The 250,255-nt window shown below is 40.1% G+C and overlaps 1 protein-coding gene across 1 annotated transcript; it reads left to right on the forward strand.

Moving 5' to 3' along the window:
• The first annotated feature begins 42,197 nt into the window (after positions 1–42,197).
• On the forward strand, positions 42,198–170,166 carry ZBTB16 (zinc finger and BTB domain containing 16). Its single transcript, XM_075191235.1, has 7 exons — positions 42,198–42,409; positions 50,119–51,419; positions 102,947–103,044; positions 127,637–127,723; positions 157,262–157,432; positions 163,906–164,073; positions 166,084–170,166. The coding sequence occupies exons 2-7, from the start codon at positions 50,191–50,193 to the stop codon at positions 166,311–166,313; spliced, it is 1,983 nt and encodes a 660-aa protein (XP_075047336.1). The 5' UTR covers positions 42,198–42,409; positions 50,119–50,190; the 3' UTR covers positions 166,314–170,166.
• Positions 170,167–250,255: the final 80,089 nt, after the last annotated feature.

Consider the following 250,255-nt stretch of genomic DNA (forward strand, 5'->3'; position numbering starts at 1 on the left):
GCTGCCCGGGGGCCCCATGGGCAAGGGGGCCCCATAGGCACGGCTCTTAATGAGAATAAATAATCCTGCATAAAAAAAACCTGCAAAAAAAACCTTCAAGGGTCACTGAGCAAGTACATCTATCTATCTCTATCTCTCTCTTTCTCTCTCTCTCTCTCTCTCTCTCTCTCTCTCTCTCTATATATATATATATATATATATATATATATATATTATATATATATATATCTATATCTGTATCTGTATACATCTATATATCTATATCTTGGGGCCCCGGTGCACTGCTTTGCCCGGGGGCCCATAATGTTGTTAAGATGGCCCTGTGCATCTCCAGGAGACATCCTACATCGTGCACGTTCGTATTGTAAGAAACTTGACCACAATCCTGGTCTGCAAGCATATTGTGCGACAACTTACGTGTAATTAAAAATACAGTTTATTTTACTGAATATGCACAGTTAAACAAATCAGATTTTTCCTTCCCACAGTTACTCTTAAGTTCAATTCTAAATTAGGCCTGGTATGTCCAGGGCCAGGACTATCATTAGGTGAAGCTTGACGGTTGCCTAAGGCACCAATGGTTAGGGGCACCTAAAACATAGAGTCACAAAATGTCACTCATCCAGTAATTTTAATGCGCCCGTGGCATCCTCACGCGGTGTCAGCCGCTGACATGAAGGTGAAGCAGCCAGCAGTTGCTAACATGTGAAGTTGCTGTTCCTCCTTTTCAGTATTATACTGGGAGTGTGGCACTTGGCTTTGATGTCACAGCCAAGGACCACAGTCTGAGAAATCAAGGATGCCACCTCCCACCTGCCAAAGTAAGAAACAGCCGGGGTGGGGGCAGCGCTTAGGAATGGGGGGATGGGGGTGGGTGACACCACCCAGGGTTGACCAGAGACATAGGGAGGGATGCAATAATGGCTTAAGCAGACAAAAAAGTTAGCACTAGGTTTAGGGCCACACATACATATAACCAAGAATAAAAGCTTTAAGCAATTTTTAAAAATGGTACAGGGGCTGAGAAAACATGAAGTGCTGTCCGTTTAAAGAGGGTCTGCTTACATTAAGCACTAGTTATTCAGCTGCTCAGTGATCTAATTTCTATTTCAGATTGCCATGTGGTATTGTACACTCAACTATAATTTAAATGCCCCTAAATTGTATGACCCTAATTACAGTTTAATTGCCAAGCTCTATCTTATTACATTTCTATGTGGAAATTCATTACTTGTAACAGCACATTCCAAATGTCAAACTGTTCCTACGTTATTTGTGGGATGGAGATGTACACAACATATACACAGTAAGTTTAATTAGGAAATGTAAGTACAGTGAGATGCTAATTAGATTGCTTTGCAATGATAGATAAATATAGATAGCATAGAAGCCAACTCTAGTAACATACAAATATAGCTAAATAATAAATTACTAAATAGATTAATTTAAAAAAATAGACAAAAACACATAGACTAAACACTCTAAGATATAAGACAAAAATAAAATACAACAGAACAGAAAAGATACATAGAATTCTACCTTTCTTATTGATATAGCATACTTAGTGCTTCACAGCAAGGACAATTGTGCTAATTAGATTTCTCTGCAATCACAGTATAATGACACTGATAAACATAGATTACAAAGAATAGAAAATATGCGTCAGTTAGTATATAAACAGAACAGAGAAAACGTACCAAAATCATATATATTTAACAATAAATCCCTACATAGAAACATGAAAGACATACAGACACAATAAATATATATCATCAAATATATAGAACATTTTATACCGAAACAATAAAGACCACTCAGTTTAAATTATACACGATAACACAAAATAAAAAAACAATTTTTCAGAGACAATTGTTCTTTCCAATTTGATGACTTAATATGTCATCAAATTGGAAGGAACAATTCCGTCAGTAGCTTAAAGACAGAAGCCCAAGTGTATAGGGTACCAATAGTCCACCAGTAAATAACTTAAACTAATTTGTAAGCAAAATATATTGAAAAAAAAAAAACCAGTAAGAGCCGTTGTTTACAAAGTCTTGTCCAGTCCTTTCTTTCCAAGAAAATTGCGTAACGTGTACAGAAATAGCAGCCAAAAAAAATAAAACTTGATAGCAGCAGAGAACAGAACGTTTCCTAAAGGACAGGAGCCGAGAAGCGTGCAGTTTGCTGGGAAAAAATAGCTGCTGTAGTGTAACCCTTTCTTCACTGTCCCATGCATTTGCTCAGTTTTCTCTCATCTGAAATCAGTAGGGATTTTAGCTTATTCCGAAAATAGATTATGTATACTGTTATATGTGTATAAATACTGGCATGTCTAGCCAGACCTGTTTTCTAAATATAAGCTTAAAAAAGATGGCACAGAGCCAGGACAGCGTTTAACCTTCAAGCAACGGTACTTTCCTTATGCGCGCCTTCTTACAACTTTAACTAAATACATTGCTTTCTCTGTATGGCTTCTTCCTGTATTTCTCCACCTTTGGATATAACAAAGATCAGCTATGACCATTGTACATTTGTAGCCACAGAGGTTTTATATTATATACAAGATAAACAAACTACTAGCCTATATGATATAAAAGGTTTTGGTAAAACCAGCAAGAAGCCATAAACATAAAGAAACATAATTTATTAAAAAAAAAAAAATGCATGTGCATAACAAAAACATAAGTCATCTGATGCTGGAAAGTTTATTCTACAAAATATAAAAATACAATACAACATATGTGAAACAGCACATTTGGAAGTGCTCACTGAGTCTGTCTTATGAATCATAGCTTTCTTTTTATTAAGGAATAACATGCTCTTGACTTTCCTATCTCTGGATTATGGAGAAGAAACACCAAGAAAGTTAGAGAATATCTGCTATTTCTTACCTATATAAGCAATTTGTCAGGGAACACACAGAAATGGTAGTATTCTTACAATCTGTCTGGCTTAGCTCCACCAACCACAGAGGCGTGGAGTCTAACGTGGTGAAGGTTTTCGCCTGGGACCCTCGAAAGGAGGTTTAATCTACTCTGCTTACACCACACAGGTCACGGTTCCACGGATGCATTCCAGGCGAGGCTGACAAGAGAAAAGTATGTTAACTGACAAAAGGAAACCAGGATAGGAAAACCAAGATACCAGTATTACCCAAAGAATTATCTGCAAGGTGTTTGCCAAATCTTCTATATGTACCATGAGCAAAGAAAACTCTACAAGTTTTTATTCAATCTACCCATCCCTGCCAACTGCTTTCTGTGAAAATGCAGAAATCGAGGTACTCTGTCTCACGTTTGGTGGAGTGATTCAAAAATTGAGGTCTTCTGGCGCAAGGTCAGAAACACTGATTTACAAGATTACGCATATACGCCTCCCTCAAAATATTTTCTACTGTCTCCTTCCATGGCAAGAAAAAAAAATAAAAAATCGACGGACATATCCTCACAGCGGCTAGATGTCTGATCGCCCAGAACTGGAAGAATCCCCACAATCCCAGCCCTCACCAATTATGTTTGGCAGGTGCTTAAACTTGAACACATCCATAGAACTTAGCTTCTTACTTACTCTTATACCCTCCTCTACTTTTAACCCAACACATTCCCCTCCTTCTCTCCCTCCTTGGTCTTCTCTTTGGTTCACTTGATAATGCAAACCTAAGTATCTATCCAATCTTATCTAGTCACATATTTTTTACTCTATATCCTATATATTATGTACCAACCTGACTTTGTTTACATATTTCTGATCCTTGACCCACTTCTTGTTTCCCCTTTTTGTTTCCTCGCCTGTATTTGTTTCCTTTTTTTATTCTAAAATTTTTCAATAACAACATATTTTAAAACAAAACACAAAAAATAACTATTTAGTGTATAGCACCTCCCCTATATAGCCCCTTCCATCTGTAGCTAACTTCATGTTTCATACAAATGCCCAACAGAAACAGAGGGACTAACTAGAAATAACATCTGAGGGCACGGACAACATCCACAAGATTCAAAGACGAATCAGAAGAAGTTGACCTAGGGCAAAATTTCAGAACGACAGTCTCCTGGTTCAAATGAAATCGTTAGACAAAAAAAAAAAGAGGGCTTTGTGAGAAGCATTGCCCTGTCAGAATGAAAAACAAAAAATGGTGGGTTACAACACAACACTCCTAATTCCAGCACATGGTGTGCTAAAGAGATGCCCATTAAAACAGAGGTCCTTGTGCCCATCCTGTAAGAAGGATAACAAGAGGGAAAGACTAAATTAGGAAGTGTCAAAATTATGACTCTCATACCACCGAATATAGGTTTTCCAAATTCGGCAGTAATTTGCAAAAGATGATGGCTTTCTTGCCTTAATCATAGTCTGTGCTACCTTATGTGAAAAACTTCTGGTCTGAAGAATCACGGTTTTAGCAACCATGCCATCAAAGCCAGATGACAAAGTGGAGAATCAAACAGAAGTTCTGGCGGAAAAGGCAACCGGTATGGTGGACCGATGACTATATCCAGGATTTTAGAGAAATATGTTCTGCTTGGCCAATCAGAAGCCACGAGAATGGCAGCTACCCATTCTCTTTTAAATTTCTTTAATACTTGTGGAAGCTTGGGTTCGGCAGGAACAGTAACATCAAACAACTTCTCCACGGAATCGTCATTTCATCCATTTACCTCGCCCTGGATCTTGCGCAGAACTAAGGAGTCTTGAAAGTCATGAGATCTATCTCTGGCTGACTCCAGCACAAGACCAACTGAGCAAACACTTCCTTGTGAAGGGACCATTCTCCCGGATGGAACCTGGTCCTGGTTACGTAATCTGCCTCACAGTTCTCCACCCCAGGATGAAGACAGCTGATATTATTAAACCATAGTGTTCTTCCCAGGACATGATCCTTCCTGTCTCCTGCATGGCCTAGGCACTGCGTATCTGCTCCCTGATGATTCAGCTATGCTACTGCAGTTACACTGTAACTGCAGTGTATTGCAGCTACACTGTAACGGGGCTTTCTGGCCACAATCCCCTGGCCCCTTAAGAGCATTCAGTAAATCGCTCTTAGATTCAGGACATTGATGAGCAGACTGAAGACCGTGGTTACGAAGGTCCACTTCCACCTCTGAACTGACCCTTTGTGAGATTTGTTCTTCTCAACCACATGAGCGCTGGTTTGTGACCGTGGAAACAGTAATAAGCTGCCTTTCCAGGTGAAAGTTGGACTTGGAACATTTCCTGAGGAGCTCCCTCTGAAATGGCCTAGAAAGAAACTGTGCAAAAGTTACTGCCTTTGGGAAATTGAAAATACAGCCAGTGCTGATGCAGAGTAGACTCTGGCGACGCCTTTAAGAACAGGTCGTCCAAATAAGGTGTGAGAAAATGACGCTCCTCTCTAGGCCAACATGTGGCCATTACTTTTTAGTTCCCTTTCATTCATAAGGACTGACCTGTTGCTATGGAGTTTGTTATTGGGTGGATCATACCTGCTACACAAGAAGTACCATGAGGGAAAGGCAACATCTCACTGAAAAAGCACCTCATGGGTTAATTCTCATCTCCACAGGGGACACTCAGGACTTGAACCAATTACCCTATCATTGTTCCCTTTATTTGCTTCACATTGTTCTTTTTTGGACATTGAGATATTTTGGAGCCTGACCCAGCATGGGGCACCAAGAGAAGGACAGCTGGGGGAGGTATGAGGGACATGATAAGGGACCCCAACAACCAGGACCCTGCACCCTTCCCCAAGGGGTGTTCACCATTACCATGGGAATTTGTTGGGTTTAAAAAGGAGGTTATCCAAGCCAGATCCTCATGTTTGTCACTGCCTTTGGATAAGAGGTGATACTCTACCTAGGGTCCTTGTGGATCTTACCTTTACTTCCTGTGTGGATTTTATCATTATTCCATTATGTGGAATTGCTCTTCAGACTCCTGTGTGAACTTGTGCCTCTCTATTCCAGTGCGGGATAATCTGTTATTATTCCCTGTGTAGGATTATTGTGTGGAACACTACCCTATCCAAGGACTTGTTCTATCTAGACTGTTACTGGTAGATTGTCACTACGCAACACTCATACTCTGTTCTGGTGTATTATCGATCTGTGTGTAGGGTGCATAATAAACCCTCCATTTAATTGCATCTGCTCAGTGTCTGGGTATCCTCACATAAGGTATGACTGTTATCCCTTCAGAACACAGGAGACTTGCCCAAATGGTGATAAGTTCTGTAAAATCTTTTAGAGCGGAAGCCAGGCCAAAGGGTAAATTCTCATTGCACTGCAATACAGAGTAGACACTGATGCCCTTCCATATAGAAAGCTCTAGATAAGTATCTTTTTTGTCTATGAATGCAAGAAACTCTCTTTTTTCCATGTCAGCGATCACTGACTGCAATGACTATATCTTGAAAGCTAGAACCCAAACTTTTTTTAAGTTTATTAAGGGTCCTGAAATACAAGATTGGATTAAACGATCCATACAGTTTTGGGACCAGAAATAGATTGGAGTAACTTCTTTCTTGAGGTGGCACTGGAACTACCACCCCAAAAGCCAGAAACCTCTGGATAGCCTGTCTGATCGCATGTCTTTCAGACCACAGGAAGGAAGGCCAGTGGTAAAATCTTTAAAGAGGGGAATATGACAAGGTCTATGATATAGACGTGACCACTCCTAAGTAACTGAGGTTGAGGCTAATCATTGGTCCTGAAACTGCCGAAGATGAGCCCCCACCACAGAGACGTGTTAGACCATCATGCCATGCAGAGGCCTTGCCAGCAGCTTGGGAGCCCTACACCTGGACGACCCTGTTACGTGCTGCCGCGGTGGTGGATAGTTTTTCATATACTTCGGCCCGCGTCCTGTATCTTGCCCTTGCAGCCGGGAGGTCACTTACGCCCCCACACTTCCTGACATTGCCAGGACGACTTGGAATGCTACATACTCCACACTGTTGCTGCACCCATGTCATTAGCAACAGTTGGGTGGTGTGGAGATTGTTATTAATTTATAATTGCCTTCTGTGGGTGTTTGTAGGGAGGTATGGTATGTGCCTGTATGCTTACAGTTGATTGGCCCTCATTTGTTTAAAAGGCAGAGAGGGCTTAGCTTCGCTGCCGGTTATGGTGTTTGTGCCCCACATGCACCATGTTCCTGTGAACACTCTACTTGAATTCTAATTGACTCCTGTTGTGACCCCTGGCTTGTTTCTGGACCCTGCTTGTTGACTGTTTGCCCCTGACCCTTGGGTTGTCTTTTGGATTCTCCCTGCTTGCAACCTTCCCTGACTCTTGGGTTGTCCCTAATTAACCTGCTTGCTACGGACCCCTGAACCTTGAACAGCTCCTGGTATACATCTTCTGCATTCCAGTTACTGCCTCCTACCTCTGCACTACAGTATCTGCACATCAACTTCTACTATGCTAGAGTTAAGACCTGGAGGCATCCGAGTACCTGTGATTGCGACTAGCTCTATGGGATAGTTGACTGCTATAGGTCGAAGACCTCTTTCCATCTGTTCTAGAAGTTTACATCAGTAGCCATAACAGAACCCCGACTCTCTGAAAACCTCCTTGAAAGGGAGAAGAGTGTCCTCTTGCAGAGGCTGCTATAGTCCGTCCAAAGGATGGAAAGGACCGAAACCTAGGTTGCTTCAGGTCTTAAAGAGCGTAATACCATCAAATGGTAAAGGCTCAAGAGTATGTTTGGATTCTGCACCACCAGCCAGATTTGTAATTACACCTGGCCACAATTATATATGCAGAGAGTTTAGAATCCACAGAAACCACATCAAAAGAAGCCTGACCTAAAAAATTAGAGGCTTCCTGAATATGCTCAGCCAATACTAACATATAAGCTTGAGGTCTATTCTCATGAAGACCGGTAGCCAATTCTTCTGTCCACTTCTGAATTGCCTTGTTCACTAGGCTGTAAATATGCTTGGTCTGAATAAACTTCCTGCTGCAACATCTAAGTAGAAAATCACATTGAAAAAAAGAAACATTAAATATAAAACCATGTAAAAACATAGGGCAGTAACCTTATTTAAAAAACACTCTACTCCAAAGGACACTTGAATTAAACTTATGTTACTTCCAGATGAAAGGGACAATATAGGGGAGGTGCTACACACTGAACAGTTTTAACTATTGAAGTGCCCTGGCTCTAGGTCCACCTGCTATAATCCATGGTCAAAGTGTCCCATTGGCAAGAAAAAGAATAGAGTTACTTAATAGGGGGTTGCACCATCACATGCAGCCAGTACTACTTGTATGTGCTATGGCGTTAAGTCTACTAAGGTCTGGGATTGTAAAGGAGAGATGCAGCACCATTCTTCCACAAGGAAGTCACTCAGCTGATGTTTGGTTGATGGTGGTAGAAAACACTGTCCCTTCACTGTTGTAAACAAATACTCAGAGACTGTAAGACTATAAGGCCATGGAAGGGGGTGGAGGGTGCTGGGGCTGCGATGCTGGTCCCTTAGCCTAGCAGTGTTACACATCTGATACTAGCTGTAAGCTTGTATTATTCTGTATATATGTTATGTATCATTTTGCTGAGCATGAAGCTGTATACCATATTTGCATTTGCATTCTTTTTTTTTTTGTTTTGTACAAAAGAGTACTTAGCACTGATGCCAGTTATTAAGGATGGTGGAAGAGGATGTTGCATGTGGGTTCCTTAAGCTACACCACTGTTACACAGCCTAAGTGGCTTGATCATTAGGACCAGAGTATAAGTTTTACTGCATGACTACTGCACAGCGCAAACCATAATTAAACTATGTTCTCTATGATTGACACTGCAGATGACAGAGAACTTCGCCTTTAGCCGCCACCTTTCCCAAAGAACTTGTAGTGCTTACAGGTACTTGGATGGCCCCAGGTCTTAGCTCTAGCATAGTAGGAGCTTATGTGCAGATACTGCAGCGCTGGTGGTAGGAGGAATAACCGGAATGCAACAGATAATCTAGGAACAAGGGTCGTGGGTCCATAGCAAACAGAATGAACAAAGACAGGCCTAGGGTCAGGTTGCAAGCAAGGATAGTCTGAGAATAAGGCAAAGGTCAGAGGCAATCTGCAAAGAAGCAGGGTCCAAAAAAAGCCAAGGTCACAACAGATATCAGTCAAAATTGGACAGAGTATTTAGTAGGTAAACCTGGAGCTGGTCAGCAATGTGATACACAGAAGATATAACCGTCAGGGATGCTAAGTCCTCCCTACCTTAAATAGTACTAGTGACCAATCAGATGTGGCCAGGAGAGAGCCATAATATCGCCACAGGAGGTGATTAATTAATAATAATTAACCTTGCACACACGCCCCAGCAGTCTGCTCTAGTGCTGAGATGCGGCAAACTGACAGGAGCGTCCCGGTCACCTAAGCAACGTCCAGGACACCCTGGCCGCGAAGTGACATCCCAGCTGTCAAATAAGCACCAGTGACCAGAGTAAGAAGTCGAGCTTGTGACAAGATGTGCAACAATATAGACAATATGGTGTCCAACAATCCAGGCTGTATGTGCTTGAGTAGATCAGGCGAAAACAGTCTTACACATTTGTGCTGTGGGAACAATAAAATATAAGTCACTGTGTAGTCAGTTCACATCAGCTGCCAGAGGCAATGCATAGATCCCTAGTTTAGGACTTTATAAACAATCCAATGGGTGACATATATGCAGAACTCTATAGGGAAGAGTAGGTGTATTCCCTTTTAGCTGCTATGCTCATTGTTCCACAGTAAGGTAATTTGCAGCTTGATTTAATGAGACGTTGAACACTTCACATAACATGTTCTTATTTAGAAAATAGCTTGAATACACCACAGCATTATAAAAATGCTCACAACAAGATCTCTCTTCATAGCACCAATCAGGATTCCGGACGCCAGTTCTTCTCTCTCTGCACTTTCATTGTAAGTGAAAATAAACCCATCAGTATTCAGCTTTTTCTCCTATAATGTGCCAACAGTAAAACAATGCATAGAAAGTGTAGTACATATTAATATCCAAGCATTGCAATTTTGGTGAGAACCAAAAATGTTGGCAAAATCTGTTGAACAAAACAAAAGTTCTTGGGGAGAACCTGTGTGCACATTTAACCCCTATCAAAAACATTTCTTATAGTAGCCAAATATGATCCTTATCCTGTTAGTGCACATAGCACTTAGCTCTCCTGCTGCTCCTTCCATCTTTGGTGGGCCAGCCATACAGAGTCCTCCTGTCTGTGGCTGGCCCTCTGTGCCAACTTCTCTATATGAAATAATTGAGCATACCTTGTCTGAGGTGGCAAAAATGATTGTACAAACACTTCTGCAAATGGATGTGAAGACACAATTGCTGCTAGATAAATAGGTAAAACAGATGGAACTGAATTTTTTATGTTGAATCTTTAGAAGTAAAACCAGTAAGGGGTAGATTTATAAAACTTCTAAAAGTGGAGGTGTTGCCCCAAACCCATCAGATTCTAGCTAAATGTAATATATCTAATAAAATGTACTAGGTAAATCATATCTAGAATCTGATTGGTTGCACCTCCATCTTTCCTTTTTAAAAGTTTTAGTAAATCTACCCTTTAGTATTTCAGGTTTTGTATGTTTGTTTATTACTCACTTGTGTGAGTAGTCAGTTGGACTGTGCCTATATCTAAAGGTATCCACACACACAGGGCCGGCAACCTAAAGTAATTACCTAGAGTGCCAAGGTTTAGGTTTGCCTAAAAAACATAATGTCACTCAATGTTATTACTTTCCCCACTATCACAGCTCAGTGTCAAGTTTCCAGTCTATCAATGACACCGAGGAGCAGAGCCTGACTTCCCATTCCACCCTCCTAGCAACGTGGTAGGAGGGCTTGGGCTGAAGCATCTACTTAGTTCCCTAGTACCAGCCCTGCACACGTTAAATAATTTGTCCAAATTGTGTAAGTGACTTTGCAAAGAAATATGTGGGAATTATGCAATGATATTTGTTCAAAACTAAACAAGATTACTGTATGAAATTCGGATTGTGAATTGTAAAATGTTTATAAAAATATGATCACATTATTGTGCTATAACAACATATATCTACACCTGGGACCACATATACTCTGCAACTATAGCAGAGCAGAAGTGTCCTGCCTCATACCTACCAACATTTCCAACAGGAAAATTGGGATAAATTAGGCCACCACACTGATCGATCCAAACCATACTCCAATCAATCTAAACCAAGCTCATTTTGGCAAAGTTACACTCATATTCCAACAAGCCGCTGACTTTGAATACATTAAATTAGTATTGCCCTATGCAGATCAGGACTGTTGGCACGTATGTTCTATCCCAATTCTAATCCCTGCCACATTTTCATGCATTTACACAACTCATGTCTCTTTCGTCCCGTCACCACTTCTATCCACTGATCGCTGCTGGCTGCCAGCTCATTCAACGCTAAGCTCTTCTTATTCTTGGATCATGAGCACACGGACATGACTAATGACACCAACTGCATTTACAAAATCTATTGTTAGTGAACAATCATTAGAAATTGATAAATAGCTCCGATGCATGAAGAGGAAATCCATTGGTAAAGGAAGATTGCAAATGCACAAGGACGTAAGACGCATGCGCGTAGAGGGCGCATGCGCAGTGCGATGGATGGATTGCCGTGCAGCGCTGGCTTCCCTGTTTACCAAACCACCTGTCAGAAGGAAGAGAGGTGGAAATCGCTACCCTGCTATGGACACACTTTGATGATGTCAGGGAAGACACTCATTATTGGCTATAGGTGGATGTATGCTGCAGGACCTAGCAGCTATCTGGATACAATGCACTATGGACCAGGAGCCCGTCCCAAAAAAGCTGAAGGACACCCCAAGGTAAGCCTTTAGATTGGGTGTTTGGTGTACTTTAGAATAGGCTACTTAGTATCTTTTTTTATTGTTTACAGTACCTCTGTGAAGCTTGCGCAGTAAAAAAGAACATGCACAGTTAAGAATCGGGTGTGTGCATCTTGTGATGACCTATTGCCGAAAGGTTGAATTGAACCATTATGTGTCATGCACCCCTAAAATGGGAAGACTAAACCGCATGTATCCTTTCCAGGATGAAGAAATGCTGAGATGGTCTTTGGTACCTAAGCTGGATTCAGCCATAGCTGGCTTATCCTCAAGGACCACTCTCCCATGGGGTGATGGGGACCATTGAAAGATGCCATGGATAGAAAAATGGAGACTTCATTCAGGAAATTACACATCTCCTCAGGCATAACTCTAAAGTCTGGGATAGCTATGGCTTCGGTATCTAGAGCCCTTAGGTTGTTGGCCAGCATGTAACATACAGATATCGAAGATAGAATAAGTAGATTGTACCTTCTTAAGTCCTTAGAGGTTATGCAGAAAAGCATTGATTTCTTGTGTGGAGCCTTGTTGGATACGATTGTGTTCTGTTCCAAGAGCATGGCCTCGCAATTGTAGCAAGAAGGGCGCTTTGGTTACGTCAATGGGCAGCAGATCACCAATCCAAAAGCCGTCTGACAAGGCTTCCATATGAAGGTAATTTCCTGCTTGGGCAGAAACTGGATAGTCTGATGCAGAGGCTAGCAAAAGGCAGGGCTAATCGTCTACCACAAGTCAAAAAGGGGGAAACAAGGACAGCAAAGAACCCAATAACTATCTGCAGATCCAGTCTACACTAAATCCATTGGGCGGCAGGATATCAAGCGTTGCAGAAATTTGGAATCAGACCACACAAGACAAGTGGATCCAAGAGATAGTCACTAGGGGATATGCCATAGAATTTCATACCTGGCCAAAAGGAAAGCGATTTGTCCAGTCAAGAAGACCCACGTCCTTCTTAGAACATCGAGCATTGGAGGAAACCCTAAAAGACCTGATGAAAACAAAAGTGATTGTGGTGGTGCCGACAAATCAGGAAAACATGGGGTTCTATTACAAACTGTTTCTGGTCCAGAAAGCATCAGGTGCCTTCAGAACAGTACTAGATTTACGAGCTTTCAATTGCTATGTGCAAGCAAAACCCTTTCGGATGGAGTCTATCAACTCAATCCTCAAGGCGGTAGAAACAGGAGATTTTCTGATGGCAATAGACTTAAAGGATGCACATTTTCATATTTCGATCACAATCCATCACCAGCAATTCCTAAGGTTCTGCATTCAAGGACACCACTTCCAATTTACTTGTCTTCCGTTTGGCCTTTCCACGTCTCCAAAATCATTTACCAAAGTCCTTATAGTTCTCATAGCGGCACTCAGGAAGAGAGGAGTAGCTCTATGGCCGTATCTGGACGATATTCTGATTTGGGGAAAGTCAGATGAAGCGGCCTTAGACGTTACATCCCAAGTAATCTGGTTTCTGCAACAGCACGGTTCGTCAATGTATCAAAAAGTCATCTGATACCCTCGCAACAGCTTGTGTTCCTAAGATTACAAATAAATACAAGAGCGGACAAGGTCTGTCTCTCTCAAGAAAGATTGGACAAAATCCAGTTGCTGGCGCATCAAGTCCAGATTCAACTTCGGATTTCAGCACGAACCTGTCTCCGCCTCCAAGGAATGTTTTCCTCAACAATAGGAATCCTTCCATGGGCAAGATGGCATATGAGAGATCTTCAATCAAACCTCTTTGCAGAATGGGATCGTACAGTGGGGTCTCTAGATTGCAAAATTAACCTCTCAAGGTCGGCAAGACAGTCCATAAATTGGTGGCAGCTCCAAGGCTTGAGAAAGCAAGGTGTGACTCTCTCGATACCAGACTGGTTTGTTCTTACCACAGACGCCAGTTCAGTAGGTTGGGGTACTCACATGCAGGCGAAGGTGATGCAGGGCACTTGGCGAGATGAAGAGAGACTTCTCCAGGGGAACATCTTGGAGATGAGAGCGGTCTGGCATGCAGTCCAGTACTTCCAGTCCTATCTACAAGCCAAACATCTGCAAGTATTCTCCGAGAACAGGAATGTAGTAACTTTTATAAACAAGCAGGCTGGTACCAAGAGCAGAGCAATGCTGACCGAAATAACCACAATAATGGCATGGGCAGAGACGAATCTGAAATCTCTCTCAGCCCTTCTCGTCGCAGGCAAAGACAAAGTGGTGGTGGACTACTCAAGCAGATACCAAGTCCAACAAGTAGAGTGGGAGTTGCATGAAGAGGTCTTTCAACTCATACTACACAGGTTTGTAACGCCAGAAATAGACCTGATAACCACTGGGAAGAAATGCCAAGGTACCCCTCTTCTACTCCTGTCACAGAGACAACAGGGCCCTAGGGATAGATGCCCTGTCAATGCAGTGGAACTTCCAGCTGGGGTATGCGATTCCTCCCTTTCCAGTCATCCCTCAGGTACTCAGGAAGATAAAGGAAAAGATGGAAGTAATAGCATTCCTCCCGGCGTGGCCACGTCGCCCTTGGCTCGCGGTAGCACGGAGGATGCTGCTGGAACATTCATGGCCATTGCCTGTCAGACCAGACCTCATACATCAGGGTCCGGTTCTGCATCCAAATCTGGACTCCCTTGGTTTGATGGCGTGGAGACTGAGCAACGACTATTAAAATCCAAAGGTGTTTCAGACAAGGTAATAGACATTCTAATTCAGGCAAGGAAAAAGAATTCCTCTATGATTTATTACAGAATTTGGAAAAAATTGATTTGTTGGGCGGGGAACATGGCGAAGGATCCCATGTCCGCCAGTGTCCCAGATGTGTTAGAGTTTCCTAAAGATGATTTCATTAAAGGACTAGCACCATCTACATTAAACAGTGCAAATATCTGCTCTTAACATTCTTCTTGATACCAAGCTGTCAGCTCAGGATCTTGTCTTCCAATTATTTCAGGCACTGAAGAGGTTACGACCAAGAGTGAAACCATTCTTAGCCCCTTGGGACCTTAATATTGTCCTGGACGCCTTAACCGCTGACCCCTTCGAACCATTGCAGGATATTTCTCTTAAATAGCTCACTCTGAAAGTGATCTTTCTACTGGCAATCGCTTCGGCTTGTCAAAGAGGGAACATACATGCATTATGGTGTGAAGAACCCTTCCTGAACGTTTACGAAGATAAGACAAATCCAAAGTATCTACCCGAGGGTGTCTCTTCCTTCCACATCAATCAAGAATTGGTACTACTGTCTCTCTATCCTCATCCCACTAATAGTGAGGAGAGACAACTCCATACTCTGGATGTGGTGAGAGCTATATCTACTTACATTGTCAAGATGGAAAATCTTAAGAAGACAAAGCAACTATTTGTACTTCCTGAAGGTCCTCGCAAAGGACATGCCCCATCCAAACCCACATTGGTGAAGTGGATTAGAGAAGTGATTCAGGCAGGCCTACAGGGGGAAAAGGCGTGAAATACCTAAGATACTGTAGGCGCACTCAACAAGGGCAGTAACGACCTCCTGGGCACATAGACCCAAGGCATCAGCAACCAGCATCTGTAAGGCAGCTGGATGGTCGTATATATGCACACTTTTTCTAAGCATTATCTGCTTGACGCATCAGTCTCTATGGAGACAAAGTTTGGGAGATAGATTCTCCAGCAAACAGTGTAAATAAATTTTTTGACTGTTATTAATGTGTTGGTTTTTAATTCCCTCCCAACTATTGTACTGCTTTGGTTTATCCCATTGTAAGGGCTTACATGGTGTAAGGAAAGGAAAATTGTAGATTTGAATTCTTCATTTCCTGAAGCTTCATTTATTTTACAGTCAGTGCAGCAGTGGTTTGGAAGTATCAGAAGCATCAGTTAGAGATCAATATAATCAATAGTTATCGTACCATAAACTGGATTGTAAAGCTCAGAACCGATCAGTAGTGAAAGTACAATAGCCAACAGAGAGGGGGGCTGGGGCATCCAATCAGAGGCGGGCTAACAAGTGAACTTCACAAAACTAGAGTGGGAGCACTGGTCGGGATCGCTGGCATAGCCTGGTGTTTGCATTAGTCGGACGCTTGCTGGCCAAGATTGGGTGTTCATGCATAACAAAGAAGAGGGATTGCTTTGTACCTAGAGTGTATCTGCCCAGGTCAGACATGCACAGGTAAGATCCTGTCCCAATTGTTAGTCTGGGATTGATCCTGGCTGTGCTGGATAGGGAGGAGACATTAACAGGCAGGGAAAGAAGGAGACTACTGCATTGGGACAATAGGGGTTTGGGGGCAGCCAGGAGGATGAGGGGTACAATACAAGGAGGAGGAATAGGTGGATAAAATAGTGGGCAATAAAACAATAAACGATAAATATAGAAATAATACACAGTGTGGCTAAACTTTTTACATTTCTTCCTGCAAACAGGTGGAGTGGGGGAGATGTGTAATCTAGCTTTACAGGAGAGAGAATTCAGGAGAGAGAATTTATTATATTAGTGCACCATTATAACATACCTCCCAATGGTCCCGATTTTAGAGCAACATTGCGATTCGCGTGCCACAAAAAGGATGGGCTTTACATGAAAGTGGGTGGCATTTTTAAATTTCTTATTTGTAGGCAGAGATTGGGCTGAACAGGGGATTGGCTTATTTTGTCCCACTTTTGGGACAAATGAATGTTGGGAGGTAGGTATAACTTTTAGCTGATCATTTATGGATCATCACTACATTGTAGCCTTTGATCACATTTAAATGTTTTTTTAACATATTGCCTTGTAAATGCAATTACATTGTGCATCATCGTTCTGTGCTTTTCTGATGTATCTTTATATTATCAGGAAGAGTGCTTTATTGTTGCTTCCCTTGGATATGGCACAGCTCTGCTGTGCACTCTACATTAGGACAGATACAATGAACTATTCTGCCTGCTCATATAAAGATATAGCTAGAAACTATAGAAGCAAACATTTACTAAAAACAGCAGGTGGAGATGTGCAAATCATCGCATTTAAGTAATCTGTGTTTAGAATTAAAGCATGACATCATATTATCTTTCCTATTCCTTTGCTAAAAACATCTTTAAAAAATCTTCTCAAGAAATAGAAGTTATCTACCTAGCATCATTCTCGGGCAGTAGAAAGCATCTATTAGCTTCAGAGATGAATCCGCAATCAGCCAATTAGAAGCAGCTAGGTACTGCTGGCGACCATCATGATCACCAGCGTGTATTTGTACCTGTCCTTAGGCACACAATTGATGTGGCTACTGCCAGGCGTATGTGTCTCTGTGTGGGTTCGCATCTGTTCGCAGTTATGCAAATATGCCTTTACTGTACTCAGCCTATGTTAGACTGCCCTTCCCTCTCCCATACATACTCTAGTCACAAGTATTAGATGCAAGCAAATCTGCACAAGCGTGCAGCTTGTTTTGTAGGTATGAGCAATACAAATTTAGTTTGGTTCACCTCACAAAAGTTGCTGCCTCCACTGTGTATAGGTGACAGCAATATGCACTGTGATTAACATACAGAGTCATGATCAGTGATGCCATTATGTGGTTTAAATATGCTATGCAAAATAAAACTATTTAATCTTGAATTTAATTATAAAGAACTGAAAAGTTTAAATTAGTGGTTAAAAAATTGTGTAAAAAAAACGCTATAAAAAATTGATTAATTTTATTTAAAAAAATTATTAAATTGTTTAAAAAATGCTTTGTTCTCAGAATAAGGATTTTGATCTGTAATTGCCATCCTGAGATGGCAATAACATTACAAATATTTCTGTTGTACACGTACCGTAACAATTATTTTCACCAGGCAGGGTTATCAGGTGATGCAATAACCCGTACACCCATTAATAAATATGACCCAAGTACCAAAAATAAAACAGTTACATGCCACTCTTGGTACGTGCCGGTTTATTTAGTACAAATATTTACAAATCATCAGAAAGCACTCAGTCAAAAGGGAGCTTTGATTTCCTCTCAGTTGTAGCTGTATATTTACTAAAACATTTCCAGCTTCATCATCTCTTAGCAGAATAGCAATGTAAGGAGGGACTGAGATCGAAAATACTGATGAAGCCATCATTTGAGAGTGGAGGAAAACACTAGCAGTTCCATAGTTCTAGGTAGAGATAAAAGATACTTTTCATTTATATTTTGGTGCATTGATTAACTGATGAGCTAACTTTCAAATGAATTACGATGAATACAACATAGTGCTCTTTTGAGTGAAACACAATATACGTTTGTGTATTAGTTGCAACTGGAAATTGTAATTGGCAGTTTGTTTTATTATGATACATTGCAGACAATATTTTGATACATATCTCTCATTAGAAAACGCTGATCTTCATATTATGTTGATATTTGTTGTCCAGTACTTGAATTTATTTGGGATACGGATTTCATACTGTTGTCCTGGGAAAGTGATTAATATTGTTAAGAGCCATCTCAGATTAACAGCTGTTTTAGGTAATCTGGACTCTCAGGGACTCATGTAGAGACGGACGTATGTCCGATCCATAAGTGCAACAACTGCTTTTTGCTGCTGCACATGATTAGAGAGGCAGAATGTGGGAGTAGTGGGCGAGCCTAGCGTGTTCATGCATGTTATCCTCTTCACGTGCTATGCGAAGTTGGAAGCAGCCACAGATATGACTGCTAGATAAGTCTACTAGAGCCCTATATATAACAGGGGGATTCTCAACGGCTTGAGTTCAGGGCCATGGAAAATTCATATATCTCTGCACTGAGCTCATTTGCGGCAGGAGCTCTTAGGATCTGGTTGCTCGGCACGTATGAGGGTTTTTGATTTTGCCAAGCCAAGGATCCCTGAATTTATTACACATGAAGATCCTGGATCTAAGTGATCAATTAAGAGGGTGAATAACAGTAGTGTAGGTTTGTTTTTTTTCAAATATAATTATTTTTACACTTGTGTCTATTTTATTTGTATTATTTTTTGGTGCAAAACATGTTCAAGCTGGCCCCGGGTGCCAGAGCCCTGGGTATGCTGGTGCTTGTACTATGGAGACTTAGCGGATGAAGTTCACAGCTTTGAGAAAGTCTTGCTGATACAAGACGAAACGCGTCAGCTATGAACTTCATACGCTGAGATCCGGCTCTCTTCTGTATGCCATTACTGTTCAGGCAGAACTGAAATTTGAAGTCCGTATTACTATCGGAGGATCTAATAAAGCGTACGCAGAAATTATGGCCGCAAATTGTATGCAGGTATGCTGAAGTTCAGTATCCCTCCGGAGGGTTGGCCATCAGATGCATATGTGTAAGACGTATCTGCACTTTATTACTATTTGGGACCGCTGTTGGAAAACAGGACAGAAGGACATTCTCCAATATCTGACCTGGATAGTTCTTATACAGGACCTTGTTATCTCCATATACCTCAAAGTGGGATCTGTGTGAGTACACAATTCTTTTATGAGACTGCATCTTTTCTCCCTAATGTGAGTGCTTTTGGGATTCCTCAGGAGAATATATCTATTTCAATGTCTTTATGTGACTGAGTTGGCTTTATTTGGATTTTATTGCTGAAACTTGACTTGGAGTTATCCTTATCTCTTCCTATTTGCATACTAATACTTATTATTAATGTTTTAAATGTATACATAGTGATTAAAAATTAAGTTTTAGAGACCATCGTCACATTTATCTTTTTGAAATGTATTAATGTGTATTGGTATTTATTAATCCAGTTATCAATCTGCACAGCGCAGTTCTGTTTCCTTTATGTGTATGATACACTTTAGTGTATCATACACACTGGCCTATAAGGCTGATAAAGAGGTGTGTCTTACCAAGTGTGTGCAGTTTGCATAGTATTGAGTGGCATGGATCTAAAGACACATGCGACTGGGAATCCCATGTAAATTATGGAATGCAATTTACACTTACGTTTTAAGTGTAAATTGCGCCCAACTCAGGATCATGTGGTCTAAAAAAGAAGCAAAGTGGTGGTTCCTAATTAATCTTCATCCTTCTCTACAAGATAGACCATAGCTCTTTGATCTGCTGTTTGTGGACACGAAATATTGCTTTGTTAAGAATAACATTATTGGATTCAACTTCTCCCAGGGCGCTAGATACCTAGCCGCCTGATCTAGGTTTATGGACATTTGAATGTGCCAAGTCTCTTTCATTAAATATTGTACCAGTTTCACCTCTCGCTCATTTAGTATGGTATACGTAATGTGGTATAAATAATGTTGATTGTTACAAGCATGTAGTACATTATTATACAGAACTACAGTGAGACTGATTTGGCTCATGCGACGTATAGTCCTGTACATAGACATGATCGTACTTACAACCCATTCAACATAAATTCTAGGTACATAAGGTTTGATGCTGATGATGCAGAGATGTAAATGTAAAATACAATTTGTGGTTAGTGTAGGTAATTTACCAAATTCCCTTCAATAGGGTTTTCAGACTCCAAAGTGATAGGAGTGCAGTGGTGATCGTTATCTGGAAAACTAACTAGTTTGCCCTTAATTTCTTTTGTAAGCAAATCTAGGCGATTCCTTAAATACTTAACTAAGAACAAGATCCGTGGAAAAAAATATGACAACTCCTATTGGTTTATAGATCTTTATTTTCCTGCTATGCGAGTTATTTATCAGATCTTTTTTTTTAAGCAACAGTTCCAGTCAATGGGCCTGATTCATTAAGGAAAGTTAAGGAAAAAATTGAGTAAGTTTACTTAAGCTGGGTACACACTACACTGTTTTCGTCCAATAATCGGCTCAAACAACTGACATACGATCGCTCGTTCAAAAGTCGGGTCAGTGTGTGCAGTGACACGATGGTCGAAAGTCTGCCCAAATGGACGATTATCGCCTCATTTGGTTGGTCGTACCGTTTAATATTTTCGTTCCAATCTTGTTTCCGCTGTGTAGTGTGTATAAACTTCCGACTGATTCACAACAGTGAGTACGAAATTACAGTCATTGCTCACGGCAACATGGCTGTAAAAAGTCGCTAAAGGGACGTCCGCTCTTCCTTTTATCGTCCTAAACAAGGCTAGTGTGTATGCAGTCCATGGACCGAGCGATCGGACCATCGCTCGGCATAAAAAGTTGGTCGAAATTTCTGTAGTGTGTACCCAGCTTAACTCAAGTTTTCTGGACAAAAGCATGTTGCAATGCAAGGGGTGAAAATTAGTTTATTATTTTACACACAAGATAAATACTGTCTGTTTTTTCATGTAGCACACAGATGCTTGATAGCTTATTTGTACACTGAAATTTACAGTTCATCTAGGACATTCCCTACCCCAAATATAAATCTGCCATTACATTTTAAATGTACCTCCCCCTCCAACGCAACATGGTTTTGCCTCTCTTACTTTTGTTTAACTTTCCTTAATGAATTAGGCCCAATGTGCCTGACCCAAAGGTAAGAGTCAGTCAGAGTCCATAAATCATAGCTTCTTTCAAATTTTGAAGTCACTTCATCCAATGATATTGTCACCACATGCTGCTTCCTTTTAATTTGTTTCAGCCTAATCCTTGGACTAAAATAGTTACCTAGTCCAGAAGAGTTCAAACATTCATAAATTCTAATTGGGTCGATAGAGGAAGATAAAACAACACTCTCAATGTGGCTTTTAGGGTCAGTAAAAAATAATTTTTCCTCTGTGAAGCTCAATTGGAAACGGTCAATGGGATATATTACCTTGATTAGTCAACCCCATAATATACCAATTATAGCCATAGAAGTTTTTCTTGTGGGAAAAGCATCTATCCAATTTTAAAATTGTTAATAAATTTGCAAATTAATCCTCCTTACGGTAAAGAACTTCTTCCTAAGCCCATGGAGAAACGGTTATACTGCCATTCAAATCTGATGACCCCTTGTCCTCTGCATGGCTCTTGCTATAAAGTTATACTTATTAATTAAGGCACATCGGGGGGCACCTTTTTCCCTCAAAGTAAACAAACTTAATTTTTACAATATCTCTCTATTACTTAACTCTTAATTAATAACCCTCTCTAGATCTTCTATGTCCTTCTTAAAAAAAAAAAAAGCTGGACACCATAGTTGAGATATAGTTTAACTAGTATCTTACGCAATGGTAATACTATACTTGCATCACGTGTGTCATCACATTCCCCCTTTTTATATTTCCTAAAATTGCATTCACCAGCGTAGCATTGTATACTGCTGCTCATCTTTTAGTCATCTAGTATTCCTAAATCCATTTGCACCTGTTTTCTACAATTGTATTCAATTTGAAGTGTAAGTAGCAGAGTTATGACTACAACCTACATGCATAACCCTTTTATCTATATTAAAATATCATCTGCAAAAGCCTGGTTTGCTATTTTGTCTAATCCTCCAGGAGTAAGTTACTCTCCTGTTCTGTGGTAATAACCCTATATAGCATAGTACCAACAGCAATAATGGACACCTTACTTTATAAGTCATCTGAAATGTCTTTTTTGATCATTTCCAATACTAATCCCTGTTATCACAATCTCAACTTTAGCCCAGTGAGTGAGTGTGTGCGTGTCACATTTCTTAAGCTAGGTACACACTACACGGTTTTCGTCCAATAATCGGCTAAATCAGCCAACATACGACCGCTCGTTCAAAAGTCGGGTCAGTGTGTGCTGTGACACGATGGTCGAAAGTCTGCCCAAATGGACGATTGTCGCCTCATTCGGTTGGTCGTACCGTTTAATATTTTCGTTTCCGCTGTGTAGTGTGTATAAACTTCCGACTGATTCACAACAGTGAGTATGAAATTAGTCATTGCTCACGACAACATGGCTGTAAAAAGTCACTAAAGAGAGGTTTGCTCTTCCCTTTATTGTCTAAAACAAGGCTAGTGTGTATGCAGTCCATGGACCGAGCGATCGCATGTAAAATCGATCGGCATAAAAAGTTGGTGGAAAATTCTGTAGTGTGTACCTAGCTTTAGTCCCCTGTCTTTTATCATTAAAATACTTCTCTACACGTGCAAATACTTTACCCCCTGGACTTAATACCCTCATCTCATGTACTAGACTATTATGTTGAACAGTAGTGAACACTTTAAAAAAAAATATATATCAAATCAAGTGCACAAATAGGATACATTTGGAAACTTACCTTGTCATAAAAGTTTTTTGCTAATATGATCAGTGTTTCATGAAATCATATTGACAGCGTGCAATCAAATAATTGGAGTATTTCAGAATGACATCCCATAGAATTCCTTCACATAACTTACATTCAACAGAAGTCAAAATCACGGGTTTTTAGTTTAGTTTCCAAAAATGTGCTTTTTTTGTTTTGTTTACAGGCTTTACTCCTATGTGGTACCATTCATCTGACACTTGCCGCTTTATGAACAAGTCCATAAATATAAGAAATAGTTGTCTATCAGTTACCAACCTTTGTTCCTTTAGCACACATGGGTGGCTGTGATCTGAACCAGGTGCTTTGTCTGTCTAAATGTTGCTTATGCATAACTGCACATCCTCCTGTATTAGTCAAGTAACAGCCTATGCACACCATTAACTATTAATTTCCTGCTACTTTTTCCTTCTCTGTGAATATTTAGCATATATCAAAATATACATCAGCCTTCTCTTTGATAAAAGGGCAGATGTAGTAATTTACAGTCAATGACATAAAACGGCACAAATTAAGATATTTTACAAAAATCCTCAACAGAACCATCTGAAAGGAGGATGCAGTTGTCTATATACTGCCACCGCCTATTGATTCTTTCCATGCATGGACTGTTTTTCAATTGAAATGCATAGAAAAATGTACCTGTTGGGTAACACATTATCTATCGATTGCATCAAAGGATTTCTAGTTCCATGATAAACACAGTGGCCCAGTGGTTAGCACTTCTGCCTCCCAGCACTGGGGTCATGAGTTCAATTCCCGACCATGGCCTTACCTGTGTGGAGTTTGTATGTTCTCCATGTTTGCGTGGGTTTCCTCCAGGTGCTCCAGTTTCCGCCCACACTCCAGTCTCTCTCTCTCGGTCTGTCTGTGTGTGAGTCTTTCGAATTTAGACTGTAAGCCCCAATGGGGCAGGGACTGATGTAAATGAGTTCTCTGTACAGCGCTATGGAATTAGTGGCGCTATATAAATAAATGAGGATGATGATAAAAAGTGGTAAGAATATCAAGGAAAGGCAGTAAGGGTTGGAATACAAAGTAGAAAAGACAGATGTAATGGAGTGTGTAACTAGTCATTAATAGTTTTGATTAAGGTTTTACTTTTATTATCTTCCCTTCTACATTCGTAATGATTTTCACGATTTGACAAATACGATCTCTGGAAAGAACAGCACAATGTGAACAGTCAGATAGGAGAGAAATATTCCCTTTATGTTTGTCAGCGGTATTCATAAACACAACTGAGCCCCCTTGTACGCAGGTTTAATTATCTTATCATTATCCTTAAGATCCTTAAGGGCATTAGGATCCCCCTGTGAAAGGTTCATTCCGAATGGTTTATCCCAATAAAGGAACTCAATTTCTTGCATCATTTCCTAGGACAAAAAAAAAAAATTAGAGTGTGGCAAAATTAGGCGCAAACATTTCTCATGGTTTACAGCTTACTTTTAATTAAACCACCAACCATTATGCAGCAACTATCAAGATGAGGTATAAGACAGAAGCCGCCTAATGCGGTGTGATGCAGTATTCGCAGTAGCCTCCTCCTCCAGGCACCACTTTTCTGATCTAGGAGTGGTCGACAGAACCAGACCGAGACAGGCGTTGCGTGCTTATATTGCATTGAATCATGGTCGGCGCAAGTACTGCTAAATTTATTTCACTTGAAAATTTATAAATGTACAAACCCCCCCCCCGCCTAAAAAACAACAAAGACACCATATGTATATTACAGAAGTAGCCATACCAATTATCTATCTAATCACTATCTGTGGTATAAAGCAATACTTCTACTGCTTGCAAGGATAAATGTTTGTTTCCCCTTTGTAAATGCTAAAGGAAAAAAAAGCAGTTCATTTGAATGTGAAAGAGGCCTGTCAGGCAGCAAGTGAAAGACACAATATGCCAAGTGGCAAATTTGGGATGTGCCAGTTAATTTCACTGTGTGAGCTCAGCAGTATATTCTTGAATTACAAATTACAAGAATAAAACATGTGGATTTAGGTTTGTTACATGTTCCTTCTTCATCTATAATATATCCGATGTTCTGAAACTTTAGATTTATATATTCCACTAAATAAAATGTCAAATGTGTCAGAAGAGATATATTTTAAAGCCTATATACAATATATTTTGTACTCTTTAAAATGATGCTTGTGTTAAAGGCGTTTCCATGGGTTGCATTTTGTAAATAAGCTATTCTCCTTTTCACAGGGTCTCTGCAATCATTAACAATTTAGCAGTCAATGGGATGTCCTCAACACAGTGATCGCATCTTAAGATCCAAGGCATATAGCAGCATCTCAATTGAAAAAAGTATCCCTCACTAAAAGCACTACAAATACTATATTTATCCATAAAAAAAAATGTTGATAGAGTATTCCAAGTCTGTCTGATGGGGATGAATTTATAATTCTGCTTAATGCGTGAGTGACTTGCATACAAACTAGAAGCTTAGACAGATTATTGTGTGGTACATACTGTAGTTTACAGAAACAAACAAAGCAATTTACAAAGTAATAAAATAAAAGTTTCATAAAAACAAAGGCTATGTTGAAAAAAAAAAAAAAAAAATGATATGATCAGTTGGAGTGTTTCTAAAAATGGCATTATATATTTACTACACACACACACACATTACATAAATTCAAATTGATTTATTGTGGATGATAAATTTATGTTTCCACAAAACAACCGCTTTAATATTTGTAAAATATAGCAATGCTACCTCCGTACAAGACATTTCAAACATTATTTTTTAAAAAAAGGTTTAGTTCTATTGATACAAAAACACCTCTGGCTTTGCCATCATCCCTTCCTTTAATTGCGGAAATGAGTGAAAATTGCAGAGCAAAATGCTATTTTTGTGCTCATATACAATAAAAGGTTCAGCCTTGTTTACATATGCCATATTCTCGCACTGCTCTGTAATTAGAGATGTCAGCCTAGGTCTAATTCAGCTGCAATGGACAACCCCATGAAAAAAAAACTACACAGTTCATCTGGACCCTATTTCTACTGAACTCGCTGACATTTAATCTGAACCATGTGTATTATGTGTAAACAAGTCAGCATATTTTTTTTTTTTTTTACTGTTCACAGGTATCATTTGGTTGTGTGTGGCTGTAAAGGAAACAAATATTTGCATTTGTTGAAAAAGTCCCTCTCCTTTGGGACATTCTACACTTAGACATTTACCTTATTGTGCTACAAGTTGTATTTACAGCACTTGGCAAAAAACAAACTCTATTTATCATATAGGCAGTGTATATATGATTATATATGTGACATTTACATATTGTTACATCTTACATTAAAATATGTTAATTAGCAACATACATTTTAAGTGTCCCAAAATAAGTTGATTATTCTTACACTCAATATAGCTTTAATGTATACTTATGTAAAAATTTAACCATACCAAATCATAAATTTTTGGACAAAGAAAAAAACAAAAACAAACCCCTAACAAACTCATCTTCGTTACTTTTAATGAAATCACACAACTTTTGAGAGATGCATTTGTTTTATTTCTAACAATCTAAATCACACCTTAAACGTTTGCCACTGCAACATGTGGAGGTTTTTCTGGCATTAAGGGGTTAAAGCCTTATTTTTAAAGTGCTCTTACAACCCTTGAATAGAATCCCGTCCCCATCACAGCACTGCCCCTATTGTGCTGTACACAGCAAAGATGCAAGCACTATAAAAAAAAAAAAAAAAAGTGGTGTGGGGGGTGCTCTTTTTAGCTCTACATCAATGCACTAACTTGAGAGATCAGTCTTGAAAATGTGTGGAATTTCTCTCCAAGTACAATCTACTATAGAGAAAGGGGGGCTTTTCTTTAAATCCTGGAAAGTGTATAGGCGCTGCTATGGTGGGAGGAAAGGGGGATGGGTAAGCACAGCGATACAGCTTTAAGACTTAACTGAATGAATTGGTTCTGGTTCATTGATTGTGAAAAGCATTTTCCTCCATGTTTGTTGTTGGCAGAGAGGAGTATAGTTGAGCTGTCCAGCACTGAGGGAGCTGTGGAGATTTCGGCATCAGCCAGCTTCAAATCACCTTGTACAGCTCAGGTTACAAACAACCCCATCTTGTTAAAGGGGTTACAGACAAACAATAGTTACTTTTACAATAAACATCATGTTACACTTAAATTGGTAAATTAGTCAGTCTTCTTTAATTAGCTCAGAAATATCTTCTAAGCTATGTATAGATTTAGAAAACATTTTTTATATTTTAGAAATGACACTTAAAAGAACAATCAAGTGTACATTTCAGTGTCTGTTTATTAAAAACACGGTATGCTTTGTTGATATTTGTATCATTAAACAGACTTGCACATGTCACTTTTACAGCGACATATCTTGAATGGCACTGGGGACCTTATGTGGCTCCATCATCATTTATTTATTTATATAGTGCCAACATATTCCGTAGCGCTTTACAATTGGGGACAAACATAGTAAACTAATAAACAAACTGGGTAAAACAGACAAAGAGGTGAGAAGGCCCTGCTCCATATCAATTAAAAATAATAAATAGATAATAATGTCATTTTAGTAACTCTATAGTTTTAGTCAGCTTTCTCCGTTATTTCTCGTAGATGCAAACTTTTGAACCCAGTATTAATTTATGCATTCAAATTATGTAAACAAATTATGTAAACAAATGTGTAAAACAAAAAACATATTTTTCCGGCTGTAAGTTAGAGTCTGTTTGAAATCACATATTGAAGCTGAAAACCCCAAATAAACAAACCAAAAGCATTTATTTACTTTTTATTATCACATTTACACAACACAGAAATGTCACAGAAATAAAACAGAAAAAAGTGCCCATGGATGTAGTAGGCTGCTGTAAGAGCTGTTTCAGGTGCCTAAAGGGTAATTGCCACCCAATGTGACGGATTTGCAATGTTTTTTGTGTGGCTGCATCTTTTAGTCTTGCAATTTTCCGTTTGAATTCTCTAAAAATAAGACCTAATACCAGAACATTCAATTGGGTTCTATTTTATCACTGTTGTAAATGTACCCAACAAGTGTGTGTGTGTGTGTGTGTGTGTGTGTGTGTGTGTGTGTGTGTGTGTGTGTGTGTGTGTGTGTGTGTGTCCAATGCATCCCAGAGTGCCGATCAGAGAGATCAGCAAAGGGAATTTTACCATTAGTCTACAGTGGAGTAGAGGCAAGTTTGCACTTTCAAAACACAAGTAAAAGGGTAGGACACTAGGGGGCATATTCAATTAGCTTCCAGGATCACGGCCACTTCCTTGCCGACACTGCAACACCGCATATTTCTAGTTGCGCCCCGTAGGGAAAACTGCGATGTGGCGGTACCGGAACTGAACTTTATGTGCGCAGCCGCAAGAAACCATACAGTGGTGGTTTATTATATTGCATTATGTCAGCATTCTTCAGAATGCCATTTGTTTTATGAATTTGCATTTACTACAGGTAAGTAGACTGGGAATGTCTACAACAGTGTTGGCTAACCTGTGACACTCCAGGTGTTGTGAAACTACAAGACCCAGCATACCCTTCCAGCAATAAGCTACTATATATTGGCAAAGCATGCTGGGACTTGTAGTTTCACAACACCTGGAGTGTCACTGGTTAGCCAACACTGGTCTACAATGACCTTTTCAAGGCTAGTAAAAATGAAAACTTGTGCATTTGATAAGAATTTCCACGCCTTACTAAGATTTCTACAGGGACCACAGCGGTATCTGCCCATAGAGATCAACAGGCCATCTCTACTTCAATCTTCAATCACTTGTCAAAAACAAAATGTAGGAATAGCAGATTTCGCTCATCTGCACTAGACACCACAGTCAAAGGAAATTCCCTGGCAATATTAGGACTGGCCGAAGAGTTTATGCCAGGAATGGATGCAAGCATCCCATGATCTGCTCACATCCTACCATGGTACAACCTCTTGGACAGCTACATTTAGTTGCTATCCAGACCCCTGGTCGCACCATGATAAATGGCGCAATGCGGCCATTGGTTATCTACCCCTTTAAAGGGTAAATTAATGGGGTGAGTAAATTTAGAATAAAAGGGATCCATAAAGCTATACAATCTATCTGGCAGCATAGAAGGTGTCTGTGTTCCCTGACACCTAATTAAACGGATACCAGGATATACAGCATATATACCTACAATATCCAGCAACAGGCGCCAATAAGCACATTATGTCTATGAAGACAAACACTGTAGCTGCCTTGAAAACAGAAGATGAAGCTGGACATTCAATTTAATATTGTGGTGTATGAGTTTATGTAGAGGTGAAATGGCAGCTCCATATATTTTAAGCAAGACCAAACATAATATTTGGGAACTCTTTTGCACTTGTTTCATATAAATATATATATATATATATATATATATATATATATATATATATATATATATATATATATATATATATATATATATATATATATATATATATATATATATATATATATTAAATATATACCCCCCCCACACACACACACACACACACATAACCACATAACCACACATTGTTTTACACATGCTTGTTAAGAATAATATATTTTATCTATTGTAGATGAGGGTAAGCTAACCGGAATTACTTTTCTTTGGTTTATGGAGCGGCTTGGATTTGGTGCCTTATATTGGATGTTTCCATATTCCTGAGAAAGACCATCCCATATGTTACATCAGGAACTTCAGTAAATAAATTGCCCTGATTACAATCATTGTGTACTACAGCAAAGCTACATTTGTTAGTTCTATTTGATATATACATAAAAATCTAGGCGATCACATTCAGTGTTATAGCGTACAAACAGGCAAGTGCCAACTCACCAGGCAGCACAGTAAAAAACGGTCACCAGTTTTACCAAGCGATTTGGCTTAAAAATTAAAAATGTGGTTTGCTCCAATTTGCAAGCATTTTGGGGTTTTGAAATAACACACATGACGTGCAGCTTCAAACAAATCACTTAACACATTTTGTAATTTATCTTTTAAAACTAGTTGATGTCTGTCCAAAATAAAACTAATCCAGAAAAGGACTTTAATATAGGTTGGCCTATGATTTCCATTGCATTCAATAAAAGGTTACATGTGCTTTCGCTATGAAGGGGGTTGGCAGGAATTATGCATTCATCTGCAGCGTAACCACTGATAAACACCCTGGTATGAGCTTTGAATCTATATGACTCCATTTACAAAACACTATATAGATTAATGATGCTTTATTGTTTGTTTGGGAATGATCAGCATTTGGTTTCTGAACACATAATAAAGCAGCAGAAGATGTAATGCCTCAACACTAAGAATAACAAAGGCTACATATAGTTGCATATTTAATTAAAGAGCAATATCTGGGTATATTTCATTTTTAAGGGAGAAATCTTGCGTTGTGTATTACAATGGCATAAAAAGGAAAAGGAATCAAAATAAAAAATAATTTAACAAAACAGATCCATTTAAATAGATTGAAAATGGACACCACCGAGTTAAAGCCTACAGAAAAAAAAAAATAAGAGAAGTGAGTCAACATTAGTTTCAGAGATGTAGATGCTGATCAGCATTTCACATCAAGCTGCAGATTTCCACATTATAAGAAAGCTTGAAACTACCAATCCTTGGAATTAAGCATAGAACAATAGCCAGCAGGGTAAACAAGTATTTCACAGTCCTGATTGCAAGCGTAAAATATTATTTTAATGAGACTGACACATTTGCAGGTGATTATCAATCTGGATTGGAAAATAAAACAAATTACTGCCCCTCCCCCCAATATTATTGTGGAGATGCCCTTTTTTCAAATAAAAGGCAGCATCAGCGGCGCATGGAGGATTGTCGGGGGGGGGTTCCCCCGTCGACCCCAAAAAAAAAAACCGTTTCGCCAGCGCTGTCCTATACAGCAGCCGCGGCGCTGTCTAAGAAGCGTCTGCGGCGGTGCTGTAGTATACAATACAGCACCGCCGCGGACGCTTCTTTGACAGCGCCGCGGCTGCTGTATAGGACAGTGGCCACTTAGTTAGCGCTGGGGGGGTTTTCTAGAGACTCAGAAACCCCCCCTGTGTAGATTGGAATTTAGTGCATACTGATTTCATGTCAGTATCACCAAGTTCATATGCGGATGTTAAATATTCTGTAACTTATAAAATAAAAACACAGATAATATAATACGAACAAGTGGGTAAAATAAAAGTGGAGGGGCTTGATTAAACAGATACAATAAACTCCTGCAACATATGCCATCCCACTATATGCCCCGTCAATCTTTTTCAATAGTAATTCTCAGCTACATAGTCTATTATTAATCAAATAAAAAAATATCAGAGTGGTCTCAACAGGTGTTTAAAACATCAAAACAAACTCTTAAACTGCAAAACGAAACTACCACCAAGTAGCATTTGCTTGTAGCTTTTCAATTCTGATCATGCTAGAATGAAAGGACTCTTTTATTATTATTTTTTTAAACTGATAACGGTGTTAGACTTTTTTTTTTTTTAAATTGTTTTGTGTAAGGAAGAATGACAAAACACAGACACATGAAGTCCTTTTAGATTTTATGAAGTTTAATGGCAAAAACATAAATGACAAAAGTATCTTGACCGGAACAGGTGACAAATCGTTTAAAAATATAATTTTATTTATAAAAGCACCAACATATTACACAGCGCTGAACATTGAAAGGATCAGAATACAAACAAATGACATACAATAGCATGAAACAGAAGGTAAAAAAACTGCCCTGCCCAAACGAGTTTACAATGTAAGAGATGTCGGGGTATACTTTGTAGATGGAGAAGTAGAACAACAATTGTAGCCGTTGATGGGGATCAATGATCAGGCACTTTGTTAGTTCCTGGCTGCAGGCAGTTAGCACAGGTAAAACGCTAACTGCTGGCACTGGGCAATTGGCAATCACAGGTACAGCGCTGGTGCCTGTCAGCTCATAGGCAAACCGAGGTGGGGTTTCCAAGTGTCTGGAACCCCCCCCCCCCCCACTGTATAATTGAGGTGGCTGGACCCTGCCCCCTGCTTCACACAGCTCTGCTTGAAAAGGGAGAGCTGCGTGTACCTAACAGTAGTGCACGCAGCATTGCCCATGTATGTATATTATAGGACTAGGAAAAGTTGGAGAGCAGCCAAGCACTGTCTAAAATTATAGTCATGCCCCCATGCATACTGGTCACGCCCACTGGTGGCGTGGTCTGGAAACCCTCCTCTACAAATCCCTTGTTTGCCCCTGCAGCTGGGAGTTTATTACACACACACAGCAATTTCTGCCAGATAAGTGATAGCTATAGGGCAATTCTACCAAAGAGACAAACTTATAGATTATATAAACAGTATTAAAACACAAGTTTTACATTCCTGGAATATCCTTGTTTTTTTCCCCCCACATTTTACCCAATGTATATCAATAAACACATTTCCCTGATTCAGCACCACCTTTTCCTCTTTTACCCAGACTACTGTCATATTGTACAGTTCATCATCATTTATATAGCACCAGCAAATTCCGTAGAGCTTTACAATTAGGGACAAACTTAGTAATTGACAATACTGGGTAATATAGACAGAGGTAAGGAGGCCCTGTTCACAAGCTTACAATCTATGGGACAGTGAGAGTTGCAATACAAAGAGGTTAGAATGTACAGTTCTATACATGGCTGGATAGATTTGCTCACGATAAAGCTAAAATAAAGATCTGTTTTCATTTTTCTCCATTGCAGACTTTCTCCACTATAAAGCCATCCTATCATCTTAGAACACAGCCCTTGCACATCCCCAATAACCACCCACTCTTCGAACCCACGTTGCTTTTGCCCCCTTTCTCCCTCAGAGCCCTTGATTTTGTTACCTACTTCAAAGAGAAAACCAACACCAACAAGATATTTCCTCAAGCCAAAACCCTCACACCCCCACCCATCCCTATCCACCATCAGTTCATTCTCTCCAATAGCCAAATGCGTCTTTGCACTCATTTCATCATCTCACCCTACAACCTGCCCTCCCCAACCCTATACACTACCCTCTTTTCTGCTCCAATAGTCACTACATGCCCATGTCTAGCTCACCGCTTCACCATGTCACTCTCCACTGACTTTAACCCAGCCTACTTTACACACACGCTCAACTCACCAATCATAAAGAAACCAATCTCTCGATATGGCCTCTCTCCAACTACTGCCAAATTTCTCTCCTTCCCTTTGTCTCCAAACTACTTATGTACAAATGCCTCTCTCACTACATAATCGACCTTCTACAATCAGACTTTCGTCCCTAACATTTCACCGAGACTTCACTGATGAATGTGATCAATGATCTTCTTACAGCCAAGTCTAAGGGTCACTGCTCCATACTAATAGTCCAGAACCACTGCTACTGTCAACACTGTTGATCACACTCTTCTCCTACAAACCCTTCACTCAATTGAGAGCTTGGTGATAGTTAAGGAGTGGTGTGATGGTTAAGAAGTAAACCAGGAACTATCTATATAGCTTTTCTCACTGTACACCACTTTTCTTTGAGACCCAATTTGCTCAGTCAATCCCCAGTAAGACATCTATTCTGACGACAAAAGGAAAAAAATTTAAACAAAAAGACCCCCCAAAAAAACCTATCACTCCCCTTTTGTACCATCTTGTGTAAAAAAATGGTTCTCCCTGCTACCTCCACATAGATGTCTCACCATTTAAAGCGGAGTATGACCAAAACAGAGCTAATCTTTCCTCCTCCCAGAGTCACCACCTCCCCTCAAATCTTCCTCACCGTAAAAAATGCCACAATTTCCTCAGACTCCCAAATCCACTGCTTTGGTCACATCCCAATCCCTTTCCCAATCCTGTTGCTTCCACCTTAAAATAATGCCTTTTCTTACTCATGAGATAACCAAGACTTTTATTAACCCTATAATTTCCCGCTTTGACTATTGCAACCTCCTCCTAGCTGGCATTCCCCTCACTCCATCTATCACAGCTTCAATCCATCCTAAATGCTACAGCAAGACCGATCTTCCTTTCTCACTGCTCCCCATCTACAAATACCTATGTTGGGTCCAAATGTTCTCCAGATTCCAATTCAAATTATTCACCCTACAAAGTCCTCAGCATCACCACCCCTTCATACATCTCCAAATACTCTCCCTCTTCTATAATATGTTAATCCCTACCACGCCCCATCAGACTCTTCAAAAGCCCTTAACTGCTCTTTCAAAGCACATCTATATTAGAGCTTACCCTACCCCCAATTATACTACACACAGTAGTGCACCCTCACAACTGTCCCAATCTTCCCTCGTTGCCCTTTTACAATTAGAATGCAAGCTCTCTACTGAGCAGGGTGCTCACTACCCTTTGTTTTCATGTTTGCATTTATTTATTTTGTCTATATTGTATGTATGTTCTCTTTTCCCCCCACTGTGCAGTACTGTAGAGGACTGTGGTGCTTTAAAAATCAATCATTATTATCATCAACGGAACAGGGATCTCATCCATTGAGATCATTTTTGGAACTGGAGCGTTCGTTGCAAAGCACAGCATAGGAGGATAGAAGAGCCTAATTTTGCGGAGCAGTGCAAAGCTGGATGTCATGGAGCAATATTATTGAAATGAGATACAGTGGTGGTGGAGAAGGAGCGTTTAAAGGGTGTTAAGGCTAATGGTTACCAGGAGAAACTTTTAGAACAGATGGTATAGAGGTCTTCACCTTTAGCAGCCACCTTTCCCATAGAGCTTTATGTGCTTGCAGGTACTTAGATGCCTCCAGGTTTTAAGCTCTAGTTACCGTAGTGCAGCTGGAATAGGAGGCAGTGGACAGGATGATAGCAGGTAGTCAAAAGTAAGCCGAAACCAGGGGCCATGGCGGAGAATGTGGTCAGAAACAGGCTAAAGGTCAGTGCTGGTAGTGAGCAGGAATAACCAAAATGTAAGCAGAGGTCAGGGCAATCTGAGGTTAAGCAGAATCCACTAAACAAGCCAGGGGTCACAAAAGGTATCAGTCAGGAGATTCAGGAGAGAATCCATAGGAGACAGAAACGCAGCAGCAGGCCCAGAGAGACGCTATAACCGGCAGGGAGGCTAAGCCCTCCCTGCCTTAAATACATATGAGAGCCTATCAGAAAAAAGGGGCCCCAGGAGGACAAATCACCCCACGAGGCGGTTAATCAATATGTCAAGTGACGCGCGCCCGGCTGCCTCTAAATGCCGGGACACGGCACTGCTAGATGAACGTCACAGCCGTTACCTAGGTGCTGGCCGGGACAAAGCAGAAGTGACGTCCCGGTCATCATAGCAACGGCCGGGAGGCAGCTCAGGAGAAAACAGTGAGTCACGACGGCTTCGGACACCGCCACAGCTCGTAACAAAGGTGTATTTCTGGAGTCATTTGCAATCTGAGCGAACAGTCTATGGATCTCATCCTACACTTTTAATGGGATGCATTTTGTCGGAGAAGCTTATTCCTAGACACACTTGGGCCAATCTAAAAAGAAAGTTTTAAAAGTGTCACATGTAATAAAGGCAAAATGGATATTTCCTCACGCTCAGTTCATAAATAGAGGAGGGTAAACTAAGCATTATTATAGAAAGAAAAAAAAAGTGATTCTAAAGTGGTAAAAGGTTACACTTTTGAAGTGATGGCTACATTCGCATAATGCGCCTATTTAGACTTTCCTGCCTATCTTACTTTGCGGAAGCATCTCCCGAGACAGGAGAGTAGTTCTGCACTGAGTGGACCATCTAGGCTCACTGGTGCATTCAGCCTCAATGAGGTTCACAGAATAACAAGAAGATCTATCATCAGGGGTGGTCAATATAGCTCTGGAAAATGTTATTGGAAGGGTATTTTGAAAGAGTGAAGAGAACAGTGGTGGGAGCTACCAAGAACCCCAATAATTACAGCATTTGACTTACGTTAATTTGAAGAATTCAAAAAAGTGGCAACTGTTCGGTATTTCAAAGTATATTTCCAATGCATACAACTCCTAAAAAGGAAAAAATTTGCAATTTACAAAGTGCGTACATATCAATGAAATGAGCAGGAAAACATCAGGACACAGAGTGTGTGAAAATATTGTCCCCTCGTTATGTCCCAAATTAAGAAGATTGGGCACATGAAGACTGCCCATAACTTTCTCCAGTGACATTAAGTTAAAAATGGTGCATGCATCCATTTGCAAAAAAGCAGGTTATGTTACCGAAATAAATATATTGGACATACCTCTGACTAACATTACATTTAAATATCAGATTCAAAAGGCTGTATGAAAAACATAAAGTCAGTTATTGTAATGTATAGGCCAACATATTGTATTTTAATACACCTTATCATCATCATGGAATATTGTGTGTATAGAATGTATAACACTTACTGTGTTTTTCCTTTCCTTTTCAGGAATCCCTGCTCGCTTCCTCTGTCAGCTTGCTAGTCAGTGACCTTATTTGCATGCCTACACCCCATAAAAACTACACTTATTGAAATCTGTCTATGTCAATACTGTTAGTCCTTGTCATATGCTGCACTACTTCCGTTACATCAAAGGAATTCCTTCACCGATCACCAGCAAGCTCTTAAAATCCTAAGCCACGCATCACACTGGTGGAGGGATACCCTTTAAGGCAGTGATGGGCACTCCGATACACTACAGGAGGAGCATGGCAACCCTCTAACCTACAAATGGGCAGGACATTACCTTTTATATCAGTAATAAGTTAAACAATTCATTTCATCATAGAAAGAGACACCTATCTGTAATAACAAACATGCATTGTAATGTAAGATAGACAAGTATCACAAGCTATAACCAACCTGACAGTAAAAAAAAGCAGAAGGCTAGGAGGACCACATATGGTCCTACATGTGGCTCTGTTGCCCATCACTGCTTTAAAGTAAAGCAAGGAAAGGTACTATGTAACCATAACATGACTGACAGCTCTGACATGTACCTGCTCAATAGGAGGTTCTGTGGAGCGTCAGCGTGCCACTTACCAATTTGTTTTGCATGTTCTTAAAAATATGTTCAAACAATTACACTGCTATTTAGCCACCTCCCAAGACTATACTGTATAGAACCAGGATGCGCATTGTATATGGAAGATTATTGCAATATTAAGTGAAGATTAATATTATGATAAGTTTACATCCCTTTGCAATAGCAAACATTGACTGACACCAGTGTTCCATGTTTGCAGCAGCTGTCAGGAATTCTGTCTAACTCAGTTCACTGGGGGAATAGAATAGTCAGTGCAAGTCTCATTTGCATTATAGCATCTTCCAAAACATGAAAGTTGTATCCCTACACACAAAAACCATAAATACACACATTTTATACTTTTGTTTAAACAAAATTAAGATGGCGTTGAAATGGACCCTACAATGAATGATATTCTAAAAAAAACAAAAAAAATAAAAATCCACCAACAAGCCAGTAAAGAACAGACTCCACAACGGGGAGACAAATACAATAACTTTTTTATATATATTATGTAAAGTTTTAAATAACAGATGTGTGATTTCATTAAGAAACAATACAATAACACTGACTGATTGATGGTGCTGCTCCCATCTCAATATCTGAACTTGATAACTTTTCTTAGCCTACAGATGTTCCTGTTTCTAGCGAGACCTATAAATAGTTTTGGTCACTGACCAAAGTTTCTCCACAGATTACAACACATTTGCCACCTACGCCTAATACGCTTATGCTGTTAATGTCTCACTTGGTGATACTGGCAATGGATTATGTTGGCCAATCTGGGAAGGGATTAAAGCTTCAGCCCCACAGAGTTTTTCAAAAACAGCAGGTTTAGGATCTTTATAAAATCAAGTTCATAATCATTTTCACCAAGATGTCCTCCTAGAAATGAATCTGCCCTCTCTAATTTGCTCTGTGGTTGTTGTATTTAGAGGACTGCCAGTGCAAGCAAGTGTCTCTCAGTTGGAAGCATTTGCTTTTAGCTCTCAAGCCCATTCATGAGGAGAGTTTAAGGCTGGGTACAAACTACAGAAAATTTCTCCTGATGTGATATCGTTAACGATTTTACCAACGACTGAAAGCATGTCGATTCATGCAGGGGCAAACGGGGTTTCCTCCTCCCCCCCCCCCTCCCCAAGAAAAAAATAGAGAGAGAGGGAGAGCTGCTCGGCATTTTGGTGATGCTGTACTGTACAGCAGCCTCGGCGCTGTCAAAGAAGCGTCCACGGCAGTGCTGTATAATACAGTACAGTGCTGCTGCTGGTAGGGGCCCGTTCCTTCGCGGAGGGGAGGGGTTTCTGTCATGTGTACACAATATACACGTTTTACATTCAGATCTGTGCTCTTCATCTGTCATAACCATCGGCTCAAATGACTGACTCTGTACACTCTATGGAGATCTGTCTACACTGCAGAACTGAAATGACAATGTTAAATCATTTACAGAGATTTTTACTCCGTTTAAAAAAAATAAAAATCAAACGATACGGTGTGCTTTGGAGCGATAAAACATGATCGTTGAAGCGTACACACTAATGCCATATCAGGCCAAACGGACGTTTATCGTGTGATTGGTACGATAGTAGGGTGAAAAACCTGTAATGTGTACCCAGTCTAACCTCATATCTGTGATAGAACAACCTAGGAAGCTACTCAGCAGTACAAGGATTGTGGTATGAACATGCATGCTAAGAAGAGAACTATTTCAATACATGTCTACTCCCTACACTATATGCGGTTGACACTCAAAATCATTAATACCAGCGTGACATAAAATATTAATCAAGTTAGTTCTCTACTGTACTCCAAATATTTCTCATTTCCATATAGTAAGCACTTCTTACTACTGTCAGCTTTTCCAAAATGGTTGAATCAGGTTATCCATGAAATAAATGATTAGCAGACCTTCCAACGTGTCCTCTTCCACAAGGCACTAAGTGCTCAGCTTAGAGATTCCCTGCTTAATTTACTATTGCAGTTACCTATGCTGAATTCATTAATTGGATGTTTAACAACACCTGTCTCATCAATTAATTCATTCAGCTATGGCAAACAAAATGAGGTGTTAAATTTAGGAGCAGAGCATTTTATACTCAGTGGAAGGGGTCATGTTTGAGGGTCTGCACTTGCTCTTCACTAGAGATACAGTAATTGTACTGCTATAATACTGGGTAAGTGCATTGTTTGTCTCAAAGCAGCAATCCCACATGGAATGTTTTTTTGCTTTCTTTCTGAAGAAACAAATCAAATTGCCAAACTTTTTCTTATTGCCTGCCACACGCTTCTTTTTGTCAAGGGATTGCTGATTTAACCACAAGCCCTATCGTTCCATCCATGATTATCCTACATCTATACTCTTTCACTATTCATAAGTATCCACAGTCACAATATCACCATTTTAAATACTTGTCTATTGTGAATAAAATTCTTATACTGTCATAAGTCTCACTACCTATACTTATTGTGTGAACTCACACAAGTTAAGCATACAAAATATTATGCTACTAATGTTCCCACTTGGTTTCCTGATGCAGGAACTACATTAACAAATGACAACGGTGTATTTTTAACATCAGTTAATATATATATAAACCCAGGATAATCCAATAGGAAAAGAAGAACAATTCTGAGCAGAACATCTCGTACTAGGCAAAATGGGCAATGTTGAAGAAGCTGTATCATTTCGAGGACTTTTGTGTAAAGTCTGCATAAGCAGCATCAAAATGACATTTATGGATATAGGTGCCAACTTTTAAAAAAAACAACTGGCGGGGGGATGCCTCTCACACCCACCAAGCCTGTTTCTGAGTGAAAAATGTCATTTATAGAACAGTGTCTGTGGCAACACAAATAATGGGGGTGCTGAAACACTCACAGAGCTGGCTCCTATGCACCTTCTCTCCCTGGATCCAACAAGGTCATTCCCTCTACTAACCATAAGTGAAAATAGATGTTATTTAACCAGCTATGTTGGAACTGCAAGAGCGTGGGCTTTACACTAGCTTGCGTGAGGAAGGCAAACTGTGTCTTCCTCCCCAGCTGTTGGGGTGTGGATGAAAACCGGAATGCCGGAATGATTTGGCTCCCTGCAGCGCCACTGTAATTGAGCTACGAGGAACTTGCCCATCCATTCCGGCTGCCGGAATGAGGCTGTGAGCACCTTATTCATCCATTTCGGGTGCCGGAATGGGTCTGCCAGTACCTTACCCATCCATTCCGGCTGCCGGAATGAGGCTGTGAGCACCTTACCCATCCATTTCGGGTGCCGGAATGGGTCTGCCAGTACCTTAACCATCCATTCCGGGTGCCGGACTGGGTCTGCCAGTACCTTACCCATTCATTCCGGGTGCCGGACTGGGTCTGCCAGTACCTTACCCATCCATTCCGGGTGCCGGACTGGGTCTGCCAGTACCTTACCCATCCATTCTGGGTGCCGGACTGGGTCTGCCAGTACCTTACCCATCCATTCCGGGTGCCGGACTGGGTCTGCCAGTACCTTACCCATCCATTCCGGGTGCCGGACTGGGTCTGCCAGTACCTTACCCATCCATTCTGGGTGCCGGACTGGGTCTGCCAGTACCTTACCCATCCATTCCGGGTGCCGGAATGGATGATCAATATAAACAAAACCTTATTCCAGCACCCAGAATGGATGGCTAAGGTACTCAGACATCCATTCCGGCACCTGGAATGAATGGTTAAGGTACTCTAAGCCCCATTCCGGCACTTGGAATAGTTGTCTAAGACACTTAGAGCCGAAATCTGGTAGCCGGGATGGATGACTAAGGTACTCAGGCATCCATTTCGGGTGCCGGAATGGGTCTGCCAGTACCTTAACCATCCATTCCGGGTGCCGGAATGGGTCTGCCAGTACCTTACCCATCCATTCCGGGTGCCGGAATGAGGCTGTGAGCACCTTACCCATTCATTCCGGGTGCCGGAATGGGTCTGCCAGTACCTTACCCATCTATTCCGGGTGCCGGAATGGGTCTGCCAGTACCTTACCCATCCATTCCGGGTGCCGGAATGGGTCTGCCAGTACCTTACCCATCCATTCCGGGTGCCGGAATGGGTCTGCCAGTACCTTACCCATTCATTCCGGGTGCCGGAATGGGTCTGCCAGTACCCTACCCATCCATTACGCCTGCCGGAATGGGTCTGTCAGTACCTTACCCATCCATTCTGGGTGCCGGAATGGGTCTGCCAGTACCATACCCATCCATTACGCCTGCCGAAATGGATGATTAATATAAACAAAACCTTATTCCAGCACCCAGAATGGATGGCGAAGGTACTCAGACATCCATTCTGGCACCTGGAATGAATGGTTAAGGTACTCAGAGCTCCATTCCGGGTGACGGAATGGATGGTTAGGGTACTCTAAGCCCCATTCCGGCACTTGGAATAGTTGTCTAAGACACTTAGAGCAGAATTCTGGTAGCCGGGATGGATGACTAAGGTACTCAGGCATCCAATTCTAGCACCTGGAATGAATGGCTAAGATTTTGAGACATCCATTCTGGTAGCCGAAATGGATGGTTAAGGTCCTTGGAGCTCCATTCCGGCAGCGCTCAATTCCGACATGCATTCAGACAGAACAGATAACTAGAATATATAGCTTTGATATTGCAGAAATATGTACACACAATACAATATAATATAATATGTGTAGCAGTTGTTCCACATATTACAGAGAACATACCGGTGTAGCAGAACACAATGCTCTATACAGCTTCACTCAAGACACCACAAGCTTCACTCAAGACACCAAGCAGCAGAGGGCACTGTAGTAAACTTGCTCATTCCGGCGTTCCGGCTTTCACCTAATCACCAGCTGTTGTGGAAGTACAAGCTCCAGTACAACCAGTCTATGTTATAGTCAAAAGGTAAGCAACCTGTGGCTCTCAACTATTGTAAAGCTACAAGTCCTAGCATGCTGGGACTCCTAAATCCACAATAGCTGGAGAGATGCAGATTGCCTACCTCTGAAGCAACATGACAATATTAAAATGCAAGTGAATACATGATGTGTCCGTCCTAGATGACAGGACTAAGTAAAGCCACTAACCAGGAGAAGACTCTGTATCAGCGAACAACACTCCATCCAGTGTCAAAACACTCCCTGTCATGTCATGCATAATGAGACTCATTTGCCTCTTCCCAGTCATCTTCTCAGCAGGAGTAACCATCCAAATCGAACGGAACGAGACACCATCTCTCCTGCCAGCAGTAAATATGGCCGATCCAGCATGGGGGGAGAGGCATGTGCTCCAGGGGCCGGCCTTACGTCACCACTGTGTTGATTTGCTAACCTTAAAGGAGAGAGGAGTTAGTGAGCATGAGAGCGGGCACTGTGAACTGTTGGATTAGGCTGCTGCTTTAACAGCACATCTTCACTCACATACATGTCTGCTGAGAGAGACGGGGAAAACACAGCCCCATCAGAGGTGAGTGTATCTAATGACTTGTCTCTTTAAAGAAAAGTAATCTTTGCAAGAATCACCCCGAACTTCAGATTTTGGTGGATCTGCTATAGATAAGCAGAGGAGACTGTGATTGGCTTTTGTGTGAGATGCAGAAGGATGGAGAGTGCAATATTCCCAGCTCCGCTTATTGTCACCATTCACTTTCACAACAGCCACAAAATATTATTATACTATTTTAACACTGCTCAATTTTAATGCATGACAGCTTTGCAACGTTATAACATTCATGTGGATGGTTTTTTTTTACATGACAGAAAGTTAACATTCCCTATTGCCTGTGTACATGTTGCATTCATCTTTGTGTTACCTTGCGCAGATACTTTACTATCAAGTTATTTCCTCCCTATATAATGTGTTGTCATACACATATTTGTATTTAAAAGACCGACTACCCAGCAGTGGAATCTCATTCCGTTCCCAAATGCACTTTTGGTCGAGATATAAGATTGTAAACCGTTGCTTTACTGGTAAACTTAATACTGGAATCTATTAGCAAGCTTTATTATGATTCCTACAAGACAATACTCGCATTGTTAGCATGCACTGGGCAATTTGGGCATAATATTCACAATATTTTAGGTGAATTATGCAGGTGAGTGTGGCATGTTTGGTTAGTTATGACTTTTAAATGCTGTTCTCTATGTGAGATGATCATTGTTCAGAGCTTAAAACTGATACATGAGATGTATATTTTTGCATTGAAGCAGCAGCCTGGGCTGTGTAAGACGTAATATGTATTATTACTGTGCATTGTAGTCAGACAGTAGATTGCTATTTGTATTCTTTCTGCCGCTTAGTTCTCTCCTTGCTAGTGGTGTGAGATTGGGGACAGTGAAATATGGCACACGTAATTATGACTTGTTTATGTCTGCTGAATATAACACTAGAGGAACTGGAAAATATGTCGCTTTTTTTCTTTTCTTTTTAAAGCAGGGGGCTAAAATAGGTAATTGTGACCTATTGCACTTTAATGATTGTCTGCCTTTCACAAGTGGAATGGAAAATTGTGCCTGATGTGTATTAGATTGTACCATCAATATAGTGCATTCCCTCCCTCTCTGTGTATTCATCTGTTGAATTTTAGGCTATTATTGTCTGGTGATTCATTTTAGCCTTTGTTCCTGCTTATTGCATATATTAACACTTTTTAAAAGGGTTTTATATGCAAGTAGCATGGCCAATTCCACTGTATTAGTCAATTGATTTATTTTTATGATTATTTAGTGTTTTAATTCCCCTTGCATTTCTATTTCCCAAGCTAAATGCATGTCCCTATCATAAAATCTGTATTGTTGTTTTTTTTTTTTTTTCTTTCTCTACTTATTTTGTATGCTGTGTGTATTTGTACAACTTGACCAGCAGTAGCAGCATAGATTTAGCATTGGATGCTGTAGAGCACTTAATATTCAAATATTCATTTCATGTGGTAGCCAGACAGATCTGAAAACACATTATAAGCGTCTGGTGTGTGTGTGAATTAAAAATAACAAAACAACCTATTCTATGGCAGTATATGATTTACTTTTTTTTTTTTTTTGTTTAACATGTCCTCCCTTGACTTATTTTTAATACCATGTAAGTTATTTATATCCTGAATTGCCCCCTTTTCTAGCATCTGTTGTGATTAAAAGGGTTAACCCCCTTGTGATCTAATGTTTGTCATTTGAATGCTGACCACTAGTATTGATTATTTTTTTTGTTTGTGTGGATTCAACATGTATGATTTTCCCAAACTAGTTCTACTTGGGGTTTAAAGGGAGCTAAGTCTAGGCAATACACAACTGATAAAGGGTTTTTAATAGTTGACTAATTAACCCTTCCAAGTCATCAAAAGAAGCTCTGTCAATGGTTGTCTCCCCCAGCCCCCCCTGCCTTGGTAAAAGAAAAACAAACTGTACCAAGTGAATAAGATGAAATGTGCTTTTCTGCAAAGAGACTTGTCCCCCTCTACCCTCTATACCTTTTGCAAGGTGTAATCAATAATGGTTTTAGCAATCCATTAAATAATATTTGCAGTCACCCAGTGACTAAGCACTACATTGCAACTTCATACCGTAATTGTCTTCTTTCCCTGCTATTCTCTGAAATGTGTGTATTTTTTTTTTTTTTTTTACCAGGGACCTAACAGTTTCTTCTCTAAAATGCTTACACATCTATACACGGCAGCAGAAATAGAATTCTTTTATGGATAGAAATGAACTGTAGCCCATATTTTAACACTTCATAAATTACGTGTAACACTTTTTTTTTCTTTTTTTTTTCCCATTACTGTGTAAAGCTCTTTTTGTAGACAGCTCTTCTACAATCAGTAATCAATTACCCTGTATTATCTTATACACTGATTGATAAGCAATGCAGGTGTTTACTTTTAAAGCTGTGTCAAGGTATTTTAAAGTGCCAGGGAAAATATTAGCTTTTTTTTTTTTTTTTTTGTCTGGGTGACATCACAGAAGAGCTAAAGGTTTATTTGGGGCTTTGTTACAGGTCTCTCTTTATCCCTGTGACCCTCACACTGTATAACTGGCTTCTACTTCGCAACAGACAAAAACATTCCTGCTTTTGCCCACACAATAGGACTAGCCGCTATTGTGGGGATCTGTTTTCTTAACCCTTTTATCTTGACTTATTTGTGTTTTCTTTCCATTATCGATGCATTTTGTGTCATGTACTTATTGATCACTATGTGCTTATCATCCTGCTGCCCCCCACAGTTGTATATTTATGTTTTGTATTCTTCAGTTATGCCTACTAACCTGTGGGTAATATTGGTTTAATTAGAGAAGTGGGCTAACTTGAAGTTGATGTAGTGAATAAATCTGTGAACTGGAGATATGAAGTATACAAATATAAGGGGTATTGCTTGTTATTTTTATTGGATATTCTGGCCACAAGTCTTTTGTGTCTGACATGTAACCTGATTTTGCATAACTGGACTGGCTGTAATGTCATTTTCTCCCCCACCCACCAAGATGTATTTTTCTTTTTGTTTCTGTTTGGTACTTCATTAAGCACCAGTCCAACACACCACCTAAGTGCAGCAGGTGAATTCCATAGTGGGTACTGCTCAAAGTAAATCAGAAACTGACAAGCTGACCCAGTCCAGATTTGATTGACATATATGATGTAGGTCTTTAAGTGCAATTTTTAAGCTATTGAAATTAAAAGTAGTTGTATTCTGCAATGCAAATTGGTATTGATTTTAGTATCTGCAGTCTAAAATGAATTTAATTGTAAAGTTCTTTTGTTTTTGTTGCCTTTCTCCCCAGAGCCCATAATTGTTTTGTTTTTTGTCCGTTAATATAATCTTGACAAGATGATGTTTCCTGATCATTTAATTCTTTTGGGGTCTTCAGTCAGAATGTGTATACTTCTAAGATTGACATAACTTTGGACCACTCGACTTAAAATGCTGGTACACTATTATTTTTTTATTTTTTTTTTAAAAGTGCAAAGTAGCTGTTAATGAAAATCAATGGCCAATAACTGGAAATATCTTATGAAATTCATTTGCCAATTTTTATGAAAAGTTGGCCAACTTGCACCGTGTGCTTGGCCTGAACTAGAATAGGACGAGCACCAGTGTCGCAAGTGACTATTAACTTTTATGAATATTGGAGCCCCTTGTTAATGAAGTTCTAATCCCATTTGCGCAGTGGCATGGGCAATTAAAAATTCCCTTTGCACGTCCAATATAGATGTGTCTTCATAGAGCCTTTATTACAGTTCAGTTTAATTGATGTCCCTAATTGTCTCTGGCTACCATGGGGAGGCCCTGAAATACATTGGAAATCATTTAAAAGCAAGTAATGCCAATTAAAGGGACATTACCCTTTTAAAAATGAAAACTGTTCTTAAAGTAGGATAGCTCTTAATAATTAGTCACTGGATGTTTTGAATAAACTTTATGCAGTGCTGCAATATCAAATTAGCTGACAAAACTCTGAGCTATAGAACACCCTAAATCCTGAAATACTTTTCACCCAGATAAGTGGAATTGGTAGAATATGGATTATTCTGAAAATCCGTTACTGAATCAACATATTGATTAGCAATGCAAGATGTGTATATTCATACTTAATTTTGTTTTGATAAGGACATTGTCCTTTTAAAGTATTAACAGTATGTATGTGTGTGTGTGTGTGTGTGTGTGTGTGTAATATATATAATGTCTTCTCTCCGGTGTCTCCAATACCCAACAACACTTAATGCTTTAAATATTTTCTTGTATACACTACATGTTTGGTTATAATCACCAGCTAATGTGCAGTCTAACATGGCGAGCCCCACTATTTATGTCTGTAGCATCCAGATGTAGCAAATTTTAAATTTATCTTTTAACATGCCATTAACGTGAACGGTGTGTGATATGTTAAATGTCATTTTAAAGTGTTGGATCTGCATTAAAAGTAGAGGAAATACGTTGTATTGCAGTGTTGCAAGTTTAGTAGCTACTCAGTATAATAATATAATGCACATGGGAGGTTAACCCTTTTACTGAGGTGCAGTTGCAACAATGGACTTAATGTTAAGGCTTTACGCTTTGTACTTTTGTTACACAAACCTCAATTCTCACTATTATTCTAAGTCTGACAAGTGCAATAAAGCATCTTTGCAGACTGCATGTTCCTTTGTTACTCCGTAAAGCAAACCTGTGTTTATGGCTGTTGCTGGTTTATGTGAGCGAGAATTGGGTACAAAAATAAATAACTACCCTTATGGTTTTGTGCCTGTTTATGGCTACCTTCAAACTATATAGTGTTCAGCAGACAGAAGAGAGAAACCTCCGGTATATGTTTCTATATCTTTTTAACTTTTATCGGGTAGGCTAATATATTGAACAAATCAGGATTGTATATGTGGAAACTTAACAAAAGTGAAAGTTGCTTCTATGCTGTTTATAACTTTGGTAACAAAATATTGTTGTGTTTATCTCTTGAAATTGTGTGTTCAGGGGGAAAAAACAAACAAACACTTTTTTTAGTGGTAATAATGTTTTACCTTAAATTTATAAGCAAATCCCTTGCCCTGTATGTCTAACGCTGGATCATTTATTTCTGAACACCGTCTGTATGGAAATAGTTTGCATGTAACTGTAAACAACTTGATCTAATGAAGGAAGCGTTTGCAATTCCATTTTTTTAGACATATTTTTCTATAGATCTGTTTAAATAAGTCTTTGTTTTATTGCCTCTGTAGCAAATGGCAATGGAGAAATTCTGGGTAGATTTTTCACGCCGACAGATTTTAATAGCATAATGTGCGTAATAATAAATGTATTGCTCCAAAAAGCAGGAAAAAACATAGGTTCAGAGTATGGTAGTCAATTTTTAAACCTTTTGCAGTGGATTGGTTGTATAGAAACCGCATAATTGTGAGCCCTTTTCTGGAAGTATAGGACGGTTATCATTTTATTTCTCAACCAACTCTTTATTTGAAGTCTACTCAAGAGTCACAGTGATCATATTGTATCATTTGGCAATAATCCCAATAAATGGATATGCTCACCCTATTGACTGATACCACGGTTACATTATTTGTCCACCCCCTGCGTTTAGGTGACGGGGTAGAGGTTTGTAGCGATGCACTGGCTAGCAATTGGACTATAAAGTATTACGTTATGTCCTGTTTTTTTATGTTCTATTTGTACCATACAGCATTTTATCAATGCCGTTTTTGGAGACCTACCTTTTACCCTTTACCTAACTAATTGGGTTTGTTTTATTGCCCAGCTTCACCTTGTGTAATGTGGTCAAATTCTTCTTTGCCTATTTTTTTTTTTTTTTTTTTTTTAGTTGACCTAGAATGCATTATTCTACCCAAAGTAAAGTGACTCTATTCTTGCCTATTTCTTAATTGCGCTTAGTGCATCTGATTTAACTCAAAGATTCAGTGTATTTTGCTACTGACGTTTTGGTATCCTTCTCTATAATGTCAAGATCTTTGTCATGTGCATAAAAAAGACATAGCTTCTCAATCATTTGTTATGTCGCTAATGAAGACGTTTCACATCATTGCTCCCAGCAGAAATCCCTGTGGAACTTCACTTACTAACATTTTCTTCCTCTGAATCTGTTGCATCTACTAAAATACTCTGACCCCTGTCCTTCAACGGATTTTATGTCTGTTGTACTTCAAACTTCATCATGTGACACTGACTATAAGGTCACACTTAGCAAAGCTTAACTAGCGGTCCCATATAAGCAAATGCCTGCCTTGGAAAGAAATATCTACCTAAAATATATGTACTGCACAGACTTTATAGTCTTGAAATGAAAGAACCATGTGGTCAATTTTAGCAGCTCTACTTCTATCCTGTTCCCTTAAAATATTCTCTCCCAATATAACTTGAATATATTCATGGTCTTAATTGTTCAAGTATAACAGTGTGTTATCCAATACAAATAGTTTAACAGGAAACAATGGAATTTCTGTAGAGGCGATACAGAACCTTTAATGGGGAACAGCTACAAACTGTGAATTGTCAGTACCTACTTGGAATATTCTTTAATTTTTGGGGGATTGTAGAAAATTTCAAATGCATTCATGGTCAGTGTTGAGCGTATCTATTGTCTACACACATTGGGGTCAGCCATTTTTAGGGTGAACTAATATGCTTGAGTACATGAATTCATTAGCAATCCATCATGTACAAATTGCATCAGTACTTCTATGATGCCATCATATCACTGTTCTAATAGTTTACATTCTTGTGAATATTTGTTCAACCTGCAAATGGTTGCCTCCAATGTATTTAGGTAAAGGACCTATTTAACGTGTGTCCCTCTATTCTTCAAGAGTTAAAACTATACCAGCAAGAATTTAAACCCATACACTTAAACACACACACATCTCCTCTCTTACTCTGGTCCTTTATGTCTTCCTTTCTCACTCTCCTTTCTGCATATCTCGCAGCCCACCTAAAATATATATATTTTTTTTCTAAAATGTAATTAAGCCCCAAAATTACCTTCACATCTCCAATAATTCACTTGATTATTTTGACACCCTCCTATTTGCCCATTTTTACACCACATTCCACCATTCACCCCTAACCAACACCCCCTTAAGTAATCCGTAAACAGTCATAGCGCCCTCCTGCATAGGAAGGCGGGGGGTGATGTGGTGCTGACCTTGCTCCATCCTTGTCATGTGATCTCCCTGCGTAGTGCGAACGAGTTCATGTGATGTGGAAATCTCATGCTTGGTTTTAATCGCTGAGCTTCACCGGCGGCCCCGTTTTAGCAGGGGCCGCCGGTGAGTCAGTGGGAACATAAACTGGAAGGCGCTGGAGGCTTTTGTGAAGGCTCTGCGGAACAAAGGTGGCCCTAGGGCCGCCTGTTGCCTATCATCAAAGGCCAGACATCTGTGCCATAATACAGCAGAAAGAATTGGGAACAAGAATATATTTATTGCATTATCGATGCGATAAATATATTCTTGTTTCTAATTCTTTCTGCTGTATTATGGCACAGAGGAAGAGTCCAGAATAATATTTATTATCCCATATTGGCAATTTAGTCTTGCTTATTTGTCCAAACTGTGCATTTAGATTGATGGCTTTATACTGCTTATTGAATGTCATACTTTTGTACTGTATTTATTAATCGGAGTTCATTATTTCAATATGAATCTACTTTAACAAAACTGTTCTATTTTTACTTTATCCATAGGTTAATTGGTTCCAGCGATTGGCCCACCATAAAAAGCGACAAACAGGCTAATGACTAGACCCCAGGAGAATTATGGATTTTACTAATATGGGTGTGATACAGTTGCAAAACCCCAATCACCCCACAGGACTTCTCCTAAAAGCCAACCAAATGAGGCTGGCAGGGACGCTCTGTGATGTTGTGATCATGGTAGATACTCAAGAGTTTCATGCCCATAGGACAGTACTGGCTTGTACTAGTAAGATGTTTGAAATACTCTTTCACCGTAGCAGCCAGCATTACACCTTGGATTTTCTGTCGCCAAAGACTTTTCAACAGATCTTGGAGTACGCTTACACTGCCACTCTGCAGGCTAAGGTGGAAGATTTGGATGACCTCCTGTATGCAGCAGAGATTTTAGAAATTGAGTATTTAGAAGAGCAGTGTCTGAAGATCTTAGAAACCATACAAGCTTCAGAGGAAAATGATGGAGAACTTTGTACAGGTGAGAGGTCCATGGATGATGAGGAAGATAGAAAGTCAAGATTCATAAAAAATATGTTAAACACAAAGCATTCCAATGAAGAGAGTGGTTATGCCAGTATGGGTAATCAAAGTCTAGTGGATCAAAGTCCATCTGTGTCAACATCCTATGGGCTTTCAGGCATGAGCCCAACCAAGACTGCTGTGGATAGCTTAATGACAATTGGCCAGTCATTGCTTCAAGGAGCACTGCAACAAAAGGCGCTAGACTTGCACTCCAGTACCAGGCTTCAAAGTCTCTCGGAGGTGAAAACAGAGGTAATGCTTGTTGATGAGGTCTCTAATCAAGACAGCCCCACTGCAGAATCCAGTGCACCTGGTGGGGACAAATTAGATGATAAAAGCAAGGATAGCCCAGGAACCCCGACCCGCAGTAGTGTCATCACAAGTGCTCGAGATCTCACTGTTGGCCGTGATGAGAATGCTCCCGATCAGCCTTTTGAGTTAGGCCAAGGTTTCAACCTTGGCCCAGAGCACGCGATCTCTCATGCAGAGAAACATCTTAGTGTCTACTCCGTCCTCCCAAACCATAAGGGTGAATCAATGATTAGTGTACCAACATCCATGGCATCTGCTCTTCACATGCAACCAGCCCTGGCAGTGTCAATGGACTTCAGTGCTTATGGAGGACTTCTACCCCAAGGCTTCATTCAGAGAGAGTTGTTCAGCAAACTAGGCGAAATTGCGGCTGGGATGAAGAATGAAGGCCGAAACATCATTGATCGCTGCAGTGTGTGTGGTGCAAACCTTCCAGACAGTGACTCCGTTGAACATCACAGGTAAGGCCATTCTGAGCATATAGAAATAAACCTGGTTTCAGTGTACCCCATAGAATATACTTTTTTTTTTTTTAAAAAAGAATTCTTGCGTTCTATAGAAATTAAATTTCCTGTGTGTATTTTGTTTGAATCGCTGATAAGTCCATATATTATACCTCTCTAGTTACAAGTCACTTAAAGGGGAATTTGGCTCCTTAATATATAATATAATTTTTTATTTTTTTTTTATACAGTGGTTAACATTGCTGCCACATAGGTTCAATTCCAGCCATGACCCTATCTGTGTGGAGTTTGTATGTTCTTCTTGCACTTCAAAGACCAACTGATAGGTTAATTGGCATTGGACAGAATTATCCGTAGTGTTTTTGCCCGTAGAGTAGGGAATATTAATTGTAAGCTTCGCTGTCGCAGCGACGGATGTGAATGGTTAAATATTGTTCTCCCCAACTAATCTTGTTAATGTAGTAGTGTGATTAAAAGGTGAATGGTAGGGAAAATAAGCAATGTGTCAACAATTGGGAAGTGCTGCAAAACTCATGAAATACATAATGGTATGTAAGTCTTATATGTTCAACTTTATATGCTACGAAATCATGATTGTACAGATGTATGTGACTGCAATGAACAGTGCACCATGACTACAGATTAACTGGAGGTATCTGGTCTATCTTGTGATAGATATCTGGTTGTGCTTAGCTTGGAACATTTGAGTTAATAGTAAAAACAAAACTCTGCTATGGTCCTCTATGTGCTACAATAAGATCTGCTCCATCTGTAGTTTGCTACCTGTTTGGTTCTGTGAGCTGCACCGTAGGCTTGTTAAGGAAGAGAAAAGCAGTATTAACAGGGGTGACTCTACCACCGCTACATGGGGTGCAATCGCTACAGATCCCAGAGGTGAGAGTCTGGCTATGCAAAGTCACCCTCCCCGAGTTCCCTGCACTGCTCTTCTGTGTATTTGTGGGAGAAAGATAATGCACAGTGAAGCCCAAACTGTGGTGTCACTGTGCAGGCATCAGACCTGCGCATACTCAGAACAGCACAACGTGGGCCTCCAATGGGGTGGATCACAATCTCTGGCCACTCCCCCAAATTTTGCTATGGGGTCCTACAATGCAAATTGTCAACCTTACTCGATCAGATACAAAAATGTTTCAGATCTGTTTCTATGAATGTAGCTTGCAGTATAATTACTCTGCTTGGGCAGAATAGTTCTTAAATCATAAGCCATACTTGCCAAAATTTTACTATTCCCACCAGAGGTTCTGGAGGGGAGGTGAAGTTTTAGGGCAGAGGGGGCGGCAAATAATGATGGGATAGTGTCATTTTGTTGCGGGGGTTGGGCCAAAATGAAATCCTTCCCACTTCACCAGGAAGTGGGCACAATGCGGGAGAATGGCCAGCTGTCCTGGGAGTCCGTGTAACCTACCTGGAATTCTTGAGTCTCCCGAACACTCAGAGAAAGTGAGCAAGTATTCCATATGTACTTGTGCATGCATGTGTCTGTGTTCCAGATCCCTTCAGATGTGTTGCATTTTCATGTGCCTCAATGTCTGTGTATTCATAACAAGACTGATTCTGATTGGAACAGGTCCACATCAATTCTTTTGTCTTCTGTGCACACAGGTGTTATTTTTCCTTAATAAACTGCATTTAATAACTAACTTGTTTGCTTCAAAAAAACAGATTGCTTGAATTGACTGTTTTGGAAAGGTGGTAACACTGGTCACAGAGAGCATTGCTGCATATACTAATTAAGTAGAAGACTAGTGTATTGCATCTGCTTACAGTCATGTCATACCACTGTGCTCCATGCATTAGTTCATGCAAAATCTATAAGTGAGTAATGCAAAGTCAAGTCTAATTTCCTGTACCCCAAGCAACATGAAGTGCAAAGTAGCACATATAAAACTTCTAAAAGCAACATATTCTCGTACATTTTTTTTTATTTTTTTTATAAAAATAAATAAATAAAAAAATACATCCCTCTTTTAATGGTATTGATCTGTTTTTGCCATCTTAAGATGACAATAATCAAAGAGGTATTGAAGCAGAACCAGTGACCTCCATGATAAAAGGCATGGGAAACATGTCCAGCGAAAGCCCTTTCCTGTATAGAGCAAAGTGATATAGGTCCCCATCGCCTAATACCATTTTTTTGCCACATTAGGGCTTTTTCCCGTTGTTGAATCTGTCCGTTTGCCTTGTAAATGTCTTTAAATATGTCTCATTTTAAGAGTATTTGTCTGAAAATTATTATTTTTATTTTTTTTTCCCTTCAGTACACTGTTCTAAATATACCAGTATATGCAAAAAGATCCATGTTCAATTTCTGTTTGTTTGGGTTTTGTTTTGGCTCTTTAGGTTCTCTTTTTATTTCTCCCACCCGTGGAGAATGAACCTGTTTCCAAATCTAGATGACACCTCTGCTGTACAGTCACATCAGAGATAATGTGCACAAAACATCCAGCAAGTACTATTAGGGAGCAGGGAGCTGTACAAGAACACACTGTACTAGTTAAACACAGCAGCCTATTGGTCATCCCTGAAAGTTATTCATCACAGAATGAGTTGATGCTGGGTGTGGGTTGGAAGAGCAGGCTTTCCACACGTTTTGAGGTGTGGTATGTTTCTTTGTAACATTTTGTACTTTTCGATACCCAGCAATTAAAGGTACAGTACAAGAACTGAACATTTTAATGGCTATGTGTAACCTGTATTAATGTTGAGTGATGAAGCATGCAATATGAATTGACTAGAATAACAGCTTGCATGTTTACAATGGCATTTTAATGAAGACCTTTTTATATATGGATCTTAAAAAAAAAAAAAAAAAAAAGGCGCTCTCAAAATAGATACAGTCGGATGGCATCGGTTGCAGTATTGCTGTCACTGTGAGCACTTGCTTGTGACATAAATGAATATCCGGTTTATTGATGCTATAAGAGCGTGCAAAGCTTAGACAAGCTGACAACTATTCAGTTTCCAAAGAAAGCCATTGTGCATCCATACGCCAGTTCTAGACTAGGTCAGTGATCCTGAATAAATGCTGTAAAAATATATCAGGAGATGGATCTCTTCCATGTTGAACTTGCAGTATTTACAAGCACAGCTCATTGGAGAGACCTGAATCTGGGCTCAGTCGTTCCTGATCAAAATAAAGTGACCGTCTTTATAGAATTGTGATTATATACTGTTTTATACTTCTGGTAGATGATCTTCCTTGTCCAGTTTCTACCACTGTTTTTTTTAGATGTGTGTGTGTGTGTGTGTGTGTGTGTGTATGTGTAATATATATATATATATATATATATATATATATATATATATATATATATATATATATATATATATTTACGCATAAGCAGTAGACTTTCCCTCACAGAATACTTTCACAAGCCACTTTTTATACTCGCAACAAGACTTGCAAAGCTGCATTCTAAATGAGGGGGCTGAAAGAGATATAGTTAGATATAGATATATATATTGTAACTTTTTGTTTTCAACCCCCTCATTTTGAACATTGCTTTGAAAACCTTGTGCAAGTAGAAAAAGTGGTTTATGAAAGTAGTTCTGCCAGGGGAAGTCTATTGTCTGTCTTATTCAAAATGTTAAGCTATAAGTGTAACAGACTTTTTTCCTCTGTTCAATTTAACAGAAACTGTCATGATTTCAAGTAATCACATATTTGCGTGTTACTCACTCTGGGCAGTTCTATGTTCTCAGAAGTAGAATGAAGTGTCGTTCACGTTGTCATCGTACAGTAAAAGCTACAGTAAATTCCTACACACCGAGTCAGGTCTTTATTCAAACTGTGGTCCAGCTTTTCACATAAGTGTCATTGCCTAATGTAGGTTAGAAAAATATGCTGATGACCAAAGTAATAATGGGCCATTCAGTATAAATTGCCTAAATCGACATGCCTTAACCCCATTCATGTAAACTTTCACATAAATAAACTCAATTGGGCATATTCAACTGTTGCCGTTTCCTGCGGTGTTAAATATGTTACCGTTACTACGGTAATTCTAAGCCGGATTTCAGCTCGCAGCTCAGGGAGCGTAATAACAGTATTTACGTGCACTATTACCGTAAAGACGGTAATACTGCGCACGTCGCACTACTTTTACATATAACGCCAAAAATTACATATGCCCCAATGGGCTTTAAGTGTGTGTCGAGATGGTGTTTTTTGTTTTGTTTTGTTTTGTCTTGTTCATTATTTTAACCAATATTCCTTGCGTAACTGGAGCACCCGGCAGTTACTGCGCCATTTCAGGTGGAAAGTGTGATCTGATGACTTAAATTGCTGTTCAGTTTATAGAAGGTGCACCTGTAACTTGTCAAGCTTTTTTATTTAAATGGATTCAATCTAATGGGTTTTTACTCTGGAAAATTGCAGATGCCTATGCCTAAAATTTCTCCAGCATGAACCTACTCTAAGGCCATGAGTATGCAGGCATTTCTAGATCTGTATTTCCTCAATTCCAGTTTTTGATGGGAGAAAAAAGGAGAATTGCATACTCCTCAAAGAGATTACCCATCTCTATGAAGAGATGGACTGACTGTATGCACAGACTGATTTGGGTACAGGTATGGGAAAGGGGGTGGAAATAAATAATAAAAATTCATAAAGCATGCTATACATTTCATCTGTCCCTGCTGAGACATGTGTCTCTATTCACGGTCAGTGTTCTTCCATAAAGATTAATTATACTGTACTTATGCAAATATCTGCCATTCCTCCCATTAGAAAAACCTTACGGAAAGAGAGATGGATCTAAAACCATCGATGTGCATATGGCTTAAGGCTCCTGAATCTGTGGCTAATGATCACTCTTGTGGATTGCTGAAACGTTGGCTGTGCAATCGTCATTGGCAACACATTTGCTCTGAGCACTTTTATACAGTTGTGTTGACAGTAGAGGGAAGTGTGAATTTCTCATGACCTGCAAAGCTCTTAGATCTGTGGGGCATCTATGTTTGCCAGTTTCGGGATTCAAAAAAACCAACTCTGACAATGGGTTATTATAGTTGCTTGTGCCTCTATTTATCAATATGTGGTGACAAGGCCCGAAGCGGTAAGGGATAACGTATCCTTCCATCAGACCAATCTCTGTACATTTGTGAGCCGGCTGCCCAGGACTGAAAGATTTGGACCGGGGAAAAAAAAAAACCCCAAAAAATGTATGAAAAAAACCTTTATTCATAGATGGCGATAACAGATCAGGTTACGTTTATACGTTTTTGGGAAAATAAGTTAGTCTATTACCATGTGGCGTTGACCCAACACAGCGCTGATCACTTCATTAATCTTTATTAAAAAACACGTGCTTACAAGCTGCATCCATTTGTTTGGTGTTCAACAATCTTGGACAGCCAAGACTCTCCCCATTAGAAGACCAAAGCAATAATTAACAGAACTGCGTTTTTGTTTGTTAATGAAGGTTTTTATATTGGAAAACTTAGAGTAACTCATATCGTTCTTGTATGCGCTTCCCTCCACTAACCTTTTTGGTTCTGTTTAAACAGCAATTGTGGCTACAGATTGAAAGTTAAACAAAAAAAAAAAAATCCTCCGTTACAGAAGAGGAAAATAAAAGGTGTCATTTTTCCTCCACCCCATTTTTTTTTTTTTTTTTTTTCGTTTCTTAAATCCGTTCTGTTCTACTGTGGTTCCTCTTCACGTGAAACAACCCTTTCTAAGCCTTTTCCGATCTAACAAGAAAAGGTTTAAAAATAGTTTGTTGGGGGGGAGAACTTAAATTGACCTCTTGGGTGGGCGGGGGGCAGTTACACTTTACCTGAGTTTCACTGGTGATCATCAATAACTGGTGGAGAATGTTAGATTTTTCGCTATTATTGAGTAACTGCAGCTTTTGAACAGCAGCAGAAACAAGTGATCAGATTGGGTGTGAATAAAAGCCTCTTTATGTAGCTGTACCAGTGCCTTTTCTAAAGCTATTCAAAACTGCACCAAGGGTTACAATGATCACCCAACCAATCACATGTAGTCATTCAAACCTTTGCATTATATTAAATTTTAGCATGTGCGCTAAACCACTTGTATATATTTGTGTGAATGAATATATAATCGTGCATGGTTCTAAAAATGCACATGTGTGTTGATGTGAAGTTTCAGATGGACCCCCTAAGTACTAATTATCTGGTCATACTACCGAAATGCATGAAATCCAGTTGAAAACTGTTGAAACGTTCATTAACTCAATGCATCATCAGATCCTCTGAAAGTAAATATACTTATTTTTAAATATCCTCGGCACTATGCTGACCATTTTAGCAAATATCTCCATAATGTTGTCATTATCTATATTTCTGCCAAATTTTAATGCTAACTTATATCATCATCACCATTTATTTATATAGCGCCACTGATTTCACAGCGCTGTACAGAGAACTCATTCACATCAGTTCCTGCCCCATTGGAACTTAGTCTAAATTTCCTAACATACACTCAGACAGAGTGAGAGAGACTAGGGTCAATTTGATAGTAGCTAATTAACCTACCAGTATGTTTTTGGAGTGTTGGAGGAAACCCACGCAAGCACTGGGACAACATACATACTCCACACAGATAAAGCCTTAGTCAGGAATCAAACTCATGTCCCCAGTGCTGTGAGAGAGAAGTGCTGACCACTAAGCCACCATGCGTTGTGTCTTTGTGGAACTCCTTCATCATGTGCTAAAGCGCATACCTAAAAAAAACTTCACTGCAGCTCTCCTAAATCACTATTGTATTGTTACATACACCAGAGATACCTGCCCTTGGGTACGTGTGGCATAGTGAATGGGTATGTACATCCCAGCAAAAGTGCCGACCCATAGGACAGACCCCTCTAATTGGGACAGTTGGGAGGTTTTCGCAAAGTGTAAATTACCTGACTTGTCTTGAGGGCTGGGTAGCGTGCAATTTTTATTTATTTTTTTGTTCCTCGGCTGCTTGTAAGTATTTAGCAATTGATTAGATGCCGAATGTATGTTTTTGGAGAAAAATATAATAAAATATAATATTTTCCCCTCTTTTAAAAAAAAAAAAAAAAAAAAAAAAGCCTCTTGAAAATATGTTAGTTATTTTTACTTGGTTAATTCAACCTGTATTTCTGCACTGTATGGTATAACGTAAGAATTGATGTTTTTGCAAATATCGCTGAGGTAAATAATTTTGGGAACTAGCTGTTTAATATAGTAATCTTTGAGCAGGAGCTCCTGATTAATGCCAGCAATGGAATGGTCATGTTTATTGGTGGCACCTGGTATCACAATCTCTATAATGGAAGCCAGTCCCTTGGCCTGGACTCCCTTTGTGAGGAAGGCCCTGATTAGTTCCCTTCATTTTTTCTCGGCCCTTGGCCTGGCTCAGGAAATGAAGGTTCCCCTCCCAGCTGACCTGAGCTGGGTAACCTTTGCCAGTGCCCTGTCAGAGGCTCCTGGGATTTGGGGCTAGGCCTCCTATACTAGAGTGAAGCAGGGAGCACTAATAGGCTGAGGTGACTTATTTATGGGCTGTTAGAAGAGGGGATATGGGGGTTGTTTAACTGTTTACATCCCATCTGGATTTTATATGAATATATGTACATTCATTTTATGTAGTTGGCTCCTCTACATTTCATTGATCTGTTGCAGTGCAAGCTGAGATCTAGATGTACAAATGATTTGGCCAGAAAAATTGATCTGAGAAAATAGGATATAATTCTGTGCTCTGTGTCCTATTGTAGCAAAATTGTAACTTGATCTAAAGTTTTCCCAGTGGAGCTTAACCCACATACAGGGATTGTAGTTTACAAATGATAATGGGTGGCTGATACTTTCATAGACAAATCTGACAATGTTGAGAATCTACAGTTTTGCTTAGTGACATACATTGAACATGTTCCTTATGTTCTGAAGGTCTTACCAAGCAGAGGAAACAGAGACATCAAGGATTTACTCCCAGAGTACCTCTTTATTCATAGAAACTGATAAGTGGCTTTATGAATATACTAGTCAACCTTACTACAGTGTTCTGTAACATACTGATAGTGCATTGCAATAATGTACATGTCTATCATTGTTCTGGTACATTCAACAGTCATTTACACATCAAAATTAACACCTTAATCTACTGTTTGCCTTTGAATTAAAAGACTACTAATGCATTCTTATAAAAAATAAAAATAAAAAATTGTTTAGCCTTAAACATATTTGCTTGTCAGTTTTGTTTTTTTGGTTTTTTTTAAAAAAATATATTACTTGCTATATGTTGACTCTAAATAAGTTAGAGGCGGGTTTAAGGTGGTTGGGTGTTTTTTGTCTTGTTTTTGTCTAACTATGTAAAAATTATTAAGAGTAACCTTGGCAGCGATTGCTACAGTTTTGGTGTTGTTAAACCCCCTTTCATCTGGGCAAAGTGGCAACTGTTGGTGTTTGGGGTTAAGTTTAGTGGCAGGCAGATCACTTTAATGGTCTGTAATTGCTTCCAGATCTGGCAGGAGGGGGGCTCCAGTGTATGGATTAAGGTGCTGGTAAACCTCTTCCTGCTAATGTGCCTGTCATTCTTTCATTCATTCCAGTAATCTGTCATCTTGTCTTCACTAGAGGTGTGTTATTTGTTCATTCATGGCTTTTACTGTCTCTCCAATAATAGAACATTTCTCCCCGTTAATAGAACCTCACCATACAAGGAATGTGGATTATATCTCCTATATCTCATATGAAACATTCTGAAAGTCAATGAAGGACTGGCAACTTTTTGACCGCAATAAATTAGCCCATTTTCTTCTAGCATCTTGCTGCCATGGAAAACTGGTGATTTCCAAAATCCTATGGGCCTGGTTTGTACAATGTGTGCGTGGTTTTAAACGGCCAATACAATCTTTGGAAAATTGTTACTTCAAAAAGTTATAATCCGACCCAATTCAAGCCCCATCTGACCACTCTTCAATGTAGAGCCATTTCTAGTGATCCCTATATATGCAAAGAGCATTCTGGTGTCTATTCAATAGAGAGAGCATTGTAGTAACAAATATACAGTTCAGGGGCATATTCAATTCTTTGAAGTCCCCGCGGCGTTAAAACTATTACAGTTATTAAGGTAGTTTTCTCGCTGGATTTCAGCTCGCGGCTCAGGGAGCTGCGAGCTGAAATCCATCTTACCATTACCGTAATAACTCTATTTTAGCTCGCAGCTCCCTGAGCCGCGAGCTGAAATCCAGCGAGAAAACTACTGTAATAGTGGGCGGAGCACGAGATTTTTGGAGTTTCTGCCAACAATTGAATATGCCCCTAGTGTCTGATATACATATAGACATCATTCTATAAACTACTATACAAAATGTAGCGACTATTATACAGTTGCAACCCTGTTCTGGAGGCCACTATACAGTCCCATTAGTGAAAAATGTAGCTTCTGGGCACCGCATTATAAAGCTACCTAGCGCTGTAGCCATCCCATGCTGTTGCTTGGAGCCACACATCGAGCACTGGGAGAAATCTCTGTTGTACCAGGAAACTATAATACTCAGTAGTACGCAGTAGACCCATCCTGTGTATGCAGGGAGTGGTGGGGGGGCTGGGGTTGGGGGAATAACCTGTTGAAAGTGCAAGCCGTCTCCGGTAAGGACCTGTGCAATTAACTTCTGAGTCAGTTTAAGATGGATATGGGACACCTGTTGCATCACTGTTCACGGTTCAAATAGGAAATGTTATATTTATATTAGAATATACTTTTAAGAGCAATCCACTGTAGAGTAATAATGGGCAAAGAGTCCACAATAACATGTCGGTTAGGCTGTCCTAACACACAATCCCTTACACTACTTTTTATTAAAGTGTATAATCGCATCAGTTCCACAACGTTTTTAATACTAGAGAAGAATGAACAGTCAGGTTAATGCTGGTCAATGTATCTTCCCTTCATCTTTTAATCTTAACTATTTGAAAGTGTAGCTGTCTTCCTTTCACTTCTATTGGGTTAACTTGCTGTTCCTGAATTGACCTACACTGATCAGGTTATGTTTGGTGATGGGTTAAGGATTAATAAAACGTCATCTACTTGTATTTATGTCCATAACAGTTATATCTTTAGATACCCAGATTCAACAAGTGTTATCCTGCACAGTAAACACAACTATGATAGTTTTTCAGGTTTGTATGTAACCGAGAAGTAGAATTGTGCTTTTTGACATTTCTGATGCAAGGAATTTTCTTCGCTTGTACCTGGAAAAACATTATGCAATTACACCTATTTTGGTAGTCCTTCACTTATTCCCATAGCTGTATTATTGCACATAACTTCTTGATTTGTTACACTTTATATACATAACAAGTAAAACATTAGACAAAGTCTTTGGGTATTTTTCTGCCAACACTTTTGAGTAGTTTTTTTTTTTTTTTTTTTTTTGATTTGTATTTATTTAATCAGTTCAGCTGCTAACACTGTGGTCTGTATTTATCAGTCAATCTGCTGAATGCGTGCTCTCTGTACCCTGATTGTTCCTTATACAAAGATAACCGGAGGGGTGATGGAGTGAGCGTTTTCTAGCTTAAAACAAAAGCTGAGATGCAGGTATTGTTATAAAAATGAAAAACCCCCCAAAAAAGTGATGCTTCAGCTTTTTCTAAGCACTGTGTTTTTTGTTTTTTTTCGTTCCATTTCCTTAACACTAGTCAAATAAATCTATACTGCACACAAATTAATAGCAGCAAGCCATGTACTGAGTGATGTTGAGCTGCTCTATCAAGCCTATATTGTCTTCCTTGCAGTTAAAACAAAAAAAAAAAAACCCCACAGGACCTTCTCCTGGGCTTCCATCTTTTAGGTTAATAGCCTCATCTGAGGCACAGCAGAAACAGATTGTTGAGTACAGATCTGAAGATATACAGTAAAAAGTTTATAAAAATAACCAAACACGTTTATTTGACAAGTGGAATGATGATTGTCTCCCAGCACTGAGCACACTTGGGTGCACCACATTCACATACATCATTATAAGTGGGCGGAGCTAACAGTGCTGCGTGTTACATTTTTCTTCACGCCAACATGTGCGGTGTGCCACTGTTTGTCTTAAATAATCATGCTTCATCTGTACTACTAGATGTTCAGCATTTAAGTTTTTCTTAATAGGTCAAATGCTCTAGAAATACATCCTGGTTCCTCTCTGTGAACATTTTGAGGCTATGTAACCTTTTGGCGGAGAAGGGGTTACTCAACAAACCACAACCTTGGGGTATGCAGCTAATTAGCAGGCCACTTTGTCATCACCCTCTGTATACCTTAGCCATTGCAAAAACTTCCTGTGAGTGATCTACAAGCCTTAATTGTGTGACATGTTTACTGACACTTAAGGACAGATAACAGACTGCTTTTTATTTAATACAATGGTACATATGAGTATTATTTATTTATTTTTATTTATTTTTTTATGCTCTATAATCCATCTCATCACTGATGTTTCTTCCTATAAGTAATATGATGAGCTGTACTAAACAATTTAAAGAGGAGAGTAGGGACAGGGGCTCTGGGGGGAAATGTGAAATTTGTTTTAGAATATTGTATGCATGGTGCTCCAAATTATGGGAACCTGAATTCTAAGTATTCCATATAGTAGATCCTGTGTGTGTGTGTGTGTGTGTGTGTGTGTATTTAATACATATAATCGAATGGTGCTGGATGTAGTTCTTCCACTGGTATAATTTATGCCTTGTCAGCAATTTCTTGCATGTTTAGAATTTAGGGTATTATTATTATTTATCATTATCATTTATTTATATAGCGCCACTAATTCCACTGTGCTTTACAGATAACTCATTCACATCGGTCCCTGCCCCATTGGGGCTTACAGTCTAAATTCCCTAACATATACACACACACACACACACACACACACACACACACACACACACACACACACACTAGGGTCAATTTGTTGGCAGCCAATTAACCTACCAGTATGTTTTTGCAGTGTGGGAGGAAACCGGAGCACCCGGAGGAAACCCACACAAACACGGGGAGAACATACAAACTCCCCACAGATAAGGCCATGGTCGGGAATTGAACTCATGTCCCCAGTGCTGTGAGGCAGAAGTGCTAATCACTGAGCCACCGTGCTTCCCAAATATGAGATTGGAGCAATTTTCGATCATGAGTTAAGATAAGAGCTTTGGTTTCAACTGAGGGAAAAAAAAAAATAACATATAAATGTGCCACTGCTTTGTATTTCTCCTGATGCCACATGGCTCTGGGCGTTCTGTATATGAAATACTCCTATGGAATACATTTATACATAGTGGGTCTTTACGGTCTGACGATAGAACCTGTTTTTAGGAACGTTTGGTTTGCATGTTACACTACTTTTCCTATGCCTTGGCATGGAAATTACATAGAATATTCCTACTCGTATTATAGCTATTGACAAAACCAGATCATCTGTAGTGTGAGACATACTGATCTCCCACACATTTTAAAAACCTAGAGGGAAAAAAATAATCACCCAGTCAAAGCTTCGCTTAGATAAAATTAACTTTTAAATTTTAACTTGGTTTCTAGAATGTCAAAAAATTACTGCATTTAGGATATTTAAAATAAATTAATTTCAAGGCTCATCCACACCTATCCACTGTTAATGTGCTTTTCATCCGCTAACTAATGTTTGAAATGCACATTAGAAATAGAATGAATGATTTCAAGTGGGCATAATCCCACTACAGCTTTCAAAAAATGTTATACAGTATTTAAAGTCTTAGAACACTGTACTTTCTACTTATTATATATTAATCTTGCACTCGCAGTACAATAGATTGTTTTGATAAAAATAAAAACACACGGGAAGCATACATCGATTTTCATTAGAGTCTTTTAATGCGTTTTTCTAGCGACGAATGAGCCCTAAATGTTTCTATAATCATTGCAGGTACTCTGTCTTGCTAATATCACAATTGCTTCCTTACTACAAAACAGACTATAGGAAAAATGTTCAGGTTTGCATTTCATGCAGTTTAGACATTCTTCCCCACCATATATTATATTTGTAGCTTTAGCTTGCAACATTATGCATAATGTTGCTTTTTTTTGGATTGTCTCCACTAAAATTGCACTACAGGTAACTGTGTCGAAATGGTAGTGTTATCATTGCAACCAATTGGACAATTTTATTGGACTTCTAAACTTCCCACATCTGAACACTGTCTTGTTGGACAAAACACTGTTCAACAGGACAGAGTTCCCTCCTTCCACTATCTCAGTCTGTGGCTTTTTGCTTGTCTGTATCCCCCTGTCCACGACTTGACACTGCCCCTTAAGAAATCACAAGTGGACAGATCATTGCCTTCGACATGATCAGCACTCCCCTCTCTCTCTCCCTCTATTTGCTCAATCCTTGTCCACTGGTAACACACAAGTTTGCAAGAAATGTTGATTTAAAAAAAAAAATAAACAATTTTTTTAAAAAGTGCCATGTGCATAGTTATGAAAACCTTTTAAAGCTCCATGACCACCTAAAGTGAGAAATCTTTTTATTCGTCCCTTTTTTAAAATGGCTGTGGCAGGACCAATCAGAAGCCACAATGTCCATTTTTGCAGCTTCTCAGTGGTCCTCTTGCTTACTCTCCTCCCTTTCACTTACTGCTCTGGTATACTTCTGAGACATTAAGCACAGAGCCCCAGGGAGCAATAGATTATCCACACATACACTTTTGGTGCTTTAGGTTTACTTGTGTTCACTTCAGTGTACACATTGTATGCATCAATGCTCCCTGTGGCAGAAATATGAAAGTCACCCTCCATTCTCCTCTGTCTGCAGGGGAAATGCTTGCAGGTCTTTCACATAAGTTAATCCACTCTGCTCAGTAAAACAAGCTAAACTTCACACTCCTTTTATATCACTTGGTAGAATTGATTCAGACACCTGTGCTTTACAATGTCTGCTCTCCCGCAGTCTAACGCTTCTCAATTTAGCACACGCTATCTTTACATGTGTAACACATCAGCAGAGCTAGGCTGTATTAATGTCACAGGCTTTCGATTCTTAATGAGAGTAGGAGGATGATTCATTAGCACGTTCCTTCTAATTTGGCTCATTATAAATTATGTATGATGAGTAAGAGAATGAAAACTTTGCCATTTGTGGAAGGTAACAGTAATAGTGAGGTGCAGACTGAATGATTTTAGGAAGCCATACAATTGAGTGAGGCATTAAATGGTTGATATGCAACACTCATTAAAGTGACCTTATTGTAAAGTATCACATTCTAAGGGTATCTGCACTAATTTTGTATCTGTTGCTGCTGTGAGGTTTTTACAGTTGACGAGTGAAAAATCTGGACATAATTTGTGTTCCTAAGAAATGCCTACTCTCTGTATTTTGTGGGAGCTCTCCTATCATATTTGACTACTGTCCTGGGATGTCTTGAAGATGTCTACTCATCTATCTCCCCTGTTCCCCAACTCCGCTGCCTAGGTGTCATCCTCGACTCCTCTCTCTCCTTTGCCCCTCACATTCACTCTCTCGCCAATACCTGCCGTTTCCAGCTTCGCAACATTGTCCGCATTCGGCCCTTCCTCTCCCAGGATGCCACCAAATCTCTCGTCCACTCTCTGATTATCTCCCGCTTGGACTACTGCAACCTTCTCCTTATCGGCCTCCCCCTCTCTCATCTCGCTCCCCTTAGATCTGTACTTAACGCCGCTGCTAGGCTTATTTTCCTCTCTCGCCGTTCCACCTCTGTATCCCAACTCTACCAAGCCCTTCACTGGCTCCCCTTCCCCTACAGAATCCTTTTCAAGCTCCTCACTCTGACTTACAAGGCCCTCGCCAACTCCACTGCTCCCGACATCTTTAACCTTATCTCTATTCACACTCCCTCCCGCTCACTTCGATCGTTCAACGATCGTCGCCTCTCTTCCCCTCTGATTACCTCCTCTCACACACGTATCCAAGACTTCTCCTGCGCCGCTCCCCTCCATTGGAACAAGCTCCCCCGCTCCATCAGAACTTCCCCTAATCTGTCCTCTTTCAAAGGAACATTAAAAACCCACCTTTTCCTTAAAGCCTTCCAGTCTCATGCCTAAACTCCCACCGGTCGGCTACCTCTCTTTCTCATCCCTTCTTCCCTTCTCCCCCTTCCTCCCGTCTCTCCGTCTCATCCATGTGTCTGTCTGTCTTCCCCTCCCTTTAGATTGTTCGCTCCTTTGAGCAGGTCTCTCCTACCTTCTGTTTCCATCACTTTTAACTGCGCTCTCCAGCTACTCAGCTCATCTCCTCTCAGTCCCTCTGCCCTCTGTCTCCTCTCGCTTCTCTCCGCTCCCCTCTGTGACTCTCAACCTGTCATCCGTGCCCACCCTCTTGGGCCATAGTTACCTGCCTGTACTCACTTTTCCCCTCCCTCTCTTTCATGCTGTGCCTGAGCCCCCAGAGTTATAGTGCTTACTGTTACTTGTACTGTGCTGTTTTACCTTGTACTGTGCCATTGTTTGTCCTTGTACGGCGCTACGGATTACGGATACTTTGTGGCGCCCTATAAATAAAAATTAATAATGTCTGAATTTTGGGTGGGTTCTCCTGGAAGTCCAGTAGAATAGGCCATCCTCCCGGAGCAATGCAAATCGAGCCATCATGCCCCACCCTGATGCGCGATGATTTGAATCACGTGGGGTGGGGCCCTTACCTAATTTGTGCGTATGGATGTTTGTTGTTGGGGAAGACTGTTCCTTGAATTAGTGACACATTGACCTACTTCACAGAGAAGTGATGCAAGGCTGCTGTCTTAATTGTTATAGATAATTTGATGTCAATTGCACCTCTATATAAAATGAAACTCATTAAATCCAGCATGTTAGTGGTTATAATTTAAAAATAACATGCTTCCCTTCCGCCGTTACATTCACTAAAAAGCATTGATTATTCTTTGAGTTGCTGAGTACAAGGCTTAATCAGGAAAACTTTTACAAATTTTTATAGTCCCACAGTCTATTGTCCTTCATGTAAAATATCAGCTTGGTGGAGACCAAGGATGTATTTGTTTTCATGAGTATGGCAGGATTGACAACTTGGCACAATACCATTTTAGGGGATTAATTGCGAAATGGCCCACTGCCTTTGTATATTAGAACTTCACCCCTGGTGGCAATACTAGTTGTTCATCAAAAAAAGAACACATTGATTTAAATTAATATGTCTCAATCACAGCATTCATTATATTGGAGGGGATTAATTGGTTCAGTTACAACTGTTTTTAAATAACTGTATGAAACTGTCTGTATATAACATATCGCACAAAGAGCCCCGTTTTATCTTGCAGGGATATAAATTGCATTCTTGAAGCTTGTGCTCTCCAGGCTTCAAGGCCCAGAATGCATTGTTTTTCATGGGGTTTGTCAGTTGAGATTCATATAGCTCTTATTTGAGGTAAATGGGTGACACTACATGACTGTTACCACGGCTCTGTGCTGGCTAGCCGTAATCTTTCTGACATATCTCCTATAGTTTTTAATTTGGTCGTCTCTTAATAGAGGTTAACTGACATGGGTGGTTACCTCGAGATAAGCCTGTGGTTGATGCACATAGTGTAGCTACATGGGTTAGAATAAGCGGTGTATCCTACGCCTAATGCATATTACCCAATATGTATTTGATACTCTTGTTTCTCCTGTCATACCCGCTTTTTAAACTGCTTTACCTCAGCACAAGACTTGGGCCTTCTGGCCTCCCCCACTCGACTATGTATAGTTGTGGTTTGGAGAGGAAATCAGTAAGCATTGCTACAAAGGGAGCAGTAGGAAATACTACAGTCTAGGAGCTAAGGGTTGGTTTATTTCTCTGCTTATTTGTTTTCTTTTGAGCCCAACGGCTAAAGGTGAGTTTTGTTGTTTTGTTTTGTATTTGTTAAGTTTGAAAAAACAATTGGGCCATAACAACTATAAACCTCTGACACACAGAAATGTGGCAAATGTAATGCTTGTTGGAAACCTACCAAGTACCACTGACTTGTTTCAAATGAACCACAGTCAGTAATTGAAACTTTTGAGTCCTAGGACCACAGTCAGTTAATACATGTTCACAATTTGTTTTGGCGTTATCAGTTGTAAGTACAACTAGATTCTATCCTTTTTTTTTTTTTTTCTCCACCTAATATTTTTTTCAGAATAGCATACCCTAAGCTTAGAGCTACAGGAACAGATGACTTGATCATTTTTATCCTTAAAGCTTCCTACACAAAAGCATTATTTTTAAGCATTTAATGGACATACGAAAAGTCCATTAAAAGTGACGTTAGTGTGTATGTATATCTGTGTGTGTGTGTGTGTGTGTATATGCATATATCGAAAAACAGTGAAAAGGCCAAATGGCACTTAGTGTAAACATGCGTGTGCATAATAAATAACACATACGGTAGGTTGCTTCACGTCTAGTAGCACCTATTTGCAGAGGCACAACCTAAAAACAGAAACAGAAGACATAATGCCCATGTGTAAAATAAAGAACAATGCGCTTATCTGGAAACAAAGTCCCATTGCGGAATTTTAAGGTGAATAAATGTCCACAGCCAGCTGAATGGAACAAAGATTCCAGGTAATCCCCTTAACGCGTTTCGTCCTAAGATTTTTTTTTTTCTAAAGGGTGTGATGAAGCATGAGATATCCTGGGTTTATAAAGGTAATAGTAATTGGTAATTGCCAATTAAGAATAGACCATCATCCACGTGTGATTGTGGCCGAATAACAACTCAGTTTCCGGGTTACATGCACTTGCGCCCAGAGGATGTGATGTTATGTCCACCATTTCCTCGCTATTATCGGGAAATATAATATCGGCAACACAATGCAATATATTGCAACATATATTATACACACACTTCCTGACAAGCATTCACTTTGCATCAATTACTCTATTAATGTATTCAGAGCTGTTAACGCTCATTGAAATACAATAGAGTTCTATGAGAATGCTTGTTAAGTAGTACACTATGGGGCATATTTAACAATAACCACTTGTTTGACATGATTATTTTCATTCTTTATAGCAAAGATAAGGAACGAAAGATTGTGACCATTTATGAAAAGTGTTTTGCCAGAACAAAAGTTATGATAAACGACTGTCTCAGCGAACACACAGTTTACCCATCTGCTATCCATCTACTTTTGTTTCTATGGTCACTATTGCAAAGTGGCCATCTTTGCCAAAGTAACCAGAGGAGATGGCAGGTAAGGTTCCTCTACCGCAATGCTCTCCCGATAGACTTCAATATCTAATGCCATTGGGCACAAGTTCCAAAAATCAAAGATTTTTTAGAACTTGGCAAACTACGCTAAATAGCAGTCCCCTATAGGGACTGTCTTTGTATACGATAACAGTGGGACCATCTGAGATATCTGCTGCGATCCTGGAGTTTTAAATAGCTGGGAGCCTTAATTTTGTGCTTGTCCCCAAAAAAAGGCATTAGGGAATATGACCTTATGTTGGTGTTTGCCAAACCCCTGACACTATGATGCCTAACTCCGGGGTAAGCTGTTTCCTGTACAAATTGGTAGTTTTTTGTCACTATCTGAGCACTGCTTTGTCACACTGTGTTCGGATGGAAAGGCTTGGTGTACGCGCCAGTAGAGTTCTGGGATGAGTTCTCCGTTTTGTTGGCCGACCTCTATTTGATGCTGCAGAATGCCCTGCGCACGGCTCAGCATTATGGCGCTCCAAATGTAAACTTGCGTACAGCGAATAAACTTGATGTGGTGATAGAGAAATAATAGAGAAGGGTTCCCTGTCCCAGTCGGGCACCCTGAACAACACACAGCAGTGGAGTAAGCCTGTCCAGGAGAGAGAATATTATGTAGTCTGCCGGTTTAACTTGGAAGTAGAGTCGGGCTATCAAATTTGTGTACTCGTTCCCATACTAACTTCCTCTACACACTACAGCTCTACTGGTTTTCTTGCACTATAGGGTTTTGGTATTTTATTTTTGTTGCTTACTCTGGGGTGTATTATGGTCAAGGAAAAAAAAAAAAAAAACAGTAGAGGACCTAGTGACAGATCCACTTTAAGAATACAATTTCTTCTTTGTTAATTTACAACTCATTCAGTGTGTCTGGCAATCTTCCAGAGTCTGTTTCTCACCCCATTTTCACGTAATGTCTATTAATACTCCAGGCAACATTTGTTACTAATAAGATGCAAATGAGCATTTTATGGATGACACAAGTCTGTGACACTCTTCCCTCCACCCCCTCTATTTGTGCAAAATTTTGATTTAGTGTGGCTGAGAGATATACAACCAATACTTGGTCTGCATGACTTTAAGGCAAAAGACGACACCAATCTATTAATACATGTATGCCTGGCTTGGACTGTCTGTAGCTTTCTAGCTGCTATGAAACTACAAATCTCAGCATGCCCTGGGGGTAGGCCATAGATGGAAAGCCTCTAGTGACCTCCCTCTTGTGTAAGTAATAGTGATGTAGGAAAATAAACTCCTAATTTAATTGCATATCTTTCTAACTTGCCATACATACAGTGCTTTGGAGTTTCTATTTTATCTTAAATAGTCCATCTTCTTTATTGTAATGAAATATCCAACAATTCAGTCGTTTCAAAACATGCACCACAATGACCACTGTTTAAAATTTCCCTGTTATTTATCCATTCGCCATGGGTTCTAGAATTGTATTTGGTGAAAAATATGACTTTACTTTCCATTGGATTGGAATGGTATATCGCACTAAAGGCATCATTGTCATTTGCTTATTGTTGAAATTAATTTTAATTGCTATTGTTAAATCTACTACAGTACATTGGATAAAGTGTTCTAAACAAAAGCTATAGGTCAAGAACCCCCCACCTTCTCCCCAAATCTATTATTTACAGTTGGTCTTTCACAGGGTCCTGCTGAAAGAGGAGTTGTGCAAAGGGCACTGTGTTTGCTCATTCAGGCCATCACAGGCCACACTGTGTACAATGATGGGATGGGGGCTCTGTAGTGGACCAAAGTAGCTTATTGTAACTTGGTCAGGCTTGACTGAAATGGGGAAGGGCTTCGTGATGGATGTCAGAAGAAGGATGATGGGTGGGGGGTTTAGTTGTTAGCCTGTGCTCTAAACTATGTGCTGTAGTTAATGAAAACCATTGTCTAACCATGGAAGACCATATTGTAGTGCAGGCATGGGCTCCTGCATTTCTGGGTCAAGCAATGACCCCATTATTTATCTCATACCCCTCACACACTTTATATTTTTAATAGTGTATCAATATTCAATAAATGCAGGATATTTTAGTCACATATTCACTAATAAAATATCTAAAGCTTATAGTGTATTCGCAGTACATACAAGTCATTTTGACCTTATACTTTACACAGAAAATCAAATCCTTATACAACAATGTTATGAGAACAAGTTAATATTGCCCAATAGTCTACAGTAAAAAAGTTACGAAATCTAAAGGCTTTTTGAAAAAAGAAAAAAAAAAATGTGAAAACTGGAAGTGACTAATTCTTGTGTTAACCTACTTTTACTCATGCGATAAGCCACACATGCATTTTATAACATGTTGAATGTTTTACTACGGATTCAATGGCTTGAATTAAGATTTAGAATTGTCTCCTTTTTGTAGCTACAAAGTACACTGTGCTAGAATACAGCATGTTCTGTAGTTTATCTATAAAGTCTAGAGCTAAGTTGGAGCTACTCGTGGATGGTGTCGCTCTTGTGTTTCTGAATACTGTGTTTTGTTTTGTTTTCCAGCCAGTGAACTTAGAAAGCTACACATAAATGCTTAACATCTGTCATGCCGGAGCATTTATGGAGACCATGGGCCTGATTCATTAAGAGTAAAGCAAAAAAAAAAGAGTAAATTTGCACCTTGGCAAAACCATGTTGCTTAGGAAGGGGGGGGGGTAAATTTTTTAAAATGTGGGGATTTTTTGCTCTCCTTGATTCAGGCCCCATGACTTTTATGTATATTTTGCTTTTATAGGTAGCATAATGTTCCAGTGTAATGTAACCAATAAAAAAAGGTGTGTAATTTTGTTGTGTGTGCAAAAAAAACAAACCATCCCATTTAGCTGTGTGTGTGTGTGTGTGTGTGTGTGTGTGTGTATAGACAGAGATGTAGATATTATGATAATATTTTTTTTTTTTTTTTCCCGCTACTTCAAATTGTCTGATCATACTGGTTGTGAATTTCACTTCAAATTTGTAGAGGTTTTCAACTTGGTTGCACTGTTTGTCTTTCCCAGTACTACATCTTACACGGCTGTCAACCAATTGTTGCTAATTTCCAGTGTAGGTTTTTTAAAGACTTTTTCAATGGGATTTTTTTTCAATTTTTAACAACTGCCCAATAATATTTAAGTATTTCTATATGTCTGATTCTCACCACCCATTGTTCTTTTCTATCACTTAATACTTTATTCTTAAGGAACTCTAGTGCATTCTAATTGTGTTCAGTAAACTTGACCTGATGGGAATTTTAGTCCTCCAAGGTACGCCACGACAGTGTCATGATGTATTTGGATAACAACAACTTGTTCCTGAGAATGATTTTATAATGTTGTGATCTATACATATAAGCAGCTGAGTAGCAGCCATTCACAGTAAGCTCAGTATTTTAATGTTGACCGTTTTAGTATTGTTAATTGTAATGTCTGCTTTTGATCTTTAGTTGTGTGGTGTATATCAAGTGTGTCATAGTATATTCTAAATTTGCCTGTGTCTGTGCTACTGCCCTCCCCCCTGAGAAGTATAGTTCGTGGTGAGAGATGGGGGAAGAGTGAGTTAGATATTGTAAGTTTGGAAATGGTCATTAGCCAATGACAAGTGACCATCTTTGACAGGCGTTGCTGATGGGTTTCCTTTGATGGCCTTTAAATCTACCATGGTTCATAATGTAGCTACTTTGAAAGACCACAATAGCCTGCTAGCATTGTTGGTTTAAGAACTGTCACATATCACTTTCTATATTGTTCTTGTGTTTTTATTGTAGGGGTCCGGAACTTATGTTACTTGAAGAAAGTGGTGACCTAGATTATGATATTTGCTCACCTACTCATAGTATCTATATCAATGTGGGTGCAGGCAGGGTGTTGCCACAGATATTACCCCCACCAGCTTCTTGCCATTAAAAGCGACATATTTAAGAATGTTTAGACATTTCCCAATTTTACCTACATGTTGCTATTTTATTTATTTAAATTTGCTAAATGTCTCCTGTATTGTTCTTATTAGTTTGACCGCTAATTGTTAGTAAGCTGTCTTGTATGGGGATGCTCAAATTTATTCAAACTGGTTTAAAAAAATTTAAACATATTTGGCTGACAGTCATTAAGCTTGAACCTGTTCGCCTTGCACAAATTTAGTTCAACACACACACACACACACACACACACACACACACACACACACACACACACACACACACACACACACACACACACCTTCTGAACCAATTTTGACTATCCATTTTGAGAAGCACTTTGAAAACAAGTTTGAGAATCTCCAGTCCTGTATATATGATAGCTGTATATATTTGGGAACCATGGTGGCCATGGAAGGAGATTCTAAAACCTGAGATTATGAAAGGGTTATGGCGCTATCTAGTGTGGGTCATTTACTGTTAGGAGACTGAAATGAGATTCCCCAAAGCTTCCTACTGCTTTCAAATGTTTTTTGACCAGCAAGGTTGCTTTAAAAAATATGTGCATCAGGGAGGTGAGTAAACTTACAGCCCTTCAGGAGTCTCCTTTTATACACAGCTGCTTTGATTTGAATTGTTCTTCCTGTGCTTGTACATTTATTGGGGCAATCAGTTCTGAAGAGAGATTCAGAGCTTTCTTTTTTTTTCACCCCATTGTCACTTGTACAGTATCTTGATAAGGGGCTGTTGACTGTAAATAATTGTGCATATGTTCTCCACCAAGATTTGTGCAGTTTATGTGTAAATTAATGTTTAATATCCATAGTAACCTAAACTCTCCCTTCTGTATGAGTTCAAATATTACACCACTTACCAGATTCCAAGTCAACCGTGGAAGTTATATATATATATATATATATATATATATATATATATATATATTAGCGCCCCAATGGGAACCTGCCAGTTTGAAAAAAAAACAAAAACATTTGATGTTCATACATGAGCAGCACAGTACAGCGAAGAAATGTGAATGTTGTCAGGGCAGCACTGTGGCCTAGTGGTTAGCACTTCTGCCTCACAGCACTGGGGTCATGAATTAGATTCCTGACCATGGCCTTATCTGTGTGGAGTTTGTATGTTAGTGTTTGCGTGAGTTTCCTCCAGGTGCTCCGGTTTCCTCCCACACTCCAAAAACATACTGATAGTTTAATTGGCTGCAATCAAAATTGACCTTCGTCTTTCTGTGTGTGTGTGTGTGTCTGTTAGGGGATTTAGATTGTAAGCTCCAATGGGGCAGGGACTGATGTGAATGCGTTCTCTGTACAGCGCTGTGGAATTAGTGGCGCTATATAAATAACTGATGATGATGTATGTTTGAATCTATCAACAACTATATCGTACTTTGTGTTTTTTGTTTTTTTTTTTACCACTGCTGAGTAATAATCATTATGTATCGCTGCAAATGGCAGAGATACATAATACCGCTGCTATTTACTATGCCTGTGCTGCTCTAGGTGCGTTAGGCTGCCAATGAAGAGTAAAAAGTACTTTGTAGAATGAACCCACCTATTTTGATATAAAGGCCCACAAAGTTTTATCTTCAACTCTCCAACTTCCCCCTCATGTGTACGAGTAATTATAATTTACAATCAAAATTCTTCAAAACTGTTTATGCCATTAATATTACTTATACAGTAATGCTAGAAGATTTGGCTTTCTTCCTACTTCTGATGTTTTAATTAGATGGTGTTTGAGTTTCAAAGCTACCTGAGCAGAAGGTAGGGAAGAGCTGTGACCTAACCAGGGCTGCTGATTGGCCAGAACTTCCCTGCCCCAAGAAAGCAAATGCCAATGAAGTCATTTGCTCCTCCAAAGTGTGACTGTGATTGGTGGAAAGCTCCAGAGCCAGTTCAAATACTATAGTACACCTTTACCCTCCCTGAACCACTTATCAGTCCACATGTGCTTCATTAAGGAGGTCTAGAAAATGTGTACTGTTAATTTTGTACACTTGTGTGTACAACACTCAACTGCTCATAAATGCTGTGACGCCGGACTCGGAAAAGTAATGTAAACGCACAGACTTGCACACTTGATTTCTGTTGCGTGTTTGCTTCAGTTCACATTGCTTTTGTGTCAATTTTTGACTTTTGCCTGCAGTCTGAATGCTCATTTGAAAAAATAATGAAGCTCTATGGGAACAATTGCCAAAGTACTATGTAAAGTACATAGGAACAGACCCAATTTGCAAAGGTGCAAAGTTCTGGCGATGCAATCTTTGAGTTCCACAGTGCCATAAATATACCATTAAAAATGAGGCAGTGCCAACCAAACGTCAACCAGGCCCAGTGCTAGACCGTGTTGGTTGTTTTCCACTGTAACAAGGAGACTACAAGTGTGGGGTCCCCTGCCTTAATGAAAACCGCTCCACGCTTGTCAGTAAAAGGTGTGGTGCATCTTTGATGGTGAGGGAGGTTCAAAATTAAAAAAAATACGTAAATTAAAGATTATATTAAAATACAGTACATATTGTCCTTAATATGTGTTTTGGGGGAAGGACTCTATAAGCAAGCAAACTTTTATCACTTTCATTTCAACAGTGTCCAGTCTGATTTAAGATTGTTCTTTTACACAAGCCAGTTCACCAGAGCTTTTGCATGCCCTGAGGGGACTGAACTCGTCCTGCCTGTAATATGAATTCAGTGTTTTTATTAATGTTATGACAACATGGTATTATTCAGCAGAACTGGCTTCATGTGCCTGTTTATAGAACTTAATGCTGATCTATGGTGGTTTATTATTTATTATTTTTTAACTCTTTCTATGCCTCTGTGTCTGTCACATTGGTACACTGTAAAGTTTCCAGATCTCTGGGATCGTGTAGACGCCACATGTTCCTCATTAGGAGATGATGTGCTTTAGGGTAAGCTACCAGGCTTTTTTTTATCGTGTGTGTGTGTGTGTGTGTAATTCGTGGTTTTTTGTTTTACAATAATGAACTGATGGTTCTTTACACCTCGGCGGTGCAGAGGATCATTTACTTTTAAGATCACAGCATCCTTTTTGAATGAAAGTTATATGACCAAAAAAAAAAAGTTTCCCCTCTATATGCTTGCACGGTGGATACAGCTGTAATGGGGTTAACATGATTTTCTGGGCACGGAGCCAGGGCTGTCTCAGTGGGACCCCTGGCAGCTGGGCTACCGCTCGCTGCTTACTACAAGGATGCTGGCACGTGCCGAGACCAGCCTCCCTGGGAAGCCCTGCTTCCTCCCAGCCGCTGATTGACCGATTCCTGAGATATATTAACCCCTGCTCTCTGCGGGATCGTATGGACCACCGTTCAGGAGCCTCCTCTCTTAAACCGCATTGCTTCACCCTAGTTTTTTTTTTTTTTTTCCCTTTTTCTTTTACAGGGTCATTTAGTTACAATAACAGTATCACTACTCCCAAATGACATATCAGAGGATGTGGATTCCTCAATCTCTGCTGTGTGATAGGGCAGCCACTCCAACGTGCACCGTGTTAAACCTCCCCCGTGGCTGTTGACTGTCAGTGTGAAAAATACGACAAGCATTGCCTATGAACGGAAACGTCATGAGCTGCTAAGCCTCAGAACAGTGATTATGGTTCCATTGTGCAGCCACTGTGAATGGTGCAGGGCAGTGCTGTCCTACCCACCGGTCAAAGGCTTGCTCGTAGCTCGCTGGTGTGAAGCTGGCAAGGCTGAGTTGGTATAAGCTCAATCGTGTGCACTGAATTTAAGTATTTAATAAACTCTACCTTCCCCAGAACAATTCATAAGGATTATTTAGGACTGTGTCTGAACAGTATAATAAGGATTCTTTATTATTTTACATACTTTTTTTTTTTGTATAGTATAATTTACGAGTATGTTATTTATATTGCGCTTTTGGGTTGTAAAATCAACACATGTATGGATTGTGCATTTATAAGAATGTGTAAATAAACTATAAAAATGTCAATAAGCAACGCACACTGAAATGTATCCTTGTCTACACTTTGTGACTATGAAGAATTCCTTTTCGGGTATTTTATTAACTGATAATAGAGTTCAAATTCATTTTGCAAATGTACACAGTATAAATTACTCATGGTGTGTAATTTTATGCATATTTTAGTTTAGTTATAGCAGCCAGCTTTTGTAATTCCTGCTTTTTAGCTTGTCTTTCATGTTACCTGGTCTGGGCCATGTGTAATATAGTGAAGTGGTGTTGGATCTCCCAATAAATCCTTATCTCGTTCTCACCCCCTTCCCCAATTTTAAGTCTCTTAACAATTCACACTTGTCAGGTTGTATATGGGTATATCCTTGGCTTGTTTGTGCATTCTTCAAGCTAGGGATAAGAGTTACAATGCAACAAGGTGGAAGAGGGGGAGAGTGCTGTTGACAGGAGCCTAGAGCCATATAAACTGCACACAGGATGTTTTCACTGCTTATCAGCTCATTTTAAGGAACATGATGAGAGGTAATGCTGACCTCTCACCTCTGCCCAAATTCCTTTCTGTTCAGTCTACAAAAGTTTAGCCTTCAGCCCTCCCCTAATTGTAGGTAACCCTTTCTTTACCAGAAAATCATGCCTGTTGCTAATAATATAGTATTTTTTTCTACTTGTTTAAAATGTGTATTTTTTTGTATCCTCCTTTTCTTACATATCATTGACTCCCCATGAAATTTATGCTTTTTTTTAAGTGTTGGCACTACAAAACCTATAGTGTGGAATCTGCTAATAATTTATAATCTTTGTTATGTTTGACTCTATAGAATGTTATTGTTTTAATTTAAATGTAATTAATTGTATGCCCCATTCTTATGTAATTCTGTAGAATCTCTCGTATATCCATACATGTTATGTTTCATTCGTGCGGTGTGTAGCAGTGGCCTTTATAGTTAAAATAAGTGTGATCAAAGCAAATGTTTAATATGCAAGAGTGGTAGCTAAAATACAATATAGGAAATGTTAATTAGCATATTGCTTATACATTTCTGTAAACCATTGCCTGACAGTGTATATTTTGTCTTCGGCATTTATTATTTTTACTTTCCGATTCTTCAAAAGTACTTAGTGTATTATTTAGTTGGTGTGTGTATTGTGGTCCATGGGTATATTGTGTTTATTAATATGCTTTCAATGTATGTGTAAATGTACCATGAATCTACTGTATGCGTGTGAGCGGCCACATGGTCTGTTGTACTCTCTATCCATTTTATATAATCATGTGATGTTTGGCGGTTTGCCAAGTACAAAGACCTTTTGGAGCTTTAGTGTTTTGTGCAAGCAAACTGGGGAAACCCTGCATTTTAATAACAACAAAAAGGTCAATTAAGGCTGTGGGAATTCCCTACTACTCAATTTACTTTTCATGCATTTGTGTGTGTGTGTGTGTGTGTGTGTGTTACTGTTCTCTCATTTGCTCACTTATTTATTTATTTTTCTTCGCTTGCTCCTTTTCTTTGCACACTCTCTAGCATACTCTTTCTTTCTTGTTCTTTCATGGTTTTTGTATGTTACAGTCTGTAAATGTATAGCATAGCGCCATCATTTTAACATTTCCAGTAATGTTATGCTGCTGAGCTGATGAACCTTAGAGGATCATGTGTGGTTTTTGTATGGGTGTGCCTTCAATTGCAAAGCGCTATGGAATTTGCTGGCGCTAAATAGATAAATGATGATGATCCCTATCATGATGTTTTCTAAAACTTCATTAAAATGTATAAGTTTTTATTGGGGCATATAATATGTAAAAAAAAATACAAAGTTCATATAATAAGAATGTATAGTAAATTTGGCTTCCGATATACATACAAATATAAATTGTATTGTGAAGTTGGCCAATACTGAAAATTAGGGGCATACTTATTCTTATTAACAACAACTTCTATGGGCAGATCTTTAATGCCTGGGACTGTCCCTGGAAATTGGGTGCAATTAGTTATTACGTAAATGATTTACAATCCCAGTGTCTGCCTCTCCCTTACCATGCATGTATTACTCTTTTGTCTTCTGAGATTTGTGTTTTTGTTATTGTTGCCACTTTTAGTTTGTATTTGTGTCAGATTTCACTCCATCACATCAATGTTGCAAAACGTAACGCCTTTTTTATTTCTTGTCGTTTCCTTGTTTGCTTACAAACTGGGCCCTAGTGAGGCTTTTGTTCCAGTGATCAGTGTTTTGTCTGCCTCAGAAGGATGGCAGATTCTCCTGCTACAGTTACCCAGGGTATCATAAAAGAGATTTGGACACAAACTCCATTGATATTCCTGCCTGTCCTCTCTCCTAATACAAATCTTCACGGGCCCAGCTAGGCAGCACGCTATGGCAGTTTTTCTTCATTTAGCTTTTAATTGCTTTCTTTCTCTTTTATGGATAAAAGACTGTCCATTTAATTAACTCTAGAATGCAATTTCAAAACACTAATGCGTTTACACATGATAGCTTTTAAAATAAAAGTGGTTCTTAAAATTGCACTGCAAGCTTTAGTGTGTCTCTGTTAACCTTCCCGCAATGCCCTAGCAAATGCAAAGGCGATGCACCTGGATGTTTTGGGGTCAAAACATGGAGAATTGACAGATGGCACACTGTATAGACGTACAGAATGTCTGTTTGTGTATGGCAAAATACGATCGATAAACTTTCTTAGAGTAAACATTTTACATACCTGGGTAATTTTTTGCAAATGCAGTAATTGGTTGAAATAAACAAATTGGTCAATCTCCTCATAAACCATATTTTCACAGTCAATATCATTTTATTTATTTTTTATTGTGTTTTTTGTTTGTTTGTTTTTTTAAAGGGGCAGTTGAATACTGATTTTATTTCTCTTAAGGTTTGATCTCTGTTCCACAAGGTTTTGTTGAGCAAAAATTAAGTGAAAACATCTCTTCTCAGCTTGGAGAATGACAATGGTGTCTTCTTATATGTTATGTAGGCCAAAATATTTAACAAATGCATCATGGTTAATATTTTTCTGGTTATTAATGAAGTTATAAATGTGATATCTTTAAAGCAGGAAGGACTTTATGATTTAGAGTCTAAAGTGTAACTTTCTCTTTAAAATGCAGCAGTACTAATACTACCTCTCCGTATCCATGCTCATCGGTAGTAAAGCTACTAAAATCAATAGACTTCTAGCACGCAAGTGGTAACTGGATAGGGATAGTGATTGACGGTTTTTGTTTTTTTGGGGGGGGTCCATTGGAAGGAACCTACATAAGCACAGGGAGGATATATAAACTAAACACAGATACCACTCTGGTTAAATTCAACCCATATACTAACCACTGTTCCACCATAGCTAATAAATAAGTTAAGAATTAAGGACATTATTAATTGATGTTCAGTTATAGATGGCTTATTCTTCAATTATTTTTTTTTCTCCTTGAATGTGATGGAGGAGTGGTTGTAGGACAGAGGTGTATTACCATGTATGATTTGTATATCCTACTGAATAGTAATAGTTGCAAATAATCCTTAAGGGATCCTCAACTTTAAATATGGCTTTGGATATCGCTACTTGCCAAGGACAGCACATTTTAATTTTTAACTGCCTCCCCAGGTCTGGCAGTTTGTGCACCAGAGTTAGCAGGACCAACAGTAATCATTGGATAAAGTCTGTTTGTGTGGTTTTTTTTTTAAATTTATTTTGTATTTTGTTTTCTCTGTAGCCATTTTCAAAGAGAGCTTTGTGCAAAATATTCTTTGCAACCCTCCATCAGCCTGCACTCACCATCAGATTAATATCTTATTGGGCCTCTAGATGAATTTTTGACCTTGCGGTTTTTAATAGATGTGTACAGGAGAGGGTTGGCAAATTTTAGCCCTGGGGGGGTTAAGATTCAACTCAGCAGGCTATTTTAAAGACAAAAAAATGCAGGTGACTCCAGCCCAAGATAGCCCACGATGGGACTGGCCCGGGGGGCAGATGCCCCCCAGCCCAGCCTGCCCCTGGACGCATACCCAGCCTACCCCTGGATGCATACCCAGCCTGCCCCTGGACGCATATCTCCCATCTACGCACTTGTTCCCCTCTGCCTATTTAGAGTCTGGTATCAACCATTGGATCCCCAAAAAATGTTGTTCTAGCTGGTAGATTTTGTTGTGTGAGGGGGTGGGTGGTATGTTTGCCTCTTTACAGTATGCAATGTTATCTTCATTTGTATACAAGGCTGGCTGGGTACATATGTGTGGAGTTTGTATGTTCTCGCTGTGTTTGCGTGGATTTCCTCCAGGTGCTCCGGTTTCCTCCCACACTCCAAAAATATACTGGTAGGTTAATTGGCTGCTATCAAAATTTACCCTAGTCTGTCTGTCTCCCTCTCTGTCTGTCTGTGAGTGTGTGTCTATATTAGGGAATTTAGACTGTAAGCTCCAATGGGGCACTGAATGAGTTCTCTGTACAGCGCTGCAGAATTAGTGGCGCTATATAAAAATAGATGATGATGATGATACATGTTCATATTTGTGCACATGATCTAAAGTACCTCTATGACCATCTGAAATGTTTGGTAATTATAATATTATTATTAACAATCCTAATGATACAAACAGATGACATACAATGCCATGAAAGTAAAGATCTGGGGGTAAATGTATCAATCTGCGGGTTCTTCAACACCCGCGTGTTCAGCCTCTTCCGCGATTAAATTTCAAGCGGCGCTGCATTTTAAAGGGTTAACTTCCCTTTACAATGCAGCGCCGCTTGAAATTTAATCGCGGAAGAGGCTGAACACGCGGGTATTGAAGAACCCGCAGATTGATACATTTACCCCCTGGTCTGCTCAAACAAGCTTACAATCTAAAGGTTGCGGGTACAATTGGTACATGAGGTATGTCTACAGTCAGTGGTCCCCTTGCCATTGTTTTACTGGTTTACGTAGATAGTTTTTCTATTATTTCTGAAAGTTTACTGGATAATTGAATTTAAGATCATTGACTGACTGTAAATTTTGCTGTGCATTGACAGATTACAGAAATTGGTACGATGTTAATAGCATGGCCAGTAAATAAACACATTGGTCAAAAAGCGGCCTGCCTTCTCCCAACAGTTTTTGGCTATAAGAACTTATGTCCTCTGTGGGGACTGAACTTATTCTTTCCAACAACCTGCTTTAATGAAACCCTAAACCAAACTATTTTTATTATGCAATTGGGCACATCCTATTTCTTTAGTACATACATATAGAATTAAATTCCCGGGACAAAAAAACCTTTTAGCAATTATATATGACAACTACAAAATGTTACCGTACTGTGATCTCTTATAGAGAAAACCAAATACTAGAAATAAATCTGGTGCATTTTAGCCATTAATACATAGTATGTTGTTTGCTCTCCTCTAGCAATAAGCACTTGAGAGAACTGGATTGGTTGGTATTAAACATTTTTTATTTTTTTTTAATTCAGTATCTTTTGTAATTATATATGGTAGTACTTGGTTTTCATAAATTTAAAATTGTTTGCATAATCACATAAATATTTTTTTATTTATTTTTTGTAAATTTGTATCGGTGTTTGTTTTAAGTAAAGTAATTTTTTTTGACCTGCTGTGCTTAAATATTTATCTCCTACAGAGCAAATTGTCTTTTAACTGTGCTTTTATTTGTGTTCATTAAGAGTATAATTTAAAAGCTCTGTAATTTGCAATGCACCTCTTGACTTTCCTGGGGCGAGAGACAGACTCATTTGCTAATCTCCAGGACCTTTCACAGCATTGGAATTTAAATACACAAACCATACTATACTATATGTTGACATGACTTTGTGTGTATGTGTGTGCATGTATTTAACATATGTGTGGTGTGTGTGTGTGTGTGTGTGTGTGTAATAAATTATATATATATATATATATATATATATATATATATATATATATATATATATATATATATATATATATATATATATATATATATATATATATATATATATATATATTGTGTGTATGTATATAGTGTGTTTTTTTGTTTTTTTTATTATTACTTATGTAACATTGTTGGTTACTCCATATTTAACATATTTTCCCCCAAAAAGTTTGGTGTTAGTTTTTTAAACTATTTTTTTTTTTTTTTTTTTTTAGATTTGTAGCTGCCCAAGTTCTCGCCAGATTTAAAAATACAGAGTTAAATAAATTATTCTATATAATTGACAGATCTAAAATGTAAATTTTTCCTTAAGGACCACTCTAAAGTCTACTTGTAAGATCTCCTACACATATATGGACATTTATTCTACACACACACACAAGCTCATGTTTTTGCTTCACTTTACGACAATTGCTATGTTGCTTACAGCACTGAAGGGTTAAGGCATTCTAAATACAATGTAGTTTTATGGGATTACTCATTAAGTACATGTCATACTGTGATGCATGAAAGCTTTGAGAAACATTTATGAATGGGCTTCTAACACTGTTAAAATTAGAGAAAAAATTGCTATTTTATTGTTTTAACTGAGATTTAAAGCGACATACGTTTAGAAATTGCTCTGTCCCAACATATGAAAATTTTTGTGATGGAATGAGGGATGATCTTTGCAACAAATTCTGTGTAACTGATTAAAGGGGGTTCTGCATTGGTTTGATAACCGCATGAATTGATCACCATCCAGTAGCCAGCTACACATGGATGTTAAAATTTGGTTGAGAACCGGGCGTTTTATTATTGGGCGGAGTGTCCAAATAATTTCCAAAATACAATTGGGTCTGTTAGTGTGGCTAGAAGACTACCTCGCCCACTACATTTTCCAATGATCATTCAATTAGTTTGGGGCTTCATGCTCCTTTTTTGGGGCCCAAATATTGGCAGTGTTTGTGACCAGCTTATTGTTTGTACCCGAGGAGTATATATACATTTCTAGATGTTTAAATATTTCATTTCTCAGACCAAAATCTGCAAATGCTGTTCATATCCAACCAGTCATAGGAATGTGTGCTTAAATGGGAATGTATTGCTTTTCTATGGCACTTTAGAGAAGGTCTTTATGGAAGATCAACCCCAGACAGTAGAACAGTGGGCCAGGGGTGCCAAGAGAACGGAATTTGCTGTCTAGCCCTTTGGCGGGAGGGTGTAAAGATTATAGATTATATTTTAAAAATATTCTTCAGTGTGTTGGGGGGGTGGCCGCTAAATGGGTCTTTTGAGGTGTGTTGTGCCAAAGGCATGAACCACTTTTTACACTCGCATGATCCATGCGTCTTTCATAGCCCCTTCCACTGTGTAACATTTCCCGTTTTGGAAGTCTAATTAACTACATAGCTTGTAATTGAATGCCAATACGTAGATTTCTAAATTAGGCTCAGGTTCAACTTACTAACACTGTTAGATAAAGTTGGGAAACTGGGGTAAGTGATTCATTTTTAAGCAATGTGCATCTCGCATAGACCATCTGTATGAGTTCTAGGAAGTTAACCTCCCCACCCAATTACCAGCTGTCCTACCTTCATGGCAGTGGGAGCTGCAAAATGCTGATTTCTATTTTTGTCAGCAGTCAATAGGTTAATCCGCATTTTTTTTTTCTCAGCCTCTGGAATGCCATCCATTAGTTCCCCATGTTTTATATACTGATATATACGTACAGTGTGATGCTTTAATTAATAGCTTGCACAGTCATTTGTGATCCTCTTTTAATTGTTCTAGTCCTACACTTTTATCTCTTTGGTTAAAGATAGCAGCATAATTGGTTTACCCAAAATAACAAAGATTGAACTCCACAGCTTCAGAAGCTTCTCTTCTAAACGTGGTAGTTTTTATTGATTTGATATACTTAGTATTCGATTCAACATCATCTTTCATAGAATCCACTGGTTTTCAAACCAATCCATAGCAAGACCAAAACATGGTTATTTGCACAGCTCATTCATAAGCTGTGCCAATAACCGATACGCACAACACATGAGAACTCTTAAGTAATTTTTGCCCATCTAGCTACATGGATTACTTGATCCAGCTCTGATAGGCCTTGTGGCTTTCATATAACCGTCTTGAAAAATGAGCACATCTTTTATGCTCTACATTTGTGATCTAGTATTTACGTGTGATGTGTATTATTGCTGGTTTGAACATTTCTTTAACGTCCCTTTTTGCTTCTATAACTGCTTAATACACATCTGAAACCTGTGACACATGGTTCCGAAGCTGTTGCACTGCTAAGCGCTTTCTCTTTCTCATTATTGGTGCAGATTTCTAGTAATGAGGTGTGAGTGTGTGTGTGACTGAGTCAAAGCAGGTGAGTCATTTCCTCTCTTTTGACTGAAATGCTGCAGTATTCGTATGTTGATATGTTAAAAATAATTCTAAGTATTTTACGCATGGAATTTGAACTGTGTTTTATATTAGTATTGTTACTTTAATGGTCTATATACTAGCATGCTGATTATGCATGGAGGACGTCTGTAGAAAATCCTGTTCTACCCAGCCCCTTCAGTGTTTTGTGAGATCGGCCTCTTTTTTTTTTTTTTTTCGACGGGTAACCCTACTGGAACTGTCAATGTGACGATATTTTTCAAGAAAAATTGCCGCCATCCTTTCTAGTATCTTTTTCATGCTTTACTTATAATGTCAATGGTATTGATAATGGAAATCCCCATGTCCTCATTAATTATGTTAGTCTCTGTGAGAATTCTAGGTGAAATGTTCAGGATTGATATAGAATATTCTGGAAATAGGGTATTTGATGCCAGCGTCACAATTCCAATTGATCCCAGGCAGTAATGGCGGCATTAGATTGGGCACCATCTAGGACTTTAGCCTGCAACTCGTGCTCACAATCAGAACAAAAGATGTTCAATCCATCCTTTATACTCATAAGGACACTAACCCTCTGCTAATTTTAACAGTCAGGATTGGTCCATCGAGAACCGTAACTGAGAGTTGGCATTGCATGTCACTGAAATACAGTCAACCTTCATAGACCCCCTGCTCGACAGATCTGAACAAACTACTGGCTAAAAGCAAAATCCCCAATTAAATCATGGTAAGCCTAGCAAGGCCAGTTTATGCTTCTAGTGGTATCTAAAGTAGATACCTACAGCTAAAACAAAAAGGTAAATATTGGCCTACCTTGAGCAGACTGCATCAGTGTTGAGTAGGGTTTGCTATGTGTGGCAGTATCTCGTGTATCTTCATTTAGTGGGTCTGCCACAGACTCTGAGTTAGTCCACCGTCTTCCCTAATTAAGTATGATGAAAAGCAACAAGCCTTTAGGGGCAAGGAGAAAGCTGCACGGAAAAAAAGCACCTTTATACCATGTAAGACTATGTTGCAACATTTATTCCTACATTTACACAGTAAAAGACTGTGTGCAACATTTTATCAAAATAAATTATCTTATATCTATCTTTAGAAATCTAGTCTTCAAAAAATTAATTTCTACACAATTTGATGTGTCCTCTTTGTCACATTACAACATGCTTTTGGAGGCCTAACCGGTATAAACATCCTATTTCTTAACTTCACACTTGTTACATCTTCATGAGACCCATCTCCTATTAACGTTGTTGTTGTTGTTGTTGTTGTTGTTTTTAATAATACTACTAATATGCTTTTTAATATAGTACCAACATATTCACAGTTTTCAAAATTTGTTAAATTGTTCATCAGTTATTGCACCAATGAACTTAGGCCAGTGGTTCCCAAACTTTCTCAGTTTGAGGAAGTTTGGGAACTTTAGGATCTCCATAATTTTTCCAAGACACCCCTAAGCCAAAATAATTACCGGGTAGTCACGTTTTTTAAGTAGGTCGGTCAAAATAACGATGATGTATTTAGGCCCCTTCACCATCTCATTGTGCCCCTTCATCATATCACTGCGCCCCGTCACCAACTCACACTCTACATCCCCCTTTACTCTCCATTCCTTTACTTACCTTCTTCTGTCTTCTTTCCTGATGTCCTCACTCACACTGTCAGATGTGATGACGTCACGCCCGGCAGTCAGTGAGAACAGTGTGGAGGATGATCCGGCGCTGTATTGGTAAAGTCTTCGTCTTCGTCTTCTTTTTTTTTCTTAGTTTGCGAGGGCGACCGCGGCACCCCCTGTAACAGCTTTGGGAACCGCTGGCTTGGTCTAAATACTCTACTCTAAAACACACACATGCTGTAACCTACTGACAAGTTTTTTTAACTGTTGGAGGACATCACAGCACCTGGAGGAGACATACAAAGAAGTAAATGGGGAGAACATACAAAATCCACACAGTGCACTGATCAGAATAGAACTCGTGACCCCGGTCCTGTGAGCCAGCACTGTTGAGCACTGAGCCACCGTGTCACTCTTGACAGTAGAGTTTCACATCTCAAATTTTGATATATTCTAGAAAAATGGTAATACTTGAAAACGATTAGTCTGAAATACTTTCAAAACTTTTAAGCGTATTTGAAAAACTGTCACAGTCCCAAGTCTTGCTTACATGGTAAGTGACATTTCTGCTCCATTGTGTATGGGTATAGTATAATGCGCACATGAAATAATGTGTTCATACATAAAACCAGCGAATTCCCCTTGTTTATACTGATCCTGTTTCACGCAGATGCTAAGAATTAGCCGACATGATGCTAAGCACTAGTGTAAAACCCCAGTATTTCAGCTAAAAGCCAGCTCATGTAATTAGGGGGATGTTGCTGATAAAATTGTTTTTCTCTGCTGGTGCGTAAGTGAAAGGAACTGGTTTAAACCAATAACTGCAGTGTACTCTCAATCAGCAACGTTAACTGTGAAACTGCTTTGAGAAATGAGACTAATTGGGGACTACTTTTTTTTTTTTTTTTTTAACTGCTGAAGTTCTGGAGCAGATAGACACCTATTCCATATAACCGGAAGCATACAAATATTACAGCAGTTGGATATGCATTTATATGATTAAGAACCTCACCAAATGAAGGAAATTATTTTCTTGACATAAAGTAATATTACACCTTTTTTTTCGCCCTGGGGGCAGTGTCCCCCATCACATATTTTTCTTCTAGAAGTTATGTTGTAAACCAGTGTTGGCTAACCCGTGACACTCCAGGTGTTGTGAAACTACAAGTCCCAGCATACCCTTCCAGCAATAAGCTGCTATATATTGGCAAAGCATGCTGGGACTTGTAGTTTCACAACATCTAGATTGTCACAGGTTAGCCAACACTGTTGTAAACAAATGAGAAAACTGTGTGCGATGCACCTTTACCATGTCACATGTCTCAGTACTTCAAGTAGTTGATTTTGGTATAGTGTAAATTGATGCCATTGTTCCAAGTAACATGACCGTATAACTGCAGATTAGCATTAAACACTGTATCCTGATGGTGATGCACTGAATACCTCATATTTTTGGTGATTTGTAACAATCCAAAGGATTTATCCCTTTATTTGAGGAATCAAATCCTGGCATTCCTTGCATTTTAGTGTTCAGGACACAGTATTAAATATTCCCAGATAAGATTCAATCACTTGTGTTGCTTCTATATCATTCAAATATCCAAGGTTAGGATTTGGTAAGGTTTTAACCATAAATAACTAGACCCATAATGGACACTTGCAAGTTGTATCCTAAAAATCTGTTCTACTAATGAGAACATGTAGGTATACGAATCTCAAATTTACTTGCAATGTGTATATGATTAAATAAAGCCACATTATTTGACACTATTGCCTTTAAAATGAGCGTATTAAACTTTTTGTGGTCACCATTTAATATTATTCACCTAAAAATGTAATGTCTGGGACTGTAACTCTTTAAGCTTGTGATATGAATGTCACCCAGGCTGGAGGAGGGGGGACAAGATTTTGTTTTCTGTTGTATCTAACGATTACCAGTTGACAGAATCACAATTCTAACCACCCCACACACTAAAGGATTAATTATAGACACAAGAATAGCCGCTGGGCATACGAGATGAGTTTTCTAGAAGGGGGAAATGTATCAGAGCTTTGCAGATCTCCCAATCCAGGCAGAAAGAATACAAATGATTACAGTATGCTAATAATTGAATCGCCTGCTGTGTGCAGTGAGTACGTTTCCTCTTAATGTGAGCTATGGAGCTTGCAAAGTGCTACTACTTGTAGCCCGAACAAACAATTGTTATGAGAGAACATTTCTGTGTTATCGTCCATCTTCATTATCCTGGCAATCTGAGGTCTTTTTCATTTTTTTTTCTTTCTTTTTAATGTTGTTATTTAAAATGAATCTCTGACTTTGAAATGTTATGTCTATTACTACTTACCAAATTTACCAATCCATTATGAGCCTTGTAATTGCAGTGTCCTGACCAATGTTAATTCTTTGCATATGTGTGAAAGGCAGCCAGTGTAATGTTTTTCTGATCTGTGCCTCTATAAAATTAGGTAAATAATGATCTCCATAATATTTACTGTATTTGTGAAAATATTATTTGAGAATAAAGTTCTTTCTGGGGAAGACAGAATCATGTACCTTTAAACTACATACAATATACCGTTCATAATAAACTAACTTAATAATTATAAGGGCTGTCAGAAACTGAGGACATTTTTGTAATTTTACATATTTTAAACAATGGAATGTATGAATGTGTGGATTATCTGTTTCTAAATGTGTAATACGTTTCAAAAGATCCCTTTAGTTGACTACAGTCCTAGGTGGCATTTGACAGGTACATTATATCACGTTTAAACCAACTTGGCAAGCATTGGGAATCCAGCTGCCAGCTACTTACTCTGTAATTGCTTTCTCCTCCAGCTTGTATATCTGACTGTCTCTTCTCTAGTCTCATTCACTTTTTTTATTTGTGGATTAATGCACTTTTTTTATTTTAGTATGGTTTTTGTGGGCCTGTGGGGCTCCCGAGGTGACCTTATTGTTATATAAATAATTTGTAGACCATGTCTGTTTGGATACTGAAATCTGAATGGTTTTGTATAGTCTTCATTTGTGGCAGCATGGTCGGGTGCATGAAAATACATATTGGTTAAATGTTGCAAAATAATGATTGTGTTTATTATGCCTTTATTTATTTGTCTTTTACTTTGGGTTTCGGGGGAGCATACTCCTGGAATAGATATGTCACATCTGTTAGGATACATTTTTAGGAGGATAAAATTACTGCATTATCTTTATTTCTCTCCTCCCCTTTTTTTTTTTTTTTTGTTCTTTGTTTTTTTTGTTTTAACTTTATTATGCCTTTCATGAACCAAAATGTTTGGGATGACTACTGAGAAGCAGGCACAACCTTTGTTTGCCCGCAACCTGTCTGTTCCTTAAGTCCTCAATAACAAGCAATGATGTTCCATAGATTGTAAGCTTGCGAGCAAGGAATTCTCACCTCTTTGTCCGTATTACCCAGCGTTGTACTACGTTTGTCAATTGTAAAGCGCTGCGGAATTTGCTGGAGCTATATAAATAAATGTTGATGATGGCAAAATGCACCATGACAGAAGGATCACCATATACCAAAAATCTGTTTGTGTGTATGTTTTTTGTTTTTTTTCTGTGCAGAAAATGGTGTTTGGGTGGCATTCCTATTCTACAGACTGCCATGGGAAGCATGAACCTCCTCCAGACTAGAGTCACAGAGCCAAGTGAGCAATTTTTTGGTAGCGGTGAGGAAATAAAAACAGGTCTTTTTACCCATCTGCTTTAAACCAGCACAGGAAGGTTTTATATATTATACGTGTGTGTGTGTGTGTGTGTGTGTGAGCGCTCACCAGTATCTATATAACCTTATATTTATAGTCTGGTATAAATAAAAGGAGAAGGGTTCAATAAAAGCCTGTTATTGCTGCAGTACAAAGTTAGAAATGTTTGAGGTCTCAGTTACTTGGCTCACACACTGGGTAATGAATATTTTATAGGAAAGGAAATACTTACACTCCGAGCCTTTTTATAGTCTAGCCTCTTATAACACTGCTAACCTTCCAGAATTGCAAGAGGGAGAGATGGCCCAGTGCTAATCCTCCAGCCGCTGCTGACATCACAGTGACTTTAACTGAAGTGACAATGTGTTTAATGTAAAGATATTATTATTAAGGCATTGGAAAATGTATGATTACATACACATCTAGGAGTTGTCAAATGTGCATGATGTTGACAGAACTTCTATGTGGCCACAGACCGTATCAAAATTATTTTTATGGACATATTCTGACCATTAGATTAACTGTTGCCTCCCCCACCCTGATTATCTATTATGTTTATTAGTGATTAAACGTGGTTAATCTTGAAGAATTGTTATTCCTATATCTTATTCTACACTGTATACTAGAATTCCTCCCAACTGTCCTGGTTTAGGTGGGACAGTCCCCTCCAACCAACTCCAGGAAGTTCCAAGGTATGACCGACATTCACCATGACACTGGTGCGCATGACAATTCAAGGGGGTTTCTTTTGTTTTTGTGGGTGTGTTGGCACTGAGAAACCACTAGGGGGATGTGGCTTGACCCTGCCACAATTTGTGTGCAATCTAATTGTGCGGATTTCCTCTGTGGCAGTGCTTTGATGTGTACACCAGGGACACTAAAGTCAGAGGTCTGTTAACCTAGCAGCATGTCTTTGTACTATGGGGTAAACTTGAGTACCTGGAGGAAACCTACATGGGTAAACATACAGGTGCAATGCAGAGGAATCCATGGACCCAATCTAACGTACCACTAGGTTAAGGTACCATGTATTTTCTCATTGTAGCAAAGGAACCCATCTTGTTTTGCTGCAGCACGTGGACTCTTGTGTTTTTTTGGGTGGTTTTTTGTTTTGTTTTTTTTGTTTTCTTTTCTTTCTCTTCCCAAGAAAATAAAAAGCTCAAAGGTCCATCAAAATAGTTATTCTAGCAAAACCCACTGGACCTAATACTGAGCATAACCTGGAGCTCCATGAACTCCTTTGTCAGCCCAGTCCAGTGCTGCCTGCCTTCATTTTCCCTAAGAAGTTCTCTATAATCTCTAATTGGAATTTCCCATTGAAAAAACATGTACGTCAGAGTCCTAGAGAGACAATAGGTTAGTAGATTTCTAGCATGGGACCCTTTTGTCTCCCTTTCACTTAAGTATTCTACGGCACTGCGGGTAGGTTTCTGTTCCTGTGTGTACACAGACCTGTATCGCACCCCAAGTTACACAAATTAGCCCGGGATATAACTTCGAATGTAATTATGATGCATTTAGGAGTGGAAAGTTATGTATGCTGTTACAATGTATATATGGGTTTTTTGTTTTTGTTTTTTTGCCCTCTAATAACCATATTAATGTCATGTTTGCAATGAGCTACGTGCCTGCTAGCAAACTTTCCCCACCGATCTAGTTAATTTGTGCTGCATTAAGAGTTAAACTGTCCTGATTTATATTTCTCTCAATAGCCCCAGCCCTATAATCTGCTTTCATTTCAAACTGAGCTGTGATTTATAGGGGAGCCTGCTGCTTCTGCTTAGAAATGAGCTGTTAAACATATGCTATGTTTGACATAAATTTGGAATTTATCACTGTTGTCAAAAACTGCCTGTTGGACAAAGGTGCTTATTAAGGCAATAAATGACCTTAAATAGGTTTCTGTCAGACTTCCTAAGCATTGTGCTGGCTGTGTTGGGAATGAGAGAAAAAAAAAATCCGCTTATACTATTAGTTCAGATGGATTAAATCCATACTTTGCTTTAAACAAGAAAATTATATTTTGATGCTTTGACTAGACATTCATTTTAATATTTCTGTTATAATTACACAAAGAAAGTTAAAGAATGTTCTATCGCCTGCTTTCCAAAAATTCAATTGCTAGTCCATATATCTTAGTGAAGGCAATACAGTATGTATAATTGCAGGTAAGTGTTGCATTACATAGATATCAAAATAATTAATATATGTTTGTGGTTTTATACTTTTGTCTTTTAAACGTGTAGCATACTTGACCTACTCTCCCGGAATGTCCGGGAGACTCCTGAATTCCAGGTAGGTCTCCCAGGAGAGAGTAGATCAATCTCCCGCATTTGCCTACTTCCTAGTGGGCAGAATTTCGAGTCTCCATGATTTGAATCTAAGGGAATTGCGTCATTTTGGCCTGAGCCCCTTCCCTACATGGCCACCCACCCCCCAGATCTCCCAGAAGCCAACTTTCTAAAGTTTGTCAAGTATGACATGAGGTGGAGGCAGACATTTTATTGTTTGGTTCAATATTCATGAGAAAACAGCCTAGCAGTTCTCATAGGGGCACATTTATCAATCTTTTCATAAAGTGAAAAATAGTTTTCAATCCTTATCGCATTGATAAGGATTGAACTATTTCTCAAATTTATGAAAAACGCATCACAGAAACAGCAGTTCCGAAAAACTGCTGTTTCTGTGATAAAAAAAAATCACTTACCCTGCCTCTTCGGAAGGCGATGTCTACGGATCTCCTCCTGGTCATCTTAATTTTTTTGCACATGCGTACAGACATCTCCGCTCTGTCTCTGCAACTATAGTTGCAGAGAGAGAGTGCGGTGAGTGACAGGGAGGGATCATGTGATACCTCCACACATGCGCTGTCCAGCTCTGCTCTTCGGAGCAGAGCTGACAGCACTAAAATTTTTCATTTATGATAATGTACACCAGCTTCAGCTATCATGACAAGTTTCCGAAAAAAATGTTTTTTAGAATGGTGACTGCTCCCAAAAACGAAAAGTAATGCAAAGATATCCACGATATCTGCTGCGATGCACCCTTCTTAAATATGCGTGCCACACAGAGGGACCTGAAGTTAAGTGCATGATAGTGCACTATCATTATTTGTTAAATATGCCCCTTGGTGAGGTGTGAGATACTTTATGTATGTTGCAAATGAGAGGGTTTCTCATTATTTGGAACACATGATTAAAATAAACTAAACTCTGTCTAAGAATAACCCCTTTCTTTCAGTATCCCCACCCACCCTGCTCCTGGAATCCCCCTCCCCCCATTAAACAGTTTGGCAGTGCTCCTCATAGTGATCGTAGAAGAAGGCACAATGTTTGTGTATGACTTATTTACTGAGTAGAAAGAATAATAAATAGAACTAAAATATATGAATACATTCAATAAGTTTATTAGAGAGGTTCAGTTGATATCCTTGAGTAAGGTGATGGGAAACATATATAGTTGAGGTAGTGGTGTTTAGGGCTCTCATCGGATTTGGGAAAAAAAATATAGATGTTATTACAGAAGTGAAAAATAGTCTTTTTTGTAATCCGGGTTATGTGGTTGTTAGGTTTGTGTTCTTAGATTATTCATGTGGACTTTACCTCTCCAAATATCATCTGCGGCTGTAATCTCACATTGAGCGTTTATACCTGCCATGTTTCATCTCCTCCTGCTTACAGACTGAAGCCTGTAACTAGGTATTGATTGGTATGTTACCTTCCGACCTCATGTCTACAGCTGCCGTATCTGCCTCTGCGGCTGTCATGTTCAAGTGCGCAATCCGACTAATCTTGGCAGCAAGGGAATGTGTTCTGAACCCCCTCAACAACACATTGAGATATCCATCGGACCACGACAGAGGAAGGTTTAGTGCTACTTAGCCAAGTGGTAAAATGCATGCAGCTATATGTTGAAGTTATCAGAAACACAACTTCTGGTATATTTTCAAATCTGAGGGCTACCTGTACTTTTTATTGGTTCAAGTAACCTTGTTTAATGCATATCCTTTTTAGTATTTTAAGATGACTATAATAGTCTCATTTTCACTTTGGTAACACACTCTATTTCTGCATGTTAAAGCTCTCAACTGTGACCCTCTATTATATTTGTTTTTTGTTCAGTGATGGAGAACAAAACTTTTTTAAGCAAGGTATAGCTATCTTCGTTTATGTGAGTAAAAGTTCCAGCATGCCCTTCAAACCAGGCTAGTCTACATACTTCTGCCTCACAGCACTGGGATCTTGAGTCCAATTCCCGACCATGGCCTTATCTGTGTGGCATTTGTATGTTCTCCCCGCATTTGCGTGGGTTTCCTCTGGGTGCTCTGGTTTCCTCATATACTCTAAAAACATACTAATAGGTTAATTGGCTGCTATCAAATTGACCCTAGTGTGTGTGTGTATGTATGTATGTATGTATGTATGATAGGGAATTTAGTCTGTAAGCTCCAATGGGACAGGGATTGATTTGAATCGGGTCTTCTTTGAGCTGCAGAATTAGTGGCACTATATAAATAGCTGCTGATGATGATAAGAAGAGACTGCCTGTCTTATGTATTGGAGAATAGCCATTGTTTACTTGATAACATCATTGTGGATATCTAAAATGGGAGTGCAAGAAACTCTAATGCTGGCCATAAGCTGCTATATCATTATCGGGTGTATTGGTAAATACAGTTGAAGTTGACCTATGTGGGCTCTTGGGTGAGGTGCTCCTTAGACGGCATTAACAGGCCCCAGCGATAGAAGTGGTCTGGTCTGATCTGGTCTGAGGAGATGAGAAGCTGACTCTTGTCCAATGTGACCACCTACACGTATGACTAAATAGGACCTTGATCCTATCCCTGCCTCTTTATTGAGCGGTTGTCGGCTGAACTGACTGTCTGGGTAATCTGTCAGGAAGGGATATTTCAGATTGTGAACTATAATAAGTCTACACACTGTGCAAATTTTGTAAATAAATAGCCAGATTAGCTGACAAAATTTACAAGTATGTGGCTAGATTTAGTAGCCAAGCAAGACTAATTGGTTGAGTAAAGTGGGTAATAGCTGTTGATACCTAGTCTCTGTCTAAATTTTTCGTGAACATGAACACTAATTTTCTAAAGTCAACAAAACTTATTAACACTTTTTTTTTTATTATTATTATTTCAACACTGATTCCAGGACCTTATACTTTAATTACTTTAATTGTATAATTGCAATGATCCCCCCCACCGTCCCCCCCCCCCCCCCCCGATTTTACTCTAAATACTTCAGTTTTGTGGCCACCCACTGTGCGTACCCTCCACTAGAAATCTGAGATTAAACTTTAAAGGCTCATGACAATGGTTAAGACCAGACAGAGACATACTGGTTTCTGTAAAATTATTCATTTACTGACCTTGCCTTGAAGATGTTTGCACACCTTGTAATAAAGGAGGTTGGACTTTACTTCCCTCTCTATATTTTTTTTGTTAAGTGGGCAACAGCACTTACAATAAACTAAGGTTAAATAAATAAATGAATCACAAGTTTGTTTGTTTTTTAAATCCTGGCTTTTGAGCATGGCAGGGTGAGCACCCAAACCTCCATTGCCATGGGGTAGCCATGGTTCAGTTCTTCAAGTTGGGGGCTTAGCGTGAGGTGCTTTGCTTTTATAATAAACATAATCATGTGAAAGAAATATATACTAAACCATCTGGTGAACGTATAGTATAATATTGCCTTTTCAAGGCCACAATGCACCATGTGGTGGAGTATTTGGCGGTAGGTAAATGAAAGATTGCCAAACTTTGACCTCCCTGGCAAGGCATGTGTATTTGCATTGTATTAATGAATAGATATTACCATAATGTTTGCAAAGTTAAAATGGTATGTCTAAAACTGACCACACCATGCAATATTGCCTCCGATATCGGCCAATTATACTATATGCAGCTCCAATACTAGCCAGGTAATCTGAAATACATTTATAGGATTATTATCTGACATGTTTGGTAAATATGGTCAGATATATATTCCTACTATTCAAACTACTCTAATATGGACAGAATTACGCTGAGTAATCGCTATGTGTGTGACAATTGGACATTGATCCTGTTGTAGTTGAACGACAGGATTGGCTCACGTGTGGCTGGTTTAATATAGACGTTTTAGACTGTATTATATAGATGTACAATCAATAAGGACAATACCATATGGTATTTCTTAACCAATAAAAGGAACTAAGCTACACAGCATGCCCCACTATTTCATTCAGTTAATGATGAATGGATTAATGCATTCAATATTACAAGCATCTTATCCTTTTTTTTGGACTAAGGAACTTAATATCTGAGACTTCATTAGCCCATCATAGTGTTTTACATCACACATGATAATGTTCTTAAATACATGAGTTGTAGCATATTCGTAAGCTATTAAATAGAATTTAGGTGAATTTTTAGTCTCCTGTTCAGTTCTATAGACGTTACATACAACTTTATTGTAAACATCTATGACCTTTTAGCATGTGAATAGTATAAATACAAAGAAGGTGGATGGCCCATTTTGCGTCTACAATTTGGCAGTCAAGAACGCCATCAAGCCCCTGCCAGACAGTGTTTACTGCGTTCCCGCTCTGTGCCCGCCCAACACGTGGGTAGTGGGATCTCTTTGACAGCATTGTCTGCTCTCATAGGAGTCTAAAGTGGTCAACACCCCTAATTTGAGTCTCCCAGAATGTAAATTTAAGTGGGTACAGTTTCTGTTCACTGTATAGTTCTGTGTAGGATGTTGCCACAAAACGACTTTATAATATTAAATATTGAATAATACCAAAAACATTGTTGTCAAACAGTATGTTAACAATAAAATTGTTGGAATAAGGCAAATCGCTTTATGGTATCTATATAATCTTTAGGCAAGCACACACTTTGTTTTATAGAATCCTAAATATATATAGTATGAATTATTTTTGTCTGCTATTCCTTTTACATGCTGTATAGTTGCATTATTGCTTTTCATTCCAGTAACACTTTCCAAATGATAGCCATTTCCTAAATCATTAGTGTTTTCTGATTCTTTCCCAGTGGGGTGTTCTAGATCCTAATCCATGATTATTATTCATGGCTCTGCTGCAATTGCAGATAAATCAGTCAAATCTGTCAGTGTAATCCATGAGTTTTATCAGTTAATTGAGACAAGTAGATCCTGTGATTTGTTTCTATTTATTGTAAAGATAAAGTTCTTTGTCCTTTTTGTGAAAACAGTTTTGTCTGCTCTATTTACCTCTTATAGGAACAGATCTGTGAATCTATTTATTGAAAAACAAAGGCAGGTAATGGGGGCCCTAGTTGACGATCATCACAAATTAGCCACATTGATAGCAATCACAAGCAATAATAATGCTTAAATGAATAACTGTTATAACAGATCTGCACTTAAAATGACCATATAATCAGGCCCATACATAGGCATCAGTTATGACGGGCATCAAATTTGTGTGTGTATGTGTGTGTGTATATATATATATATATATATATATATATATATATATATATATATATATATATATATATATATATATATATATATATATATATATATATATATATATATATATATATATATATATTTATATTAGTGTGTTTATATGGTCCAGGTACCTAGCCTCCAATGTCGCCCCTTTCCCCATAAGGCAAAGTTGCTTTTCTGGCAGACCACAACACATATGACCTCTGAAAATCAGGATTTTTGGATGGTATATGGCATTTTACCGACTGTTTAAAGATGTCATACTTGCCAGCTTTTAAGATGTCTCCTCCAAGAGATGCCGGAGGGGGGAGAGGCGTGGTCATGCAATTGCCATCATAATGGCCCCGCCCCCACTGTGCAGTGTTGCGATTCACAGCCTTCCAACATGGGGGGTGCGGCCATGGTGACGCAAATTGCGTTCCGCCCGCTTCTCTAGGCAAGCATGGTTTATGTGTCTAGGGAAATATGAAGGAAAGCACTTTAGATATCCACTCTTTCCTCCAACATAGTGCATTAAACGGTCATTTGGACATCATTAAAATGCTGCTTTTAAAGACCTTGGTTTTTGTGTTCTATAACTTATGGATGTTAAGGCTTTATCCGGCGTAAGGTAACTTTGGTGCCTTATTGTATATTTGAAAATTATAGGAGCTCTGTTCAATATTCATCCACTTGGTCAATAATGCCAAAAGTGGCTGAAATAAATCAATGTGTTTGTTTCCAGTTTAACTGTACAAAAAAATGCTATAACCTATAGCAACCAAAGTTTAACACATTTTTTTTTTTTTTAAATTAGTCTATGCATCAGTTTTCATAAATGTTTACCCTTCAGCAACATTTATTTATATTGTGCCAGCAAATTCTGTAGCGCTTTACAATTGGGAACAAACCGTAATAAAACACTGGGTAATACATACAGACAGAGATGTAAGAAGGCCCTGCTCGCAAGTTTACAATCTATGGGACAATGGGAGTTTGAAACACAGGGGCATGTACTACATCATATTGCACATTGGTCCATCTAGAATGCAAAGGTGAAAAGTATTGAGTGGGCTGTGTGATCAGTCACACGGCAATGTTGGTCAAAGGGTTGTTATCTTGTGTTAGCTGTGTAGAGGGTTGAAGAATATCATAAGCCTGTCTGAAGAGGTGGTTTTTCAGAGAAGGCTTGAAGGTTTGATGACTAGAGGAAAGTCTTACTGTGCGAGTTAGGGAATTCCACAAAATGGGTGCAGCCCGGAAAAAAAAGTCCCGTAACCAGGAATGGGAGGATGTGATGAGAGTGTAAGAGAGACGCAGATCTTGTGCAGAACGGAGGTGTTGAGTTGAGCGATATCTTGAGACAAGTGAGGAGATGTATGTCAGTGCGATTTTATTGACAGCCTTGTATGTTAGAAGAATTTTATATTTGATTCATTGAAAAACAGGCAACCAATGTAGATACTGACAGAGTGACTCAGCAGAAGAAGAACGGTTTGCAAGAAAGATCAATCTAGCCACTGTGTGCAAAATAGATTATAAGGGTACTAGTCTCATTTAGAGAAAACCAGTAAGAAGGGAATTGCAATAGTCGATGTGGGAGATGATGAGTGCATGAATTAATGTTTATGCAATGTCTTGTGTAAGAAGATATATGTGTGTATTCTGGAAATGTTTTTTAGATGTATGTAACATGATTTAGATAGAGTCTATGTGGGGAACAAAGGATAGTTGTGAGTCAAGGATTACATCTAGGCAGCGAGCTTGCGGGGTGGGATTTATGGTTGTTATCAACAGAAATAAAAATGTCAGGCAGGAAGCTTCTGTTTTTGGGTGGGAATATTATTAATTCAGTTTTTGAAAGATTGAGTTTGAGTTGGTTTGTAGACATGGATGATGTCTACACTTAGCTTTGTCTTTTGAATTCCTATATATTGCTCTTCCACACATTTATTGGATAATGAGTTCAAGTAACTACCTATAGAATTGATGATCCGGAATATATTTATATTTTACTATGTCTTATTGCTAAATATGTAAGAAAAGGCTATACCATACTTGCCTACTTTAGCAATCTCCTCCCTTGGAGAACCAGGAAAGAGTTCAAAGTGGCTGGGCAATGCCATGACTAACATCACAATGGCCCTGTCCACACTGCGCAATGCTGCAGTTCATTGAGCACCGGGGGGGTGTTTCTAGCTCTACCCAACTTATTTTGGGAGGGTAGGTAAGTATGGGCTTGACATCCTGTGACATTCAGACTTCTGCTAAACTATACCATGACCTTCCACCAGATTGCAGTAGTAGCAGTTTAATTTCAAAGCTACCAATCAGTAGTAATATGAACTTTGTAGCTAATTGCCAAAGGTCATCCATCCCTCAGAAAGAAGTTATTTTAGTAAAGGTTATCAATCAAAAGTCTGTAACATGCAAATCTTTGGCTTTTTTAAAAAAAATATGTGGCTTGATCTAGCAGGTGGGCAAAGGATAGGCCCTTTTTTTTCACCACCTGAAACCTTTAATTCACAAGGGCTAATTTAGTCTAAGGTACAAATTTTTCAAGGATGCAGAATTTTCAGCAGAGTAAAACCTCTTTCACTGCAAGGGGTGCAAACATTGTTTGCATGCATGGGGGCTACATGGTCTTGCATGCTGTTCGCACACTGAATATTATAGCTCAGCCGTGCACCTCTCGCAACACTAAATGACTTGACACTATGCACTTTATACAACCCCCTCCCCCCCATAGAGTGCAAGATGGTTTTCCCAAATTTTGCACACAGTAGCTGGTTTTGCTCCTAATTTAGAAAACTAATTTAAACTCCTCATGCACGTCCATGAAAAAGAGCAACAGGAGATGGTTCATATATGGTTTCACTTTTGATTTGGGACCTAAAATTCTCCACAATGCTTCCCTTTTTGTTTCAAGATCTCAGGTCCTTTAGGTGTCCCGGTTTTTAATTTCAAAACTGTGGGAGCACCTTTTTTCCTTTTTGAACCTCGGAAGTTTTAGAGAGATCTGGCAAAGATGCAGGAACTTCTGCCGTCATCTGCCAGCACTTTCTCATGAAGCAGAGTACACAGTGTTTGTCTCACACGTTACAGCTGCCAGCATATTTGTCCTCTCGTTTTATACTAAAACTTTTGCACTGTTTCTCAAGACCTTGGTGAAAAGTAATATCTATTTATTTTAAATCATGGGCTATCTTAGGCCGCAGCTTTAATAGATTACTGTCCCTAAAACCTTAGTTTTGGGGGGGATTTTCTTTTATTTCCTGTGTATAAGATTTGCTTCCATTCACTGCAACAACATATTAACTTTTTTTGTTTTTGTTTTGCTTTTTTTTGTGGTTGGACAATGGGGAAAGAAAAATAAATGATGCTTGTCCTTAGCCCAGTGGATCCCAAACTTTCTCAGTTTGAGACACTTTTAGAGTCTCCATAATTTTTTTCAAGGCACCTCTAAGCCAAAATATTCGCCTTGCTTACCGGTACTCCTGTGGGATCGCCACTGCACTTAGTTTGAGGACCACCGCTTTAGTCACTAGCAGCTGGCTCTGGTTTAGAAAATACTTCTGTTCTTCTGGGGGAACTCCCAGAAGTAGGGGACACCCTCCCAGATACCGCCCACTTTCCTAGTGGCCCCAATGCATGTTGACTCCAATTGCGTTGCTTTGCACGTTGCAGTTGTCACCTCATTCAATTAGCGTGTGGCTTTCCTATGTGCCTTCAGGAATTGAAGGAAATTGTTCATATTCGTGGTGAGTAGTATAGTATAGTATAGTTTGTGTATGCAAAGTGATGATACATTTCATTATCTGATCGGAATTACTCCATGAGAATTAAGAGATGTTTTTACGATTATTACAGTGAGTGATTTAGTGTATCATAGACATATTTGCAATTTGTGCAATCATTAACATGTACTTGTATTTACAACAATCCATTGTTTAATGAATCTACTGTATTTGTTGCAATTCACATGGTTGCTAGGATCTGCACAGAATTACAGGGACATTCCATGATGTTTGTTAAAGTGCTGTATGGCCAAGTTCACTTTGGCCGTAAGAAATTATAAGAGAAGTGGTATTTTTACAGTTGGAGCCAAAATCTTCCAGTGATAAATCTGGTCCTGCTCATAACTACATGTACTGGGAGGATGTTCTAGCACAAAGCTGTCCAACTTGTGGCCCTCCAATCCTTTTTATGCTCTTCCCGTCATCCACCCCCAATACTTGGGCAGCACTGTTATAGTGATCATTATATACATTCTTTGACTTCTTCTCCTGATTTTGTTTTTTTTATCTCCGTGTGTCCTTTAGGAAGCTGCACAGTGGTATGAAGACATATGGCTGCGAGCTTTGTGGAAAGAGATTTCTGGACAGTTTGAGACTTCGTATGCACTTGCTGGCTCACTCAGGTAAGAATCCAATGTCCATCATATTTTAATAGCTATAATCAATATGTAATGTAAGAGACTTACAGAGCTGACAGAACAGTGCATGTGCATTGCACACATAGGGCCTGATTCATTAAGGAAAGTAAGGTGTAAAAAAAAAAAAAAAGGGTATTTATTTTTTTCTACTGGTCACAACCATATTACAATGCAAGGGCTGAATATTAGTTTATTATATTGCACAGAAGTTAAATACTGGCGGTTTTGTCATGTAGTACACAAATATTTGATAGCTTTATTTTTACACTGAAATTTATCTAAGTTGATCTAGAACATGCCCTACCCAAACTATAAATCTGTTCCCACATCTTAAATTTAGCTCCCCTCAAATGCAACATGGGTTTGCACAGGTGCAAAGTTTTTTGGTTTTTTTTGCTTTACTTTCCTTAATGAATCGGGCCCATAATGTCCACAAGGATCATAAATTGAAAGCTATGTAGTCTAGAGACAGGCTGCGAGCCATTTAAATCTTTCGAGGTCCACATCTGTCAGCCGGGCAGCAGTAGCCTGTACTTCACAGGAAATGATGCCTCAGTGACAAAATTGATATGGTAAATTGCATAGTGCAAGTAGAAAATTTGCATGTAAAGCAGCCAATTTTCTTCACAATGAACTGCTGAGATCTTTATGGGTCCAATAATGATTCACAATTCATGTCCGGTGTTTATCAGCTCACTTCATTAGATTGGTGATCATGTGTTAATACCAGGTTTTTTTTTGTAGAAAGTCAAACAATTTGTTCTGTGTTCCCTATTAAGCCTAGTTTTTAAGAGGACCTGTCAGGACCTAGATTATAAAATGCGTGCTCCTCCAGGACCTAGATTATGACATACTGTATATGCCTGTCCCGTTACATTAGATCAGTATAAGATATGTTTAACCTACTCTTTATGAACTTGACTGTTGGTGATTCCTCAGGCATCTAACTACAATGCTTTGCACTGTACTGATGGTGCATTTGGTGGGTGCATGAATATTAATGGAACATTGCATTACCAAAATCACATTGGTAGAGGAGACCAACCCAAATAGACTCTCCTGACAGGAGATGGGAAAAAAAAAAAACAGAACTATTTATGACAGCGTAGCAATGAATTGTTATATGAATAAGAAGGTGAAAAGTCCTCTTTAAGTGCTATAGATAAAAACAGGAGCCAGACAGACCTGATATGAAGATATAATTCACTAAATCTTTAACACTCAGGAAATTGCATATACAACACAACAATGTGACAAAGTTTTCTTGACCACATTCCTTTGCAGTTAAGTCACTTCTAGAATAATTCTAGGATTGGATGAGATTCTATTTGATCCAAAGCTTTGCTGGATTGACCTGTAAATCACAAGAAGTCACGTAAAATAAAATTAAAAAACAGGTTGCTACTCATTGTATATGGCTCAGTTTATCAAAGGGCAAAAAAGGTCTTTATTTATAACCAAGAGACTTTGCCATGCCTCTGAATAGGGAAACCTATTTATTAAGTATTGAGGATGGTGTCAACAGATACAAAAAGTTAAATGTAATGTTTAGATCTATCTTTATTTATTTTTTTATCTAGAAAATATGGGTTTCATTTTGTGTAAAATAAATAAATACATTTTTTTTGTTTTGTTTAAATTTTGGAACAGGAAACTCAAACTCCAATGCTATCATTTAATCCAATGCAGGAACAATATAAGTATTTAGAGTATTGGATGCAGCACAGAATTTTAATTTTACTTTATATTTACATATAGATATTAAAATTTATTATCGTTTATTTATAAGGCGCACAAGATATCTGCTGTTCCGTACATTGTATCGGCTCCTAAAAAAATCTTCTCTTGCACATCTTGGCGGCCGCTAAATGAGTCCTAACTAGAAACCGGAAGAATCTGCTTTCTCACTCCACACAGGAACTCAAAAACTACATCTGGCAAGTGGCAACCATGGAGAAAGTAACATATCTGCATGATAGCGGTCATGTATCTGGGCAGCTCTGGACCCCATGGCTGTTTTTTGATAAAGTGACATTCACTCACACCTCCCATAATGCAAATCCCCATATCATACTTCTATCCCTTGCTTTAATGGTATCTCTCAACACCATCCCAACTGACAACTTTATGTGCCTCCTACACCTATACTTTGAGCCTCTGAAGAGAAAGGATCAACTTAATCTCTATCTGTACGCCTGGTTGACCCACATTTCCCCCCTCTGATCCTTCCCAGTTCGTATCCATGTTTTGTGTAGGACCCTTTTTAGTTTTTTAGTTTTTTTTAAAAATCTAAAAAGATCTGTCAAATACCAAAACTTACTGTATCGATCCAACTGAACTCTGAGAGTTCTGTTACTGACTTGGTCATACTTATCTAATCTCCCGGAACATCCAGGAGATGCCCCCAGTAATCTCGGGGACTTCTCCTGGGAGAGATGACCACCCTCTTGGATCCCGCTTCTCTTTCGTGAGAAGTGGGTCAGGCCTTGATGATGCGATATCATGGTCTGCTCCCGCTGCTTGATGTACCATCACACCCCTCGGACTTCCATTTTGGACACCCCCTAAAGTGACTGTAAAAGTAGGTAGATTCTGCAGTTTTGTCTGTTTTTGTATGTTGTTGAGAATGTTTACTTTGACCTGATGATAAAAAAAAAAAAACCAAAAAAAAATTAAAAGTGCCCAATTAGTGTAATTTTAGTGATTTATCATAAGTGCCTTTTTATTGTTACTTTTCTTTTGTCCTGTCCATTTTATTTGTCTAGCAGTCTGTCTCTGCCTGTGAGTTCTGTCTCTTGCAGTCTCACTGGTATGTTTTCTCTTCCTTATTTTTTTTTTGTTACGTTGGTTAGGTTTGTTATTGTGCAGCTGGCACTCTGCCCGCCCTGGGATTCTGCCAGAACTCTGGTACAGTATGTACAGTGCTTAGAGCCAAGTGTATCATCATGCAAGATTACAGATACATGCTTTTTCTATTTTCCTCCCTGCTCTAATGTAATCAGGGGGTGGAGCAGAGAGTGCATAACCAGGGCAGTGGTTTAAAGCTCCCATTCTGTTCTACTCTCCTACTCAAGACACACAGGCTCACACGTCCCAACTCTAGATACATTGAGCATTGCACTAGAACATCCTGCAAATTCTTTATTGTATTGCAGAAAGCTTTGTTTTCCGGTTCTTGTCACTTAACCCATTACATTCCAGAAAGACTTCCTTAGTAATACAGTCAAGTTTATTAGCTTGACAGAGCAGCTCTTATTGTTACCAGCGCAAAAACCGAGCGGTTGTGTGGACAGGTTAGGAGCTAGGGGGGCGCAGAGGTCCTCTCTTCGGTTGGCTACTTAACAATTACTGTTTGTAAATGCTTACAAACAGGTCCAATACGTAATTCGTATATAGTTTAATTTTATTTGGGGGGTGGTGGTTCTCATTCATTTTCTGATTTTAAGGTCATGTGTGTTCAAGATTGCGTTTGAGCCCTTTGTTCCCAGCTGTGCATTTACAATCTATAAAGTGCCCTAGGAACCAGTCAACTAAACCTAGTATCCAAGTTGTGCAGATTAGGCATTTGGAGAACCAATCAGATGCTGAATATGTGTATTCAGCTGTGCATGATATGTTTGGATGACCGCTAAAGAAACAATCAGAACTGGATACAGAGAATTGCGACCCTCAGCTCAGAAGTAAACAAATTAATGGGAGCTCTGTGTATTCTTCCAACCCCCTTCCCCCACCTCCTCCCCTTTGCCATTGCTTTTCACCACACACTCTGTACGCTGTGCTACTCTTCCTTGGCTTCCGCGTACTCCAAGCATAATGTCCTGATTGTCCCTGTGTCATTCCAGCACAGTGCTAAGTACATCATATTCCTCTGAGTGGAATGACACATCATGTATATATTTGTACATTACGCACAAGCCTCTCACAAGACTTCAACTATTTCACAGCCAAGCTCCTCAGAATATAGAAGGCATGCTGACTGGCTTTTTTGACCTGCCAAAAGGAGAATAGGTTAAGAAACTTTTACTAAATGAGAAGTTCAGAAGCCATTTTCACTAATATTATTATTATTATTATTATTATTATTATTATTATTATTATTATTATTATTATTATTATTATTTATTATTATTATGTAAAACCTATTCAGGTCTGTTTTTTATTTACTTTTAACACTTCCAAAATCCCTAACTTTATAATGCCCTAACTGGTCTTTCTTTCATTTTTATTACAGCAGCTGCAAATTTCAGCTCTTTTAACCATGTATTAGCCCTGAGTGGTAATTAACACAAAGGGGTGATGCAGAGTTGGACAGCAATTGCTCCCTAAATTGCAACCACAAATAGAGTTGGCTATAAAAAAAGCTGCAATTGGGTGCATATGCAAATCTGCAAGATATGTGCAGGTCTGCACCAGTAGCATAAGCATCTGATTTATACCAGCCATACGTCACATACTTATGTTATGCCCATGTTATTCACCATTTGTTTTATTTACAAAAAATGTATTCGCTATTAAGAATTGATAAGATTTCAAAAACACCTCTACATATAAAGAAAATAAAGTGTGTGTAAATATAAATACACACACACACTAAAGTGTAATGTATGCATATGCCACGAAGAAAGCACATACCTATGTCAGCTGAGCATTTGCAAACGGCCAATTACAAGCTGTTCACGATTACTGCTGACTGTCATCATTATCATCCGCTATTTGCCCCTGCCACTGACCACCCGCAAATAATGCGGCTTTGGCAGGCATATATGTGTTTGTGTCCTGGTCATTATCTATTCACAATTACGTGAACATACCCTTACTGTACTCGGACTACATTCCCCTTCCCTCACCCGTTCCGCCTCTCCATGTACAAGTGGGTGTAGGTGCCAGAATCACGGAAATTTGCATAGACTCATATGCATGAGACCACTTTTCTGGGCATGCTTGCTGCAACTTCACGCAGGGTAGGGCCCTGTTTTGGAATAGAACCCATGGTCCCAGTGTAGTGAGGCAGCAATGCTAACTACTGTGCTGCTCACTTTGCTTTTCCCGATGTGTCCTGCAGCATTTGTGTTTGCTTGTGTAAAAAAATTAAATACAATATACAGCAGTATCTGCTGACCCTTTCTTAGGGAGGGCCTGGAGGTGTAAATCATCAGCTCCCTGGTCATGTGGCCCTGCAAGTAGGTGACTCATGTTTACATTAACAGGAGGTCATAGGAGTATGCAGGGATGGCACTCATGAGCTAGCAGCCTTGTCCCCTTGCTGGGTGATGATGACTCGAATTTCATTTCCTGAAACCTTTTGTGGCAGTCATGTAACTGCTGGTATGCACCAGTGGCTGCATAGGTGCTCTGTGCAGTGTCTGTACACTGCTCAGTGCACTTTATTAGGGAATTTAGACTGTAAGCTCCAATGGGACAGGGACTGATGTGAATGAGTTCAATGTACAGCGCTGCGGAATTAGTGGCGCTATATAAATAAATGATGATGATGATTTTATAAATTGCAGCACCAATGACTGCCCCGCCCTTCCCTTGATGCCAGACATCATTTTATAAACAAAGTGGCCCACAGGTCAGGTGTCCATCTCCTCAGCCCAACCCAGCTTGCTGGAACAATGTCACTATCCAATTCTCTTTACACGTTTGTGAGGGAAGATCAGTGTAAATGACTCCCTTTTAATCTTCAATCGAAAACATGAACCTATTCAGGACAGAAAACTTTGCTTTTTTAGCATTTCATTATTATTTGTTTCACATGTCCTTATTTTGCAATCTCATGTGAGTGAGCCCAAAAATGTCTTTTTACACACAGTCTCATGCAGATTTGTGTATAAATTTTATAGTATAGTGCATGTATATATTTTTATAATGGACATAAATGTTGATGTGACTGCTTGCCGTTTGTACACAGCCCTCGGCCAGATCCTGGCCCTGGGCCGGCACCCCCAGCCTTTTCCCAGAGTGATGTCATGGGCGCACTGGCAGGTCTCGATGTTCTGCCAGCATTCCACAGCGTTTATGATCACTCGCAGATGTGAATCCAAGAACACACTGTACCCAGAGACGAAATTAATGCAGGCTTGAGTGCTGTCCAACCCCGATACAGAGGAGGGACTCGCTTGGGGAGAAGGAGGGGGTGACAGCGCAAACTATTTAATGCTGTTTATAAATTATACACCGTCTGATAAAAAATACATCCCCCTCCCTTCCTCCTCCCTGCCTTTATTTTATCCATGCCCTGACAGCCGGAGAGAGGCAGCCTAGTGGTTTGAGCTCCTGTTTTGGCAGATCTCACATAAGATATAATTTAATAAAATAAAATAATATAGGAGGTGACAATTTAACCAGATAACAGGTGGGGGAACTGGACTGGAGTGTCTGTTCTCTGTGACTTCCAGTGAATGATTTCATTATTTATCTCCTTGTTTTGTAGACTATTGCTTTTACTTTTGGTCTAGCTTATGTTAGTCTTCCTCCTTTACTGCTGATCATCAATAAGCTTTGACCTTGGTTTTTGTTTTCTATTTCTTATATGTTTCTCTATCTAACCCTCTCTCTCTCTTTGTCTCCCTCTGTCTCTCGTCGCATTGTTTTTATTTTTCTTTTTAACCCTTACACCGCAATACAGACCATATTTAGACACGTGCGTTGAACTACAACTTCCAGCCTTTGTTAAACTAAATCACCTGTTGAAGGACATTTTAAAAAGGTGTTTGTTGCCATTGCACCCAGGTTGTATCACCCCTCTACACCACCTGGATATACACTGATCGCCTAAAACGCTAAATTGGAGATATAGATTATTGTAAAATGGCAATAATCGCTTTTTATTCCCAAATGCCTTATTAAGACTGTGTCCTCTAAGACCGTTGGTGTAATTTATTGTACAGTGTTATATCATTAACTTTCTGGTTGGGGTTTTGGCATATTTATTACAAAGTGTGTAAGTTGGGAGATTTCGTTTTCCCCTAGAGTGGGGCTGTTCTGGATTCTTAACACAATCTAAAATTAAACTTTTTTTTCTCAAACAGTTAGTTTACACAGAATTACTGGTCACTTTTTGTTTTTAATTGTGTTTATTTATTTTTAAATTTATTATAAATTAACCTTACCACCTGCATTGTCATGTGAAGCAATATTGGTCCATTATATTTGTAGAGCACGCAGAGACCTCTGTAGCTGTCGGTCGGTTCAGCAGATCATGGCAGGGAAAGGGTTAACCCATCCATAGTCCTAGGTATGGCAAAAGCATCTCCGCTACTAATGTTTATCGCATGCCCAACAGGCAGCTAGGTTTAAAGCTCTGCGTTGTTGCTAAGTAGCAGCTCTTCTCCCCCCTTCTCCTCCCTCCCATACTGTAATGGGCTTATTTTGTATTCCATACAGCTCTGGGTCTTATTTTTGTATGCAAGACAAAGTGTTTTGATGGCGGATGGAAGCAGCCTGTGTCTAGAGGCTGCTTGGAGTTTTTATGCTATGTACAGTACACACTGTGCTTTTTGAGTAGAACACAGGCTGTTCAGTCCTGCATTGTTTCTTCACCTTGCATTGCGAACATCCAGCAGCTAGGACTAGTCTATCCTGAAATAGTACAGTACTGCTGCTTGTTTTCCATTCATTAATGCAGGTTCACATACATATTCTGAACATTTGACATTATTTTCTATTAACAAGAATAAAGAATGTGCTCTTAATACAGTGGGAAGTACTATACAGTTAAGATAAGTTGTTGTTTTTTTGTCTTCTTTTGTGTATAGTAAAGCATTAAGCCTTTTCTATAAATAAACAAACCTAGTAGTAATTCCAAATATGTAAACGTCCATAATTTACAGTAAAATAAAGGGTTATTAGATTTAAAATAAAAAAAATAACTGGTTTTAAAACAACTAACTCTGCATTTCTGGGCATCCAGCATTGTGAGAACATTAGTACAATACAGTATTAGAGCATGAATGATGTGTTTATATACAATTTTATCTCTGCTGTAATGTAATCTGTAGCCAACTATATTTACACATAAGTGTGTGTGTGTATTTTCACTAGCCTAAAATGAATTTGGAAGTTTGCCAAGTCTTTGAGAAATAAAAGATGACCCAATATTGACAATATACCTGTTTGTAATCTGATAATTGATCCTCATCAGACCAACATTACTAGTTCAGGGACTAGACAAACACTTTTATGTACAATGGTTGGTGAAATCTGATTTTCAAAGCAATATAAATTGTACCCACTGTCTAGTCACAAGAGAGAAATCAGCATTCATTGATTCTGGCTACAAAATGGCTATAATTTAACTATGAACCATTGGAATGAATAAGACATGAAGCACTTCATCCCTCAGTGATATCAACGGCTCCTAGACAATTGATAGGGTATAAGTTGCTTCAACCCACAAAATGTCTGTCATTCTGTAAAGGCGATCTGTACACTGTAATACTAAATTATTGACATTTAATTTCATCTTTTTGACAAATACATTTGGGCAAAAATAGTACACATAGACAGGGATATTTACAAGCATTGCTTAAAAGAGCAGTTTGCCCTAAAAAAAAAAAAAAGCCATAGCAATCAGTCAGTTATTAGCTTTCATTGTCTATAGTTCGTGATTTGTACCTTTTTAAGAACGGTGGCTTAGTGGTTAGCACTTCTGCTGCACAGCACTAGGGTCATGAGTTCGATTCCCGATCATGGCCTTATCTGTGGGGAGTTTGCATTTTTTCCTGGTGTTTGCGTGGGTTTCCTCCGGGTGCTCCAGTTTCCTCCCACAATCCAAAAACATACTGGTAGGTTAATTGGCAGCTACCAAATTGACCCTAGTCTGTGTGTGTATGTATGTTAGGGAATTTAGACTGTAGGCTCTATTGGAGCAAAGATTGATTGTGGGTGAGTTCTCTGTATAGCGCTGCGGAATTAGTGGTTCTATATAAATTGATGATGATGAAAGCTTGTTATACACATCTGTTCATATTGAGCTTAACAGGCATCATTAGTATGGTACCACCCAGTGGCCACATTATCATGGTAAAAGGTAGAACATAAGCAGTTTATTTTAAGTAAACCAACCATTTAGGTGTTACTTTTGCAAAATTGAACCAAAATGAGAATGAGACAAAGCAAAATTAATCCTCCGATGACTTTTAAATTAATTTTTGTCATACACGGTCTATCTATCTAATCGGAGAACTACTGTGCAGCCTCTTTGTAGGTTGGTGTTAAGAAGGCAACATTTTAATGGAAATATGTTGGTTTGCCTACACCCCCGCCCCATCCCCTCTTCCACCCTAACCCGTGTAGCACTTCAGTGGGTGCCCTTCGTTTGGTATTGTCACAGTTAGCATATAGTACAATCATATTGTGCCATTTCATAGCAGGCAGAGAAGACATGTTCCTGCAAGGCTACAATTGGATACATTTTTAATTGTCCAGCACGTGCAATGAATGCGGTGGCTGATTGAGCAGCTGCTGTCATCCAATCAGGTGCTATATACCCAGATATTGAAGATTCAATACCCAAGAATATGTTCCAGTTGTCTCTCCATGTTCTTAAAAGGCATGGTCCAGCTGCTCAGAGTCATGGGATGAGCCCACCACTGTAATAATTTTTTAATTCATTTTTTTAGTTTTTCATAGATGTAATCTGTATAGAATGTTCACGTATAGCCGAGAAACATGTTCAATTTAGTGTTCCGTGTTGGCAGGAATACAAGTAGTTCTGCTATGCTTAGGTTAATTGTTCAGTTTTCTTATCAACTTGTAAAATCGACAACTGTAAGGATCTGTAGAACATTATATAGTAGCTTGTGTAAATATATAATGTGTGTGTGTGTGTGTGTGTTTTCCATCCCTGCAGAAAATTTCTTACTAGCACTTTGTTCTGCTTACTTGCACAGCTGTTTATTGGAAACATTATTACACTTGTGTATCATGAGAAAAAAGCATATCCTTTACTTTGAAGATTAAAAGAAACGAGTCACTTGATGGTTCTGCGTAATGAAAACCTTCCATTACCTGGAATAAAGCGATACTTACTCTTACATTACCTATAGTAATGTGGTGAACTTCAGATCCCTAGCACCAGTAGGGTTATAGTAGTCCAGAGAATGTTAGGCTGGTTGCCAGGGATTTGTGTATTATTAGATTCTTTAGGTGTATTGCATTAGCAGACTGCTATAATGTATCCATACTGTTACAGAAAGTTAATATTATTGTGGGTAAGTGCTGATTGGACATCAAGTCTGCATTTATTCGAAAAAAAGAAAAAAAAAAAGTTTAAAACCACTCCTAAATGAGGAGCTTTTTTTATTTAATTTTTTATTGTAGTGCAGTTTGAGAGTGAAAACCTATTAACATAATTCTAAGTTGGTATTTAATGTGCACAAATTATTGTACTCTTGAGGTAGAAATAAAGCATCACTACTTAAATTATGGCCGTTATACATGAATATTGATGTATATTATTTTATTATTTGAATATAGCCATACTTTTATTGCTGTAATTTTTTTTTTCTTCACACCATGTAAGGTTCCATATAAGATCACCATGCTTTGCCAATGGCAGCAAAATGGTTAAATAGCATGTACCCCAAAGTGGTTTCTGTACAAGGACACTTTTTATTCGGGGTGTGCAGTGACTGTGCAGGGAGGGGTGGGCAAGCTCTGTCTGAAACCCCAAAGAACAAGATAAATTTAAAATTGTAATTGGCTGACTTCCACAGGCTTGCGGCTCTTTTAATGAGTCATAATAACTTCATTTAAAGCCAGCTGAGCAGAAAATAGATTGGAAAGAAGCTGGGGGCCATTATGGATTTCTGTGTGTGCGCGTTTGACAGCTTCTGTTGTAGACAGTCGCGTAAGGGAGACATATTTATTAAAGCTTGTGGACTTGAATATAGGTGTGATTTTAGTTAATCGCGAATTCCAAAGCTAGGTCTACACCTAGCCAGATAATGATACCTTTTGTCTTTCTAAATGGGTGCTAGCAGCATGAAACATGTTTAAAGTGTTATTGAGATGTTCTGATCATTATGTACAACAGTTACAGCCTATACACAGGTGAAGAATAACATTATTATTGTTGTTTTTACCTATTCCGCTAGTATAATCAGTCTGTCTTTATGCCATTTAAAAATGAGCCACAGCCAGTTGCATGCCATTGTTTTCGAAAGTTCCATAATGCATAAATGCTTCTGAAATTATAGCACACCCCAGTGTTTTTTTTTTTTTGGGTTTTTGTTAGTTTTTTTTTCAGTTTGTTTTATAAGTAATAGCAATTTACACATTGTTTTATATACCGTTTTTACATACATACAGGGAGGGGCTTCAATTGCCGGCAATGTCTAGCACAGCCATTGCGCCGCACACATTGCCGCAATTATGGTACAAATATCGCCTCGGGGGTACTAGGTAAAATGAGCGGAGATTTTACTGAAATCTCCACCGCTAAGTGTCTCGCGGACGTTCCGGGGGACACTTCGCAGCTGATTAAATTCACCCCATAATTGTCTCTTATTTCCTGTTAGACAGTCTGCTGCCCATTGATAGGTGAATAGACAAACAGGAGCCACAACACATGAGAGTTTGATAACAACGCAGTCTGTAGTGGCAGAAACAACAAGGATAGCGATGTACAAGTGCAACTTGTAGTAATAATTTGCATCACACCATCTTTAAGCCAGGTAGCTATGTTTCCATCACCAGCATCACACACAGTTCTTAATTGTGTGGCATATTAAGGGGTCTATTTATGAAAGTGTGTTCAATCCCTGAAAACGTTAACCTCAAAATTCTTATTTACCATCACTGCACCGCAGCAGATATCCTAGATATCTGCTGCTTTGCATAGCATATCTCTTTGTTTTACTGAGCAGTCCCCATAACAGTGTATGGGCACTGCTCAGTATCGCTATTTACTAAAGTTTGATAAAAAAAAATAATTATAATTTTATCAGCATGTTAATAATTATTATAATTGAAAAGTTTCAGTGCTGTCAGCTCTGCTCCGAAGTGCAGAGCTGGACAGTGCATGTGTGGAGGGATCACATGATCCCTCCCTGTCACTCACCGCTGTCTCTCTCTGCAGCTGTATAGTGCAGAGATGTTTGTGCACATGCCCGAGGTTTTCAGTCGGCACTTGCGCATTGGAGTGAAAAGAGGACCCCCATGGATCGCATACTTTTTTTACGGAAGTAAAAAGGGAGTGATAAGTATGTATGTTTTCCACTTCACAGGAATAGCAGTTTTTCGGAACTGCTGTTCCTGTGTTGCATTTTCCTAAGGATTGAACTATTTATCATATTTATCAATGCAATAAGGATTGAAAACTATTTTTCATTTTATGCAGTGGCTGATAAATGTACCCCCTAAAACACTTTACTTCTCCCGATACACGAGCTAACATTCTCATATAATTAGCCTGCTATCCTGTCCCACTTCTATCTCTAATTTGGTTGTGGTCATTCTGTCTATCGCACGTGGTACATATACACTCCTTCTCAGTCTCTGGCCACACTCTAACTTTCAAGCGCTGTCCCCAAAGCTCAAAGGTATCACTCAGAATAAACATCCACTCTGCTTTAGTCTCTGTCAAGTCAGCCTCAACCTGCAGTGTTGTTTCTCCTGAGATCACTCCCTGACTCTCCAGCTTCTTTTCTCACACTGAAACCCAGCTCTTCCCTCTTTGAACTTTTACATAGAAGCAGGTTCACTTCATCACTGTTGCAGTCAGTGGGGAGAGCACTCTAAGCTCTCATATCTTTGCTGTTTCTCAGTCCAATACACAGTCCATTAGAGAGGACTCCTGAAGCACTCCCTTTAAACACTTTGGTCCCACAAAACACGCATTTGCAGTGTCTTAATAGTTAGAATATACCTTTCAATTTACTTTGTGAACTTAACTTGCAACTAAAAACGAAGTCACCTTTTAAAATAAGAATTACTTGCATGTCTCAGTCTCAGAATCCCAAAGCTGAAATAAGTTTACTCTGAACTTTAAACCATCCCGGGTAATTGTCAATCCCACCAATTGTAAGTTGAAGCATTTACTGGTAACAGGTAAAAATGTACAGCACATACTGTAGCAAGCCCCCCTTAGCTGAGCTGTGAGTTGCTTTCTCTTGACCATGACACCAACTCTGACTGTAATGACATTGCATTCAAGAACATATACTTGAATATAGAGTTGGTCCCCCTTTTGTAGCGATAACAGCTTCCACTCTTCTTTGAAGACTTTCCACAACCTGTTGGAGTGTTTCAGTGGGAATTTGTGCCTATTCATTCCTATTCATTTGAGGTCAGGCACTGATGTTGGACGAGAAGGCTTGGCTCACAATCTCTGTTTCAGTTCATCCAAAAGGTGTCCGATGGGGTAGAGATCAGGGCGCTATGCGGGAAAGTCAAGTTCTTCCACACCGAACTCATCAAACCATTTATTTGTAGACCTTACTTTGCACACTGGGGCACAGTCATGTTGGAATAGAAAATGGCCTTCCCAAAACTGTTGCCATAAAGTTGGAAGCATAGCATTGTCCAAAATGATGGTATGCTAAAGCATTAAGATTGCCCATTACTGAAGGTAAGGAGCCTAGCCCAAACCCTGAAAAACAGCCCCATAACATTATCCCGCCTCCACCAAACTTCACACTTGGCATAATGCAGTCAGGCTGGTAACGTTTTCTCGGCATCTGCCAAACCCAAACTTTCCCATCTGTCTGCCAAGCAGAGATGCGTGATTTGTCGCTACACAAAACACGTTTCCACTGCTCCACATTCCAGTGTCTGTGTGCCTTACACCACTCCGTCTGATGCTTGACATTGGTCTTGGTGTTGAGGCTTGCATGCTGCTGCTCCGCTATGGAAACACATTCCATTAAGCTCCCGCTGCACAGTTGTTGTGCTTACATTAATGCCAGTGGAAGTTCAGAACTCTTCAGCTATGAAATCAGCAGAGCATTGGCCGACTTTTACGCACCATGCGCCTTGGCAACCGCTGACCATGGTCTGTGATTTTACGTGGTCTTCTGCTTCGTGGCTGAGTTGCTGTTGTTCCTAAACTCTTCCACTTTCTAATAATATCCCTTACAGTTGACCATGGAATATCCAGCAGGGATGAAATTTCACGAACAGTCTTATTGCGAAGGTGGCATCCTAATGCTGTACCACGCTTGAAGTCACTGAGCTCTTCAGAACGACTCATTTTGTATCACAAATGTTTGCATGGCTAGGTGCTTGATTTGGGTGGGGTACGTTTTTCCGGCTCCAATAATGCAGACAAAACTTACACCAACATTAAAATTCGTAATCCAGGCAATGGGGTCCACCCATTGCCACCTTAAAACCCGGCATTCACACTCTAAAATGTTTTCGGCGTGAATGACGTCATTTACAATGGTGAGAGTCACTAATTTACATCTGCCGAAAAGAAGCCTGTGGGAAATTTTGTTTGTGTGTTATATGGCAAGTCTCTCTTTTCTCCTTGTCTGCCTTTCACAACATAGAAATTCAGATTCGCATAAGTTTTTTGTCTGCATTATTGGAGCCAAAATAATGACTTTGGCAACTGGTCTGATTGAAATGCCTCAATTCTATAATTTTTGGATCGGCATTAGACCCCTCCAAGTCAGAATGCAGCTATTTACAATTCAATAACAGTTGTAGAGTTACAACTAGGCTATCCCTTCCATAATCTGGTTTTGCTGGAAAAATGACTACATCTCTTAGGGTTATTCCATATAGTTAATAGTAAATACCGTCCTTTACATAAGTTGATAATGATACACCATCTCTTTCCTGAGGTTTCTTTATGTTTATGATTGTTACCGTCTTACTGTGCCTGCATGCTAGGAATTTTCTTGAACAATGTCACATTAATGGACTCTGCTAATACCGGACTGTGCAAATTCATGTAATTCAATGAATAGTTTGCCTAATCTCTCGGAATGTCCGGGAGTTCTCCCGGAGTCCCGGGACAGCAGTGCAAACTTCCTTTGTGACGTGTGTGGGGGCGGGGCTTAATGTATCTGTATTAAACAGGCAGATAAACAAACTACCAAAACTACACATTGACTGCTATTTTGGCCACCAGTTGAGAGATCTTTTGTAGAAATTATTTATGGCATGATGCAACTACAGAAGTAATTTGAATAAAGGCCCCAAGTTTGAATGAACTGCAACTTCCAACAGTCAGTAAGCAATGTGCATACAAACATGCCATAAATGAAAAATTGTAGCAGCTTATCCACCTTCTGGCAATATCAAACACCCCCACCCATAATCCAGCTGACTCTCCCTTGATTTCCGGTTGGGTTCTCAAAACTGTGCTAACCTAGGACCCTCTAATCAAGGTACATAGCAGCAGTATATTGTTAATGTTCCATAAATATGTATTTATTATGTCTGCTCACCACTCTGTACCCCCACTCCCCTTTTTGAACTTGCTCACATCAGTCCCTGCTCCAATGGAGCTTACAATCTAAATTCCCTAACACAGACACACGCGCAGACAGACAGACTAGGGTCAATTTGATAGCAGCCAATTAACCTACCAGCATGTTTCTGGAGTGTGGGAGAAAACCTGAGCACCCGGAGGAAACCCACGCAAACACGGGGATAGGAAGTTATTTGTAGGTGTAATTATGTTGGCGAGTTACAGATTGGACATGTTTATCTGAAATAAATAGGCAATCCAATAGATGGTCACATTGGCTACAGCGAGTCGGCTCAGGATTACCATATCTACATACACTGTACATGAGAGGGCAGGGTCTGCAAAGTTGGTGTGGCCTGTTTTGTCCACAAAATCTTATGCCGCATTGCTCAGTTTGTCTCAAGCTTACTGTTCCTTAAATTAAGCAGCAGGCAAGGAAAATGTTAATGTTATATAGCCAAATAAAACCACCCTGGGCAGGAAGTCCTTATTCCTAAATGTGGAAATAGCATCATTTTGCTTGGTGCTGGCTTGTTGAGTAGAAAAAATATGTTTTGGAATGTAAAATTCCAAGACACAGGAGCCGCTCTGGAAGATATTACACATTGTATATTTAAACTGATGTGGTGATGGAAGTAGTTAAAATAATTGTGCAGTCTCCTCACATGTATCTCACAGTAAAAGTTTTTTTTTACATTTGATCTATTTACACACTTTGCTGGGAGAGCAGGGGAGAATGTCAGGATGTTTGCTGATGTCACTAGACAATAGGTTTGCCAATGACTGATGTCACCTTGCTGATATCCTGTTCACAAAAAGAAAACACGTAGCCTACCCCCAATATACCCAGTATGACCTCCCTCTGCGTCTCACTGGCTGGCATAGTGTAACGTTTGGGGACAGTTTGTACCAGGTTACTGGCTCCTGTCCCAGCAATAAATCTTCCTGTTAGTATATTTAGAATCTCGGGTGACACAGTGCATCGTAAGGCTCACTCTTAAATAGCCAATGCTTGGCAGGACACTTCAGATCAGCCTGCAATGTGCTAAATAAATAGGTACTTAACTGCTTCACAGCCAGAAATGGTGACAATATGAAAGTCTGAACTGAGACTATAGTTTGAAATATTGTGGATTCTATTTTACATATGTCAAAGATGCCACTCTTCACACCTTCTCAACTTGTGCCTGCTTTTGGTGCACAACTGCTAAATACACTTTTTGGGAAGTTGTGTATTGTGGAATGTAAATGCTTAATACTGCATTACCTGCTTGCTGAAGCTGGTTTCCCTGACGCTTTTCCGTTTCGGGTACCATAGTGCCTGGAAATCTTTGTTCACCAATGGCTGCAGAGGTATGTGAGTATCAGGACCAATGAGAAGTTGCAGTCTCCATGATTGCTACTTCTTATTGGTCCCTGTGGTCAAAGCCTCCTAAGCAAGTTTACATAGCCCCCAGCTATTGACCTGGACTGTGAGATAGACCCAGGAAAAATGGCTGCGTTGAACAGCCTCTGAGACTCCAATAAAGGAGACCTTGTGAATACAATTTTAAGTCTGTCTCATTGGGTATACCTTTATATCAACCATGGTATACACTGTGTGAGCTCCTAAATAACCGCCATGCGAAATTAAAATTTGATCCTTTTGGATTGTATTTTATCAAGTATATTGGAAAATCAGGTTGGGTGAAGACCCTCATCACCATGTATATGATCCACTTTCGATTCAGAAGTGCATGCATGGTAATCAAATGCAAATTTTAAAGCTCTATTTTTTTCGGTTACGGTGCCAATCATCCACTTTTTTGTGGTCAGATCCAAATTCTCTGTGGTTAGGCTCCGCATGTAGCCAATCAATATATGCACATCATGTGCAATACTACCATGGCAATCCCCATTAAATCATACTTGGCGTTTTAAGTGTGTCTGTATGTGTATATAGTAGGACTGAGACATATAATGGTAAGCCTCAAAGTGTCCCTAACTTTGCAGGACCTTAACCGTGTATGATATACATGTGATAGTATGTAGTGAGGCAATGTATATAGTGTATGGTATTATAGATGGTTTGAAATATTTTTGTCATAATGTTGGTTGAATGGAACTAATGTATTTTGGATAGATATATATACACCAGTGAGGGGCTAGTCATTGTAGGCACCGCCATGAGATGTTTCAAATGCTGGGGTCTATTTATCAAAATGGGAAAAGACATAAAAAAATAGGCGTTTTAACTGTATTTAGGGCTTGCTGCTTTATATGAAGCCTTCCCTCTGTAAGGTGGCCATCGCCATTGTACCACTGCTGCCCTCATGTTGCTACCGCGATCTCAGGATGGCGGTAGACAGGGTTATCCAAAGCAAAAATGCTTTATTATTAACAGAACATTAAAAAAAATTATATTCTTTACGGGGGAGGTGTGTGTGTGTGTGTGTGTGTGTTTGTTTGTTTGTTTGTTTGTTTGTTTGTTTGTTTGTTGTTTGTTTTTTTTTTGTTTAAATTAAAATGACATTATTTTGTTGAGTCTTGCACTGGCGAGCCAAGTCTTGGTTTCCAGTTCCCGTGCACATGCGCGATCTTCCACTTACCGCTGCCGGACAGTTGCCAGGGAACTAAGCATTGCTCAGCTGCCCTGAATACATTTTTTTAATGATTTGTGGGCAGTGCCTCTCATGTTACTAGTGGAAAAAACAGTCTCGTTTTTAATTTGTTTTCTGGCACTGCTTTCGAGTTATTTTTTAAGCCTTGAATTGCAGGTGCCAAAATGTAAATTAATCTGAAGTATTCCTCTCTGACCGTTTATCATTGAACATTTTAGAATGGAGACATGATCCAAAAAAACAAACAAACGCTTGACCGTGTCATGGAAGAATCTACTGACACAACTATACCCCCCACCCCCCCGTACCACCACCAAATAAATAATCCTCTTTGTTGCAGACCTGCAGTGTGCAGGACACGCCTACCAACATTTCGGCAGTGGAGACGAAAGTCCTGGTTGGCAGGACAGCTGTAGAATCGGTACTGTCCCACCTAAATCTGCATGGTGGGTGGGGCATGGTACATGAGTAATAAGAAGCTTACGATAAATTTTTGGTCAAGACTGTCTGGTGGCTGTCACATGGGCAACTCCAGCAATAGATTTTCCTATGTGGAAACCCAAAAGCAGGAAAAGGAAAGCAGAAGAATATTACGCTCCCTAAATTTAAGGGTTCAATTATCCTAGCAAGTAGATTAACTAACAACCTTATAGAGGAATGTAAAGTGGACCCGTCTGCTACACACAATTGGGGCAGACATTTTGTGGACTGAATCAGTATTAATTAAAATGCAGCCTATGTGTGCTCTAGAAACTAGTGACCTCCAGGTAATGAGGTATGGAGTGATGCCTCTATTTCCTAGTGAATTTATAGGCTGCATTTTAGTGAATATTGATTTCAGCCTACAAAATGACTGCCTCCCAGTGTTACCAACAATTTAAAATAATTTCCAGGGATACTTTGCTGTAGAGCTGGTGCATTGATGGAAGTCGCACTGTTCTGTCCTAGCAAGCCTTGGAGCATTACAATTCCCATAATTTCATGTTTACTGAATTTGATGTAGCATACTTAATTATACATTTTAAATACTCTTTCTCAATAAGTATTAACTTATAAAGCCCAGATACTGTAAATTAGGGACAGTTGGCAACTATGCACCTCCAATGTAGTAAGCATACTGGTCATCTTTAAGTAAACTTTGCCCTGAATGCAAAGGTTTGGTGTATTAAACTATGGGTGATGACTGAACTTGTCTGTCCTTTCAATGCTTGTATACCTTTATTACCGATTTTACGAAAAGCAGAGACTGGACGACAGCGTTAAAGCTTAAACTGTCACAAAAGTTAAAATTACTGTCTTTATCATTTAAACAGAATGTCTCTCAATCTAAAGCAAGTACGTCTCATTGAGAGATGTAAAACAACGTTACCATTGCAAAGATGGCAAATATTGACAAGACAACCCTATTCCAATTAGACTGCAAGTTCTTGCGAGCAAACACCTTGTTCCTGTCTGCAACCTGTTGTTCCTGCCTGCAATTTAAAAAATAACCTTGAAACATTTTTGTATATCCACTCATTCCCTCCTCATGTGGAGTTTTTTTTTTTTTTCATTCTTGTTTTGTTGACAGTGATATAAAAAAAGAGGCTCAGGGAACACTCCGTACTAGCTATTTGAATTTGGCAGGCAGGGGCTGTTCCTGTACTGATAAGGAGTACTGTAAATAAGACTGTACAAAGAGCATGCCATAAAGCAAGCTCTGTCTGTACTCATTGTTCTCTTTCCACTAGCTCTGTGTGTGTGTGTGTGTGTGTGTGTGTGTGTAAGTGTGTGTGCGGCTTTTTTTTTTATTTATTTTTTTGGAAGACTGTTTTGGAACACAATGTTCTTCCTTTTCAGACCGAACATGCTGGCAATTTGCTAACGAGATCTGCATGTTTATTCTGAAAACCTCAGGAATTCTTATGATACAAATATTTTTTTTGCAATGCTGAGTAGCTTCTTTAGGGGAGACATTTCACACCTGTAAAGATACCTTTTAAGAGTCTTTGTTTTTCTTTTTCTTTTTTTCTGCAACGGGCGCAAAGCATTTTTTATTTTTTGGTTAATTTTACAAATCGCAAAATTTTGGATTGATGATTTTGTTTTTTGTTTTTTTTTTTGTGCATAATATTGTCTGGGTCTTTTTGCTGACCATATATTTGCATGGTTAAAGAACATTTATACTTCAGTATTCAGCTTGGTCCAACCTAATAACTGTTATGGTGCTTCTCCAATGATACTGCACATGAACTATGAAATCTCTGTATCCGTGGGCACTGGGAGTTTTAAAACTGCATTTAATTGTATAAATAAAGAAGCTGAATAAGTCAGTAGGTGGTGGACACCACAGTTAGCTCTTCACATTGATTCAACCTTCCATCTTTTACTGGCCCTGCCACCAGGGGACGTAATTGCAGTGTCAGCTTCTAGGGCCCCTCAGGTCCTGGATGCTGTATAGCTGCTGGTCCAGTAAATAAAATTCTGCTTATGGCGCCAACAGCAGCTCTTACAATCCATAAGCTGATCAGCGACACTACAAATAATTAATGCTGCCTTAGTGGGTAAAGGGAGCTCTGGTGTTCCCTTCTCTCTGAGCAGGAGTTGCTGCGCACGGAGAAAGAGGAGGTGGCTGACTTTCTTGTTAAGGTAAGTGAGGAGCAGGATGGTGAGGTTAGGGACTGGTGAAGCCCTAGAAATTTTAGGGTTCCCTTCAGTGTGCTGCTTTGCAGCCTACAAAATTCTAGTTACCTGTTCAAGTTGGACCCAAATCTCTACATGTGGGCATCCATCAACAGAGATAGAAAGAATGAATGATTGAAATCAGTTTTGATTGTGCAATGGCCAACTGCTCTAATGGGGCCTCACTGGGTTTGGCCTGACTACTCAGACCTTCTTAGACTGATCATCTATATTTTAACGTCTGTGGCCACACGTGCTTTGATGTAACTACTAGGAACAACTGGATCCCTGAACTTTTTAACCAAATAAGTCAATGGCCAAATCTGTTTTTCTTCAAAGTGAAATGTCAAACTATATTGCAATATGAAACAGTTACACTATATAAAAACAAACAAACAAACATCTAGATAGGTCATGGTATTCAATACGGCTTTTGTACCCGTATACTGCGATTTCAGATCATATGGATCTAAATTTGCCAAACTGACAGACAAATTTGTTATGTAAGCTGGCCACACATAAAGCTACAAGGTTTGGCAATTTGGTCATATGATCATTCCTCCAACATTGTTTTGTGGGGGGAGGGCTGGGCAGACAAAACGGTATCGGCTTGTATGTTCGTTGGTTCATGGGATTGGAAAAATGTTGGTCCTCTGAACTAGTGAACAAATAGAACTACCAAGACTTGTCCCACCTTGTGATATACGGTTTGGAACTGTCACAGAATCACTTGGTGAATAAGCTGATCAAAAAGTGAACTTGTAGTTTTATTGTATTTACACTTTTGCCAAATCACGCATTCTTATTTTCTTTATTGCAGTGCTACTCTGTGCACCAAGTATATTATTTCCTTACTAGATATGAACATTTGCTTTCATTGCAATAATTATTTCTTTGATTAGTATGTCGTCATAATTTCTTTCTGATAGTGTGTAACAATTTTGGTTTGTGATTTGTTCAACTGCCACCAGAATTGTTAAACAGCCAACATTCCCACACCTAGGATGAAGAGATCACAGGCAACCATATTTTTAAATCCTGAGTACAATGGTTTCCACACACAATAATTTGCATTCCCAGACATGCCATATCTAATAGGTGTGTGAGGGGCGTGGTGATGGCATTGCGTCAGTGTAGCCCCGCCTCCAGAATGCAGATTGCATCATTATACCCATTATGTGGGAGCCTTCCTTATATATGAGAATAGATAGGTACAGAACCATGCATTGAAAACTACTGCATCTGTCTGCACAGCGGATCTTTCATTGTGTTGTATCTATGTCTATGGACAATGAAAATGAACAAATCTTTCTACACAAAAGAATTGGTGTTCGCCATCAACAGTTACTTTAAATTCTGTAGTGAACCACAATGACTAGAATATTACAGCTACTGCCCACTCTTCACTTAAAAAGATATGATAAAGAGGCGGGGTGGCCCATGTAGCCATTCATTCACCTCCATTGTATATGTGTGTGTGTGTATATGTCTATATGTATATCTATCTATCTCTATCTACTATATAAATGCCTAGTGGCGTGTGTGAAAAAAAAAAAAAAAAAAAGCTGCAGCGCCACCTGCTGGGCAGAGTTATACACTGACCTATATATTTCTTGAAGGAGAAGTGACAGTTGGGAGTGGTTGGTGGTTGCCGGGGGTGACAGTGGGGAGTTTTTAACACCTTAAGTAGCTTGATGAAGGATGTGGCGATGAAGATGAAGGATGAGGTGATGGAGAAAAATGATGAGGTGGTGACACGTGGACAAAACCACGTTAAAAAAGGGCGCTTGCGTCGGGAAGTAACGCTCCTCCCCTGAGGAGGCCTGGCCTAGCCCCAAATGCATGACAAGAACCTTTTTAACACCTTAAGTAGCTTGATTTGACTAGAATGCATGAGTATCATGCACGGGTTAACGTGTGTGTGTGTGTGTGTGTATATATATATATATATATATATATATATATATATATATATATATATATATATATATATATATATATATATATATATATATATATATATATATATGCGGCATAATTATTTTTCAGGAGGTTGCTTGTTACCTCTTCATTCTCTTCCATGAAAGTATGTTGTAAAAAGTGGTGCTGCTCTACCATAGGCCATCTACCTGTTCTGTTGCAAAGAGAAAAGAGCCAGTTTATGACATACCTATGAACCACCACATGCATATAGTGCATAGTAAAGAATTCTTCATTTGAAATGGCAATATCAGTATAACCCCTGTAGTGCTGGTTTGCAGAGTATTGCTGTCTAGATATCTGGCATGCCCTTCAGAGTATAGCTGGTTCTCTGGAAGCCTAACCCAGCTATCGGTAGTGGCTCAAGCCAGCGCTTAACACTTCTCTGGAACGGGCTGTGCTTGGCTCCATCTTCACAGGATTGGACCTTCCCAATGTAGCTTTAGTTCTTCTACAGACCCGGTACCAGTGCCAGCATAAAACACATACATTATACATATAGTGGGAGAAATAGAACTGGCAATATCCTAAGTAGGATGAGCCCAGGTGGAAATAAACTTTTATTGACCAAGCTGGTACCCAACTCTGCGGTTACTTGGGGAACAAAAGGGTATCAATTTATACTCCGATTTCCTTACAGACAAGTTGTGTGGTTTGTTTGTTTTTGGATTTTTTTTTTTTTCTCTTTCTGTTCAATGATTTATAAGCATATTTACCATTAAAGCTCCAATCCCAGTGATAAATAGGATCTTTTTTCGATGTTCACATGAGCCAGCTCAATCTCATGTATGTGCCCAGATTTGGCCTTTCAGCTCCACTTGTACAAAAAATAAAAATTAAAGGTTAAAAAAAAAACTTAATTTATTTGAAAAATAAAAAAAAAAATATATTTTTTTTTTTTTTTTTTTTACACGAATGCATTAAAACAACTTGGGGAAACTACTAACAATACTAAATAACTTCCCTGTGTGGAATCATGGGTAATCCTTAGCTGGCCAAAGCCAGCAAACCTTGCCTCCGGGAGGGTTACCAGAGGTGATAGCATTGCGATGACCGTAGGTAACCCTTTTTCTTATACTATAACAAATAGCTACTGATTGATAAATAAACCCCCTCAGACATTAATAGAAGATTACACACAGCAGCATCTTTTTTTTATAAATGTGAAGTAAAGATTAATTTTTCTAAACATGTTTGAAATTGCTGAAGAAGTCAACCGTGTTTATGGTTTAAAATGACAACATACAAAAAAGTGTCCCTTTTATTTGTTTTTTATCTATGCCTTTTCTTCCTTAAAGGGATTTTCCACTTTAAAAATGTATTTTACTACATTGTGGTGGGGATTTCTCCTCTGAGAACCCCTACCATTTGGTATAGGTAACAGGGTCCCGGCACTTGCTTGTAACCAGTACTTCTGCCATTCACATTCATTGGTGTTCCACTCTCTCATTAGCAGGAGAGATCAGACACAGTAGTTCTGAACTACAAAGAGAGCGCCAATGGTCTTCATTAGAGACCCTATTTTATGCAAGTACTATGACCATGCTAAATAAACTGATCGGGGGGAGGGGGGGTGGGGTGCGTTCCCAGCTAATAGAAGTCCCGAAGTACTGTTTTTGGGAAGATATTTTGTAACATTGCGTTTTAAGCAAAAACACCTTCTAAAACTTTATCTTGCCTGGAACACTCCATTCTATATAGTCACAAAGGTAATGCATTACATCCACTCCTAACTTGTACTCTTTTGAGTCTGATTTATTATTGCCTAGAGATAAACAAAGAAATACAAGAAATGGTTAAAAATCCAAGGAACCTTTCCGTAAAGACCAATTTATTTGACACTTTGTATTCTAGTTTTGGAGCAAGTAAAATATTGAAACGTATTTTATTTTTATTTGTTTTTCAACAGCTGGAGCCAAAGCATTTGTATGTGAGCAGTGTGGAGCACAATTCTCCAAGGAAGATGCATATGAAGCTCACAGGCGGACGCACAATGGTAGGTGACATTCTTACAAACAGCTGGATTCTGACAAATCACCATCTGATCCTTAACATCTTACTTAGCATAAATTGCCACAAAATATCCCAAAGTATTTAGAAATCCAGTGTCGGCTGACTCAAAAAGCTTCATGAAGACAAAGGATCACATGTTTTTTTTTTCTACCCCAAGGATACTTTTCATCATAGGAAAACGAAAATATTTAAAGTGTATCCGTTGCCTACAAAAATTTCAGCTATTTTTTGGGTTTATCCAATATGTACAAGAATGCAGCTGATTAGTACACTAAGGGGCATATTCAATGAGGTTTCCGGTGCGCAGTAACGCTCCGGAACGGGCTGCAAAGTCCATCCGCAATAATGTGGATTTTCCTGCACACCCCATAGAGTTGCGTAGGAAAATCTGCGTTATTGCAGTACCGTATTACCGTCAATACTGCTCACACCACGGACCAGAAATCTAATTGAATATGTCCCTAGCATATTCAACTGGCTCCGGAGATCGCAGTTACGCGGCGGCTGCTGCGCATTATATAAGGTAATACGGTACCACAACAATGCAGACTTTCCTCCGCAACCCTATGGGGTGAAAGGGAAATCGCTATTGCGGTTCCGCTGATTACATTCACGGGCCGTTACAGAGCGTAACTGCGCAATCTCCGGAGCTAATTGAATATGCCACCAAGAGTTATGTGTGTAGGAAATATAGGTGTAAATATGCTGCATTCATTGTTGCATAGATCTAAGCTTTGCTTTATGCATGGTGTAACAGATAGTATTCACACAAGAAATAGCCTCTCATAGGTCCAGTTACTGGACTATATAAACCGTTTATGCACCTGTTTCTGTAGGCTGTGTTATTTAGATTCCACACTTAAAATTTGCTATAGAGGTTCTTAAGATCCCATCGTGATTAATTGCGTTGTAAGAGTATAGTATAGATTATATACAATCGGATAAAGAAATCCGAATCGATCGGATTGGTGGAAAATGTTAATATGAAGTGGTCAAATCGAAGTTCTTTGAAGTGGATTTATCCTAGTTATGTGCAAATGTCTAAAGATGTTATAATGTGTGACAAGATTGGTTCATTCTTAATCTAATTTTTAGTTTTTGTTTTTTAAACAATTTGATTGCAGCATGTGCCATAAATGAAAATGTATCTGATTATAAAGCCATTTGTTCGTTATATAAAACATGGCAAATGTTACATCTACTAGCTTTAGTGGTCTGCATCTGATAACTGTAATTGGAAGTTACCTACAGTTAACCAACATTCTATAGAAAATGTTTTAAATAAATAAGTGAATAAAAATTCTGGTGGCAAAAATGTTCCTGAGTTATTAAAAGCGGCTGACCACTCGACATTAGTTTACATAGTATTTGTACTTGTATCACACACTAGGTGGCAGTATTGAGAACATGTAGACTAGATGCCGTTCGTGTAGTAGCTCATAGACGGTTATACCTGTGTGCCAGTTACATAGCAGATTTGAGTTGTATAACACACTATCTTGGGGTGAATTGTTACATGTCAGTGAGGGAGTTCATTTTAGAACTACTACTCGGACTATATTTTCATAAACATGTGGTTACCTAAAAATATTTTGGACATTAAATTAAGTCAATACGTTGTATTTATATATACAGAAAATAAGTATGTTTAATCATCTCATACCACAGCTGTTTATATTGTGCAAAACTAATACTTTTCCTTTGAGTGCTGAAAATTTGAGGTGCCCCTTCCAAACCCCCATAGTTTGTCTGACATCTGAAAATGTGGAAGTCCTCTTATGCAGGTCTGTTTAACTAACTATTTTAGTAACAAGACCTAAAATTTGAGTTGAGCAGGAGGTCTTGCATAGGAGTCTAGCAAAATGCATGTCACTAGATATATTTATTATTTTACATTATGCTATATAGCTATGTTAAAACAAATGCAAACACATTATAAAAAAAATGTTTAGAATAAATCCACAGCTAAAGTGCAGAAATAAAGACGCATGCACACCCTTTGAGACCAGGATAACTGAAGAGACTGAAAACCACCATAAGAGTCCTTTTTAGGACAGGTACAAGAAACAGTTATTACCCTCAATTACCCTCCCAGCAGCCTTTGCTTTCATTGGTCTGACTTCCACAATAATGAACAAGGCTAATATCTGATTGGCTGCTATATGGGTGATCATTTGTGCTGTTTCGCTATATTTTTAAGGAAATAAACTTTATATATCATGTTACATACATCTAAAGAACATTTCCAGAGTCCGCACATATCTCACACAAGACACTGCTAAAACCTTAATTCATGCACTAATCATCTCCCGCATTGACTATTGCAATTCCCTCCTTACTGGTCTTCCCAAAAACAGACTCAAACCCCTAAAATCTATTTTGCATGCTTCGGCAAGACTGATTTTCCTTGCAAATAGCTATTCCTCTGTTGAATCACTCTGTATGTCTCTACACTGGCTGCCTGTCTTCTACCGAATCCAATATAAAATACTTTTACTAACCTACAAGGCCATCAACAAAGCTGCACCAACATACATCTCCTCTCTTGTCTCAAAATATCTCCCAACTCGGCAACTCCGTTCTGCAAAAGATCTGCGTCTCTCATCCACCCTCATTACATCCTCCCATTCCCGGTTACAGGACTTTTTTCGGGCTGCACCCACTCTATGGAACTCTCTCCCTCGCACAATAAGACTCTCCTCTGTTCTACAAACTTTCAAGCGTTCTCTGAAAACCTACCTATTCAGACAAGCTTATAATATTCCTCAACCACCATCTTAACCTCACTACCTTTAGCCTGTTACACAATTTCACACAAGACAACTACCCCCGGACCAACATTGTTGTGTGACAGGATCATTTAGCTTATGAGTCACCCTACCTTTGCAGTCTGGCTGGGCCAAGATGCAAAATGTATACTTAACCTCATGTGTCAATCTCCCATTGTCCCATAGATTGTAAGCTTGCGAGCAGGGCCTTCTCACCTCTTTGTCTGTTTTACCCAGTTTGTTTATTAGTTTATTACGTTTGTCCCCAATTGTAAAGCGCTACGGAATATGTTGGCGCTATATAAATAAATGATGATGATGATGATGATGATGATATATCTTAAATTGAATAACACAAATGTCTCTGATGGCCAGGAAAGGACTGACATAGTCTGTAAGGACCATAAACAAGCTCTAACTCTCAGCAGATTATAGTTTACTAAAAAATGGCTATAAAATGTATTTGCCTCTTTTGGCATTTTTTTATTTTCTGCAGCAATCGACACTACCCCTCCACATTGCAGCAATCCCCACACACATTAAGCACCACATAGTAGCAGGAAGCAGACCAATGTCTGTACTGGCAGCTAGTAGGCCAGGGCCAGTCCCAATTAGCTAGAAAAAACTGATGTAAAGGGGGCCTCGGGCCTACTGGGAAGGCTCTTGGTTAGGCTTATAGCCAATCCGCCCCTGCTAAAAGCACCTTTCTTTCATGGATACTCTGTTCTGGAGGACTGTTCTAAACAAATTCATAGTTGTCCCCATTTTTTTTATGATGGACTTGACCAGTGTCGGACTGGGACATGAAGGGCCCACCGGGGGACTGCAACACTAGGGGCCCACCAGAGGGGGTGTGGTGAGCCATCACAGAGGCGAGACCAGACACTAGAGTGGGAGTGGTCAGCCCACGAAGGACAGCTAGCACCATAGTGTAGTATATAAAAAAATGCAGTGTGTATATAAAGAGTACACAGTCTTGACCTGCCCCTAGATTGGGCAGAACAGTGACCAAAAATCGGGTTTGTTCCACTAGACCAGGCTTGGCTAACCTGTGGCACTCCCGGTGTTGTGAAACTACAAGCCCCAGCATGCTTTGCCAATATATAGCAAATTATTGCTGGAAGGGTATGCTGGGACTTGTAGTTTCACAACACTTGGAGTACCATAGGTTAGCCAAGCCTGCACTAATCTCAGAACAATTGACAGACTGTCCTACCTGTTATTGTCACTTTTACCACCTGTGACTGCTGGTTTCTTTAGTTGCAGCTTGTCTGGATCCTGGAATTTTAAGGGTCCTATTTGGAAAAAATAATGGGTACATTTAGGAAACTCCAACCATCCCCGCCATTAAATCAACTGCACCCACATTTAATAAATAGGCCTATCTCCAGCCCCAACATTAAAGCAATAGTACTCACATTTGATAAATAGACCTATTTCCCTCATACCGACCCAAACATCAAATTAATAGTATTCCCATTTAATAAATAAAACGATTACCCTCCCTCCAAACAGCCCCAGCAATAAATTAATAGCATTTACGTTTAATACATCCATTTCCCACGACCATTCCCAGCATTAAATAATTAATATTCACATTTAATAGATAGCCCTCCTCCCCACACTCAATTATAGAATCAAACCACCCCAGCATTAAATTAAAGGTCCCATCACCCCCTCTCTATAGTGGTCTCTGTACAGCTCCCCTCCCTATAGTTTAACATAGACAGCCCCCCCTAATTATAGTTTAGCATAGGCAGCCCTCCACGCTATAGTTTAGTATAGATAGGCAGCCCCCCTATGCCACATAGTAGTGCCCGCAAACAATGTTATGCCACACAGTAGTGCCCCCAATGTTATGCCACACAGTAGTGCCCCCAATGTTATGCCACACAGTAGTGCCCCCAATGTTATGCCACACAGTAGTGCCCCCAATGTTATGCCACACAGTAGTGCCCCCAATGTTATGCCACACAGTAGTGCCCCCAATGTTATGCCACACAGTAGTGCCCCCGAATTAATATTATGCCCACAGTAGTGTCCCCAATTCACATTATGCCCACAATGGTGTCCCCAATTCACATTATGCCCACAATGGTGTCCCCAATTCACATTATGCCCACAATAGTGTCCCAAATTCACACATAAGAGAATTCTGTCTCATGCTGCAAGTCCTGGAATTTGGAGGAAATTAAGATATATCCACTAATATTAAATAAAATAAAAAAAATCTACTTACACATATTTTGATTGTTGCAGCCTCTCTGCTCCTTAGTCCTTCAGCGGGGGCGGGAGCATAAGACAGTCAGCTGACAGGAGGAGTGGGTGGGTCACATGATTGCAGCTGCGATCGCATTTGAAATATGACGGTCTGTCACGAACAGCCAGTCATCTGAAGCAACAGGGACGCCAGGGAGGGCAGCAGGGTCGCCGAGCCGAGGAGGACACTGACCCCCAGGTGAGCTGGATGGGCTCCGCCCACTTCTAGAAAGGGGTGTGGCCGTAAGGCAGTGGGTCCTACCGGTGATTTTTCAGGTATCCCGGTGGGCCAGTCCGACGCTGGACTTGACACTGCTCCAGGGGATATTTAGTGTCTGAAATCTTCTTATAGCTTTGAGGCGCTCGTTTGGAAATACACTAACCAACTGTGGAGCCTCTCAGACTGGTTTATTTATTTACTTTAATTGTACACCGACTACAATGACCGACTAGTTTGATATTTAAAGACTGATTGCTTATATGGTTTATTTAGCTCTATCTTTGCAAAGGGGCTGAATACTTATGCAATGTATGTCTTATGAAAAAGCTTTAGAGTTGTAATTTTTGTTTATTTGTTTTGATTCTGTTCTGTAAGAAAACAATGTGAAAAATGGCAAAGGCGTTGAATGCTTTTTATAGTCTATATAGCCTGCAAGATCATGCTGGCTTTTTTTGTTTTGTTTTGTTTTTGATATTGTGAATGTGGACCTGTCCAGTTTTTAAATGTATTGTTTACCCTCATAAATACAGTGATTTGCAGGCTAAGAATCTGAAAACCAGCGTTACTTGTGAAATCCCCTAGTCGCGACCTTGATGATCCAGTGTCTGATTTTAGAAGCTTGTGGTTTCATCAGGAGCCACCAGCTTTCTATGAGGCACCGCTTAGACATTCCAAATAGGTCAGAAGAGGTCACCTGAACAAGTACTGAACCGAGCAAATGCAGGCAGCTTTACTAGGGTTTTACTCTCTGAAATATTATAATATTATTATTATTATTATTATTATTATTAATAATAATGTTTTATGTTAAGGCGCTACAAAAGCTTCTGCGGTGCAGTACATGACACTTACAGTAGTACACAAAAAACAGTCTACAAATATACCTTACATTCTGCCTATAGGTCCACTACACCTAAGTTTAAAGCTCCTACATAGACAAAACAATTCATTGAATATGGATAAAAACACAACAAGCATACAGTACTTTCAAGTAGCCAGACAGACCTTTTTGTACCTGAAATCAGTCACTTGCATCATAACATCACTGAGCAAAGTGGCACAAAGTGCCTTAGTGATTTCACTAGCTCCTAGTGATCACTCATGAATATTGGTTCTGCTCATACAGTGGTTATCGCCGCTCGTGGTCATTTGTGCAAAATGGCAAAGGCGCAGTGGACTATTGTTTTTGGTCCCAATTAACACCCAATTTCTGCCAAGCTGCATAGGTTTACGGAGCAAGATCATACTTGCCAACTCTCCCGGAATGTCCGGGAGACTCCCGCATTTTGCGAGAGACTCCCGGGCGAGTGTGGCAATCTCCTGAATTCTCCCCACTTCACTAGGAAGTGCCCCACTTCCTAGTGAAGTGGGCAGAATTAGATCCCAAACGCCGCGATTCCCGGTGATTCGTGGCGTTTGGGCCCTGCCCCCTGTGACGTCATGACGCAAACGCGTTATTTGACAGCCCCGCCGATTTTGGCCACCCCGCCATCCTCACGCCCACCTCCACTGGCTGGCTCCCGGAAGAGAGCTGAAGAAAGTCGGTAAGTATGAGCAAGATGTGGACCTTTGCGTAGGAGCAGAGGTTTGCACAGGATAAGCGGAGGAGAGGGGCAGAGCGAGGCCATTAGTTTCTGCAGAATAGTGATTTAATAAAATAACACTCCAATGTTTCCTCACGCTCAAGAGCAAATTTAAGCCACAAATTAGGCCAAGCCAATTTTGTTTTTCAGCAGAATAAAAGAAAAGTCTCCTTTTTTAATATCTGGCTTGGTTCTAGTGGTAAGAGGTTGGACCTCTTCTACCTCTAGGTGCACTTTTAAGTTGTGAAAGCATAGAGTGTATACACACATTGAGGTGCACTGGCTGGACCATCTGGGGGCACTGGTGCAAAATCAAGGCATTTGGTGGTCTGTCTGTAATTATAACTTCCTGTTCTGCTTGTCCTGTCCCCTTCTCTTCCCTTTGTAATCCCCCACCGCAAACCCAGACATTTTCCCATGACAATGCTATTGGTTGGGGATTAGCAGTAAGGCAGATTTGACCTTTCACCTCTAGTCCACAAAAGCAGCATGATTACGGAATGGGAACAGGTTTTCCCTGTACTGTGCCATTGTACTATGTAGCATTAACCCCTTCCCAGAACGAAGAGTGGCAAGCTTGAATGCATACTTTTCAAGACTACATAATTCACTGTTTATTCTTACAAAGTGTTTGACTCTGGTCAACTTTTCTGATTTAAAGTGGACTGTGATCACCATTGTGGCAAGGATCTTGTGTGGCTGTAATTTATTGTAGGGATGGAATGCCGTACTACTTATGGCTTGCCCTTTTCTTTGTCTGATCATGTCTTTCAATCGGTTCACGTTTATTCAGTAAGCAGTGTTGTGTTTTTTGGAAGCGCTAGAATGGAATGATAAATGCAATAACATAACTATTGATCTTTTTCCTAGCAACAAATATTTAAGCTCTGAGTTATAGAATAGTTCCTTTTTCAGCTTTAGGATTGATTAAAGCTTTGTCCAGTCACAGGGTCATCTCGTGCGTTGACCTAAAGCCCTGCTTCTTTGTATATGGAGGGTCTGATCAGTATGCAGACACAAAGCTCTCCCTCCCATTCCCTTTATCCCACACTTATTTTTCTTTTGGAAAAGACTGAGAGGGACCAGAAGGGGATGTCTCCCTTCCCCTCAATTTTCAAACTCTGAGGGGGAAAAAAATGAGACTATAAGCTCCCATGGGGCAAGAACTGATGTAAATGATTACACATTCTCAGCACAGCGATATAGGTAAATTGTAATAAATAATTAATGCATAGTATTTGCAATCATCTCTCTACAATTGTATTCGTTAATTTCGGCAAAGTTTGCTGCATTCTTATATGAAAATTTCAGTTTCCGGCCGATGGTATTATTGTGATTATTATATATACGCTGGACCGTTCATCAGAGAATGAGATTGAGGGCAAAATTACTGCTTGCTCTGTTAGTGAAAGGGTTAAACACATGTACAATCTCGTTTTTGTTTTTTTAATAAAAGTTGAAAAATATTGCACCAGACTTCCTAAAAATTTAAATCCCAGTTACATCAACTATTGCTCAGTAACTTATGCCTGTAACTTGCATATGACCTAGAACTTTGCCTTAAGTTTACTGCTGGGATTCCTATCTATGTTTTACCACCTCTCTCCCTGAAGTCCCTTTTCCTTCTCTGGATTTATAATTTTGGTACAGTGACTATGTCTGTAAAGTGTTTAATATCATTATTATACTTTGATAGCATGTTGCAGTGAATGCTTTAATCCTTCTCATCTCTGCCCCCAGTGATGCTTAGTCTGTACCACACATACCACTATAACACGTACAATATGGTCAGATTCACTAGAAGCCAGTTAACCTACAAGTGTGTTTTTGAAGAGAACATGTAAAACCCGCACCCTGGTAAAAAGGGAACTCCGATTCCCAATACAAGCAATGCTAATCACTGTGCCACCATACCACTCATATGGTGAGTGTATTGAACTTTGTTGTGGGTCTGGGCCCTGGTTTTATACAAAGGTAGATGCCTCTATATAGTATATTTTTTTATATGTTCTGCAGACTCTCTGGTGTCGTAAATGTTAATAGTTTATATGGAAAGTAGCATTCAGTCTAGATTGTGTGGGTGTGTGTTTGACACCTTGTCACTGCTCCTCTTGAACTTTAGAAATGGGGAAAAAAATAACAAAACCCTTGCAAAATGTTCTTAAACAAAAAATTCAAATTGTTTTTCTTTATACTAATAGCAATAGAAATGAAAAGTGACCTTCCTTAAATCTTTCTGATAGTTTCAGTCACTGGTTTGCCTCGCCCGTACTATGGCAGTCTTATAGTAAAAATTGTCCCTTTAACCCCTTAAAAGAAAATGAGGTGTTAAATGTGTTTGTTACAGTAGGATGGCAGCTCCTCTGGTGTCAAAGGCTTTAACGTCTCTCTGTCGCTGGCTTCATTCAACCATCCATGGGGACGTCCCTAGCACGATTGTTAGTGGCGGCCCCTCTCTTCGGAACCCATTGGAGATGCAGACAATGGACAGGGGAAAAAGAATGAACCTTGGCTTGTCCCTGCTTGAAAAGACTAGGGACAGAGGGGTCAGGGTGAAGGGGGTGTGATAAATATGGCCTCTCATTCAGAAGGGACAAGTCTTTGTGCTCACGCTGGCCAGATGGCCTCAGGAATAAATTAAATCCAGTCTAGCACTGCAGCCTGAGAATATGGGCTATTACTTAATTTTAAGGTCTAGAAAGACTGCTCATTTCCTCCTTATACTGGTCGTCCTTACTTATCCTTGCCTTTATTTCCACCTTCATCGCTCCGTTCTAAAGTGCATGTACATGTCTGAAACCACAGGTTCAGTTAGCAACTAACAAGTTGGACTATGCATTTTGTTTCAACAATTGATCACAATTCACTATAGCTTACATGTATGTATTTACAAGAGCTTTGTATGTCTAAACCAAAAGTTGTTTTTGTTTTTTTGTTTTTTTTAAATGTCTGATTTAGAGCTGACTTAAATCCATTTTTTGGGTGTAATAATGTGCTTTGTTTTACTGTGCAGCAAAACAAACCAAAATTGTGGGTAAAGTGCAAGTAGCCCTGTATGCCTGGATAGCCTTGTCATGGACATTATTTACAGTAAAGACATGCACACGTAAGCATGTATGTTTGCTGGTGTGTGTGTATGAAATAGAGAAACATTACCCCCCCCCCTCCTTAAAAGAATAACCAGCATAAGTGTGTATAGCCTGAGCTGGTTATCGCTAATGCAGGATAAAGAGTGTGGTGTAGAGCCACTGTCTGGTCAGCATGGGGTGGAATTCCCTAGGGGAACCATTCTCTCAAAAATGTTCTTTTTGGGACGGCGCTACATGGGAAGGAGTTTTGTTATCCACTTTTTATGGCTTCAAGAGCCCTGTAAAAGACAGTTTAGTGTTTTATAATCATCAATACAAGACAGTAACACCAGTGAACAATGCCCATAATTTACAAAAAATACAGTATTTATCATACACCCAGGGTTCCTGATTTAGAGTAGGCCATAATATGTGTTTGTGTTCAATATGTACATAAAAACTAGGGTTTAACACTTCTCCACTAATTATGTTACCTAAACATGCAGGTACAAAAGTTTGTCTACTGGTTAGCAAACGCCCCTGAGACAAGGTCTATAATACATTTTGTTAATACAGTTACTCCTGATTCACCGGTAAGATTTCCTTGAGCTCCCCTGAAGTCTTTCTCCCACTTCCCACTGGGTGACATTCAGGTTCTGGTTATGCTTGCTCTGAAACTGGTGATGATCAGGTCATTTTAACCCTATGAACCTTATTATCCTTTGCCTTTAAATATGGCCAACATGCTCCACAGTGGTGTACAATCTTAGGCCTTTATTCAGCTACACCAGTACCTGCCTCACTAGAGCTTCCAGTTTTCCTCAAGTATCATAGGCCATTCTTCCCAACATTTTGGTATCCGTTATAGGAACAAAGGGGTATGGTCACCTCACATTGGGAGCGTGGTCACATCATGATGGGGTGTGTTTACGGCACAACAGGATGTGATCACACCCTACAGGGCTCTAACACTTTAACACTTTAAAGTACTAGGTTGTCCTTTAGAATCCTCCCTTCCCCTCCAAACATTGCAGCACGCACCAGTAGCAGGTGTGTGGCACCCATTCATGACTGTTCTGCAGAACAATGTTAGCAGAGCAGTGCTGAATGGAAGATGCCTCACAACATTCCAACCTGTGAGATATACCTACCCACCAGTGTGACAGAGCCCTAAGATCAGGACTGTCCCAGCAAAATCGTAACAGTTAGGAGGTATGATAGGCACACAATCACACACAACAGAGAAAACTGTCAGAAAATTGACCTGAAGAAGGGGAGAACGCACAACTTTTTTTAAAATAAAAATTTAAAACACTGTTGGAGTCCTAGCACAATGACATCACTTGTTTACCACTAAAATCCAACATCATTCAGGCTTGATGTGTGACCGCTTTAGATGAAACCGTTGTGACTACCGTTTTTTAAATAGCGTGGAACTAATAGTCTATAGGTTGGCCACACCCATGTTTCACCCTGCACTAGACTGGTCATTGATGCCTTCTGAGTTCAAATCGATCTGTGTAAACCAAACCTATTTTTACCAAGGTTAAACAGCTGTTCAGAAGCTAGCATATTCTTTATAGGCCTCTGTCTGTATGTATTACCCAGTATTGTTTTATTAATGCTTGTTCCCAATTGTAAAGCGCTACGGAATTTGCTGGCTCTATATAAATAAATTGATGTTGATGATAAGCTTTTGGACGGCTCTTAATATAGAGTGCATATACAATTAATTTTGTCTTTATGCTCTTGCTCTGGTTTTCTATATATCTAGATTTATAAGACAGTGTGCATTGAAACTTGTTATTCACACTCTGCGTGGAATTTCTCACTGTATACATTCACCCTCCGACTACTGGTTAACAATCTGTGATCGTTCGGAAGATGGTAGGCTACAACTCTCGTCATGCTGTGCCGTATGGATGACTGATGGGGTTATAGATTTTACACTAGTGAAATGTGAGTGTATAATATTATTGCACTCCTCTTTTTGCCAAGCCCCTTAACTGATGTCAAAACCATCCCTTTCCAGCGTTACAGAGAATGTCGATCCGTTTTTGCTAGCCTATCTTGCATATTGTTGATTTATTTTCATGATATCACTGCGTATTTCCAATCCTTCTGTCTATCTTCATGGTGTGTGCAGTATACTTGGCATTGAGCACAGCTATAACATCATTTTTCATGGCTGGCACACAGCAAGATTAAATTTTACTCTAGAAAATTGTTTCATCAGCAACTTGAAACTCTGCTAAATAGATTTTTTTTTTTTCTTCTCTGACCGAAACACCTTTTTTTTTTTGGTCAATGTTTATACATTTGTAAAGCCGCATGGATTCTTGACAGTCCTCCCCGAATCCTGTTCTCTACAATTACTCTTCACTTTAAGACCATACTTAGGAGTCGCATCTCTTTCACCCTGGAGGTTAATTTGTCATATAATTCCTATAATGCAGAGATGATCACAGCACTTTTCAAGTCAAACCAACTCGCTGCTGCTGGTAACAAACCATCTTGAAACTTCTAATTCCAAGAATGCTGGTTTTTGCGGAAACCAGATCGTGCTTAAGAGACCTCTGTACCACCTGCTGGTGTCCAAATTTGAAATGCTCAGAGAGACTTTAAGTCTTGAGGAGAGAAATAAAGGGTCTTCAAAGAGGCAAAGCCTGGAACCACCTCCAGTGAGAAGAAAAAAAGTTAATTTGTCTATTGCTATGAATGACTGTAGTTTATTATAGTGCTAAGTGCCACCATCTAGTTTTCTCTCACCTCCACCTCCTGTGTACTAAAACCACAGAAAAGTTTTCATATCACTTAGTTTATGTCCCTTAATGAATCAGGCCCTAGTGTTTCTCTAATTTTGTGCGTGTAATCCGCAGCAATTACTCTATGCATGCCCAGAACCGGGCCATATGCCACAGAACGCAGCAACGTTCAATTCCTCTTCAAGTGCAAAGGACACTTGCCCTGCCCCTGAAATTGCAGGCTGTAGCGGGGAAGGGACGTATGCATAGTCAGTGTAGAGTAAGGGCGTGCCAAGCTCGAGTGCATGCAGCAGCGTCCGATTCAAGCTCTGGACTTCTCTCTGGTACTTGTGGGGTTTTTTTTTTTTTTTTTAGTCGTATCTTTTGCTCCAGCTACAGGTCAGATCTAAGCGATGATGGCTGAGTATGTATGCTAGGACATGTGTTTTGCCATCAGGAGCAATTGTAAAAATGTACTTTTATGTACAGTAGACATTCATAACATCCTAATAAATGTATTTCACAGAAGAAGAAATGTAGAAAAATGTTTTAGTTTTTTAATGTTGTATCATTTGATGCCTATATTATAAACAGATGACATTCATTTTAATACTTTTTTTTTTTTCCGTGAGTTCTTTTGTGAGCTTATATTCCACATAGGTATTGGACGTATCCTGCACTGTCTTGTCTAGTAGAGAAAAGCAGACCTACATCCGTATTCATCACCACACGTATCTTCAGGTCCACTCTTGAATTCGGATGCGCGTATACCCGGATTACATGCGTTTTTAAGAAACCGCACATTACGTTCAGTATGTATCCCTTCATTAATCGGGCCCCCCACTGGTGTCTAGGAGCTAGAGTAGTGGGAATGGTTTGTGTTCTGCCCAGTTCTCTATATGCAATGCACTGTTTCGGTAGGTAAAATAGACCACCCAGCAGCAGGGATCTTGCAACACTTGATGAACACCGTACTGTATGCGCTATAGCAAAGGAACTTTTTTTTTTTTTTTTTTTGTCTGTCCAAGCAGAGACTTTACTGCTCTGTGTCTAGATTGAGAGCTTCAGTGAGCTTACAAACTCTTGCCAAGGAAACCTGACAGGGCATCCAAAATCCCGACTTTGCTTCTTGATAACTGGACAGATGTGGCTGACTTGCTTTTGAACCGCAACTGCCGGGTCAAGGTTACTAATAACTGAAATCACAATCTTAATACAAGATCTAGTGATGCCAGGTATATTCTATATCAACTCTGCTAGAAGAGACTGCAATAATTGCTCCTCAACATATTGCCGGCCTGTCTCTAGAATATCGGTTTTTTTTTACTTGGGTGTTTTTTCTTGTCCAGTGAACACAGCCAGAAAGGGAGGGAGGACGTGGTGTGAAAGGGATGCTTAAAGAAAAGGTATTCTGCAGAAGTCAGCCTGCCTCCCTTGACACTTCCACCCGTCCCCTCTCCCTTCCACGGTATGAATCTGCTGTATCTCATTCCAAACACTAATTCCAGTTTAATTGCCACTGGCCCCGAAGCCTCTTCAATAGGAGCTAACAAATGGTTTGCAGCCCGTAAAGCTCCATCAGGCTGCATTTTAAACGAGGCTCCCTCCGTCCGGCTCGCATGCCAATGAGCTAGAAGAGAAACGCCATGTTTACTAATTACCCACTCTGACTTCATGCCACAGACTCCTAGCCGGCTAGCACGTCTCAACTATATTGCTTTGGTGCAACAAAAGAAATTTGACCCATGAATAATCTGAAGTACTCATAACCATTGAGATACCAGCTAGCACCAAATCCCTTTTTATCTGATTATATTGTACTTTAAGATACTGATAGTCTTACGTTTTTTTCAGTTACATGTTGGTGTCCTTATGTCTAGCCTTATACTTTGTTTCACAAAAAGTCACTGTGTGTGCTATTTGTTACACTGATAGGTCTATGGATGTTCGCTGTTATCACACAATATAAGCTTCTGCTTCCTTATTTTTTCAAGCTATTTAGAGTTAACAATCTCTGATACTGTTCAGAAACCTAGATTCACAGGTAGCAGATGATGTAGAATATTGCTACTTGCATTAGGACTGTATGGTGATTGGAATGAAGGTGGGGTGAACACAGGGATGGCCACCGGGCGCACCAGTTTACAAAAATTCTGAAAGAAAGCATTCGGCATCAGATAGTGTATGTAATTACTTATGTGACACTAAGTCTTTTTAACTGCCTGTACTGCACAAGATGCTTCAGCAAAAAGTATGGACAAACAGCATTTCTAAATGTATATACAAGAAATACTTTCTGCGTTGCTAGTAATGTGAGATTTATCAACACATGGATTCCACAATTAAAGTAATAATAAGACTGTTTGCTACGATTATATGCAATGTGGCATTTAGTCTACCAGTGTCTAGTATTCCACTAGAAAGTTAGTCCGCTGACACCTGCTTGATGGTGGTACAAAATGCTGCCTCAGGAGCTGCTCCAGAATGTATGGCTAATGCTCCAATCTGGTGACGGCAGCGATGGATCATATGGATCTCCTTAAGATCACAAAGGCTGTGTGAATGGGAAAATGTCATCCTGGAAGACTCCACCCCCATCAGGAAAGAATTCCTTCAACACACAATTGAGCTGGCTTTCTAAGGGAATGAGTGTCAAACAATGTCAGGAGAATATGCCCTACATCATAATAGAACCATTTATTGTTAAAAACAGGCACTCAGGGCTGTAGAATTCCTTAAATTGGTGCCAAACATACAGTCATCTGTTTGTCGAGAACATGGTAAAGGATGATCATCTGATCAGCGCACCTTCCTCCGCTGGTCACAAGCTCCTTGCCTGTGTTCTTTGCACCACTTGCAAACGTGCATTGCAAAATGTGATGAGCGGTTTATACATTGATCCTAATTATAAAGCACTGCCGAATATGCTGGCACTATATAAATAAATGTTAATAGTAATAAAACTATGATAAACTGTTCTTTGGAGTTCATATTACTGCATTTTTAATTAAACTAGCTACTTACACCAAAAGTCGAACTGTCTTGGGCCCTGAAACTGTCAAATATGCCCAACAACCACCCTTGTAATCTCATTCCTCTTGTAGCTATATTTATAGGCAATCAGGGAAGTCCAGCAATTATATGAACTTTGCATTATAGCTTTTGTCTTCAACATGCATATTGCTCCCAATTTGTAAGTTGTTTCTATTTTTTTTTTCTCTACTGCACATGTTGTAAGATGCAGTTTTATCTTGCCCCTCCTGCAGTCCTAGTGGAAATGGAACTCCTAGCACTGAGCGGCAACAATGCTGAGATGCATTGCCTTAACCCAATCTCTAGATTTACAACTAGACCAGACAGCTGCACTTCCATGGTTAGCAACTTTTTTTAGAATACACTAATATGGACAAAAGTATTTGGCCACAACTGATAATTATTGAATTGAGGTGTTTCAGTCAGACTCGTTGCCAGAGTTGTAAAAAATCAGGCATCTGGCCATACATTCTCCATTTACAAACATTTGAGATACAAAATGGGTCGGTCTAAAGAGCTCAGCGATTTCAAACGTGGTACTGTGATAGGATGCCATCTTTGCAATAAGACAGTTTGTGAAATTTTATCCCTGCTGGATATTCCACGGTCAACTGTAAGTGATGTTGCAAAGTGCGAGAGATTAGAAACAATGGCAACTAAGCCACGAAGCAAAAGACCACGTAAATTCACAGCGCGAGGTCAACAACTGCTAAGCGCAGGGTGAATAAGAATCGCCAACGCGCTGCTGATTCCATAGCTCAAGAGTTCCAAACTTCCACTGACATTAATGTAAGCACAAAACCTCTGCGGCAGCAGCTTAATGTAATGGGTTTCCATGGCCGAGCAGCTGCATGCAAGCCTCACATTACCAAGACAGTGTTCTACCCAGCACCTATTTCCAGGGTGATCAACCCGGCTGTTTTTACTTGCCACCCAGATTTTTGAGCTCAATAGAGTCCTATTCTAATAGGATAAACAATGGTTTATTTTAATATAACAGGCACTATGTAAGCACTACAGTCAGCAGTATGTGTTAGACCAGTCCTGGCAGGTGTGGGCAATAACCTCCAAGATTATTCAATATTATTGCAACTGCCGCCATCCGGCTACTTCTTAATGCCACCTGGATGGCAACATTTTCTGGGGAGAATACTGCCAAAACTTATGCCAAGCATCAGATGGAGTGGTGTAAAGCACACAAACACTGTACTGTGGAGCAGTGGAAACGTGTTCTGTGGAGTGACAAATCACTCTTTTCTGTTTGGCAGTCAGATGGGCGAGTCTGGGTTTGGCTGATGTCAGGAGAACATTACCTGCCTAACTGCATTAAGCCGACTATGAAGTTTGGTGAAGGAGGGATAATAGTATGGGGCTGTTTTTCTTTGGCTAGGCCCCTTATCTCCAGTGTAGGGCAATCTTAATGCTTCAGCATACCAAGTCATTTTGGACATTGCTATGCTTCCAACTTTGTGGGAAACAGTTTGGCGAAGGCTCTTTTTTTCTTTTTAACAAAAAGTTTTTATTAAAAGAATAAAAAGAATATACAAGCAATTGCAGTTAAAGTGACAGATAAAAACATCAGGTATCAAACACAAATGTACATCAAACCAAAAAAACAAGACAGGGGAAATCACAACCTAAAGGGAAAAGGCAAGGAGAAGGGGGAAGTGGGAGACGTCACCAGGGGCTGCTGTGGCAGAGGAGTCGGTGACATATAAGAGGTCCTGCATTTAATAAATCTATATTGAAAAGAGAGGCTCTATTGAAACTTGGGGGACGAGGCCACAATTGAATGAGTAGCATTATAATCAGACCAGCTGAACCACTTCGTCAGGGGGGAAGACGCTGAAGTAGAATACTTGAAGCCAATAGTTTCCATCATGTACCTTTGCTGGGTTTTTGCTATAACTTTGGTGACGTGTGGGAGCCGGGCTCTTCCACTGCTGGGCCATAGCTGCTCTAGTGGCATTTACAATATGACTGTAAAAGGGTAATAGAGTGTCTGGGGTTTTAATCTCCTAATAGTCTGCCAATTGTGTAGATGACCATTTAATAACGTTATTTACGACTATTACTCTCAACCAACTCCTCGCAAAGGTAATTCTGATTATAACATAAGAAATATAATGCTTATTTTCCCTTAAATCCACAGGAACAATATTCATATAATATCTTATACTTATCTCTTCAAAAATAACCACAGACAAAGATGTAGCTTCATTTAAAACGTGTTGTATTATTAATTTATTAATTAACATTCTAATTATAAAATGTGTGCATATATTAGAAAACCGTAAACAGTGTATTTATACAAACTCAACAGATGATTTTGTTTCATACAATACATTGCAGTCAATTGCCTGTTTTATAAATATACAAGTCATTGTGTCTGTGTTTTGACTATTGTCTTAAGGTGTGTGAATGTGTGTGCGGAGGGAGGGGAGGGACCTGTGGGAAGGGGAGAGAGAGACACACAATCAAGCACACATTTTAACCTTCAAAATATTCTCACATTTATCTCAAAACTTCTACCATTTATCCATATATCATTTAATTTCACTTATCTCAGTTAAAGTCCAACTGCAATTATTCACTATCCACGTTCCCTTCACATAGAAGCTTCTAGATGGCAGCCATTTTACAAGCATGGTAGCTTCTAGATCCATTTTCTCTATTGTCTGACCTCAGCCTGCTCTGAACACATGGTATTTCACCTTGCTGCCATTTTACCTATTTCATTCTCTTCAGCAATAAACCACAATATTTCAGAGTTTGAGTTACAAACTACCATTTAAACCAACAGTCTAACAAAACTTTATATTGAACAATCTGACCACTTCCTGAACAATCCAATCATTTGCTATGCATCAAAGTACTAATCACAGCCACACTTTTCAACAGCAAGAATAGCAGGCTCTCCAATACCATCTACATGTTTTCTTTAATTTACCATGACATACTTTTCCAACACAACCATTCTGTCTAGCATGCATATCTTCCATGCACTTACTATACCTTTACACTAAACTGCATTAAACAAACTATAACCATACACTTCCATTACACAGCATTTGCAATTTCCATTATCCTTTCCAAGAACTGAAATAGCTCACAATATTTAAAATGGTCGACTTGCTTTGCTAGAAGTTACAAGTACGTGTTGGTCACATGTGCTTGTAATGGCCTGATTGACTACCAATGAACAGGGTCCAGTTCTTAAACCTCTAGTAATATACTCGTAAGTCCACCACAAATATCTATTTTACACAAGACATCTATTCCAAATAACCTTTGCAACAAACACAAATGCTTCCATGTCCAAAACTTCACTAACTCCATTTTATCTGAACTCAGACAATTCCATTCAAATAACGTAACAAAACTCCATTTTAACCAACCCATAACCACACAAACTATTTTTCCAGATTCAACCATCTTCCATTCAAAGACACATTACACTTCATTCACGTTAACTCCATTTACAAACATCACAAAACTATACATTTCCAGTTTCACTCACCTTCCATTCAGTCACATTTTTCCTACTAGCCAGGGCCTTCACAGGCCCCAGACAACTTTTCAGCATGTTCAGTTAGGAGCTGTGTCTACATGTCTTATCAGGCTGGGAGCAGGGCACCAAGAGACCCCTTGTGCTCTTTGCTACATAACATAATACCTTTCTAATGGGCGGGGTTTTCATTTCCACAAGAAACTGATCACAGCCTTTCACATGTTAATTCAGACCAGATACTCAACAGACTTACACAAACCTTCTGTTTTTTAGTGGGGGGGAGAAAAGTTTTGTTCAGACCAACTCCAGCTCATATATTATAAAATTAAATATAACGTAATAGATTTATATACTCTTCATCAATAACTCACAACATATCGGAGGTGAGCCGGGAAGTCAGACGGATATAGTTGGAGTAAAGCTAAAGTTGGTTTGAGTGCGATAACTAATGAAGTTACCAGTCGAATTGGATCGCAGTTTAACTGGGGTGTAATATAACCTGTGGATCATTTTTATGAACATCTGAGTGGTTATTACATTTTGACATTTTATATATATTCTTGAAGATGTGTTCCCAGCCTTCCTCCATTAGGAGGTGACCAAGGTCAAGTTCCCATTGTACTTGGGCAGGCAGCTTGCTATGCTCAGACGCGGTTAAAATATACTGGTACCAGGCTGATATACCCCCAGCATGGGAGCGTGAGCAAATCAAGAGCTTGACTAGTGTTGGGTGTGGGGGGGGGGGGAGTGTAGTAAGGACCAACCAGACATCTGCAATTGGATCCAATGGTGTACCTGGAGGTATTTGAAGGAATCAGAGGCCGGTATCTGGAAGCGCTTCTGAAGAGAGGAGAACGATACCAGAACACCCTGCTCGTAAAGGTCTGATAGCCTATTGACTCCCCGGGAGATCCAAAGATCCAAGCGCAAGAGGGAAAGGTGAGCGGAGGGTAGGAAAAAGCCCTGGACCACTCTTACTAACTCATCCCAGCTAGCTAAAAAGTCTTTGACACTATGCAATATGGACACTATGGCTGGTCTGGTCCTCGGCTCCAACCAAAGCAAATCTTCTATTGGAACTGTGGAAACAGCAAGTACTTCAATAAATACTCCTCGTTTGCGAGGATGGGGAGCCGTCCAGTCCCTAAGCTGACCAAGCCTTGCGGCTTGTTTGGTAAAGTTTCCAGTCAGGGGTGGTGAGGCCCCCCTCTTAACTGAGGCCAAAACAGATGTGACCAGGCTATCCTGGGACGCCTGCCTCTCCAAACAAATCACAAGCCGCTTGTGTAAAACTTTGTTAATTATTTGCAGTGGAACCAGAGCAGGTATGGATCTGAACAAGTACAGGATTTTTGATAAAAGTATCATTTCAAGCGCAGATATCCTACCGAACTACGAGACCTCAAATTCCATCCATGAGGTAGTCAGTGCTGTAAACTTTTGTAGCAGTGGGATATAGTTCAATCTATGAGGTCCTTAGGATGGGAGGGGATATATATCCCCAGGAATTTAAGTGATGAGGAACACCAATGAAATTTTTAAGTGGCTTGGTGGTAGAGAAGACTGTCTTGCGAGAGTCCCACTCCCCATGGCTTCTGATTTGGTAGAATTAATTTAGTAATAGGAAGTCTCCGAGTATGCTCTGAGCACTACCTGCATGGCCGGTAAAGAGGTCTCTGGCTTGGTCAGGAATAGAAGGACATCATCTGCAAACAAGCGGATCTTATGATGTGTGTCTCCAATCCTACTGCCAGTGATAGCAGACGTTGTCCAGGACTGTTACATTAAGGGCTCTATTGCCAATGCAAATATGAGTGGGGATAGCGTGCATCCCTGCCTGGTTCCATTAGTAATGTCAAAAGGGGCCGATAGGAACCTATTACTGAGAACTCTAGCTGAGGGACAACCATAGAGGGTTCGGATTGCTTGTAGGAAGAGTCCACGAAACCCAATCCTGACAAGGACGGCCATCAAGTAGTCCCAATGGATCCTGTCGAATGCCTTTTCAGCATCCAATGAGAGGAACAGCAGAGGCTGAGCCCGGGTCGTATGATAATAGATTAAAGACCCGGCGTGTGTTGTCTGGGGCTTGTCTGCCCAAGACAAATCCAACTTGATCTTGGTTAATTAGGCTCTGCAGGATGGAATTTAGTCTGTTGGCAATCAGTGCTTAAGATCGGTGTTTAGAAGCGCAATTGGTCGGTAGATATGACAGTGAGGTGGGTTGGGAAGTTTCCAGGCTTGGGAATGGTGTCCATTCTTGCCTCCAGCATCTATTTAGGTAAATAAGAATCTTCCGTGGCCTTGTTAAACAGGGTTTTAAGCACTAGACTGAGCTCCGACTGGAAGGCAAGATAGATGCCGTTTATGAGACCATTGGCCTCGGTGCTTTACCGCACTTGAGGGATTTTATAGCCACCCAGTCTTCACCCTCCATACAGGTGGAGCACAAGCCAGACACTGTATCCGGTGCCAAGGCTGGAAGCTGAAGGGAATCCAGGAAATCTGCTAGAATAGCAGGGGAAGGGTGGGGTTGGGAATCGTTCAACCTGAGATTATAAAGCTGTGTATAGTAAGCAGCTAACTGGTTAGCAATGTCTGGTGGATTAGAGATAAAGAGTACCGAGTTGGGGCCTGCAGGCACCAGATTAACTGAGCATAGTCTGACCAAGTGATGGGTTTAATCGAGATGTTAGAAACCCATTGGAGAGACCGTTTATCAGAAAGCAGGAAATCTATGTGGGAGTAGGAGTTAGGCATGGAGGAAAATAATGTGTAATCTCATTTTCCAGGATGTTTTGCTCTCCAGCCATCTCATAGATCAACTTTAGCAAGCAGCTGAGCAAAGTTCTGGGGTAGAGATATAGCAGAGGGAGGTGGTCGATCAGCAGTGGGGGTGGATCTATCAAATCTGGGATCAGGAGTTACATTATAATCTCCCATATAAAACATAACCCCTTTCCTGATCTGTTGAACAGTTTGGAAAGTGAGTCTCAGAAACTGGATTTGCTGGGAATTTGGGGCGTATATGGAATCCAAAGTAGTAGCCTGTTTGCCCAGGAAACCCACCAAAATAAGATAACGACCATTTTTGTCAACTACCCGATTTTCCAATTTAAAAGGACATCCTGCTTTGGGAAGGCCCTTTTTTATTCCAACATGACTGTGCCCCAGTGTACAAAGCAAGGACTACAAAGACATGGTTTTAATTCGGTGTGGAAGAACTTGACTGGCTCGCACAAAGCCTTAACCTCAACCCCATCGAACATCTTTGAGATGAACTGGAATGAAGATTGCGAGCCTGGCATTCTCATCCAACATCAGTGCCTGACCTCATAAATGCTATTCAGAATGAATGGGCACAAATTCCAACAGAAACACTCCACTCTTCTTGGAAAGCCTTCCAAGAAGAGTGGAAGCAGTTATCGCTGCAAAAGGGGGACCAAATTCATATTAAAGTATATGTATGAATACAATGTCATTACAGTCCCTGTTGGTTTAATGGTCAAGCATCCGAATACTTTTGTCCATATAGAGGCATATTCAGTTGGCCGCGTTACTGTCGGCATGCGCTCTAATGCGCGTAATTACCATTAGTACGGTAACTTCAACAGCTTTTTGCTCGCGGCTCAGAGAGACTCCACTGTTAAAATTACCATATTAATGGGTATATGCTTAACGCTGCATTGTCGGGGGGAATTGAATTCCCCCATAGTGTAGTTTCCAGGTATACTTTGCTGCTGACCCAGTGCATGTTACACATGATATAATCAAATTCGGTAAACATGACATGATAGGGTTGCTAAATATGTTTTTGTTTTTTATACACATGTAGTTGATTTAAATATCAAATTTATAAAGCCAAGAAAAAATGCAGTGTGTGAGGACTTATTTTTTTTGCAGTTGGTCAATACTGGGAAAATAGGGATGTTTTAAGGAACAAATCTTTAAAATCTGGCACTGCTCATGGAAATTGGGGACAGTTTGCAGCTATGTACTTCTGTTTAGCCAAAGCAAAAAAGTAGCTCAGATTGCTGCATAGCCCTATACTGATAAGTTGGTGTAATGTCTTGGGAGGCTCTTTGCTTGTACTCTGGGCTTTTTAGATTCTAATTAACTTTTTTTTATTAATAGTATACTTTTCTCTTCATTCTGTATTTCGTCCTTGTGGCCGTGTGGCCTATTGTTCACAGTACAGTATAGGCCTCTTGCATAGACACTTATTTTGGTTACCGTGGAAATGAATAGCAAGCCTATTCTAGGCCTCACTGTGCATCCTCTGTAAAATGTCTTTTAAATGCTGCTTAATTTGTAATCTTTTAAAAGAGAGAAAAAGCCATTAAGATGTCAGTTCTCTGAATAAGCCTTGTGTCTGATTGTGTTTATTTTAATTTATTGAATACAATTTTTTTTTTTTTTTTTTTTTTTTTTGTGGCTTTTTTTTTTCTTTCCTTGGTTTTTTTTTTTCCCTTTATTAAAAGAGCTGTAGAGAAAAAAAAAACACCCGCTGAATAGCGAATACTACAAAGTCGCAATTCTGAGTAATTTCACCATGAATAGTCCCAAGACATTAATTGTCAACATACATCCTCGTTTGATATTGTCATTTTTATCTCCTTAAATCATTTATGACCATCAAATATTAGTATAAATTTTGCATAACATAAACAATTTTGTTTCCTTGGATGGAGGAATAATCCAACTAAAAATAAGGTTGATCGGGTGATTATTTTTATGTTAATGAATTTAGAATTGTATTTATCATTTTTTTCCTATTGTACATTCTATTCTGTTGTCAATTGATTCTCTGTAGTCTTCTCAGCATCAAATAAAAGGATTTCTTAGTCGCAATAATTACTCGCCCACCATGCAGTTACTGAAAGTACGGTTATACATTCTCCATTGTCCTGTAACATTGCCAATAATGTTGTCTGATTTTAGGGTATACCAGCTATTGAATCAGGATATGTGTGAGGTAAACATCTCTTTTGATGGCCATATATACTGCAATTAAGATAGGTTGGATCGTTGTAATCCTATCATATCTGTGAGTAATTTAGCAACATGGAGGGGGCCACAGTGAACCCATGTGATCGTAATCCCAAAATGACTGCACACGCTACTGCACTATTTAAGGTATAGCTGGCCAGTAAAAACGCAACTGAATATCAATGGTATTAATAGGTTGGAATATGAAAGAAAAAGGAAGGCACTTTTGGCATAGACTGATGGAGCTCATTGGCCAGCCTGGTGGTTATTCTGACAAAATCAAATCCAATCTGATACAATCAGATTGGTTGTAATTGTTTAGGATGGGGACTACAATGTACTACTGGCCTGAGATACCCATTAAAGGCTTGTGTCTCTGCAGCACTCGTCATGGCCCTAGTGCATCGCATGATACCAGAAGATATAATGTTGCTGTTCGTGTGTGTGTGTGTATATATGTATATATGTATATGTATGTATATATATATGTATATATGTATGTATATATATATATATATATATATATATATATATATATATATATATATATATATATATATATATATAATCTCTATCCTTTTTTTCAGAAATATAAAATCTCATGACTTAAAGAATTACTTTTATTTTTCCCTTTTGAACATTTCAAGTTAATTACACATATGCTGTGTTAAACACTGTTTATTTTGTCCCTGGTTGACTATTTAATATTTCAATGCCCTGCTTATTGTGTTTTTAATTATAAATAATTTTAGTGTAGATGTTAACACATTACATTCCTTATATTATCTGGGATTTTTCATTGTTTTGCTTTTATTTTCATTTAATGAGTTTCTTTTTGTCTGAACTTCAAATGCTACAGCTCAAAAATCAATGTTTTCATAATGTGTTTTTGAATACACATTTGAGTCTAACGGAAATGTGAAACCAGACAGAGTAAGGTATAAGTGTTACTAGTTCCTAAAGAAAAGTGTTTAGAAATATTCTAGTTTTAAAATGCAAATTGTTCCAAAATGAAAAGTACAAATTGGTGCATTGGTTATCCCAAAGCACCACAAATGATTTTAGTTCATGTTAAGTCGTCTTAATTTATTTTGCAAATTGAATAGTGCCTAGCAAGTGGTTCAAGTGATACCTTTCCTAGGGCCTATCTGTGTGAGTTTGTATGTTCTCCCTGTATTTGTTTTCTCCATGAACTCTTGTTTCCTCCCACTTCCCTAAAACATATTGGCAGGATAATTGGCAGCTGAATAAAATGGACCCTAGTTTGTGTGTTAGGGAATTTTAGTTTGTAAACTCAAATGGGACAGGGACTGATGTGAATGACAAATATTCTTTGTACAGCCCTGCATAATATAGTGGCACTATATAAATAAAAGAAAATAAATAAACTGTATCTATTAAGGCATGGGTACATATACATATGTTTTAATATTCTTTGAAAGTTTGTTTAACTGATGATTATAAACCTATTGAAGACTTCAGTCCTCTAGACTGTGTCAGGGTTTCCCAAACCCAGTCCTCAGGGCTCCCTAGCAGTGCAGGCTTTCCATATCTCCTTGCTGGAGCACAGGTGTATTCGTTACTGACTGACACATTGTAACAGATCCACAGGTGGTCCTAATTATGTCACATGTGATCCGGAAAACCTGCACTGTAGGCAGTCATGAGCATGGCCTTCTCTCCATGTCCCATCTGTTTTGTCTACGACCTGTCCTATGTCATGTTCTCCTTTACGCCTAAGTTGAACTTATTGATTTATAGTCTATTGACGTATGCTTGTAATATACTCTCTTATTCTTGCTCTGTCTTATGCTCATGTTTCACTTCATATGCTTATCTAGAAATGGTATAATCTTCCTCGACAAGCAGTCTGCTCAATTCCTTTCCAGCAACCCCTGACACCCTCTCTTCATTTGATCTCAAAAATGAAGACCAAGTATCTACTTTCTTCTTATTTTCCTACTCCATCTCCTGTCCTCTTGATCCTATACTCTCACAAATCAGTAGTTCCCTATCTACTGTGCTCATTCCATTTCTAACTAAAATTTGTAGTCTCTGTCTCCATTCCGTCCTGTCATTGTACAAGCATGCAGTGATTACCCCTATTTTATAAAAGCTAAATTTTGACCCAAACTCTCTTTCAAATTACCGTCCTATCTCTCAGCTCCCATGCTCCTCAATGCTTCTAGAGAGACTTGCCTACACTCACCTCGCACACTTCCTTTCTGCAAATAATCTATTGGATCCTTTTCAGTCAGGCTTTCTGCCTCAACACTCCACAAGACTGCGTTGACTAAGCTTGTCAATGATTTGATCACTGCTAAAACCAATGACCATTACTTCTAATTCTCCTGGAGCTCTCTGCTGCAATCAACACTGTTGACCACTCTCTTCTAAAACAAACGCTACAATCAAGGCACTGTCCTATCCTGGTTCTCATCCTGCCTTTCTAATCGCTCTTTTAGTATTCATTTCTCTGGATTCACCTCTGCTCCGCTTCCTTTATCAGTTGGAGTACCACAAGGCTCAGTACTAGGTTTGCTGTTATTCTCAACCTACACCACTGCTCTTGGAAAACTAATAAGCTCCTTTTAGATTTCAATATCACCTTTATGCGGATTATACACCAATGTATCTATCCTCTCCTGATCTCTCACCATCTGTGTTGTCTCGCGTTACTGACTGTCTTTCTGCCATTTCATCTTGGATATCCTCTTGCCAACTCAAAGGGTTAATAATAATCCCACTGACCAACAGATGTTGCCTACCTAAAAAAAATTTTTCTGTTGACTACATGACATTAAATCCCACCCCTAGGTGTTATTGTTGACTCATTTTTTCCGCAAATTGACTCTCTATCAAAATCATGTTACATACGTCTTAAAAACATTTCCAGAATACGCACATATCTCACGGAAGACACTGCAAGAACTCTGATTAATGTACTCATCATCTCTCCTACGATTGCAATTCCCTCGTTACTGGTCTTACCCTAAACAGAATCTCACCCTCATGATCTATTTTACATGCAGCGGCTAGACTGGTTTTCTTTCTAAATCGTTCTTCCTCTGCTGAACCACTCTGTCAGTCTTTACATTGGTTGCCTGTTTGTTTACCGAATCCAGTATAAAATACTTAAACTAACAATCAAGGCTACCAACAACACTGCACTTACATACATCCCCACACTTGTCTCCAAGCATCTCCCAACTCAACATCTCCGTTCTGCACAAGATCTGCATCTCATCTGTTCTCATTACATCCTCCCATTCCCGGTTACAGGACTTTTTTCAAGCTGCACTCCCTCTGAAATTCCCTCCCTCACCCAATAAGACTTTCCTCCGGTATACAAACCTTCAAGCATTCTCTGAAAACACCTCCTTTTCAGGCAAGCTTATAATAATCCTCAACCACCCTCTTAACCTCACTAGGTTACCCTATTACCACCCTTTACACAATTCACACAAGACAACAACCCTCTGATCCCCTGACCAACATTGCTGTGTGACTAATCACTTTTTTACCTCTGCAAGCTGGCTGGGCCGAAATACAATATGTAGATTTTACCTCATGTATCCGACTCCCATTGACCCATAGATTGTGAGCTTGCATGCAGGGCTTTCTTACCTCTTTGTCTGTTTTACTCAGTATTGATGATTATTGTTTATCCCTAATTGCAATGCGCTACGGAATCTGCTGTCACTATATAAATAAATGTTAATGATGATATGCTTTAAGAAACATTCTGGCATTGCGGAATTAGTGGTGCCTTACAAACTAATGATGGTGATCGCTGAATTAAGCTACAAAACTGTCTCGCTAAAACAAAGATAAAAGCTAGAGAGCTATAGAAGCCACATTTTAGTGAGACGATATCTGTGGTGCTTCCAAGCATGACTAGAACATTCTATCCAACACTAAGTAGACCAAACAAGGTATAAACAGGCAGAACATGTATCCTACAGACTGTCAACGCAAGAATGTGTCCCTCACTGAAAGGCCAATGGGTGAGGCAAATACTTAAAGGGCTTCATGTAAATGGAATTGCACAGATGTCAGTTCTCTTTATGAAGCACTGATTGATGTGTAGAATATAAGGTACAATATTATACTGCAAAAAAAAAGGGGGGGGGGTTTCATGAGGTGATACTAGAAATCTTGCGAAATGATTAAAAGTTGTTGCACTGGTAGTACAGTTACCACACTGTATTAAAATATATATATATATATATATATATATATATATATATATATATATATATATATATATATATATATATATATATATAATCTTTATTATCATTTCAACAAACATCAATAAAATAAATATATTCACAATTTGGAAGAAAGTATATAACGAAGTTGATTGCCCGATTAAGTTAATTTTTATTGTCTGTCCTACTCTGTTAAATCGGTTTTGTACCCTCTGGTTCTTCACAATTGCTATAGTATGTTTAGCACACATACATGTCTACTATCCTTTAATAGAAAATATACAGAATTTGTAAGTAGTGTGTTTTTTTTGTTTTTTTGTTTGTTTTGTGGGGGTTTTTTTTGTTTTTTTTTTTACTATGGTTTTCTGTGAATAGTCATTAGAATCTACTGACATGTTAGTTAGTACAAAAAGCCTAATTTCTTGAAGCCGTTGTATTTATAAACAGGAGTGTGAGCTGCTATATTGCTTACTCTCTGAGATAGGCTGAGTTCCATAGGCTCTTATGAAATGGTGGCCAGTTGCCATACACATGAAAGAATACTTTTTTGACTTTAAAAGAAAAAATAAAGGAATGACTTTTTAAGGCATGAAGCAACAGAAGTTGTATAGCAGCTAATTTTTCAGGATAATGTCTGTAAGTACAAGTATGGGTGGATTTTATGGCCTGAGCAAACTTGGATGTATTTTTTCCTTTTACAAATGATGGGAGCCACTCGTTTCTTGTGACTCTCCTACATATCTGTGTTATGTGCAGAGTAAAGGGCTCATTACTAACACGATCATCAGTCAAGTGTATTCTCTTAACACATTTATCAGTGCAGATCTGTCACCTTCCATACAACACTGCACTCTGCAGAGGGAGCACTGTTTGAAAAGAGGCTTTGTGAATACTGTACTGAATAGGTGTAAATCTGCTGCTGTTCTGAATGCTTAAGCCAATGCACCCCGCCTTTTTCATGCATGTTAAACGTTGCTGGATATTTATATACTTAAGTGTACATACAATATTGAAAAGCAAAGACTGCAGAACATAGTGCTGGTGTGTCTTTAAAATAGTGCAGGTAATTTAATGGGTTTCTAAGTGGAGCAGGTCCTGTAACTGATATCCTGTCATTTGTGTTTTCTTTCAGGATCTGATATGGCTGTGTTCTGCCTCCTCTGCGGGAAACGTTTCCAGACTCAGACTGCTCTCCAGCAGCACATGGAGGTCCACGCGGGAGTGCGAAGTTACATCTGCAGCGAGTGCAACAGGACTTTTCCAAGCCATACTGCACTCAAACGCCACCTCCGCTCACACACAGGTAACCTTGTGATTTTACAGTACCATGGACAGCACTGTTCAGTCGCCTGTCCTAGTGGGGAAAGTACAGCAGATCGGATGCATTAACCATACAGCTAAACAGTACAAATACTCCCAAACGACCCTTCTGAGTCCAACATGGAGGAAAACCGAAGAGAATAACTTGTACTCAGCTACATAGCAGATGTAATAGAATAACACACATACATTGCGAGATGACTTTTTTTTGTTGAATCAGGGAATGGCTGTCATTTAATTTTTGGTATTTCCAGTACTTACGTTTGTCAGCATAACATTATTGTATTTTAATACAGTATTTAGGCATGTGTGCGTGTGTGTGTGTGTGTGTGTGTGTGTGTGTGTGTGTATATATATATATATATATATATATATATATATATATATATATATATATATATATATATATATATATATATATATATATATATATATATATATATATATATATATATATATATATATATATATTGCAGCAAAGCACAGAGGCGCTTTCTCAGCAATACTAGTTCAGGCCACAAAATGGCTGCCTCCACTGTGTAGACAGCTGTGGATGGCCACTCATGTTATAAAAATATAAATAAAATAGGTTTACCTTTTGTAAAACGTTTATTTTAATTACTTGAGTAACCCTTAATACATTTTTATATATTATGTATATTTTTTATTATGGAATTAGGACCCTGTGTTACTGCAGAGCAGTACCAATAGATTTGGTCTGCTCCAGGCCTCATGTTCGTTTCACTTCAGAAAAATTAACATTTGTTGTAAACCATAAATATCCATTTATTGAGTTCTAGTACAACTTGGAAGCGCTAATGAAAGAAAGTATTTTTAAAAGCATTTAAGTGACGTTGGCATAAGTCACAACAGCGCTGTGTTTTACACTACTGACCAATGCTTGACATGTTTTCCTGGTGAGAAGGGTAGGATGTGTAATAGGTAGACAATTGATCCCCCTTCCTTGTCTTGTGCTGCAGAGCGGCGCGTGCTTTCATTAATAATGCAAGAGGTGTCTTCAGCATGCGTGCCCAGTCTGTGTGCTTAACATCAGCAGCTGTGTTTGATAGCAAAGCCACTGTCAGCCTCCTGGCATTGATTTAGAGGGACTCCTCATGGACGATCATATTAGCTGTGCAGTAGGGGTGAGGAAAGAGGTGCGGGTTACTGCTTTTCTTCTGTCACAGGGGTGTAGCCCCATTTGCCTAAAAGAAATTGCATGTCAATGGCATTAATAAAGTTGTTTAACTATTAGAATGATCTTGGTAGCAATATTATTTGTGTGAGTACATTTGCATATAATCCTTTCTAAGTTCTTTCAACATGTAATTTGTCTCAGTTATACTTCACTTGCCTATGGAAGCTATTGTTGTGGATGTGATTGTCTTCTGGTTGGTTTAGATTTCAGACCCATTTTTTATTTTATTTTTTTTAAATCCTGCACAGTATTGATAATACACTTTTTGTTGTGACTATACTTGCATTTTAGAATGAAACCTTCAGATGTACTTTCATTTATTAATGTCTGGCTCATGTTCCTAGATCTGTACAAAACAGGGATAATTTTGTTGACTAAGTGGGAATTCAATTAGACACGATGTTCCGCGCATTTTTACTGGTTCTACAGTAGAAATCTCCGCTAATTTTTCCACACACCTCTATCGGGTGCAGGCACGGGCTGGCAAAGTTCAGCCCGGGGGGGGGGGGGGCGCACAGACGCGGCCATATCGATTGTCATTTGATGCGGCCGCCTGTGCGCTGACGCGGCCACATCACGTCAGACTGAGCTGCCCGGGGGGGCGATGCCCCCCTGGCCCAGCCCGCCCTGATCAGGTGCAAGGAAAAATGAACGTAAGTTTCTGTTAAAATCTCCGCTACAAAGTGCCTCTATAAATGTTCGTGGGACACTTCACGGCTAATTGAATTCTCCCCTAAATGTAAACAGCTTGAATTTGGAGCCATAGATCATACATCAGGACCTGGCCCTAACTTTTGTTCTGGCCTTTTGCAGCTGTTCTGAGATCTTGGGGTAAATGTATTAATGTCCGGATTCTTCAACTCCAGCGTGTTCAGCGTCTTCGGTAATTAAATTTAAAGCGGCGCTGCATTGTAAAGGGAAACTTCCCTTTGCAATGCAGCGGCGCTTTAAATTTAATCACCGAAGATGCTGAACACGCCGGAGTTGAAGAATCCGGACATTAATACATTTACCCCCTTGTGTGATCTGAAAGCATGCCTAACAGTGTATGCACCCATGGGTCTATCTACAAATGGCAAGCAGATATGCCAAAAATGTACATTTTTGTATAAAATAATTAATTATATACTCAAGCGCCCCCTTTTCCAAACAGTCCAGGTTTTAAGGACATTCATGCTTGAGTATAGGAGACTTAATTAGTACCTCAGTCAATTTGACTCCATCACCTTTTGCTCAAGAATGGATGTCCTTAAAATCTGGGCTACAATGGTGGTTTCATGACTGGAGCTGGGAACACATGTTAAGCCATCTCATTTATTTTTATTCCCAACTGCATTAAAATACTTCTAAAAATATACTCCAAAAGCTAACATTATACAATCCTATCAGAAGTTTGATTTCTGTAAATAGTATTATTGCCAGGTAGACACCAGGACTACTATTCATGGGTATATTCAACTTTATGTTTAAAATGATTTGATCGTAGAGTTAAAGGTATTGCCAAGAGTAAGGCTTTCTAACAGGTGGGTCGGTGCAACAGGCTGAGGCCTTTTGTGACTTCCTCTCATTGCAGCCTTCATTGAGTAGGATAAGTTCTATAAGCAAGTATTTTGTCATACGTTTGGTCCAATTCATAAAACCTGTGGACAGGGCTAGGCTAAAACAAATGAAGCACTTCACTCATTGAATAAATTTCCTGTGTAGTATATTGCACCTACATCCTATTGGTGTCTTTCGGGAATAAATTCAGTGTATAGGTGGATCACTGGTTGATGACAAGTTAAATAATTTTTGTGATGAAGAAAAAAACTATACAGTCTGTGAGCCTGGTAGTTTTTATTTCAGATGAGTCTCTTTTTTAACCGAATTCTGCACACTTTCAAAATACCCCAATGTTACTATATAAATCGGTAACATTAACCATTTAATCATCTCCAGTTAAACCATTTAACAATGCATCTTCTATACAGCCATTGTCTGCGCTCTCCTCCAGCATAAACACTTTTTTAACTCTTGCTCAATCACAAGGGGCTGATTATGCATTGCTTACTCTTAATTATGTATTGGAAGTCCATTAAGAATTGCACTTATTAGATAGATTAGGGACTCAGTTTAATTTGTAACCCTTACTGATATAGTCATGGTTGCGGAAGATTAGAAGTATCTGGAAAATGTTATTTGTATTTTTTATTTTTTTTAATCAAGTGTTTATAGTTTGGAGCTCGATATAAAGACTGTAATAAAAGAATGCAAGTAGATAGAGCACATGTAACCAGGAGGACAATTTATGCAGAGGCACAGCCGCGGCCTGACACCAGGCTAATGAAAAAACGTAGGTCATTGCGGATGACTTAAAGTCTCCGGGAGTCGGAGAAAATGTATGAAGCAACGAGAACATTACACGCTTGGCAGGTCGGCCGAGGAAAAAATACAGGCGCCCCTGTTCCCCCGCCGTAAATGCAAGTGCCTCCGATCCACAGCCCGCAGAAAATTGCAATTACAGTGACAAGTGGAATCAGTAATATTTTAAATATTCATGAGTTGGGGCTGCGGTGATCAATCTGGTTTTATTGTCCTTGCTCTGCTTTCTGACATAAATAAGGAGCCACGGGCCTGTCACCCTCTTTATTATATTTTCTGTCTCTAGACTTGGCTGACTGCTAGAAAGGATGTGTGCCACGTACATAGGATGTGTGCATTTATAGATGTTTGTGTATACATGCATTAAATATGTTTATTTGTATATGTTTGTTTCATATTAATGTGTGTGCATATACATGTTTTGCAGAAATCCATACTGAAGATACATTTTATACAGCGCCTGCAGCGTGTGTTTTTACATAGGCACACTACTGGCTAGTTTGTTTCCGTATACACAATTATGACGTACAGTGGATTATATATTTTTAGCTGTTTTATTTACACTTTTTTTTTTATTAATGGAAGTTAAGTGTTTGTGTATACTCTATATTAAATAGGAAAGGGGAGGATGTTATGATAATATGTTCCAGAGTATGATTGGAAAGGACAGTAAATGAACATGATAATGATGGATAGGACATATCAGCTCTTCCACATCTAGCTGTGAAGCAGGTGAATTCTAAAATGAACATGATTGCCTAGTTAAAAAAAAATAGCCGCCTTGATCAGTATGAAGTACTGTAGATGTGTTACATATAGATAAAGGAAAATAGCATATCAACTTGGTTAAAGACATTAAGTCACCCTTGAGTTCTATTCACTTAATAAAAGCACTACGTTTACAGCTTTTGCCCTTATAACAGAACATTAAAACAAATTAATAAGGTCTGGTAAACCAACAAGACAACCTAAACATGACTTAAGAAAAAGGGCCTGCAAGAGGGTCTTGACAGTAATGTTAAGAATAACCAATCTAATAATGAGACTACCAGTCAATGCTCGAACTTTTAGTTCAGCGGCAACTGTAGGGGTTCTAGAGCCTAAGGGTTGGTTTCATGTTTGAAAAGTTAAGGGCATCTTATCACATTGTCTGCTGTTGCTATCGCATACAGCCGTGGTCCTATTCAACGGGTGTGGTAGGATTTTACGAATGTGATAATGCCTACAGCAGTTGCAACGGCTGTAAAATTCCAATTGCTGTAATTCCGACATGCTGTCAATTCCTACTGGATGAATAACTGACTGTGAAGATATCCAGCATTACAACATCCCCTCACTGACATTAACGTCGCTTTTTAAATCGTGACTTACATTTATGCTATTAAGGGGGCAATGCGAAGATCTGACGAGTGTCTACTGTACAGGCCTTCCTAGAATACAGTATACACCTGCCAGGTCCTCGCATTGCCTCCTTAATAGCATAAATTTAAGAGTCCTCATTTAAAGTGAAGTTAATGTCGGTGACGGGATGTTGTAATAGTGGAGAGCTTAACAGTCAGTTTTTCATGCACTCGGAATTGACAGCATCTCGGAATTCCAGCAATCGGAAATTTTACAGTCGTCCTAGCTGCTGTCTGCATTATCGTCTTCGCAAATGTGACTACCACCGATATAAAACATGTAGCACACATGTACAACAAAATTTGTACTTTTATTTATGTGTGTGTGTGTGTGTGTGTTTTAACTGGTTAAGCTTCATTTGTGGGACATTGATTGCTAGCTGTAAGAGACGTCTCTAAAATTGTAACATTTTCACTCAGATCAAGTACACCAGAAAGACCCAATATGTTTTTTGCCATGTGCTTGCAACAATCAATTCAATGACCTAGGGTATAGAGTATTTTGCTCACAAAGTTAAAGCCCCTATTCAAAATCTAATAAAAGTGTTAATCATTTGTAATTTTATTTGTATTGATATTTAGAATTTATTTGCATTTCTGGCTATAACTAATGGAGAAAGTTGAACATACTTCTAAATATTTTACATGATTATATTGGAATTTATTTTTCTATAACTCCAACATATTTTTCAGCACTATTCAAATAGAACTTTATTCTGGCACATTGATCTCTGCCACAGTGATACGATTTAATTTCCCTACCATAGGTACACCAATTCACACTAGGACCAATTCAGTGGATTGGCAATTAAATCTAAGAAAGGTGTTTTATCACAATATTGGGTTCTGTAGTATGGTAAATTTGAGCAATTATGTTTTGTCTTTTTTTAATTCTCCGGTGTGCTGTTAAAACCTGTGACTGTTAAAATAATTCTGAAACAAAGTTAAGATAATCCCAAACTTTACTAGTTAGAAGATCACTACATCATTTGAATTGATAACCACCAAACATGATTTTATATAGCTTTATAAAAGTTCTTACTAATTCTCTTTTATATAAAACATTTTCTATTTTAGGATTAGGGATTTTTATTCTCAGTATCTGGTGAGTTGGGAGTGCTTCACTTACATACTTTATATATTCTTATGAGACGATTTTCCATAACATCACACCATTGAATACTTTCAACTCTACAAATAAAAAAAAACTTTGTTAAATCTGACTGTGGTTAACTTGTGTAATCTCCAGGATTCTGTGTGGTAAACGGTAGATGAGGGACGAGTAAAGCTATGAAATTTGGTTAACATTTTGTTTTACAGTAATGAATTAATACATGAATGTGACGGGAAAAGTGTGTATTTCATTTATCTGTTTAATGTGCTGGCAGTAGAGACAATTTAAGACTCATCCCTCAAGAATAGGTTTGATTTTGAAGTTTATTGAACTGTCACTTTGTTTACTCCAATGCCATAAAAAAGTTGCCCTCTTATTTTCAGGTGACCATCCATACGAGTGTGAGTTTTGCGGAAGCTGTTTCCGGGACGAAAGTACACTGAAGGGCCACAAGCGTATCCACACAGGGGAAAAGCCCTATGAGTGTAATGGCTGCGGAAAAAAATTCAGTCTCAAACACCAGCTGGAAACACATTATAGAGTTCACACAGGTAAATTTCCACATAACCTAAAAAATTTAGCTCTTTTTACAGAATGCCTTTCACCTACACACAACGGAGGTTGAACCAATATTCAGGGCTGCATGATGGCACGTGGGTTTGCATTGCTGCTTCAAAGAGCTGAGGTTGTGAGTTCAAACAGGGCCCTATCTGTGTAGAGTTTGTAGGTTCTCCCTGCGTTTGTGTGGATTGACTCGGTTTACTCTGAGTTCCTCTTACCTACTGGTTAATTGGCTTGTGTCTAAAATGGATCTGAATGTGTCCAATGGGACAGGGATTGATGTGAATGATTGATTAAATATTCTCTGTACAGTGCTGCATATGGTGGTGCTATATCAATAAACAATAATATTACTGGGAATGCATGTTAATTCACTAGCAAATAATTATCAATTTTCCTGACTTCCAAATAATCATTAAGCACTAGTGATATTTATTAGCCACTTGTTGCTCATGAAATTCATTAGGTAACAATTCCTGAAGTTATAGTCTACATTATCACGAATATTGCATCCGCTCACAAAAAAAAGACTCCACTGTGTACAGGTGCTATTGAAATAAGCCAATAATACATGCAATTTTGTTTGACAAATGATCAAGAAGAAGTAATCAAGAGCCATAGAGAACAAATTTAAAAGCTTATATCTTAATTCATATACATGCACCTGGATATCTTATTTTTTTTATTTTCTTAATAAGTAACAGTTTGATACCTGTTTTGATCTAGTATTCCTATAAGTGGATGATCTATACACATAAAATTGCAAATGACAAAACTAGTATTACATCACTTTTAAAATTGCATAATATTGTATACTTGGCGGAAACGTGATATCGTTTTTACAAGATATATTAATTTATTTAAAGAGGATCTCAATATAAATGTTTTTCTTGGTATAACAACCACCTACTACCATCACCACAGGATTCCCATTTTTGAGTTAAGACAGCCATTGGGAGGGCCAGTACACTGACCTCAATGTGTTTTAACTTGTGCGAAACGCGTTGAAAGAAGTAAGAATTGTCAAACCTATTTACACTGTACTAGCATTGAAATGCATGTAATTAAATTCCAGTGGGTATGAGGCCTAAAGAGAATGTCACCCATTTCCGTGATAGATATATATGTGTCCCTCTATACCTCACAGCTTTCCAGGCACCCATTTGACTGTGTAGGAGAATATAATAGGATGCGCTCTTTGCTTATAGCTGGAATCAGCTTGTCAGCATATGCTGCGCTTTTTTCCTGGGCCAGAACCTGTGACATATCGAGGAAGCAGACTCGAGATAGAGAATAGAGAGTGAACTGTATTAAATGCTCTTTCCAGGGTGAATGAGGCCACTCAGGACAAAATGGGTTCAAAAACATATGGGATCAAAATGCTGCTCTGCTAGAACTTAAAATTTATCAACCCCTGCTTGAACATGGCATGATCATTTTTTGAGGTCTTAAGCCAGTGGATTCCAAACTTTTTCAGTTAAAGGCACCCTTAGGGTCCCCTAAGCCAAAATAATTACAAGTAGTCCCCCGCCTTGCTTTCCACTGGCCCTGGCCGAGGCCCCCCTGTGAGATCTCCAAGGCACCCCATGGAGCCACGGCGCACAGTTTGGGAACCACTGTCTTAAGCCAATTGTTTATTTCAGAAATCAGATCCCTAATTACATTTTAAATAAACTGTACAAAGTAGACATTTGAGCTTAACTGTTTGGGAGGCTGCTTGTCATTATTACGTTTTTGTCCTGAAAAACAATTTAAATTCTTTGTTTCCATAGTTTTTATTTGACTACCTGGTAGAAACTATTCCAGTCATTAATTTTTGTTAAGCTTCACCAAACCATATACATCCCTATGGTACATGTATATACTTTAATTTGAGAATGTTTTATTTTTGTACACATACAAAATTTGTGATATGTAAAAACCTAAATTTACAAAAATAGTCAGAAAACTGTGTCAGACAAGGACCAAAAGTTTTTGTTTGTTTTTTCTGTTTTTTATAGGTGAAAAACCATTTGAGTGCAAGTTGTGCCACCAGCGCTCACGAGATTATTCTGCCATGATCAAGCATCTTCGAACCCACAATGGAGCCTCTCCTTACCAATGTACCATCTGCCTGGAGTATTGTCCCAGCCTGTCTGCCATGCAGAAGCACATGAAGAGTCACAAACCTGAGGACATCCCTGCTGACTGGAGAATTGAAAAGACCTACTTATACTTGTGTTATGTGTAATGGGATAAGTCAAAATGTTTGAGGGAGGTGAAATTGAAAGTGATGTTGGCAAGGCGAGCAATACAGACATCTAAAAGAATAATCCCACTTAAAAGCAAAAAAATCAAACACATCCACCATTTTTGGCTTTTTTTTTTCTGTGGGAAGCTTAAAGCTATTTTGAAAGGAGGCCTAATGGAGCTTGTTTTTTTTTTTTGAGAGGGAATGGAGGGTCCTGATGAGAATGAAGACATTTGGTGCCAGCCCACCCAATTGTTAGGAAGCACAATTATGGTCTGATTAAAAAAAACAAAAAACTATTTTCTTCAGAATTTACCACAAAAGTTGGAGGTAAATGTTTTCCACTTGACTGTATAGTACTTATGCCAGTACGGCCATAACAGCATTGGATATTGGTGGTGATAGTCCAAATATGATTTATCATAAAATGTTCAATGTATATCAAAGTTTTTTAATTCAAATTTAATTTCATCATCTTAAGATGTGATTGAATACATCTTTATGAGCAACTTTCCCTCTAGATTCTATTGGGATGATTATAATGAACAAACCAGGTAAACTGGATTGTATAAAGTATTGTGCTCTAGTATGGGGCATAAGCTGTAATACCTCCTGGTATTCAGTTGTATTTTGTAGCACTGAAGGGGTTTGAAACCTCCAATATTAAGTTCGCCTTCAGTAATGTTTATATCCACTGATGGTGTCCACTTATTGTTCAATATGGACATATAGTTTGTATGTTATTTCATTCCCCAAACTTCCTCACTTCTACTCACCATTTATTGAGTATAAGAGAAACTTAAGGATCTGCTATATTGACTAGGGCGATTTTGAAGCTGAGCACTTTGGAAAATAATTACTCTTCATTCTGGTGGAAAATACTCCACTAGTATAGATGGGCAACTCAACATACTTGGAGACAATTGGCGAACCTAGCTGAGCTAGACTTAATTAAGGCCAGATACTATCAGTAGGCCTATATAGACCAATGAAAAACTGGTCTATTGTAAGTGTAAGAGAGATATATATGCCAACAGAAAAAGGTCTGGTACTGTTTCTAATATGAACTCGACCAGACTTCACCTACATCAGAGCCACTATTCAAAATGGATGTGTTTGGTTAATTTGCCGGTTTCCCATTTCTTCATATCTGAAAAAAACGAAAGAATATTTCCATCTTGTGATCTATCAGTACGTTTTCACAGAGGCCAATTGAGTAATAGGGGGCTGCTTCTATGTATATATTTTGATTGTTTAATTTTGTTATTATGTTTAGCACATTGTACTTGAATTTTTTATTTTTTTTATTTTTGTTTTTGATGACCTCATATGTACCGATGCCTAATTTGAGGCATTTTGTTACTTTAAGACACGTAGGAAAAAATGTGCCAAGATAGAGAATGGTCAAAATGACAGATTGTCTCATTTTATTTTTGTTTTTATTTTTGTTTTGTACCAAATATGGTATTCAATCTAGGGTTGACACTGCCCTTTCGCATTGTGGTTGGGCTTTTTTTTTTTTTTTTTCCATTCATGAAAGCTACCTCTTAACCTGTTTGCTGCACGAGGATCCTACATCACATTTTAAAACAATGCTTTATAGGTCCCTCTGACAGCTAAATGGTTAATTATGTTATGTTCTGTTCTAAAAAAAAAACGCTGTTTCATGTTAATCTTATGTTACGCTTAATGATTATTTTCATCTCATTTTTTTTTCTTGCTATTTTATTTGTTTTGTGATTTAAGCTGCATTTATATAAAATATACGTGGTTCAGGGGAGTATTTTGTAGGTAGCCTTATTGGGGGGAAATGGGGGGGAAACAGGAGATATATTAACCTACTTTGCTACAATGAGGTCTTCCCTTTTTGACACCTTATTTGTATAAAGAGGCTAAAATACCACTGTTGTGTTCTGCCATTTTGAACCTTAAAAACTGATTTGGGTGGGTAAAATGGCTCCCCATGTTATAGATGTATTAATGTAGCTCTGAGGATTAGGGGGAGGGGAGTGAAGGATCTGTGGTTTAAACTTGAATTTGTGAATAGAAGTTTAGAGGTTTTTTTTTTATTATTATTTTTTTATTCATAATGTGAAGGTGATGAAAGTATTAAATTTCTTGGCAGGTATAAATATATTTTTCTCAGTAAGTACCAATGCAGACAAAGGCCGGCCAAAATATTCAAGGCGGAAATGTAAGGTGTTTGTCATGAATTTCTTTACCAGACACAGGGAAATAAGGGATTAAAAAAAAAGTTTATTCCACAAAAACAAATGCAAACTTCTTTTTTTTTTTCTATCCCTTCCCTGAGGGGTATGCTCTAAACTTTCTCCTCCTCAAACGTAACACAACGAAAAACATGAAATATTGGAAGGAGAGGGCAAAATATTTGCAAAGTTGTGATATTTTTGTAATATTTGTTAGTCTTTTTGTCAGTTTTTGGGCCTACATATATATCTATATATATTTTTTTTTTTTGTAATGTGAACAGGACTCTGTATGTGTGTGTGTGTGTTACGCGTGTATGCACGCTAGGTCAACAGTACCCTGCGTGTTTAAATTGTATTGAAAGTCATACAGTATAGTGCTTAATCAGAGACTGCTTCTGTCTGTCATGGAAGTGTAAACATTGCTTACGGTTGTTGGTTGAGGACTCTGATAAATACAAATTATGATCAAGTCCTTCAAGACCTCTTAATTTTTTTTTGTTGATTTTCTCACTTTGGTCAATTCTTGTATTCCTGTTGGTTTTGTTATGTATATCTTCATCATTTAACAGACAAGTTACTAAAACACATTAGGCAAGAAAATAATTAAAACACGGTCTCAATATAGAACACAAGTATTGTCATATGATTTAGAGACACCCTGAAAGGATCTACACCGTAATGGTAAATAAGATCCAGCTACCTTTGTAATGTGGACACAAAATAGAGCATTGCATGTCCAGCAGAATATATGTCAATGCAATTCCTAACCATAGTCCTACTGTTTTTGTTTTATTTTTCTTCTTCAAAAAGAAGAGATGTTATGCTGAAATAAACCCATTGTGTTGCAGGAAATTATGAAGAAAATGCAAATTCAGAAAAGATCACTCAGCGAAGTCATAACATGCCTCCCAACTGTCAGTGGCACAGTCCCGATTTTAGGGAGCAGTTTGCCCTACGGGTGGGAATGTTGGGGAAAGGGAAATTGGTTAATGGGCAGTTTAGCGCTTTACAGAGCTAGGTAGCCCCCTGGGGCCGTGCCCACCCCCACGCCCCCCGTCTCGCTGCTGGGGACTTGCATGTTGGGAGGTATGGTCAAAATGGAAAAATTACCTAAAGCCTCTTGCAAAGTTAATGATCAGACATATATTTGTTGAGCTGATGTGGAACCTACTTTATATAACATTTGTCATTTACATTTTATAGGGATTGTTTTAATAGCTTTGTACAAAAAACAATGATATGCTGTAACCCATAGTAACCATCGAGATAGCTTTTAGCAGTTCCGTGTAATTGGGTTGATAAAAAGAATTGTCTATTTGATTGCTATGTTACAGCACATTATTGCATTGTTATTAGACAAGCACCATTGTGTGGTATGGTCATATGTCAGAGCTGTATAATCTCACATTTTGTTGATTTTGCAATTTGTTTGTGTCCAAAAACCTTCAAATTTAACCTCAAACCGTAATGCAGTGTTTTCATTTCTTTGAAATGCCAGCTACATGTTGTCAGAGAAAGGCTTCTTTATTCTTTGTGCCTAAACATTTTCTTCCTTTTTTTAATGAAAAATGTAATAAAAAAAAGTTTAAAAAAATTTGCAGGAAAACTGTGTCCAGCTACAAAACATATGTATTAAAGATAAACTGCAGCAGATTTTTTTTTTTTTTTATCACAATTGTTCTGACTGTAACAGAGCAGCATGCTTTGGATATAGGACTGGGGGTGGCTGTGCCTCTGTTTCAGGAATTCCGAAATTTTGCAATAAAACTTATCACATTCTAAAACTTTGCAGACTTTAACTGCCAATTAAACATAACTTTTTACATTTACAGGAATAAAAAGTTAGGGGATTTTCAGTAAATCCAACCTTTGATATCTCCACCCTATTCAATTAGTTTAAGAACGGATTTGACTTCCGAATTACGTCAGTATGACAAAACATTCTCATTTCCTCACTTTCATTAACTTGTAGGCAGGGCCGGTGCTAGGGTCCACGGCGCCCTAGGCATTTTTAAAAAAGCGCCGCCCCCCCCCCCCCCCCCCCCCGCAAAAATCGCCTCCCTCCTCTCCTTACCTTGTCTCACCACCGCCGCCTCACTGCTCCGTCTCCTCCCCTCCACTCACTGACACTAGTAAGTGGTGGGGAGGAGACGGAGCAGAGAGGCGGCGGTGGTGACAAAATAGCCTCTTCCCCCCCCCCCCCCCCTCGCCGTCCATCTGAATGCTGTGCGGCGGCCGTGACAGGTATGGTCAGCAGTCGCCGCACAGTTTTAAAGTATTTCAGAATTCTGTGGCGCCCTCCAGAGCCCGGCGCCTTAGACAAGTGCCTAACCTTGCCGAATGGGAGCGCCGGGCCTGCTTGTAGGTAACTTATCATTTTTTCCATCATCAAGAAAGCTCTACTTGTCAGAGAGGACTTTAATAAACTGACCTCCTTCTGTTATTATTTAGTCATATGATCGATTAGTTGGTCAGATCTAAGAACATAGTCAAAACACAAAATGTTTTTCTGGCAAAAATACCACTTGTACAATTCCTGACACACACAATGTAATATCACTGACCATCCTAAAACTAATGAAGAGTAGATGTGCTCTTTGTATGTAGTTAGAATGTATACAGATTACCATTCTATACTTGCCATTATCGGCTAGCAACATATTCAGTGAGGAAGTTTTTAGAAAACTGGAAGTTGCTCAAGGTAACAGAAGTTAAGTTTGAGCAAAAAACAGTTCTCCTGATTTACATACATCATCGATGTAACCAGGATTATAACAAATGCCATTCTTACTTTTCATTATCACTCCATGTTGAACACATGCCCTTAAATAGGGAATATATTTTTAACCAATGGTCTCATTATTTTGAATTCCATTACCCCTACAGCCACCCCTGAAGTGGAGTCCAAAGCAGTCAGTCTGTTCCATTGTCCTTGTACTTCTCATATTTGTGTTTTGCATGTGCTTTGTAAGAGGCCTGGTAAAATAGCAAAATAATCTTTCCATTTATATGTGTACAATTATTGTAGCATTACGGACCAACTGCCCTGAGGGACCTAGCAAATGATGGCTTCCTTTTACCCTCCCTGTTGTTTTCAGTTAGTTTTCTTACTTTTTGTTTCTTCTGCTAGCTTGTATTTTGTAACAGCACAAGTGCCAGTTGCAAATGCTAACAAAAATAAATGAATAGAAAAAAAAAAAATAATCAACAAATTAATAATAAAAATGGAATATAGTGTTTTTATGAATGGATGTTAACCATTTTTATGCTGGCGGGTTTGGCAATGTTTTGGCAGACCCTCCTGCATCAAAGTGATTACATGTTAAGTCTACCTCAGCACCCTCTGCCTAAGTTTAATGGGTGCCCACTGGTTACGTTGCCTAAAAGACTTTATTTCCTTTCTTTTATTTCTCTCCCTCCCTTTAGTTTGTATGTTTTTTTGTATGGGTTGTTTTTGTTGTTTTTTTTGCTTTTTGTTAAGAAAACAGTGGCTCATGTAAGGTGCAAAACATAATCAATACAGCCGGATTTTCTGTATAGTAAGTCAACCTATTATGATGCTTAGATGGTGGATGGGTGATCCTAGCACAAATTGACTAATGAAAGCAAAAGATTTTATTTGCAGCACACCATTTACATCCAGTCTTGCACTAAAGCTAACATATGGTTAGATGATGTAAGCTACTGCACAGTTATGCTTGTACTATGTCACCACTAAAGTGAAACATTGTTTTATCTTTATTTAACTCTCCATAATATAAATCCTTTAACTCCACTCAACTTAATCTTTTGTGCAGGGCTTTGCTGAGAAGCTTTCCTGGAGAAATTCAGTTTCCCTTATAGTAACTATGAATCCATATTTGGCTTTTCAACCGTGTGATCTAGTGCTTTCCACCCCCCCTCTTCTTTAACCATCTAATCGAGAAACTAGAAGGTATGAAGTGGGACCACAACTCTATAAACTTCTCCAATGGAGTCCAGCAGGAATGTAGAAACAGCTGAACAATTTCTTTGCGCTGAAAATTGTAAGCTGCTATTTCACGACTACATGACTAGTTCACAAGGGTCCTTTAGCGTTGTAGTTCTGCTTCTTGCCGCCATTATTCTGTGGGTTACAAATCGAAGGTGGGGCGAGCACTTCACACGTGTACTGTGGGGAAACTAGTGAAACTCTGCAAAAAAGAGGGACTAATTGGTCAAATAAAGACCTATAATGTTCTGATTTTAGTGGTCATTAGCTTGGATAGGTCTAGCTCAGAGCACGGCATACCAATTCCCCTGTATTGTTTCACTGTAGAGAAACTGTACTCCTGAATCAAAAGCTTTCTCATGTGGTCTCTTGGTACCATATTTACACTATTTAGGACCACTTGAATTCATTTAATAGATATCCTTTTGGACCTCAGTTTTCTGGAGCACGTGTCTCCAACCATCTTGAAAATATCAATGCCCCCCATATACGTTATGAACTGAGTGTGGGATGAAATACATTGATTTGACTCATCGTTTGACCTGGTTTTTTTTATGTAATATCTGATCCAGATTTTGGGTGGTTATGACATGCCTGCAAATATTTTGATGGTCAATTTGGTCTTGTGGATCAGTAACCAACCAAAATCACACAATACTTGGGGAACGTTAGTAACGACTGCTAACTTTTTTCAGTTTAAGGTGGGCATTAAGGACAAATATTGAACTCATCCAATGATCGGCCTAGCAAATTGTCCATTTTTGTTGTCTGTTATATCAATGCAAGCAGTTTAAAATTGTGAGTTTTGTTTTGCGTTATGGTTCAGAAGTACAGTTTGTCTTTTCATAAGAAACACGCATTGCATATGGCAAAAAATAAAGTTCAATACTTTATTCGGAAGTAATACAAAACTGACAATACCTTTAATGAGCTGCTGCTTTTCCAATTTTTGGGTTGCTTTTGTTAACCTATTTGCAAAAGATCTTTCTTTTCTTGTTTCGCTGAGCAGATGCAGTAATCTCCAGAGGGCATAGCTACATTACGGACTCTCTCCCTCTCCGTTCCACTTTCTCTTTCCAAGCTTTGTAGACAAGCATTTCTTCATTACTACAGTGTTTCTCATTCTCTCTCTTCTTGGTTTTCTGTTTGTTTGTTTGTTTTTTTTTCCCTTTGCCGGAGAAAAAAAATTTGAATAAAATGCTGCAGGATTTTTTTTCTCTCTACATTGTCACTAAGTGAAGTTTGTGCCTTGTATAGCAAAGAAAATATTTTTTACATCCTACTAACAGTAAAATAAATTTTTTTGTAGTGAACATTTTTTGTATTTTTATTTATAAGTCTCATAAAAAAAAAACAAAAATAGCAAATGTTCGGTTGTATACCTTAAATCTGCAGTTAGAATAAAGTTAATTCCATTGTCACTTTGGTATTCTGAATTTTGTGTCTTATTTTTTTATTTATTTTTTTGCTTACAGAAAGATTGGTTGGGTGATTTGTGATTCATATCTTGACTGGTACAAACTGCATTTTTTTTTTTGTCTGGTTTTATTAGGTTGTGGTAAATGTATATTTGAATGTGTTACAAAAGTGCATGTCTGTTCTGAGTTGGTGTTAACCCTTCAGTGACTGACTTGGATTCTGGTCGTTTACAGCAGGGGGTACATTATGTAAAGATAAACCTGGCATCTGCCTAAATGAGGCCTCTTATCTAAACAGTAACCTGATATTTGAACATATGCAGTATATAGATAATGTATTTACACTTACGGTTTGTAACAAAACGGTATAGTTTATTTTATATCAAATTCTTTATAGGTCAGAGTGGAAATCCATTGCAGGAGATATTGGTGGGCGGTATCATGTTTCATAACATTGTCCCACATGTGTACACACACTTGGGGGTAAATGTATTAAGCTGCAGGTTTCATCATCCGCTATACAGCGCCACTAATTCCGCAGCGCTGTACAGACAACTCACTTGCATCGGTCCCATTGGAGCTTACTGTCTAAATTTCCTAACATATACACACAGAGACCGAGAGAGACTAAGGTCCATTTAATAGCAGCCAATTAACCTGCTAGTATGTTCTTTGGGAGTGTGGGAGGAAACCCACGCAAACCAGGGGAGAACATACAAACTCCACCCCACTGCTGTGAGGCAGAAGTGCTAACCACTAAGCCACCATGCTGCCTAAAGAGTTTCCGGCGGGCTTGAAAAGTGGAGACGTTGCCCATCGCAACCAATCGGATTTTAGCTATCATTTTGTAGAATGTACTAAATAAATGATAACTAGAATCTGATTGATTGCTATAGACAACCTCTCCACTTTTCAAACCTGCCGGAAACTCACTGCGTGATACATTTACCCCTTAGCCTCTAATCCCATATACTGTCACATTATGTGCTAGATATTATTTAAAATGTTCACTCAGCTAAAGTACATAAAACTCATCACAATATTGGGATATCATGCTGTTGCTGTATTGCCTGTCAGCTCCATGTGTATAGTGTGAAAGCAGCACAATAGGACTATTCACACATGCATTTTGCCAGTTTACAGTTGCTGCCTAGAACTTACAATTTGTTTTATAAATCCACCTTTATACTACTTAGCTGACACGTAACAATGCTGACTACCAACTGGATCTGTGGATTATTAAATGAAACTAGTTCATAACTTCCGTCCCTTACGGAAGTGAGGTAAATGCTGCCAAGAGATATGACCAGCATCTAATTTGCATGCTTGAATCTGAGACCAATGAGGTGAGAGCACCAGAAGGAGGAATTTACAGGTACATTTGGGGCAATTTGGTTTAAGTATGTTTAAACTCTTTGAATGGATCTAGTGACCAAGTGAATTTGAGCTCTGTATGACAGGTTTTCACCACTGCATTGAGAAAAAATTAGGATCTGCTCTGAGTGTGGCCTCTGGCATGGAGTACATGGGGTGTCTGTGTTTGTGGCATTTCCTTTTTGAATGGAGCTGTAAAGAGTAGTCTATCCCTGTTTTGCATAAAAACAATGAATGTACCTTGGCCATCATTCAATATAATAAAGCTCAATGTTATCGAAGTCTCATAAAAAAAAGAGGTTTTGGTATATTTAAAGGGGGTCTTTCAGCAGAGTTTATTTGGAACAAAATTCAGTAAAATAAGTGTTGTGGGGTGTAAGGCTAACCTGGCCACACACAGAGCAATCAAGTCACGCAACTTGATGTCGGCATTTTCACATTTCCCATTTTATGTACTTTCACTGATGTCCTCCAGACCATGGCCATATTAGTTATTGGATAGGAATGTTCCTCTACCCTGACCAGACAAGTCCACTACAACATATGCAAAGAAGGCACAGATCTGCTGAAATTACACATTATACCTGGGTGATAACGTTTATGCCATTTGTTAATCGAATAATAAATTGTTATACAGATATGAGACGTTCTATCAAGAATGCTTAGGACTTAGGTTCTCTGGATAAATAGTTTTTACATGATTTAGAGCAGTTCTATGAAACCTGTGGGTCAGGACACCAAGTAGGGTCCTGTAATTGTCAGTTGTGTAATACATTGGGAATCTCCTTTTTTGGTGCCCTAGCTGAAAAGGGTTGAACACCACTGATTTATAGTGTCCTGTCTAAATTCTACTAAGAAAATTATTTTGCCATTCCCCTCCATGCAGTCCCTATCCTTTCCCTTGTTGCAATGTGTTGCTTGTTGCATTGCTCCATACAGTGGTAGGAACAACCACTCAGATCATGCCTGTGTGTCTACCTTGATCAATTTACACATTACTTTCTGATTGTCAAAGATTTGTAGATACCTGAGCTCTGGGTGAAAGGTCTCATATCTGTACAGTAACATTGGTCAACTGCACAACATACAGGCAGACTGACCAAGAGTCATGGTGAGCACCAGCCACATTACTCTTTCTTTAGCCAAGTCCATGCATTCTGTTCCATTAGACATGGGCTGGGTCAGTCTCTCTCTCTCCTAGAAACCTGGTTATCTGTATCAAATAGTTCAGAAAAATAAACCTTAGGTAGTAGAAGTGAAGGGGAAAATGGAAACCAGCAAGGAATCACCATGATCTTCATGGATTACTGTATAGCATGTAAGAGGATTACACAGATGTACAAAGGTTGGCACTTTTTTCTATCCATACATCCAACAACAAGGTCAAATTACACCAGTATCTTTATGGTTTTGCCTTTAATAAAACCGCAGTTTAAATCCCACTGGCAAAATCACCGAAAACTGGCGGTTTAAAAAAAAAAAAGTCAAAATACAGTAATCAAGCATTTTTACTAAGGAAACACTTTCAAACGCTTAATCTGGTGAAGTTAGTAAACCAATTACCATATGGTTGATGACCACACATGCATCAAAATCACCAATGATGCCTGGAGGATGGAGAATTTCTGCTGCTTTTTAGACCTACTGAGACAAAGAGAGACGTCCACTATAATGTTTGGTTGCCATAAAGTAGCTCACAACACAGTTTGATATTGATAAACAATAAGAAACGAGTTAGCAGCAGATAATTCAGGCTTTTGTCAAGGTGTATTGATGTTAGAGAAGGCTATTATTAAAGAGCTCAAATAACCTTTTTTTTTATTGATATGGAAGCAGCAAGAGTGTAATTATGGCTTCACACAAAATATTCATGTTGAATTGATATTATTGTAAAATATGTTAAGGGTTATTTGTCACAAGATTAGATTTATCAAGTTTTAGGACTCTGAGGACTAAATTGTTAACTGTGTCCTAGTATGTAAAAACACATATGTATTCATACAAATACAAACCCTATCTGTGCTCTTCCTCTGTGTATTTTAGATCTTCAACCTTGTGGCATCGAGAATGGACAGTCCATCTTTAATATCGATACAATAGATACTCAGTGAATCCCTGGCACAAGTGTGATATGTATATTTTGATGTGATCACACATTAAAAGGAGAAATACTAGTAGGTTTCAGTACTCCGCTGACTGTCATATAATAGCCTGAATCTTTATAGAATTCAAAACAAACCGATTAAAACAATTAGTATTGCCAATAAAAACATGGACAATATTTTGCACTAAACATACATTGTTCCTGTTAGTGAGCAAACAACTTTCACATCTGAGTCTTATAATGTTTTAAATAAATGTCCTTTGGTCATTGTACTTTGTAGTAGCTACTATCAAAAAAACAGATGGACCATTCTATTCAAGCATTTATCAAGACATTCCCCTTTATAGCATTGTCCTCAATTATCCAAATTATGTTTTTTTGGTAAAAGGTAAGTTTTGCCTTGTTTATGGCTATAATAACTTGTTAAATAAGCTGCAGTGTAGATCACTTAGAATATGCTCCCGCAGTCTGTGTATATTGGTAGTCCGGTATATGCAATATGGTCAGGACTATACAGTATTATTGATACAGCACGGTTACTATTTTGTTAATATAATGTGTATTTTATATATGTATTGAAGTAGGAATATATTGGTCTTATCAATCCTTTTATAGTAATTATTCATTTTACTAATAATTTATACAGTTTTCGTCTTTTACTGCTATTTTAGTCATGTCGGAATATCTGTGAAACCCAACAGTTGTTCTCAACAAGCATCTTTTATACTCGACCTTTTTATACATTCGGTATGTGCCACTACAGCCATAGACGGGGGGAGTACCAGTTGTTATGCCGATGTGTCCCAACAAGCACATCTACTGATTTCCACATCCAACAGCCCCAAATTCCATGTCAGTTGTTAAATTCCAACAGTTTTGTTATCAACGCCACAAAAATGTATTATGAGCATTGACAAACCATCCATTCACCCTTTCAGTTATCGAAAACGCAAACACTGGATACAAAATATTTTACTGTACAGAGATAATGCGGAGATAATATATACAGTACATATAATCCCTACATACATCACATTATAGTTTACCAGAGAAGAGGAAGGGAAAGGAACTTGAGAGAACAACCACTGGTGGTGGTTGTAGTGGTAGCTATTGTAAATATTTTAATTAAAACAGTATATTGCAGATCGAATATTGTAGAATAAACTGTATAGTTGGGGTTAAATAGTATTGCAGAGTTAGGGGACTACATATACAGATTATTTTAGAATATAGTGTCAATACTGAATAAATATTTATACATGTAAGTTTCAGAGTGCACAGGGAAGTGTGCTGAGGGTAACAGGTAAGTCTGCCTTAAAGCAGAGCGCACAGCTTGGAACCAGCAGCCGTAGCCTAAGCTCCACCCCCGCATTGACGTCCTAAAACATGTGTCTTAAAAAAGGAGCTTTATGGCCTCCGAAACGTTGCAACACATCATGTGCTGCCGAGTCTTCGCATAAGAACACCCATACATTACAATAGTTGTCACAATAAGCATTTGAATAATCATTATTGAATCACTGATGTATAAAAACTACTTATCTTGTGTGTCTCATTGTATTCTCCGTACTTTAAGCCTGGGTCAGAATTGCTGATGCTTTGACCTCATCGTGTACCAATAATTCACATATGTGCCGCTCTATGGCATCAGTATGCTTTGGCCTCGCATTCATCTTCAATTTACTATCTTGATATACCCTAGGTTGTTTGTCTGTATCAATGCTAGTTGCTGTTGGCTCTCAGAGATCCTAAAACATCTAGCACAACCAAATCAATTATTCGGTAACAGCTACAGAAACATATTCTATCTCTTTAAATGATAATACAACTAACCACTTGTTGACATGTGAACATTTTTATCCGCCCAATCTCTACGTTTAGCCAAGATGTCCCATGACTCTTGACGGTATTCCAGTCTCTTTGACAAGGCTTAAACATATGTGCACAGAGAATTACCATTGTGGCTGCAAAAGGTGAAGATGTAGTGGCTGCCATTATAACAATACCTCAATCCCCTCTTGTTAGAAGGTCATCTCATACCAACTCCAGGTAGACTTTAACCAGTTTAGGATTACATAAATGAAGAAAAAGCATCAGCACTGATGGATAAATATCAAGCTGGTTTTAGCACTCTGGTTGTAGGAATGTCACTGTCTAATTGTCTCTGAATCAGGATTCTCAGGTAGTATCTCACGACTGCCACACCCATCATGGTCCTGAATGTTCTATGTGTAGTGACAGGACTACAATTGTCATAATAATAATCAACATGTTTTTGCATATATCCCTTTGTGACTAATCTCCACTTGAATCTGAGAACTTTGCATTCGGAGTTGCACTTAATTTTAAAAAGTCGTTTGTATCCAAGTGTAATGAGCTGCAGTGATCTGCGGCTCGGTTCTTATGGCTACTTTACTGCCTCCTCTTCAGTCCCGGCCGTAACCATGACAACGACTGGAATGCTGTTCTACTCAGCGTTGCATCCTGGCAACACTGGGAAGTCATGTGCATTAGGTGTCAATAAGCCTGCGGATGAATTAATGAGCTATTAATCATGTAGCCCCTGGGGCTTATTATAATGCACTTCTCCTCTCTTGCCTGATTGGCCACTTTTTGTATTTAAGTCAGGGAGGGTTATAGTGTAGATTGTGTCTATTGCTGACCTGCTCCTGTTCTGTTGTCTGTGTTCATGTAGATACTCTGCTTCTCTGCTGTTGCACCTCCCTTTGAGACCCCTGGCCTGTCTCTGGATTTTGCTTACATTCTGATTGCCCTGACCCTTGGCTTGTTATTCGGATACCCTGCTCGCTGCCAGCCCTAACCCTTTGGTCTGTCTCTGACTACTCTGCTTGCTTCAGACCCCAGACCTTGGCCTGCTTCTGACTCTCCGCTACCATCTGGATTCCCTCCTCCTGCCTTTCCGCTGTGGTATTGTTTATAAACTTGCACTACATTAGAGTGAAGACCTGGGGGCATCCAACTACCTGTGAGCACGTCAAACTCTAAGGGAAAGGCGGCTGCTTTAGGCAAAGACCTTTACTGTTAGTTCTGCAGGTTTATGACGAGAGCCGCTAGCCTAACACTAAGTGCATCCTTTCCTAGTAACAACTTTTTGAGTTTCCAGGTCTGGGGCTGGTTAAGAAATTTCAACTCTATTTCTGCAGCTTTAATCCACTTTTGCTTCTTGTAGATTGGCAGTAAACCAGGTACTTTTTTAAATTGACATTTACCACCTCATATGCCATTAAAATTAATGACATATGATACATTAAATGTCAATTTAAATTTGCTACATCTGTAGGACAGGCATTTGGGTGGAATATTCTTGTTCTATCTTGTGCATCTTCTAACAGAAGGTAGAAGATTTCCTTTTTTGATAGCTAGATCATCTAATTCAATTTCAATTACACGTTTCTCCTGGGTTTCTTATTGAGCTTGTAGCTCAAGCTGAGCTATATGTTATCTTTTAGTGGCAGAGTCTTGTCAGTTACTATGCTTCTTCAAATTTCTACCTTATTGATGTCTTGGTGCAGAATTTTGTATCCTTTTTGGCAGAAGACCTGCAGATTTCCTGACTTTACTTGAGCTTCCCATTTGGCACTATAAATTCTCAAAATTGTTGTAAAATGATTTGCATGCCAGTGCGTCAAACTGGTTCTAAAATTTTAAAATTTGCTATAAATTCTGGCACATTACAAAGATGAAACATTCCAAATTTGAGCAAAGCTATGATACTTGACCATGTTTGAGCTTGCTCAAGCTACAAATAGCTACATTTGTTAGTATATTTACATTTTTTTTTCTACATTTTTTTTCATCCACATTTATTATCCCCAATCACGTGCCCCCGGCCGTAGTTTCCTCGGTCCACACTGGCCCTTTTTCCCTGACTCTCCTCGGACCGCTACCTTGTACCACCGGTCTCACCCAATCTCCTGACCCCTGGACTCATCTGCTTATTTGCCTTCCGGGACTTATTTCTGAACTAGGCGTATCGTCCCTCTGGAACTCTGCTCCCTCCTTACCACTGGAGCCCTCGGTCTATCCCGTCTCCTGCGCCTACCTCCTAATCGCTGGACCCCTTCGATCTGCTCCTGCAACTACCTAGATTCCTCAGACTTGATTGGTACCTGCTACTATTCTACCGGATTTTATCTTCACCTGTTATTATTTTTACCCGATATTTTTTATATTATTATTTTTACCTGATATTATTTTACCTGCCATTATTTTGTTTTGTTTTTTGTCCTGATTTTACACTTACCTGTTACTATTTTTACCTGTTTTATTCTTACCTGCTTCATTGTCCTGATTATCTCTCTGGCCTGTTGTTCAATACCTTCCACGCCCTAACTTTGTTACTGTCTTCCACATTGCTATTGTATTCCACATTGCTATTGTATTCCACATTGCTATTGTATTCCACATTGCTCTTGTCTCCCTGTTATTTTTCTTCCTGTTATTCTCTGTCCTCTTTATCTCACTGTTCTGTTACGCCTTGCCTCCCTTGCCCTATTTTCTGTTTTTGTCTCCCTAGCCCTCCTTGCCTTTTCTCTGCCCCGTCATACTAGGCCTCTCTAACCGACCTCATCCCTTTCGGCCCTGCTCTCCCTTCCTCCTCTCTTCACCCGCTCTCACACCCTCCCTTCTCTCACCCTACTGTGCCTCCCTGCTCTCGATCCATACCCATACTCTCCCCCCGCCCTACTTCTCCCGCTCCTCCCCACCCTCCCCCGCGCACTGCCCATCTTGCTAACCTCATCCCCATCTCCCCCCTCTCCTCTCCCCCTTTCTCATGCGCCCTCTGGAATGCTAGATCAGTCCGTAACAAACTGACTGCTATCCACGACCTCTTTTTATCCACCTCCCTTAACCTTCTTGCCATTACTGAAACCTGGCTCTCCGATTCTGACACCACCTCCCCCGCTGCCCTCTCTTATGGTGGCCTCTCCTTCACCCACTCCACCAGGCCTGGTGCCCGCCCAGGCGGTGGAGTTGGCCTCCTCCTCTCCTCCACCTGTACTTTTCGTGTCATTCTCCCTGAACCCTCCCTCTCCTTCTCCTCCTTTGAAGCTCACTCCATCCGCCTCTTCTACCCCATCCATCTCCGCGTCACTGTCATCTCCCGCCCCCCTGGCCCCACCTCCCTCCTCCTTGACAACTTTGCTGCCTGGCTTCCTCACCACCTCTCCTCCGACCTCCCTTCCATCATCCTCGGCGACTTTAACTTCCCCATGGACAATCCCACAGACCCTGCTTCCAGCAAATTACTCACCCTTTCTTCCTCCCTTGGTCTTATCCAATGGACCTCCTCCTCTACCCACTGCCTTGGTCACTCCCTTGATCTGGTCTTCTCCTACCTATGTAGTCTCTCTGACTTCTCCATCTCTCCCTTTCCTCTATCCGATCACCATCTCCTCTCCTTCTCTCTCTCCTCCTCTCCTGCTCCCCTCCCCCTGCCCAAACCTACTCTGTCCAGACGCAACCTTGACGCCCTTAACCCGGCATCTCTGTCCTCCTCTCTCGATACCCTCCTTTCTCCCCTTTCCTCCCTGGCCTGCCCCAACCAGGCGGTCTCCCTCTACAATCACACCCTCACCTCTGCTCTGGACGCGGTCGCCCCTGCCCACTCCGTCCACCCTCGCTGCTCCAAACCCCAACCCTGGCACTCCAAATTTACCCGCTTCCTCCAAAAATGCTCCCGTACCGCTGAACGCCACTGGAGAAAATCCCGCTCCCTGGCTGACTTCCTCCACTTTAAATTCATCCTTGCATCCTACAGCTCTGCCCTCTCACTCGCTAAACAATCTTTCTTTAAGTCCCTCATCTCTTCCCAATCCTCTAACCCCCGCCGTCTCTTCGCCACCTTCAGCACTCTCCTGGCCCCACCCCCTCCTCCCACCCCCTCCTCCCTGACCTCCTCTGACTTCGCCTCCTTTTTCTTCTCTAAAATTGAGGCCCTCCGACTTGAAATCTCCTCCTCCATTCTCTCATCCACCCCCCCCACTTTTCCGTCCTCCCCCCCCCCTAGCCACCTTCCCCTCCACTCCTTCCGCCCCACCACGGGCGAGGAAGTCCACTCTCTCATTTCATCCTCCCCCCCTCTACCTGTCCCCTGGATCCCATCCCCTCCCACCTTCTTCGCTCCCTTTCCCCCACCTCGCTCACCTCTATAATCTTTCCCTCTCCACTGGCATCATCCCCTCCTCCTTCAAACATGCTCTCGTATCCCCCATTCTAAAGAAACCTAATCTTGACCCCACTTCTCCCTCTAACTATCGCCCCATATCTCTTCTCCCCTTTGCCTCCAAAATTCTCGAGAGGCTCGTCTCCTCCTACCTTTCTGAACACTCCCTCCTTGATCCTCTTCAGTCTGGTTTCCGCCCCTTTCACTCCACTGAAACTGCCCTGGCTAAAGTAACCAATGATCTCCTCTCTGCTAAAGCCAGGGGCCACTTCTCCCTTCTTATTCTCCTCGATCTCTCAGCAGCCTTCGACACCATGGACCACCCCCTCCTCCTCCACACCCTCCAGTCCTTTGGCCTCTCCGGCCCTTTCCTGTCCTGGTTCACCTCTTACCTTTTGGACCGTTCCTTCTCCGTCACCACCTCTAGGTCTCTCTTCCCCCCATCCACCCTTCCAGTCGGGGTCCCTCAGGGCTCTGTTTTAGGACCCTTACTCTTCTCTCTATACACCTCTTCCCTGGGTGAACTCATCAGCTCCTACGGCCTCAATTACCACCTCTACGCTGATGACACTCAACTTTACCTCTCCTCTCCTGATCTCTCTCCCTCCCTCCTTTCTAGGGTGTCCGCCTGCCTCTCTGCCATCTCCTCCTGGATGTCCTCTCGATTCCTCAAACTTAACCTCGCCAAAACTGAACTCCTAGTCTTTCCTCCCCCTCACACCTCGCCCCCTTCTGACCTCTCTATCACTGTCGACAACACCTCTATCTCCCCTGTCCCTTAAATTCGCTGCCTCGGTGTCATCCTCGACTCCTCTCTCTCCTTTGGCCCCACATTCTCTCTCTTGCTAAATCCTGCCACTTCCAGCTGCACAACATCGCTCGCATCCGGCCCTTCCTCTCCCAATATGCCACCAAATGTCTTATTCACTCTCTGATCATCTCCCGCTTGGACTACTGCAACCTCCTACTTACTGGCCTCCCCCACTCTCATCTCGCTCCCCTTCGATCTGTACTTAACGCAGCCGCTAGGCTCATCTTCCTTTCTCGCCGCTCCTCTTCTTTCTCCCCCCTCTACCAATCCCTTCACTGGCTCCCCTTCCCCTACAGAATCCTGTTCAAGCTCCTCACTCTTACATACAAGGCCCTCGCCAACTCCACTGCACCCTACATCTCCACCCTCCTCTCTATTCATGCTCCATCCCGCCCTCTCCGTTCTGCCAATGACCGTCGCCTCTCTTCCCCACTGATCACCTCCTCCCACGCGCGTATCCAAGACTTCGCCCATGCTCCCCCCCTCCACTGGAACAAGCTCCCTCCCTCCATCAGAGCTTCCCCTAATCTGTCCAGTTTCAAACGGGCTTTAAAACCCCACCTTTTTCTTAAAGCCTTCCAGTCTCCCACTTAACTTCCTACCTTTTCTTCTGCCTCTTCCTCCCCCCTTATCCTTATCCTCCGTTCCTCCATCTCTCCCGCGTGTCTCTCTGTCTGTCTACCCCACCCCTTAGATTGTACGCTCCTTTGAGCAGGGTATTCTCTCCTCCTGTCTTCACCACTGTTAACTCTGCTCTCCAGCTACTTAGCCCTCCTCCTTGAGGACCCTCTTTCCCGCGTCCCCTCTCGCTCCCTCCTCTCCCCTCTAGGGGTCTCCCTGTCATCCGTGCCTTCCCTCTTGGACTCCGTCATTGGCGGACCTTCCCCTCTCCCCTCCTCCGCCCCTCTAGCGATGCTTTGAGCTCACTGAGTTACTGTGATTATTGTTTACTGTACTGTGCTGTCTCACCTCGTATTGTAATCTCGTTTGTCCCTGTACGGCGCTACGGACACCTAGTGGCGCCCTATAAATAAAAATTAATAATAATAATAATAATAATATGTGAACTGAAAATTCAAACATAATATTCCCTGTTTGAAGTAAGGAGTCGTCAATCCGGGCTAGTTCAATTTATTTTCACATTGGTTCAAATAGTTCTGGCATATCTACTTTGTACATTCAAAAAAGAAAAAGGTACTGAGGCTTAACATCCAAGTTTTCTAAGATGTTGCAGCCCAAAATTCTTTCTGTTACACAGATTGTTGGGGGAGGGGGGGGGGTCGATTTACTGCTTGGCCAATATACTCTTTGAGTTTCTCTAACTTTATTATTGTGAAGCAGGTAGACTATTATATTGTACATCTTGTGTATCTTAGCTGATCATCAATGACCATAAAAAAATACTACTTCCTTGGTACTTCAATAATTACTGGTCCACACACGTCTGTGTATTAAGTCCAGAGTCTGTTCGGCTCTGCTACTACTTGTTATTTAAAAAGAAACCCTTGTAATTTTCTCTTTCAAGCAGCTAGAACTTTAAGTACTGTAAGGATTTTTGTACAGTGGTGAAGGGTGGATAAGATTGATGAGTGCATTGTGCAGTTCTTAGTATTGCAAGTCACTTGATGTGATGTGAGGGTGCATCTTCAAATTGGCCACAGTTGCTGGCTGACTCTCGCATCTTATGTGTGACAGTGAGCTCCAAAGGCAGTGCTTTAATCACCTGATTGATCCAGGAGGCAGGAGACACTGTTGGCAAAGGAGGAGAACATGGCGGAAAGGAGGTAAGTACTTTTGATTCATTATCACTGGCATATTACATCTTCCAGGCTTTCTCACTGTTATAGTATAGCTTGGATACTGGTATACTACAAGTTAAAGGATATTATCACTGTCATTATATGTTGATGAATTAGGATGTTAAAATAAACTTCAAATACATTATTGCACCTTTTTATAGATTTAATACAATATTTAAATTTAATTAAAGATCTTAATTTTAATTATAACGAAAGAATATGAATCAAGCTATTCACATGTACTTAATGATCTAAAGCTGAAATGAAAAAATATTTTTTTTTGCTATTTGAGTGCTTGTAAGCTATATCCACATTTACTCACATCCTCGTTATTTCCACTCACATGCTGCATGTTGGAACACGTCATTATGTCTAAACAATGTTTTGACTTTCACACCAGAGAGGTGTTCATGGAATTTTTGTTTTGTTTCCTATGTTGGGTAAGTTGAGAGTCTCTCTCCACTTTGGCCACCATCATTGGCAATATGCCATCAAATCCCCACATTCATCAGTCTTGACAAAAGTTGTCAATCTGTATAATTAAAAATGGAAATGGAGTAGAAAAAAAGGCAAAATCTTTTTATTACATAGAAGCAACACATTTATGTAATGTGTTGATAACCAGTCCACTTTTAAAAACTTTGCATAGCTAAAATCAAAGTTAAGAAAATGCTAATAATATCTCAGATGCATACATATTTTGCCATTAAGTGTGTGACCTTTTGTAGAACAAAGATGAAAATCTCCATGTGCCTGGTATCTGCTCCAACTCTGTGCCATATCTTGTCATAAACCTCCACCCCTTAGATAAAACAGGCAGAATAGTATACACTTACATGCAGCCACTTTGCTTCTGTCCCTGCTCTTTAATGCACTGTATCCGCACAACACATTCACATGCAGACAATACCTTTTGGCAGATGCTAAACGGGTATCTCAAGCATGAAATATAAGACCCAGGACATCTCCGACAGATGGGATGCTGAAGAGATTTGGTTTTAGTGGGTGCTGGAAGGGTTGCATTTACTGAAGCTGCTGTCCTGCAGTGGTTACAATATAGGTGTTCTATTAAAGTGAAATCAGTAAGCCATGACATACAGTCGTTTTAATGTATGCCTCCCAATTTAACCCTTTATCAATAATCCTCCGTACACAAAAGATGATGTCCTTAGGCGATCAATTTTGTGATAAATATAGCAGTTTGCCAGTCAACTCCTTTCACCTTGAAAATAGTACAAGAAAAATGATTGGTTTGTTTTGTTCCTTTAATGGACATTATGCAGTACTAAAGAGATTTCTTAAAGAACATGCTATGAAGGTCATTAAAGAAGCACAGTTGATGTGCAACTTTGCTTTACACCAGCACATCTGCATGGTATAGCCAGCGCGCCTACCCTACGCTCTTGGGAGAAGCCTCTGCCAACTAGAAGTGTTCCTAGGTGTGTGTGTAACAGGGAACTGTATAAACGTGAAAACTTTACAACAAAGTCCATTTGGTGCTACTGTTTTCAATAAAATACATTTACTGCACTGAAGTGCGTTGAGGCACAAAATGGGTCCCATTAAAGGTATAGCCTGAAAACCGTAATAAAGATTCAAGTTCTGTTGCAGAGTACCAATGGCTGTATATCACTCTAGATAGCAAGGAACTGGAAATATTGTATCTGCACTCTCCACAAAACTAGGGGAACACTATACTTTCCAAGCATTACCCTCACTGCACCCAACTCCTCTGTCAGCATGTGCAAATTTCACCTCTTCAAATTCTGCCATCTTGCTCTGCACACCAATGCGACTCGGGGGAAATCTAGCTGCACAGCTCGTTCAAACTTGGTTTTCCACTGTTCAGTGGATGTTTTGTGCTTTGTAACTGACCTCCTGTATCTTTGTTAGCAAACAAAGTCTAGAGATGTACATTGCACAAAGATGTAATCATCACCTCAAATTCCAGCTTTCTTTTACTTTAGACAAAGTGCACCTAGTAATTTGCTTCTCTGCCAAAGTACCACTGGAAGGCACAAAATGCTTCCCTTTAGAAGTATAAGGTAAGACCCGATTTTCGCCAGTTCAGAGCTGGTGCAGTAATAAAGTTCTTTTTAAAAATCTTCTTTTTGTGCTGTTCTAGAAAACTAGCTGCAACTTTGCTTCTACTCGTTGCGCCATTACACCAAGCAATTCCTTCCAAAGGCTGTCGACGTATTTCTGCCCATCCTGACAACCAGCCATCTTGTTCAAACAACAGATGCACATGCGTAAATTGAGGTGCACAGCACCATTGGAGAGATTCTCACGTTGTTTTGCACTTCATAGCAGAGCCGTAACTTAAAATTCTAGTACCTGGGACGAGAAAGTCAAATGCCGCCCCCCTAGACCTCAATTTTAACCAAATGAACCTCAAATATTCCTAAACTACGCCCCCCTTCAGCGTTGCGCCCTGGGCGGTCACCTCTATCGCACAGCCCTAGTTACGGCCCTGCTTTATAGATATAGGTTGATGGCAAAGCTGTATTTGGGCTCTGTGGCATTTGCACTCATTGGTATTAATGGTCACAGAGGGTGGCAGTGGAATGGGAGGATTGAACAATGATTATGTTGTCAATCAACATAATTGAGGCCCTCGCCAACTCCACTGCGCCCTACATCTCCACCCTCCTCTCTATTCATGCTCCATCCCGCCCTCTCCGTTCTGCCTCTGACCGTCGCCTCTCTTCCCCCCTTATAACCTCCTCCCACGCGCGTATCCAAAACTTTGCCCGCGCTGCCCCCCTCCACTGGAACAAGCTCCCTCCCTCCATCAGAACTTCCCCTAATCTGTCCAGCTTCAAACGGGCCCTAAAAACCCACCTTTTTCTTAAAGCCTTTCTGTCTCCCACTTAACTTCCTACCTTATCTTCTGCCTCTGTCCCCCTACTCTCCCTCTCTCCCCTGCGTCTCTCTGTCTGTCCACCCCTCCCCTTAGATTGTACGCTCCTCTGAGCAGGGCCATCTCTCCTCCTGTTTCCACCACTTCTAACTCTGCTCTCCAGCTACTTAGCCCTCCTCCTCGAGGGTCCTCCACCCCACGTCCACTCTCGCTCCCTCCTCCCCCCTGGGGGTCTCCCTGTCTTCCGCGCCCTCCTTCTTGGCCCCCGTCGTTTGCGGATCCTCCCTCCCCCTTCCCCGCCCTCTCTAGCTGTGCATTGAGCGTACTGAGTTGCTGTGTTTACTGTACTGTGCTGTCTCCCATTGTATTGTGATTTTGTTTGTCTCTGTACGGCGCTGCGGATGCCTTGTGGCGCCTTATAAATAAATATTAATAATAATAATAATAATCATCAACAAATCTTATTTTTCTTTTTTTAATATAGTTTAGGATTTTGAGAAGCAACAGATATACAGCACAACATGTAGCAGCTTTACAAGTAGTCTCTCTATTATTTTTATAGATGCAATATAATCAGGTTTTATTCTGTTTCGCTCCAAGGCCTGGAGACTGTTTTTAATATTTTATTAATACAGGGTCCTACTCTGTTGGTCGCACCTGCATTATAATGACCTGGTGGTCACAATGATACACATGCCATGGTTCCTGCTTTACACTAATCACTAATAAACAACAAAAGCATAAAAACTGTCCCTGACATAAAGCAGGTCTACAGCATTGTGAAACTTATTTCACAATAGACAAATAAATCCATTGGTAGTTATAAATTCTGCTGACAGTTGTGAGATGGTAGGAACTCTCTTGTCATGCTTTAAAAATTAAAGTAATTTCCTAGATGAATACATGAACTCTGATATAAAGTCTTTCACCCCAACAAAAGTCAAATCTGGACAAGGATGCCTCTTTTCTCACTGTTGTCCTGATTAAAACCCATTAGCTATTTCAGGTAGGGTGACCATGGATGCAAGTGAGATCAGAGCCATTCACCAGAGATGTGTGAGAGGTTTTGCCACTGGATGGTCATGAAAGAAATAATGTTTTGAAGGGCTAAGAAGGTCGTGATGGGGGATGACCTGCTAATGTTTGAAAGGCTTTTGTCATGGAGTCCAGTGGTTTGTATCTGTGCTTGCTCTCTGACCCAGATATAATCTTTTGGATGGGAAGAGCTCTCCTTACAGAGGAGTTTTCAAAGCAAAAGAAAGCCTCAGTGGCCTTCATTATGCTGTATTTAGACAGTATAGAATACAGAGGGGGTTGGGCACAGCATTTAATTTCTAAAACCAGTTGGAAAACATTAAGCTAAAGTTTGTAGGCTGAATTTTTATTTTTGTATTGAAATGTTAACATGCAAATACAATTTTTTGTATTATATTTTCTTCTTAGGAAATATATTAAGTTGATAATGTTTAAAAGGTCATTTAAAGATCGGGGTTTGTACATAATATCATCATGTTATAAATGTAGCTAGCTCTTTCATACTCTCATACACCAGTCCCAACAGATGTACAGTAAATGGAAAATACCTATTGATTTAATTTAACATACCGGGTTAGCAATATGTCTAAATCCTAAACATACACCTCTCTGTCTCTGTCTCTGTCTCTCTGTCTCTGTCTCTGTCTCTGTCTCCCTGTGTATATATGTATGTGTGTGTGTATGTGTATATGTATATATATGTGTATATGTATATATATATATATATATATATATATATATATATATATATATATATATATATATATATATATATGTGTGTATAAATAATGATATCTTTAAGTAATACAAACATGCTTTTCACCTATTTTTATAATTACTGAAAATATAATACATTTTTACTTTGTGCAGATGGCTTAATTCAGTATCAACTTTGTAGGAGGTGAGTCCCTATATATTTTAAACATTCCTTAGAGATACTGGTCCATGTTGACATGATAGTATCTCACTGTTGCTGCAGATTTGTCAACTGCATATTCAAACTGCAAATCCGTGACGGCCATTGGGGTACACTGATCTCATTGTTATGCTTGTGGAACCAGCTTAGAAGATGGGTACAGTGTGGCCATAAAGGGATGTACATGGTCAGCAATAATACCGAAGTAGGCTGTGACAAAAATGCTCAGTTGGCATGAAGGGGTCTAATGTGTGCCAAGAAAACATTCTTCACATTTTTACACCACCAGCAGTTTGCACCATTAACACAAGGATGGATTCATTTTGTTTATACCAAATTCTGGCCCTGCTTTCTGCATGTCACAGCAGAAATCGAAATTCGTCAGATCAGGCGACAATTTTCCAATCTACAAATATCCAGTTTTAGTGAGCCTGTGTCCACTGTATCCTCCGTTTCCTTTCTTAGCTGACAGGAGTGGATTCCTTTGAGGTCTTTGATGTGCTGTGTGTTCAGAGATGCTCTTCAGCATATCACTGTTGTAACACATGGTTATTTAAATTACTGTTGCCTTCCTATCGGCTTGAACTAGTTTGGCCATTTTCCACTGACTTCTCTCATTAACAAGGCATTTCACCCACAGAGCTGTCATTGACTGGATATTTTTTATTTGCGTAAATTCTAGAGCCTGGTGTGCATGAAAATCCCAGGAGATCAGCAGTTTATGAAATACTCACCCCACCCCTGACAACAACAATCATTCCATAGTCAATGTCACTTACATAGTCATCATCATCATCTATATATATAGCGCCAGCATATTCCGTAGCGCTTTACAATTGGGGACATACATAGTAAACTAATAAACAAACTGGGTAAAACAGACAAAGAAGTGAGAAGGTCCTGCTCGCAAGCTTACAATCTATGGGACATCACCTTTCTTCCCCATTCTGGTGTTTGGTCTGAAAACAAACTGAACCTCTTAATCATGTCTGCATGTATGCATTGAGTTGCTGCCACATGATGGGCTGATTAGATGTTCGCAAGAACGAGCAGGTCTAGTTATGCTTAAGCATTAAGATTGATCTTCACTAGAGATAAGGGGCCTAGTCCAAATCCTGAAATACAGCCCAGTACCAATATCCCTTCGCCACAAAACTTCACAGTTGGTATAATGCATTCAGGCAGGTAACGTTCTCCCGGCATCTGCCAAACCCAGACTCCATCTGACTGCCAAACAGAGAAGCGTTCTTTTCCACTCCACAGAACACATTTCCACAGTCCAATGTCAGTGTGCTTTACACCACTCCATTCATCACTTGGCATTGGTCTTGGTGATGTGAAGCTTGCATGCAGCTGCTCGGCCATGAAAGCCCAATCCATTAAGCTCTTACCACACTGTTTTTGTGCTTACATTAATGCCAGTGGAAGATCAGAACTCTTCAGCTATGAAATCAGTAGTGCGTTGATGCCTTTTACGCACCATGCGCCTAGTAGTCGTTGACCCCGCTCTGTGATTTTACGTGATCTTCCGCTTCATGACTGAGTTGCTGTTGTTCTAAACGCTTCTACAGGAATGAAATTTCACAAATCGTCTTATTGCAAAGGTGGCATCCTATCACTGTACAATGCTTAAAGTCATGGAGCTCTTCAGAACAACCCATTTTGTATCACAAATGTCTGCAAAAGAAGACTGGATGGCTAGGTGCTTGATTTTATACACCTCTTGCAATGGGTCTGATTGAAACACCTCAATTCAATAATTAGCAGGTATGGCCAAATTCCTGTATGCTCCAGCCATAATCCCATTCATCCTCTGTATTCTATAATAACCTATATGTGCATCACAAACATCGTAGTGTCTTCTATTTTAGTCATCGTCCCCCATTTAAGCAGCCATGTCCCTGTAGCACATAATTCCATGTGTGTTCAATCATGGCCAAAAGTTTTCAGAATGACACAAATATTATTTTCCACAAAGTCTGCTTCCTCAGTTTTTATGATGGCAATTTGCATATAGTCCAGAATGTCATGAAGACTGATCAGATGAATTGCAATTATTTTCAAAGTTCCTCTTTGCCATGACAATGTATCCCAAAAACAACATTTCACTGCATTTTAGCCCTGCCACAAAAGGACCAGCTGACATCAAGTCAATCATTCTCTTGTTAACACAGGTGAGAGTGTTGATGAGGACAAGGCTGGAGATCACTCTGTCATGCTGATTGAGTTAGAAAAAACTGGAAGCTTTAAAAGGAGGGTGGTACTTGAAACAATTGTTCTTCCTCTGTTAACTAGTCATCATTGCTTTGCACAAAAAGGGATTCACAGGCAAGAATATTGCTGCAAGTAAGATTGCACCTAAATCAACCATTTATTGAATCATCAAGAACTTCAAGGCGAGAGGTTCAATAGTTGTGAAGAAGGCTTTAGGGCACCCAAGAACGTCCAGCAAGCGTCAGGACCGTCTCCTAAAATTGATTCAGCAACGGGATTGGGGCACCATCAATGCAGAGCTTGCTCAGGAATGGCAACAGGCAGGTGTGAGTGCATCTGCACGCACAGTAAGGCAAAGACTTTTGGAGGATGTCCTGGTGTCAAGCAGGCCAGCAAAGAAGCCACTTCTCTCTAGGAAAAACATCAGGGACAGACTGATATTCTGCAAAAGGTACAGGAATTGGACTGATGAGGACTGGGCTAAAGTCATTTTTTCTGATGAATCCCCTTTCAAATTGTTTGGAGCATCTGGAAAAACGCTTGTCCGAAGAAGGAAAGGTGAGTATTACCAGCAGTCCTGTGTCATGCAAACAGTAAAGCATCCTGAAACCATTCATGTGTGGGGTTGCTTCTCAGCCAAGGGTGTAGGTTCACTCACAATTTTGCCTAAGGACACAGTCATGAATAAAGAATGGTACCAAAACATCCTCCAAGAGCAACTTCTCCCAACCATCCAAGAACAGTTTGGTGATGAACAATGTATTTTTTCCAGCATGATGGAGCACCTTGCCATAAGGCAAAAGTGATCACTAAGTGGCTCTGGGATCAAAACATCGAAATTTTGAGTCCATGGCCAGAAAAACTCCCCAGACCTTAATCCCACTGAGAACTTGTTGTCAATCCTCAAGTGGCGGGTGGACAAAACAAAAACCTACCAATTCTGACAAACGCCAAGCATTGAATAAGAATGCGGATGAATGGGCAGCCATCAGTCAGTATGTGGCCCAGAAGTTGATTGACAGCATGCCAGGGCGAATTGCAGAGGTCTTCAAAAAGAAGGGTCAGCAAGGTAATAATTGACTCTGCATAAACTTAATGTAATTGTCAATAAAAGCCTTTGACACTTATGAAATGCTTGCAATTTTACTCAGTATACCATAGCAACATCTGACAAAAAGGTCTAAAAACACTGAAGCAGCAAACTTTGTGAAAACCAATACTTGTGTCTTTCTCAAAACTTTTGGCCATGACTGTACATCCATTATTATTATTATTATTATTATTATTATTATTATCATTTATTTGTTACACGCCACAAGATTTCCGCAGCGCTGTACACAGTACAAACAGTAGACTATACAGGGTAAAACAGTACAGAACAATAAACAAAAATACCAATACTTCAGAAACTCCAGGCAGGCTGCTGCAATAAGCACAGAGCAGAAGAACAGGTGAGGAGACAGGAGGGAAGAGGGCCCTGCTCATGTGAGCTTACATTCTAAAGGAGGGTAGACAGAATCAGGCACAAGGGGAGCCAGAAGGGAGAGCGAGTAGCGGAGGTGAGGGGTTAAGTAGATGGTTGGTAGGCTATGCGGAAGAGGTGAGTTTTTAGTGCACGTTTGAAGCAGCACAAAGTAGGAGAGAGACAGATGGAACGAGGGAGGTCATTCCAGTGAAGGGGGGCTGCATGGGAAAAGTCTTGGATTCTGGAGTGGGAAGAAGTGATAAGAGAGGAGGAGAGGCGGCGGTCATTGGCTGAGCGCAGGGAGCGGGCTGGAGTGTGTATGGAGAGGAGGTTAGAGATGTAGGGGGCAGTAGAGTAGGAGAGAGCCTTGTAAGTGGTGGTGAGGAGCTTTAAGAGGATTCTGTAGGGGAAGGGTAGCCAGTGTAGGGCGAGGCAGAGAGGGGAGGCAGAGGAGGAGTGGCGTGAGAGGAAGATGAGTCTTGCAGCCGCGTTGAGTATAGAGCGGAGGGGAGAGAGGTGGGAGTGGGGGAGGCCAGTGATGAGAAGGTTGCAATAATCCAGGCGGGAGATGATGAGTGCATGGATGATAGTTTTGGTGGCATCCTGAGAGAGGAAGGGACGGATGCGGGCGATGCGTAGTTGGAAGCGACAGGACTGGGCAAGGGAATGAATGTGGGGCGCATAGAGAGAGGAGTCAAGGGTGACACCTAGGCAGCGGAATTGGGTGACAGAGGAGATGGTGGTGTTGTTGACGACAATAGAGAGGTCATGGTGGGATGGCAGTCTGGGCGGAGGAAAGACAATGAGTTCCGTCTTGGAGATATTGATTTTAGGAAAACGCTCAGACATCCAGGAGGAGATGGCGGAGAGGCAGTCAGATACCCGAGAGAGGAGGGTGGAGGAAAGGTCAGGAGAAGAGATGTAGAGTTGAATGTCGTCAGCATAGAGGTGATACTGAAGACCAAAGGAGGAGATGAGAGCGCCAAGTGAGGAAGTATAGAGCGAGAAGAGTAAAGGACCGAGAACAGAGCCCTGCGGGACTCCAACAGGGAGAGGGTGGGGGGAGGAGGAGGAGACAGACGTTGATACAGAGAAGGAGCGGTTAGCAAGGTATGAGGTGAACCAGGCAAGGACAGATCCAGAGAGGCCAAGAGAGAGAAGGGTTTGCAGCAGGAGGGGGTGGTCCACGGTGTCAAAGGCTGCGGAGAGGTCGAGGAGAATAAGTATAGAGAAGTGACCCTTGGACTTGGCCGTTAGGAGATCATTAGTAACCTTGGCCAGGGCAGTTTCGGTGGAGTGGAGAGGACGGTAGCCGGATTGGAGAGGGTCAAGGAGGGAATAGTCAGAGAGATGTTTGGCGAGGCGGCTGCAGACAATCCGCTCGAGAAGTGGTAGAAGTCCATTATACCATAACACTAGCTATAGTGGAGAAAGAAGGACAGGGGTCAATATATGCATTTGGAGAAGAGTAGGAAAGAGAGCAGTGCTGGGACAAGCCTTGCATTATGTCCAGTGTTCCGATGGAACTTCACGTCCATGGGTCCATGATGGCATTACACACATGTGGATGCACTCTTTTCGTCAGCCAGGTGTGATGACATCACAATGAGGCCTGTGCATGCTCCATTAGTGCCAGATGACCTCCTCTCAAGGGGGAAGATCCGCCTCACAACAGCTTTACGGTTACCCAGTTGGGCTAACCTTTCTAGCTGGATGTAGGAAGTGTGTATCTTAGATGAGACTATGTATTATGAGATTGTCTCAGCAAGCTTTTATATGGAGCACACATAAAGCATTGCCATACTACTAGAGTTCACAAGGATGTGGTATTTCTTCTCATTACTTTCAAGTGGTAATTCAAGAAGAGCTACCAAAGTTTTCTGTGTATTAATTTAAATTTAGTAAATTGCCAGATAGGCAGATTGTAACTTGTATTCCTATTTCTTATTGAGCACATTGAACAGGGTGTTTGGCATAGGTGTGAAGTTCTGGCAATAAAATTGGCACGAAACATCCTAACCAGATTGTCCCTCGTTTCTCACAAAATGTGGATTATAGCATGTATAGCTCTTGCTTTTGTTCCCCAGCTCAACAGAGTACAACTGCAGTGTTTAATTACACGTGGATAAGGGGACATTGTAGCCCATTGTAAATATGTATATTGTTTATTGTATATTGTTGATGTGGCAGTGAGGTTGTTCTTCATTGTCCTTAAAGTGAAGCCAGGGGGGTTATGGGTAGGGATCAGGTTGCAAGATACTGGTGAGTGGGAAGGCTAATTAGTGTTCATTGTTCGCACAAGACTAGTCCAGACATGTCATCAAGCAGGGGAGTTTCTTTGGAAGTACAGCTCATCTCCACTCCCCTCTCCAACCCCCTAGTGCAGCACTTGCCAATGTTTAAGAAGGATAGACGCAGGGGTTTGCCCAGGGAGGGGATATCACTGTGGAAATTTGACCCTAGATATAAGGAGCGACTCCAGGGGGGAGGTGATCTTCATTCGGTGGATTTGATCCTGGACAGGTGCTTGTTTTAAAGTGGCTCTTCTCTACCAGAGATCCATGGGCTTTGGATTTTGCAATTCAGGACAGCCAGGTGACTGTAACTCCTTAAGCTAGTGGGGTAAGGGACAGATGATGTGGTGAACTTGCCTGCCATTTATTTACTGTGTGTACATAATATTATACTGATTGGTTTTGTTACAATAAATTTACTGTTGTACTTTTCTAACTGCATTTGTCTGAGTGACTAATAAGAACCTTAGAAGGTACTGGATAGGGTTCCCTGGCCTAGGAAGGCATCTGTGGGTGGCCAGCCAGAGTGAAGTGGGTAGAATTGGGCCAGAAAACCCGGTATCTTCATGTTATGCTTTTGTGTTACAGTTCATACAGTGGGCTTGATTCATCAAGGTATGCATACTGAGCGCTATGTGTGTTTGTTTCAAAATACACAAAATTCTGCTCTGTGTAATCCAGAATTCTGAAGATATGTGCAACGATGAATTTGGGTCTCCTCTGCTCTACTACTCATGACACTGCAGTCCAGTAGCTATGTGGAATATACATTCACAAAAGAAAGCACAGAATTAAAAAAAAAACTATTAAATTAATGTCACCTGTTAAAATAAACATTAATGACAAAACAGTTTAAAACAAAAAAAGTTAATTTTATTTCCATTAAATCATTTATGAGGATGATCTAAATGTCTACTGAATATAAAATGAAGTTTTACAGTTGCTTATGATGCAAACACATGTTATAGCATGCATATGAGACTGTCACCACTACTACTCAGGACTTAGACTAGCCATGTAGCTGGAACAAGGGCAGAAAAACAAGTAACTTTGAGATGCCCAAAGCTTGATTCGGGCGTGGCTGCGTGCACTCGACTTTGATACGCTCCTTTACTATACGTTGACTACAGGCGAACGCCCCCGTTCCCCGCCCTGTTCCCTCCCAGAAATCGTAGGCTGTAGTAAGTGTCCTACGAAGATGAATTGAACGCTGCCGTAGTTAATGTGCAGATTAATTTTGTGTACGATATCAAATCAATATTTGGGGATTTATGGAATCTCTCCATCATGCAAGCAATATACCAAATGTAAGATTTACAGAGAGGCTGGTAGCCTCATCCCATTACCATGACTTGGCAACCAGATAATGCGCTGCAGCCAGGATATGAGAGGCCAGCTTTGCCGAGTTAGTCAGTATCCTGGATAGGGCAACAGAGGAGTAAGGACCATGGGTTCTTCCGAACAGGACACTGGAGGAGTGAGCTTAGATGGCTTTTAATTCTATCCCAGAAGAAAGAAATCTTTGAGCACATCCACCAGATATGTTTAAAGGTCTACCTCTGCCCACAGCCCCACCAGCAATCGGGGGAGGTGGTTAGTTATATATTTTAGCAAGTTTGTCTGGCGTGAGATACACTTTAAAGTAATTAACTATAATAAACTTTGCAAGCATTCTCTTTAACCAAAATAGAGATCAAGCTGGAGGCTACCTTTTGACCTAATAGTCTACCAGTAATCCCCAGGCGGTAGACCCAGGTCCCTCTCCTACTCTGTCTTGTGTCTGTTCCCAGATTCCAGTATGTCATCAAAGAGAATATTATAAAGTGAGCAAATCATGCCTCTCTGCATTGCTGAGGTAAGACATAGTGTCTCAAATGGTGAAATTGGGAGGCTGACCAACAAGAGAGATTTGTTAGAATTCCTAATTTGCAGATATTCAAAGAATTTTAGGTTGAGGACAGGATGTTTGGAGTGAAGATCTTGAAAGGATAGGGAGTCACGGGGGAACCTTACTCCCAAGTCAATATAGCAGTTAGAAGAGAAGCTAGAGAGATCTGAAGGAAGACCAGGGTAGTACCATAGGGGTGTATTGGAGAGGGGTATTCATAGGTGTTGTTTACAAGTTTCCCAGGTCCTATCAGCAAATGATAAGTTAGGAGAGTATTCTATAAAGGCGGTTCCTTCATAAGCCCCAAAAAATGCAGTGTCAGATAGTTGGATTCTATGTCCGTCCAGGAGAAAGAGGCCAGAGAAACCAAATAGACCACAATTTGACTAAGGTGGGCTTCCCAATAGTAGGCTTTTAGGTTGGGATACCCACTGCCCCCTCAAATTGAAGGTTTCTTGAGGTGTCAGTTTGACTCTGGGAGACCTGATGTTCCAGATAAATTTTGCTCTGTGATTTTGAATAGTGGATAATTGAGAAAGTGGGACTCTGATGGGGAGTGTCTAAAAGAGATAGAGAAGTTGAGGGAGGACATTCATTTTCATGGCAATGATCATGACCTTGTTCAGCCACAATATAATTAGGGAGTGGCAGATAAATAAATGTGATTTGATTTTGTTAAAAAGACCAGTGTAGATCTCCTGGTCTGGGGACTCATAGGAGATGGTGGTATAAACACGTAAATATGTTATCCTCTTTTTTTTTTTTTTTTTTTTTTACCATATAAAATATAATTAGGAAGTAATATTTTGACTTTAGTGGGAAGGGTGTTTAAGTAGTAAAGTCTCGGATTTTGCAATATTAATTTTGTAGCCTGAGAGAGTTGTATAATGTTCCATGATGCTAATCAGGTAGGGAAGAAAAATCATTGGCTGCTGGAGAGTTAGCAAAACGTTGCCTGCTAAAAGAGAGAGTTTGCTTTCCAAGTCCCCTGTGTCTATATTCTTTTTATTTGGGGTGGCCCTGATAGTAGCTGTGAGAGGTTTTATGATAAGGGCAAACATTTAAAGGGAAGAGGGAACAATTCCTAATAGAGATGGGGTCAGAAAGAGAAGTGTGTTGATGCCTGTTTGAAAATTTCCAGAGAAGCCAAAATATGTTAAAGTTTGAGACATCAATTGCCATGATATCCTATTGAAGGCCTTCTTCGCATCTAGAGATAAAATAATTGAGGGCGTTTTCCTGATATTTAGGAAGTGAGCAAGGTCATTGGTCCTCCTCGTATTGTCTCTTTCTTGTCTGTCAGGAATAAACCCCACCTGGTCATAGTGGACCAGAGAAGGCAGTACAGATTTGAGTCTGTTTGCAAGGATTTTAGCATAAAGTTTGATGCCATACTTGAGTAGAGAAATTGGGTGAAATCTTGCGCAGCTATGATCGCCTTTCCCTTCTTTGTGAATAATAGCAATCTTAGCATCCAGAGAATCTTTTGTCCATGGGCATCCTTTAAGTATAAAATTAAACAGGGTGCAGAGATTAGGCACCACAATACTTGCAAACTTTTTTCTTGGCTGTGTAAAAGTGAGGGCGTTGTACAACTCATGGTTGGTTGAGATCTTGTGCCCAAGGTTTTAGAGCTTTATGTGCCCTATCCAGTAGGTGTTCTACTGGAACCTCAGGTTCCAGTTGACAGAAAGTTTCTTGAGGTATGAGTCCAGGAGAACCGTTCAACAGTTTCAGGAATCCCTTTGATCTTCAAATTGTTCCATCTGGCCCAATTATCCATATCCTCCCGATGTTCCTGGATAATGACCAGTTCGCTTCTGATTAACATAATATCCTCCACCATGCCAGTTTGGGAGGTTACTATGTCTTTTAGTCTTCTTTCAATTTTCTTTTTTTTTCTTTATGAGAGTCATGAGAAAGGTGTGGTTCTAAAGTGGTAGTAGTTGGACTTTGATGTGATTTTTGCACAGTGTGCCTCTAGAGACTTTTCTGCCTCTCTGCCCATCTAGATACACTTTGAAGTACACAGATTGGACCATCTATATTAAGGGTACACTAACTTTTTTTTTTAAATGAGAGCCACATTTGCAGATTGTACTCATTTGAACAGGCCAAAATAAAATGTTAACTTGCTTTAAACTGTAAAAATTATACTGGATGAGGGCATGGCCAGGCCACAATGGGGACCTGCCATACCCCACTCTGTTCTATATCCCCCCAACCCCTCCATTGTTACACATTTCTGCCCACCACTCCATACCTGTAGCACACAACCTACGCTGCAACACATTTCTTTCTCTATACAAGGCCAACTGTCTGCATTACTATAAGCAGTTCATTTATCAGTAATATGTAGACACATGTTAGCTCACAGGCAGCAGCAGAGAAACTTTGTCTCACAGGATTACAGTTTGATCATGTCTCACTCTTGAGTGTAAGGGGTATATTTACTAAACTGCGGGTTTGAAAAAGTGGAGATGTTGCCTATAGCAATCAATCAGATTCTAGCTGTCATTTTGTAGAATGCACTAAATAAATGAAATCTATAATCTGATTGGTTGCTATAGGCAACATCTCCACTTTTTCAAAACCGCAGTTTAGTTAATATACCCCTAAGAGTTCCTTAGAACAGTGATTTTTTGGCTATGGCTAAAAGTGCAGCTGATTTCTTAGGAATAACTTGGCAGTAAGAATGAGGTTTTGTTGCAATAAAATATGTTTTTTTTAAATTCAGCAGCAGGCAGGAAATATTGACAGTCACAGTATTGCATTGGCAATATTGATGTGCAGGATAATATGGAGATGCACATTGTAGCAAAAATCTTTGGTAGTAGACCGTCACTGGTAATGCAGTATTTCTGACATTAATTCAGAATAGCAAACAGTCTCTAATATGTTAGGCTGCTGGCCCTGATCACCAACCCACAGAACTAGATGACGGAGATCTTCGCATATAGCAGCCGCCTTTTTCTTAGAGCTTGACATGCTCACCGGTACTCGGATGCCCCCAGGACTTAGCTCCAAGTGTAGTGTGGGTTGGTAATGCAGGACCACAACGGCAGGCCAGGAGACTGGTAGAAAGCAGCGGGTAGTCAAACAATAGCCAAGGTCAAGGGTCACAAGCAAGCAGGATAGTCAGTTAACACGCCAGAGGTCGGGGTCACGGGCAAAGTAGCAGAATCCAAGGTGCAGGCCAATAGGGTCAGGGTCACAAGAAAACAGGCAGAGTCAAAATCCAAGCAGGGGGTCATACACAAGAAATCCAACAGAGTATCCACAGGACAGGGACTAGGAAACAGGAGCAGGTCAGCAATACTGGAACAGCAAAGCTATAACCGACAGGAAGTCTAAGCCCTCCCTGCCTTAAATACTTAGAGCAGCCAATGGGAACCTGTCACCAATACCCTTCCAGGTGCAGGCTAATAATATTAGAGGAACTCTTTAATCAGCTCACAGCTGTGGAACACAACTGAGCATGCGCCCGGCTACATAGCCTGCCGGAGCGCACAGAGATCACTTCCGCGTCCGGCCGTTGCCCTAGCAACGGTCGGCCCGAATCCTGGAAGTGACGTCCCGGTCATCATAGCGACGGCTGGGACGCCAGGCGGAGCCACAGTGAGTCGCGGCGGTGCCCGCGGCCGCAGCGACTGTCTAACATAATATAAACGTTGATCACTTGAGGCAGCTATGCAGGCAAGCTGATGGTAACACAGCTCCAAAAGCACAAAAAGTTGAGCACTGACAAAGAACAGCTGCACTACTGAGACAGGCCTGGAGCCTTTAATGTGGATAGAAGAAATGCTGAACCAAGCATAAATACTCTAGTATGCAACTGTAGTAGATCTACCTGTGAGTAGCATGCTTCAGATGGAGTAGTTGTTTATAGACCAAGTCGAGTAATCTGACACAGAAACCAGAGACAGGAACAAGTACCAACAGAGATCCAGAGCCAGAGATCAGGAGCCAGAGGTCACTGTAATATAGAGCTAGGGTTCGGTAGCCAAAAATCACTGTATTGCAGAGCCAGAGGTCACCGTAATACAGAGCTAGCGTTTAGTAGCCAGAAAACACTAAGTCAGAGCCAGGGATCAGGAGCCAGGAGTCTCCATAATGCAAAGCCGGGGATTAGGAGCCAAAAACTAACCAGTAGGTTTAGGGAGAGGGTAGACCTCTAACTTTAACTGATTCCGTTGATTGTCCCCAGATGTCAAAAAAGTGACCAAGATGAACCGGAACACATGGGCAGCATGCATATAAATGTACCAAGATGGGAAAAGGACAAAAATCATCACATGCAAAACATATGCAAAACAGATTCATTCTGTTGCATTGCCCAGAAAGGATAGATACAGGTATAGGACAGATACATGGGGACTGGGAACTGGGATGCCAGGACAGTAATCCTATTTTCCTTGCATTCCGGAACAATCTGTATCTGTCTTTCTATCTGCAGGCTTTGAAAAATGACCTTGTAGGCCTCATGTAGCCAACGGACTATATGTTCTGCATATGTGATATAGAAGAATTGGTGCTTTATATTTATCTGGTGTGCTTTATAAATGTGTCCCAATGTATGGGGCTCCAAAAGTCAGTATTTAAAGGACTTTGGTCTGCAGTATGGAGACCATGAGACATCCAGACCAAAAGAAAGTGAAAGAGACTGAAGCGTAAAGTGAGAAGGAATTCTCTCATGGTTACTTGGCAAGGTCTTCCTGGGTTCTTCTGCTGAGATTAACTCATGAAGGTAATCTGGTTACTGCTACTATTCTTACCATAAAGATAACAACAAACCATTGTCGTAAAATTACTTCTACCCTTTCATTCATGTCAACACACTAGCACAATAATAAGGGCACTATCACAACATGCTGAGACATCTATATATATACATGCAGTCCCTGACACTGTACACAAATGCATGCACCTATGGACCCTTTTGAAGCTGACAAGAGTATTTTATAAGAAAACCTAACACTAGCAATTATGGGTAAAGTCTCATGTACACAGGTGTTGTCTATTAAAAGCTTAGAAAAAACTTGCACTGCTTAGTCCTCGACAGCTTTCGAACTGTGTTCTTGAAGTTTAAAGGACACTCTCATAGAATTCCATTATATTGTACCGAGTGGTAATGCTTGTGCACACTGTAGATACTGAAATTGAGCTGAAGTATACACTTGTCAGAAAGTGTGTGTGTACAGGTGGTAAAGCGTGTTTACCAAGCTCTAAGAACATGCATTGTATACATAATATTAATTGAGGTCTATGGTATGACTATAGTAGTATTTTATTATGTTATTTATGAGTGCTATTTGTACACTACATTTGCAATCCAATATAAATAATATTATACTACAGTATATCATATACCATTATAAAAACTTTAATATTGTATACTATTATGGGCCATTCACTACCGGCAGAGAAACTATTTCTATACTGTACAGAAGTATCTAGTTTATAATTTTAAAAACATTCTATATTCAGAGCTTGTTTTACATAGAATGTTGTCTATTTATGTCTTACTTTGTACCCAACCGTTCCTGGCTTTTATGGGTAATATAATTAACTCAATTCTATTCAAATATATAGTTAGACATTCACATTTATGCAGTGGAAATAGTTGTGTGTTACTCTGCACAGCAAAGAATGTCCCAGAAAATACAACACCACCTTTTACCTAATTCGAACAATCTCCGTCTGTAAACTGAAATGTCATTTCTCCACTGCTGCACAAAACCAGGTGACCTGTATGTCTGCAGAATAATTCACTAGACATGCCTTCACTCCTCCCAACTGCACCCCAGAGCCGGTGCAAACTGTTGTTCCTCTGCATATGCAGCATTTTTGCCTACTCTCCTGGAATTTCTGGGAGGCTCCTGAATTTTGGGGAGTCCTCCTGGACTCCCAAGAGACTAGGCAATCTCCTGGATCCATGTGGAGGGGGGCCCTGTCCGTACTATAAAAAGCTGAAATTCATGGCATTGAAAAGCAGGGGGCGGGGCTTAATGATGCAATCGTGCTACCCCTACCCCCTGTCACATGACCTATCCTCTGGGATCTCCCAGAGGAAAGGTCAAAAAGTTGGCAAGTATGATATGCAGCCATCTGGCTCCATAAACCTATGACACCGCCACAAATCACTTGATTAATTCAACATACCCAGTGGGTTCCGAAAGTTAATTTGCCGACAGAGCAGCCATTTTGTGCTTAACCTTATGGTTGTATGTTATGTTAAATGTTCACACATCTATATCTAACCAACATTTCCAAATTGAAAGTTGGGATAAAATTGTCCATGCACTACAGCTTGGTCCCATTGACAATATCCCAAATGCTCTCCAATAATCACCATATCTGGTGGTGCTGTACCTTTTGGCCCATAGTAAATTGGGAATGTCCAACCACAGAACAGGACTGCTAGGGTGGCAGATTATACTATATTTATATAGGTGGAAAGTGAACTAAAGTGTGTTTGTTTACACTAATCCTGTTTCCTTGTTTGGCTATTTGAAATGTTGGCGTTAACAGTAAAACAGAAAATTAGTTTCTACCAATATTTATTTTATGCCTGTGATAAAATTGTATTATGCTTTTTTTTCTGAAGAGCTTGCAATTTAGCTGTATGACCACACAAAGCTGACTGCTTTATTTCAGCTGTGATATCATTATAATCGCTGTAATATCTTTCGAGCCCGGGGATATTTAATTTCTGAACCTCTTAATCTCCCCCAGGGAAACTATATAAATACTTCTTCCATTCAGAGGCAACTTGTGCTTTTAAACCTGAGTACGGAGCACTTTCAACCCCTACTGTGTTAATTATGCCATAGTTCCATCTGATTGCAGTACGCTAAGTTTAAGGCTTCCGTTATTTATTTACTGACTACATTAACCGGCGAACCTCCCTTGTTTTTATCTGCCTTACACAGGCTTCATGATGTTAAAGCGCCTGAATAGTGTAATGCATTATAAACCCCTCACTTGAAACCATAGGGTTATATCAAAGTATTTTTTAAAATACATTTTTAAGAATGAATTGTAAGTTTGCTCCATCTAGCAATGTCAGGATTGTATTAATGCATATTCAAATTTAAAAAATAAATAAATAGTGCATAGTAATTACGATTCTCTAGTATGGGGCATTTCATTTGTAGATGTTTTTTGCTTTTAAAGCTTTGCATCCTACCCCATTCCAAATGAGTTATGTGTCAAAAGTGCCCAAGACCTGTTTGAGTACAGGGGCGCATGCAGGGGGGGTTTCTGTTTCTCCAGAAACCCCTCCCCTCTGTGAAGAACGGGGGCTAAACAGTGCCCCTACATAGCGGCACTGTACTGTACAGCAGCCACGACGCTGTCAAAGAAGCGTCCGCGGCGGTGCTGTATTGTACTACAATACTGCACCTCCGCTCGCGGCTGCTGTACAATACAGTGCCGCCGAAATGGAGCTGCTGTACATATGCAGCAGCTCTCTCTATATATTTTTTTTCGGGGGGGGGGGGGGGGGGGAGAATCCTGTGTGTGCCCCTGGAGTACACACAGAAGAGAGTTATTTTTTAGTGATCATAAAAGGTACTTCTTTCCTATGGGGAAATGTACTTTAAAAGAGAAGTATAGAAGAGCTTCTAGTGACATTCAGTATTTTAGGAGACAATTTTTCTCCTAAAATACTGCCAAGTTTAGTCTCATTTATATCCTAAACTAAGTATGAAAGTGAGTGGATGTTGGGACTGCTTTATTACTTCGAGTTTCAGCGTCTCTACTGTATTTGTTGAAATGTACTTTCTTGTATGAAGTGCATCTGAAAGTAATAAAAAGTGGCCCATTTAAAGTATACTCTCTAGGCCAAGGACTGGTTTCTTCCAACTCTAAGGATGTGTAAACGGATTAATCTTTCCGGGGATAAAAGTGCTCTTTTGCTCTGGAATTAAACAAGGACTACTCCAGTTTTTAATTTTCATAATTGACCCTTGGGAAGAGATTCCATTAGCCTTCAGGTTTCTATGGAACCACGCAACGATGGTTATACGACAGTGCTCGAAAGTAGAAATTTAGAGGTGGCTGTATAGACATATGGCTCTGGCGGTATGGAAAACATAATGGGAATGTAAGTGAATGGAATTCGATAGTTTTACAATGAAGGAAGTAGGAGAAGTGACAGTATGGCATACTATTGTATACACCCCCACGTTGACCTCTGGTTATACCCACATTACTGTCAATTATGGCAATGAAAACTTTGCTGTTTTTTGCTCGCACCTCTCTGAGATATGAACAGAAAAAAGAGAGAAGATCTTAAACAAAGCATCACATGGGTTTTTACGGCTGCATATAAATTTGCTCAGTGGATCTTAAATGTCCATTCAAACACCTTGGAAATAAAATCAAGTTATCAATATAAGATTGCTGATATGGTTCTATGTTTTGTTCCGTACACAGCCTTTAAAAAAAGTAGTCAGTCCCCAAGCCCTTTTTACACTGAAGAATCTCAAAGCCTGGAATTTGTATTTTTTTTTTTAGATTGGGAAGTTTCATTTTTGAGTCATACATTCTGTTTAACAGAGCCTCCTCCTCCTAAAAGTAGATTTAAATCATAATGTAATTCTAAAAATAGTATTTATCTACCATGGTCAGTACTTAGTTGAAGCACCTCTGGCAGCTATAACAACTAGTTCTGTTTGGATGTTCTGTTTCCAATCTGTTTGGATAAGTCTCTATTAATTATTCTCTATTTAACATTGAGATGCAGCAATATTTGTCCATTCCTCCAAGCAAAGTTTCTCAATCATTGTCAGGTTAGCAGTCAAGTGGTAAGTGTTGCCTCAGATTGTTCCTACAATTAAGGTCAGGACTCTGGGCCACTCCAGGACATACATTTACTTTGCATCATTGTCCTGTTGAAATGTTGAAAGACACATTTCCCAGTTTGTGGTTATTGGCAGAGGATAACAGGTTTTCATACAAAATATGTCTGTAATATACCCCATTCTTCTACCTGTCGATCCTGAAAAGAGTGAAACTCCCTGCCACTGAACAGCATCCCTATAACAACACACTATTATCATTGTAATGTGGAACTCCTTAGTGAATGTTAACCAATATACTCTATCTTCTAATGCAGCCACTGACTTCTGTAGCTTCTTCAATGTCACAGTTGGCCTTGCAGTAAATAATCTGATAAGTGACTTTTTTATCTGGCAACTAATTTTTTCAAGGGGGGGGGTCACTTGATCTACTGTGACTGTAGTCCTACTTAAACTTCAGTTCTGGATCAGACTGAGCTCTGATAGATATTAAGGTTTAACAATATTAAGATTTTTGTGTTAATACTTTTTCAAGGCACTGTATATGAAATTCTTATAATTTTGTTCTCAATTTATAGGAGCTTTTGGACAGTACTTTTTTTTCTCCAATACCCACCCATAATACATAAATGGCAGATATTCTCCATCTGCACACTATCTTTTAATTCTTAAAATAAATATAAAATTACTTAATAACTGAAATAAGACCCTGACATATGATTGAATTTCTGCGAACAAGGTTACAGTTTTAGTTCTGTAAATAACTGTGGCAACGAAAGCATATTCAAGATCAGCTGACCAGCTAATGCCAAATCAAAAATAGAAATGACCAGTCAGCCCAGAATCCCAGTCACTAACTTATGGCGTCAGAGAGACTACACCCCTTCTCGTCCCAAAGGGCACACTAGCACAAATACCCAGGACATTCACACAAATTTCCCTAACCGAGACATAAATTGAAGGGGGAAGAATCCTAACGCCAAACATAAACTCTTGCGCCATGTATTAACCTCTAACTGTACTGCTTTCCTGCCAAAAGCTATGTTCATTTAACAGACACACAGCCTGCCGTCACCTGACCCCAGAAACTCTACCAAATAACATTTGAACTATAAAAATACTTAAACTCTCATCCATGAGATGCACCACATTAGGTCTATATAGAGTGTTGTATTATCCATCCCTCTGAGTCCCTCAAACATTTACAGAACAGTTAAATTGTCACCTAACTTTATTCATGTCAAGTCCACTATGGGAAGTCCTCCAAGTTAATCTAGGGATGATATGAGACCAGAAAATTTTAATCTCCGGCCAGCTACCAGCCACAATTTATCTATGATATGCCAAATGAGACCAACTGCTTTACCCTTACCCAAATCATTACCGCCTAGATGAATAATTAAGAAATCAGAGCCTTGACCTCAAGCAAACCTATTAAGCACCAGGGGCCTGATTAATTAAGGATCTTAACTTGAGAAACTTTTTATTTCAGTCTCCTGGACAAAACCATGTTACAATGCAAGGGGTGCAAATTAGATTTTGTTTTGCACATAAGTTAAATACTGACTGTTTTTTTTCATGTAGCACACAAATATCAACTTTAAATTTCAGTGTAAAAATAAGCTATCAAGTATTTGTGTAATCAGTAACTGTCACTACCCAAGCCGCATCGATCAACTTGCGCATCAACTAGGCCATCTGGTGTCATCTGTAGTGGGATGTGTTTTAGCCCACCCTGTCAAAGCCTTTCAGATTAAAAATCCTTTAGTGAAAACCCCTCTCACCCCCCGCAAATGAGCCATAAAGGAAATTGTAGTTAGCGTGGATTACATTAATGCCATGGAAACACCAAACTAATACTGATGCCAAACTAAGTCAAGCATGCAGTGCCGCTGATTTGAGTGCCAGCATCCTTTATTGGCTGAAAATTGAACCCAGTCTCAATATGATGGTCTCTGTGCCTTCAAGGTGGAAGGGGCCAAAGATTTCTCCACTAGTCTTTTTATGCCGGCTTGACAATCTGCCAAACATGAGAAGGTTAAAATGGGATAGTGCATCAGCTAAAGCATTTTCCCCCGCACATGCTTCGCTCTAAAGCCAATGTTGTGTTCAAGGCAGTGAAACACTAGATGCCTAATAGGCCTAATTGCAGGGGAAGAAGTAACACTTTGCTTATTTATGGACTGGACAACTCCTAAATTGTCACATCAGAAAATGATGTCACAGTTCCGTAAACGAGGAGCCCAGAACTCCGTAGCTACCATGATGGGGGAGAGGTCTAAGACTAGCAGATTAGAAACCAAGCCTGATGAGACCCATTTCGAAGGCCACTGTGTCGCGCACCACAAAACCCTTAGAACCCGCCGCTTACTTGAACAGTTGGAGCTCAGAACTGGAGACAGCAGGTCCAGGTCATATGTGCACTCCGTTAAAATCATCTAAAAATCAAACCCACACAAACAAGTCCTCCCTTATCTCCTGTGATTGCCAAATACGCACATGGGCTTTAGTTACCCCAGCCGTCGCTCTCTGCAATTTGCCACAAAGAATTTTCCCCATGGGATAATACAGCAAGCAAAATTTAGGGACCCTAACAACGATTGAAACATACCTAAAGGACACTTTAATTGAATGCCTGACTGAAAAAATTAGCTCTCTCAATTTCATCACCTTTTCCATGGAAAGGCGACAGCAATCTGCAATGGTGTAAAATGTTCAATATTCAGGAATGACAGACATGTAGTTGGGCCTTTAGTCTTGTCATATGCAATTGGCACGCCAAGTACCTGAAAATAAAGCCTGGGTATCAAATAGAACTTCACCACATTGCAGGGAGTTGCAGGGGGGGGGGGGGGCCTATAATAAGGAAGTCAACCAGCCACTCCTGGGATGCGCCATGCCCATTTCAATACACCAGCGTAAATACGTACTGAAATGTTCAAAGTAGGCACATAATATAGAGCACCCCATGGAAAGACTCCTATCTATAAAAAACCCCACTGATGTTTAAAAGCCCATAAATCAGAAAAATTCAGGGTGTAATTGAAGGAAGCAGTAGGCAGATTCAATATCAACTTTCGCCAGTAATGATCTTCGGCAACTTAAAGCCCTCCTTAAAATCCTGCAATGGCAAAATGCTATTTCCTGATCAGGGTATAACTGAAGCCAACGAGACATGGCTTCAACCGAGATAGGGTAAGAGGCCTTACTTAGGACGAGCCTCCTGTGGCAAAGTCGACAAAATCCAACATCCAGATATTTTATGTCCAAAACGTTTTCTCACCAATACATCCTTCGCCCTAGCCTGAGTTACCTTCTTTTTGCCAATGGCAAACAATTCAACATAGAGTCCCCGGTCAATCATTCTGAAACAGGAGACGGGTTAGAAAGAGGAATATGTTGATGTGCAACTTAAGGCGAATGATGACGCCATGGTGCTACAGAGGCCTTGTGGTGAGGCAGGGGCTCGAGATGTAGAGAGCTAACAGGAACATGTCTGTGCTGTGAAATTTGTTGTTTAACGCCGGGTGAAACTATAGTGTACTTAGACGGGGCAGGGGAAGACTGGTATAAAACAGATGTCATGGGTTGTTGCCGACCTGGAAACACACCGGTGGAGTAAACCTGTTGAGACCAGTGATTTAGGGGCATGGGGATTTTGTGGAATGGACCAGAAAACTGGGCAGGGTGAAAGGGGGACATGGGAGCTGAAGAGAGTTATTGGCTCCAATATACCAAATATTGGGATTTATCCTGAGGCCCTGTGTTAGGTACCACATTGGGAAGAAAGACAGAGAGAGCGAAAGGGAATTAGCGAGTGGTGAAAGAGGGCTGGGTATATATTATCTATATCTATAGTAGTCTGGTTTTAAGGGGGGTGTTGAAAATATGTAGGATGCATGGTGAGATCATTGTGCAGCGCCAGGGATCTAAAATTCTTTCGTCACCAGCACTAGAATAGTTTGAGAGCAGGGTAGAAATGAGGAGTATAAAAAGGGTACCTCTTTCGGTTCCTGACCAGGACAGACATGTCCTGTGTGCTCTAGATTGGAGCCCAGATTGATCTCCATCTGGACCCTGTATTATCTCCTGGAGATGCCCACTGTGCTGTCTAGACCTGCACTCACCCATGAGCTCCTATTGCTCAGAAGCTGACAGAGCCAATCGCTCCTCAGATTGGATCCCTGTTCATGCCTCTACTTCAGGCTTGGTCCTACCTCCCGGATGGTCTTTCCCCACCCGGTCCTCCAGTCCTCTGGTATCCTTGTGCTCTAACTCTGGTGTTCCTCCTGGCTGCCACTTGCTGCCTCCTATCCCCTGATGCCTTCTTGTTGCTGTCTGGTTGGTGCTCCAGTTCTGCCTGTCCATGGATGTTGCCTGTCCATGGATGCCGTGGTCACCTCCTTTGTGGCTTGGGCCTTCCTTCCCAACCAGTCTTTCGGGCCTGTGGTCTCCTGCTATGGTTTCCTGTTATTCTGCTGCCTCACGCTGTCGTCTACCTCAGGATCTGTGTGGCTGCCCTCACCCAGCATACTATACTGTCTCTTAACACCCTTGTCTCTCCACGCCCAACTGGACCCCTTCACTATTAGGCCCTCATACATGGCTACCCTCAGTCCTCTTCGGTTTGCCACCTATTTTTCCTTTGGTGCATGTTCTCGTCTTGAATCCTGAACTCACTTGTACCTGTTCACCTGCATTTATTTCACCTGAGCTCTCCCCCTAACACCCTAGACTCCTGGGGATATATTTACTGAACTGGGTTTTAAAAAGTGGATCCACTTTGGCTCTATTCTTGCATAGTACACCTCATATCTCGCCAACTGCTCCTTCTTGTTTTGCACTCCTGACTAATCCTCATCCCCCTCTGCCCTCCCCATAGGTGTCACTCAGGGCTCTGTTCTTGGCCCTCTACTCTTTTCACTGCACAGCACCTCCCTGGGTGATCTCATCTCTTCTTTCATTCTCCAGTATCAGTTTTATACTGATTACATTAAACTCTACATTTCTCCTCCTGATCTTTCACCCCCCTCTCTCGTGTCTGACTGTCGCCATCTCCTCTTGGATGTCCTCACATTTTGTTAAAATCAACATTGTCAAAACTAAACTCCTTCTTTTACCTCCTTCTAAATCTTCATCATATCATGATCTTTCCATCACTGTCAACAATACCACCATCCCTTCTGTTCCCCAACTCTTCTGCCTGGGTGTCACCCTCAACTCCTCCCTCTCTTTTGCCCCCCACATTCAAACTCTTGACCAATCCTGTCTCTTCCAACTACATAACATCACACGCAACCGCCCCTTCCTCTCTCAGGATGCCTCCACAACCACTATCCGTGCACTCATCATTTCCCTTCTTGATTACTGTAACCTTTTCCTCACTGGCCTCCCCTGCTTCCACCTTGCCCCCCTTCTTTCTATACTCAACGCAGCTGCAAGACTTATCTTCCTTTCACGACACTCTTCCTCTGCCTCTCCTCTCTGCCCTGCCTTACACTGGCTCCCTTACCCCAACAGAATCATTTTCAAACTCATTGCCCTCACCTACAAGGCCTCTCCCACTCCACTGCCCCTTATATCTCCAACATCCTTTCCATTCGTACGATCCCTGCGATTGGCCAATGACTGTCACCTCTCCTCCATTCTGATCACCTCATCCCACGCCAGAATTCAAGATGTCTCCCAGGCTGCCCCCCTCCACTAGAATGACCTCCTTCGCTCTATCCGACTGTCACCTAATTTGTGCACCTTCAAACGGGCACTTGAAACTCTTCAAAGCTTACCAGCCATCCACCTAACTGTCTCCATGCTTGTTCTCCTCACCTCTCTCTTCCCTGTATGTGCTCCTCTTGCACCTGTTCCCCTCCTCTGACTCCCTCTTATGAAATTATGAAAGAACAGGAAACAATTTAAGTGGTATAAAAGGAAAAGTAAACGAGAACGAAGAAATCAAATAGCAAAGAAAAAATAGCTGCAAGAATAATAAATTATTAATTATAATTAACCATATGAAGTTATACAGCACAGACTCTATCCCTGGGATTTCCTGAGGTAAAAGAGTGAGACTTCTTGTCCTTGGAAACTTATGAAGGCTTGTTTCAACAAACCCCCTGGATCCCATTGGCGAATTCAAACAAGTCTGGGAAGGCTTTAACCTCTAAAGGTATGTGCAAACCTGGCATTTAAGTACATTCATGCCCATGCAGGTGTTTATTTATCATTCATAGAATCAAAATTCCATGGACAGTCTCAAGTTTTTTTAAATATTGATTAACTATGCAGTATAATTCCGCTAATTCTGTATGCTGGATATAATTATCACTATCTGTTCTTTTTCTCTGGGATTAAAATAGTAATTGTTTTTGAAAAGGATTAAAACGTATCAAGATGGCATCATATGGGAAGCACGGTGGCATAGTGGTTAGCACTTCTGCTTTGCAGCACTGGGGTCATGAGTTCAATTTCCAACCATGGCCATATCTGTGACGAGTTTGTATGTTCTCTCCATGTTTACGTGGGTTTCCTCCAGGTGCTCAGGTTTCCTCCCACACTCTAAAAACATACTGGCGGGTTAATTGGCTGCTAACAAATTGACCCTAGTCTGTGTGTGTGTGTGTGTGTGTGTCTCTCTCTCTCTCTGTGTGTATGTTAGGGAATTTAGACTGTAAGCCCCAATGGGACAGGGACTGATGTGAGTGAGTTCTCTGTACAGCGCTGCAGAATTAGTGGCACTATATAAATAAATGGTGATGATGATGATGTCCATTTTAGTTTTAACATTACTATGCAGATTGTGGAGCACCAAGGACACTATTTATCAAAGTGCGAAGGGCCAGTGGTATGGGATTTTTAAGCTCAAACTGATCTTCCAGTTCCACACATGTGCGTGGCACCTGGATATGTCCAGTAACACTTATCAATAATGGCTCAATAATGGTTTTCATTATATGGTTGGTCACAGTTAATCTTGACGTGTTGCCTATTTTTACTTGCACATTTTTCTTTTCAGCAGTAAAGGGGTTAAACTGTGCCACCCGTGCTTTGCCAACAGAACACCCATGTCAAAAAGGAAAAGAAATAAAACATTGTATAGATAAAAATATACATAACCCTCCCCTTCACCCCATCGTTGCCCTCCCACAGAGCTTGGCATTATATTAAAACATAGTTTAACGCTTCATATTAAGTGGCACTAATTAAGCTGTGATGAGAGTGGTGTAATTAAGTTTCCTCCAGATTATGGTCTGATGCAGGATCATCCCCACTTTGTGCTTCTCCACGTCAGCAAAACAGGACCTTCTCAATGCTGCCTAATTGCAGGCCTGGCGCTGGTTCAGCTCATGTTGCTCCTTGGTGTGAGTTGGCAAAGAGCTAGACAGTTAAAGTGGCACGTGTGAGTTAACAGGATTCTGATACCATACTGTGTAGCTCTTATTTCACCCACACCCCCTGAAAATAAACATCATGAGCTTTACAATAATGTCGAACAATGTGACTGTATATTTCTAGCTTTCAAATAAGTGGATTTAAACTGTGCTAATTTTCATTTGCTCCCCTGATTCCTTTTGGCCTTAGAAGCAGGCATATATAAAAAATAACAGTGCTTTGTTGGAATTTGAAAGGGTAAAGACAAAGGCATAGACAATGGATCTTATAATGGATTTCTTTTGTCAGGATCTAATCTTAAATTTTTATGTATCATTCCTTTTTCAACCCATCTTCTAGCAACATTCCTCCCTAAAGTATGAAGTCTTGTTATTTTAAGTTCCTTCATATTTCAATAAACACGTCCTTGATTTCTACCTGTGCTACTCCCTTATCCAAGGATCAAAAACTAGAGAAATCAGCATGATAGATTGATACTCATGTGTTATCAATATTTACAGATGTTTGTTTGCAACAAAGCTTTTCAGCTCTTGCCCAGTGAATTAGCTGTGGTCTTTCAATTTATTTATGTACGTCATAAAGTCTTCTGGACACAGGATAGTCCCCAAAGTCTCAGATGCATAATGGACCTTTTCTAGATGTGCATCTATATTTGTGGGAGGCAAGAAATCTTCAGAGGCTCACTGTGCAAAAGTCTAAGGGACAGATTTAGTTCATCCTATGTGCCACGGAGTACATCCGGTACAGTCCATTAACGCACTCCGTGACGGTGTTTCTCCATTTATTTTTTCCCGCACCCAGTAGAAGTGTGCAGGAAAGTGAGCAGAGATTCTTTACAGTAATAGGCTCTCAGCCAGTTATCATGGTGATTTCTGTCAGCACATCACACTCAATTCGATCTGCCCCTAAATGTCAAATTATATGACATCAAATGTAAAACCTCCTACCACTTAGAACCACTCCTTATAAAAAAAAAATTCAATCTTTCTCCAACAATACTGCTATGTAGCCTCATGTATACTAAGCATGTTCACCTAGGTGTTTAGATGATGTGAGAGGTGATGTGCACTTCTAACACAGCGTGTACCACCTAATAGTACTGGTAAATAAAGTAATACTTAGCCACTTGTTGGGGTGCTGGGAAAAATCAGTTGGAGAAGTCCTAGGTTTTGTTGTCCGGAGCTGTGAAAAACTTTCCTTTTTACAGCAAAGTAACACCATATCAGGATGCCATTACCTATCATTGTCAATGGTATTCAGCTAACGCCTCCCCGGATTCGCTGTATCACTCACCCATGGAAGTGCTTTGCTCATTCACTGGAGGTAGGACTTCACTGGGACCACCAACAGCAGTCCTGGCTTGGTAAATTACAACAGTGTTTCACTATGCATTGTGATGCATATTGCTTGACTCCTCACTAGGTTAATAAATAGATCTCTTATTGTCCAGAGTGTCTTTATCAACACTAACACTATTATCAGAAGATGAGGCACATACAATATGTTGTCTGGAAGTTGCACAGATCTTATATTTGTAAAAATAATTTATCAAAGCCACTTATGGTGATCATGTGAGTTGTACATATGCAAAATTCTGTATTATTAGTGGGGGTTTTTAAAATTTGTTAAGCAAGAGTACACAGCTTCCATAGGGAAGTGAAGTACACAGCTTCCATAGGGAAGTGAAGCCCATTGCCCAGATTTGGGAACATTCTTAGGTGTATGCACAAGAAGCAACAATGTACAGCAGCTATATCAATGTCTTCAGCAATGATTCCCCATCAGGAGCAAACGCAGGATTTGTAGAGGGGGGTTTCCACACCACGCCACCAGTGGGCGTGACAAGCACGCATGGGGGCGTGGCTATAATTTTAGACAGTGCTTGGCTGCTCTTCAACTCTTCCTATCCTCATAATATACATAGGCAATGCTGCAGGCACTACTGTTAGGTGCACACAGCTCTCCATTTTCAAGCATAGCCGTCTAGAGCAGGGACAGGGTCCAACCATCTCAATTATACAGTTTCCCAGGCTTGGAGGGGGGTTTCCAGTCACTAGGAACCCCCCCCCCCCCTCGGTTTGCCTATGCCCATGGTTTTCTCTAGATGTCTCCAATATGTATATGTACACTTATAGATACCGCTATTGAGCCTTAGGCCTCATTGCAAAATCTTAGCTGGTTCCCCCATTACTCCTTGAAATGCTTTACACACATGCAAAGCACATGTCACACCTGCCTTCATGTGTATTGTCTGTGCCCCTTTTAATTCCCCCCCATGTGCGTTGCCCCTTTTCAATTATCATTCCTATAATCTACAACAATGACCTTATGGTATGTCTTCTTCCTTTGATGTCCACCTACTTTATCCCTGTCACCTTCCCTAGCTGTGACCACTTTCCTTCACATGCAAGAGACTGTATGACCTGTAATTAACGGGTTTGCGGTAGCTGCAAAAAAGACTGTAAGGGAGGGCAAAGGTGCTTGAATGCTGCTAAAACGATTTTTAGGCTCCTGGAAGAACTAGGAGCCAGATAACAACTCCCGATGTAAAAGGGCATAATTTAGTTCTCACTGTCTTCTTCTCAGATAAAATTATTACTGGGTTTTATCAGTACAATTTCTCCTGCATGTGGAGTAGGGAGTATCAGGGGCCCTTTGTCAATGGTAAATTTATCTACAAAATTAATTATATGAACAAATGTGACAGGTAACACAATTCATTTTGCACTTTCTGTTTTTATTTGTTAACTGGATGTATAAAATTTGCAGATGTACCGTAAAATCAGTGAAATTAGTCAGTACCGAAAAAAATACTTGAATCAGATGATAAGTATAGTAATACTTGGTCAGATGATAACTATAACTGTTGCATTGTTTACTTCATACTTGCCTACTTTTGGAAAGTTCTGTCCGGGAGAGGGGCGTGTCTAGAGAGCGGGAGGGGGCGGGCCGCGGCCAAACGCGTCTTCTTGGTCCCACCCTCTGCGAAAAATATGCAGTTTTTTAGCGGGGCGGGGCTAAAATAACGCGATTTGCCATGCAATTGCGGGATACGGGAGGCTTGCCAGCTCTCCCGGGAGTCTGTGCGACTGACCCTGGATTTCGGCAGTCTCCCGGACATTCTGGGAGAGTTGGCAAGTATGGTTTACTTCCTGCATGAACTGAGTGAAATACATAAAAGTGATTCAATGAAAAATTGGAGTACAATGTGGTGATAGTGGGCCTTGGATACCAGGTCATGCTGACGCTTGTAGTTCTACAAGGGCCAGGATTCTGTGGCAACCATGGTTATTCTGGCACTTGTAGTCCCACAACATCAGCATAACCAGACATTTAGGCATGACAAGGCTTGCTCAGACCTGTAGTGCACCAGCAAAATAATGTTTTTATCAATTTTCTAACACATCTTACCCCAACATGCACTGCACAGACATATTGGGATTAGCCCTTGTCCTTTCAGCACTGGGCTGTTCTTATAGGGACAGCCCATATGTTTTTGTGGGCCCGATTCTCTGTATTAGCTGATTGACATTATGACGGGGATCCCATGTTGCTTATTTCCTTGTTATAGTATCAGGAGCTCAGTCTGTAATAACCTACTACTGGTAGCATCTTTTCATGAGAAAACCCCATGCTGTTTGTCCCCCCAAATTAGTTGTTACCAGCCCAGACTATGACAGCTCAGGACACTTTGTCTTCATCATCAAGATGACAATGATGACTAGCAAATCAACAACATGGTGGTAGACTTACTAGCAGTCCCAACTAGCGAGCATACATTTAATTGTGGGCATCCATGACCTGCTGTGACCTATAGTGCAAACAATATAATATATGTATAAATGTGTAATAGTGCAAAAAAATTACTGTAAAACACACAAATACCCCACTATCACAATAAACTAAGCTGTATCAATTGCCATTACTGCAAATATCTGTGCTTATGATCGTTATCATCAGCACAAATGTTTGCAGAGGGCCACAGGCACCCACAAAAGCTACTGACAGGCTGGGCTAGAGGGCAGGGGGGCATTTGCCCCCTGGGCCAGTCCCATAGTGGGCTGCCTTGGGCTGGGTCACTGGGCCACCTGCATATTATTTTCTTTAAAATGTTCCTAATAGGTTGCTGAGTTGAGTCTTGCCCGCCCAGCTACAATTTGCCAGTCCTCACCTGCTGACAGGTGTATCTGTGTGTCCCGCAATCATGCCCTTACTGTACCCGACCTGGTTTGCATGTCCTTTCCCTCCCCCATTTCACCTCTGTAGTTGTAAGGAGGTGGGGACTACCGTGGGCTAAGTGTCTGATGCTAACAACTCTGCATACGGACGTATGTGTAAGTCATTGTGCGGGCATGTGCAGTGCTTATTAGCGCATTTTTATCAAACATGCATACGACAAACTTCGCATTAGCCTCTCTGGTTCAAGTTAGGATTTCTAGGTCAGCCAAATAAAACATGACAAATAAAATACACAATCTGCTTGGCTGTACAGCAGCTAGTAAATATGCATTCTGTATATCTGAAGATTTTATTATGCAAACATGCAGCATGTGTACTATTAACTAACTGAAGAGCAGCCATAAAGTCTGCATATTTCATATGTGCCAGGATTTACATAGTATGGTAAACAGGCCTAAACAACCATATGAAATAATTGCTGAGCAGCTGCAAGGTGTGTTATGTATTTCATACTGCATGTGATTTCTCCAGCATTAACCCTTTTATAAATGGAGAGAAACAATGAAAGAGTCTTTCTCTGGCAAAAACAGACTCCATAGTTACTGTACTTCATGCCTCTGATTTATAAAAAAGTTGTTTTAAGTGGACCTGGAATATCATGACTGTAAATGTCTAGGAATGTAGATGAGAGTATAACTTAGTGGTAGTATCACGTCAAGCCTGTGGACACAACACAACACCAGCTAAGATTGACTAAGCCAGAGAGCGAGAGTGCCGAGTCTAAGTTACTACCGCTATTCACCAAAGACCGCCACAAAGCAGGATGTATTTGGCTGCATGTAGTTGTCAGGTCGTGAACCACCGAACTAACTCTTAGCCTGGTGGGCACAGCACTGCAGGTATGTAGCTTTAGAGACAGAATAGTCAGAAAAGCTGAGGTCAGCATGATGCAGGGAAAGCAAAGAGTCAACAAGCAGAGAAATAGTCAGGAAAAGCCAAAGGTCAAAACCAATCTGTTGGCGCAGTACAAAGTGTGGATCCAAGTGTCACAAAGTCAGGAACAAGCCCAGGTCAATAATCAGGAATCAAGCAGTTACCAGGATAAGCTGTTCAGGAGCTCAGAACAGCAAAACTAATATACTGGCACACAATGACAGGCAGAGCAGGTTTATATACTGTTTAGATTTCAACTCCCTGGCTCTGTGAAGTCAGCAATCACCTGATCACAACTCAGTAAATATACATCAACTGTGCTTGACAAGCTGTGCAGTGAGAGTTGAATACTGAGTCCTGCATCTAAATAAAGGATTCCTGACAGGCATCACATATTTACATACCTCCCAACATTGGTCCTGAGCAATATCAGGCGAACTTGTGCTTGCTTAGGGCTAGGCCATCCTCAACCCTTCAACTGCTTATGACTCCCCTTAAAAAACCTGAGTCACGAAGGCACCAGTGACAGATATGTGTAGCACGCTCTCACCATGATGAACAGGGACATACCTCTGAACTAACCAGCAGTTGGGACAAAGGTGCCTACTTTATGAAAGGTGGGACAGACCCTTTAAACTAGAACTGTCTCGTCTAAATTGGGATAGTTGGAGGGTATGTATTGGGCACAATTAAATGACTGCTATTTATAATTAAAATATACCTGTGCCCATTTTGCCACAACATGATCCTAGTGAACTGGTAGAGGACACCCATCAAAATATCTGACTTCAGTGTGTGTAAATGAGAGGTGCACTTGAAGGAAAGATGTTTAACTTCCTTAAATTTGGATTAGGTTGTGCGTAGAGATTAGCATGGCAGTTTGGCATATTTTTACAAATTGATGGATTTTAGTTGGTTTTGACTGATAAATCAACCTGAAATCTAAACTCTCAGGACATTTGCTCATAATGGCTCATTTGATTAGCAAAAGTAGTAAACATTTCAGTTTAAAATCTATTTTCCCAACAACAAATTAAATATAAAAGCACCACACTGCAAACTGAACGCATGATAAATGACTTTGTTGTTTATCCTGCAGACTTCATTTTCAAAAGCCGTTCTCTGTTTTAACTAGGGGTAAAAGATTTGTGAATTAACTCTGCAAAGAGAGAAATATTGGCACATTATCGTCTTCTGTATATCTGTTCGTCTCTCTATATAATGTAAAACACCAGCGATGTGAATGGAGTTGGATTGATTTGCTTTTCTTTCAGAAAATATCCCCAGAATTACTTACATTTGTCATAAACCAAAATGAAACTAAACGTAATCTCAGATAGAGATCTATATAATTATACATGTGACTAGACACTAACAGATTCTTTATTACATAATGCTGTTGACCAGACCATTTTACTGCCATTTTCAGGTGAAAAATAACACCTTAAAATGACAGTGATCTTGCAACCTCTTTAAGAATATAATCTGCTCTGGTCTTCTAAGAGAATAAATCATTCTAAAAAGGGCTTCATAAGTTATTTTACTTGGCATTTTATAAGCACACCTGGTTAATCAAAGATTACTCAGAATTAAAAAAATAGTATTCATTTACCAAAAAAAACCATAACAACCTTTATGTATAGAATTCTACAGTCTAGTGAGTCCTTTTAACCTGTGCTATAGTGAAGAATGTTAACAAAACATGTCCTGATGTCTCCCAGACTGGTGTTAGTAAGACCTTTGCTTCCATTACATCTCTCGCAGACTGATACTTGTTGAAGGACCTGTTGGGCATATTGATTTCTAGGAGATGTGTTATGTGAGAAGATTTTATTGGTAGAATAGCACCTCCCGAGGGAAGCTGTATTAAAAACATTAAAAGGAGAACACTTCTGACATCTAGTGGACATTATTAATTCTGCATCCCATTCTCCATAGGAAACCTAAATTGATGTGATATTGTCTACAACTGTAAAAAAATAAGGACGTATTTTTGCCAAGCAGGTATTTCTAATTTCTAATTATATGATTAAATATTTTGGCATGTAATTTTTAATTAATATTAAAATAGACACAAAAGTTCTCCCAAACTTTAAGGGTCCCTGGCAGTGTCATAACTAGGAAAAAAGGGGCCCATTGCAACATTTAGTGTTTATATTGCCTGTGTTGTGCAGGTGAACACAGCATAACATTGTATAGTTTTCTAGTCTATTATACAAGGCATGCAAAGTTTACATAGCAGCTGCATGTGCTACAATGGCTCTTTTTACGCTCCAGCCCCCTGGTGTGGGAACCCAGCTATTATGCTAGGGAAGGTGGTTGTTTGATAACTATACTATTTGGTGGCACTAGCCTTTAATGTGTTATGAAGGAGGATGACCTTTTTCAAATTCTACTCATATTATTGTTTGTTACTGAACATTATCCAAACCCTGCTGCAGGGGCTGCCTGGGCTGGGGGGCAGGCCCCCGGGCTGGGCCCATAGTGGGCTACCCTGGGCTGGGTCACTGGGCCACTTGCATTTTTTTTTGTTGAGTCGAATCTGGCCCCTCCAGACTAAAATTTGCAGTCCCTCTCCTGCCGTTCTGATTTTTTGCAGCTGTAATCACCACCAAAAAAAGTAAATTTAGTTAGTGTCCAGAAGCAATATTTAAGAGAATGCAGTCATTTCACCTAGTGACAGTATTAGCATGATAATAATGAATCTCAATAATGTTCATATTGAATTGGTAAGATGCATGAACCTCTATATTGTGCCAGTCCACTGTATTTTAGCAACAGATGCTCGTGGGTCATTTTAAAAATCCAACACATATTGACCCTTTAATCCCTGCAGCATCAATAACAAACACAGAAAATACTGTCTTTGGCACATATTACCTGACTATTAACAATTGTAGATTCCAAAGTACTGTATATTTTTTTAAGCATTTGGTTTACATCTTATGTAGAGAAAGTATATCTAAAAATATAAGCTGTATCAAAAAGGTAACAGAAAAGGAAATAGTGACTCACTGGCAAGGTATAAAAGTTGCTAGACCTTGTTTTTCCATTAAGTGTATAAATCTAACCATGAGCGTTGTTCGTTTCCATGGTTTATGTACATTTATGTGGTGTATACAGAATAGACGACGTAGATCAATCTACCTATTGGATTTGTCCAGTGAGGCGTTTGATGTTACATGAACGTAACCGATTGGAGAGGTTGTTAATTGCCCATTGTGCTGATCAGCTCTGTAACTCAATTGATTTAACAGGGATCAATGGGCTGATTTACTGTCTTACTAACTCCCGGTCTGGACAACTCATCAATAAATGGTTACTTAAGGATGATCAGCACATTAAGTGAAGAAGAGATGCTAAACATCAGCTCTCCACACCTACCCAGAATATAAAACTGTTTTGAAACCCCAAAATACCCACATTATAAATGGTGCTGGGCCCAAATGTTTGGTTCTGATTTGGACACATAAACTAACATTTGTCAAGTTTCTGGGACACATCCCAGGTTTTGGAAACTTGTCCTGGAAATTTTTAGCACTTGCAATATGCCTGTTAGAGATGTGCAAAATATTCGTCTAATGCCACAATTAGTCCAGGAATTATGTATGTTTCACATGTGAAATTTGGCCTTGAGTGCATCCAGTTCTACCCAAAACACAACACACCGCAGAATGACATCACCATTGTCACTGCAGCGCTATTCATAAACTATACATTTTGCAAATGGGAACCTGCATTTAGACTTAAGCATAACTTACAGGCCCCTACACCAGGAAAGGTGGATCAGGGTCATGGAAGCTCAGGTTAAGTATAGTAGGGATGTCACTTAGGTATAGCACATCATGTGGAGATGCAGCCTTTTCAGACTAAACAGCAGCTCCCAATACCTGTCTTAGAAGGCGTATATATTGCAGCTCCCGAAGACCTGGTGTAAAGATATGATCTGAGAATAATGATGCCATTACCACATATTTTTGCTGGTTAAAAGAAAAGTTAAATAAATAGAAAAACCAATGCTGCTCCCCAAATAAGGAAGCTTTGTTTGAAGCAACAATTGTCATATTTTGTCTTTTCTTTGTATCTAATAGCACATTGCAAAATATTCCCCTTGTTGATGGCTTGTTGACAGATTTATCTTTCAATATAGGAATTTTTATTATCCTACCCGTTTTAAGGTTTATTGGGTGATATTGGCTCAGGTACTAACACTAGGTTATTGTGGGACTGTCACTCTCTAATTAACTTCTCACCACCTGCACTCAGGGCCAGATTAAGACAATGTAGGGCCTCCCCATGCAGCCAATTCGTCTCCTCCCACCCTTCAGCCCCGAAGTATTACCTCCGCTCCGCCTTCTCCATTGATATATAGAAAAACACTTACCTGGCCCTCTCCTCTTCGCTGCAGCCTGCAGGCACTGGGCAGCACCTTCTTCTTGCCCTGCTTTTGTCATTGCGGGCATGGTGGGCAGCGTGTTGCTAAGTGTGGAGGTCCTGTGAGACTATGAGTCACTAAGTAGCACACTGCGCACTGCTCCAGCACTGACAGCAGGGCAGTTAACAGCATCAGATTTGCTGTTAGCTGCGCCTGCCTAACGAAAATGAATGGGGAACAGTGGCAGTGACGAACCGATCCCCGGCATTATTAAGTAAAAATCTTTAAGGCCCCCCCAGCTGCCCGAGGCCCCTGGGCTATAGCTAAGAAAGCCCATTACGCTAATCCAGCGCTGCCTGCATTGTATCTTTGGTAACTCACTGTTGTTTCCTCTTAATTATGTTTGCAGAATTTACCGCTGTATTTACCTTGCACGAAAACCAGGTTAGTCCTCTTGATTAAGGCAGGCAGATTTATTTCCCTCCTGGCTAAATTATAATCTTAACTTTTGCCTGTGTCTTCATCACCCAACTCCGAATAGTTAAGCAGTACTCTCTGCTATCTTTAGCTTATAGTCAATTTGCTCTTCCTACCGCTTGACTTTTTTTGCTGTATTTTTTCTGGAACTCCTGAACTGATCATGGTCCTTTCTTTCTATTGGCACTTTGAACTCTCAAATCATACAGAGTCTGGGGCTGAAAATAGTATTACTCTTTTTCTGCACCTGCTCTCTTATTCTTTTATTAAATTAGATTTAACGTGATAAGTAAAATTATTACCAAGAAGCATCTGAAGCCTTACAAACACATCAGCCTGGTTTTATACTACAATATAGGGGTCGTATTTATTTTTTCTTTCATTTAAAGATTTAACATTTTCTCCTTACAAGCTTGCTGTTTGAGTACCATTGAATTAACTTGCTGCAAATGTACTATAATTTTGAAACACAGTATTTTTTCCATGCATTTATATGCCATTATGTCAACTTCTCTGCTGTGAAATGTACATATGAATTCTAATATCTGATTAAAGTAGATAGACTTTTAAGGCATCCCCACTACCTCTCCTAAGATATCCCCACCATCATCCTAGGTGACTTTAACATCCCCATCAACAACCCCACAGACTCAGCATCCATCATCAACAACCCCACAGACTCCGCATCCATCAAACTTCTTGCCCTTTTCTTCCTCCTTTGGTCTCTAACAATGGACCTCTCCCCCCACTCACTGTTTCAGTCAATCTCTTGACCTTGTTTTCTCCCATCATTGTGCTCTTTCTGACTTTTCCAACACTCTTTTCCCACTGTCTGACCACCAACTACTCTCCTTCACTCATTCCTCATCTCCTGCACCCCTCCCCACACCAAAATATACCTTTATTACATGCAATCTTGATGCTCTTGATCCTGCTATTTCACCTCTTTGCTTGAAAATCTCCTCTCCCCTGTTTCCACTCTGGTCTGCCCCAGCCAGACAGCCTCTGTCTACAACCATGCCGTCATCACTGCTCTGCTACCCCCACCTCTTCTGTCTAACTTTGCCGCTGTAAACCCCATCCTTGACATTCCAAATTGACCCAGCTTCTTCAAAAATGCACACATACTGCCAATCGCTACTGGTGTAAATCTCGTTCCTTGGCAGACTTCCTTCATTTCAAGTTCATCCATTCATCCTAGGGTTCAGCCCTCTTCCTTGCTAAACAATTCTTCTTCAAATCTCTCATCTCTTCACAGTCCTCAATATCCCCGCTGCCTTTTCCCACTTTCAAGACACTGTTTTGCCCCCCCCCCCTCCTCCATTGCCATCCTTCCTTACTGCCACTGATTTTGCCTCCTTTTCCCCCCAAAAAAATGTAAGTCATAAGATACAAAATCCCCTTCTCCTATCGCTTTTCTTCCACCTTTACCACCTTACTACCTTCTGCCCCACTACAGGTGATGCAGTCCATTCTCTTAGATTATCCTCTCCTCTCTCAACCTGTCCCCTGGATCCTGACCCCTCTCACCTTCTTCGCTCCTTCTCCTCTACTGCCTGCTCTAACCTTGCTCACCTCTTCAATCTGTCCCTCTGCACTGACATCTTCCCCTTATTGCTCTTCTCTCACCCATTCTTAAAACCTACCTCACTCTCTGACTTCTGCACCAATTCTCTTCTCCCCTTTGCCTCCAAAATACTTGACCATTTTGCCTACAACTGTCTCAGCAGCTACCTCTCTGTCCACTCCCTCATTGATCCTCTCCAATCTGGCTTCCTCCCTCTCCGCTCCACAGAATTTGCCTTGACCAAAGTCACCAATCCAATGGCCACTTCTCCCTGCTAATCCTCTTGGACTTCTCTGCAGCCTTTGATACCATGGATCACCCTATCCAACTCCATTACCTTTACACCATGTCCTTTCTGACACCACACTTTCGTGGCTGACATCCTACCTCACCAACCACTCCTTCTCTGTTTCTAACTCTGGTTCTGGCCACCCCATGCATCCTTTCCGTATAAGTCCCATAGGGTTCTATCCTTGGTCCTCTTCTCTTTTCTCTGTACACCTCCTCCCTCGGTGAACTCATAAGTTCCTTCAGCCTCCAGTACCACCTCAGTGCCAACAACACTCAACTCTAACTCTCTTTTTCTGATCTCTTCCCTTCCTTCCTCACTTGGGTGTCCAGTTGCCTCTTTGCCGTCTCCTCCTGGATGTCTTACTCCTTTTTTAAACTTATCATGGCCAAAATTGAACTCAAGAGTCTCTTACCCTCCCGTCCTCTCTATCACTGTTGACAACATCTCTATCTGCTCTGTTCAACATCATTCCTAGGGGTCATTCTTGACACCTCCCTCTCCTTTGGCCCTCACATTAAATTTCTTGCCCAAATCCTGTCGCTTCCAGCTCTGCAACATCGCTTGTATAAGACCCCTTCTCTCCCAGGATGCTACCTAAACTCTTATCCACTTACTTATCATTTCTCTCCTTGACTACTGCAACCTTATCCTTTCTGGCTTCCCCCGCTCCCATCTCACTTCTCTTCGATCTATATTTAATGCTGCAGCTGGATTTATTTTCCTCTCTCACAGTTCCACATCTGCCTTCCTTTTGTGGCAAGCATTACACTGGCTCCCCTTCCCGTACAGAATCCTCTTCAAACTCCCCACTCTCATCTACAGGACCCTCTCCAACTCCACTGCTCCCTACATCTCCAACCTCATCTCCATTCATACTCCCTCTCGTCAACTCTGGTCGATCAATGACTGATGCCTTTCCTCCCCTCTGGTAACCACAACTCACTACATCATCAAAGATAAGGAAGTGATTTTCCCTCCTGCTAACCCCCACCTCTGGAATGATCTCAGACTATCCCCTAGCCTGTATAACTGTAAATGGTCATTGAAAACCCAGCTGTTTAGAAAAGCCTTCCAGTCCTTCACTTAACTATTCCCTTGTAGTATACCTAAACCTCTTTCATCCTCAATCTCTCCCAATATAGCTTCTTGTCCTCAGATCCCCTTACATTGGCTCACTCCATGTGTCAAACCTAGTGAGCAGGGCCCTCTTCCACTCCTGTTCTCACTACATTAAATTTTTTTCCCCAAGCTATCACTAGCTGTGTTGTGAGTTGTAGTGTTATTTGTTTACTGTATTGTACTGTTATAACATGCACAGTCTTGTTGTTTGATCTCTGTATGGCGCTGCGGACCTCATGTGGCACTCTATAAATAAAGCTAATCATAATAATAATAATATCAATTCTGTCTGCCACCAGATTTAAGTAGTTTTGTCAATAATATAGCTTTAAAGTTGGTGCCTGCTCTGAGGGTGCAAAGCAGCATGAAAATAAATGTTAGAGCACTTTGCATCTCCTCTTGCCAGTACTTATTACTGAGGTTATATAAATGTACATAATTTTAAATGTGTTTTATTGTATACGGTTACTCCGTTCTTAAATGCTCCCAAGTCTCTGTGTACCAGTAAATTCTTTAACATGCCCTCTAAGGGAGCTATTGACTGACAGGAGTCTTGCAACAGTAATGTCTAGGGATTAAAGTTAATTATGGACTAGTCGTGGTCCGTTGCCGGTAAAATGAGCTTTTAAGCCTTTCTTGAGTTTACCACCTTTGTGAACCTGACAAAATTGGGGTGAAATCAGGCTTGCTCCCTATCCTCCTGCTAGAGAAGTGCATACATGTAGCTTAGCAGCAGTAACAGCACTCCTGGATGAAGAAATGTGACTATGCTTCTTTAAGATAGGGTTGTGCAGTATTTCACCAGATTACCAAACTAACCAAGATACTTCTTGTCTAGGAGAAAAATGTCCCTTGATGTCAGTTCAGAGAGCCATGCAGAAATGGATGACTTGTAACGCAGAACTAAGAAGCATCGCTTGCAGGACCTGTAACAGCTGAGGGGAGTCAGTTTCACCCCAGCAGATACTCAAGAGGTGCTCGACACTCCAGTACAAGCAGCACTGTTGGCAGATGAGTTTGTGGCTAACTGGATGAGTTACAGAGGATTTGTCGGGCACGAAAATTGATCCTGCCAGTGCTTCATCTAAGGCCCTGAGTTGTCATCATCAGGTAAGGCTCTTCGAAATTTCAATTGAGTGATCTGGTGACGTCTGCGTTCCAGCTGCGGGTCACCTGATCCAACTACCCACTTGGAGAAGAACGCTGGGAGGCACACATCCGAGGAACATCACGTGGAGGACAGAGAACCTGTCATCAGCAAGAAGAAAACTGACAGGGTAAGAATTACATTTAGAGCTAGGGTTAGTAACCAGATCCAACTCCATGGTCTCCGCTGCGCAAAATACTCTGCAAGAGTGCCTGTAACATTAACCTTCAATACACCGGTTCCTTGACATTAGACTATTAGGAGCAATATCAGTCCTTCCACTCATTTAGATCCCTTTCTTAGCCTATTGTGCTCTCTTATACTGTACTTTATAATCAAACCTTTCAAATAGGAGCAGCATTAGCACTATAGTAAGAGCGCCCACTGCTAATATATTTTTACTACTAACTACCCCGATACACCAGAGGTGGAGGAAGTAGTGTATCCCACTGCAGTGGTGGTGGGTGTAAGGAGAGCTACCCTGGCCAATATCTGGTGTCACGGGCACTAGGAGTCTTGCCCAGGAATTCACCAGTTGACTATGCTTACCATAGAGGCGGAGTTTGCACAGCGGTTCTCTGGCAGCAGTATGAATAGTGGAACGTATATACAGTAGATGGAGAGAGGATCCCAATGGAATTGATGATAGTCAGTGACTTGCAGCTATACTGGTAAATGAGTCAGCGACTTGCAGCTATATTGGTAGATGAGTCAGCGACTTGCATCTATAGTGGAAAGGCAGGTTTGAACCACGGAGACCAGGGTGGACGTGAGCAGGTGAAAGAAGGCAACAGGAGAGTCAGTGGTCTGCGGATAGCAAGTTGTACCACTGCTGTGGTGAGAAGACTTGTCCAGGTGCAGGTAGGTAGCTGGGAAGTCAGTGGTCTGCGTACAGCAAGTTGTACCACTGCTAGTAAGTGAGGAGTAGTTCAGGTGCGGATGAGTGGAGGCATGAAAAGAGTCAATAACGGTATGAAGACACTGAGAGCACAGAGGAACTTGTTCCAAACAGATATGCAGTGTTTACAGCTAATAGTCTATAACGGTATGTATACCGCTGCTGAGTAGAGAGGCTTGCACAAAGCTGATATGCGGGATAATAACTGATAGTCAATCACAAGTATGCATATCTCTGCTGAGTAGAGAAGCTTGTTCCAAACTGATATGCAGCGTAACAACAAATAGTCTATAGCGAGTATGGACACCGCTGCTGAGTAGAGAAGCTTGTCCTAGGCGGATATGCAAAGTAACAGTTTATAGTCAATAACAAGTAAGCATACCGCTGATGAGTAGAGAAGCTTGTCCACGAGGATATGCAGGTACAGCGGGAGCGCTGAACGGCTGTAGCGGGTATGGGAACTGCAGGTGAGCAGAGCAGGTAATCCAGCAGACAGCTGAGGACACGAGCAGGATACAGGAGTCTGTAGCGGGTATGGGAACCCCAGGTGAGCAGAGCAGGTAATCCAGCAGACAGCTGAGGACACGAGCAGGATACAGGAATCTGTAGCGGGTATGGAAACCCCCGATGAGTAGAGCAGGTAATCAGCAGGAAGCTGAGGACACTAGCAGAACACAGGAGACACCTTCAGAGACTCACAGGGAATGAGACTCAAGATCAGGCAACGATGTAATGAGCACAGGTGCCTTAAATAGGGAGAGGTGCCTGATCCACCAATTAGATTAAAAGCAAAGGTCATAAGTTCTTGAATGCTGCGCATGCGCAGTCCATCAAGATGGCGGACTGCCGCGGCTCAGGACAGGCACCGGCAGGAAGGCTAGAGAACCACGCACCAGCGCAGAGGCACTCACGGTCTGGTGAGTGACATCCGGTCACTTATAGTCAGTTTATGTGGGAAACTGGGAGGTTATGGGACATTGAAACTCAGGCACTTTGGTTAACCTAGTGTAGCCCAATTTTATCTCTAAGTTCCAGGTGCTGCAAGACAGAATGGTGTATATTGTGATGGCTGGGCAAAAGCTTAAGGTCATATTATGATTTCATGCAAGTTGGACTTTTGGAAGGAATCCCCATGGAAGAAATGCTAGGCAATGATCTAATTCGTGGAGTAGCCGGTCACTTTGCCAGGCATTCACCTGCCGCCAGACCTGAATGCGTCCACTGGCCAAGCCAATACTTTGCCACCAGCAATCAAGGTTCATCTTGTAACTCCTAAAGCAACTCCTGAAACATTGATGGTGAGTGTGACATCAAAGAGCCTCACTGATACTGAGGTTGATTTGGGGGATGTAGACCAGGACCAGTGCATGGTTGCAGCACAGCTTACTGCATTAAGTTTCTATTTATGGGAATGTGTTTTATTTAAGTTTCAGTCATTTTTAAATATGTATGAATTCCAGTGGTTGAGAGCCACTTATAAACTTGTGATGGAATTTTACCAGCACAGTGATAACAATACTTGGCTATTGAAACGCGTCAGTGAAGGAGCTATTAGATAAATTACCAGCTGGATTTCTCTCTGCAAAACACCATCTTGCGTGCTGTACAAATAACCCAGGTCTTTAACATCCACGGACATTGAGATTTATATACTGATTTACAACAGAAGTCTGGTAGGAATCCTAATAGACTATTGTGAAGGAGCGATCGCTCCTGAGCGCGTCACCAGTGATGATGTCATCACAGTGTGGTGTGAATTGGCGTGTCTTTAATGCAGATTGCATATGTCCCGATTAACATGTGCACAGTAGCTAATTACATTATATCCGCTGTGTTTTTAGACTCAGACTGTACCTGCAGCAATAGTGCATGCCTGGGCATAAGGCATTACATATCTCCAGTGGCAGCGCAAAACTGCACTTCTCCCCCTCTTCAGAAACTTGCTTTGCTGGTGTAGAAAGTATAGCTGCTTAGGTCATGTTAATTAACATATCTTAATGTACCAAGGCAACCTATACTGAGACTCCGCCCATCTTTGGGGGTAAATTGGGAGAAATACAAGTTTCTTGCTCACTTGCTGACTGGGATCGGAAGGAAATACATCTCTACCCTTTATCTGGATACCTTGCAAGGATTTCCCATGTGCCCTAACGGGTGGTGGTAATATTTGAACATGAGGAAATAGATTTAAATATGAGTAAGATGTACACTGTTTAATGTTAGTGATTTAATGGTAAAGCTATAGATTATAGGAGATGTACAGTGTTTAGACCCGGTGTTTATCTGCAGTATTGTAACAGGTAAAATGGGTAATAGACCCGGTGTTTATCTGCAGTATTGTAACAGGTAAAATGGGTAATAGACCCAGTGTTTATCTGCAGTGTTGTAATATGTAACATAGGCAATTGCACAGTGTTAGTTTTTAGTTAAATATGTTTAAATGTACAGTGTTTAGACCCAGTGTTTATCTGCAAGGTTTGAATGGAATTGTTTCAGATACTATATGTGGAGTTTAAATGGTATCATTTGTGAATACTGGTTATGTAGACTAATAAGTACTGGGCCTTGTTATTTTTGCTAGTAAAGTTGCATTGGTAGTAAATTAGGCCATTACAAGCACATATGGCTAACATGGCATGAGGTCGGCCATTTTAAGTATTGTTAAAAGGCTACTGGAGATTGCATAGATTAAGTTCATATACTGTTTTATATTACTGAGATTTTGACTTATATAGAATTGGAAAGTGAAGAAAGTATGCAGATTGTTTAGATTAAGTACATATACTGTTTGTTAAAGAATATAGCTGAGATCTGGGGGTAAATGTATGAAGCTCCGGGTTCTTCAACACCCGCGAGTTTGGCGTCTTCAACGCTTACATTTAAAGTGGCGCTGCTTTGTAAAGGGAAACTTCCCTTTACAAGGCAGCGCCGCTTTAAATTTAAGCGCAGAAGACGCCAAACTCGCGGGTGTTGAAGAACCCGGAGCTTCATACATTTACCCCCAGGACTTAGATTGGAAAGACTGGTAATATAGGAAATGAGTAAGTGAAATAGTGACATAAAAGAGTTTTGTACTAGGTTCTGCACATGTAGTTTAGTGCTGGATAAACTGAGTGGATAAAATGGCTCCTGTGTGAGCCATGTGCTTTGTCTTCTCCATGCTGGATATCCTCCATCTTGCAACCCCCCCCCCCCCATTTGCAATTCACACACACACACACACACACTGACTTTCAATCTGATTACACACACACACACACACACACACACACTGAAATCTGATATACACATATAGTACCATCGTGCTTACTTAGTAACATAGATAAGAAAGGCACATTTCTATGTAAATAAAACAGCTGAAATAGGCAATGCAATATATTTAATGTAAAATATATTATGCTTTCTTTATTCTTATTATATGTGTAAATACAGTTACTGAAATGACCTATTTTTAATAAGAAAACATATTACCTTTAATGAGACTTTGTGGAAATCATTTCTTGATGTGTTATAATAATCATTCTTCCCTATATTATATTATTATAATCAGAGTAAATAGAGTAGACATTGAAATATAATTATCTTTCTAAGAACTGGGTTTAAATTGGAGTCTACCCTGTGTGAGTGATAATGAAGGATACTATTAAATGGTTGTTACAATATTAACAGTTGTAGATATTACAACTATTGAAATGGGAAAATTGTTTTTACGTTTGAATTTTTATATTCAAGTGGTTACATTGTAAGTGTAACATATTAAAGAGACTTTAAATTTGTTTAAGCATATTACACGAGAATTTTCCTTTTTGCTCTTTCCTTCTCTATACATCATTTGAGAGCATGCCCCTTATGTAAGATCATAGGAGATCTAAACCAGAAGGATAAGGTTAGCCAATGAGTATCTATATATGTTGATCATGTTGATCATTACACTTTACTTTGTGAGGGCAAAATTGACAAAAATGTGTATAATAGAGAAGTACTTTTTTGCAATACTACACTATATTGATGTTTGTTCAATTTTTTTCGAGAACAACATGCTTGAAAATCAGTCAGTGTAAGAGAATACTGCATGTGCGTGTTTATTTTTACAATTATTTATTGTTTTGATTTTTTTCACACTTGGGTATCAACAACATTTACCAGAAGGTGGTAGTTACATTTGGAAGTATTAACTAATTTGCTCTGTTCTTGATTTTGTTATTAATCATCATCATCATCTATTTCTTTATATAGCGCCACTAATTCCACAGCGCTGTACAGACAACTCGTTGACATCAGTCCCTGCCTCATTGGAGCTTACAATCTAAATCTCCTAACTTACACACACACAGACTGAGGGAGACTAAGGGCAATTTAATAGCAGCCAATTAACTTACCAGTACGTTTTTGGAGTGTAGGAGGAAACAGGAGCACCCGGAGAAAACCCATGCAAACACGGGGAGAACATACAAACTCCACACAGATAAGGCCATGGTCGGGAATTGAACTCTAATAAATAACAAAAGCAAGAAAATAAATGGACTGTGATTCTTTAAAGTTACAATCCCCAAATAAGGATCCAAAGTACAAGACTCCTTTTTTGCCGTTTTTGCACTTTGAAATTGTATTCAACTATTTACTGAACTTTAGCGCCATTGGCTTATTTACATCTGTGTTGTGAAGTTTATATCTACCGGAAGTTAATGGACAAAGAGATGCATACACTGTCATCAAGTAAGAGTTCCTTGCCATAGTATGGACCCTCAAGAAACTACAACCATACAAGTACGGTAAAGAGTTCTCAGTAGTGACCAACCATTATCCCCTAAACTGGCTACACCGGACTGCAGGAGACAATGCACATTTATAATGTATCATAAAAAAGGGCGCGATTACGTGAATGCAGATGGGGTCTCTCAGGAAGAGGAGATGGATTCTCCATCACACACGACACTTAGCCTGGTCAATGACGATTGCCTGACAGGGGGACAACAAAACTCTGGATGGATTTAGGAAGGGAGAGTAATGTGGAGAGAGCAGGGTGCCAGGCAGCTTGAAAGTAAAAGTTAAGCCCACTTGGCATCCCCTGAAGCCAATTTTTATTACTGGGGTTATGTACATGTTGTTTTAATGTATACAGTTAATCAGTTCGGAAATGTTGCCAGGTGGGTACTCGATACACTGCTAGATTCTTTAACATGTCCTCTCAATATGCTATGTCACCAGAAGCTAGAGGCACCCAGACTGTTAACACTCGCTGTTGGCACAGAAATCTGTGGTACTTCTACACTAGTGAACAATAATAGTGTGCTGGAAGGATTAGTTGGACTCAGAGCAATTTATTAAAAAAGTCCATCAAGAGTGAAATTGGGGTATGGCGCGAGAACTTACGAGCTAAGATGATCACAGTCCTTTGGTTACGTGGGTGCCCATTGTTTAACATCTGCTCCAGCTAAACTTTCCAAAACCCAATACCTGACCTGCTGCTGACATTAGGCATGAGGAAGGCTCAGTGGCAGTATGTGCAATGAGCAGATATAATTCCGGTGGGTCTACACTGTATGACACCCACACTGCTGAGGCCAAACCACAATAGGAAACAGACCAGAAATAAAAGAGACTTTTATCCCATTGACAGAGTCTTCTTCTCGGATAGTGCTGAGTAGGGGTTATGGCGCCTGTTGGACTAGTCAAGGATCTTTGCCAGTATCATTAGTATGCAAGCCTCTTTAGATTTTGCCACATTTTGAGCCTGCAAAAAGCAGGGTGACATCAGGCTTGGTAAGGTCCCTACCTTACCGATAGTGGAGTAGCTCAGCAGTGTATACAATGAGGTACCGTGACTATATGCTCCTTTACAATAGGGTTGGTCATTACATTTTTGGTGTGGTGAATCAAACACCAGAAATCAGCTAGCAGCTATTGGAAATGGACGTTGAGGTGCTCCCAAATAGAAACATACACAAGAATATTAAAAATAGGACTGCACTATGCTGTTGAGTACAAAATAAATTAATTAAACTTCTACAGTAAAAAACACTTGTGAATTGTATAAAATGCAACAAAAAAAATATTTTATTCATACAACATCAAAATACAACCTCTTGTGTATCTGCAGATGCCATCAAGATCTCTCTAAGACATTTAAAATAAAAATATTTTCTAAAAACATGATGAATACAAACCAAACTCTGTTTTCAATAATAATTAGTAGGGTGTGATAAATTTACTAGAAAAGGCTCATAGTCAAGATGTTACATTAGCAGAACATTAATTGTATTCTCTGCCTCAAGCAAAATATTCTTTTCAACTGGTTAAAATGGAGTGAAATTGACCCAATGTTTGCAGCTATTCCGGCCAGCAGCAAAGGAAGCTGAACCAAGGCACTTCCACCATGGCTGTTTGTGGCTTGGTAGTAGGCAATGAGCATTTAAAATAAATATATACTTGTTAACAGAACCCAAAGTTCTCAACAGCTTTATAACCCGGGTCCAGACATGCATTGCGTAAGTTATATATATATTATGCTCAGAATACCCAATAATTAAGGTGGCCTGCATCAGACTGCAGTGGTCTCCATCCTATTCTAATCCTGGGTAAGAATCTTGCCACACTCAAATCCACTATGGACCTGATCTTAACTGAATCTATGCAAGCAACTGAGACAGAACCTTGCTCTAATTTAAAACCTGTGTATCCAAATCCATATGAAGCATTCAATACAGGTCAACTGAATATTTTATGAATAAAAATTAACTTTTTCTTGGTGGGTTTCATTGCTAACCATATGCAACTTCATCAGAGGATTACCGTGCTATAAAACATGCTTGTATTTATAGTCTACAGCCCTATTCATAAAGATTTTACACCTGTTTAGGAACTCATTAATGATTGAAAAGTGAGAAATGCTCACAAAATATACCTGATATTTGAGACTGTCGTGCCCCTTACACAAAGGAGGAGTTATCTATCAGACAGTGTTTCCACTGGCCAAACCAGAGAACAGAATATAACGGACCCTCAGGTCTTCACCAAGAACCGCCACAAGGTGGTATGGCTTTGCTGCCAAAGGTTTTAGTGAAAGTAGTTAGATCTGAAGTATGTAGTCAACTAGCCGGGGTCTGGTACACACACAGGCAGTTAGCGGTACAAGGTGAGAGCCGTATTCGTAGTCATCAATCCGAGTCCAAAATACAAGTGGGAATCAAAGTAACAGAAAAAGAATCCAAAGCCAGAGAGTAAAGAACAAGCCGGGTCATACGCTGGAGACACACTTGAGACTACAGGAATAGGAGATCAGGGGAACCAGACGTCTAGAAGGTAAACCTATTGCTCTGACACCAATCTGGTGTTCAGAGCTGTCTTAAGGAGTGCAGGGGATTTGAATACCCCGCCTTGTGGTCACATGACTGCATCACTGTCGGAAGCCTCTCGTGCTAAATGACATCCGGTTGGAGTGAAAGAGAAGAGCTGCTAACAGCACGGGTGTCCGGGCAAGGTAAGTATCGTTCCTTACAGAGACTTACCAAAAAGACAAATTAATGAATTCAATTTTCTTTAAAATTTTATATTAATGCTTCAGTTTCCTTTTAATTACTTCCCTATGGGAAAAGGATTAGTGAACAGTCACTCACCCTGTAATTCAATAACTGGTTATAATGTAAATGTTCAAAACAACACAATCTAATGGTCTGTTAGAGCATTTGTTATATAAACCACACATGACATTAGCAGCCAATTTTCCAAAGGGATAACTACTCTAAGCAGGAAGACAAAAAACAATGGTAATGCTGTCACAATATTGTGAAATAAAGAATGTTGTTGAAGTTTCAAAGCCTATCTGTAATTTGGTTTATGGCACATATTATCTATCTTTAGTTAAATCATACCCTTGATATACAGTATTTCCTCCCACTTTTGTGCATTGCATCATAAATAAGAACTGATATCAGTTAATCTACATGAATTTATCACTTTTAGTTAATATCTTATGTAACCAAATATTCCAAGATTAAGGTTTTCTATGACTGGAAGACCTAAATAGAGAAATTAATTTGGCTGAATTTGTTAAACGATGGAATTCAATTCTACTGTTTCAGCCAAGCCATAATAATACATAGACTCCATGGGGTAAATGTATGAACCTCCGGAATCTTCAACTCCGGCGAGTTCAGCGTCTTCAGCGCTTAAATTTAAAGCGGCGCTGCCTTGTAAAGGGAGAAATCTCATTGTCTTCATGCTCCTGTTGATCTTGCAGAATAGCAGAAGGGGGTCTTAGTAGAAGAGAAGAATTTGTTGATAACAAGTGGTTTTAACAGGGAGACATAAAAGACATTGGGCATTTTTCACGGTAGCAGACAATTAATCTAAAGGCCACAGGATTGTTGACCTCCAGGGTCTTTAAAAGGTCCAATAATATGTGGAGAAAATTTCCTGGAGGGAACTTGAAGATGAAGATTCCGAGAAGAGAACTATACTTTGTCTCCTGGAGAAAGTAAATTGTAAAACGAATGGAGTTTAGGTTGAAAACCTTGAACAGTAAAGAGCTGGTGGGTCAGAAGGCTGCAATGCCGCCCTATCCGCATGCTCAGCAGGTGCTGAAAGTACATATGTACCTGTAACGCCTGTGTACTACAGTAGCCCTGTACCTGAAATCAACAGGCCATGGATCTTTACATCCTTGGCTTGATGAATTTGGACACACGCAAAGCCTAAATACAGATGTCAAAATCTGAGCGCAGGTTGCGTGCACTAATGAATCAGGCCTAATATGTTCATATTTAATTCCAATGATATAGCAGAGCCATTTCTATGTAAACATATTGTATAAGGTATTGTAGTAGACTTGTTTTTGGAGATTAATCTCCATCCACTAACCCACTCAGGTTTTCATGGGCTTCTAAATGGTCCGTATGAAAGTTTGCAGTATGGAGACTTGCCTTAGCATTGGTGGGCTTGGGTTGTGTACAAACAGTTTAGTCAACTAAGTCTACATATACAATATATCTATTTAGAAAATTGTATTGCTCAATCATATAGCACTAGCAGTAATATGAACATATTGCATTTTATTGCACCTATCTGTGACCGTGGTAATTTGCACATTTTTGTATGAAAGTTGTACATGAAATGTCTCTTTTGCTATTAATGAATAGCTGCAATAACCAAAATATGTTTATATTTAAAAATGAAATGCTACAGGCATTTTGCTTTGCTGTATGTATGGACATAATGGGCCTCATTTAGAATTAGACTTATGTAATTTTTCTCCCGTAAAATAAGCATTTCCAAACTGTGCATATGTACAAAAAATGCTTACACATACACCCATATATAGATTTTTACGTATTGTTGATATGGTGAGGTGGAATAGAGTTGAGCAAGGATCGGCAAGCATAGGCCAATTACAGTAAGGGCCTTTTCATGTAATTGTGACACAAATAGACATGTTCATATCCCCAGATATACCTTTAAGGAGGAAATGAACGGCTGGTGAAATCATATGCAATAATGAGGTTGATGACTTTCAGCAGCACTATATAGTGACTTCTGATTGGCCGTGTCACGGGCACTAGGAGTCTTTACCCAGGTATCACCAGATGATGGACTTACCAGAGCAGTATAGTTGGTAATATGGTACTCTGGTAGCGGGATGACCACGGAACAGGAGACAGCAGATGGTAAGAGAATGCTCGAGAAAAGTCTATGACTAGCAGCACTGGTAATAGGTAGATAACTGTACACGAGGAACTAGATGGACAAGGAAACGTGAGGGTAGTCAGTGGTCTGCGGATAGCAAGTTGTACCACTGCTATAGTGAGGAGGAATGTCCAGGAGTAACGAGGAGGTGGTGAGAGTCAGCGGTCTGCGTATAGCAAGTTGTACCGCTGTCTAGGTGAAGGAATGGAATCCAGGTGAAGGTATCAGGGGAGTCAGTGGTCTGCGTTAGCAAGTTGTACCACTGCTATGTGAGAGGATACTTGAAACTGGTGTCACAGGGAACAGGAGACAGTGGTCTGCATCTAGCAAGTTGTACCACTGCAATATATATGTGAGGAGGAGCACGAGGAGATGAATGCAATGCAGAGTATACACGGGCACACAGAACTTGATCCCACGATGATATGCACAATATAATAATAACAGAGCAGCACTGCACAAATATACAGAGTCACAATAACTATCCAGGCAAATAGGAAACACAGTCAAATGATAGCAATAATCTCAGTGGATAGGAACTCCGGAGGAGAACAAACTCAGTCCAGCTAGATATGCAATACACAAGCACAGTCAATGAGAAGTATGCATACCGCGGTTCAGGAGAGCAGGCTGTCAGAGAGACGTGCAGGGATACCTGAGCGGCTGAAGGCCGGCAGGAGGAGAGACCACTGGAAGATGGAAGCAGTAACCAAGTTGGTGCAGCGCACGGTAGGTAGACCAGCAAGAACAAAGCAATACTCAGGAAGCAGTAGTATATGGAACTGGACACCTGGAGAACACGGGAGAGTTGAGGCGGTCTGATAACCAGTAGCTGAGATGAAAGCAGCGGAGCGCTGACCCGATGAAGACAGGCGAGTTGAAATGAACAGGAACACTGTAGAAGCACGGAGACAGCGGATAGGAATCAACGGGCTGCAGACACGATGAACACTGGAGAGTTGAGGTGAGCAGGACTCTGTAGAAGCACGGAGGCAGCGGATAGGAATCAGCTGGTGCAGTCACGATGAACACAGGAGAGTTGAAGTGAACAGGATACTGTAGAAGCACGGAGGCAGCGGATAGGAATCAGCTGGTGCAGTCACGATGAACACAGGAAGGTTGAAGTGGTCTGGAAACCACAAACGAACAACAGGAATCAGCAGGAGCTGAATACACGAGGAAACACAGGAACACCTTCAGAGGCTCATGGAGAATGAGACTCCAAGATCAGGCAATGAGGTATAGACCACAGGTGCTTTAAATAGGGAGTGTTGCCTGATCAGCCAATTAACTAAAAGCAACAGGTACTGAAGGTTTGAAAGGGCTGCACATGCGCAGTCCCTCAGGATGGTGGATGACCATGGTTCCTAAACACACGAGAAGCGGCACTCACAGTCCGGTGAGTGACAGTACCCCCCCTTTTAAAGGTGGGCACAGAACACCTGGAACCGGGTTTGTCCGGATACTTGGAATAAAACTTCTTAAGAAGAGCTGGAGCGTTAAGATCTTCAGCTTTGATCCATGAGCGCTCCTCAGGACCAAAGCCTTTCCAATGAACGAGGAAAAGAAGAACTCCTCGCGAAATTTTTGCATCCAAAACATGAGTAATCTCAAAGTCCTCCTCTTGATGAATTTGAACTGGCCGAGGTGCTGACGAGGGAACGAGAAACGGTTGATGTTAAGAGGTTTGAGCAAAGACACATGGAAGGCATTGGAAATACACAGGTTCTTAGGAAGTAGAAGTTTGAAACAAACTGGATTTATAACTTGAATGATCCTATGCGGACCAATAAAACAAGGAGCGAACTTCATAGATGGAACCTTCAAACGAATATTTTTGGTTGATAACCAAACACGATCTCCGGTTTTCAGTGGTGGAATAGCCCGTCTCCTTTTATCTGCAAAAGACTTATATCTGGCAGATGTCTTCTTTAAACAGGTTTTGACCTGAGACCAAATATTTTTGAAGGTTTGGCAAACAGTCTCTACAGCAGGAACTTGGGTGGGAGGGAGGGCAGGAAATTCCGGAAAAGACGGATGGTGACCGTAAACCACAAAGAATGGAGTTTTAGAAGATGACTCATGGTACATGTTGTTATGAGCGAATTCAGCCCATGGAAGCAATTCTACCCAGTTGTCTTGGTTGGCTGACGAGAACATCCTTATAAAAGTCTCAAGAACTTGATTGACCCTTTCAGTTTGTCCGTTTGATTGAGGATGGTAGGAAGATGAGAGTGATAATCGTATGCCCAAGGTCTTACAGAGGGCCCGCCAGAATCTGGAAACGAATTGTACTCCTCTATCTGAAACAATCTCGGACAGACATCCATGAATACGAAAGATTTCTTTGATGAAATACTCAGCCAGAGTAGAAGAAGAAGGCAAACCAGTCAAGGGAACGAAATGCGCCATCTTCGAAAATCTGTCCACCACTACCCAAATAGTATTGCAGTTTTTACTAGGAGGAAGATCAGTAACAAAGTACATACTAATATGGGTCCATGGCTTGGACGGAATGGGTAGTGGTTGAAGCAAACCCGCTGGAGTTCTGCGGGGAGTCTTGAACTGGGAACACAATTCACATGCGGCTACAAAATCTTTGACATCTCTCCTCATAGAAGGCCACCAGTAACTTCGAGAGAGAATTTCAAAGGTCTTGCGTTCACCAGAGTGTCCAGAAAAACGATAAGAGTGGAACCACGAAAGGATTTTCTTCCTAAGAGCAGGAGGCACGAGGGTTTTCCCAAATGGTAGCACCTTAGTGGAAGAAGCAGCCAGAGAAACACATTTGGGGTCTAATATAGAGTGGTTGGGACCCTCTTCAACGTCTGAGGACGTCACAAAGGCTCGAGATAGAGTGTCTGCTTTTTTATTCTTAGCAGCTGGTTTGAAGGTTATGATTAACTCAAAACGAGAAAAGAAAAGAGACCATCTTGCTTGAAGAGGATTCAAACATTGAGCAGACTGTAGATATGACAAATTCTTATGATCAGTAAAAATTGTCACAGGATGACGAGCTCCCTCCAACAAGTATCTCCACTCCTCTAATGCTACTTTAATAGCCAGCAACTCCTTGTCCCCGATGGTGTAATTCTTCTCCGCAGGCAGAAGACCCCGAGAGTAAAAGGCACAAGGATGGAATTTTTGTTGCTCCGATCTTTGGGAGAGAATGGCTCCTAAACCAACATTAGAGGCATCTACCTCTAGGAACAAGGGAAGCGTCACATCAGGCTGTCGAAGAATGGGAGCAGAGGAGAAGGACTCTTTAAGAAACTGAAAGGCTTGAAGAGCCTCAGATGACCATTGCTTAGTATTGGCCCCTTTACGAGTTAGGGCCACAATAGGAGATGCAATCGATGAGAAATCTTGAATGAAGCGTCTATAGTAATTGGCAAAACCTAAAAAACGCTGAATTGCACGAAGAGTAGTTGGCTGAGGCCAATGTAACACAGCATTCACCTTTTCTGGATCCATCTGCAGACCAACTCCGGAGACAATATATTCCAAAAATGGAATCTGGGGCAACTCGAATGAACATTTTTCTAATTTGCAGAATAATGAATTTCTCCGGAGTCTGGAAAGAACTTCTGCCACATGTTGGTGATGAGAAGGCAGGTCTTGTGAAAAGATCAATATGTCGTCCAGATAGACGACGACACAAACATATAACAAGTCCCGGAAGATCTCATTAATGAAGCCCTGGAAAACAGCGGGGGCATTACATAACCCGAAGGGCATTACTAAGTATTCATAATGCCCATCTCTGGTGTTGAAAGCTGTCTTCCATTTGTCACCGGACCTGATTCTAATTAAATTGTAGGCACCACGAAGATCCAACTTGGTAAAGATCCGAGCTCCCTTAATACGATCAAATAACTCAGTAATAAGTGGAATGGGATACCGATTTTGATAGTAATGGCATTAAGTCCATGAAAATCTATGCAGGGGCGTAGTGATCCATCCTTCTTTTTTACAAAGAAAAACCCTGCTCCAGCGGGAGAAGTAGAAGGTTGAATAAATCCTCGCTGGAGATTCTCTTGGATGTATTCAGATGTAGCTTGAGTTTCAGGTAACGAAAGTGGATACACACGACCCCTGGGAGGAGTCTTGCCAGGTAGAAGATCAATCGGACAATCCCACGAACGATGAGGAGGAAGACGTTCAGACTGAGTTTTATCAAATACATCGGCAAACGAAGCATACTGAGGAGGAAGTCCCGGTGAGGAAGGTGAAATGGATGATTGCTGTATTTTAAGAGGAACGACTTGAGAGAGACAACGATGATGACATTCAGCTCCCCAAGACGTAACTTGAGGAGTGCGCCAGTCAATCTGGGGAGAGTGACATTGAAGCCATGAAAGGCCTAAAACAATCGGACTTGTAGTAACGGGAAGAATTAAAAATGAAATTTCTTCTTGGTGTAATACACCAATCTGAAGGGTTACTGGAGACGTACTCTGGGTGATGAGACCATTGATAATGCGTGATCCGTCAATAGCAGTCACAGTAATAGGTGTCTTCAAGGTAATCACTGGTAGGGACCATTGATTCATGAGGGATTTAGAAATAAAGTTTCCCGCAGCTCCAGAGTCAATAAGTGCTTGGGACTTAAAGGATTTGGTAGCAAAGGAAACTGTAACATCAAAAGCGCAGACTTTTAATTTCGTAGAACATGGAGAGGACTCCAGGGACGCTAACTTCACCTCTCCAGAACTGGTTAGGGCCTGGCATTTCCCGATTTTTTAGGGCATGAATTGAGCATATGTGTGGAATCAGCACAATAGATACAAAGTCTATTCTTTACTCTTCGGTCCCTCTCCTCTGACGTTAATTTGGAGCGTCCTATCTCCATGGGTATCACCGGAGATGAAGCTGGGCGAAGTTGAGGACTTGAGCGAAGAGGTGCTTTAACTGAAATTGTTTTTTCAGTCTCTCTTTCACGAAATCTCATGTCTACACGGTGGCAAAGAGAAATCAAATCTTCTAAAGAAGTAGGTAGTTCTTGAGTAGTCAGTGTATCTTTAATTTTATCAGAAAGCCCCTGCCAGAAGGCGGCAATTAACGCTTCAGTGTTCCACTGAAGTTCAGAGGCTAATATCCTAAATTGAATGACGTACTGGCCTACTGTACGAGAACCCTGACGTAGACGGAGGATGCTGGATGCAACGGAAATGACACGACCTGGTTCATCAAATACACTTCGGAACGTGGAAATAAATTTGGCACTATCCAGTAATAATGGATCATTTCTTTCCCACAGAGGGGAAGCCCATGCAAGAGCTTGTCCGGAAAACAAGGAAATGAGATAGGCCACTCTGGAACGATGAGTAGAAAATTTTTGAGGTTGGAGCTCAAAATGAACTGAGCATTGATTGAGAAAACCCTTACATGTTTTGGGGTCTCCATCATACTTTGATGGAGTAGGCAGGTGAAGCGTGGAAGCCGTAGACACCTGGGATGGCACTGGGGAAACGGAGGAAAGCACAGGAGCATCAACAGTAGCTGGGATATTTGGCCCAGATGTCCCTTGGGACACTAACGCCTGGTAACATTGCAGCAACAGCTGTTGGCGAGCATCCTGTTGTTCCATACGGGTAACCAGATGCTGCAGCATCTCTTTAGCTGTAGGTTCCGAATCTGGGTCTGTCATGGCCTGATCTTACTGTCACGGGCACTAGGAGTCTTTACCCAGGTATCACCAGATGATGGACTTACCAGAGCAGTATAGTTGGTAATATGGTACTCTGGTAGCGGGATGACCACGGAACAGGAGACAGCAGATGGTAAGAGAATGCTCGAGAAAAGTCTATGACTAGCAGCACTGGTAATAGGTAGATAACTGTACACGAGGAACTAGATGGACAAGGAAACGTGAGGGTAGTCAGTGGTCTGCGGATAGCAAGTTGTACCACTGCTATAGTGAGGAGGAATGTCCAGGAGTAACGAGGAGGTGGTGAGAGTCAGCGGTCTGCGTATAGCAAGTTGTACCGCTGTCTAGGTGAAGGAATGGAATCCAGGTGAAGGTATCAGGGGAGTCAGTGGTCTGCGTTAGCAAGTTGTACCACTGCTATGTGAGAGGATACTTGAAACTGGTGTCACAGGGAACAGGAGACAGTGGTCTGCATCTAGCAAGTTGTACCACTGCAATATATATGTGAGGAGGAGCACGAGGAGATGAATGCAATGCAGAGTATACACGGACACACAGAACTTGATCCCACGATGATATGCACAATATAATAATAACAGAGCAGCACTGCACAAATATACAGAGTCACAATAACTATCCAGGCAAATAGGAAACACAGTCAAATGATAGCAATAGCAATAGTCTCAGTGGATAGGAACTCCGGAGGAGAACAAACTCAGTCCAGCTAGATATGCAATAAACAAGCACAGTCAATGAGAAGTATGCATACCGCGGTTCAGGAGAGCAGGCTGTCAGAGAGACGTGCAGGGATAACTGAGCGGCTGAAGGCCGGCAGGAGGAGAGACCACTGGAAGATGGAAGCAGTAACCAAGTTGGTGCAGCGCACGGTAGGTAGACCAGCAAGAACAAAGCAATACTCAGGAAGCAGTAGTATATGGAACTGGACACCTGGAGAACACGGGAGAGTTGAGGCGGTCTGATAACCAGTAGCTGAGATGAAAGCAGCGGAGCGCTGACCCGATGAAGACAGGCGAGTTGAAATGAACAGGAACACTGTAGAAGCACGGAGACAGCGGATAGGAATCAGCGGGCTGCAGACACGATGAACACTGGAGAGTTGAGGTGAGCAGGACTCTGTAGAAGCACGGAGGCAGCGGATAGGAATCAGCTGGTGTCGTAACGATGAACACAGGAGAGTTGAAGCGAACAGGATACTGTAGAAGCACGGAGGCAGCGGATAGGAATCAGCTGGTGCAGTCACGATGAACACAGGAGAGTTGAAGTGAACAGGATACTGTAGAAGCACGGAGGCAGCGGATAGGAATCAGCTGGTGCAGTCACGATGAACACAGGAGAGTTGAAGTGAACAGGATACTGTAGAAGCACGAAGGCAGCGGATAGGAATCAGCTGGTGCAGTCACGATGAACACAGGAAGGTTGAAGTGAACAGGATACTGTAGAAGCACGGAGGCAGCGGATAGGAATCAGCTGGTGCAGTCACGATGAACACAGGAAGGTTGAAGTGGTCTGGAAACCACAAACGAACAACAGGAATCAGCAGGAGCCGAATACACGAGGAAACACAGGAACACCTTCAGAGGCTCATGGGGAATGAGACTCCAAGATCAGGCAACGAGGTATAGACCACAGGTGCTTTAAATAGGGAGTGTTGCCTGATCAGCCAATTAACTAAAAGCAACAGGTACTGAAGGTTTGAAAGGGCTGCACATGCGCAGACCCTCAGGATGGTGGACGACCACGGTTCCTAAACACACGAGAAGCGGCACTCACAGACCGGTGAGTGACAGGCTGTTTGCATACTGACCCCTCAAACTGTTAGTATTTAATTCACTAGCATTGCAGTTATTTTATATTACACTATGGCTGTTTATTCTCAAGGCTTAATTGGCATTTCCATTTCCATTTGAAGGATAAAACAAAAGATGTGGTGATGGTTGTATTTAATTTATATTTTATTTTTTATTTTTATTTAGAAAATGTGACTGTTCTATTTTTTAATATTTGTCAATACATTACTATCTCTTGTGTGCATGACACTTTCATACAAGCCACATCTCCACACTATTCTGGATGGTAAGTATACACTTGTTATGCCTGACATGCAGTACTATGCAAAAGTTTTACGCAGGTGTGGAACAAATGTTGCAAAGTAAGCATGCTTTCAAAAATAGAAATGTTAATAGTTTGTTCTTCTCATTTAACAAAATGCAAAGTGAACGAACAGAAGAGAAATCTAAATAAAATCAATAATTGATGTGACCACCCTTTGCCTTCAAAACAGCATCAATCCTTCTAGGTACACTTGCACAAAGTCATGGGTTTTGTAGGATTATAGTCAGGTGTATGATTAACCACCAATAATACCAAAGAGGTGACAATGATCACCATGTTCATGTGTTGCTTGAATCTCAATCATTAACTAAAAGAGAAATGACTGTCTAGGAGGCTTAAAACTGGGTGAGGAACAGTCAAACTCTGTTGCAAAGGTGAGGTTATGGAAAACAATTTTATGTCACAGGTCATATACCATGACAAGACTGAGCACAGCAACAAGACACAAGGTAGTTATACTGCATCAGCAAGGTCTCATCCAGGCAAATATTTCAAAGCAGACTGTTCTAGCTCTTTTGAAGAAGCACAAATAAACAGGCAATGTTAAGGACAGTAGGCTCAGTGGTCGTCAAGGTAACTGAGTGCATCAGATGAAAAACACATCATGCTTACTTCCCTTTGAAATCGGAAGATGTCCAGCAGTGCCACCAGCTAAGAACTGGCAAAAACTAGTGGGACACATGTACACCCATCTACTGTTTGGAGAAGTCTAGCCAGAAGTGGTCTTCATGGAAGAATTGTGGCCAAAAAGCCATACCTTCGACATGGAAACAAGGCCAAGCGACTCAACTATGCATGGAAATATAGAAACTGGGGTACAGGAATATAGCAGCAGGTGCTCTGGACTGACAGCCAAATATTTAAAATTTTTGACTTCTATCAGAAGGCAGTTTGTTTGCTGATGGGCTGGAGAGCAGTACAATAATGAGTGTCTGCAGGCAACAGTAGGGTGGAGATTCCTTGCAAGCTTGGGGCTGCTTTTCAGTAAATGGAGTTTTGGATTTGGTCAGGATTAATGGTGTCCTCAATGCTTAGAAATACAGGCAGTTACTTATCCATCATGTAATACCATCAGGGAGGTGTCTGGCTCCAACTTGATTCTGCAGAAGGACAATGACCCCAAACATTCAGCCAATGTCATTAAGAACTATCTTCAGCGTAAAGAAGAACAAGGAGTACTGGAAGTGATCATATGGCCCTCACAGAGCCTGGATCTCAACATCATTGAGTCTGTCTGCTTTCCACCCCACTGGAATGTCTACTCATCAGCCTTTGTCAAATGCTCAGCTATAGGTTTCAGTTTGTGATCTCTTTGACCATCAGTAGAACTATAAAGGTTAGAGCCAAGTGTAGAATCTATACCCTCTGACACTTTGAGTAATCGTCCTTCAAGTACACATTTAATGACAGTGACCTACCATGTGGATGTTATTTTTTTAATTTAATTTTTGTTTCTGAAAGGTTAATCCCAGATGTATAATGATATTGGTGTGGTATAGTTATGACCAGTGCCATAAGGCAAACTTATAATAAGTCTGATATAATATATTTTATGTAAATACTGTGATAAAGTTGTAACAAAGTTGAATATGTTTAATTATCAAAAGCTTCATGCTCAAATGTTCAATCTGTCCATCAGAAATTCCCCTAATCTGTCCAGTTTCAAACGGGCCCTAAAAACCCACCTTTTTCTTAAAGCCTTTCTGTCTCCCACTTAACTTCCTACCTTATCTTCTGCCTCTGTCCCCCTACTCTCCCTCTCTCCCCTGCGTCTCTCTGTCTGTCCACCCCTCCCCTTAGAATGTACGCTCCTCTGAGCAGGGCCATCTCTCCTCCTGTTTCCACCACTTCTAACTCTGCTCTCCAGCTACTTAGCCCTCCTCCTCGAGGGTCCTCCACCCCACGTCCACCCTCGCTCCCTCCTCCCCCCTTGGGGTCTCCCTGTCTTCCGCGCCCTCCTTCTTGGGCCCCGTCGTTTGCGGATCCCCCCTCCCCCTTCCCCGCCCTCTCTAGCTGTGCATTGAGCTTACTGAGTTGCTGTGTTTACTGTACTGTGGTGTCTCCCATTGTATTGTAATTTTGTTTGTCTCTGTACGGCGCTGCGGACGCCTTGTGGCGCCTTATAAATAAATATTAATAATAATAATAATAATAATAATAATAATCTGCCTAATTTGATATAGCTAAATGGCTATATGAGCAAGGAAACTGAGTATTTCTTACTAAAGTCTCATATTCATTTGAATTAGAACTAGTATGCAGGAAGAGTTAAATAACGTTGGGCCACTTCTTTTAAATTTGGTAAACAGACAGTCATTGTATTGAGTTCATTTGCAGCCTTTCGCCCACAAAGTGGTTCTTACCATGAAAATCGACATGAAAGTGAGTCTAGCAAAATATGTTACTTTTTCTGATTTGTCTTATGTGTCTTTATCACTGTAGTTTTTGCCAAACTTGTGTTCTACAATCACTGCTTTCTCACATTCACTGAGGTGCCCTTCTCTAATCATTTTAGCCAGAATATTAAACAACTGGGCTTATATTTTATACATAATAATGGGGTTTGCATTGTTTATTAGATGATGAACCATACGTATGTACAAGCACCACCTTTCTATATACTTTTTGCACAATTATCTATGTGTTGGGGAAGATGAACCTAGACTGTTAATTTGGTGGGTTTGGTTTTTGTACTGTATTTTTGTCATTGTATTATAGGTATGCTTAACAGCTATAAAATAACATAGCAC

This window comes from Mixophyes fleayi, chromosome 11 (genome assembly GCF_038048845.1).
Source record: "Mixophyes fleayi isolate aMixFle1 chromosome 11, aMixFle1.hap1, whole genome shotgun sequence".
In the NCBI taxonomy this organism is placed as follows: domain Eukaryota; kingdom Metazoa; phylum Chordata; class Amphibia; order Anura; family Limnodynastidae; genus Mixophyes; species Mixophyes fleayi.

Coding starts and splice junctions, on each gene's coding strand:
- ZBTB16 (XM_075191235.1), top strand. CDS start 50,191: ATGGATTTTACTAATATGGGTGTGATACAGTTGCAAAACCCCAATCAC. Junction 51,420..102,946: donor GACTCCGTTGAACATCACAG/GTAAGGCCATTC, acceptor TGTGTCCTTTAG/GAAGCTGCACAGTGGTATGA. Junction 127,724..157,261: donor TCACAGGCGGACGCACAATG/GTAGGTGACATT, acceptor GTTTTCTTTCAG/GATCTGATATGGCTGTGTTC.